We start from the raw sequence: 247835 nt of genomic DNA, 5'->3' as shown, positions 1-247835 counted from the left end.
GGAAGGAAGGAAGGAAGGAAGGAAGGAAGGAAGGAAGGAAGGAAGGAAGAGGAAGGAGGGAGAGAGAGGGAAGGAAGGAGGGAGAAGGAATGGAAGGAAAGGGGAAGAGGAGGAAGGAAGAAAGAAAGGAAGGAAAAGGAAGGAGGGAGAGGGAGGGAGGGAAGGGATGAAGAAGGAATGGAAGGAAAGGAAAGGAAAAGGAGAGGAAGGAAGGAGGAGGGAAAAAGAGAGGAAGGAAGAAGGAATGGAAGGAAGGAAAGGAAAGGGAGGAGGGGAGGGTGGGCAGGAAGGGAGAAAAGAAAGGAAGGAAGGAAACAAGAAATGAAGGAAAAGGGAGAGAGAGGGAGGAAGGAAAGGAGAGGAGGGAGGGAGGGAAGGAAGGAAGGAAGGAGGAAGGAAGGAAGGAAGGAAGGAAGGAAGGAAGGAAGGAAGGAAGAGGAAGGAGGAGAGAGGAAGGAAGGAGGGAAGAAGGAATGGAAGGAAAGGGGGAGAGAGGGAGGGAAGGAAGAAAAGAAAGGAAGGAAAAGGAAGGAGGGAGAGGGAGGGAGGGAAGGGATGAAGAAGGAATGGAAGGAAAGGAAAGGAAAAGGAGAGGGAAGGAAGGAAGGAGGGGAAAAGAGAGGGAAGGAAGAAGGAATGGAAGGAAGGAAGGAAAGGGAGGAGGGAGGAGGAAGGGGCAGGAAGGAAGAAAGGAAGAAGGAAGGAAGGAAGGGAAGGAAGGAAGGAAGGAAAGAGGGAGGGAAGGAAGGAAAGAAGGAATGGAGGAGGGAGGGAAGAAAGAAAGGAAGGAAAGGAAGGAGAAGGAGGAGGAAGGATGGAAGGAAGGAAGGAAAGGAAAGGAAAGGGAGGAAGGAAAGGAGGGGAAAGAGAGGAAGGAAGAAGGAATGGAAGGAAGGAAAGGAAGGAAGGAAAAAAGGAAGGAAGGAAAAAGGAAGGAAAAGGAAGAGGAGGAAGGAAAGGAAGGGAGGAAAGGAAGGAAGGAAGGAAGGAAGGAAGGAAGGAAAGTCCAATTGCCTTCTGGAAAAAGCATCTTTGGGACAACCATGACGTGGATGATTGAGAATCTCCACAGAAGATCATAAAAGGTCATAAAATCAGGTTGGACTTGTCTTTCTGAGGTTACTGGGGGCTCTCCAAGCTCCGCAGAGCCTTAGCTAGGGGCTCTCCTGGACCCCTGGGAGCCCCCGGCAGCCCACCCATGAGTGAAGGACTGGCCCGGGGCGCTTCTGCCAGCAAAAACGGAGCTTGGGACCCTCCCAAGCTCCGTTTTCAATGGCAGAGGGTTGCAGGAGGTGGTTGCAGCTGAACACGGAGCTCGGGAGCCCATTTTCACTCTCAGAGCATTTGGGCCAACCCAGGCACCCCCAACTGAGGTGATGTTGAGCTGGCCACCACCCTCCCCTCTTCCTGGCCATGCCCAGCCCAGCCAACCCCCAGGTCGAACACAACCCCGATGCTCCCCTCAATAAAATCGAGTTTGTCACCCCTGGGCTAAACACTCAGTAAGAGAGGAAATGCAGCCCAGGGAATCCACCAAAACCCTGTCCTTAAATTACCCCTCATGAAAACACAGCATCACTCATCAGCCTTGCTGCTGCTCGGTCATCAAAGCCACCTTAAATATTCTGGCATCTTTTTTTTCTGCCCGGTCAAAGGCGTGAAGGTTATATATTATTGCAGCCAGTAATGTTCTCTGGATGGATATGAACAAGATCCCATCGAGCACAATTTAAAAAAAATGCAAGTAATATACTGAATGCCTGAATGTGCTACACTGATGGTGTTACCTAGTTGGGTCATGAAATGTCTGCAAGAAAACAGCCAGACTCAGAGAACATGGAGGACCCTACACTCCTCCTCCTCCACTCCACAAACCCCATTCTCTTCCAGAACTGATGATGTTATCTAGTTGGGTCATGAAACGTCTGCAAGGAAAACCACCAAGCTCAGAAAGCACCAAGGACCCCACATTATTATTATTATTATTATTATTATTATTATTATTATTATTATTATTATTATTCCTCCTCCTCCTCCTCCTCCTCCCCCTCCTCCTCCTCCTCCTCCTCCTCCTCCTCCACTGATAAACCCAACTCCTTCTAACACTGATGATGTTATCTAGTTGGGTCATGAAACGTCTGCAAGGAAAACCACCAAGCTCAGGAAGCACCAAGGACCCCACATCATCATCATCATTATTATTATTATTATTATTATTATTATTATTCCTCCTCCTCCTCCTCCTCCCCTCCTCCTCCTCCTCTTCCTCCACTCATAAACCCAACTCCCTTCTAACACTGATGATGTTATCTAGTTGGGTCATGAAATATCTGCAAGAAAACCAGCTCAGAGAGCACCAAGGACTCCACATTATTCCTCCTCCTCCTCCTCCTCCTCCTCCTCCCCTCCTCCTCCCCTTCCTCCTCCTCCTCTTCCTCCACTCATAAACCCAACTCCATTTTAACACTGATGATGTTATCTAGTTTGGTAATGAAATGTCTGCAAGAAAACCAGCTCAGAGAGCACCAAGGACTCCACATTACTCCTCCTCCTCCTCCTCCTCCTCCTCCTCCTCCTCCTCCTCCTCCTCCTCCTTCCAAACCCCACACTCTTCCAGAACTGATGATGTTACTACTTTGGTAATAAAACACCTGCAAGAAAACAAGCCAGCTCAGAGAGCAACCAAGGAGCCCTCATTTCAATCCTGAGCTACAAATATTCTCCTCCAGCGTCATTTGATTTCTATTTTGTTAAAACCTGATACAACAACCGTGCCCTTAACTTAACAACTGCAGCGATTCACTTTAACTACCGTGACAAGACAGGTTGTAAAATGGGGCAAAGCTCACTTAACGACCTTGCCTAGCAACGGAAACATTTGGCTCCCTTGTGGTCGTAAGTCAAGGATCACCTGTAAATGCTTTTTTTTTGTCTTTCGATGTTTACGGGAAAGGAAAAATTTGGTTGTTCCGGCTGGTTTGGATCCCTGCATCCGAAAATGATGAAAAAGGGGTTTTGCCCGGATCCTCGGCTGAGTGGCTGCGATTGCAGAATGCAAAGCCCGCAGAAAGGACGAGGAAAGCCACAAGATCTTCTTCTTTCCGAAACCACGTTGGCAAACTTCTTCCTGTGCAAAGCACATCCTTCTCCGCTGCGGCGACACAAGACGGTCACCATGGAGACGGGAAAAAACCTCTGAAGCGCAACCAGCAAAGGATTTCCAAGGATCCCCACAGAAGGAGACGGGGGCCTTTGCAGCAGAGGGGAACTGCAGGGTTGGTGTTCTGACCCAGCTCCCCAAATACCACAAACCTTCTGGCGTGAACTCAAAAGACGCCTTTAATTAGGAATGCCGGGAGTCCCAGCAAAAGGTTTCTCTCGCAGGCTAACAAGTCTGTCCATCCAGAGGATGAACAGTTGTCTGCTACATCTATTTATCTCCCTGCCCTGCCTTTTATCCCCACAGCTAGGGTGGGGACTCACTACCAGCAGTGGCTCTTCCATCCCAAGGACCGGCCCATAGATTTCCACTGCTCTCCTCTCCTCTACCTTCTGTGTGTCAGGCACTGGAGCCAGCTGTTCCTCCTCTTCCTCATAAGCCATCTCCAGACATGGCTCTTCCATCCCAAGGACCGGCCCATAGATTTCCACTGCTCTCCTCTCCTCTGCCTTCTGCTCATCCATGCGTCAGGCACTGGACCCAGCTGTTCCTTCTCTTCCTCATCAGCCACCTGTTCCTCTTCTCAGACCTGGGGACTGTTGACTCTCCACCTGAGGGCTGACGGACGGCCCAGGCTCCGCCTGTGTCTCTCTTGTCTGCCAGTTCTATTCCCTCTTGTCATTCGGAGCTCCCAGGTTGCCCTGATGCTCCCACACCTGCTCTTCCTCCTCCTCCTCCTCTGATTTGGTTGCTGGAGGGGCCGGTGGCCGACAGGCAACAACAGTCCGGTCCAAAAAGCCAGATGGTGGCTCCCACCATGCAACCCAAATGCTGCTTCCCCCCCACCCCTTTGACAGGTAGCCCTCAACTTACTACCACAATTTCGAGCCCAAAATTTATGTTGTTAAGTGAGAAATTTGTGAAGGGAGTTTGGTCACATTTTTCCCCGCCAGATTTGTTCAGTAAACCACTGCCGTTATTAAGTTAGTCACACAATTGTGAAGGGAATCTGATTTCCCCCATTGATTTTGCTTGTGCGAAAGTGACAAAAGGCAATCCCATGACCCTGGGACACTTGCAACCATCGTAAATGTGAGTCAACTGTCAAGCAACCAAACGTAAATCATGGCACTGGAAAAAAGGGATTTGTGAGCATTTTTCACACATCCGTTGCAGCGTCTCGGTGGTCACGCAATCCAAAGTCAGAGACCTGGCAAAGTCAACGGACTCGTATTTACAACGGTTGCAGTGTCCTGGAGTCATGTGATCCCCTTTTGTGACTTTCTGACCTGTCAATGGGCAAGCTTAGGTCATCAAACAAGTGTGTGTTATTAACAACAGCAATGATTCACTTAACGAAGCTACGCCAGGGTGGGATTCAAATTTTTTAACAACCGGTTTTGTGGGCGTGGCTAGGTGGGCGCAGCTAGGTGGGCGTGGCTGGGTGGGTTTGGCTAGGTGGATGTGATGATGGGCGTGGCTAGGTGGGCGTGGGTGGGTGGGTGTGGCTAGGTGGATGTGACTGGGTGGGCGTGGCTAGGTGGATGTGACTGGGTGGGCGTGGCTAGGTGGATGTGACTGGGTGGGTGTGGCTAGGTGGATGTGACTGGGTGGGCGTGGCTAGGTGGATGTGACTGGGTGGGCGTGGCTGGGTGGACATGGCTTCTTTTTTTTGCAGTAATCTCCTTCCCCCATTTTTTTTTTTGCTTTCTGGGCCTCAGGGAAGCCGCCTGGAGGGGCATTTTTGCACACAGGAAGCTTCCCTGGGGCCCAGGAAGGCAAAAAATGGAGCATGGGGGAGGGGGTGCGTAGCACACACCCCACCCCCATGCCCCCGCATCCCTTTTTGCCTCCTGGGCCTCAGGGGAGCCTCCTGGGTGAAGCAATAAGCAATAAGCAAGGGGGATCCCAGAACAGCTGATCGTCGGAACAGCTGATCGTCAGAACAGCTGATTGTCGGAACAGCTGATCGTCGGAAGAGCTGAACATCAGAACAGCTGATCGTCGGAAGAGCTGAACGTCAGAACAGTTGATTGTCGGAACAGCTGATCGTCGGAAGAGCTGAACGTCAGAACAGCTGATTGTCGGAACAGTTGATCGTCGGAAGAGCTGAACGTCAGAACAGCTGATTGTCGGAGCAGCTGATCGTCGGAACAGCTATCGTCAGAAGGAAGAAAAAAAGAAATACCTTCAGGAGTGACTGGGTGGGGGAGAATGCAGTCAGCGATGTCAGGCATGCACGCGATAAGGACTCACTGGGTGGGGAGGGGAAGGAAGGGAGGGGAGGGGCCACCCAGGGGCACGATTTGCTGGTTCTCCAAACTACGCAGAATCATAACAACCAGTTCTATAGAACTGGACCAAACTGGTAGAATCCCACTCCTGAAACTGTGACAAGAAAGATTGTAACATGAGGCCAAACTTGCTTAACGTCTTGATTAGTGAATGGAAATTTGGGGCTCAGTTGTGGTCGGAGGATGAGGTGCACACACACACACTCACACCCTCCATGAAACTGAAAGGGAACATTGTGCTGAAGTGATTCTTAGCCCCCCCCCCAAAAAAGGGAAAACGAATCCTTGCCCTAATTTCTCCTACATGGCACATTTTTGCAACTTGAGTCAAAAAAAAAAAAAGTACAGTATATTGTTATTGGAGAGGCTGCAGTTCTCCTGAGGTTTGACGTTTGTCAAAGAGCTTTCATAATGAATTCCTGATTTTCACATTCTTTGCTCTCTGTATTCCCATTTCCAAAAAGTGGCTGTTCTTTGTCTTCCTACTTTTGTGTTTTAGCAGCTGGTTCCTATTATTTCTTCTTTTTTTCAGACGGGCAAGCCGAACGTGCCAGAAACATTTCCTAAGTGATGATTTAGTCAAAAATGTAGGACAGGCTGGGATTCGGTGGAGACTGACCACTTGCAAACTGTCCCGGGAGTGTTTTGCTGTGCAGAATCTAAAGCTTGTTTCCTTTTGCAAAAAAGCTCATGATTTTAAAATGTTGTAGGTACACAAATAGACAAAAACTGTGCCATGTTGGATTTTATTACAGATGAACAGAGTTGGAAGGGACCTTGTCGGTCATCCAGTCCAACCCCCTGCCCAAGCAGGAGACCCTACACCATTTCTGACAAATGGCAGTCCAGTCTCTTCTCGAAGGTCTCCAGTGATGAAGCTCCCACAACTTCCAAAGGCAACGTCTGTTCTGTTGATTGATTGTTCTGTCAGAAAATTCCTCCTTATTTCCAGGTTGAATCTCTCCTTGTTCAGTTTCCATCCATTATTCTTTGTCTGGCCTTAGGGTGCCTTGGAAAATAGCTTGACCCCCTTCCTCCTCTCTGGGGCAGCCCCTCAGATATTGGAAGACTGCTCTCCTGTCTCCCCTGGTCCTTCTCTTCCTTAGATTAGCCAGGCCCAGTTCCTGCAACTGTTCTTCGTATGTTTTAGCCTCCAGTCCCCTCATCATCCTGGTTGCTCTTCTCTGCATTTTTCTAGAGTCTCAACCTCTTTTTTTATAGTGTGGTGACCAAAACTGGATGCAGTACTCTAGGTGTGGCCTTACTAAGGCTTTATAAGTGGTATTAGTACCTCACTTGATCTTGATTGTGTTTTCTGGATTTTCAGGGATCCAGTTACTGCATCGAGAATGAGTAAGAAGGAGAGAAGCTACTCACTGTGGTCCTGGGTGAGAACAGTAATGCCTTCTGTTAGTAGCACTCACTAATACATAAACTGGCCTATAATGCCTGTGGAGATTCTCAACCATCCAGGTCATCGTTGTCTCAAAGGTGCATTTTTTTCAAAGGGCAACTGGACTCTAGGAAGAAGGAGGAGGAGGAGGAGGAGGAGGAGGAGGAGGAGGAGGAGGAGAGGAGAAGAAGAAGAAGAAGAAGAAGAAGAAGAAGAAGAAGAAGAAGAAGAAGAAGAAGAAGAAGAAGAAGAAGAAGAAGAAGAAGAAGAAGAAGGAGGGGAAGGGAAGGGAGGAAGAAGGGGGAAGGGGAAGAAGGGAAGGAAGAAGAAGAAGGGGAAAGAAAGGAAGAAGAAGGAGAAGGAGAAGGAGAAGAGGAGAAGGAGAAGGAGAAGGAGAAGAAGAAGAAGAAGAAGAAGAAGAAGAAGAAGAAGAAGAAGAAGAAGAAGAAGAAGAAGAAGAAGAAGAAGAAGAAGAAGAAGGGAAGGGGAGGAAGAAGGGGAAGGGGAAGGGGAGGAAGAAGGGGAAGAAGAAGAAGAAGGAGAAGGAGAAGGAGAAGGAGAAGGAGAAGGAGAAGAAGAAGAAAGAAGAAGAAGAAGAAGAAGAAGAAGAAGAAGAAGAAGAAGAAGAAGAAGAAGAAGAAGAAGAAGAAGAAGAAGAAGAAGAAGAAGAAACAAGATTTCCCTTCTCACATCCAAGAAGCTTCATCAGTTCTGATGAGAGGGATGAGATGTTGCCAGAGGTAGCCTATTCTAGCACAGATCTGTGTGCCAAAGTTTTGCATTTCTTTTGAGCAATATGCAAAGGCTGGAGAAAGACGGTCTCTTGAGGAGGACTTTCAAAATCCCAAGTATGTGGCCAGGATCATAACCATTTAGACCAGGGGTGTCCAACCTTGGCACTTTAAGACTTGTGGACTTCAACACCCAGAATTCCTCAGCCAGCTTTGCTGGCTGAGGAATTCTGGGAGTTGAAGTCCACAAGTCTTAAAGTTGCCAAGGTTGGACACCCTGATTTAGACTGTCTACTATTGACCTCACCCCTTTCCTAAGAGGTCTGTAGGGGGCGTGCATAAGCGCACCAACGTGCCTACCGTCCCTGTCCTATTGTTTCTTTTATTATTTTTCTTCTATGTACCCATTTCATGTATTCATAACTATGTATATACTTATACCTATTATCTTGTAAGCGGTTGACAAATCAAATAAATAAATAAAATAAATAAATTTCCTCCGTGCAATTGTAAAAGAAGACAAACATTTCCTTCGGCTTTTATACGCCCGGGAAATCTGCACTGCAAATGTCATCAGCAGCTTTGCCGCCTGCTTCTGAAATGCCAATCCATCAACAGGAACATTGCAAGCTCTTTCTTCCCTCCTAGATAGGGCATGTGTCAAAGACGTATTTTTGGAACCTCTCCAGATCATGGGTCAATAGACTATCTGCTTGTTTCCTCCAACAAAGAAGGCTGTGTTTTCTTTTATTTTTCCTCCTGAGACCTGATCTGAATGGAATAGGGTTTACTATTTCACCGGGGAGTCCTGATTATACTTGTTGAAGGGATAACATAAAATCACCAATTTCCCCTCTGGGAACAAAGTGCAAACTGATAACTCACCCCCAACTTGAGTTGCTTCTTCTTCAGATTAAGCAGTTGGAAGGGACCTTGTAGGTCATCTAGTCCAACCCCCTCCCCTGCCCAAGCAGGAAACCCTACACCAGAGGTGGTATTCAGCCAGTTCTGACCAGTTCTGGAGAACTGGTAGCGGAAATTTTGAGTAGTTCAGAGAACCAGCAAATCCCACCTCTGACTGGCCCCGCCCCCATCTATTCTCCGCCTCCCAAGTCCCAGCTGATTGGCTGGGTCTTCTTTGGTTGCCCTGCGCAGGAGAACGGAGCTGGAAAGCAGGTTAGCGGGGTTGTGAGGGAATGGAGATTTTACAGTATCTTTCCCCTGCCATGCTTACCAAGCCACGCCCACCAAGCCATACCCACAGAACCGGTAGTAAAAAAATGTTGAATCCCACCACTGAATTTCTGACAGATGGCAGTCCAATCTCTTCTTGAAAGTCTTAAGTGTTGAAGTTCCCACAACTTCCGAAAGCAACTTCTGTTCCATTGGCTGATTGTTCTCACTGTCAGAAAATTCCTCCTTATTTCCAGGTTGAATCTCTCCTTGATCAGTTTCCATCCATTATTCCTGGTCTGGCCTTCTTGTCCCTTGGAAAACAGCTTGACCCCCGCCCCCCTCCTCCTCTCTGTGGCAGCCCCACAACTGTTCCACAATCGCTCCACAACTGCACTGGGCAGATTACTATTTTTTTCTTCTGCACATTGAACGCTTTCGGCATTTTAACTTTACTCCCCTCCTGATTAACATTGGCAAAGGAAGATCAGATTTTCTGCCAGAGAAAGCTGGCCCTTGGTGGGGCAGAATATTCATTAGCGGCTTTTGCAGAAGTGGATTAATCCAAAGCAACGGTTGACGTGGGTGGGCCCATTGGCACCGGACACCGCGCTGCCTTTCGAGGGCTGAATTATCCTTAATGTGCCTTCTTCCACTGCTGGAGATTATTAGAATAATGACAGGCAAAACGTGTGAATGTATTAATCGTGGCAGAACGCGAGCATCCCGTAAATCCTAGGAAACAGGGAACGTTGAAGGAAGGCAGAAGAAGGAAGATGGAATTGGGATGCTAGCCACTGTGAAATCGTCTTGTAAGAAATCTTCACCACAGTAACTGCTTCTTCATTTCAAATTTAAAACAGAAAGTCTGGGAAGGAACGGGAATGTCTACAACTATCAATAAAAGGCCTTCATCTTGAATCCATAAACCGGGTACATTGTCTGCTGCGAATGTCCTTTGCAAACGAAACATGTTTCAGAGAGGAGATTTAAGGCTTGCCACTCAAGGGCTTGGTTACAAAATTCTGAAATTTTGCAGCCTGTCACATTGACTTGGCAGCCCAGAATTATTGGTGCATTCACAACAATATTTGCCTCTTATGGCTTAATTCCAGAAAGAAAAAAGCAACTTACGACTATTGATTTAATGATTAGAAGAATAGAATAGAATAGAATAGAATAGAATAGAATAGAATAGAATAGAATGGAATGGAATGGAATGGAATGGAATGGAATGGAATAAGGAATGGAATGGAATGAGGAATGGAATAGAATGGAATAGAGAAAGAAGGAAGGAGAATAGAATAGGAATATTGAAATGAGGAATGGAATAGTAGAATAGAATAGAATAGAATAGAATAGAATAGAATAGAATAGAATAGAATAGAATAGAACATGATTATAATGAAATGAATGATACTATGTATTAGGTCATGTAAAAGTTGAGATTTGCTTGAAAAGAATGATGTGAATTTATAATTAAAGTCTAATTGTGTTAATAACAATATAATACATGCATAATTTATATATATATATATATATGTATATATATATATATATATATATATATATATATATATATATATATATATATATATATATGTATATATGTTATATATAATAATATGTAATATATATATATAATTTATATATGAAGTATATATATATATATATATATATATAAATAAATAAAGTTTTCATACTTACATGTATGATATTCAGCTTTGTTCGGGTATTTTCCCACGTCATTGTAGTTGTGCTTTTAAAGTTGTAGCAACGCTTTCGGCAGAATCTCATCTGCCATCATCAGGCTTCTTGAAGCACAACTACAATGACGTGGGAAAATACCCGAACAAAGCTGAATACCATACATACATACATACATACATACATACATTCATATATATATAATGAATTATAGCTTAAATGTAGAAGGGAAAGACTGCTTATATTGTGCACAAAAGATATGTACCAACTGATACACTGTACAATGGAAAGATGATTTTATTTGTTGTTTTATGTTTGTGTTTGTTGTTAAAAAATAAAATAAAAAAAAACAGAACAGAATAGAATTCAACTGGAAGGGACCTTGGAGGTCTTCTAGTCCAGCCCCTTGCTCAAGCAGGAGAACCTGTACCATCTCAGACAAGTGACTGTCCAGTCTCTTCTTAGAAACCTCCAGTGATGAAGCAGCCACAATTTATGGAGACAAAGCTGTTCCACTGGTTAATTGTCCTCACTGTTAGGAAGTTTCTCCTCAATTCCAGGTTGCTTCTCTCTTTGAGAAGCAACTGGCAACTGCCTCATATTTGTGACGGTTGCAGTGCGCTGGGGGTTATCTAATCCCCTTTAGTGACCTTTTGACAAACAAAGCCAAAGGGGAAGGCAGATTGACTTAACAACTTGACATCTGCGGTGATTAACCCCCATGGCAAGAAAAGTTGCAAAATGGGTCAAAAATTCACTTTAACAAATATCTCACTTAGCAACAGTAAGTGTTGGCCTCAATTATGATCGTAAGTCAACTTGTACTTTGGAGAGAGAGAATTAATAACATGTTTCAGTTTCCTTTTCCAATCGGTGTCTTTTTTGTTGATAAACAGAATGAAGATCCAAATTTATATCAGCAATGCTGCTTCAACTGCCATTATTGATGATTGATTGGCTGGCTGGCTGGCTGGCTTATTTCCCTCCTTTATTGTGACGACCCAGGGTGGGATACAAAATAAACACAGTCACAAAAAACAGGTGAAACCCCTTTTATTCCTTCACTTGGCTTCCAAGCTCCAAATATCCTTGACTGAAGACAAAAAACTCCCCCACAAACAGTTACAAGAAGGAAAAAAGCAACACAAACCAGGCAAGATAAGGGCTGGAAGACATCCACAGATAACAGAACACACACTGGGAAGGATGCCAAACTCAGAGAGGAACCACTAGTGATATTTCCATGCTTTGTTCCCAGTGTTCGCCTGTATGCATGTCCGTCCTCTTATTCAGTTGTCACAGCTGCAGTCCATGAAGAGGATCAAGGCCCTCTCTTCCCCAGTAGACCACGTCTCTCCCTTATCCTCTCCTCCCTGCGTGCCCTAGGATGGAGAAGGGATGGGCTTGGATCCTCCTCTGACTGCCCAACTGGCATCTGCCCTTCCCCAGCCTCCTCCACAACCTCCAGAGCCACACTTCCACTCCCTGTCGGCTGTTCCTCCTCTCCCTCAGAGTCAGGCACAACATTTATTATATTCAACACTCCGTCCTCCTGCTCCTCCTCCTATTTTCCCCATAGCGACTGCCAGGGCACTTTCTTGCAGCTTCCTTGGCAAGATTTCAGAAGTAGCCATCTTCCTGGGGCTAAAAGGGAATGGTTGGAGTATAATTCAAGATCCTGGGTTTCAGCCTGATGCTTTAACTACTGGCTCAATACTGAATTAATCCAGAACCCAGCAGCAAAACATTTGTATCATTAAAATATTTTTTTTAAAAAAAATCTACCCATTTTTCATATTGATTTTACACCTCATTTATATCTCGATTTTTCTTCCTTAAGATCAGCTAACACAACAGCCCTTCAAAAGCGAACAGCAGCTTCCAGATGGCAACTATGCAGATATAAATATAAATAAATGTTGCTTTCTAGCACTTAGTGACTGCTATGCAATAAAGATGGATTTGATTTGATGAATAAATATGATAAATGCATTAGAATTTTAAAAGCCACAACCCCTCCTCTAATTGGGGCCTCTGACTTGCTGCTTTAAAAAAAAATACCCAAAAGGATCTTGCAATTCTAAAAGACACGATCGCCATAACTTCCATTCATCCACGTCTCTAAAATCAGGGCAAGCTTCCCGCAAAATATTCCGGAGGAGAATGGCTTTTCAGGCTCACTCACCGCCGTTTTGGTTGCAAATGCCTCTAATATAAGTGCTCCTCGACTTCCAACAGTTTGTTTAGAGACCGTTCAAAGTTACGACACCAAAAAAAGTGAATTATGACCATTTTTCAAAAGTAGGACCACTGCAGCATCCCCAGGAATATGTTGTTCTGACCGAGGCTTCCTGGGACCATAATTAAGCACACGCTTAGTCCAAACAACTCTTGTTTTATTTCAGTGCTAGGAATTATGTTCATTCCCAGCCCGTAATGAGTCCCAAACAGTCCCTCGAGATAAGCACCCACCTTTCTCTCCTTTGAGTTGCTGCCAACAACTAAAGGGCCAAATGAACTGTAAAAAAACCAACTGAAGCACAAAGTCCACACAGAGCTTCAAGGTTTAATCTGAACCGAATGAACGACTTTGCTTCCTGCAAAGGTTTCATCATCTTTGCCTGTCCTTTATCCCTTATGGGAGGGGCAATCACCTCCAGCCTTACTTACGAGTCACCCCATTTGTCTTAGCTGTTCTTGCCTTCTAGCAGCTCTGCACATGCACGCACTGGGAACAAGCTCCCCTGGTTCCTCTTCCTCGCTGCTGCCAGACTCCAGAGGCTCCGGAGTCAGCACCCCACTCCCAGATGGTCCTGGCTCCATCTCTGCATCGGACGCAGGACCCTCATCCGAGTCCTCCCCAGACTCCCGGACTGGTCCCCGTTCTTCCCCACTGTCCGATTCTGCTGCTGTCTGCACAGGCTGCCGGCGAACCACAACACACGTGGTCAAAATTTGGATGCTTGGTAACTGGCATGTATTTACGATGGTTGCAGTGTCCTGGGGTCATGTGATCTCCTTCTGGGACTTCTGAGAAGGAAAGTCAGTGGGGAAGCCAGATGACAATCATGTTACTAAGTTAACAAGGGCAGTGGTTCACTTAACAACCCCGTGGCAAGGAAGGTTATTGACGCAAACTCACTTAAGTGTCTCGCTCATCAACAGAAATTTGGGGTTTAATTGGGGTTGTAAGTTGAGTATCTTTTGTCCCCACCCATGCCTAATACTTGCTTTCCTCTTTTATAAATTATAGCCAGCATCATTGCTTTCCCAAACTTGCTTTTGGAGAAACAAAACAAAAATATTTTTGTAGAAGCAAAGATATTTAAAGCTGCTGTTTTAAGTCTTGCCCCTATCATTACTCCTGCATTCAAATATACTATTTCTTTGCTTGGTTTAAAGTTAATCAATTCCCATCAAACATAAGCTCTAAGGGATCAATGCTAAATTTCCTGACAAACAGACCAAGAGCTTTTCTTGGCATTATAGTCTGAATTTTAATAGGCGGATCGCAAGCCAAAAGTCTCATTTTGTGTAACCTTTAAGCATCCTAAGAGAACGAGAGGGAAGGAATGAGCCAATTAGCTGTTTGAAATAAGAAATATTACATTTGCTCACTGTTTACGTTAGAAATGTTTGCTTCTTTGTTCTTCTCCACCTAGGATCAATGCCATATCAAACAGACACGCACACATAGACATAACCCCTTTGCATAATGTGGTTAGAACTTCAACTTTTAAAAAATGGCTTTATTAACTACATTAACGTTTTTTTAAAAAATAAACTTTACACAAAATTATTTTTAAAAGGAAACAAAAAGCTATAAAGAAAGAAAAACAGAGAGAGAATATATTAATGGATGCACATACATCTGAGAAAATTCTACATGAATATTTCAATACGTGGTGGCTGTCTTGCATTATAAATATCCATTGCTGTTCTGTGCCAATAAGCCATTTGTGTTGCTTATAACATCAGTCTGCAAACCAGGACCGCTGCAATTAATATTTTGAAGAGAGACAATAATGTTGAGGCTCGTCACGCAGATTTTTAAGTACATTTCAGTGAGCATACTGAGTTCCTTCCTGGAACAAAATAAGCCAGATACAAAATAATAACCACGGACGGCTTCAGAGACTTCATCTGGGAGAAAACCTATGCAGAAACCCTAAAAAAAAAAATAGGTAAACATTTGCAGCCTTCAGAATAACAGAAGAGTTGGAAGGGACCTTGGAGATCTTCTAGTCCAACCCCTTGTTCAAGCAGAAATGGGACCCTATCCCATTTCAGACAAATGGCTGTTGAATCTCTTCATCCAGTGATGAAGCAACACCCACAATTTCTGAAGGCCAGCTGTTCCACTGGTTTACTGTAAGAGGTTTCTCCTTAGTTCTAGGTTGCTTCTCTCTTTGTTTAGTTTCCATCCATTGTTTCTTGTCTTGCTTTCTGGTGCTTTGGAGAATACATTGAAACCTCCCCCCCTCTTCTTTGGGGCAGCCCCTCAAATATTGGAAGGCTGCTATCATGTTCACCCCTAGTCCTTTTTCCCCCTAGATTAGACATACCCAGTTCCTGCAACTGTTCTTCATATGTTTTAGCTTTCAGCTCCCCAGTCATCTTTGAGGGTCTTCAAACATCATGAACTGAGCTCCATGAAGTCAGGTGTCCACTCCTACCATTGACCTGCTCTCTATTTTGCCACTGAGTTAATAATCAAAGTTGATTAGATCTAGTCTTCACTGATATCAACTACTCTGGCTACATCTTGAACGTCTAATGGGGCTCACATTGCAATAAGTGGACCTAAATGGATCCCAATAATAGACTTAAACCCCGAAGCACTTATTTCTTTCTTTCTTTCTTTCTCCCTGTGCTCCGAAACCTAAAACCACATCACTAGGGCAGGGGTCTCCAATCTTGGCAACTTAAAACTTGTGGACTTCAACTCCCAGAATTTCTCAGCCAGTGGAGCTGGCAACGCTGGCTGAGGAATTCTGGGAGTTGAAGTCCATAAGTTGCCTGCACTAGCAGATGTCAATATATCGGTGCTCTTCTCCTTAAATCTGTTTTTCTTTTCAAATTCCTATGGCATTCTCTTGGTTTCCAAAGGTTGGCAGGTTGTTATAGTTGGTACTGAATTAAAACAATGTGTGATACCTCTTGAATCTCACATAGACTCCTTCCAGCTGTCTTTTTTTCTTCACAATATTTATATATAGCATTTATATTTGGTATTATAGAGATCCAATTTAGAGAAAAGGAGAAATTTTCTGCCAGTGTGAATAATTAATCAGTGGAGCAGCTTGCCTGCCAGAGTTGTGGATGCTCCATTGCTGTAGGTTTTCAAGAGAAAACTAGACAATCATTTGACCAGGATAATATAAGGTCTTTTGCCTTAAGCAAGGGGTTGGACTAGAAGAGCTCTGAGGTTTCTTCCAGCCCTGTAATTCTAGGTTCTACTTAAGTAATACCTGAGGATATCTTGGGCAGGCTTTCAACAAAATCTCCAGGTCCTTGTTGAAAAAAAGGGGACACAAATGAAACCAAGACCTTTATTCAGTTCTCTGCCAGCTTTTCATTATCCTAACAATTCTCCAAGGTAGCTTAGAATGAGCAAGACCTAAATAATTAAGTCTGATTTTCCAAATTCACGGCAGTATTAACTAGACAGACAGGTAGATACTATTATCCTTCGGGTATTTTCAGGATGTTTTGGACATCAATGCAGGTAGTCCTTGGCTTGCAACAGTTTGTTTAGTGACTGAAGTTACAATGGCACTTTAAAAAATGACTAGTGACGGTTTTTCACATCCCCATGGTTACGTGATCAAAACTCGGACAACTTGGCAACTGGCATGTATTTATGTCAGGTGCAGTGTCCTGGGATCATGTGGTCACCTTTGGTAACCCGATAAGCAAAGTCAATGGGGGAGCCAGATTCACGTAATAGCCATACTAACTTTAACAAATTAACAGAGTTGGAAGGGACCTTGTAGGTCATCTAGTCCAACCCCCGCCCAAGCAGGAGACTCTACACCATTTCTGACAGGTGGCAGTCCAGTCTCTTCTTGAAAGCCTCCAGTGATGAAGCTCCCACAACTTCTGAAGGAAATTTCTGTTCCATTGGTTGATTGCTCTCACTGTCAGAAAATTGCTCCTTATTTCTAGTTGGAATCTCTCCTTGTTCAGTTTCCATCCATTATTCCTTGTCTGGCCTTCAGGTGCTTTGGAAAATAGCTTGACCCCCTCTTCTTTGTGGCAGCCCCTCAAATATTGGAAGATGCTATCATGTCTCCCCTGGTCCTTCTCTTCACTAGACTAGCCAAGCCCAGTTCCTGCAACTGCTCGTCGTATCTTTTAACCTCCAGTCCCCTCATCATCCTGGTTGCTCTTCTCTGCACATCTTTTTTATAGTGTGGTGACCAAAACTGGATGCAGTACTCTAGGTGTGGTCTTACTAAGGCTTTATAGAGTAGTATTAGTACCTCCCTTGAACTTACCAATTGCTGTGGCTCATTTAACAACTATGGTAAGAAAGATCGTAAAAAGGGGAAAATTCACTTAACAACTGTCTTGCTTTGGTTGTAAGTCGAGGACTACCTGCACTAGGCAATTCCTATGCAAGGTGGCCACTAACGGCAGCCCCAAACATCTGAAGGCCATAGGAGAGAGGAAGGGGGTGAATGTTTAATCCAACTTCCCCTTTATAAATTCTGCAGGATTTTCCTCTCTGCATTTGTTCCTTGCGGGATGAAAGCATGCCATTGTTCTTCCCGCTGAACAAAGACCCCTCCCCTCCCTTATAAACACATCTTTCTCCCTTTTTTTTCCAGAGGCCTCCATGTAATCATTAATTTTTATTGACAAAAATCTGTACTCTTTCAATCTAACAGGACCAGTTATTAAATAATATGGATGTTCTCCCTTAATTGGCAGCGCCTGAAGGAAGGATCCTTGCTTGTGGTATCTGACCCCCTTTAACGTAATTTAAGCATCCTGAATGTGAAGGCCCCCCCATCTAGTCCTCAGGGACCAAGGACTGGAAACCCCACATCTCTCTCTCACTCTGCTGTGGAGCCCCTCCATAATTCAGGGCATCAGGGTCTCCTGTTACAATACATTGGCCCTGTGAAAAGAAAAGTGCACCATCGTGCGTACCGTCCCTTGTCCTATTGTCCCCATTTGTTCGTACCTATTTCCTGTATTCTTATGTTTATACTTATACCTATTATCTTGTAAGTGATTGACAAATAAAAATAAATAAAATAAAATAAAATAAATAAATAAAAACAATAGATTGGCCCTGTGAAAAGGGCCCCTTATTATGGGGGTCCTTGAACGTCCCTTCTGCCATCAAAAGCCCCCTTCCCATTATTCAGAGGTGTCCAAGTTGTATACAAAGCCATTATTTTGGAGGGCTTAATAATATGACACACACACACACACACACACACACACACACATTCCTGGGTGTTGAAGCTGATCTCTCTCCTTGCATGTTCCCTCCTGCCTGCTGCCCTTGTATGGGGTGCTCAGTCATACGGGGTGCCCCATTATTTAGGTCTGTTTCACACTATGAGCCCCTTTGAGCATTCCCTTCTGCCTGCACCCCAGGACACCCCCCCCCATTATTCAGGGGTGCTTCATAAGGTGATCTGCTCAGGCCCCCTGCCTGACCCCAAGATCCCCCCGCTTGCCCCTTACTCAAGAGGCTGCGTGGAAAAATACTGATCTTCCGTCTCCACCTCAGTTTTCTTCTTCTTCTTCTTCTTGTTTCTGCTGCTTCATTACTTCTTCTTCTTCTTCTTCTTCTTCTTCTTCTTCTTCTTCTTCTTCTTCTTCTTCTTCTTCTTCTTCTTCTTTCTTCTTCTTCTTCTTCTTCTTCTTCTTCTTCTTCTTCTCTTCCTCCTCTCCTCCTCCTCCTCCTCTCCCCACTCACAAACCCAACTCTAGCACTGATGGTGTTACCTAGTTGGGTCATGAAACATCTGTCAAAAAACCACCAAGCTCAGACAGCACCAAGGACCTCCACCATCATCCTTGTCTTCCTCCTCCCTCCTCCACTGATGGTGCTACACTGATATCCTTGTCTTCCTCCTTCCTCCTCCTCCTCCTACACTGATGGTGTTACCTAGTTGGGTAATGAAATGTCTGCAAGAAAATAGCCAGACTCAGAGAACATGGAGAACTCCACACTCCTCCTCCTCCACTCCACAAACCCCACTCTCTTCCAGAACTGATGCTGTTGCCTAGTTGGGTCATGCAACGTCTGCAAGGAAACCACCAAGCTCAGAGAGCGCCCAGGACCCCACAGTCATCCTCTCCTCCTCCTCCTCCTCCCCAGCTCCACTAGCACTGATGCTGTTGCCTAGTTGGGTCATGCAACGTCTGCAAGAAAACCACCAAGCCCAGAGAGCGCCCAGGACCCCACAGTCCTCCTCCTCCTCCCCCCTCCCCACTAGCACTGATGCTGTTGCCTAGTTGGGTCATGCAACGTCTGCAAGAAAACCACCAAGCCCAGAGAGCGCCCAGGACCCCACAGTCCTCCTCTCCTCCTCCTCCTCCTCCCCCCCACTAGCACTGATGCTGTTGCCTCGTTGGGTCATGCAACGTCTGCAAGGAACCAACCAAAGCCCAGGAGACACCAAGGACCCCACACTTCATCCCTGAGCTACAACTAGTTAACCTGCATTCGTGGTTAGCGCCGCGCCTCCCACAGAAAGCCCCTTCCTCTGAACCCCTCCTAACAAGAGGGGCGCCCGCCACCCCTCCCCTCCTCCCCCTCCCCGGCGGGCCGGTTTCCAGGGCGCCCGAGGCCCCTCCCCTCTCCCCGCGCGCGCACCTCCCCTCGGCCAAGATGGCGGCGGGCGCGCGTCTCCCCGGCGGGGCGCGAGGTGCAGCAGCGGCGGCGGCGGCTGGTTCCGCTGGTGGCGGAGCCGCGTGTGACGGGAGGCCGGCGTTGTGACGGGCCTCCTGCGCTTCAGGTGAGCGGGGCGTGCGGCGGAGGGAGTCGGGTTGAGGGGGGGGGGGGTGTTCCCGGGAGGGGGGGGCACTGAAGACCCCCTCCCCAAGGTCTCTGACGATGCGGGGGGGGGTTCCCATTATCTGGAGGGAGAGGTTAATGGTGTTGGGGGGCACCAGAACTGGGGTTCCGATCCCCCCCCCCCCACCGGGATGCAGAGCCTTCCTGGCTTTAGGGATGCTGCTGCTGCTCCTCCTATTAATGGACCTAGCAATCATAAGCTGCTGTGATGATTAATATTGTTATTATTTTGTGCTATTATTGCATTATATACACGAAAAACGACAGCGCTGGGTCACTAGTTACCTCGTTTGCTGCGTACGCTGTCGTTTTTCGTGTATATAATGCAATAATAGCAGCAATAATAATAACAATATTAATAATATTAATAATATCAGCTTATTATTGCTAGGTCCATTAATGGTATATTATTATTAATACTTATTAATAATAATCCATTAATAGGAGCTATTATTGCTATTATAATTTTTGCTTTTGGTATTGTTGTTATTGCTGTCGCTATTATTGTTGTTGTTGTTGTTATTATTAGCTGTTGATGTCACCAGGACTGGGATCATAATTGTTAAGGATGATCCTTGGGAGAAGCAGATTTCTCAGCCGCCCCCTGCATCCCTGCCAGGCTGGAGGCTTTGCCCACGGTTGGCATTGCCGCCCCCAAACAAGGACCTGGAGGTGCCCGATCCAGAGCTGTGTGCACACACACACACCCCTCCCCCCGGAAAGCCCAGCAGGAGAAATTGGAGGATAGGAGTGGATGATGGGGCTGGTTTCATTCATTCTGATTTCCCTCCCCCTCCCCAGGAGGGGGAAGCCCTGGGAGAGAGTGGGGGGCATTGGGAAAAGGGGAGGGGCTTCCCCCTTTTTTGGAGATGCCCACAAAAGGAAAGCCATATGGACCTCCCTCCTAATGTGCTGGTGAGACGTAGAATCAAAGGGCTGGAAGAGACCTTGGAGGTCTTCTAGTCCAACCCCTTGCCCAAGGCAAGAGACCTTATCCCATCCCGGATAAAAGGATGTCCAGCCTCTTCTTGAAGAACAAGAATTGCCCTACTTGGTGGTGGGAGATGTTACGATCTTCTGACTCCCCGCACCAAACTTGATTGCAGGAAATACGACTTCAGCAACAGAGTGGTCAATGTCTGGAATACTCTACCTGACTCTGTGGTTTCTTCCCCAAACCCCAAAAACTTTAACCTTAGACTGTCTACTATTGACCTCACCCCTTTCCTAAGAGGTCTGTAGGGGCCGTGTATAAGCGCACCAACGTGCCTACCGTCCCTGTCCTATTGTTTCTCTTATTCTTCTTTATTTTTCTTATATGTACCCATTTCATGTATTCACAACTATGTATACACTTATACTTATTATCTTGTAAACAATTGGCAAATCAAATAAATAAAATAAATAAATAAAATAAACTCTCCATCAAGCAGAGTGGGTCTAGTTTGCCTCTTCCAGCTTTATTCATCTCAATATTCCCATCCTAAATTCTCATTTCGTCAGGCATTTTAAATCCGATGCAGGGCAGTTGTACCGGTCGATGCCCGTCCGTCCGTCACTGGAGTTTCCCCTGGGAAGAAACTCAACCTGCATTTTAGACCCTCCCTCCCCTCCTCTCTCCCCTCCCCTCCAGGAAAGCTAGTTTGCCTCTTTTTATTTTATTGCCATCAAATCGGAGAGGCCGCTCTCCCCTTTCAGAGAAAAAGGATTTGGGTGAAAATGCCAGCTTTGCTTTTTGCTAAATGCCGTCTGTGTTCCTATTCCATGTAAACATAACAGCTCCGGTATATATCCGGTTCCATTTATGTAGCATTATAATTATAGGCTGGCTACATCTATCACATTCCTTGTACGTAGAATGATAATTAAATGTTTACTGCGTATATCCTATTTCATTTATATTGAAGGGCGTGAGTCTTCTGTTTGTAAAGAAGCGGAAGATTCACATGCTTCAGTAAAGGAAGATAAAAACAGTTTAGAATATTGACATTTTGCCGTGTACAAGAAGAATCCTTAACTTTCTTGGGATATATAGCACAAATGCTTAAATTACTCCGACTTTCAGACCTGAGAAATTAGGTAAGCAGTTCTTGCTTTGCGTTGAAACAGAAATAAATATGCTTGATTTTCATTACGGGAGACTGAAGCAGAGGTTGAAAAAAGATTTTCTTTGATAGTATTTTTAGTACAGGATTATTACTGGTTGTAAGTAGTAGTGGTGGTATTTTCAGATTGGCGTTTAGGATGATTTTTTTTTTTAAAAAAAAGGTTATTTTTTTCTCTGAGGTGACTTACATAGGATTAGTAATCCGACACGTGGATGTTTGCTATTGGAAAATAGAGCTGGGAGCTTAACTGCTTGAGTTGTTATGATTGTGTGAACAGCACAATGACAGGCATTTGGAATGGCTGTATTTATAGCGTTAGGTACTCCTTTTGGTCTTTTATAAACACGTTCACAGGAGAAACTGAATTCTAATTCTGTAAGGTTAACCAGATAGCATGTGAACTTTCATGTCCAAAAATATTTTCTTCTTCGGAGAATATATTTAAATGTGAGAAATATGTGGAGGAGGAAACTATTTGCTACAAATTGAATTTACATTGGAAGGAAGGATAAAATTTGGTGGAAGAGGGAGAGTGAGATACACAAGGTAAAGTTCAGGGGTAGAAAATTGCTTTTATTGGGAACTGGGAAATTGGGAGGAAGCAGGTTAATACTTGGAAACCTGACAACTAGCTTTTGCGAACACCTTTCAAAATTTCAGTATCAAGTGTCTATGCTGATTTATGACAGTAATAAAGATTTGAACATCAAGTGTCAGTATTAGAAGGCGTGTTAGGAATGGCCAATATAATAAAGGATTGAGAATTTGTCCAGAGCTCTGTAACAATTTGGGGGTTCTAGGGAGACCCCAATACTCATTTTTTTCACCAGTCTTCCAGGAAATGCAATATTGATTGGTTAGTTTAACTCACTTGTTTACTGTTCTCTGTGAGTGAGGATGGTCTATATTCTGTAATTGAATGTGCATTGAGTAAGGAGGGGATTATACTATCTAAAATTAGATGCCTCAGCTTTGTTTGGAAGAGTCGTGATGTTATTTCCACCCCACTTCCCCTTCATTTTCTGGTTTCCAATGGATACGGTAACTTTCCTTTAGATTTTTTTTTTTTTAGTGTTTGACATTAGAGGAAATATAGATTAATAACTTGGAAATTCATGTTAGAAATGGCTAGGTGCTTTAGTGTTTGTTATTCATTCATGATCAGTAACTGTATTAATGTCTTTTGGCATTATAAATGGCATTATAATTTGATTTTTTTTTTGGAGTGTAGGAATAAATTTCGGTTTGGCTTCCATCATTTTTTTTCTTTTTAAGATATCTATATATCATCGGAGTCTCAAAGATCAGGAAGAACCGAGGTAGTAATTATCTACAGCTACAAATCATTTGTTGACATTGATTTTGATCTGCCCTCTTGCAGCATCATAAACGTGGTGAAAAGTTTCACTGCATAGAGCAGGAGTCCCCAAACTTGGCAACTTTAAGACTTGTGGACTTCAACTCCCAGAATTCTCCAGCCAGAATTCTGGGATTTTAAGTCCACAAGTCTTAAAGTTGCCAAGTTTGGAGACCTTTGGCATAGAGTGAAGAAAGAAACGATTTGGATTTTTAGCTCAGTAGGCCTGCAAATTCAGTTGAACCACATAAAACTGATAATTAGACTGGATAAACATCATTCACAGTGGCTCAACCCAGTTTGCTAGTGGAGATGAAAAATCAAACGCTACCCACCCTTTTAATGAATCCCTAATTTATCAGAACGTTACACTTGCATCCAATTGAGAGGACTAAAAAGATAGAAAAATGTACATGCATAAATGGGCCCATTTTCCACTTTGCTGCCTTTAATAGTGCCCAGAATGTGCCCACTGAGGCCATTATCTGTGCCAACTCTTGATGATGTTCTCCCTTGTCTACATAATATCAGTTACTTCAAAAACAGAGTGATTAGTATTTTTCCTCTAACAGAACAGCAGTGTAAACTGTAAAGGCTATGGGATTTTTATGGTTATCCCTTCTTTAATAACCAGCAGGTCAGATGCTAATAACACTTTACAGCTTGTTAATTATGGCAGTGACTTTTGGAACCCTGCTGATCTCATGTTCTGTTTTAAAAAATGCACAAATGTGTCTTGGACACAACCCCAGTCAAGATTTATGTTTCATGTGTATTCTGGAAATGTTGAGTGGGTGGGAGGTATGGCTTTCACTCTTGAATTTAATGTTTGAAGAGAGCCAATTAGTCAAATGATGCATTGGATGGTTTAAAGAACATTATGGTTCACGTCTAGTCCCACCTTTCTGCTATCCAGCATTTTCTTATATTTCATTTTCTCAATTATTAAAGGCAAAACAGCAAGGACCTAATCCTGGGAGGGATTGATTTCAGTAATGGACATGGACCTTTGCTTGTTATGGATGTCCAGTCTCTTCTTAAAATCCTCCACTGTTGAAGTACCCATATCTGGGGGCAAGTCGTTCCACTGGTTGATTGTTCTTACTGTCAGGAAATTTGGTCGCTTCTCCCTTTGTTCATTTCCCATCCATTGCTTCTTATCTTGCCTTCTGATGCTTTGGAAAATAAGTTGACCCCCCCTCTTCTTTGTAGCGGTCCCTCAAATACTGGAACAAGGCTATCATGACACCCCTATTCTTCCTTTTCCCTAAACTAGACAATATGCAATTTCTCCAGCCATTCTTCATATGTTTTAGCCTTCACCCCCTCTAATCCTTTTTGTCGCTCTTCTCTGCACTGTTTCCAAAGTCTCAAGATCTTTTTTATATTGTGGTGACCAAAATTGGATGCAGTATTCTGGGTGTGGTCTTAAAAGGGATTATAAAGTGGCAGTATCTAAGTATCGATGTTGACTCTTAAAAATAAAGGCTTAGGATCTCATGGCTCAACCATCTAGGGGAAATGTCTTAATTTTTGCTCTGGAGTAGATATCGGCAAGTGGTACTTTTGATTTCAATTCATCTTCAGGGGAGCAACTTAGCTATTGTGTTGTAATGTGGGGCTACAAAAAGAGCACAGTTATGATAACAGGGTTTGGGAGGGAATTTGTATAAGACTATAACTTAACATCTGGAATTGTTCGGGCAAAGTTAACTGAATAATGAAAGCTTTCCTTGGGCTTCTGCGCTGAAATGTAGAACCAGATTTATTTATAGGGAAAAGTGCAACTTTCCCAGCACGCAACATGAAAAGATGTCAAGGGCAGCAAAGATTTCCTTTCTTGTAATCTACTTTCCATGTTGATGAAATGTATTCTTGCACTTCATAACATTTAAATCTTCTGAAGATATAGATTTATTGGCCAATCAGTTAATATGGTGTCGGTTGACAGATGCGTCGGTGTGTGCTTTGCTGAATGAGATGGTTATTGGGTGGCGATGCAAAGGAAGGTGATGCTGTAGCCCAGGCTTGTTGCAATTGGATAAGTACAATTGTACCTTTTGTTCTTTTTAATTAGAAACAAAATTAGTTACGGCTTGCTTTGAAAAAAAAAAAGACAATGTTGATGCATGTAGTTGTTGTATTCTGCTCGGGGAAAAATTAGAATTTAAATTTGGAATGTCCCCCATCACATGGAAGTTTTAGGATAAGCTTTTTTTCATTCATGTTGACCAAATAAAAAGAAGAAAAAAAACGGGATAAACCAGATGAAAGTACTGCTCTTCTCTCTTAAATAATCCTGTTACTTTGTGTCTGATAATCAGACAGGACTGAACAGAAGGAAAAAAAACAGTGTTTAGGGCCAGTTGATACAATAACCAACAATGTATTTTGAAGTGTTTCTTGATTACATTGCTAGCATGCTAACATTATTCATTCATCTATGTAATTCCATATGTGTGAATATTAGGTGGCTGTCCACTTCCTGAAGTAGGCAGCTATGTAGGTTGCTACTGTTATGTGTAATTGAAATAGAAATAGAATCATAAAGCTGAAAGGGACCTCGGCGGTCTTCTAGTCTAACCCCTGCCAAGGCAAGAATCCTCATTCAGTCCTGGATAAATGCTTGTTCAATCTTTTCTTGAAAACTTCCAGTGATGGAGCACCCACAACTTCTGAGGCAAGCTTTTCTACTGGTTAATTGTTCTCACTATCAGGAAATTTCTTCTTAGTTCTAGGTTGCTTCTCTCCTTGATTAGTTTCCAACTGTTGCTTCTTGTCCTGCCCTCATGTGCTTTGGAGAATAGCTTGACCCCCCTCTTCTCTGTGACAGAACCTCAAATATTGGAAGACGGCTATAAGGTCTTCCCCAAACCTTCTCTGCGTTCGGCTAAACGTATCTTTCTCCCCAGGAATAAAAGTACGGGGAACACCTTCAATTTCCTGAGGTTCTTCAAAAATGTATAGGACAGAAAGCTAGCGAACAAATGAACTTGGGAAGAAATTCTGATTAGTTGAAATCCGTCGCACCTTAGGATAACCAATGGAACGTGGATTTTTGTTGGGGGTTGGAAATATGATTTTTCAGAAGAAGGAAGCCGAAAGGAATTGCACAACCAAATAAATTGTCATAAAAAGATATAACCGACGTAATCATCGTTTTACATACACCGCTTTAATTTCTCAGAAGTGAAATGTGCAGTTATTAGGCAATTGTTGTCTGACATGGCAGGAGGCTATGAGGTAACCATTACTGGGTTTTATTTTCCCCCCGAAAACTTTCACTCTTCTGCTTGAGAACGGGCTCTTTTTTTTTTTTTTGCAGGATGACTCTGATCCTCCACTGAGAGGTAGGAAAACATTTATTTCTCAGCTTCAAAGTGTAAAATTGCTAGGATGAGAGAAAATGATAATTTTGAAAAACAAGAATGATCTGCTTTCTTCTTTTTAATAAATACAGTCATCAGTCCAGGAGGTTAAAGGGAGATTATTTGGTTTGTTTTTAAGGGGGGGGGGGAAAGATTCGTTAAATAAGGTTTACCAAATCTGCAGTTCCGTGAAATCCTTGGAGGTTTTTTTTTTTTTTAGAATTAACCATTTCGATGGAGGATTCTCTGTTGAACTCGGATGAGTCATTCCTGTTTTCTTTTCTGCCAGAGAGCCTGGCTGGCTTTTAAACAAATGCTCACCCTCCATTGCAACAGGAGCCACGTTTTCGAGGGAGTATTTGCATCTGGAGAAAGAATCTGAGATCTCCTCCCTCTGTTTCAATTAAAAAACAAAACCCTATCTGTATTTTCTTTTAAATCAATTAGACCGGCGTGTTTGATAAAATAGCATCAGCTTCCAGGGATTAAGGAAGGTGGAACCAGTTCTTTCCTGTGAAGATACAGGTCATCCTTAGATGGAAACTGCTCTGTCTTTTGGGAGAAATGACCTGTATTTGTGTTGTTTGGATCACCCCATAAATATTTTATGTCTTTCTCTTACTTTATCAGCACAATAGAGCTGGCAATTTGTTTTACCAGAGTTATGAGAGGCGTGGGAGAACCACTAATAGAGGCTTTCTGTGCTTGTCCCTACTCTGAATCAGAATAACAGAATTACAGAATTGGAAGGGCCCTTGAAGGTCTTCTAGACTAGCCCAACCCGCTGCTCAAACAAGAGACATTATACCATTCTGGACCAATGGCAGTCCAGTCTCTTCTTAAAAATCTCCAGCGATAGAGCTGCCACAACTTCTGAAGGCAAGCTTTTCTACTGATTTCTCAGTGCCAGGAAATGTCTCCATAGTTCTAGGTTGGATCTCTCCTTGATTCGTTTCCATCTGTTGCTTCTTGTCCCGCTTTCTTGCCTGGAAGACAAGAAGTAATGCAATCGGAGCGATGAATCTTATTTTTTTTTTATTATCAATTTGGCTCGAATGGTAGATGTTTCCTCGCCGTATTTGTGAAGGCTTTCTCCGTCTAGTCTTAGAAGTGGAATGGTTATTGAAAGATAAGGAAGAAGGAGAATATTATAAAATACGAGATGTCTGGTACAAATGAATAAGGAAGAGGAGTTGAATGATAATTTTGTAACATCATAAAACAATAAGGTTTACGTGTAAATAAATGTAAATAAAAATGCATGTATGTATGTACCATATATAATGCTTAAAATGATGAAGAAGTAGATACAAAGATGTATAAACACGTTAATAGAAATGAAATGCAAATGTATACACTGCTTTAGCGACGTTGTCAAATGCGAACGTTTGTTTTTAACTGACAAAACGTTAAATAAATACATTTATTTAAAAAAAAAAAGTGGAATGTATGTTCTTCCAGCCGGCTTGACTGAGGGAATGATTGACGGTTAAAGAATGTAACTGAACTGCTCCGACAGAGCAAATCAGTGGCACTTCTTGGTGTTTAGTGATGCATAGGAAGTCCAAAAAGGGAAGGAAGTGTCCGTCAAGAGGACAGAGAGATTCTTCAACGTTACCCAACCGAGTGATGGAAACGTTTCCCCCCCTTGGACCCTTTTAGTCATTAGGCAACCCTTGGGTCTTCCTTAGTCCTTGTCCTTTCTTTATGTCCTTTGAGAACAAGTGGGAAGTGAAAGCGTCGAATGACGGCTACGCATGTCATCCTGACTTCCCTTGAAGGCTGGCAGGCCGTAATTTAAAAATACGCTTGATTGTATCGAGGCTCCATTCTTGGAACCTATGAAACGAAACCAGCGTAAAACCGTCCTGATTTATTGCTGCCTTGGAGGCCCCGTTGTAAGGGTTGCAGCTCCAATACATCTGAAGATTGAAGAGTGGAAGAACAATGAACTTGATTTGTGGATCTAAGTGATGGGCAGAGACAGTAGAAGCCCAAGAAACTCCAATGCTGAAGAGCCAACCAGGAGCTGGGAGTTTTCGGCTCTCCAATAAGCTTTGAGTTAAAGGAGGGGAGCTCCTGTTGGCTTTCATCTTCCGTCTTCCTTACCACTGGAGGTCTCACCCCAGAGATAGCTGAGTCTCAGGTAAGAGAAGAAGCCTCAATCCCTGGTGATAAGGGATTGGCTTTAAATTCAGTCCGAACTGCCGTCTCAACTGTGCTGGTGAGGTAGAGGCAAACTAGAGACTAAAGAAAACGAAATGCTGGTTTGAAGCTTATTTTATTTTATAGACTGTGGTCTCAGTTGTGGGGCTTCCACAGTGAAGGAGCAGTGATTGAAAAGTCATTGATCCATCTTTTTGTTGTTGTTGTTTCCTTTCTCCTTTCGTGCCTTCTCTCTAATTCTTTATCCTTAATGCAGGATTAAAGACTTCAATACTTAGTGAATCAGCATCGCTCAGTCTGGGAAGAGCCTTTAGCTATCGTTTCTCCCTTTGCTTAAGCTGTGGATAAAAAGAAGACCTCTCTCTTTTTCTAAATAAAATAGACAGAGAGGGGTTTTTCTGGGGGGAAATAGTGGATAGCAGCAGAATGGGGGGGATATGCAATAAGATTGTGGGTGTAGGGTTTAGAGGCTCTCATGGAAATCAGTCACACCCAACCTACTCTGTGTGTGTGTGTGTGTGTGTGTGTGAATGCCTGCATACATGTGCTTATATGTATCCCCTACAATTATTTGGTGGCAGCTGTGGGATGAACTGTCAACAGAAATCGGACATTCAAGGCAAAGTGGAATGAATGAATGAATACAGTATGATAAGGAGGAGGGTTTTTAAGAAGCGATTAGACAGCCATTTGTCTAGAATAGCGTAAGGCCTCCTGCTCAAGTAGAGAGTTGGACTAGAAGACCTCCGAGGTCCCTTCCAAATCTATTATTCTGTAGGTCAGTGCTGAATTGGTAAATAAGACTCTTAATTTGCTATATCGCTAGTAGACCTGATGAGAACATCAACTCCATTAAAAGAAATACAAAGTGCAGAGAAGAGCAGCTAAAATGATTAAAGGCCCGGAGACTAAAACTTGTGAAGATCCGTTGCAGAATTTGGGTATTGATATTCTAGAGGAAAGAAGGACTAGGGGTGACATGATGGCAGTGTCCCAATATTTAAGAGGCTGCCCCAAAGAAGAGGGGGGGGGGTCAACTTATTTTCCAAAGCACCTGAAACAATGGACAAGAAACAATGGATGGAAACTCATCAAGGTGAGAAGCAACCTGGAACTAAGGGGATATTTTCTGGCAGTGCGGACAATTAACCAGTGGAATGGCTTGTATCTGGAATTGGGGGTTTCCATCGGTAGAGGTTCTTAAGAGAAGGTTTGTCCAGAATGGAATAAGATCTTATATTTGAGCAAGGTTTTGGACAAGAAGACCTCCAAGGTCCCTTTCAATTAGGTTAGTCTGTTTTATTATTTTTATTGTTTATAGGAATTAGTGGAATCCAATCCACTTTATCCCGATGTGTGTGTTTGTCTGTGCGCAAGCCCCATTAAATTCAAGTCCATTTCCCCCACTCCCACCCCTCAAAACTCACTGGGCTAGTCATCCTTTTTCAGTGTAGGATTGCTATTAACAGAGAAATATTGTGAAGGGAAATCTCCAGGTAAGGTGCTTTGATCTGGAGGAAAAAAAATTAGAGTATATATTTAGCATGTCTCTTCTTTTCTTTTTAAATTATTAGTTATGATTTGTCATTCTGCACTTGATATTTCTGTGGTGCATACAGTTATTTTCTTAATTTCCCTTTTACTCACCGCTACAAAATAATGCTTGGGGGGTCAGGGAGAGTAGGAAGGGGGCCAATCTGGTTTGCATTATTTAAACTGTTACAAGCATGTGCTCACCCAGCCGATATTGTGTTTGAAAAAATATTGAAGTTCCATTATGTCAGCACAAATTGCTTTTGAGGGTTGAGGCTATAATTTCACTTAAAAGTTCCAGTACAATAAGTTGCTTAAAACGATGTTGGCATTGTGTTTTAATTTATACGGTATATAACACAACGTGGTGATTTTACATACCAGTGTTTTTCAACCGTCTCAACTTTTAAGATGCGTAAGCTTCAACTCCTCTATGCTGGCTTGGGAATTGTGGGAGTTGAAATTCACACACCCTAAAGTTGACCAGGTTGAGGAACACTGTTGTACACTATGGTTAATCTTAGCCAGAAGGCTGAAAAGTGAGTATCTTGATAAGTAATTATGCTATTATTGCAAAAAAAGAACTGTGCATGCCCAGTATTGTGAATGTTTTGAGTTCACAACTAGACAAGCCCTTTATGCTTCTGGTCTGTTGATAAATGGACATATCTGAGCTTTGTATACTGTAATGAAGCTGGAATCTGGGTGTATAACCAAACCCTGAAATCTTAAGTGTATTTCCATTCCATTATGAGGGGGTGGGAGGAGAAATCTTTTCTACATAAAACTGAATGTGGCTGGCTTTGATTAAAGAAAAGAATATAAGTACTTTTCTTTCCGCATGGACTTCGTGCTTAAAGTGGAAAAGAATGAAAACTTGATTTTGGGTTTTACAGATTAGACAGATAGACCTTTATAGAAATGGCTTGTTCATATTATTATGAAAAGGCAAAAAGTTGTGATTTTATGTTAGTGCCTTATTTTACTGCAACAGAGAGAGTCAGAAGTCAATGCTTCTTTTTCTTTTATCCTTCCTCACTTCTCCCCCCTCTTCTTTTTCTTATTTACTTTTGTATTTTGTATCTTATAATATTTTATAACTCAATAAAAATGTTAAACCGAAAACTGAACATGACCAAGTCATTTCCCTAAAATGTAATAGTTCTTGAAAGTTGCTGGTTTTAAGGGATAGCAATAGCACTTATATACTGCTTTATAGTGCTTTGACAGCCCTCTCTAAACAGTTTGCAGAGTCAGCCTCTTGCCCCCCAACAATCTGGGTCCTCATTTTACCCATCTGGGAAGGAGGGAAGGCTGAGTCAACCTTGAGCCTGGTGAGTTTTGAACTGCCAAATTGCAGTCAGTTGGCAGTCAGCAGAAGTAGCCTGCAGTACTGCGCTCTAACCACTGCGCCATCGAAGTGGGTGGATAGTTCCATATGGTCAAGTTGACTGTGTTATTTTTTTTGTTTTGTTTTTAATCCTTCACCAGATAGAACTTTCTGGAATGGAAAATGGAAGACAGAGGATCTCGGGTTGCTGACTATTTTGTGGTGGCGGGATTAACCGATATTTCCAAACCACTTGAAGAGGAAATTCACTTCAACGATGCTTGCCATCAGCTTGCAAAGCCCAAAGAACCAATCACAGATGTGGCGGTGATAATTAAATCTCTTGGGGAAGAGGTCCCTCCTGGATACCAATGCATTGACGTCACTCCGTCAGGACTCTCTGCTGATCTCAACAATGGCAGCCTCATGGGACCCCAAATATATATGTGCTACAGGAGGGGAAGGGACAAACCCCCACTTACAGATCTGGGGTAAGTTAGATTTACTCTACTAGTTTATTGTTCTGGGGAAACCTGGTGGGAATTGAAGGAGCATCCGTAGGGAATGAAATTGAAGATATTTTGAATAGGTTGGGCAAAGGGTTTGAAATCAACCTTTCATAACGTATGTCGGGTGATTGAAACACCTGCCTTTGGAGCTTTAAAGCAGCTGCATCCGTCAAGAGGATAAATGCGGCCATGTTGATGGCTTTCCCACATTTGGGTGTGCATCCATGCTCACTTCTCATGAGATCCCTATTGAAATGAAGCATCCAGAGAAAGCCTTTGAAACAGTCACTCTGGGCCTTTACATGGAATCATAGAATCATCAGGTTGGAAGGGAATTTGGAGGCCTTCTGCTCCAACCCCCCTATCGAAGGCAGGAGATCTTATATACCATCCCAAACAAACAGCTGCCCAATTTTTCTTTTAAAAAAAACATCCAGTGATGGAGCACCTACAAACCCAGGAGGCAAGCGGCTCCATTGATGAATCATTCTCGTGGTTCAGGACATTTCTCCTTAGTTGCAGGTTGGATCTCTTCATGATGAGCTTCCATCCATGGCTTCTTGTCCTGCCTTCAGGTGCTTTGGAGAAGAGATCTGTTGAGATAATTCCCCGTTAAGAGAATGAACGCATACAGGGAGTCGTATTTGAGAGGAGTGTTTGAATAATACACACACAGTACACAGATACACTGTACAGTAAATGTAGGTTTTTACTTCCAGAAAGGTTTAAGCAAAGTCCAAAATAAGCAATCCAAAAGTCATTCACAGGTAAAATCAGTCAGTTTTCATCCAGGGATAATCCAAATATCAAATTCCAGTGTCAAAAACAGTTCAGTATCAGACTTACATTAAATCCAGTAATATCAGTCAATTAGAAGAAATGGAGCAACGGCAATACTTTCCAACAGAAGGAAACAGAGATACTCACTCAGACACACTCTCTTCTGAGACTAAGACTAAAACAAACCAGGTTTCTGGCTCCATCTTATGGCCGTTTGAGAAACCACACCTGATTACAGTTTTGCATTTTCTTAAAGTTACAGTTTTAAATTTTTTATCCTGGTTTATATATTTCTAACCCAAATACCTCTTAGGTGACTTATATTCCTAACAAGATCGACCCTCTCTTTTCTGTGACCGCCCCTCAAGTTCTGGTACTTGCTACTTTTGAAGGAGGTAGCTGCATGAAACACTTGAGGAGAGATGCCCTACTTTCATAGTCCTCGTTTTTAAATGGGGAGGGGAGGATGAGCTAAAAGGAGAACATTATTTCACTTACCTGTTTACATCCTACCATTTATTATTTTTACAACAAAGACAACTGTGAGGTGGGTCGGACTGACAGAGAACCTGTTGAAGGATCAAAGTTCCCAGGGAAAAACGCACATGTGGAGAAGCACAGAAAAAAAAAATACAATATAATGATTTTTCTATTTCAGTGGTAGCTGACTTAAAGCCACTATGGAGGGATGCTTGATTTTAAAATAAGACACAGCTATTTCAGACAAATGATGGGACATCTATTGATCTGTTCATCTGTTGCATTTTTAAACTGACCAGTTATCATAATTTCATTGCCTGTGTGTAAAACCTAGGTATAAAATAAACCAACCGAAACCAACAAAAAAAAGCAGCATTATGGGACATAAAATGTCCAGCAGCTGCAATAAGAGATAATAAATTGATTACAAAACAGGCAGCAAAATCACAGTCTATCACGACGAAACCTGAGAAAATTACATTTTTACCACGATGGTGGAATGATCATAATGTAGGTGTCAGGTGGGGAGGGCCTTCCACAGATTTTGTCTGGGGTACCTGGAGTAGGGTCTCAGATGAAGATTGCACAGTTTGGATGAGCAAAGTTGACACCTGCCCACCTAGCAATTTGAAAGCATGCAAATGTGAGTAGATAAATAGGTACTTTGGTGAGGAGCAGAGGTGGTATTCACCAGGTTCTGACCAGTTCTGGAGAACCGGTAGGGGAAATTTTGAGTAGTTCGGAGAACTGGCAAATGCCACCTCTGACTGGCCCCACCCCCATCTATTCTCTGCCTCCTGAGTCCCAGCTGATCAGCTGGGTCTCCTTTGGTTGCCCTGCACAGGAGAACGGAGCTGGGAAGCAGGTTAGTGGGGTGTGGAGGTAATGGGATTTTGCATAATCTTCCCCCATGAGTGGGGAGGGAATGGAGATTTTGCAGTATCCTTCCCCTGCCACGCCCACCAAGCCACGCCCACAAAACCTGTAGTAAAAATTTTTGAATCCCACCACTGGTGAGAAGGTAACAACGCTCCATGCACCTTGGTGTATAGTCATGCTGGCCTCATGACCATGGACGTGTCTTTGGACAACCCTGGCTCCCTTGGCTAAGAAATGGAAAGGACCACTGTCTCTAGAGTTGGACACAACTGGACAGGGAAAATCTTCACCTTTTCAAAATAATGCACATTACGGGGGGGAAAAAAGTCTAACATAAAAAAGCAAAAGATCTGAGCAAGAATCGACTGGCTTGACATGATGATGAATTAACTCCGTGGAAAAACTGACTCAGGATTTGATTGCTATGAAAAAAAAAGTAAATTCTCTCCCTCAGGTTGTTGAGAAAGGCATAAAAAATGGAACTGTCAATATTAATAATGTCCTAATTGACTTGATGGTGCAGATGATTATTTAGAATATTAGGTGTAATTCAAATACCACATATCCTAAAAGATACCAGAGGCATAAAATGGCTGTCAAAAAGATTCAGTAACAAGGAGAAGAGCTTCTTCCTTTCTCAAACGTATTGGAATCTGTGGTCATCCCAGAACACCCATTAGTAGGGAAATTGGGATAAGCAAAAGTACTTTGTCACACAGATATGTAGCTCGCTGTCAGGGCTCCGGCATCCACCCCCATTTAAATCATGATTCTCTAGCCGCATCTCTCAAGAGTTTAAAGAAGATTTATTAGGAGTGAACATGCGGGTGCTATCTGGGTGTACTCACCCCCCTGGATGTATATTCTCCAATGGGACACATCCATAGCCAAGAGTCATCAATCATGCTCTCCAAGCAATAATCTTGTGTGCCAGAAGCTTCAGTCGCCTTGAAATTATCTATGAAAGCATTTAAGGAATGCACTACTTCCCCCACTCCCTTTCTGCTGGCAACTCTAAAAGACCAGAGAAATATTTTTGAGTTGACACTCAAGATATAAGGATGGCCATCAATTTGGAGATTTGACAACACCAAAGACAAAGCCATCAGCAGCTAATATATTCCTCTTGGTTTGCGGTCAGCAAGTTTCCCACTATTTACCTGTACTTGTAGCTGAGAAACATAAGAGGAAGGTTGAGTGCCCTGTTTATGGACTTTCCTTTGGCCTCTCGTGGGCCACAGTGAGGAGATTATGGTGTAAGAGTCTGCATTTAGTGTGATCCTGTTCTTTTGGTTTTTCCTTCGTCAGGTGATAATAGTAATGTGTCAGTTATAAATCCAATGGGCCTTTAGATACAAAACTGGATGGCAAAACTAGAATTGACTAGAACATTTATTTATTTGCAAAAGTCCCTATATACAGCATTTGATTTTGAGTATGTTACAGATTCTAACTGAAGTGGTGTACAGGTAGTCCTCCACTTACAACTTTTGTTTAGAGACCATTTGAAGGATGCAATGGAACTGGAAAAAAAAACCTCACGATCGCTTCTCGCACTTCTGACCATCCCCACAGTCACGCGATCAAAGTTCAGGCACTCAGTCTTTACAACGGTCGCAGCATCACGGAGTCATGGGATCACCCCACCCCTCCGAGGTCAGACACAACCTTGATGCGACCCTCAATGAAATTGAGTGTCAGGACTCTGACATGCACCCTCATTCAAATCATAAGTCTCTAGCCACATCTCTCAAGAGTGAAAAAGATTGATTTATTAGGAGTTGACATGTCGGTGTTTCCCGGTTGCAGCCGACTCTGACACATCATTCGTTTCTCCCTTGACCCTGGTCTTCTCCTCACCCCCTGGATGTATAATCTGCGATGAGACACATCCATAGCCAAGAGTCATCAATCATGCTCTCCAGTAATATATTATCTTGCGCCTCAGGGGCTTCGGTTGCCAAAGCGATTATCTGAAGCATTTAAGGAATGCACTGCTTCCCCCCCCACTCCCTTTCTGCTGGCAACTAAAAAGACCAAAGAAGTATTTTTTAGTTGACATTCAGCTTCCCTCACTTTTTGAAGGCTACCTGCACAACACAAAAAGAAAACAAATTTATTGCAGGTCTAGAACTTAGGGTTGCGAAACACACACACACACACACACACACACACACACACACCAGGTTTGGTTGGGACATCGAGTTTGACACCCCTATTGTAGGGAAGATCTGGGATCATGCTGTTATTTTGGGGCTGAATTTGCTCCGTGCCCATGGCAGCACTGAAGTATTTGCTTTTCATTTGTCTCCCGTCTAGGGTTTTATACGACGGGAAAGAGAGGTTGAAACAGGGATGCGAAATCATCCAGACCACTCCGTCTGGCCGCCCTGCAAACATCAGCAGCGGTGCCTCCTCCCAGAAAGTGTACATCACGTACCGAAGAGCTTCGGAGAACATGACCCAGAACACCTTGGCGGTCACAGACATCTGCATCATTATCCCAAGCAAGGGGGAAACCCCGCCACACACTTTCTGTAAAGTTGACAAGAACCTGAACAATAGTATGGTAAGGTGATTTCTGGATTTGGAGTTATTTTTCCCCCCCTCGTTGGATATTGATTGATTGATTCATTCATTCATTCATTTGATTTGATTTGTGTTGCCACCTATTTGCCATGGCGACTCAAGGCGGCTTACAACATATAAAACCACAATTTAAAACAATAAAACTCATAAAATCAAATAAATTAATATAGTAAAATCACCCCGCACCTGCTTCCCAGTGACAGCAGATCACACAATCCACTTAATGGGCTCCATCCCGCTCTGGGTTCCCCAGACCCGCTGGCAGAAGCAGATCTTCAGTGCCTTCCGGAAGAGTGCTAGAGTGGGGGCCATTCTAATCTCTGGGGGGGATGAGGTTCCAGAGAGAGGGGGCCACCACGGAAAAGGCCCTTCTTCTGGGTCCCACCAGGTGTTTCTCCCTCAGGGATGGGACCAGCAACATTCCCTGCCTCCTCGTTCTGATGGGTCAGGTAGATGTGACCGGCAAGAGACAGTTCCTCAGATAACCTGGTCCCAAGCCATGAAAGTCTTTAAATTTATAACACTTGTCATAAGGTATAGCATAAATGAGGGTCTGTTAATGCATCTTTTAATATTCTGAATTATTATAGGGTTTCTAGCTACGTTTTCCCATGCTGGTCTTCATGAGCGAGCAACTATTGTTCTACTCTTGGTTCCTTGGTTGTGTTACAATGCTGTCTGTTCTTAGCACTGCTTGAATGCCATAAAGCAGTATTTTTCAACCTGGGCAAATTTAAGACTTCAATTCCCAGAATTCTCCAGACAGCCATGGGGGTCCTGACTAGGGAATTATAGGAGTTGAAGTCCACCCCTCTTAAACTTACCCAGGTTAAGAAGCACTGACATATCCTGCTATATCTCAGGGAATTCGCACGGATTTCTCCCTGTTTGCATTTAGCATCTGATACCGAGAGATTTTTTTTTCATGAATATTGCCTTTAATGGCTAATATTTCAAGTGCAAATATTATTTTTTAAATCAGAGTCCAGCAATTACCCATTGCTAACTTCAAGCAATGGGACTGAAGGTTTTCATTACCTTCTTTGTATTAACGATTCACATAATGGTTCTGAAATGATTCTCTGGTTTAAAGGCATAAATTATTAAACTACTCTTTCAGATGTTACCTATTTTCCGATATTCTGGCTTATAGAAAATGAAAACCTCCTGTTTTAACAGTCAGTTGCGTCAAAAGGACTTCTTCAAATGTAAAAAAAAATTGAAGCTAATAGTTTATTTTTACAAATAAACATTTTCATAGTGTTGCTAGTCTTCCTATGTGTTAAACTGAAGGATTTCCTTATCTCCCTATTCTTTAGGGCTGCTTTTAAATGATAAAATGTGGTTTTAGGTCATTTCTTAGAAAAAAGGCAAAACCATGTGCATTTTGACAGCTGAAAGAGAAGCATGATCAGCACATTTGAGTTTTAAAATTTATTTCTAATTACTAAGAGCTTGCATAGTGTTTCAATCACAACGATTGGAACAAATTATAGTGACAGAGTAAAACAGCAGCCTTCTTCATTTTAAAATTTACAAAAAAATAAGCAGACATAGCTTCCCATGTAATAAATGTTTCTGTTGAATGGATAATTGTAGAAGAAGTAATGCAAAGTGTGATTATAGGTCCTCCTGCCCATATTTATATCTTGCAAATTGTAGTGTTATTTGAACTTTTCATATATATTTTTTATTGCTGGTCCTGAGGTCCATATTGAGATTCACTAGCAAGTTGATCTTCAAAGCCTATTTTATTTTAGTGTATTCTCCAGATTCCAGATTGCCCTTGCTACTAAACCTTACAACAATATCATAGATTTCCAGCCTTTATCTTGTACAGTATATCATATTTTGGCAGTGGTTTCTATTATTTCAAAGCATATCATGCTGTTCTGTTATAAGAATGGCTAGGAGTCTGCATTTCGAAATACAAAAAATTAACAACTGTGCAAGAAAGGTTGCAAAATGGTCCAAAACTCACTTAACAAATGTGTTTTACTTAGCAATGGAAATTTTGGGCTCAATTGTCAATTGTCAAGGACTACCTGTAGGCTGTTTTAGGTGACAGAAAAGAAGCTAGTCGTGTAGCCTATCTCTTTCAAACAGTTTGTCGAAAGCGCCATGCTGAGAAAGGCTAACTTAGAAAGCAGCTCTTAAAAAAAAAACAGTGGTATCAGTTTGTGAGATGTTAGAACTGGGAAAGCTCAGATAAGATGTGTTGAGTGTAAGTGGTTGATTATGAAGATACCTCTTTGTGATTATTTTTACATGCTTGGATGTTGTAAAAATTCATATCCACCAAAGTTATCTTCCTGTCTTTGCAGTTAATGGACATTTTGTCCTTTGCCTGTTCTCGATGCCCTTAGCTAGTTTATACTTTAGCTCCGAGTGCTAAGTCAAATGTACATTTTATCATGCACATAGTACATGAAAACATGCCTTTTGCCTCCCAAAATGTCTCTGTCCAAAATGCTTCCGTTGGCAGCCCTTTTCCCTTTACTTCTGGAATTTAGATGTGTGGCAACGTTTAGTGGGATACCGTAAATGTTTTGTTTGCATGGACATGTTGCTAGCAGCAGAAATAAGTTAGTCCTGCACAGAAATCATTGAATTGCGTAACATTTTTGCTAAAAGAAGTCCTAGAGTGAGTAATTGCAAGTTAGGAGAACTAAGCATTGCCCCAAAAGGCATGGCCCCAAGCATGAATCCAATAAAAAGAAGGGGGAGAAAAAAGTGTTGCTATCTTTTACTTATATGAAAAAATAAACTATTTCATATGATTGTTGAGCACTTTCCATTTGTAATCAGAAAAGTTGGTTTAAAGAAGCGGCATTTAATGGAACATAGCTTGAGTTATCAAGTTTGTTGAACACTTTATGATCCAATATTTTGTTTCTCCATGGCCTAGAAGGCTAACCTGCCCTTTCCCATGTTATGTTTCCATAGTGGGGATTATCAGCCTACTTGTGTTATAAGAAATCTGTGGCAAAAACAAACACCATATCGTACAAAGCAGGTAAGCATGTCAATTCATTTCAAAAACGTTTCTGGGTCTGGGATTACATGTTATGGCTTTACGGATTACATGTCAACCTAGGAGATCAACTTCTTCTCCAAAGCACCTGAAGGCAGGAAAAAGAAGCAATGGATGGAAACTAATCAAGGGGAGAAGCAACCTAGAAATAAGGAGAAATTTCTTAATGGTGAGAGCAATTAACCAGTGGCATGGCTTGCCTTCAGAAGTTGTGAGTGCTGCCATCACTGGAAGCTTTTAAGAAGAATCTGGTCAGCCACTTTCCTGGAATGATCTAAGGTCTCCTCCAACAGGGGGTTGGACTATAAGACCTCAAAGGCCCCTTCCCACTCTGTTATTCTGTTCTGTTAATTTTAACATATTTAGTTTAGTTTAATTTACTTTATCATTATTGCACCTCGTACAACGAAATTAAATACCATCTATTAGGACTATGAAAATAAACACAAACACACAATCCTCACATTCGAATTGAAAACCCCTGATATTGCATTAATATTGCACTATACAGTAGTATTTGATATAGTTACTGCCCTGGAAGCAGTAGAAGCTATTTAGAATATAGAATATATCTGGTCCAACCCCACCCGGTCAAGCAGGAGACACCCCTTATATCATTCTGGTCATTTAAAAACCTCCATGTCAGCTTCGGAAGCCATATTGAGATCCGATGCTCCCACGCTGCCACAGTTGAGCCTGAGAAAGTGGGAGGGGGGGAATTCATTTGAGTATATCTAGTTAGACAAAATAAAATCCTTTTGCTGGTTCACGGTCACAGAGTGTTGCGCATAATGAAATGGGAATCTTACTTTAGGACGGATGGTGATTGGACCCTGTGATGGGATGATGGCTAGGGGGGATGGATTTGTAGTTGGTTTTTTGGGAGCAAGGAAGCCCGAAAACTTTCAGATTTGGGATTCCACAGATGTGCCAGTTACTATCCCAATAAAGGAACCTTTGAGAGATGCCTGTCTTGGAGTTATTGGTTGGAATGGAGGGTTGCTGGAACGCTGACGCTCCAGTGATGGAGCACCCACAACTTCTGGTGAAAGCCTTCCACTGATTTATTGTTCTTGTCAGGAAATTCCTCCTTAGTTCTAAGTTGGATCTCTCTTTAATGATCTTCCACCCATTGCTTCTTGCCCTGCCCTCAGGCGCTTTAGAGAATAGACTGACCCTTCTTCTCTGTGAGAGGCCCTCAAATATTTGAAGAGTGCTGTCAAGTCAACCCTTGTCTTCATTAGATTGGATCTACCTAATTCCCCAATTGCTCATCGTATGCTTCAGCGTCCAGACCCCTCTTTGTTGCTCTTCTCGGCAGTCTTTCTAGGGTCTCAGAATCTTTTTTGTATTGTGGTGATCGGAATTGTACGGAGTATTCCAAGTGTCACGTCACTACTTTGTGGTTGGGTTTAGGGCAGTCCCAAACAGCCACTCTTCTCCCGGCATACGTATAAGGGAATTCTAGTAGTGATATTTCAGCGCTAAGTGTCTTCGTTGCTGTTCTTGAGTTTGAAAAGAAAACAGAAGAAAACTTACCGGTAATTGTGAAACTCTGGAGGCATACAAGTACAAACAGCCAAGTACAGAAATAGCCCGGGTTTTTTTTTTTTCCTACAGAGCCTGCCTGGACAAGTCTGTTGAAATACTTCAGAGATTTAAGTATAGTATGTAATTCACAGAACAAAATGTCAAACTGAATTTCCTCACTGCGCTCCTGGAAGTAGCCCAGTTGGAATAGTAGAGTTGAACTCATGGGAAAAGTTAGGAGCATCGTAAAAGTCGCCGTATTATCTGATAACAACCAGGATTTTAAAATTGCTACCTGAAAGTTGGGACATAGAATTTGTCAACTGGCTTCTCAAAATGTTTTGGATAATGATATAATGCAACTGCAGCTCCTCCAAGAACTACAAATGGAAAACTGATTTACGTGACACAATTACAGGCATTTGGAGACGGGGCAGCATCCAAAATTCCATTGATCTCATTTTTCAGGGATTTTATTTAATTGCTATTTTGATTTATTTCATTGATAGCCCACCTTTCAACTATTTGAGCAGTCAACTGCAGTAAGAAGAAAGCCGAAATATATTTTAAAAGATACGTTGTTTTTTTAAAAAAGAGAATAGCATTGAAAAAGACACAGAACGTAGAATGATAGGGTTGGAAGGGATCTTGGTCATGCAAGGCCTAACCTTAATCTAATCCAGGGATTTCCAAATTTGTCAGCTTTTAAGTCTTGTGGACTTCATGTCTTCAAGCTCTGCTGGCTAAGGAATTCTGGGAGTTGGAGTCCACAAGTCTAAAAACTGACAAGTTTGGAGACTTCTGATCTAATTATATGCCAGGTCTAATCTTCTAATGGCAAGATTTCTGGGGAGAGTCTTCCTTAGAAGTAAAGCCAGCAAAAAACTTTGAACATGCCTGTCTTGCAGAGCTGAATGTCCTGACAGATTCAGAAAGATTCCCTCCATACATAAATATACACAATTTTTTGTTAGACTATTTTAATAGTATTTTCCCCCTTTTATTTTGAATTTCTGGTAATCTGATAGCTGCATAAGCCACAGTCTTACAGCTGGGTGGCCCTGTTTGGTTGCCAAATAGATACACATTTTACCACCCACATTTGTTATTAAGAGAATAATGATAGCAGTGTGAAAAATAATCCTAGTCAAAACAATGGAGATTGAGTGGCAGCCATGAAATGAGTACACAGACACCCAAATATAAAACCCTTAAATCACCAAACCCTGAATCACCAAATTCAACAACATTTTGAGTAAAAACAAATTATTTTAGACTCTTTTTCTCTTTGAATGTATTACTAGCAACTAAAGAAGTTACTCCTGCATTTATTGGTCAATTCATCAGTGAATAATTCAAATAAACTAACCCTTTATATCTGTTTGGTTCCACGAAGGAAACCGGGCTCAATTAATATAACATAAGCAAGGATTTGAAAGCCTGCAGGAAACTGCACAGTTCCAGAATGAATTATTCAAAGATCAGCCTCTAAAGAGATAAGCGAACATGACATCTACCCCGATCCCAGTTGTGATGTCCATGATATTTTTTTAAAAAAAATTATTCCTCTTTTGAAAGAGTTGGTGGTGTTTTTTTTAAAGACCCTTGAATGCCATGAATGTAGGCTAAACAGATTCCGAAGCAAAGGGAATAAATAAATCAGAGGACATCAAAGGGACGGAAGAAACTCAGCTTGCCAGAAGGATATTTGTCTTGACATGTAAAGAACAAAACAAAAAACACAGTTTAGGAGTCCTGGATAATTACACTGAATATAAGCCAGCAGTGTGATGCAGATGCCAGCATAATCTCCAGTTAATGAGAAAGAACCATGAAGCATTATATCTCCAGTTCATGAGAAATAATAGTTCCAATTGGATGATGGCACTAGCACTTAGGCCTCTGTATTGTTCCATAGTACTTTATAGCAGAGGTCCCCAATGTTTCTGACTGCGGGGAGAGGTTCTGCACAAGCAGCCGGCAAGTGCGCATGCAGCTCCATTTGCACATCTGCCTGCCACTCTCACTTAAATGGAGCACGCATGCGCATGCTAGCACGCTACTCATGCAAGTGCCTGTGAACTTGCCAGCCATTTCTATCCAAGCAGTGTACAGTATATCAGCCTCTTGCCCCCCAACAATCTGGGCCTTCATTTTACCAACCTCGGAAGGATGGAAGGCTGAGTCAACCTTGAGCCAGTGAGAATCAAACTGCTGGCAGTTGGCAGAATTAGCCTGCAGTACTGCATTCTAACCACTGTGTCAGGAAGGAAGGAAGGAAGGAAGGAAGGAAGGAAGGAAGGAAGGAAGGAAGGAAGGAAGGAAGGAAGGAAGGATAGCAATTGCACTTAGACTTATATACCACTTTACAGTGCTTTACACTAAGCAGTTTACAGAGTTTGCTTCTGGCCCCAACAATCTGGGCCTTCATTTTACCATTTTACTTGGAAGGATGGAAGGCTGAGTCAACCTTGAGTGGGTCAGGATCGAACTCTTGGCAGTGGGCAGAATCAGCCTAAAATCCTGCATTCTAACCACTGTGTCACCACAGAAGAAAGGGAAGGAAGGAAGGATAGCAATTGCACTTAGACTTATATACCACTTTACAGTGCTTTACACTCTCTAAGTGGTTTACAGAGTTTGCTTCTGGCCCTCAACAATCTGGCCCTTCATTTTACCAACCTCGGAAGGATGGAAGGCTGAGTCAACCTTGAGCGGGTCAGGATCGAACTGCTGGCAGTGGGCAGAGCCAGCCTGTAATCCTGCATTCTGATCACTGCACTACCATGGCTCATGATTCTCTGGTTCTGGTCTTCACCTTTAGAAGAACCTCTCGGAACCGAAATGCAGCCGAGATGATGCAGCCGGTCAGAAAAACGAGTTCTTGGAAACCCACACGAAGGATAGGTGACAGATTTGAGCATATCACAGTCTAGATCAGAAAAGCCAAAGGGGAGACGTGATGGCTGCCTCCATACATCTGAAAGTGATGTCATGCAGAAGCTGGAACAGACTCATTTACTGGTGATTCAGTGGGCAGGATGAGGCATAGTAGATAGAAATGGCATTATTAAACTATAAATGTCCAGTGTACAGCTTAGGGGAGGCATCATCTTTGCTCAGATATTTAAGACTGGGTCAGAATGCCTTAGGACCACCCCCAACACAGGAAGTGTTAAGACAAATGCTAGAGTGTCGTTTTCCAAGGATGCTCCTAATGGCATGTTGTGCCAGTGAATCAGATAGCATGCATATGTGTGTAATAAGATAAATACAGCACATTTCTTTTGCGTGGTGAGTTTGGCTAAAGATCTGTTCTGTTGCTGAAGATTACATAATATAAAAGGCTGCCTTGAGAACTATAAATACAGGCAATCTTCCACTTACAACAGTTCGTTTAATGACTGTTCAAAGTTACAAAGGCACTGGGGAAAAAAAGCAACCTATGACCATTTTTTCACACTTACGACCGTTGTACCATCTCCATGGTCATGTGATCAAAATTTGGACACTTTGGCAACTGGGTCATATTTATGACAGTTGCAGTGACATGGGAACAGTTTTTGCGACCTTCTGACAAGTAGTCAATGGGGAAGCCACTTCACAAGTGTGTTACTGACTTAACAACTACAGTGGTTCACTTAACAAGTATGGTTAAGGTTGTAAAATGGGGCAACACTCACTTAGCAAATGTCCCGCTTAACAATATAAATTTTGGGCTCCATTGTGATCGTAAGTCGAGGACTACCTGTAGTGAATAAATAAGCCATTGGAAATGGGAAACTGAGCCACATCGGATGTTGAATTTTCCTCATTTGTTCTAATCTAAGTGAAGGAATTTTCAAACGTCTTCACAGTATTTGATTTAAAATATTTTAAACACAAACGGATATTCCTGGCATGATAATGTTGAGTTAGATTGCCTGTTGGAGTTGAGCTTACCTATTGAGTTTTTCATGGATTTCATTCTCAATAGTGGTCGGGAAGAAGCAGGCTTAAACTATAGCTTGTACGTGGAACGGGTACGGTATTATTTTTTGGCTGTGTTTGCACAGAGGAAGCTTGGTTAATTTTAAGGTCACTGTATTAATCCATTCTGCCACCTGATTTTGCACAACACACTGAATCACAAAGCAACAAAGTGTTTTGAGATTGCACAACAATGAACTCTTTCACAGAAGATAACAACCAGTATTAAAACTAATCAAATTTATCTAGAGTCAGTTGGATTGAGATGGGCAGCTATAGAAAAACGAATAAACAAAAGAAAATAAAATGATAGACAAATTCACCCAAATATTCAAATTGGCCTCTGATTTATTCGTTGGGTCTTAATTTTGAATCAGAATGAATTAAAACGATGACTATTTTCTTCAGAGGGGTAGAAGAAGCGCGGTGGCTCACGAGGTTAGAATGCTGGGCTGACGATCATCAGCCTTGCATTCGAGACCCGTTCTTCTTCTGGGACGGGGTGAGCTCCCATCACATGCTCCAGCTTCCGCCGACCCAGCGGTTCGAAAGCGGGCGACGGAGAGTAGATCAATGTGTACCACTTTTGGCGGGCAACTTTGCAGGGACGCAAAAGGAGCCCCCAACTGGGCATCCCCGGGCAACGACGATGTCACCGGCAGATCCTTTCACCACACTTAACGTACAGAGAAGTAGATAAATTGAAAACTGTTTATTTCTATGTGCATTAGAGTTCATATATGGAGTGGTATGGTGGCTCTTGCCTCACAGTCAGGAGGCTGTGAGTTCAATCCTAGGTAGAGGCAGATATTTCTCTCTCTCTCTGGGCACACTTAGAATGTATCTGCCGAACAAAACTCCTCATGGGTGACAGGGAGGATATCTGGCCATTAAAACGCTCTGCTCACTCCATTCAGTTGCCCAGGCTCCACCCCTCGAGGGATTATGGGGGTCGTTAAATGAAGATGATGATTAGCGTTCATATATATTTTAGTTTGTTTTTTTTCTGATGTACATAGACTTCAAGTGACACGGAAAATTGCTTCCTCTAGGTCTCATATGCAGATATCCAGAAAAAGACTACGATTCATTTCCCCTACCAGAGTCGGTCCCTCTCTTTTGTTTGCCAATGGGGGCAACCATTGAATGCTGGCCTTCCAACAGCAAATATCCCCTCCCAGTATTTTCTACGTTTGTCCTCACCGGAGCCTCCGCTGAAAAGGTACGATCCATTTATCCTCAACTGTCATTTCAGTGTTTATGGGGATTCTCAGTCCTCCAGGTCCTGGTTGTCCCAAAGGTGCAACTGGACTTTCTTTGCTTTTCTTTGAGGACGTTTTGCCTTCTCATCCAAGAAGCTTCTTCAGCTCGGACTGGAGGGTGGGGAAGGGAAGGATTGATATACTCCTTGTAGATAGCTCATCATTTGCATCCTTTTAGGGCGTCATTGAGGCCACTTGGAGAGGTTAATCTGTGTCCTCAGGGTCACCTGAGTGATGCTCCTGGTTCCTGTAGTCTGCAATTTTTCCCTCTGGAAATCCATTCCTACTCTTACACCATTCCAAGGGTGTTCATCCCAAATTGTATAGCTAAAAATCTGTAGAGATTCTCAGTCATCCAGGTGATGGTTGTCCCAAAGGTGCTTTTTCAGGAGGCAACTGGACTTCCTTGTTTCTTCTTTGAAGATGTTTTGCTTCTCCCCCAAGAAGCTTCTTCAGCTCTGACTGGAGGGTGAAGAAGGGAAGGATTTATATACTCCTTGCAGACTGCTGGTCATCTGCATTCTTTTTGAGAGTCCTTGAGGCCACTTGGAGGTTTGTCTGTGTCCTCGCGGTCACCTGAGTGGTGCAAATGGGTGTGGAGCCTTCTTGGAACGGCTGAAAGGACTGTGGTTGTGGAGTTGTGCTTTTTGCGGGATGTTTTCTGCCCTGTGTCCCTGTTGAAGGCAGGTGCAGGCTGTTGGGGATGAGTCTGTGTTGTCTCCATCTCAAACTGAAGCGCAAACGGTTCCTACAGCCTGCAGTTTTTTTTTCTGCAAAACCACTTTGGTGTTTGTTATTTTGCTTTTTCTGAGTTTGATCAGTTAGTTAAAAGAGCTGGAAGGCTGGAAGCTTTTTCTAAAGTGACCATTGGTTCACTTATGCCTTTGTTATGCAGCCATTCATTCTCCCACCCCAGCCCCTTGTCTCTTTGCTACATTCAGCATATCTATCTTCCTTTTTCTCTCCTACAAATGCAGGCAGTCCTCGACTTAAAACCATCTGTTTAGTGACCGTTCAAAGTTACAATGGCATTGAAAAAAGTGACTTACAACCATATTTTTTTACACTTAAGAGAGATGCAGCAGTCACATGAATCAGTCTTGGCAACTGACTCATATTTATGACGGATGCAGTGTCTCCCGGGGGTCCTATGATCCCCTTTTGCAACCTTCTGACAAGCAAAGTTAAGGCGGAAGCCAGATTCACTTAATGACCGTGTTACTACATTTACAATTACAACGGAAAGGGAATCTTCCCGCACCGATTTTGTTGGCCACCCGATTTTTGAATCGTGACCCAATTCAAAAATTGGGTGGATTTTTTGTTCGCCGCTCGATATGGTCGCGAACAGGAGCATTCACCACCCCAGGTTCCACTCTGTCTGTTTCTTTTCTTCCTGGAAATGAGGAGGTCCTATTTCCTCCCTTTCCCCACAATTTCTTCCAGATTAATTTTTGATGGAAGGGCACTGGAAAATCTTGGAAAAAGGAAGAAAGGAGAGACTCATTTGGATCCATCCTTTGGTTACAATTGCTCTTTGAAAAGCCTGCTTGCTATGACGCGACATGTGTGCAAGCAGAACTTGGCTAGAGCTTTAATCAAGTCCTTATTTTTCCGGGTTCCTAAAAGCACATTTGCCATGTTTACAGCAGCTGTGCCTTCTATTTGAGTGTCGTCCATGGCAGATATATTTGAATATCTTAGGCCTGAAGGAAATACTTGGCAGATGCAGAATGTCCATGTCACTTCAATTAAATGTATTGTCACTTACAGGTCTACGGCGCTGCTATTCAGTTCTATGAAACATACTCTGAGGAAAACCTGACAGAAAAACAGAAGTCTCAGCTGGGCTTCATGGCCATACCTAGCTCCAAAACTGTTCAGACTAACAAGTGCATCTGCCTGCTGTCCCACTGGCCGTTCTTCGATGCGTTCAAGAAATTTCTCACTTTTCTTTACCGCTATTCAATATCTGGTCCACACGTCCTTCCTATTGAGAAGTAAGTTGGAGGGGTGTTTTGTGTCCCACACATCATTAACGGTCACTGTAATACATAACTTGGATCGTTTCAATCAGGGGTGGGATTCTACCAGTTCACACCTATTCGCTGGTACTGGTTGTTAACTTTCTAAGCAGTTTGGAGAACCGGTTGTTGGAAGAAATCTCCTTTTGTTTTTTTCCACCCTTCTTACATTCTTGGCAGACAGCCTAGACTTATTGTCTCTGAAGGAGGTTTTTTTTTTCTTTTGTTGGTACTTTCTTAAAGGGGAAGGGTTGTTTTAAGCTTTTTACACTGCTGTTGGGAGGAAATACTCCCCTGTTGGAGTTAACATTTTGAAGAAATAATTGAATAATGAAGCAAAGCTGCCAAGAAGCTTTTAATGACAAGAAACTAACATGAGTGACATTCAGCAAGGCTTCTTGGCTAGCTAGAAAGATTGACATTCAAACGTGAGTTTACATACCCTTTTTGAGTTTTGTCTAAAACTGGTGACCATTCAAAGTTACAATGGCACTGAAAAAAGTGACTTATGACCATTTTTCACACTTACGACCATTACAGCATCCCCACTGTCATGAGAGGCCAGGTGGGGAGAAGCGCCCCTTGATGTGAGTGATGTCGAGTTGGCCACGCCCACCCAGTCACATAACCAGCAAGCCACGCCCACCAACCAAGCCACGCCCACAGAACCGGTCGTTAAAAAAATTGAATCCCACCCCTGGTTTCAATGGAAAGGACATAGGAGCCAGCCTACGCCCTTGGTATAACAGGTGCAAGCCTGCCTGGGGTCGCCCCAAATCCTGTCCCGCCCCCTCAAATTTGATAATTCTTTTTTTTTTTTAATTTCCTGGTCTGCAGCAATGCAAACTCGATAATGTGCAGCCCTCCTGAGCACCGTTTTCGCTGGCAGAGGCCTGCAGGAGGCTGTTGAGGCCGAAAACAGGGCCCAGGGGGCTACGCATGGCCCTCCCAAGCTCCATTTTTTTTGGCAGAGGGCTGCAGGAGGTTGTCGCAGGCACCGCAGGCTCCATTTTTTTGTTGGCAGAGGGCTAGCAAAACAACTAAAAACAAAATAGAAGGAGAAGCGTTTGCCCTTCTTTTTGCATTTGAGTACGCAAGAAGGTACAGGAAAGGAGAAAGGGAAAGAGGAAAGACAAAGAGAAGGAAGGGAAGGGAAGGGAAGGGAAGGGAAGGGAAGGGAAGGGAAGGGAAGGGAAGGAAGGAAGGAAGGAAGGAAGGAAGGAAGGAAGGAAGGAAGGAAGGAAGGAAGGAAGGAAGGAAGGAAGGAAGGAAGGAAGATAGATTAAAAAGAGAGTGAGGGAGAGTCTGAGGGAAGTCCTGCCTTAGCACTTGGCCACCACAGGTGCCCCCATCATGGTGATGTCGAGCTGGCCATGTCCCCCTGGGTCCCCCCAGGGCAAACATCCCCCTGATGCGGCCCTCAATGAAATAGAGTTTGACTGCTCTATCCCTGCTCCAGGAATAGCTTCCCCGGGTAGCGGTGGGGAGACAGGGCTCAACAATGATACGATGACCTCTCTGTCAGGGATAGGAAAGGAAATATTTGGCTTTTTTGCTATTGCCTTTTAGAGTTTGGGGCCAAGCACAGGTCTAATCTGTCCATTTTTTATTTAACTGCTGTTATAAAAAGCCAACATCTAGAAGCAGGATCTCGTGTGTGTTTTTCAGCTGCAAATATTGACGGAATGCATACTGGCCATAGCCGAGTCCTCCTGTTTTTCTTTTCACACGATCGATCGTACTATAATGTGTTTGTGCAAAGTGTTAGACCAAAAATTCTTCAGATTACTGTTTATGACTCATCAAAAGCACACTGGGGATGTTTGTTCCCCAGTTTGTCTCCTCTGCTCTGCCTGCAGCTGAGACCTTACTAAACTGGCCAGAGTTTAGCTTTCTGTCTGAATCTAAGCCTAAATAAATAAATCTCTGCTTAGTTTCAAATGGGTTTAATCTTTGCAAGTTATAAACCGGCACCTTTTTGCAAGCAATAAACCAAGAGTTTGAAGAATATTCTCTTAGCTAGTTGAATGTGATATCTTTTTTTTAAAAAAACAATTTTATTAGTTTTTAAAAACAAACAAACAAACAAAACATAAAAACATCCAGCTTTCTTTCATAAATATACAAACAGTGTGTCGGTTGGTTTACCAGTTTTTGTGCATTCATTTCGTAGTCTCAATTAGAGTTACATTACATATTAACTCATATTATCAATCAAAAATTATATACCCTTGTATCACTATCAAACAATCATTTGACTATGATTTTGTTCATTCATACTTTACGAGATAACTATAATTTACTTAATTTATTTTATAACAAATCATATAATCATACCAAATCTATCCTAAAGACATTTTATAAATGTGATATTAAATAAGAAAGAAAAAAAAATCTCTTTATATATTCATTATTATCTAAAATTCTAAATATTCTATTATTGTATTGAATGTGATATCTTAAAAGCCTAGCAGGTGTTCTATAGACAAATGCTGATTTATTTATTTTTCTTAAGACAAAGTGATTATTCCCTCTTTAGGCATATTTCCCATTTTATGCACAAGGTTCCTTTTCCATCTCCACAAAGACCAAGGATTTTAGTTCAGGTAAGTGAACTACATTTATTCCATTTTGTTCATACATTATTCAGATCAATAGGTTCCGCTAAAGGAATTATAAAAATGTTACAGGCTTGGAACTGCAAATTTGCTACTCAGTGCTGGAAGTCATCAAAAAATGTGTACAAGTCACACTTTTTATGTTACAAGGCTGCTTATTTGTCAGCTTATCTACTTTTTAAATATATCTAGGCCGGGGAGCAGTTGGTAAACGAAAATGATTGACTTTTTCTAAATGTTATCATTATAAAACAAAGCTAGAGTATCAGATACTAATTTTTAAAAATCTCATTTTCTAGAAATTTGGCATGTTAAATCTGTCCCCTGATAAATATTTCTGGATCACTTTATGAAAAACAAACCCCAGACACATTTGATATTGAACTCAAATTCTATTTTCAAACTTTCTTGGCCCTACCCAAAAATATATACCTTTTTTTTTGCTATTTTAAATCATTTCACAATTCAGTCTGATCGGTGGAAGTTTTCCCTTTATGAAACTCAATTCTGTAGTAAAGTTTAAAAGCTGCAATGAATGTGATGTGGGAGGTAGATTGCAAAAAGATATCTGGCAGTTTTTAAAACATTCAGCTTGCATCTTTTTTTCTGGGCATTCCCTGGGATTTTTTGGGGGAAAGGACATCTGTAATAAATTATTTAACCAGTTTTATAAAATGTGCAAGCAAATAGAAGCAAAGTGCTTAAAGCTTCTTGAGATTCTGGAGTCAAACCATAATAACTATTTCTTTATAGTATATCCTTATACTTTTTTTTTAACATTAGAGGTCTGCCTATTTTAACCATCATGTTTTTCAAGCCTACAGCAACGGTATTAATTCTGTGACAGCAATATGTTTTCTATAATCTATGCAAACAAACTGCTTTATATTTAAATCTTCAGGTAAATATAAAAACCATACTCTTATTGTTTTATAGCTATCACCCCATGATAATCTGATTCTTAGTCAGCCCATATCATCACCTCTACCGCTGAGGCAAGTAAAATATATGTGTGTGTGTATATGTGTGCTGTAATGTGAGGAATGGACAAACAAATTTATAAATTAGTGAAGAACACAACAATAAATATATATATATATAAATATTGTCAGGGCTCCAGCAGTTACCCCCATTTAAATCATGAGTCTCAAGCCGAACTTCCAAAACTTAAAGAAGATTTATTAGGAGTAAACATGCCGGCACTGCCTGGGTGTAGCCGACTCTGAGGCACATCATTCATCGTCACCCTTGACCCTGGTTTCCCCCCCAACCCCTGGGTGTATTGTAATTCATATTCTCCAATGGGACACATCCATAGCCAAGAGTCATCAATCATGCTCTCCAATTAGAATTGTGCGTGGCAGAAACTTCGGTCACCTAGAAACTATCTTTGTAAACATTTATGGAATGCACTTTCTGTTTGCAAGCGGCTGCACTGCTCCCCCCTCTCTTTCTGTTGGCAACTCTAAAAAGACCATAGAAAATGTTTTATGAGTTGACAAATATATCAAGAAAGAATTAGATTCCTCTCTAATTGCACCTGGATTTACCTTGCTTTTCCCCCCTGCTTATTCAGGCAGCCCCCATACACAGGTAGTCCTTCACTTACCAACCACAATCAGCCCCAAATTTCCATTGCCGAGTGAGACAGTTGTTAAGTGAGTTTTGTCTCATTTTACCGCCTTTCTTGCCACAGCTATTCAACGAATCACTGCAGTCGTTAAGTCAGTCATACAGTTATTAAATGAATCTGGCTTCCCCTATTGGCTATGCTTGTCACATGACCCCAGGACACTGCAACCGTCATAAATACACCCCAGTCGCCACCTGTATGAATTTTGATCATGTGACAGTGGAGATAACTGCAACAGTTGTCATTGTCGTACAGATTGCTCTTGGCTTTGCAATCATTCATTTAGTGACCATTCCAAATTACAACAATGCTGAAAAAAGTGGCATGACCGTTTTTGGCACTTGGGACCGTTGTGCAACGTGATAAAAATTCGGACGCTTGGCAACCGGCTCCTGTTTATGACAGTCGCAGTGTCCCGAGGTCACATGATCCTCTTTTGTGACCTTCTGACAAGCAATGTCACTGGGGGGGGAAACCAGATTCACTTAACAACCAGTTGTGTGATTCACTTAACAATGGGGGCAAGAAAGGTTGTAAAATTGGGCAAAAAGTTCAATTAAAGTCTCGTGAAGCAACATAAATTTTGGGCTCAATTGTAAGTCAAGGACTATATGATGCTTACTTTATCTCAGTGTTTCCCAACATTGGCCATTTCCAGGGAGGGGTGGGGACTTCAATTGTCAGAAATATTCTTCTTCTTCTTCTTCTTCTTCTTCTTCTTCTTCTTCTTCTTCTTCTTCTTCTTCTTCTTCTTCTTCTTCTTCTTCTTCTTTCTTCTTCTTCTTCTTCTTCTTCTTCTTCTTCTTCTTCTTCTTCTTCTTCTTCTTCTTCTTCTTCTTCTTCTTCTTCTTCTTCTTCTTCTTCTTCTTCTTCTTCTTCTTCTTCTTCTTCTTCTTCTTCTTCTTCTTCTTCTTCTTCTCCTCCTCCTCCTCCTCCTCCTCCTCCTCCTCTTCTCCTCCTCCTCCTCCTTCTTCTTCTTCTTCTTCTTCTTCTTCTTCTTCTTCTTCTTCTTCTTCTTCTTCTTCTTCTATTATTATTTTTTTTTATTGTGCAATTTCCATTACTATATATATAATTTCCATATCCACAATGGCAGTGTACTGTCTGGGTACAATTTCTTTTAAATACAAATAACAAACCTTATATATTATAATTGTCAGAATTCTTCTTGCCGGCCATGCTGGCGGTGGAATTCTGGGAACTGAAGTCCACAATCCCAAAATGGCCCACTAGGGGAAATGCTGCTTTATCGTTTCCGGTTTGTTTCATTTTGTGGTAGATTACTCAGAGCTGTAGGATGGGGGCAGTTGACAGATGTATTAAGGAAGCAAATAAATAAATAAACATTACGAAAAACAATTTCTGGTTTGCGGTTTTTCTCCAGGAAAGGAGGTCAAACACACTAAAAAAAATGGGAAGTGTGACTTTCCAGTCAAGCTGAGGAAACCAGTGAAAGCTAGATGACAATTTGTTCTTGGTTTGTGAATCCTAAAGTTATTTTGAAAGCAGGAAAGATTGAAACCAGGTTCAGAGCACGTGAGAAGGGTTCCATCATGTCTGGTTTGTTTGATCTCGAATGACTTGTTTGCAGTGAACCACGTCTGTGCGCACATGTTAATTCGCAAACTTCACTCTACAACTTTATTTAAAAGTTAATGGAGCGTCAAATGGAAAAACTGCTTTTAATCTATTTTGTGCTGTGTAATTTTAGCATTACTCAGACTAGTAATTGAATACTCTTGTGCTGAGTCATTCGATGCTGGGCTAACATTGGGGAGAAACGTGGTTCAATTCCTGGGGGAAAAAAGATGCCGTTTGTGGTATTTATTCCTGTTCCTTTTTCTTTGATTAATAGCGGAGGGAAGTTTTCTGCTCTTCTGCAGAATCTGGGACCTGAGAATGCTGTAAATCTTCTAGTCTTTGCGGTGACAGAACATAAAATCCTCATTCACTCTTTACGCCCTTCGGTCCTCACCAGCGTAACCGAAGCTCTGGTCTCTGTAAGTTGTGATTATTTCTCAAATAAGTGTTTTACAATTAAGATGAACAGAAAACCACACACGCACATACCCCAAATTAACTGGCTGTAAAATATCTTTTAAAGTTCAGGGTTCTAAAATCAATTTTTATAATTTATAAAAGGTAGTCCTTGACTTGCAACCCTTTGTTTAGTGACCATTACAAGGACACTGGAAAAAAAAGAAAGAGAGACTTATGACCAGTTGTCACACTTACGGCTGTTGCAGCCTCCCCATGGTCACATGATCAAAATTCAGGTGCTTGGCCACTGATTCATATTTATGATGGTTGCAGCATTCCAGGATCATGTGCAGCCGCCGCCAAAAAAGCTAATACAATCCTGGGTTGTATAAAACAGAGGCATAGAATCAAGATCACGTGAAATATTAATGCCGCTTTATAAAACCCTAGTAAGGCCACACTTGGAATAGTGCAACCCATTTTGGTCACCGTTCTATAAAAAAGATGTTGAGACCTTGGAAAAAGTTCAGAGAAGAGCAACTAAGATGATCAAAGGCCTGGAGACTAAAACTTATGAAGAACGGCTGAGGGTTTTGGGTCTGGCTAGTCTGAAGAAAAGAAGAATTAGGGGGGACGTGATAGCAGTATTTCAGTATTTGGGGGGGCTGCCACAAAGAAGAGGGGGTTAAATTATTCTCCAAAGCATCTGAAGGCAAGACAAGAAACAATGGATGGAAACTAATCAAAGAGAGAAGCAATCTGGAATTAAGGAGAAACTTCCTAAGAGTGAGGACAATTAACCAGTGGAACAGCTTTGCCTTCAGAAAACATGGACGCGCCATCACTGGAGGTTTTTAAGGCGAGGCTAGACAGTCACTTGTCTGAAATAGTATAGTTTCCTCTACTTGTGCAGGGGGCTGGACTAGAAGATCTCTAAGATCCTTTCCAGCTCTATTCTATTCTAAATTCTAAATCTCCTTTTGCGACCTTCTCACAAGCGTAGTCGATGGGGAAAGCCAGATTTGTTTTTTTAAAAAACCCCTCATAATTCACTTAACAACTATAGTAATACACTTTAAAACTGTGGCAAAAAGGTCGTAAAATGACACCCAGCCTGTTTTAACAACTGCCTTGCTTAACCATGGAAATTTTGGTGGTAGGTCAAGGACTACCTGTTCTATTTTATTTAAATTTGACATGGGCTATAGAGGATTTGGGGCCTAATAGGATTTGTGGATCTGGTAACGATAAATGATTGCATGAACGAGGTATGTCTAGTCTAAGGACTGGGGGGGATGTGATAGCAGTCTTCCAATATTTGAGGGGCTGCCCCAAAGAAGATGGAGGGGGTCAATCTTTTCTCCAAAGTGCCAGAAGGCAGGAGAAGAAATAATAGGTGGAAGTTCATTAAAGTGGGATCCAACCTAGAAGGAAGGAAACATTTCCTGATGGGGAGAACAATTAATCTGTGGAGCAGCTTGTCCTCAGAAGTGGTGGATGCTCCAACATTGGAGGTTTTTAAGAAGAAATTGGACAACCATTTATCCGGAGTTGTATAGGGCAGGGGTCCCCAAACTTGGCAACTTTAAGACTGGTGGACTTCAACTCCCAGAATTCCTCAGTCAGCTATGCTGAGCAATTCTGGGAGTTGAAGTCTACCAGTCTTTTTTTTATTTTTAACAACAAACATAGATAAACATAAACATAAAACAACAAATAAAACCTTTCAATTATACAGTGTGTCAGTTGGTACATATTTCTTGTGCACAAAGTCTTTTCCTCTTTAAAGTTTACATATTACATTATCGACTTTCCACGTCATATTATATTATTAATGTATCATCCTTCAGGAGCCGGTTGCCAGTCTTAAAAGTTGCCAAATTTTGAGACCCCTGGTATAAGGTCTCCTGCTTGGTTGGACAAAAGATCTCCAATTCTGTCATTTGGATGTCCTGATGGGCCTTTGCTCCCTGGTCTAGGATCCACAGCTGTTTGCCAAATTCTTTGGCTGGTGGATTTGAGAGTGTTTTGCTCAGCTGCAGATCAAACTGAGCACGAGGCCCAAACACCCATTTGTGGAGTGGGGTAGGGCGGCCCGTTGTTCAAAGGAATGAAGTCAAAAATTCCACTGAGCTAGCACAAAGCCCCCCCCCCCTGCCCTCCATTTCACGCTGAGTGTCATCTTTTAAACATTTTATTTGTTCTGCTTTTATCTCCCGAGGATGTTTGTACAGATGGCGCCGCCGTACTATTCATCTAGTTCAGGTCATTAGCACTGTCCTTTGTCAAAGGTTCTCCATTTCATACACATTAACAAGAGATAAATAAAACATCCTCTGTGGATGAAAAGTCAGGTATAAATGTCATATATCAATCGATAATCATGGGTTATTAGTAATACTATCATTTCAAGTGCTTTATTGATGAGAACTTCCCAATTGTATCTATCCATTGGCCTAATTAATATTTTAAAAAGAAGGAATGGCTAGTACTGAAAGTAGAACATGGTTACTGAGTGTTCCCTTTTCTTCAGAGGCAGACAGCCTTTTTTTGTCAAGAAACAACTTTTCCCAGGCATGATAGACTAGTCCCCATGAAGGATTGAGCAGAATCAGACAGATTCTACTTTATTTCGGTCGTGGATCAATAGGTACAATCAGTCAAATGAATGAGCTATCTCCTAATAACAAGAATGTATAGATCCTTTGAGCTGCTTATTGTCTGAGACCCTCTTTTTCTTCGGTAGAACATCCCAAATGTGCTTTTTCAAAAGGCAACTGGACTCTGTTTTCCCTTGAAGACCTTTCACTTCTCATCCAAGAAGCTTCTTCTGTTCTGACTGAAGGTCAGGTCAGAACAGAAGAAGCTTCTTGGATGAGAAGCGAAACATATTCAAGGAAAAGCTTAAAGGAAGTCCAATTGCCTTTTGAAAAAGCACCTATGGGACAACCATGACCTGGATGCCTGAGGACCTCTATAGACATTCATTAGAACATGTTCTCTTGGGCAGGGGTCTCCAACCTTGGCCACTTTAAGATTTGTGGACTTCAACTCCCAGAATTCTAGGAGTTGAAGTCCACAGGTCTTAAAGTGGCCCAAGGTTGGAGACCTCTGGTCTAAATCATCTCTTTTGGATGGGTTGAAATTAGTTCAAGAGTTACAGGTTGTCCACCCTGTTTTTCTTGAAGCACATCTGGCTATCTGCATTCAACATGTTTGTTCTTCTCTTTTGAAAGATGATATTTCCTTTCCACTGGCCGTGCCCGTACATTCCTCTCTGCCCTCTCGCCCTGGCGGATGTTCTGAGCGCACCGTGTCCATTCATAGTGGGAATTGATTCCAGATATTTTGATCTTTATGACCCTCCTCCAGATGTTAGCTGTGTTGACCTAGATACAAACACCATTTCACAGTAAGTATTGGGAGAGCTTTGTTTGCTGGCTTTTATTTATTTTTTTGGATAATATGTAATTCAGAGGGCAGACTTTTAAATTAATTTTCCTGGGTTTGCTAAATTATTTATCAGAGGAGGGAATTAAGGTTCATATTTGCACGCATGTCCCTTGTTTACTCAGCAGTAGAAAAACGTACAGTTGAATCTGCAAATTGAGTCCGCAAAAAAAGCATTGTTTTGAAGCTAAGCATTTAATCTTTGGATATTAGATCTCTCATAGAGGCAAATTGCATTTAGTAAATACTGTATAATTATTTCGCATGTGCTTGTAATCCATTTCATGTTGTTGCAATAGCCTTGTAAAATAAACTGGCATTAGCTTTAAACTGAGATTGAGAGACTGATAAACTGGCATTAGCTTTAAAGTGAGATTGAGAGAATAATTGGCCCTTTTCTTAATAGTTTCATGCTGAACTAGAATTAGAGGATAAATGTTCATGTAAAGACTGTTATCTGTTTGTTTTCTTTTACTGCTTTGCTCTACAGGAACAGTGCATTAGTGAATGACAAAGACATATTGGTCGCCTCAGCAATTTGTTTTTGCCAGTCCGTGTACAAATTAATCTTTTAAACGCTTAGCAGATTGTCTTCCATTATTCTTAGTACTTTGGAAAAGCTTTATTACAACAAAAAGTTTGAAATCTTTGGGGTGAAAGAATATTTCTTAAGATGAAATACAACTTGATGATCTGGATTTAAAAGGAAAAATCCAGCAAAAGGAAAAATCGCAAGGAAAATGTGTCTGTAAAAGTGAAGGAAATTGTCTTCATGAACAAATTCTAATCTATTCAAAGTTTTAACTCCTTGTGAACTTGGATATCAGTTTTGGTATTTGGGGTTACTCTTGGTACAGTATATATAGTCCTCATTTAATGACCCTAATTGGGACTGGAAACTCCACGGCTTACAACATCAAGGTTGTAAGTGGAAAAACCACCTGACCAGGCCACTTAGGCAGGTTGTTATTGTTAACGGGGACTACACAGATCGCTAAATGAGGACCCTGCAGGCTTCCCCATTGACTATACTGGTGGGATACTGGTGGGGAGAGTTGAAGATCATGATCATGTACTGGTAAAACCATAATTTCACTGGAAGGGCTTTTTCCTGTCCCTTGTAGTCTTTTAGGGTGGGATGGACAGAGGGGGCTTTAGTAGGAAGCTATATCCACTCTTAAAAATGCCCCAAACATACCTAGAAGATCTAAAAATTGAGCATTGAATGAGAGAGCTAGAGAATTTCAAACAGGGTGTCGAGTTCTCGACAGAACCAATACCCCAAGGAAGGGTATTGTTGCTCAACTAAATCTGTCATTTGCACCAAGCAATAGCCACGTGCTCCAGAAAACAGTGAACTTCCTTTTATGAATCTGCCAAGTCAAGAAGCAATTTTTTTCTGCAGAAGCTGAGGACGTAAACAGCTTCACCCAGAAAACCCAGAGTGCATGCATCCCGGAAGGAAAGGAATAAATATTCATATTTAGTTCTTCTATTTATATTAGCTGGGTCATCCTGGGTGGGGAGGCAACCTCCCTGTTGCAGTTTGTCATCCTATCTGCATTACCTTTGGAAGACTCATTGGTGAAATAATGATGCCAGGAAGGGGAAAGCAGAATCGCCTCAAACCACGAGATAGGCGGCCAATAAATTTAATAATAATAATTTAATAATAACCTCTCTGACTCTTCATTCCCTGCTTGCCTCTGAAACATCCTGGTTTTCTCCCAACCAGCCCTACTTGAGGCAGAAATTAGCTCCCCTTCTAGAGTACAGAAATGATTTCCTTGCAGAAGTAGATAATTACTTTTAATCGAAATTGTACCATACAGGTAGCCTTAGGACCCCAGTTCAGCCCGGCATTTCTGCTACTAAGCAAGACAGTTGTTAAGTGAGTTTTGCCCCATTTTGAGACCTCCCTTGCCACAGTTGTTAAGTGAATCACTGCAGTTGTTACGTTAGTAACGCAGTTAGCATTAAGCGAATCTGACTTCCCCGTGCACTTTGCTTGTGGGAAGGTCACAAATGGGGATCACGTGACCCCAGGACATTGCAGCCGTCATAAATATGGGTCGGTTGCCAAGCATCTGAATTTTGATCATGTGGCTACGGTCCCAAGTGCCTTTTTTTTCAGTGCTGTTGGAACTTCAAATGGTCACTAAACGTATAATTGTCTATCAGAGATGAAAGGTATAGATTTCAGGAATCAAATAACCCTAACATGTTTATACATTTAATAAATAAAACATACTTCCTGCCTGGGCAGGGGGTTAGGCTAGAAGACCTCCAGGGTACTTTCCAGTTCTATGATTCTGTGATTCCTTGAAACTCTTATTTGAAGATTCCTATTCCACTGAATTAAGTTCGGCTGACAGTACTGAAGCAGAAAACACTTCTGGGAGTTCTGATGCTCGGATTTGACCAAATATTTGAGAAACACAATGAATAGCAATAGCAATAGCCCTTAGACTTATATATACCGCTTCACAGTGCTTTCCAGCCCTCTCTAGGCGGTTTACAGAGTCAGCCTATTATCCCTCAACAATCTGGGTCCTCATTTTACTCACTTCAGAAGGATGGAAGGCTGAGTCAACCTTGAGAGGGTTGGGATCGAACTGCTGGCAGTCAGCAGAATTAGCCTGCAATACTGCATTCCAACCACTGTACCACCCAGATAGATAGATAGATAGATAGATAGATAGATAGATAGATAGATAGATAGATAGATAGATAGATAGTTGATGATAGACAGGGAGAGAGAGAGAGAGAGAGAGAGGGAAGGAAGGAAGGAAGGAAGGAAGGAAGGAAGGAAGGAAGGAAGGAAGGAAGGAAGGAAGGAAGGAAGGAAGGAAAGAAAGAAAGATATAGAGAGAGAGGAGAGAGAGAGGGGAGAGATGGATAGAAAGATGGATGGATGGATGGACGGATGGACAGACAGACAGACACCATAGATAGTTGATAGATAGATAATAGATAAATTAGATAGATAGATAGATAGATAGATAGATAGATAGATAGATAGATAGATAGATAGATAGATAGACAGACAGACAGACAGACAGACAGATAACAATAGCACTAGCACTTAGACTTATATACCGTTTCACAGTGATTTTACAGCCCTCTTTAAGTGGTTTATAGAGTCAGCCTATTGCCCCCAACAATCTGGCTCCTCATTTTACCCATCTTGGAAGGATGGAAGCTCTGAGTCAACTTCGAGCCGGTCAGGATCAAACTCCTGGCAATGGGCAGAGTTAGCAATAGCAATAGCCCTTAGACTTATATGCAGCTTTACAGTGCTTTCCAGCCCTCTCTAAGCGGTTTACAGAGTCAGCCTCTTGCCCGCAACAATCTGGCTCCTCATTTTACCCACCTCGGAAGGATGGAAGGCTGAGTTAACCTGGAGGCTCGTCAGGATTGAACTGCTGGCAGTGAGCAGAGTTAGCCTGCAATTCTGCCCTTCTGACCACCCCACCATTGTGGCTCTTAATCCCTAACATTTCTCTTTGGATTCCAGACCAGGGGATAAGCGAACGCTTGCATGGAAGAGCTTGCCAAAGAAGCCTTGTAAGAAGCTGATGAGCACTCTAAACCACTTGTATCAGCAGCTGGCAGCATGTAAGTGAAGGAGGGCCCAGAAGAGCCTGTGTGTGTGTTGTGGTTGTGGTTCATAATGATAGCGAAACCCTTTTTCATGCTGAGGAGAAGCGGAGGGAAATTAGATTCAGGTTATACAGAAAGGAACTTGTGCGTTGGGGAAGTAGCACCGAAGGCCCCAGCAGATCATTTGCATGATGCGTCATTCTCTTTGAAACCCTGGGTGAGGTTTAAAAGAAAAAAATCCCACTTCTTTTATTTAAATCCTCAGAGCAATGTTTCTCGACCTTGTCAACTCTTAAGAGGGTTGGACTTCAACTCCCCAAATTCTAGGAGTTGAAGTCCACTCATCTTAAAGTGGACCAGGTTGAGAAGCTCAGATTTAGAAAGTCCTCACACGGACCTTGAATGTTGTGTGTCACGATAGAATCGATTTGCTTCTTTCAAACCCTGTCGCTATTCAACTTGCCAATAAACTGGGGCAGGGAGGGGAAGAGAAGGGTGGAACGAAATGCTGAGAAGTTGTGATGGCCCGGGGCGTGGCACAAAAGCAACAAGTAAAGTCCCTTTAATTCCTCCAACTTGGCCTCCAATGTCCAATTATCATCGGCTGGAGAAAAAAACACTCTCCCAAGAACAGTTTTTAAAGGGAAGGAATTCCATCCAAACTCAAAGTACACATAAATTATAAATAAAACCCAACACAAACCACAGTGCAGCAATTAACGAGACAGGACAGGATAAGGGATTGAAGACATCAAAAGATAATGAAATGGGAGGACAGCCAGAACTCAGATAAGACTTGACAAACCAGAATAATTTCACGCTTTGCTTCCAGCAACTTTGCCATGCACAGTTTGCCCTTTTAAACAGTCTTCCCAGCTGCGGCCCATGAAGGGGATCAGGGCCCTTTTCTCCCTCGTAAACCACGCAACTCACGTTGCTTCCTTATTTCTTCCTCCCTGCGTGCCCTAGGATGAAGAAGGGGTGGGCCTGGGTCTTCCTGGGTGCAAATCAGCTGTCCTGCAGGTTTGAGAAGGCCAGTGATGGACTTCTCACTGCTGGCAAAATGTATCTAGTGAGAACAGATCATGTGAGATCAGTGTCAGCTCTGGAAGCCATATTCTTACTTGAATGAATTTTATTTCTTGAGTGCTGAATGGAATGGGGAGTTTCATTGGAACGCTGACTGATTGCCTGGCAGCAGAGAAAGAAATACTGCAGTCAATACTAATAATCTTTAATAGTTTAATATTTAATCTTCTTTCATTTTTAATGGTTTTATATTATCTTTTCTATTTCTATTGTCTGTAGAGATTCTCAGTCATCCAGGTCATGGTTGTCCCAAAGTGCCTTTTCAAGAGGCAACTGGACTTTATTTGATTTTTCTTTTGAAGACGTTTCGCTTCTCATCCAGGAAGCTTCTTCATCTCATTGCAGACTACAGGAACCATTTGCGCTACTCAGGTGAGACCCTGAGGACACAGATAAACCTCCAAGGGGCCTCAACGACTCTCTAAAAAGGATGCAAATGACCAGCTGTCTGCAAGGAGTATAAATCCTTCCATTCCCCACCATCCAGTCAGAACAGAAGAAGCTTCTTGGATCAGAAGTGAAAAGAAAAAACAAGAAAGTCCAGTTGCCTCCTGAAAAAAGCACCTTTGGGACATGGTCTGTAAGCTGTCCAGAATTGCTGTATAATAGTAAAATAGGTGGCATATAAGTTTTAATATGTAAATAAATTGTGGATGTTTCATAATTGGAGGCTTTTAAGAAGAGCGTCAGCCAGTCTCGGAGTTTATTGGTTTGGAGTTGGTTAGTTGGAATGCTGAAAAAGGGATTGGACAGCCATTTGTCCAGAATGGTATGGGGTCTCCTGCTGGAGTGGGGTCGGTGGGTGGACTAGAAGACCTCCAAAGTCCCTTCCCCCTCCATCATTCTATAAATATAACCATGTTTTGGCATTTTTACTTTGTGTTTGTTTTTTTAATCCACAGTGCAGCAAAGACCCCGAGACGATGCTTTAATGGAGCTGGCTATGAATGACTACGATTTTCAATCAGGCTCGAAGCTGCATCTCTTAGATGTAGAAATCCAAGAGGCATTTCTCACTTTTATGGCTTCCATCCTGAAAGGTTACAGGTCTTACCTAAGGCCTATTACACAAGCCCCTTCAGAAACGGCAACCGATGCAAGCTCTCTTTTTGAACTGCAAGGTAAACCAGAGCCTGTTGTATTTGTAGCATACAAGTTGGCTAGAGATTTGGAGCAGGTTAGTCCATCTTTAAGATGGGTGGACTTCAACTCCCAGAATTCTGGGAATTGAAGTCCACATCTCTTAAAGTCGCCCAGGTTGCGAAATGCTGACGTAGAGGCTGGGTTGAAACAGAAAGGGTGATTTAGGTATCAGTGTCCCAGGGGCATTTGTAGAGGTCTGTGGCATCAGCAGTTGTGGGTCAAAACTGTGCCCCTTTATAATGTGTGTTGTACATATGCAAAAAGGGGGTGGGGCTTGGATTTTCCAGTCACACCCACCGTTTTGGTGCTATGGACACCCCAATATGAACAAAACATCATGCAAAAATCACATTGCTTCTCTTCAACTCTCTGCAATTACGTCTGATCTTGGCATTCCAAATCTATGTATCATTTGCCAGTTGATGAATTTGATCAATTCTAGTATTAAGTGGCAGTTGTGCACGACAGACCTAAATATCCGTCTATTGAGGCAAAGTTTTTAATTGTTTTTCTGTTTTCTCTCGTTTTTTATGCCTCCCAGAGTCCACTGAAGTTGGCTGGCCAATACATTTAAATAAATACATAAATAACGCCACTCAGACTTTAGATTACAAAATGAAACGTTTTTCTCATTAAAATAGAGCAGAGACTATTTTCAAAATAAGTGAGACAAAAATTTTGGCCAAAGTATCATTGACATTAGAAACCTAGTTAAAACAAAATGGGTTTAAATATCATGTGAAAATGCCAATAACATCCAGTATGTTCCTTATGAAAGTATAATCTGTTTATTGCTGGTCATTGATAGTCAATTACTTTATTGATTTATTTATTTGACATATGCTCCAGTTATCAACCTACTACAAGGAACTGTTCAGTGACCTGTAAATTCCTGGATTGTTAAATCCCAGTTTACCGAAACATAACCACCATCAAAAGTGATGTTAACAGTGGCAAGCCATAGGAGAAACAAGAAAACATGATTTAAAACAATCAGGATTAACATGCTGATAATGAAGGGAATAGTCCATGATTCTGTCCTAATACTCAACTTGCAAATTACAATTTAGTATACTAGAAACATGTATCCAAAATGGATTATTGCGAATCTGGAAATATTTGAATATTTCGCTCAGTTTAGATTGTCTGTCATCTATATCTATTCTATCTATCTATCTATCTATCTATCTATCTATCTATCTATCTATCTACCCTGTTTCTCCAACAATATGGCCTCCCCCAATAGGAAGTCCCAGCATGTTTTATAGGCATGAAATGAAATTAAGCCCCTCCCCCCAAATTAAGCCCTATATTAAAACATACGAAATGGGGGGGGGGGGAATGGTGGGGGGGCTTGCCGTTAGGAAGTTCTTTTGTTGCACACCCGGATATGGTGCTGCCTTCGTTGACCCCAATACGAAGTACCCCACCAACGCCGAGGTCAACATCCAAGCCATCGCCGCCCGCCCGCCCGAAGATGCAAGGGGGGGGGAATTAAGTCACCCCCGAAAAGACGGCCTAGCCATTTTTTCAGGGCTCAAAAAAAAAATAAGACCCGGCCTTATTATATGAGAAACACGGTATCTATCTATCTATCTATCTATCTATCTATCTATCTATCTATCTATCTATCTATCTATCTATCTATCTATCTATCTATCTATCTATCTATCTATCTAATTTATATGGCCACTCATCTTGCAAAATAAGTGACTCTGGGTGGCTATGTTAACACAAAACATAGACACCCTCCTACCCATTCAGACAAAGACACATAGATCAAACTATATATGGCTTAATGAGGATATGGCTTAATTGGTTGTGTTTAATTTCATTTCTTTCTTTGTTCATGGAATAAGTTGCTCCTTGTTTTTCTGCTAGTGGGATCTACAACATCGTTTTTTGTTTTTGTTTTTAATCTTACAGGATTCTTGAAAAGCCGTGATCGTTCACATCAAAAGTTTTATACTATGATGACTAAGACCCAGATGTTCATTCGCTTCATTGAAGAATGCTCTTTTGTTAGTGATAAAGATGCAAGCCTCGCTTTTTTTGATGACTGTGTAAATAAAGTAAGTGTTTTGCGAGTCACGATATCGGACCATATCTGACTATACTTGTTGCTCCAAAGACTCACTACAATATAAAGGGACTCCCACCTCTGACTGGCTGCAGTTGCCAAAGTGTCTAGCAAGAAAAGCATATTGATTAAAGAAGAAATGACGTAATTTACACACACACCCTTTTCTTCTATTCGTTAATTGGTTTTGAAAAGTATGACTGTTTCTTACTTTCACTGAGCTAGCAGGGAGGAGATGTCCATACTAGCTTCTAGAGAGTTCTTGACCTTTTCCTTTTGTTCTCCCCCACTTCAGTGAATTACCTGGCTGGTCTCACCTTGGCAACTTGAAGCCTGAATTCTGGGAGTTGAAGTCTACTTTGTCACCAGGCTTCAAGTTGCTGAGGTTGGAGACCCCTGGTCTAGGAGAGGACATTCCTCATCTTACCCAATCTGGGCATGTCTGCTTGGGATACAGGGAGATATTACCCAAATATCTGGAGGACAACGGACAGAGAAAGGTTGCCTTGAAGCATGATGCAAGGGAATACAAGACTCTCTTGAACTCAGAGCAGCCTAGAAGATTGGGTTGGGTAACAGAAAGATTATTAGCTCCTACTTGTAAAGTCTTCAGTGAAAGAAACAGAACATTATTCTTCTTGTGCCATATCCATCATCATCGGGTGTTGGCGATTATGTTGGCGATCCTATTTTTATCAACAGCCGTATGAAAAAAGTGCTGTTGAATTTTGTCCAGAGCAGTTCCTTAGATTTTTGAAGCCATGATGTTCTTGTTTTGCCTGGACTTCATTTGCCTTCAATCTTTCCCTGGAGGAATAGAACATAAAATATCAGAATTGGAAGAGACATTGAAGGTCTTCTAGTCCAGCCCCGTGCTCAAGCTATCTCATTTCAGACAGGTGGCTGTCCAGTCTCTTCTTAAAAACCTCCACTGATAAAAGAGTACCCACAACTTCTAGATCAGGGTTCTTCAAACTCAACATCTTTAAGACTTGTGGACTTCAACTCCCAGAATTCCTCTTCCAGTCATGTTAGCTCAGGAATTCTGGGAGTTGAAGCACACAAGTCTTAAACTTTCCAAGTTTGAAGTTGAATTGACCCTTGTTCTAGAGTCAAGCTGTTTCCACTGATTGATTGTTCTCACTGTCAGGAAATTTCTCCTTAGTTCTAAGTTGGATTTCTCTTTAATTAGCTTCCATCCATTGTTCTTGTCTTGCCTTTGGATGCTTTGTAACATGGGTTGACTTCCTCTTCTTTGTCACAGCCTTGCAAATACTGCTATCATACCATACCTTTTCGCTAAACTAGCTATGCTCAATTCCTAACTCTGATTTATGCTTTTGTTGAAAGTGGTGCTTACTTCTGGATTTCGGAAAGAACACCTCACAGCAAAAATGGGTTTGCTTAATAACCATGGTGTTCACTTAACAACCATGGGTTCACTTAATGACCATGGCGATATGCTTAACCATAGCAACGCAAAATGCCAGAGCTGTTATAATCCTGCATCATTACAGGACATCATACTTTAATTTATGATGATGTCACTTAGTAACAGAGTTGCTGGTCCCTGTTACCGTTATTAACCAAGCCTTACATTCGCATAAGGAACCCATTTTATCCCTTACAGCCCTGGCTTCAATCATTTGAGGCTCTGATATCCTGCACAAACCCTGGTTGCTCTTCCAATAGCAAGAGCTAGAGCACTTAGACTTATATACCACTTCCCAACGTTTTACACCTCTCTCTAAGCAGTTCACAGGGTCAGCATTTTGCCCCCAACAATCTGGGTCCTCGTTCTATCAACCTTGGAAGGATGGAAGGCTGAGTCAACCTTGAGCCGGACAGGATCAAACTCCTGGCAGTAGGCAGAGTTAGCCCGCAATACTGCATTCTAACCACTGCGTAACCATGGCCAGAGAAGAGAAGAGAACAGAATAGACTAGCACTTAGACTTATATACTGCTTCATAGTGATTTACAGCCATCTCTAAACAGTTTGTAGTCAGCCGATGACCCCCAACAATCTGGGTCCTCATTCTACCGACCTCGGAAGGATAGAAAGCTGAGTCAACCTTGAGCCGGTGAGATTCAAACTGTCAAACTGCTGGCAGTCGGCAATCAGAATTAGCCTGCAATACTGCATTTTAACCACTGCGCCACCACGGTTCTTGATAGAGGAGATTTGCACATTGTACTTGTCAAAATATTTCTTTGTCTTGATCTATCCAAGGCATGCTTGTGTTCGTATTGCATCTGAAGTTTGTGTGCATATTTAGATCTAAAGTGTCATCTTGATAACATTTCTTGTGAAATGGCTTTTTCAGAGATTCTTTAGATCAAACTTTCTATGGCACAGATTTTCTGACAAGATGTTAAATTTAGTGAGATGTTACGCGTTAACCTTCCTCTGCAATTTGATTCTTTCCTTTCTTACTCTCATGAGCGATCCAGATAATCCTTGTGTAGCAACAATTGGGATGGGCAACTCGATTGTTAAGTGAAGCAGCCATTAAGTGAAACCATCACTGTGCTGCTTCAGCTTTCCTTTGCCTTCTGGGACTTGTGAAGGTTGTAGATGCAAGGTTTGGTCACAAAGTTGCTTTTTCATCACTGTTGAAGTAACTGCAAATGGTCACTAAATGAGGTAGTCACTAAACAAGGATTAAATAAGGATCATTTCTAGACTCTAATGCCAGTAGGCTTAGAAGGAAGGATTTTGTCTAAGGAAACTTACGCCAAAGTATTAACTTTAAAATATTACTTATTTTATTTAGCCTCCAGCTTCTTTAAAGTATAAATTGAAAAGATAAAGTATCGTCCTAAACATCAGCAAAACTTCACTATTGTTGTTTTGCTTCAACACATTATATGTCACTCTGAGAGGGAGAAATTTCATATGTGTGTGTATTATCATAATTGCTCTCCGTTTGGTAGACAGAAAAAAACTTATGTTTTTCTTCCTTTCCCTCCAGGAAAAAAGTGACAGAATAGATCTGGCTAGAGTCCCTCAAGCATAACCTAGGAACAGAAAGTGACTGGAGATTAGTTGGTGCGTGTTGCATATAAAGTGAGCTTGCCATAGAAAATAAGCTTTGGAAATCATCCTTCAAAGATTGCGTTAGCCTAGCAAATAAGCAACACAGCATAACTCTCCTGCCAGGATCACAACCTGTTAGACGTGTTGCCTTCAACTGTCTTTATGGAAGGCGAGATTCTATTTCATCTGTCACCAACCATGGAGCAATCAATCAGAATAGAGCTGGAAGGGACCTTGGAGGTCTTCTAGTCCAACCCCATGCTCAAGCAAGAGACCTTGTACCATTTCAGACAAGTGCCTTTCCAGTCTTTTCCTAAAAGCTTCCAGTGATGAAGCATCTACAACTTCTGAAGAAAAGCAGTTCCACTGGTTAATTGTTCTAACTGTTAGGAAGTTTCTCCTTAGTTTTAGGTTGGTTCTCTCCTTGATTTGTTTCCATCCATTCTTGTCTTGTCTTCTGCTTTGGAAAATAGGTTGACCCCCTGTTCTTTGTGGCCCTCAAATACTGGAAGAGTGCTATCATGTCACCCCTAGCCCTTCTCTTCATTAGACTATTCCCAGTTCCTGCAACCATTCTTCATATATGTTTGTCTCCAGACCTTTAATCATTTTAATTGCTCTTCTTTGCATTTTTTGTGTAATTGCTCTTCTTTGCATTTTGTCCAAAGTCTCAACATCTTTTTTTTTTTTTTGTAATGTGGTGAGCAAAACTGGATCATGTGGCTTGCTATGTCTCGTGATGTTACCTAAATCCCTTCACTTGACGAGAGTTATCTTTCGGATAAAGAACTTCAGCAAACAGTACGTGGAGTCAAATAGCCACTTCCTGCTCAGGATGACAAAGGATTCTCTTTATTTACCACCTCTCTGTTCCAAGAATAGATTAACTTCATGATAAATTATCAAAACATTCCTTTGGATGGCATTATCTAGACCAAAGGTCTTCAAACTTGGCAAGTTTAAGACTTGTGGACTTCAACTCCCAGAATACCTGAGCTAACAAGACCGGAAGAGAAATTCCGGGAGTTGAAGTCCACAAGTCTTAAAGCTGTCCAGTTTGAAGACCCCAATCTAGACCATTGAGGTCAATCTCTTCTTCAATGTAGAGTCCAGATCTTTTTTTTAATTCCCCATCAAGGGTATTACCTACCAGAACGTCTATTCTTTGGATGGGAAGGTTAACCAACTTTAGGACAATTCGATTTTTCTTCTATTATATTATTTTGGTTTCCCAGTTTTTCTTTTCTTTTTTTTTTGTGATCTTGACCCAAAGACCATTTTTGTTCAAGTATTAATACTTTGGGAACTTTTGGTCGATGTGGTATTTCCACTGAGCGTTGAAAAATAAGAACAAATAGAATAATGAAGTGTGAGATGCTATAGCTTCAGTATAGCTTGCATTCATAATGTGTTTATATAACGAGGTTTATTCTCAGCGCCATTTTGTTTCAGACAGATTTTGTAATCTGTCCAAGTAATTAACATATTCATTGGCTTGCTCTCAGTCTCATTGAGAGCAAGCCATGAAAATTTCTGTGTGCCTGTGGAAGTCTTTTGAAGACGGCAACGTTTATTTTTGCAAGAATCCCCTTGGGCTAATGGCTGCAAACATGAAAACTACTTATCAGGCACCTGAGAGGAATGAACATAGCAACTATGAAAATTAAGCACATTTCCTGCATGCTATAGAAAAAGGGCCAGCTCCCCCAGGTGCCATTCTATTGATGACAAGTTCTACAGCTGGCAGGAAAACATGTTGACTCAGTGACATAGGATCTGTGGAAAAAAATGCCTTTAAAAAAGTAGCACATAGAATTTCTTGTATAATGTTCTTCAACACATCTAAACAAGCTTGTTGATTTAAATTAATACCTACATCCAAAATAAATAGAGTAACTTCACATTGTGTCTGCAAAGAGGCTGAACAATTGCAAAAATATTTGCATGGAAATGGGAACGGGAACAGAACAGAATAGAATAAGAGAGAATAGAATAGAATGGGATGGGATGGAATGGAATGGAATGGAATGGAATGGAATGGAATGGAATAGAATAGAATAGAATAGAATAGAATAGAATAGAATAGAATAGAATAGAATAGAATAGAATAGAATAGAATAGAATGGAATAGAATAGAAACAGGAATAGAATAGAATAGGAACAGGAATAGAATAGAATAGGAACAGGAATAGAATAGGAATAGGAATAGAATAGGAACAGGAATAGAATAGGAATAGGAACAGGAATAGAATAGGAATAGGAACAGGAATAGAATAGGAACAGGAACAGGAACAGGAATAGAATAGGAACAGGAACAGGAATAGAATAGGAATAGAATAGAATAGAAATAAGAATAGAATAGGAATAGGATAGGAATAGGAATAGAATAGGAATAGAATAGAATAGAATAGAATAGAATAGAATCTTTATTGGCCAAGTGTGATTTGACACACAAGGAATCTGTCTTTGGTGCATAAACTCTCAGTGTATATAAAAGCTATAATCATGATCATAGTCATCATAAAAATATATTCATCATAAATCATAAGATGCAACACAGTGAGAGTCATAGGATACTAAATAAGCAATCAACATAAATCATATTAGGAAACAAAATAAAGCAATATAAATCGTAAAGATACAAGCAACAACGTTATAGTCATAAGAAGAAAAGGAGATAGGTAATAGGAAAGATGAGAAGAATAACAGTAATACAGCCTTAGTAAATATTTTGACGGTGTTGTGGGAGTTAATTGTTTAGCAGAGTGATGGCATGGAGGAAAAAACTGTTCTTGTGTCTGGTTGTTCTGGTGTGCAATGTCCAGGCGTGAATTACACAAATGCCTGGGGTTTTCTCAAACTTCACAACTTTGAAAATGTGCATTCTGCATGTTGGCTGGGGAATTCTGGGTAGTTGAAGTCCACGCATCTGAAAGCTGCCAAGGTTGAGAAACACTGCATGTCTCTTCACAGAGCAAGTATCTTTTGAAAGAAAAGTGTTGAAAACAAGCTGATGGAGTCCAGCCAGAAACGAATGCAAGAAAGGAGATTATCCTCTCTTTCCACCAGATTGGTCGAATTACAAATAATACCAACAAATCAAATAGTTTTTAATAGAGGTTTTTAACATTATCCCTTAAGCTGCATCCTGGCAACTGTTTGCAAAAGCTCATTGAATAAAGGGTTCTTAACTTCCTGGCAAGAAATATATATAATACATTTTTATCTATTTTGGACAGATGGATATAGACAAGACAGGTGACCCGCGGCTTATAGAACTTGATGAGTCCCACAAGAGCGAGCACACCGTCTTTGTAACACCCCCAGAGATTCCTCATCTGCCCAACGGAGAGGAACTCCCATATCAGTACAGGTAATCCTGGGGACCTTTCAAGCCACCCGGTGAAATCCCAAGGGTGCTTTTTTTTCAAGAGGCAATTGGACTTCTTTGTTTTTCATTGAAGACATTTCGCTTCACCTCCAAGAAGCTTCTTCAGTTCTGACTGGATGGTGGGGAAGGGAAGGATTGATACTCCTTGCAGACAGCTGGTCATTTGCCTCCTTTTATTTAGAGAGTCGTTGGAGGTTTGTCTGTGTCCTCAGGCTCACCTGAGTGGCGCAAATGGATCTTGTAGCTTGCCATTTTTCCTCTGGAAATCCATTCCTCCTCCCACACCATTTTGAAGGGTGTTCATCCCAAAATGCATAGCTAAAAGTCTAGGGGTTCTCAGTCATCCAAGTCATGGTTGCCCCAGTGATGCCTTTTCAGGAGGCAACTGGACTTTGGTGGTTTTTCCTTGAAAATTTTCCGCTTCTCATCCAAGAAGCTTATTCCGCTCTGAACAGGATGGTGTGGAATGGAAGGATTGATACTCCTTGCAGACAGCTGGTCATTTGCATCCTTTTTAGAGAGTCATTCAGGCCACTTGGAGGTTTATCTGTGTCCAAAGGTGGTGCAAATGGGAGTGGAGCCTTCTTGGCAGAAAACTTTCCTGCAGCTTTCTACAGCTGAGCAATTTTAATTAACGGCGGTTTTCGTCTTCTTGATTGCAAATCATTTTAGTGGATGTAAATGGGCACATTTTAGTTACGCATGGATTTGCTACTAGAATATTGCACCTAGAAAAGGCACCTATTTAGAATGTCAGCTTCAGAGGTTGGCAGTGAGCTGTCTCGATGAACAATGATCAGACTGCAGTCATATGCAGCAGGTTTGTACCACATCCAGCCTGAATGACTGCAGAATATTCTATACTGAGCTTCATTTTGAAAGGGGTTTAAAATTTCAGCGCATAGCCTTTCTAATGTATTTTTTACTTGGGCTCTAAGAGCCTTTTCATTGTACTTCAGCAACAGCTAACAAGTCTCTTGTACCAATTAAGATAAAACTCACGTAATGAATTTAATTATTTGATGTCCCAGACAGTATTTTTTTTTCTGTTGTTTTTCACCCACTTTGAGACCCCATTTTCGTCCATCATCTAATTTTCTCTACCAAATGAATCTATGGTTTAGTATCGATTTTCATGGACTGTTTTTTCTGCTGCTTCGCTAAAAACTAAATAAGCTTTATAAACTGCATTCTTAAATGTGGTCAATACTAATGAAGTTGTCAGTCTGAATAGCACATGAAAATTAAAAAAAAAAAAACCATCCTGGTTAAATACTGAAATTGAAGTAACAGTACAGTTTCCCGAACAGCAATTAGTTCTTGAGCAATGACATGAAGAGACCTCAAAGCCTCAAGGTGTGTCTTCCAGGTCAATTGGCCATGTTTTTTGATTCTCACAGAGACCAGTCTTCTACCTCAGGGACCACCAAACTCATCATTTTAAATCCCATGGACCAGAGACCCTGGGAAAATCCCCCAAAAAGTCTGCAGGAAAATTCCCCACCCCGTTTTCCTACCGATTGATTGTTCTTTATTTGGGATCGCAGGATACAGTCTCCAGCTCCTTTCTTGGGGGGGGGGGGAGAGACTTTTGGCTTCATGCAAGGAAAGCAGCAGAAGCAGCAGAAGTCTTTCTTTCCCTCCCCCAAACTCCGTCAGAAAGACTGTGATGTCAATATAAACTTCTGGATTTCAGAATTTGGAAGCGTTTCTCTTTAAGAGTAAATGTATGTTGTATAACATATGAACGTAACGTACATTTTAGAAATAAGTTCATCAGTAAAAAATAAGTAACAACTAAGTAGCAGCCCTTCTCAGGAACTTTGTGGTCTCCTACAATAGATGAAATAAAATACGGTCCAGTCGGGAAATAAGCATTTTAGACACGCTCCAGATATTCTACCTTAATGGCAAAGTATGAAAGAGCCTTCAAGGGGTTTGTTGAGTACAAGTAAATAAAAGTATGCTTTAATTTTTTTTTTTAGCTACAATGGATTTCCGGTACTAAAGCAGAATTTATTTGAGCAGCCAGCAGGACTTCTGACGATACAGAACAGCAAATTGTCTTCGAAAGTCAGCAGTCCAAACAGTCCTTTGCCAGTGTTCAGAAGAACAAAACAAGTAATTTTTATATTTGTGGTATAATCCAGAGTTAACACAGGTGAAAATAGAAATAACAAATTAGATGCACGTAAAATCTCATGGGATTGCTGCTGTGGGGTAACTTGCCTACATAAACATCTTGAAGAAGATGTTACATTTCTTTAGTTTAATTTCTGTAAGACATTTTATCTAAGCAAGCTGTCAGCAAGAATTCAAAATCTAATTTGGATAATATTAAGGTGGAGTTTATCTTATGTCAGCTGAATTACAAAGGTAAAACACAAGCATTTCACCTGAAACATTCTGCCCCCAAATTTATTGGTACGTACATCCTGGTGAATGTATAAATCCTGTATAAATATTTCATCTTTCTCAGGGTCTCAAATCACTTTACTTTGCAAATATATTAGCCACACTAGATTCCTTCCTTCATTTTGCAATTCTTGTTGTGCCTTTAGTCTATTTCTTGAGTCTAGATGTATCATGTCGACATATGTCATCAGATCTTTCTTGCCATCATTATCTTTGAAATCAGAAGTATTTGACAGTGATGCTAGTGGTAAAATAGTTGGATTTATCGTTGCCTTTAAGGAATTTTCTATTTCTGTCACTTCATATTATTGTCTTCTTTGTTCTTTTATATCATTGATATCTGTGAAAACCATTGTTTAAGTTTTCTCTTTCTGTAGTTTATATTCTACAAATAGGAATTTTTATTCATTCGGGCATCATGATAAATGGCATACTTTATAATATAATCTGAAATTGGGAAAAACTAGTTTTGCCTTCCCCCTTCTATGACTTGCAAAATTTTGAATCTTATTCTTCTTGTTCCCCATTCCACATCAATCTATTAATTGTTCTTTACCAATTCTGCAATTTGTTTTAATCTGGGATTTGAATTGGTGCCATTTGAAATAAGTTCATCTCAGGTAATACAATTATTTTTATTGCTGCTATAAGTCTTAGCCAGGAAACTTTTAAACTTTTCCATCTTTCAATGTTTTATTTTATTTCCTTCCATAATTTGTTATAATTGTTTTAAATTGTATCCCATCAAGTAAACATTTCACTGGATCTTTTGTTATATCAGGCTCTTTTTTCCACAAAAAAATTTCCCTGGAAATTAAGTTTTTGTATTATCTCCGTTGGTTTTATGTCTGGAAAAGCAACCAATATATTTAATTAATTTCATCAATTGCCATGTAGAGTTTTGTGATTTCTAATTATTAATACTTCACCATTTGCATAACAATGAAGACTTGAATTTTGACTTTGAATTATCTATTTCTTTATTGTTTTAGGTCTTGTTGGCCAAGATTCAAATAACAAATGCTTGTTGTATGCTACCCAGAGTTGCTTTTAGTGAATAGCTATGCAAAAATGATAGATAAGCAAAATTTCTAAGGCCGGATTCCAAAACTATGATTCTTAAAATAAATTTATTAAACTTTAGTGACAAAAGAAGTATGCTAAGGAGCAAAGTGTAACTTTTAAAAAGCTAATTTTAGAATGAAGGCTGGGATTAATGTATATACTGTATTAGAGTGATAGAACAATGGCAAAGCAAATGAGAATTAAGAATGATATAATAATAATGGCAAAAAAATGAAATTAATAAATTGAATGTTAAAATGGGGTGCATCTGAGGGATTGCAAGACCTAATCCTGCCATCATGTAGTACAGAGGTCTCCAAACTTGGCAACTTTAAGCCTTGTGGACTTCAACTCCCAGAATTCTGGGAGTTGAAGTCCACAAGGCTTAAAGTTGCCAAGTTTGGGAGACCCCTGATGTAGTAGAAGCCCTCTGCTTCTCAGTCACCCAAGCAAAGGTTGAAGGTTTGTGGTGGATTTTAAAGAGAAGCCAGGACCCTCCTTCCTCACTTGGTATTACAATCTAATTGTCAGGATTCCGGCAGTTCCCCCCATTTAAATCATGAGTCTCGAGCCAAACTTCCAAAACTTCAAAAGGATTTATTGGGAGTTAACATGTCTGGCATTGCCTGGGTGTAGCCGAATCAGAGACACATCATTCACTGTCACCCTTGACCCTGGTTTCCCCTCACCCCTTGGGTGTATCGTAATTCATATTCTCCAATGGGACACATCCATAGCCAAGAGTCATCAATCATGTTCTCCAGTTAGAATTTTGCACGGCAGAAACTTCAGTCACCTAGTTACTATCTTTGAAAAACTATTTATGGAATGCAGTTTGGGTTTTGCAAGCTGCCGCACTGCTCCCCCCTCCTCCCTTTCTGTTGGCACCTCCAAAAAGACCATAGAAATATTTTATGAGTTGATCCCAGTATTTGGTCCAGGATTCACAAATCCCTGCGGTGCTGCAGCTGGGATTAACCTCTTCCTCCCTGCCTCTCTCTGCAGGAAATCAAGTCTGCGCACAAGATCGCCAAGAGATATTCCTCCATCCCCCAGATGTGGTCCAGGTGTTTGCTACGCCATTGCTACGGCCTGTGGTTTATCTGCCTGCCTGCTTACGTCCGCGTTTGCCATTCCAAAGTGAGGGCCCTGAGGACAGCCTACGATGTCCTGCGCAAGATGCACACGAAAAAGATCGAGCCACCTGATGAGGTAAAAGGGCAGGCTTTCTGTCAGATGAGGCTGTTGACAGGTGGGTTAGCTTTCCAAGACTGGAAAAATAACCACTATATATATCTCTCTCTCCCTCTCCCTCTCCTGGTCTCTCTGTTTCTTTCCTTCCTTCCTTATTTCTTTCTTCTTTCCTTCCTTCTTTCACTCCTTTCTTGCTTGCTTGTTTTCTTTCTCCCTCCCTCCCTCCTTTCTTTCTTTCTTTCTTTCTTTCTTTCTTTCTTTCTTTCTTTCTTTCTTTCTTTCTTTCTTTCTTTCTTTCTTTTCCTTCCTTCCTTCCTTCCTTCCTTCCTTCCTTCCTTCCTTCCTTCCTTCCTTCCTTCCTTCTTTCTTTCTTTCTTTCTTTCTTTCTTTCTTTCTTTCTTTCTCCCTTCTTTCTCCCTTCTTTCTTTCTTTCTTTCTTTCTTTCTTTCTTCAGGTATGCTACCGGGTGTTGATGCAGCTCTGTGGGCAGTACGGTCAGCCTGTCTTAGCCGTGAAAGTCCTTTTCGAGATGAAGAAAGCTGGCATCGATCCTAATGCCATTACCTATGGTTACTACAACAAGGTAAAATGAATATTTGAGATCAGATCAGATGGAAATACCAGCTCTCTCCCCTGTCTTTGATTAGCCCTTGTTTTCCAAGCATCCTTTCCATACTCCAAATGAGCTTATCCAGAGTTATATATCATATTTTTAAAAAACCTCCTGTCTCCCTTATACAGCAACTCTGGGCAATGTACAAATAGACATAAGACATAATAGCTGTATATAAATATTATAATAAAAATATTTTTATTTATCTATTGATTGCCTATCTAGGCACAGGGTAACTCTGCGTGGCTTACAATATTGAAAAGATAAAAAACTGTACAAAGCCTATAGACAATATAAATAAAATGCAATTAAAAAAGTGAAATGTTTAATCCTAACTTATAGATGGGGAGGGGGGAGTAGGATGAGAAAGGGAGGGAGGTGGGATTTGTTATTAATCTATCCACCACCTCCATTGTAAAAACAAAAAAAAAACCTCATTGGAGCTGCAATTGAAAACGAGAATAAAATCATTAGAATTTAAAAAATCAGAGGAGGAGCTTCAGGGTCCTAAAAAGGCCCGTGGCTTTTTGCTCCTCTGGGCTTCCCACATGAAGCAGCAGAGTCATGTTTTAACATGTTTTAACAGAGTGAAGACCTGCCTTACCTCCAGGGGGAAAGAAATTCCACAGGGTTGGGGGCAACAGCCGAGAAGGCTCCCTTCCTGGGCCCTATCAGTCGGAATTCTTTAACTTTTAAATCTTTCTAGCCTAGTATCAGGCCTTTTGACACTGGCAAGCTCTGAAAACAAAAACTTCTTAGCTTTCTGTAAAGATCTTTATTGTGAACAGGGTAATGTAACAGAATTTTAAAATCCTGCTCAAGCCATTCTGCCTATGAGTTTCCCAAGTGCTGTTAGGCATTCCCTCATACCTACACCCTTGGTGAACTTCTGTAGAGTTGCTAATCAAGTAACCCAGCTTGGAACCAAGGAGAAATTTCCTGCCGTGAGAACAATTAATTAGTGTAGGGCCCCCCCCAAACTTGGCAACTTTAAGACTTGTGGACTTCAATTCCCAGAATTCATCAGCAAGTCATGTCTGTTATCCCCCAAAGAGGAGAGATTGCAGAGGAAGGGATTGCAAGAGAGTAAGCTATGCTGGCTGGAGTCTCCTGGGAGTTGAAGTCCACAAGTCTTAAAGTTGCCAAGTTTGGAGACCTCTGAATTAATGGAGCAGCTTGCCTCCCAGAGTTGGGGTTCTCCATTACAGGAGGTAAAGGTCTGTGGAGATTCTCAGTCATCCAGCTCATGGTTGTCCCAAAATGTGCCTTTTCAAGAGGCAACTAGAGGTTTTCAAGAAAATTGAACAAAGATTGAACAGAAATTGAACAACCATTTGTCTGGTTATGGTAGAGGATCTCCTGTTTGAATAGGGAGTTGGACTGAAAAACCTCCAAAGTTCCCTTCCAACCCTATTATTCCATATTGTATGTATGTCATTAGGACACAACAGTGAGAACAAGTAATCTGTCAGTCTGTGCTCCATTCAAAATCCAAGAAAGAAATACTCAGACTCCATAGATTAGAGCAAAGTTTTTCTTTTACTGAAATTCAAAGTGGAAGCTACAGGTAGAATTCTGAATCTAAGGAATTTGGCGCGCAGATCACATATACAAAGGGATGGAATTGTTCCCACCCCCCAAAGTTCAAAAGATTCTTCCAATTAAAAGTTCTGAATATGAACATGTGGGCATCTTCAGGTGGTGATGAGGTCTCTGTCCGTTGACCTTGACATATTTTGATAAAACTTCGCAGCTGCGCAAAGGAAAGAAAGCTAAGCAAGGAAATAGAAACTTAAGAGCAGGAATTTATACTCCCCCCCACAACTCCTCATTTATACAAGACAAGAATGTAACACCTCCAGTTCTCTTCCCACAAGATGCAACCCCTCCTCCCCCAGTTACTCATGGCAGCCGAAAGATGCAAAGCAGTAGAAAGCAATAGAAAAGTAGAAAAGATCTTGAAGGCTGACATTATCAATGGAACAGCTTGCCTCCAGGGCTTGTGGTGGGTGCTCCATCACTGCAGGTTTTCAAGAAAAGAATGGACATTCATTTGTCCAGGATGGAATAAGGACACCTGTCTTGGACAGAGGGTTGGAGTAGAAGACCTTCAAGGTCCTTCCAGCCCTATTATTCTAGATTCTGTGTATTTCTTAATCAAGTATGCAAGTACACTGAACCATGGTGATGCAGTGGTTGGAGTGCAGTACTGCAGGCTACTTTTGCTGACTGCTGGCTGCCTGCAATTTGGCAGTTCGAATCTCACCAGGCTCAAGGTTGGCTCAGCCTTCCATCCTTCCGAGGTGGGTAAAATGAGGACCCAGATTGTTGGGGGCAAGAGGCTGACTCTGTAAACCACTTAGAGAGGGCTGTAAAGCGCTGTGAAACGGTATATAAATCTGAGTGTCAGCTGGTGCTCCATTCAAAATCCAAGAAAGAAATACTTAAGACTCTATTAATCAGAGAAAATAGATCTTTTACTAGAAATCAAGTGGTAGCAACAAAAGAATTCTGAATCTGAGAAAATGGGCGCGTAAATCACATATACAAAGTAATGGCAACGTTCCCACCCCCAATAGTTCAATTGGCTCATCCAATTAAAAGTTGTGTATATCATCATGTGGGCATCTCCAGGTGGTGATGAGGCCTCTGTCCGTTGACCTTGACATAGTTTGATAAAGGGTTGCAGCTGCGCATAGCATAGGATAGAAACCTAAGCAAGAATGTCCCCCCCACTACCCAGCTTATACAGTTCTGGTTTGTAACACCTCCAGCTCACTTCCCATAACCATTCCCCCCTACCCCCCCGTTACTTATGACAGCCAAAAGATGCAAAGCAAAGGGAGAAAATCTTGAAGGCTGACACAAAGAGTGTTTTTGCTACTAAGTCCAAACAAGACTATCCAAGTAACTGAACCATCAGAGCAACCCAGATTCAGGTTCTATGTATCAGTGACCCTTCTTGGTTAAACCCCTGTCTCTAACCATTACTTGTGACACTGGGTGGTTTTAATTCAGAATAGGACCTAATCTTTGGCAAGATTCTCAGAAATGCATGATTAACATCCACTTGATGTCATTGCAGGCTGTTTTGGAAAGTAGTTGGCCATCGAGCAATCGGAGTGGCTACTTCCTGTGGACCAAGATAAGGAATGTCATTTTAGGAATAACCCAGTTTAAAAGAGTTCTAAGGAAGCAGCCTCCAAATGGCATCCACAAAACTCTTTCCGGTAAATCGTTCCACGTGTGCTTTCTGGTTTGAAATTCTAGGAATGTTTGTACTTTAGACCACTAGAATTACAAGAAATGTTTTCACATTGGTGGTGATGCTTCTGAGCCTAAGTAAATAAATAACATTAGCGCAATGATCATGCTAAAAACAGAACTGATAGCAGCACTATAGATTGCTCATGTATTAAAGTTATTAAATATTAACAGCCAGTAAAAATGACAGAACATATCAGTGTAGTCAGTGCTCTAATGGAATCATATGTCGTTCAAAGAAACATGGACCTGAATACAAATCTTAAATGCGGCACAAGTTTGGAAGTAGCCTCCATCTTAATGTTGCAAGGCCATTTCAGGCAAACTGGAAACTCTCCCAAATAATAAATATTAATGTCCACTTCCTGTTTCTCTACTTTTCCCTTTATAGTTTCTGTTGAAGCGGATGATTCCTTCTTGAATAAATGAAAGGCAAAACCATATTAGCAGTAATAAATCAAATTGTACAAACCATTACAGAAGCTGGAAAGTAAAATAGAAAGATTAAACAAATGTGCAGTCTGGATGTAAAATTAAGGTGGCAGGGTTGTGTATGTTGCATGGAATTAATTACCATGGATCATATTAAAATCATTAAATACAATCTTAGGATAGGATAGGATAGGATTCTTTATTAGCCAAGTGTGATTGGACACACAAGGAACTTGTCTTTGGTACATATGCTCTTAGTGTACATAAGAAAAAATAAAATACATTCATCAAGAATCATAAGACGCAACACTTAATGATAGTCAGAGGTTACTAATGACTATCTTTGCAATAAAGGCAGTAGTAGTAAAGAAATAGATGGTCACACATTAATAGCTTGTGATCAATTTCTGGAAAACAACACCAGAAATTCTAGGAAAGAAAAAATCGATCATACACTTCAGCTCCAGAGTTTATAAATGTATTTATTCAACTGTTAGACCTTTATCAAGATTGTTGATTGCGTGCCCAAAGGTGCTCACAGCATTCATTAAACAGAATTTTTGATCAAATCTAAAACTTCGAATTTCATTGAAGCCATAAATGAAATTAAGAAGGGGAGAAGACAAGAGGGGAACGAAAGAAAGGACCAGATGCCTTGCTGGCTCAGGAATTCTGGGATTTGAAGTCCACAAATATCATGAAGAGGCCATAGTTCCCCACCCCTGCTATATAGGCAGTCTTAATTAAAGTAGGTACACGTAGTCCCTGAGTTATGATGCTAATGCAGCCAGCTAACAACGGTCATAAGTTGTGATGGTCATAAAACATCTCCATGTGACCTGGTCTAGTTTTACAATCTTTTTTGCGTCAGTTGTTAAGTAAACACTGCATTTTTAGCATTTTTGCTAAAAAAACTGGAGGTAAATGGCTGGCACTGCCAACAGGGCTGAACTCTCATAAGAAATAATTTTATGAGCTCTGCGTAATTAATTTCATCTCAGTTTAATTTAAATTCTATGGAAATCAAACGGATATTTGGTCCTGGCTCCATTTAGAGGCTTTAGATCAGGGTGTCACCTTGGCAACTTTAAGATTTGTAGACTAACTCCCAGACTTCTCAGCCAGCAAAGCTGGCTGAGGAATTCTGGGAGCTGAAGTCCACAAGTCTTAAAGTTGCTAAGGTTGGACACCCTGCTATAGATGATATCTTCAGTCTGGGGGGAAAAGGAACACGTCCTGATTTAAAGGCCCACGCTTTTATTAAATTTCAGCTGTGACACAGTTTTTTTTTTTTCTCCCTACAAAATATTTGAAAAATGAAATGAGCCACATAACATCATCATTTATGTTGCACTATTTGAAGATACGTTTTGTCCTGTATTTTAAAATCGATTTTATTTCTTTCATTAGGGGTTCATTCTGATCTCTTGTACAAGTTGTCTAAAGAAGCAGTTAATCAAGGAAAAACAAACATCCAGGACAGCATCGACCAAAGAGATGAGAAAAAAGAGAGTGACTCAAGTTCCCGTATGTACCAAAGGCAGTAACTCAATTGCATTTTGATTTTTCGTTTTCATACTGAGGCTTGACTTGTTTTAATTCCAACCGTGGTTGATGTTGCCATCTTGTTGGAAGGTTATTTGACCGTGGAACTTCAAAATAATTTTTCCTCCTTGCTTGTCATAGATCACTTAGTTTCCAATAGTGGTGCTTCCAGGCACCCAAGCAGAAATGTACAGAAAAACCAAGCTAGATTTCATGTCAGAGGTAATCCTTGACTCATGATCACAATTGAGCTCAACATTTCTGTTGTTCTTAAGCGAGACAGTTCTTAAGTGAGTTTTGCCCCAATTTACCAACTTCCTTGCCGTTGTTAAAGCGAATCACTGCAGTTGCTAAGTTAGTAACACGGTTGTTAAGTGAACCTGGCTCCCCTCCTTGTCTGTGCTTGTGACCCCAGGACACACACACACACTGCGACTATCATAAAGATTGCTCACGTGAGTGTGGGGACGCTGCAACAGTTGTAAGTGTGAAAAACAGTCATAAATCTCTTTTTTTCCAGTGCTGTTGTAATTTTGAACAGTCGCTAAACGGATGGTTGTAAGAGTGGCGAGGTGGCCTAGAGGTGGAGTTCTTGCCTCACAATCAGGAGGCTGTCAGTTCGATCCTAGGTAGAGGTAGATATTTCTCTCTCTGGGCACACTGTGAGAACAAAAATCTGCATTGGTGACAGGAAGGGCATCCGGCCAGTAAATACGCTGCTAACCCCATTCAGTTGCCCAGACTTGACCCCGCAAGGGATTATAGGGTTGTTAAATGAAAATGATGATTAAACCAATGGTTGTAAGTTGAGAACTACTGTATTCAATTCCATCCATTGCAATAGATACAAAAATACATCTGTTTGGTGACTAAGTATGTGCTCAGAGGCAGATAGATGGCAGATAGATTTTTTATTATTTGATACTTTCAGATTGATGGCTTCTTATTGTTGTAGTTATATACTAAAACTCTTTCGAATGCAGTTAAAAATAACAGGTATATTCAGCTACAGTACAAGATAATACATTAATCACCATTCTTAAGCTTAAGATTTGTCCCCCCGAGGTCTGCCATAGTTTCCCTATTTGTGGGGCAAGGAAAAGGAAGGAGAAGTTTTAAAAGGGCTGTGTTTTTTTTCTTATTCTCCCTGTCTACTCTCGTTTATTATATTGGCTAAATATTTATGGAGAAACATACAGTTCAAAAACATGGTTCCACAACACTTATAAATGGAATGATAGAAATAAATATTTTAGTAACAGGAGATTTGATTCTTTTATGTGATTCTTAACCAATTTTTTTTTAAAAGTTGGCTTAAGTAAAAAAATGGCCAAAATTTAGATTTCTTTCTTTGTTCTGAAAACTCTGCAAAATCAGTTATGTAGCTCATTAATTACACATGTTTAGAGCAGTCCTTCTCAAGCAATTTGGTCTCAGGACCCCTTTGTGTGCTTGAAAATGATTATTGATGACACAAAGGATGTCAATTTACCGGTTATATTTCTCAATATAGATTATATTACAAATTAAATGTCAGAAATGTTACAATATATATTTATTAGGCTTCACAAACCTCCTGAAAGAGACTCCTGGGAGTGCCCAGATTACCTTTTGAGAACCATTGGTTTAATACTCAGGTGCATGTTGAAACAAAGTGGGGATGAGAGATTGTAGCCACTGTTCATAGATGCTAGTCTCAATTACAACATTTTATTGCTGGCATTTCGGGCTAAGATGGGTTCACATCATCAGGCTTCTATTCAAACATATTGGGTGACATTCCAAGCTCCATATAAATCAATAGCTGGTAATAACCTAGTTGAAAGAATAATAAATGGAGTATATTCAGCCTTTGATTAAGAGTAAGCTTAACTTTTGTTCAATTCTGGTATGTTTTTGTGTGCATATAGTGTCCGAAATTGAGAGTGGAAAGGGAAGCGGTGACTGCCTCCCCGCATTAAATTATCAAAATTCCACCTGTGTCAAGCTCGGTTCAAGGATCGTTCGTGTTAATGATACAACTGGCAAAAAATTAGATTCAACAGGAGACAGGGCTATAGGTAAGCCGACGCAGCTGAGAGGTCATTCTAAGCGTGGGTGAATTGATATTTGACTTATTTTACATTCCCCTTGCACACGGCTATTCGTGAATGGCCAGATTTTCCTCAAAACTGGGAATAGAACTGGCAGACAAAGAGAGGCTGAGGCGGAGCCTGGGCCGTCCGTCAGCCCTCAGGTGGAGAGTCAACAGTCCCCAGGTCTGGAGGTGGCTGATGAGGAAGAGAAGGAACAGCTGGGTCCAGTGCCTGACGCGCGGATGAGCAGAAGGCAGAGGAGAGGAGAGCAGTGGAAATCTATGGGCTGGTCCTTGGGACGGAAGAGCTACCGCTGCTAGCGAAGGCCCACCCTAGCTCTGGGGATAAAAGGCAGGGGGCGGAGATGAATAGATGTGGCAGACGACTATTCATCTCTCTGTTGGACAGACTTGTTAGCCTGCGGTGAGCCTCCTGTAACTTTTTGCCAGGGCTGCTGGCATTCCTAATAAAGGAGCCATTGATTTAAATACAGAGGGTTTGTCATGTGTAGGAGCCGGGTCAGAATAAAACTCATCGTGAATTGAATAGAAAAATGAGGCTTGCACCCTTTCCATTAAAAAAAAACAACAACAGCAAAACCTTGTGAGCGTATTAAGGGGATCCTGTTGTTTTAGCAATTTAATGTAATATCCTTGGATTGTGTCCATGCTTTTTCTCTCTCCAGAAACCTCTGCAGGTTTGCTCTTCTCTTGTTTTGACAACATCAATAAAACAGGAGTCAGTAAAGATGAAAAGCTGAGAAACAAGCATTTAAATGCAGCTGAAACGGAACACAAGCGGATCGTTTGGCGCAACAGGAAATTGAGCGGAGATGCCCTCATGGAGCTCATGAAGAATCAGATCAATCAGGAAGCCAGGCCAGAAGAAATTGTGGAGAGACTAGGCGTGGATGCCAAGATCCTTTCTAAAATGTTTGAGAAAAGAACCAGGCCAAAGACGCTCGACCTGCGACCAGCTGCTTTGGGATCTGCTCGGAAGAGCAATCTGGAAAAAGAATCCAGCGATGAAGACGTGGCCTACGAGAACGGCCTTGTGGATAAGACCGAGTCTCCGGTTATATTCGATTTGGAAGACCTGGATAACGAACCCATCCCGCCAGTGAAGCCTGCACAAAAGCTGACGCACAAGAAGCCAAAGAAGATTCAGCGGGCTATAAGTGTTCCGGTGAAGCCCGTCAAGAAGGTTAACGTTGAAACTGGGTTTGATCCGCTCTCCTTACTGGCAGCTGAGACGGGACCAGGGAAGGAAGAAGAGGAGGAGGAGGTGGAGGAGGACAAAAGGGTCTCCACGCCATCGGCAAGGCGCGACTTAGCCGAAGAGATCGAGATGTACATGAATAATATGAGCAGTCCTTTAGCAAGCCGGACGCCCAGCGTCGATCTCCAAAAGGCCTACGGCGACAAAAACCCCAACAAACGAAGCCCGACCTTAGTCCAGCCGTGCCGAAGATCAAGCCTCCCTCCAAACTCACCCAGGCCAATAGTGCTCCCCAAATCCAAGAGCTACCAGGTCAAAAACGAAAGAGGAAGAGAGCGGCTTTGGTCCTCTCCCGTGTTCTCTCCCAACAATTTGTCAAGGGGGCAATCTCAAGACGCGGCCGGTGCGGTGACGCTCGCCTCTCCCACCTCCTTCAACCTGGACACGCTCCTGACCCCGACTTTCGATGTTCTGAAGAGCAGCATGTTTTCTGCAGGGAAAGGGGTGGCGGAGAAGGCCAGCAGGTGGTACTCGAGGTTCGCCACCTATGCAGCAGCCTCGAAGGTAAGGCTTTCGAATGGTTGCCGTGATTCAGTTCAGCAGAGATTTCCTGTGTGGCTGCTTGCCCTTCCTCACCCCTTGGTGGCTCACGATTGAACCCTTCTTCAGCTCCACACAAGTCGCCTTGAGTGGCTCTGAAAGTCCTAGGTAGGGGTGGGCTGCTATGGCCATCAGGGCTCCGGCAGTTACCCCCCATTTAAATCATGAGTCTCGAGCCGAACTTCTAAAACTTAAAGAAGATTTATTAGGAGTAAACATGCCGGCACTGCCTGGGTATAGCCGACTCTGAGACTCATCATTCATCGTCACCCTTGACCCTGGTTTTCCCCCCCACCCCCTGGGTGTATCGTAATTCGTATTCTCCAATGGGACACATCCGTAGCCAAGAGTCATCAATCAGGCTCTCCAGTTAGAATTGTGCGTGGCAGAAACTTCGGTCACCTAGAAACTATCTTTGAAAACATTTATGGAATGCACTTTCTGTTTGCAAGCGGCTGCACTGCTCCCCCCTCTCTTTCTGTTGGCAATTCTAAAAAGACCATAGAATATATTTGTATGAGTTGATAATGGGTTTGCCCGCTGCACAGTTTGGCGAACCACCAAATCCCACCCCTGGCTGGCCCCTCCCACCCCTCCCCTCCCCTCCCCTCCCAGGAGTCTCCACGTGGCCCGTTTTGGATGAGAGGTAAGTGCAGGGCCTGCACAGAGGCTTGGGGAGGGGGGAAAATGGGCTTTCTGGAGGCTCTGGAAGGCCGGAAACGGACCTGTTTCCGGCCTCTGGAGGGCCTTCGAAGCTCAGGGGAGGCTGTTTTCGCCCTCCGGAGGCTCGAGGAAAGCCTCAGGAGCCTGGGGTGGGTGAAAAAGCCCCCCCTTTGCAGTGCTGAACCCTGGGGGCGTTGGTGCTCTCAGGCCTTGAGTTTGACACCCCCTGAACTAGATGTTTGCTCCCAGATGTGGATCTGTAGCAACTCCCAACCTTCTCCTTCCCATGCCTGTTCTTATTTCAGGATCAAAACTCGGACCGAACAAGCTTATCGTCCCTCGGGGCCCTGGATTCGGAATCTGCCTCACTAACCGATGAAGACATGTGCAACAATCTGGAAAGCAGCTCTTCCCCTCGGGACGATGTGTCGTCGGCTTTCAAGGGCATCGGCCTGAGCTCCACCAGTCTTGAAAGTGCCACTTCTCACAACGGCTCCTCAAAACGTTCCTCGCACTGCGGTAAGAGAAATGCACACATGTTGTTTCCCCCCCCACCCTCCATCTGCTTTCATCTCGTCAGCTGACACGGGTGTGGGAAACTCCTGTCACCCTATGATCTGGCAGGATGGCCACCTCTCTGTTCTGACCCAAACCCTTTTCCAATAAGACAAACAATAATCAAAGGGAACAGAAACCTTTTAATGAGTCTTACGAATCCCCGGTTAAAAGGCTGCTGCAAACTAATTAACTTTGATAAGCACAAACCTTGCCAAAACTGTGCAAGTCTGCCAAGAATAACAGATAAGAAATATTTTACAACACAAGAGTCTTCAAATACCAACTTAAGATACTGCAATGTCCACGAGGCTGAGTTTCAAAACGTCTTTTCTTCCTGCAAAGAAGGTTAGTTTCACAGCTGGCTTTTATCTTCTTGAAGGAGGGGCCATTACCTTGCAGCCTTACTCCTGAGTCGCCCATGCTGCTGCAGCTGCTCTTTCCTGCGAGCAGCCCTGTGTGCACGTGCACTTGGCACAGGCTCCTCGGGAACCTCCTCATCGCTGCTGCCAAGCCCCCACAATCTCTGAAGGCAGCAGTCCACTCCCTAATGGTCCTGGCCCCTCATCTGAGTCCTTGCTGTCCTCAGTCCAAATCTGCCAGCTAACCACAACACTCTCCTTCCAGAAGGGGATGGCATTAAAATTGGCCCCAGAGATTCAATCTTACAAAATCAAAACCGTGCAAGGTTTCAGATAAAATAAGGGTTGAAGAATGCTGACATCTCGCAGGCTTCATGGAAGAAATCCAGAATAGTCTCTAAAAGCTGAAAGATTCCTTTTCGATGGCAGTTTTAGAAGAACTTGTTTCTCTCCTGCCTTCTTTGCCCTCCTTATTGTTAATGTCTTCTTTAATGGTTGAAATGATAGAAATAAAACTTCCCAGAATTACTGGGAGTCAGGCAGCAAATATATTTTAATTATTTCTATTATTATTATTATTCTTTTCTCTTTGAAATAAAGGGAGGGGGAGGCTAGGACGAGATTTTCTTTTCCAGGACTAGTGTAAATATTTGCTTTTGCAATGTCCTTTTGTTCTTTAGGCTCCTTTTCAAAATCAGAGGTGGTTTCTTCTTGCAGTCCAAGTAGCACCAGCGTCTTCCAGAATTATGCCCTGGAGGTACAGTATATTTTGCTATCGTTACCATAAACCTGGTAAAACAGATTTCAAAAGAAGATTTATTTGCCTTCTACTTTTGCATTACATGATTTTATCCTAAAATTCTAAACATTTCAATCCAAGGAATTTTGCGATTTAATCAGCTGGAATTTCATGGGAGCATTTTTGGACAGGTATTCTAAGGAACCCATCACCGTTCAAATAAGCCCTGCAAAGCGTCATCACCACCACCTGGACTGACCCCCCCTTTTTTTTCTATAGTCCCAGAATATGGGAGCTACTATGAGAAAAATAAAAAGAACAAATCAGTCTAAAATGTATTTGTCAGCTGTATACATAGATTAATTCAGCTGTTAATTTTGTTGACATTACTGTGCCGCCACTTTTTCTTCGGTTGAAGAAACTAATTAATTTCACTGCCCGCTTTGACCTCCTGTTTCAGCATCAGGGCTTTTTAAATTAGATAATCAATTCAAAGCTTGGAAAGGCACTGGTTTGATCCTCAATCCCCCAGAGCTAATTAAAAGGTGTGGATTGGTTGGCTCTGATCTTGGCCTCATTATTTATATTTCAATTAATACGGACAACACTTGCCCCCATGAGTCCATTATTATTGTCTATTGGGGAGAAGAGGTGTCCATTAAACTGGAATGTCCATCAAATCTGAATTGATGCGTATTCTGCCTATTTTACACTTGAATAAAATTCACTCACAGAAGACTAGAGCGTATGGACATATTTTAAAGTTCTTGCTCAAAGTCTGCTAAACCATTAAATGAGGATTTGTGGTGTGAACAGCACAGCTTTATATCCAATATTACCATCCTTAAGAAGAAGAAAAAAGACTGCATTCTAATTACTCCCCAATCGGTCCTTTAAATGCAATTAGTAATGAAGGGGTCCTTGTTGCTCTCTGAGCTTGGTTGATTTCTTGCAGACATTTCATGACCCAACTAGGTAACATCATCAGTGCTGGAAGAGAGTGGGGTTTGCCAAAGGAGGATGAGGAGGATGAGGACTTGGTTGTTTTCTCGCAGACGTTTCATTACCCTAACCAGATAACATCTTCATTGCTAGACCGGGGAATGCTGACTGGGGAATTCTGGGAGTTGAAGTCCATTACATCTTCAAGCTGCTACGGTTGAGAAACACTACAATTCGAGTCCCTGCAACCCAAATCCTTTCAGATGCCCAATGGTGTGCCAAGTCTGGCACCGCAGTTAGAAGGAGGAGGATAAAATAGGAACCTGGAGCCTGTTCACAGCTATTTGTTCTTCTGCCCTTAGGGCCCAGCCCCCTTAATCCTAATCCATCCCTTTTTAACTTCCATGGATGTGGGAAGTAGAGAAGACAATCATTCCCGTTCAGCTCACCCCACAGATAATCTTCATCACATCACACTCGTGTCAGAAATACCGAAGTGCTTCCGTGTTGAAAGGATGATCTGGTGACATCACCGTTGCTGAGGGGGGGGACATCCAGTTGGGGGTCCTCCTTTCGTGACCTCCACAGGAGCTGGAGCAAAGGACGGGAGCAGGGGCTTTACAGGGGTTTGGGAGAGCCCCTAGCTAAGATGCTGTGCATTTCGGAGAACCTCCAAATCCCACTCCTGGCTGGCCCTGCCCCCCCCCCATCCTGCCTCGCCCCTCCCAGGTGTCCCCATGCAACCTGTTTTGGATGCAGGTAAGGGCAGGGCACACACAGAGGCTCAGGGAGGGCGAAAAACAGACCTCCTGGATGTTCAGGAAGGCCGGAAATGGGCCCGTTTCTGGCTTCCAGAGAGCCTCCGGAACCCGGGAGGCCATTTTCGCCTCCTGGAGGCTCGAGAAAAGCCTCCGGAGCCCGGGAGGGCAAAATGCCCCCCCGCCGCCGCCATAATGCAGGAGGCCGACTAGGCCACGCCCATCCAGCCACCAGGCAGAGAACCCGTTGCTAAAAAATTTTGAAGCCCACCCCTGGGCAGGAGCTCACCCTACCTCATGGTAGCATTGGGGTCTTGGAGGCAGGTGTCAGGTTTCCAAGTAATAGACCCCTAGCAAGCAAAACCCCCAAGGCAAAGAAGAGCTCTGTTGGATATATCCTATTGGCACAGATCTGGTGAAAACCGACTCTGAAAGCTCCTGCAGTTTTCACCTAATTAAAAGTAAAAAGTTTTCCTCTCAGCCCCAAACAACCAGTCACGTGGTCCAAGCAATGCCATTCTTATTATCGTTACTGATAACACTCAAGCCTGATGATCTGGTGACATCACTCCTCCTTCCTCTGGCCAGGTGTGAGAATGTCCTTGGTTCTCAAGAGAAAGTGTTTTGTTTTGGCTACAACCCCCCCCCCCCGCTATCTCTAATCCCACCCACCCCTCCCTATCCCTCAGCACCAGTGTGGCAACACTGAAGCTCCAAGATGGCTTCCGTCAGGTCAGCTTCAGGGTTGACACCGGGCTTGCTAACTTCCCCACCCAGCATCCTAACTACATGAGCCACCGTGTTCCTTGGGGATATCTTCCATAATGAGTGATGAGGAAGCCAAGACAATGCAATGGCAAGACTAAATCGGTGCTGACATGGAGGCAGACCATACTGGAATGTGTTTTACTTCTACCAATGAACTAACTGGAAATAAGATGTTGAAATCCTAAAAGGAAAGTTATAGGGAATATGCTCTTTTTTTTTTTAGCAAAATGTCAGAAAGCATTTACCTTGATGTGTTGTAATATCCTTCCATTAGCAGATCTAAAAGACAGGTATAAAAAGGCTCCCTAATGAGAGATTTAGCTGTGGGGAAGAGAGGACACTTAAAACCCTGCCTCCTCCCTTCCTCTCTGCTCCTCTTACGTGGATTTTCTCATTTCTTTTTCTTTTTTGTAAATTTTTTTTAAAAAAATTAAAGTGCATACAATTCATCTTCCATTTAACTGTGTGTCATCTGGGTACAAATATCCTGTGCAATAACAATTAAAGTTTACATCCATGTTCATTTCTTTGGTATTAATTCTCTAATCTTATTCTAATCTTGTTTATATACATAATATCTCTATCACTATAACGCTCCCTTTCTTAACACGTTTAATTCTATTAACATATTTTCTACATTTCACTAATCTATTACAGATAACAGATAATCAGAGTTGGAAGGGACCTTGTAGGTCATCGTCCAACCCCCTGCCCAAGCAGGAGACCCTACACCATTTCTGACAAATGGCCGTCCAATCTATTTCTATCTTTCATATTTTTTCTCTAGCCATCAATAAAATAGTTTCTATATCTTATGATATTCAGTTTGCTCCTTCTCTTTAATTGCAAGTGTTAATCTGTTCATTTCTGCACAGTCTAATATTTTTTTTCTGATCACATTTTCAACAGTAGGAATCTCTTCGTGTTTCCAGTTTTGAACAAATACAATTCTTGCTGCAGTTAATACATGAATAATCAAATATACATTCTCTTTACTATAAATTTTCTCATTTTTGCTATATCCAATCATCTGCAGAAATGCCTAAAAGCCCAGGTTAATTTTTAGATTAGTCAGGTATCCAGACCAAGTTTCTAAATTTACAGGGCAAGTGAAAAAATTGCTGCATGTTTATGATTAAAGTTTAAAAAATTGTGATTTGTATGCTTATGAAAGGTGCTGTGGTTAATTTTATTTGAATTCTATATTGCTCGGTTTATCTGCTGAGTATCTTGATCAGAGCTTGAGTATTATCAGAAACTATAATAAAAATGGCATTGTTATTTACTCATGTCTAAGGGCAGGGAAGGATTGTCCTTGGAAATATCTACTGAACATTTAACAAAACTTTGATATAAGTTATATGAAAAAGTCAGCAGTAAAAAAACATTTTTTTCAAAATAGATGAGGCAATTTAAATTTGTGAGGTCCCTGAAGTATTGGTATACACACAATAGGAATGATAGATGCGTTAATATCTGTGTACCTTGGATGAAGCATTGTCCTGTTTTCCACTGGATCTGTTTGTTAAAACTGGACTTTTCCCCCCAGACTAGCAAGCTGTAATTAGCTTAATTTGTTGATTAGTCAACTAAAGCTTTAATTACTTTAACTGACATGGGGAACAGTTTTTATCAGAGTAAAAATAATCTGTCTTTTCGGAAGCCTTTTCAGTGCTGGTACTTGGTGCTACCTTTAACTATGCTGTTGAAAATGTTGTCCAGTTATGTTAAAATAATAGTAATAATAACAGTCTCTACAACCTTCTGGCCAGCGAACATCCTTCTATTTTGATCTTCCTGTTTTTGATCTTCTATTTCAATACCTGCACAGGAATCAGAAAATACTTTGTGCGATAGCTTGTCCCATGCAGTTCTTCAAGTTATTTTTATCAATTATTTGGAGTTCATGCTCTTTGGTCTTCCCTTTGAAGCCTCCTAAAACCACTCCTGTTTGTGGGGGACAGTTTGAAGGACCAGAGGTTCTTGCCATACCCCGTTAAAATTCTCCTCCTCAGATGCAGTGACTGGCATCCTTCCACAGTCTTTGCCCCGTGCCCAAAACTGCAGTTCTGAGTTTATAGCTACTTCTTTCCTTTAAGGAAAAACCTTGCGAATAGAAAGTCATTCCAGAATGCCCAGTGAGGCTTCAACATATCCATCTTTTGTGGGGTAGAATGTGATACTAGAAAAAGGCAAACCAAAAATAAAACAGAAAGAGGGGACAAGAAGAGCAAAGAGAGAGAGAGAGAGAGAGAGCAGAATTTCCTGCTTGAATAAGAAGAGCATTTTGGTGGGGTCACCCCATCAAGAGAAAACACTCTTCCACAAGGGAGCGTGGGAAGAATGACCCTTGGCCAGCCCTGTGAGGTAATCCAGGCAAGAAGCATGCCCAGATGAACTAATTCTACTTAATTATCACGTTACCTTAACAGAATCTTGCAAGTCTTAAAATATATTTCTACCCTCACCTTTACAGGCCAAGGTACTAGGGAGGGTCTCTTCTAAAACTTTGCCACACCCACAATTCCCTTATGAAGGCTAAGTTGCCTTTTATCTGGCTGTTCCCTGGCTAAGGTTCTTCCCTCTGTCCTAAGATTATTCTCAAGTACCATTATATCATCAGAATATATAATGACTGCTTCCATTCTCTACAAGGCCAGAACATGGTGGAAGGAAGGAAGGAAGGAAGGAAGGAAGGAAGGAAGGAAGGAAGGAAGGAAGGAAGGAAGGAAGGAGGGAGGGAGGGAGGGAGGGAGGGAGGGAAGGAGGGAGGGAGGGAGGAAGGAAGGAAGGAAGGAAGGAAGGAAGGAAGGAAGGAAGGAAGGAAGGAAGGAAGGAAGGAAGGGAAATGGGTGGTATGGGAAAGAAGGAAGGAAAGATAGAGAAAGGAAGGAAGGAAGGAAGGAAGGAAGGAAGGAAGGAAGGAAGGAAGGAAGGAAGGAAGGAAGGAAGGAAGGAAGGAAGGAAGGGGAGATGGGTGGTATGGGAAAGAAGGAAGGAAAGATAGAGGAAGGAAGGAAGGAAGGGGAGATGGGTGGTATGGGAAGGAAGGAAGAAAGGAAGGAAGGAAGGAACTAAGGAAGGAAGGAGAGATGGGTGGTATGGGAAAGAAGGAAGGAAAGATGGAGAGAGAGAGAAAGGAAGGAAGGAAGGAAGGAAGGAAGGAAGGAAGGATATTTTTGCTGACCACAATTGCAAACTCAGCTTTCCTGCTCTGGAAACATGTATACATTTGTTTAAAAAAAATGACATTAAAAAATCCTCACTTTTGCAGGGCAGGGCATCAGGCTGGGAAAGTTAAAAAAGTATTCTTGCCTCAAAGAGACACCCCCTTTTCAGCGTCTTGTTAGCCTCAGTTTTGTATGCCAAACCAAAGACAAAATGGCCCCCGTGGCTTTAACTCCGTGCCTCCCCCAGGTCCTGATCTCAAGCTGTTCCCGATGCCGAACCTGCGACTGCCTGGTTCACGATGAAGAGATCATGGCAGGCTGGACAGCGGATGACTCCAACCTGAACACGACCTGCCCCTTCTGTGGAAATCTCTTCTTGCCTTTCCTGAATATTGAAATCCGAGATCTCCGGGGACCTGGGAGGTACTTGTTGACGGATCCTTTGGAAAGGGGATTTTTACTGGCCATGTTTTCCACACGCAACAATTTCATAATCACGTGAACTCTTTTGTAGGTACTTCCTGAAGTCCAGTCCTTCTTCGGAAACTATCCAGTTTCCGTCCTCTTTGATGAACCAGGCCGACAAAACTTGCATTGCTGATCCCCTTTCAGGGTTTACTACAACTTTAATTCCAGCTCAAAATGACGTGGTTTCAGACAGGTACATTTATTTCACGATTTTTAAAAACATTCATCACTACATTTATAAAACCTTCTTTTCCTCAAAATGAACCCCAACACTCCAAACTTGGCAAGCTTTAATTGGATGGAGAGACGTGGCTTGAAAAATTCATGGGAAAAACCCTACCCCAAGCGCATCAATTGACCAAATTCACACAGTAGATAATTCACACAGTACATAAGACACAACTGAAATGGGATTGGTTTGTTTTGGGCATAGCAAGTCATGTGAACACAGGAGTTTAGGATTGTGACTACGTTGGAGGGAAAAGGTTGCCTTTTCATACAGATAACATATGATAAAACTGCTGAAAAATTGGCAGGAGTAATTATTTTAATCAATGTAGTTAATTACTGGCAGCAATGTATGTTGATAATTTGAGCCATCAAGTAATTTTTAGGATGTTTTCAAAAGAATTGGGAGAAATGGTAAGGGGACTCACGTGAGACAAATGCTGAGACTCTAGAAAGAGTGCAAAGAAGAGCAACACAGATGCTGTAGACCAGGGGTCTCCAAACTTGACATCTGTAAGACTTGTGGACTTCAACTCCAGTTGACTGGAGGAGGAATTCTGGGAGTTGAAGTCCACAAGTCTTAAAGCTGTCGAGTTTGAAGTCCTTTGCTGTAGACTAAAATGTACGATGAACAGTTGAGAGAAATAGGTAGGCCTGGCCTATTGAAGAGAAGAATTAGGGGTGACATGATAACAGTCTTCCAATATTTGAGAGGCTATGACAGAGAAGAAGGCATCGGCCTATTCTCCAAAGCACCTGAGATCAGGACAAGAGTTAATGGATGGACGCTTATCAAGGAGAGAAGCAACCTAGAACTAAGGATAAATTTCCTGAGAGTGAGAATAGTTAATCAGTGGAACGGCTTGCCTTCAGAAGTTATGGGTGCTCCATCATTGGAGATTTTCAAGAAGAGATTAGACAGCCATTTGTCCAGAATGGGTCAGTGGGTCGGACTAGAAGCCCTCCAAGGTCCCTTACAACTATGTTATCCTGTAAAAGAGGAAGACAGATTGTTTGTGTTCCAGCTTAGTTATCAGATTTTAGTATCTTCTTTCCCCCCTTGGAATCTCTTCAGCAGTATATGTTGTTCTCCCGTCAATATGTAAACTCTTCCAGCAGCTGCAAGACGAAACATTTGGACACCACCTTCTGTGCCAAGAGCATCCAGATCCCTTCTCAGAGAAGGCATCCTTCAGCCGAAGAGGAACCGCTTGGCCACCCTCTGTCCAGAAGCATCAGTGCATGCAGTTCTTTAGAGATAGATAAAGTGGGAGTCCATACCCACAATCGTGTGGTGCCCACAGGGAGCTTGCCTGCAACTTTCCAGCGGAGAACGGTAAGAGTCCGAGTGTTTTTATTCCGTCTTCGTCTGGATTTTCAGACGTGAAACATAGCCTGGATAAAGAGCCCTGGTGGCTCAGTGGTTAGAGCAGGGGTGTCCAACCTTGGTAACGTTAAGCCTGGAGGACTTCAACTCCCAGAATTCCCCAGCCAGCAAAGCTGGCTGGGGAATTCTGGGAGTTGAAGTCCTCCAGGCTTAACGTTACCAAGGTTGGACACCCCTGGGTTAGAGGCTGCCTCTGCCCATAACCAGGAGTTTGATTCTGACTGGCTCAAGGTTGACTCAGCTTTCCATCCTTCTGATGTGGGTAAAATGAGGACCCAGATTGTTGGGGGAAAGAGGCTGACTTTGTAAACTGCTTAGAGAGAGGGCTGTAAAGCACTGGGAAGCAGTATGTAAGTCTTAAGTGCTATTGCTATAGACTTTTCTATGTCTGTATGTTTGTACCCTGCCTTTATCATTTTTAAAAATAATTCAAGTGGATGAATATATCCAACACACCTTCTTCCTTTTAATTTCCCCAGAATAAAATTGTGGGGGTTGATTTTATTATGTTAATTTATTATGTGACTCTTCTTTTATTAGTTTTATTGTTTTTATATGGAGGTTTTATATTCTGTAAGCCACCTTGAGTCGCCATGTGCAAATAGGTAGCAATATAAATTCAATCAATCAATCAATCAATCAATAACAACCCTGGAAGTTGGGTTGGGCTAAGAGACAGGAAGGGACCCAAAGTCACCCAGCTGGCTTTCATGGCTAAGATGGGACTAGAACTCACCATCGCCTGGGGATTGGCCTAAAATCACTCCATTGACTTCCATGCCTAAGGCAGAACTTTAACACGTCTCCCTCTTTCTAGCTGAGTATTTTAACCCCTGTAAGGTTTAATTATAAAATCACTTTGCTGAAAGTGATCAGAGGGATCTCAGTGGGAAATAAATCATTCCTGCTGTTGGGTTGATAATTTTATTGTTGATCGTTTTACAGGTAATCCTTAACTTACAACCGTTCATTTAGCCATCACTTGACGTAACAGTGACCCCGTGAAACGTGTTTTAGGGTCATCACAGCATCCCCATGGTCATGTGATCATTGTCAGGGTTCCGGCGATAGCCTTAATTAAATCATGACTCTTGAAAAAACTTCAAGCTTCAAAAAAACTCAAAAGATTTATGAGGAGCAACATGCCGGCATTAACCTAAATGAGGCCAACTCTGGCCTATGTAATTCAGTCACCTGTGACCCTGTTTCCCCCTTTCCCCTGGGTGTATCCAGGGGTGGGAGTCCAATTTTTAACAACTGGTTCTGTGGGCGTGGCTTAGGTAGTGGGCAGGGCTTGGTGGTCATGTGACTGGGTGGACATGGCTTGGTGGTCATGTTATTGGCCGGGTGTGGCCAACTCAATATCACTCACATCAAGGCACGCATCTCCTCGCCTGGCCTCTCATGACTGTGCGGATGCTGCAACAGTCGTAAGTGTGAACAATGGTCATAAGTCATTTTTTTCAGTGCCATTGTAACTTCAAATGGTCCCTCCACACAAGCAAAATACCAGCAAAGGAGGGGAAAAAAACTCCAGAGATGTTCCTGAGACAGGAAGTCTAGTCCTGCCAAGAATGTAAGAAGGGTTAACAGAGAGGCAGTTTCTGTAAGCAACACCAGAATGTTTCCTTCCTGCCTTCCTGACAGGATTAGGCCAGTAATTTCTTTAACAACCAGTTCTCCAAACTGCTTAGAATGTTAACAACCGCTTCTAGCGAATAGGGGCGAACCTGTAGAATCCCACCCCTGGGTGTATCATAAATCAGATTCTCCAATGAAGCATGTTCACGGGCTGGGTGTCATAAATCACGTTCTCCAATAAAGGATTTTCACAGATTCTCTTCCCCCCTTGTTTATGGCAACTTGAAAACAGGCATAGGAATGTTTTACGAATTGACAATCATGTGATTTGGACACTTGGCAACTAGCATGTGTTTGTGACGGTTGCAGCATCATCCCAAGGAGATGTGCTTGCCATTTTTTGCCACCTTCCCAACCCACTCCTCGGAAAGCAAAATCAATGGGAGAAGCTGGATTTGCTTAAACAATCACATGATTTGCTTAACAGCTGCAGTGGTTTACTTAACAACCGTAGCAAAAAAAAAAAAAAAAAATCAGAAAATCGGGCATGTCCCACATAACATCCACCTGGCTCAGCTGTAGAAATTCTGGCCATCCCTAGAGTCATCAATTGTGGTAGCAATACTTGTCTTTTACATTATTTTTTGAGCGGGGCTGTGGGCTCCTTTAGGAGAAGGAACAATAGAAACCGTTAAAGTGCCATTTAACTATGAATACAGCATGCCACGAGACAAACTTCTCTGTAGTTAAAAATAGTCAAAAGCAGAAAGTTCTACAGCCCAAGAAAATCAGAATGTACAATCATAACACCTGGGAGATTCAAGAGGAGGGTCCCCCAACCAAGGCCCCCTTTCTCGTGGATTATTCAACACGGATTTCTCACTCAGCTTTGTTCTTCATGTTCTCTCGGGCACCGCAGGAGTCTGTGCAGCTGGAGTGGCACCTGCCTAGCCCGGAGCCCATCACCGTTCCTTATCTAAGTCCTCTCGTCGTCTGGAAAGAGCTTGAGAGCTTACTGGAAAACGAAGGAGATCACGTGATCACCGTGGCAGAGTTTGTGGACCATCATCCCATTGTCTTCTGGAACCTGGTCTGGTATTTCCGGCGGCTGGACTTACCCAGTAGCTTGCCTGGATTGATCCTGTCCTCCGAACACTGCAATAAAAACTCCAAGGTATGGAAAGCAAAACGTTACGCTAATCGTAAGCACTGATTTTGTCTGGGGAAATCTAACAGATAATTTGTGGTTGTCATTATGGTAATTTAAAGAACGGTGAGAAAAGGGGTGGCAGAACCTGGGGGGCAGGGTGAAAAGGGGTATCAGCCTGGAATCGCTGCGTAGTCACAAAACAACCAACTCCAACCCCCTTTTGAGTATGGTTGACCCTTATCTAACTCAAACAGGTGCTGTTCCTAAATTGAGAAGATTCCTGTGCATCGACTTTTAGCCATAAATCAGTTTAATTGAATCTTTGTGTGTGGACTTGGTCTTTCAAGAATATTTTATGTGTGTGGACTTGGTCTTACAAGAATATTTTAACTAAACTAGATGCTTTATCTCGTGGGTGTTTTTTGTTTTTTTTTAATCTTCCTATATAGAATGTACAGCCTGCTTTACAGTCATGTTAAAGTACAGGTAGTCCTCAACTTACAACCGCAATTGAGCCCCAAAATTTATGTTGCTAAATGAGACAGTCAAGTGAATTTTGCCTCATTTTACGGCCTTTCTTGCCACCATTGTTAAGTGAATGATTGCAGTTGTTATTACTATAGATCCAGCATCCTTGCTGACTGCTGGACAGAAGGTCCCAAAAGGTGAACATATGATCCTTGGGCACTTCAACTGTTATTAATACAGTTGCCAAGCCGTTGACTTTTGATCATGGGGAATTCTTCAACGGTCGTAAGTGTGAAAAATGGTCATAAGTCATTTTAGTGCCCTTGTAACTTTGAACAGTCACTAAATGAAGTATTGTAAGCCGAGGATTACCTGTACTGAAAGCATTCATTTTTGCCATTTCCTGGAATTTCCAGTGCCCCTTCTCATCCTGAGCTAAGTTCCATTTTTCTTCGCATTTCCTGTTCCTTGTGATTTTGCTTTTGTAACTGTACTCAAAATATTTTGTGTTCTCCCTCTACAGATACCCAGGAACTGCATCTTGGAGAATAGCAAACACGTTCTGATTCAGATGTTGTGGGACAATATGAAACTGCACAAAGATCCAGGACAGCCTCTCTATATTCTGTGGAATGCCCAGAGTAAGTTACCGGTATTCTTAAGCATTTTATGGAAAAAAGATTTTTCCCCACTATGTCAGAATCTGGAACTCATAAGCATTAGGAGTTTGAACATGCCATTTTTGTCTTGCAGGTCAAAATCGTACCCTTGTGTTTGAGAGTGAGTGTTGTGTTACGTCTCGCTGTTGCTGAGAAATTATTTGTTTCTTGACTTACTTTGAACCACACACCCCTCTCCTTTCCTAGTGTGTGTGTGTGTATATTTTTTAATGTGGTTGTTTTTGGGCTGACAGCAAAGCATCCTGCCTAGGTATACATTCCCACCCACCCACCCCAGCTACTTTGCGTCCTAGTTTCATTTTCTTTGAGATAAACCCTAGGAATTCTTGCAATAATTTGGAAATGACTTCCAAAAAGTCTTCCTACCTGTTTTGACCTGGCCTTGAAATCAGTATATATGCCGTGGATCAGACTGTCTTCCTTATGGCTGGCTGTTCCCTGTCGCGCTTCATTTGTGGACCCCAGCTTCACCAAATTGCCTTTATGCGATATACTTTTATTTTTAAAACCAGCTGGTAGTCTTGTTTTGGTTTTTTTTGTTGTTGTTGTTCACTGTACTTTCTCAATGTCTTTCTCCAGCTCAGAAATACCCAGTGGTTCGTTTACTACAAAAGGACGACACTTTCTTTAACCAGGAGCTTTTGAGAAGCATGGTGAAGAGTATTAAGACGAACGATGTCTACGGGCCAATGAGCCAAATCCTAGAGAGGTTGAACAAAGGACCTCAAATCAAAAGGCAGAGGTGAGACCAAAGTCTGAAAAGCTGCTTTCTTCCAGGAAAGGAAAAACTCAGAAGATTTAGTCACTCACTTGTTGAGAAGGTCAGCAGAGAACCAAATATTCAGAATAACAGAGTTGGAAGGGACCTTGGAGGTCTTCTAGTCCAACCCCCTGCTAAAGCAAGAAACTTATTCCATTTCTTCTTAAAAACTGCCAGTGATGGAGCACCCACAACAGGCAAGGCATTCCAGTGGTTAATTGTTCTCCTTGTCAGGCAATTTCTCCTAGGTTGCTTCTCTCCTTGATTAGTTTCCATCCGTTGCTTCTTGTCCTGCCTTCAGGTGCTTTGGAGAATAGCTTGACTCCCTCTTCTTTGGGGCAGCCCCTTAGATATATTGAAAGACTGCCATGGTGTCGTCCCTTCTTTTCATTCCTTCCGTGTTCCTTCTCTTCCAAAACAATTGGGGCATCTGGATTTTGAGTTATGTTGCAATATTTTTTGTCCCACTGGGTTCCTTAGTTTAGGCCCACACATTGTATTGAGATGGGTTGAAGCATCTTGCCTTGGGCTGGGTGTTTGGCAGGACTGCAGCCATTCAGTAAAACAGGCCTGGCTTAGTCATTAAAAAGCCCTAATTGCATTTTTTATTATTATTATTATTTTTAAAAAAATTGTATGCTTGCCCATCTTGAACAAGGAATAGGGTGACATGATCAATGTCTTCCAGTACTTGAGGGCCTATCACAGAGAGGAGGGGGGTCAACCTATTTTCCAAAGCACCTGAGTGTAGGACAAGAAGCAACGGATGGACACTAATCAAGGAGAGAAGCAACCTAGAACTAAGGAGACATTTCCTGACAGAACAATTGATCAGTGGAACAACTTGCCTCCAGAAATTATGGCTGTTCCATCTGTGGAGATTTTCAAGAAGAAACTACTAGACAGCCATTTATCTGGAATGGTATAAAGTCTCCTGCTCAAGCAAGGGTTAGACTAGATGACCTCCAAGGTCCCTTCCAGCCTTATTTATTCTAATACAAGCTCACAGCAGTTCTGAATGGTTGACCTTTTCCTCGAGAAGATGCTTCCAGATGGCATTTTATCCCGTAAGAATGGAGCGTGGTTGGAAATCGTTGTAAAACGCGAGCTATTTTTACACCAGCACTTCCCTGTAAAAATAGCCTGCATTTTTTTAAACATTTCCAAATATGTTCTGTGCTTAATGGGATTTGTCATGTCACAAAAGACTTCGCTTCTTATTGCCCCTGCTTCCTTTTTGTGGCCCGTTGCAGGGTGATCCCTTGATTTTGAGCAACTCCACCCATTCGCAGGCGTTTGATGCTCCTCATTTCAATGAAGAATGAACTTAAGAAATATCCAAAACTACTAATCAGACCAAATCTTAACAAAATTCAGTCATCCACGCTCAATTCCTCAGATTCAGCATAATGTCAGCTGGTGCTCCATTCAAAATCCAAGAAAGAAATATTTAGACTCCGTTAATGAGAGAAAATATATCTTTTACTGGAAATCAAGTGGTAGCATCAAAGGAATTCTGATTCTGAGGAATTGAGCGCGAAAATCACATATACAAAGTGAAGGCAATGTTCCCACCCACAAAAGTTCAAACTGTCCATCCAATTAAAATTGTATATAATCTCATGTGGGCCTCTTCAGGTGGTGATACAGGCATCTGTCCGTTGACCTTGGCCTATTTTGATAAAGAGTTGCGCCTGCGCATAGAACAGCAAAGAAGCATAAACAAGAAACTTTCCCGCCCCCAAGTTATAATTTATTCTCGAAGCTTTCCGCTCACTTCCCACAATTCTTTACCTCTCCTCCTCCCCCATTACTATGGCAGCCGAAAGATGCAAAGCAAAGGAAAGAAATATTGAAGGCTGACATTGGGGATTATATCTCAAAATCTCCACAATTTCTAATCCTTAAAAGTTTTAAATTCACAATATATTTTAACGCACTGTTAATATTAATAACACAATTAAATTACGTCCACCTTCTACCCTTGGCTTACTTTTGAGTAGAGTAAATTATATTATCTATTCGTATATATGCTACTATTTTAAGCAACGCTTTATTCTGCTTCTCCTGGAAGGCAATTCTAGAGAGCCCAGAAACCTTAAACAGGCAGTCCTCAACTTACAACCACAAGAGAGCCCCAAACTTTTGTTGCTAAACGAGAAATTTGTTTTGCTTTGCCCCATTTTATGACGAGCCTTGCCACGGTTGTTAAATGAACCCCTGCAATACGTTCATTGTTAAATTAGGAACACGGTTGTTAAGTGAATCTGGCTTCCCTCTGTTGACTCCGCTTAGAAGGTCGCAAAAGATGATCACGTGATTCCAGGACACTGCGACCGTCATAACTTTGAACCAGTTGCCAAAGTTGTCTGAATTTGGATAATGTGACCATGGGGATTGTAAAGTGTGCAAAATGGTCATAAGTCACTTTTTTCAGTGCCCTCGTAATCTCGAACAGTCACTAAACTGAATTGTTGCTAAGTTGAGGAATTCCTGTTCCTTGTGTTCTGTGCCTAACAGGTCCGACATCGTGGGCAAGAAAAAGATAATGAAAATGAAATGATTTTGTTAAAAAAAAATCAACAGTATCTTACTGGGGTTGGAAAAAAAACCCTCGTCGAATTTAAATCAGATTAAAAAAATAAAACTTCCCCATTTTATTTTTGTCTATTTTGTTTCAGGAGTCTTTATAGAGAGATACTATTTCTCTCTCTCGTTGCTCTTGGAAGAGATAATATCGATATAGGTAAGTGGTCCGTGATGTTCTCCTAAGCATCCTTTAAATGTTTACTGCAAACATTCGCTTCTGGGCTTAGAAAGCATATTTGTATTTGAAAAGTGTAGAGTCCTCTATCATCTATCTGTCATCTATCATCTATCTATATCATATCTATGTATCTATGTATTTCTAATCTATTTATATTTGTTTATTAGCTACCTATCATCATTTATTATCTGTCTATCTGTTCCATTTCTCTCTTTGTCTGTCTATCTTCTATCCTACCTACCTACCTACCTATTAGCAATCTCTATCTATGTCTCTGTCTTTTTATCTTTTTATCTAATCTATCTATCTCTATCTATCATCAATCTCTTATCTGTGTCTCTGTCTTTCTATCTTTTTCTCTAATCTATCATCAATCTCTGTCTTTCTATCTTTTTCTCTATATCTATCTATCTATCTATCTATATCTATCTATCTATCTATCTATCTATCTCTATATATATACCTATCATCAATCTCTGTCTCTTTCTTTTTCTCTAATCTCTCTATATCTATCTATCTATCTATCTATCTATCTATCTATCTATCTCTCTCTATCATCAATCTCTTATCTGTGTCTCTGTCTTTCTATCTTTTTCTCTAATCTATCATCAATCTCTGTCTTTCTATCTTTTTCTCTATCTATCTATCTATCTATATCTATCTATCTATCTATCTATCTATCTATCTATCTATCTATCTATCTATCTCTATATATATATCTATCATCAATCTCTGTGTCTGTCTTTCTTTTTCTCTAATCTCTCTATATCTATCTATCTATCTATCTATCTATCTATCTATCTATCTATATCATCAATCTCTTATCTGTGTCTCTGTCTTTCTATCTTTTCTCTAATCTATCATCAATCTCTGTCTTTCTATCTTTTTATCTATCTATCTATCTATCTATCTATCTATCTATCTATCTATCTATCTATCTATCTATCTATCTATCTCTATCATCAATCTCTTATCTGTGTCTCTGTCTTTCTATCTTTTTCTCTATCTATCTATCTATCTATCTATCTATCTATCTATCTATCTATCTATCTATATCTATCATCAATCTCTGTGTCTCTGTCTTTCTTTTTCTCTAATCTCTCTCTCTCTCTCTCTCTCTATCTATCTATCTATCTATCTCTATCATCAATCTCTTATCTGTGTCTCTGTCTTTCTATCTTTTTCTCTATCTATCATCAATCTCTATCTCTATTTGTCTTTCTTTTTCTCTAACATATATCTACATATCTATCCATCCACTGACCCACCTACTGACTCACCAACCTACCTACCTATCTACCGATCTAATCTGCCCTACCTGCCTGTATAAGCCCCGTGCTATAGGTATTTTCTTCCTCCCCCTCCAGATGCTTTCGACAGAGAATACAAAATGGCTTACGACCGTCTCACCGCAAACCAGGTCAAGAACACCCACAACTGTGATCGGCCCCCCAGTACCGGCGTGATGGAGTGTCGAAAGACATTTGGGGAGCCGTATCTTTAGACAGAACCAGGGCGCGTCACAAGGTGCTTCGTAGGTGAACAGCCGCCGCCGCCTCTTCCGCCGCCTTCAGAAAGACCCTGCTTCCTCCCCCACCGAGGAAAAGGCCCTGGGCCTTTGTCGAAAGGAGAATTCCTGCAGGGAACACAATCCCGGGATTATGAAAGACACACACACACACACACACACACACACACACACACAGAGGCTCCAGTGGGGGGTGTCTCCCTTCATCTTGAGGCAGGTGATGAGCCATGTGGCGTAGAATCTGGAGCATTTTGCGGCAGAAAAGGGCAGGTGAGGATGGAGCAGAAACATGCAGGGAAGGGAGCGATGCCTCAAATAAGCTTTCGAAAGAAACTGTTTGCCGAGAAGGTGCGAAACGTTGGCAGAAAGCAGACCAGAGTTATATTATAACAGATTTTAAATTATTTATAGCAAGTTCATATTTTTTTAATTTTTTTAAATTCCAAGAGCGAACTGAGGGGGACTTCGGCGCCTAAAACAATACTTTTTCAGAAATATTGCTGTCTCTGGATTCCCCCCCCCCTTTTTTTTTCTAAAGAAACACTTCTTTCGTTTTGCTTTTTTTTTTTTTAATGTAGCGCAGAACTTTCAGTACTCCATTTCCTCTTCTGCATAATCTGTATTTACCTAGCTCAATTTAGCTGACGAGTATTGCTGACCAAGTAATAGGAAGCTTTGATCCGTTCATCAAATCTGACACTGTTTGAAACGTTGAAGCCGACGTCACTTCTGTTCCTCGGAGCTGAGTTTCTCCAATATTTTTTCTGTAAAAGACCTGATTGAACATTAGAAGCAACTGCAAATCTTCGCAAAGAACGATCTAAACAGGGCTGTGGGGCAGAGTGCACCCTTCTCCGTATAGGTAGTCCTTGACTTACAACCAGGGGTGGGATTCAGTTTTTTTAACAACCGGTACTGTGGGCGTGGCCAGATGGGCATGTCCATGTGACTGGGTGGGTGTGGCTTGCGTGCACAATAATGACTGACTAGGAGGGGAGGGGCGGGCGGAGAGGGGCGGGGCCAGCCAGGGGCACGATTGCCAGTTTTCCGAACTGCGCAGAATCATAACAACCGATTCTCTAGAACCGGTCCAAACCGGTAGAATCCCACCCTTGCTTATGACCACAATTAGGACCAGAATTCCCATCGCTAGGCGAAGCAATTGTTTAAACGGGTCGCACGTGATGTTACAACCTTTTTTGCCCCGGTTGTTAAACAAATCACTGCCATCGTTAAGTCAGTTGCTCAATTAATCCAGCTTTCCCCACTGACTTTGCTTGTCGTAAGCCGGCTGGGATGGTCACAAGTGGCGATCACATGATCTCAGGACATTGCAACCATCGTAAATGCATGCCAAGCATCCACATTTTAACCACATAATTGGTGCTGTGATGGTTGTGAGTGTAGAGATTCGTGGTAAGTGACCTTTTTTTTCAGTTGCTGTTGCAACTTTGGACGGTTTTAAGTCAAGGACTATCTGCATATTGAAGGGAGGAGCTGAGCGTTTGGAAGGCTACAAATATTCAGTATTGCATCTTTTCACTTTCCGTTGTTCCTGTCCATGCTTCTCGGTTTCCCAGGAACCGGAGGATGCGGCCTCCCATATTTCAAACGGGCACTTTGATGGAGAATTAGGTGTCTGTAAAAGCAACTCCCTGCAAAGAGGTTCAGAGTGCTTCAAATTCAAATCCTGCGCACTGCCAAAGATGCTTTGGAGGGCTTAGGAACATGGGAATAGCATCTGGAAGCAGCCGTGTCTTCCCTGTGTTGGGCATGACTGATCCTTGCAAAAGACACAGTTGATTTCCAAAATATTATTCTTATGGTTTCATCTTTCTTATTATTTAATTCAGGAGTCTCCAAACTCGGCAACTTTAAGACTTGGGGAGTTCAACATAAGCTGGCTGGGGAACTCTGGGAGTTGAACTCCACAAGTCTTAAAGTTGGCTGAGTTTGGAGACCCCAAATCTAATTTAAAAGCAGATTTTTATCAGATTCAAGTCTGTACTAATAACGAAGGGATGACGATGTATGCTTGACGCCAGGAAAAAATACTTTCAGTATAAAAATCTAAAGTCAAAGTGTGATTCCGTGGTCACATCCACTCGTTTTCTTTTCAACAGGATGGAAACGGTTTGTCCTCCTTCTTCCCTTTTTCCAGGGTGGTTTTAAACTTTGCATACTTTTCCAAGAGGCCCAGGATTTCTTACTGGTCCCCACATACAATAAATGCTAATTTGTGGTTTTTTTTAAGGTCATCCCAAACTAGCTGCTCCGTTGCATCTTAATAATTGCATTATTGAAACGTCGATTCCATCAGTCCCCCTCGCTTTTGAAGGTTTCAAACAGCATTTGCCCTTCCATTTAAAGAAACTGAAATCTGAAACCATTATATACTATGGAAAGCTATAAGAATCTAAGGGACAATCCAACAAGATTTTTCTTCTTGCCATTCTACTGCCAGTTTCCCTGGTGAACCATACCTTTCTACAGTTCAGTATCCAACTTTTATTTATTGTTGAATTTTTAGACTGCCCTCTCTAGGAACCATGTGATAAAGCTGGATGTTTTAAATTTCTAAAGTCACTTACCGCCAACGATTTAGCAATTTTGGGATATGTGTCTGTTAAGTTCCTAAGTTATTGAATCTCGAGAGGAAACAAATATAAGCACCTACGCAGTACTTCATTTGTGCACTACAGGTCATCTTCGTTTTGCGACCACAGTTGGGACTGGCTGTTCGGTCGTTAAATGAAGCAGAAAAAGAAAACCCATGATGCGCTTATGATCTGACTTCGGCTTTCCTTTGCTTTACCAATCTATGAAGGTCGTAAATGTGTGAGAATTGCTCTCCTATAGCCAATGTTGTAACTGTGGACAGTCGCTAAATAAGGCAGTTGCTAAAGGAGGACTCACTTAGAAGGTGCCAGCTTCCAGACTGTAGGAAAGCCACTATTTTACAGCCACGGCGGAAGGAAGGGTCAGCTTCTTCCTGAGCTGTAAATGAGGGACTAAGAGAACCACTAGTCAGACCCAATGTTTAAGCTGGAAACCATCATTCATTTACTTTTGGCAGATTTGCTTCCTGATTAGGGACGTTTGCTTGGAGCAGGGGGTCCCCAAACTTGGCAACTCTAAGACTTGTGGACTTCAACTCCCAGAATTCTCTAGCCAGCAAAGCTTAAAGTTGGCAGGTTTGGAGAACTCTGGCTTGGAGTTTGCTTCACCCAAGAGAACTATAATGACGGGGGGAAAAAATAGATAGTCCTTAATTTACAATCACAATTCAGCCCAGAATTTCTGTTGCTAAGTGAGAAACGCGTTCAGTGGATTTTGCTCCATTTGACGACTTTTCTTGTTGAGTGAATCACTGCCGTTGTTAAGTCAGCAACTCTGGTTGTTAAGTGAATCTGAAGCTCACCAATGACTCCGGAACACTGCGACCGTCATAAATATGAGCCAGTTGGCAAGCATCCAAGTTTTAAATCGTGACCAATAGGAATCATACCACGGTAATAAGTGTGGGAAATGGTCATAAGTCGCTTTTTTTTTCAGTGCCGTTGTAACTTCAAATGGACACCAAATGAACTGTCGTAAGTCGAGGACTACCCTGTAGTCTCATTGTAATGAAAGCACTTCCTGTGAGCTCCCCTTTAGGTGTGGTTGAGTCAAAGATCGCGGCAAAAAGTACCCGGCTGCTACCAAAAAGAGATTAACCATCGTTCAGTTGAAGTCAAGAGTTACAGTCTTTCACAGCAGGCCGGTATGGACAGTCTTCATGGACTGTTCTGACCCAAACCTGGTTCCGAGAGAGAGAACACAAGAGAAAGGTACCAGCGCATCCTTTTACTGTTTCATTTACGAACCCTGTTTCTTCACGGACAAAAGGCTGCTTCCAACTAATTAGCTTCGATAAGGAAGAGCCTGGCCAAGTTTTTGCAAGGCTGCCAAGAACAACAGATAAAAGTTCCTAAACAATAAATCAGAATCTCCAAATACCAACTCAGATATTCTAACATCCGCCAGGCTCGAGTATCAAACTTCTTTGCCTTCTGCAAAGAACTGCAGTTTCTCAGCTGGCTTTTTTATCTCTTAAGGGAGGGGCCATTACTATGCAGCCCTGCTCCAGAGTCGCCCGTGCTGCTGCAGCTGCTCTTTCCTTCGAGCAGTCCTGTGCGCAGATGCACCGGGCACAGGCTCCTCGGGGTCCTCTTCATCATTGCTGCCAGCCTCCACAATCTCCAAAGGCAGCCTTCCGTTCCCTGATGGTCCTGGCCCCATCCCTGCATCACACGCAGGCCCCTCATCTGAGTCCTCGCTCTCCGAGACCTCAGCCATCCCCACCTGCTGCTGGCAAACCACAACATGGACACCCAGAGTAACTAAGAGGTGTTCAATGGTATAAAACCAGAAACATCACTAGATGCTAAAATCAAAAGACAGCATCTGAATTGCTTTGGCCATGTCATGCGTGCGAATTCATTGCAGAAGGCAACGATGCTAGAAATGGTTGGTGGAACAAGAAGATGGGGCAACCAAGAACCGGCTGGCTTGATCACATCAAACCTGATGCCAAGTTGAACATCCAACAGCCGAAAGAAGTTGTGCCTGAGAGGGTAGCATGGAGAGCACTTGCCTATAAAGTCAACCAAGAGTTGGACACGACTTAAATGGTTAAAAAACAGAGTCTTTAACATCTGCCCCATAGAGGAGGGGGTCAAGCTATTTTCCAAGGCACCTGAAGGCCAGACAAGGAACAATAGATGGAAACTGGTCCAGGAGAGATTCAACCTGGAAATAAGGAGACATTTTCTGACAATGAGAACCATCAACCAATGGAACAGAAGTTTTGGGAGCTTCATCACTGGAGGCTTTCAAGAAGAGACTGGACTGCCATCTGTCAGAAATAGTGTAGGGTCTCCTGCTTGGGCAAGGGGTTGGAACTACAAGGTCCCTTCCAACTCGGTTAATCTGTTAATCTCATTAACCATTTAATGATCTGCTACATATCCATGGCATCAAATTCAGGAAGTGAAACCTTACCTTGACCTTATCTGTATGGTCAAACAATACAGGTAATCCTAGGCTTACAACCACAAATTGAGCCCAAAATTGATCTTTCTCACTACCTAATTCAATTTATAGCCATTTTGGAGAACAAAGAGGCCTCTGCTGACCAAAGTGCTGCTTCATTTTATATTCCTTTAAAAAGCAACCCGAGACTTTTTATTATTGTTATTAATTTTTAAAAACAGTGAATGAAAATGAAATGTGGCATTCCCTTCTCTGAGCATCCTGTTTTGCCCTAATATTTTGGAACACTTTTTGTACTTCCACTCGTCATGAAACCAGTCTCCCCTCTGTTTGCTTCAGGGTATCAGACGGAACAAAATGTTTGTAAAACGCTGTAATGTATAAATAGGGCTTTATCAAGAATCTGATAAGGGGTTTTATCTTAGTAACTTAGCATTTCAGTAGGAAATATTTTACTCCCAAAGACAGAAATGGAGACTTGTTACATGTAAATGTGTATATAAAACAAAAGAAAGAAAAATAAAATCAGTGGGTTTCCAGAAAGTAGTTTTATCTCTCAAAAATATGATCTCACTGGAATTTCAAAACAGACATTTTATTAATTTGCAAAAGAGCACTTTCACAAAGGAATGGTTGTAGATTTGTATATACGAACTGTTTACATTTTGTTTACCAAAAAAAGGACATTGGTTCAAGTGTTTATTTTTGGTTTCAATTTGTAGGTCAATTTTGAGGTGTATATTTCAATCTTCACAATGGGAAAAAGTATTTTTTTCCCCTGAAATGTCATAGAAAAAAAAGAAGACTATTTAAAGTTTTACAAAGACTCAATAAAGAAAAGTTAAAAAAAAAGTTGCTTGTCAGTATTTTTTGTTATCAAGCAGGAATACCTGTAATTTATTTACACTTATTTTCAGGCTTCAGTATCGAGAGTGGATTGCAACAGAAACAAGACCTGCAGGCTGCAATATTCTTGTTTTTTTTTTCTATTTTCTGCTTTATATCTCCAGCACAATGCTGTCAGCTCTGCAAGATAGACCAAGGCTGACTGCATTTATTAACACTCTTAACTACACTATCTAGTAACAGCATCTTGTGTCTTCCCTCCCCTCCCTCTATATCCCATAATATCTCAAGGGCCAACTTGAGTCTCTTCTACATAATACGCCCTTCCCAGGGCTTAAGCTTCTGCCCATGTTTTTGTAATGCCTTCTGAACACAGGCAGTTCTCAAAACCATTTGTTTAGGTGAACGTTTTACCTGTCTAGTTGTGTCCAACTCCAGGGGTCATGTCTTATTTCCTAGCTGAGGGAGCCAGCATTGTCCAAAGACTTTTCGGTGGTTGTATAGCCAGCATGACTATACGCTGAGGTGCACGGAACATCATTACCTTCCCACCAAAGTGGTACCTATTCATCTACTCATGTTTACATGCCTTCAAACTAGGTGGGCAGAAGCTGGGGCACGAATGGGAGCCCACCCATCGCGCGGCGCTCGGGTCTCGAACCTGAGCTGTCATTTTTACAGTTGACAAGCTCAGCATCTTTGACCTCTGATCGCGGCCCCTTAACCGCTTAGCGTCATTCGAAGTTACAACAGGACTGAGAAAAGTGATTTGCAACCAGTCCTTGCACTTGAGACTTGTGCAGTACTTCTACAGTCATGTGATCAAAATGCAGGCCCTTGGCAACTGGCATGTGTTTAGGATGGTTTTCTTAGCAACGTTGCTGATGTGGTTTGCTTGCGTATCCCATGGAATGGAATAGAATATTGGAATGAGGAATGGAATGGAGTAGAATAGAAATAGAATAGAAAAGAATATTGGAATGAGGAATGTAGTAGAATAGAATAGAATAGAATAGAATAGAATAGAATAGAATATTGGGATGAAGAATAGAATAGAATAGAATAGAATAGAATAGAATAGAATAGAATAGAATAGAATAGAATATTGGAAGGAATAAAATGGAATGGAATGGAATGGAATAGAATAGAATAGAATAGAATATCGGGATGAAGAATAGAATAGAACAGAATAGAATAGAATAGAATAGAATAGAATAGAATAGAATAGAATTCTTTATTGGCCAAGTGTGATTGGACACACAAGGAATTTGTCTTTGGTGTATAAGTTCTCAGTATACATAAAAGAAAAAGAAAAGAAAAAGAAAATACATTCATCAAGAATCATAAAATACAACACTTAGTGATAGTCATAGGTTACTAATAACCAATCAAACCATACTGGGAAACAAATAGAACTATAAATTGTAGAGATACAAGCAACATGGTTATAGTCATAAGTGGGAAGAGATAAGTACTAGGAAGGATGAGAAGAAAATAGTGATACAGTCTTAGTAAATAGTTGGACAGTGTTGAGGGAATTATTTCTTTAGCAGAGTGATGGCGTTTGGGGAAAAACTGTCCTTGTGTCTAGTTGTTCTGATGTGCAGTGCTCTATAACGTCGTTTTGAGGAAGAAGTTGAAACAGTTTATGTCCGGGATGTGAGGGGTCTCTTTCTGGACTGGAGGCCTTCGCTATTTTGTTTTTATCCTGCTTAAAAACTGGAGCATCACCCTGTGGCTTTGGGCAGGAGATCAGCCAGTTGACTGAACCCATCAGTTTTTATTTTATTTTTCATTTTATTTTATAAAATAAACCAACTCAATGGCTAACAGTTCGGAGGCAAATTGAAATTTAAAAAAAAATGAACAATTCCTGCCCCAGTCAGCTTGGACTTAACAGCTTTCGAACCACGTTTATTCACCGCCTAATGAAAAAAGCGCACTATTTCTTTCCATAGTGTGACCCAAGATAGGCTAAAAAAAAAATCTAACAATCATAGTCAATCATCATCCTGCAAACAGCTGGGTTCGCTAGCCGGCAAAGTCCTCGAGGCCGCCCTCTAGAGGTCGCGCTGCGCCTGTCGCGCCGCCCCGAATAGGTACTTTCTGAACCAGGTTCCTACTGAGCCTGCGCGCGCGGCTCGCGCATGCTCGGAAGGGGCGGCCCCTGACGACCCGGGAACCAAAATTTCGCGGCTTTTGTAGCGGAGGGGAATGTTTTGGAACTCACACGGGGCGACGGTGGGGAGGAGGCAGGGGAGCCCCGACCGTGGGGAAGACTGACGCGGCGCACCTGTGGGGCCGGGGTGGGGGGGAGAGCTGCCTGCCGGAGACCCTGCCATAAACGAGCCGGACGGCTTGACGAGGGGTCCGAAACAGCGACAGTGAGCAGAGAAGTTTGAGCGGGGATGGGAGACCACCAGGAAAGCCCTGGGCGGAAGGGAGGTGGGACTTCATCCTGGGTAGGACAGTTGCGCCCCAGGGTGTGAGAAAGGGGAAGGAACGGGAAAGAAGAAGGAAGGAAGGAAGGAAGGAAGGTGATAGGCATGAGAAGGAAGGAGGGGAGGGAGGAGAGAAGGGAGGATGGGAAGGAAGGAAGGAAAGAAAGAAGGAAGGAAGGTGATAGGCATGAGAAGGAAGGAAGGGAGGAAGGAAGGTGATACGCATGAGAAGGAAGGAGGGGAGGGAGGAGAGAAGGGAGGATGGGGAGGAAGGAAGGAAAGAAGAAGGAAGGAAGGAAGGAAGGGAAGGTGAGGCAGGAGAAGGAAGGGAGGGAGGGAGGAAGGAGGAAGAAGGGAGGATGGGGAGGAAGGAAGGAAGAAGAAGGAAGGAAGGAAGGAAGGTGATAGGCATGAGAAGGAAGGAGGGGAGGGAGGAGAGAAGGGAGGATGGGAAGGAAGGAAGGAAGGAAAAAAGGAAAGAGGAAGGAGGGAGAGAAGGGAAGGGAAAGAAAGGGAAGAAAAGATGAGAGGGGAGGGAGGAGAGGAAGGGGGAAGAGGAAGGAAGGAAGGGAGAAAAATGATGAAAGAGGGAGGAAGGGGGAAAAGGAAAGAAGAAAAAGATGAAGGAGGGAGAGAAGAAAGGGAAAAGAGGAAGGAAGGAAAGAAAAAAGATGAAGGGAGAGAAGGGAGGAAGGAAAAAAAGATGAAGGAAGGAGGAGGAAAGAAGGGGAAAGAGGAAGGAAGGAAGAAAGAATGAAAGGAAGGAGCGTAGGAAAAGAAAGTGGAGATAAATCCAGCCTGTATATATCAAACAAACTCAACAGTGGCTTTCTTAAGATTGATCGAGTTGATTTACCAGGGGTCAGTGAACACCCTCATGTAATTTGAAAGGGAGAGAATGCTGAAAATCTTATTTTATTTCCTCTGCAGAGATTTTTTCCCTTTTGCATTTGACGGCTCAACGAACGGGCCACCATGCCAACCGTTGTGGTCATGGATGTGTCCCTCTCCATGACCCGGCCAGTCTCCATTGAAGGCTCTGAAGAATATCAGCGGAAGCATTTAGCGGCCCATGGTCTGACGATGCTTTTTGAGCACATGGCGACCAACTACAAATTGGAGTTTACCGCCTTGATTGTGTTTTCATCTCTCTGGGAGCTGATGGTTCCCTTCACAAGAGACTACAATACTCTCCAGGTGCAGCAATCTCACCTTGTGTTTAAGGATCACCTGCTGTATATTGATAGATTGTAAATTTAGACCAAGGGTCTTCAAATTTGGCAAGTTTAAGACTTGTGGACTTCAACTCCCAGAATTCCTGAGCTAACATGACTGGAGGAGGAATTCTGGGAGTTGAAATCCACAAGTCTTAAAGCTGTCAAGTTTGAAGACCCTCTGATTTAGACAATGTATTTTGTCTCTCTGCTGGATGGGTAACTATGTCAATTTGCTTTCTAAATATTATAAAGTATAGGAACTGCCTCCATCATGTTGCATCAGTCCATCCCACCTGGTCAGGCAGGGGAGGTATGTTGCAAAGCCCATTAGCAAAAAAAATTTTTGACGGGTGGGTTCCAGGAAGGGAGCATTCTCTGTAGTTGCCCCCACCTTGTGTAACAATCTTTTCCTCAAAGGTGAGGTGGGCCCCAGTCTCCTGACCTTCCATAAAAGTGTAAAAATATATTTCTGGGACTTGCTGATGGGAATGCAGCCGTAGGATTGATTGGTGCCCTGAAAGATTAGGGCACTAACATCAGCCTTTTAATCAATTCTTAACATACCATGCCTCTTTTAAACCTTACATATTGTTTTTTATGCTTTTAATATTTTATTGTGTCCCGCATAGGGCACCTCACTACAGGTAGTCCTTGACTTACAACCAATTCATTTAGTGACTGTTTGAAGCTAAAACGGCACTGGAAAAAAATGACTTAAACAATGTTTCTCTATTAACATTTTAATTGAGTTATAAAGTATTGTAAAATACAAAGTAAATAGAAAAGCAGTTGGGGGGAGGAAGAGGAAAGAAAAATGAGAAAAGATAAGAAAGGAGAAAAAGAAGCATTGACTTCCGACTCTCTCTAAAATAAGGGATTAACATCAAATCACAGCTTTTTGCTTTTTCATAATAATATCAACAAGTCATTCCTATAAAGGTTTATCCATCTAATTGGTAAAACCCAAAGGCAGAGTTTCTAACTTTGGGTTTTGGACTGATAGATCTTTGTAGAAATGGCTTGTTTATATTATTATGAAAAGTGACTTACAATCTGTGATCGTGTGATCACCTTTTACGACCTGACAAGAAAGACAGTGGGGAAGGCCGATTTTCACTCAACACCCATGTTGCTTAGAACTGTAGCGATTCCCTTAACAACGGTGGCCAGAAAGGCAAAACTCACGTAAACCACAGTTTCAACCACCAATAGTAATTTTGAGCTCAGTTGTGGCCGTAAGTTGAAGGCTACCTGTAAAGATGATAAATAAATAAATAAATAAATTGTCGTGCGTTCTGACCTAGAGCTGATGAGTGTTTTTCTAAAAATAAATAAATAAATCAGCCTAAATTAACCCTGTGAGTTTGGGGAGCTTTGTTCTAGCCCAGTCCAATAAGGATCATGCCCTTGTTAGAGTCGGACTCTGAGGGAGAGGAGGAACAGCCCACGGGGAGTGGAGGTTTGGCTCCAGAGGTTGTGGAGGAGGCTGGGGAAGGCCAGAGGCCAGCTGGGCAGTCAGAGGCCCATTCCCTCTGCATCCTAGGACACGCAGTGAGGAACAGAGAAGGAAACAGCTTGGCTTACGAGAGAGGAGGTGGCCATGATCCCCCTCATTGGTTGCAGCTGGGGAGATTAGTATATAAGAGACGGTTACAACACAGAGTTGCCAGAAGCAAAGTGTGTTTTATTTTGGGCTGAAGTTATGTTGGTTGGCGTCCTTCCAACAGACTGTGCCTTGTTATCTCCTTGAAGTTGGTAATTTACTTATCCTGGTCCGTTGTGGAAATTTCTTCATTGTAGTTTGTTTGGTTTTTTATTTCACCTCTATCTGCTCATTAAGTTCGGACTGTATTGCTTTCTTCTGAAGACTATTTTTGAGTACGTTTTATCTCCAACTGAGAATTATTGAGCAGTGGGGCCACGTTGGAGGCATTAAAGGATATTTATTTACGTTTTTGGAGTTTGTTACATTTGTGTCACGCGCCGGGTCCTCACCATAAGTGTCCGCTTTGTTTCCCAGGAAGCCCTGAGTAATATAGACGATTACGACAAAACGTGTTTGGAGTCAGCGCTGCTGGGGGTTTGCAGCATCGTGCAGCAGGAGTGGGGCGCAGCCATTCCTTGCCAGGTTGTCCTGGTCACCGATGGCAGCTTGGGCATTGGGAAGGGCTCCCTCCGCCACTCTCTGTCCACGCTCAGCCAGCGGAGCGAAAGCAACCGGTTTCCACTGCCTTTTCCCTTTCCATCCAAGCTTTACGTCATGTGCATGGCGAACCTCGAAGAGGTGAGTCCCCTTTTGAGGGCCAGGAGGGGGGGATACAATTAGGTGAGTCCTCGATTTGCATTGGCCTGAATGGGGATTTGGAGGGGAACCAGCTTTATTGAGAGGCAGAGTATCTGGTTCGGTTCCAAGCCGGGAGAAAGACACTGGAGACAAAATGCAGGCTAGAGGTTGATTAGAAAGAGGGTCTATTTATTGATGAACAGGACCAGATAGATGTTTGTGGTTCTGGTGGAGCTGAGCACATGGAGTTGAGAGTGGAGGGTTTTTATATCTTCTCTTGGGCGTTGCACTTGAGCTTCCTGTTCCTGTGCAAGAACATGTATTCTATTGGCTGTTGTCAGACTCCCATGGGAGTTACCTAGGGGTCATAGCTGGCTCCGTAGGTTGTCTGAGCTCCCAGGTTTGGTTGAAGTTTCTGAGGGTGATAGAGTGAAATTGGGCAATTCCTAGTGTGGCTGAGGGCTAATCCTATCTTTGTTGGATCTTGGGTGAGGGTATTTGCTTATGAATAGAGCTATCTCTTTATCTCCTAAGTGCTGACATCTGCTGAGGGCTATCAAGAAAGCTGGGGGCTGCTTTCTGTCTCCCAGAGTATATTTCTCCCTTTAGGGAAATATAATATTCTTCTTTTTTAATATTTCCTAGAATATTTCATTCTTCTAGGGTGGGGTTAGGGTGCTAACTTTCAACACAAACAATTTATCAATTAAGAATTGTAATAAGCCTGAATTTGATGTCTGTGAGTTCAGCAATCCCTTGCTCGATTGTAACACTTTTTAAAACACAAATTTAACACTCTTTTAAGTTTCTTTTTTCCAAAGTGGCTAGTTTATGATCTGTAACAGGGATCCCCAACCTTTTCGACGCCGCGCCCGGTTCCGGCGTCAGCTGGGCGCCGCGGCCCGGTTCCGGCGTCAGCTGGGCGCCGCCATCTTTTTGACGAAAAATCACTTCCGGTGACGTCACGAAATGATTTTTCGTCAAAAAGCGGCGCGCGCTTGGTGAGCTTTTGGGTAGAAATGGCTTTCTACCCGGAAAAGCTCACCAAGCGCTGGCACCGCCATCTTTTTGACGAAAAATTGCTTTTTTACCAAAAAGATGGCGGCGCCAGCAACCAGCGGCCCGGTAAGGCTTGTTCCGCGGCCCGGTACCGGTCCGCGGACCGGCGGTTGGGGACCCCTGATCTGTAATGTCCCAGGAGGTTGAAAGATTATTTCTCTGCTATTTTTTTTGCCCTTGTTCTCTCCTCAAGCCTGTGTCCATTAATTATTTTGGGCAACTTTTGGTCTGTTTGTCCTTCCAGTGAAATCAGCAGAAGCTAATGCAACCTCTACTTAGATACAAACAAAGCAGAGCGGACAAATAAATAGCTATGTTTTTGTTGTTGATGATTGGAAGTTCCCTCCTGAGATTTCTTTTTTTAAAAAAAGGTGTTTTGATATGCTTTTTCCATTGTCAGTAAAACTTTGTGTTTCCTTTCCATTTGAAGCTCCAAAGCTCCGATTCTCTAGACTGCCTTGAACGGCTCATTGACTTAAATAATGGAGAAGGACAGATTTTTACCATCGATGGGCCCCTTTGCTTGAAAAACGTACAGTCAATGTTTGGGTAAGCAATCTTGGTTAAGAATCATGGGGTGAAACTGCCTCTGGTTATAGTCTGGGCGTCAACTCATAAAGCATCCCTATGCCTGCTTTAGAGTTGCCATAAACAAAGGTGGGGGGGAGGGAAGGAAATCTGGAAGAGCAGTGCAGCAGTTTTGAAACTGGAAGTACATTCCAACACTTACCTTAAAAAGATTGCAACTAAGCTTATCGGAGCTTTTGCCCAGGAAAATATTCAATTGGAGAACGTAATTGATGACAACTAGCCTATAAAAGTGCTTCATTGGAGAATCTTGATTTATGAGACACCCAGGGTGGAGGGGGGGAAACAGGGTCAACCCTGTGCCAGAGTTGGCTTCATATAGGTCATTGCCAGTATATGTCGCTCCTGATAAATTCTTTGAAGTTTTTTGAAGTTTGTCTCGAGGCTCATGATTTAATTAGGGTGATCGCTGGAATCCTGACAGTGGGGTTTCGTCACGTTCCTTCAATCTGGTGCCTTCTAGATCAGGGCTTTCTCAACCTGGACCACTTTAAGACGTGTGGGCTTCAACTCCCAGAATTCCAGCACAGCTGACTGGGGGATTCTGGGAGTTGAAGTCCACACGTCTTAAAGTCACCAAAGGGGACAGCTATGGTGATGCATGCAGCTTCAACTTCTTTAACCCTAGACACACCTGGAAGATGTCAGATTGGCAAAAGCAGATCTATGTGACTCAGCCGAATATCGTGAAGGACCAGTTTAGCCACCTGCTTATAAATAGGATTTGGATGCTGCATCTAATTCTCTCAAGAGGTTTAGCAATGCATGAAAATAAAGGAAATTAGGCTGTTTTGCTTATACAAGCCATTGAGCCAAGAAAGCATTGAATTACTAGCTGATAGCAACTCAATGCTATGGCCTATTCTGTATATAATACTAAGCTTGGTTTTTCACATAAAATTATGTGCTAATGTTGCAAAAAAAACAACAACAACTCCGTGTTGTTCGTGCAACCAGATTATATACATTTCTCTACAAGGCTTCTTCTCAAACCAAGAGTTGAAGAATTTGTAAAGCTCAAATTTTGGGAATGAATGTGTTTCTGAGTAAGGCAAGGGAGGCAACAGGCTCAGAGGAATTTAGGGCCCATTTCACATTCAAGATCTAGGTTGCACACTGGTTTAATGCGTGATGTGGACATTCTAGCGCTTGCTCAGCGTGGCTTGAGCCCTTGCACAGAAAGACCCAGTAGATCTGCATTCCCCCCAATCCACCCCCCCACCCTGAAAAATAACTCCTCACATAGTGATTTGTTTCTGTGGATTTTGACTGATGATCATTTCTTGCCCTAGAAAGCTAATAGATGTGGCGTACACACCCTTCCACGCTGTGTTGAAATGCGGCCACTTGTCTTCAGATGTGCAAGCTTTTCCCAGGCCGGAGCCATTCGTTATAGATGAAGAAATCGATCCCATCCCTAAAACAATTAACACAGGTAAACTTTGGCCTCTTTGCTCTCTTCTGATTTACTTTCTTCTGGTGCTTTAAAGCCCACAACATCTAATAACCATCACACCCAATAAAATAAGTGGGTAAAATGGGACCTGTTAGGTAAAGGTTCCTCTCGCACATATGTGCTAGTGATTTTCTGTTTCTAGGGGGTGGTGCTCATCTCCGTTACAAAGAGCCAGTGCTGTCCGAAGACGTCTCCATGGTCATGTGGCCGGCATGACTAAACGCCAAAGGCGCACAGAACACTGTCACCTTCCCACCAAAGGGGTCCCTATTTTTCTACTTGCATTTTTTATGTGCTTTCGAACTGCTAGGTTGGCAGAAGCAAGTAACGGGAGCTCACTCTATTACGCGGCGCTGGGGATTCAAACTGCCGAACTGCCGACCTTTCTGATCGACAAGCTCAGCGTCTTAACCACTGAGCCACCGCGTCCTTATGGGACCTGTTACATAAAGCAAAAATCCATAAAATTCCTGTTTCTGAGGCTGTTTCTGATGCTCCACTCCTGGAAGAAGGCGAAGCTTCCTTGAGTTGAGCTAACTCTAGTGCCCAGGACTCAGGGATATATATCCCTGCTGTTTCCTTGACCAAATACCAAAGGCTTGGACCTTGCTTTCTCTCAGGGTGTCCATTGGATCACCCAGTGTTGCCTCAGAACCAGTAGCTCTCTCATCCAACTTCTAGGTCAACAAGTTGCTCTCTCATCTTGGTCAATGGGGAAACCACTTAACAACCGTGTTACTAGTTTAATAACTGCAGTGATTCACTTAACAACTGAGTAAAGAAAGGTGGTAAAAGGAGGCAAAATTCACTTAACAAATGTCTCACTTAACAACAGAAATCTGGACTCAGTTGTGGTCGTACTCCGAGGAGCACGTGTAGTCCAATTGCCTTTTGGAAAAACACCCTTGAGGAAACCATCACCTGGATGATTGAGAAGCTTGGTAGACGAAAATGAAGTCTTAACAAAACAACAGAGTTGGAAGGGACCTTTTAGGGCATCTAGTCCAATCCCCGCCCCCGGCCCAAGCAGGAGACCCTACACCATTTCTAACCAATGGCAGTCCAGTCTCTTCTTGAAAGCCTCCACAACTTCTGAAGGCAACTTCTGTTCCATTAGTTGATTGCTCTCCCTGTCAGAAAATGTCTCCTTGTTTCCCTCCTTCAGTTTCCATCCACTGTTTTCATTGTGTGGTCTCCGGGGGCTTTGGAGAATAGCTTGACCCCCTCCTCTTCTCTGTGGCAGCACCTCAAATATTGGAACTTCTGGTTTTCAGCAAATTTGTGTCACAGAGAGAAATGAGTAAGCTTCATAAACTGAGGAAGCTTCTTGGATAAGAGTAGAAACTTTCAAATAAAAAACCAAGGAAGTCCAGTTGGCTTTTGGAAAAAGCACGTTTGGGACAACCATGAACTGGATGATACAGGATCTCCTTAGATATTTCACCTGTGTGAAATGAAAACGAAGTTTTAACAAAATAACAGAGTTGGAAGGGACCTTGTAAGTCATCTAGTCCTTGAGTTGAGCTAACTCTCCCCCCACCCAAGCAGGAAATCCTATATCATTTTTGACAGATGGCAGTCCAAGTCTCTTCTTGAAAGCTTCCAGTGATGAAGCTCCCACAACTTCCGAAGGCAACTTCTGTTCCATTGGTTGATTGTTCTCCCTGTCAGAAAATTCCTCCTTATTTCCAGGCTGAATCCCTCCTTGTTCAGTTTTCATCCGTTATTCCTTGTCTGGCCTTTGGGTGCTTTGGAAAACAGCTTGACCCCCTTCCTCCTCTCTGTGGCAGCCCCTCCAATATTGGAAGACTGATGTCGTGTCTCCCCTGGTCTTTCTCTTCACTAGATTAGCCAGGCCCAGTTCTCAGACCCTGAAAGCACCTTTTCTTTTGTAGATCTGGAGATCGTTGGCTTTATTGACATAGCAGATATCGCCAGCCCGCCGGTCCTGTCCAGACACCTGGTGTTGCCTATCGCGCTTAACAAAGGTGAGTGACCCTACCTTCCCCAGGCTGGCAGTTCTCCAGTTGGCAGGCCCCGCAGGACGGAGCAGGTTCTGATGGCTTTCTCTTCTCTTCCTGCCCAGAAGGAGATGAAATGGGCCCGGGCATCGTCGAGGATGTTGAAGATGAGAATTCAGCCAATCAAATTGCAGGAAAGATCCCCAACTTCTGCGTGCTCCTTCATGGGAGCCTGAAAGTGGAAGGAATGGTGGCTGTTGTTCAGTTGGGGTACGGAGGTTGGCCTCTGGGTGGGTGGCGGCAACATGGATGCAGCCACCAGAAAGGCAGTTGTGGCTCAGAAGAAAATACATATGTGCGTATGAACTGTGTTTCTCCCAAAAATAAGACTGGGTCTTATATTAATTTTTGCTCTAAAAGACGCGTTAAACCTTATTTTCCAGTTAGGTCTTATTTTGGGAGAAATATGGTCCTAAATGCATCCGTCTGTCTAAACGATCTTAACGGATTTATTTTGGGGGGGTAGGGTTTCTATTACGAGCATCCTGAAAAACAACAACAGGGTCTTATTTTCCGGTTAGGTCTTTTTAGGTTTAGTTGAGGTTACTTTATTGTCATTACACCTAAATGCCATCCTCAATGTACATTGTAAGTATAAAAATGAAACACAAACACACATCCTTCGTATTCTACACATTGAATTGAAAACCCCTGATACTGCGTTCAAATTGCACTATACAGTAGAATTCAAAAGAGTTAGTGCCTTGGGATAGAAGCTGTTTTTCAGCCTATTTGTCCTTGTTTTTATTGTCCTGTACCGTCTGCCAGGTGGTAATAGTTCAAAAAAAGGGGAGGCCCAGGATGACATGGGGATGTTTTGAAGATGTTTTGAACTTTCTTAAGGCAGCAGGAGCTATAAAGCTCTTCCAAAGAGGGGAGAGGGCAACCCATGATCCTCTGGGCAACGATGTTCACCCTCTGGAGTGCTTTCCTATCTGCCTCTGTGCAACTGGCAAACCCTACACAGGTGCAGTAACTTATGATACTCTCTCTGGTGCAGCGGTAGAAGGTCACCAGCAGTTTCTCATTCAGTTGTTGTTTTCTGAGAAGCCTCTGGTAGTAGAATCTCTGCTGGGCCCTTTTGACCAGGGCTGCAGTGGGAGCACCCCAGGTCAGGTCCTCTTTGATGATAACAGCCAGAAACTTAAAAACTGGCCACTTGCTCCCCTCGGCCTCCTTGATAAGCAAGGGCTGGAGGTCTGATCTGTTCCTTCTCTATAGTCCACGATAGGCTCCTTATTGGTTTGAGGACCAAGTTATTGTCTCCACACCACGAAAGCAATCGTTGGCCCACGTCATCTCGGAAGGCAGACTCATCCCCCCCCCGGAAATAAGTCCCACCACTGTTGTATCATCTTATTTGTGGAGAAACATGTAAAATGGGGCCAAGCTCCCTTAAGAACTTAGCAGCAGGAAATTTTGCACTCAGTTGTGGTCATAAGTCCTGTATGTCCCCCCCTTTTTTTTTTCCTAAGTAGCGACAGCTATTTTCATTGTGAATCTCTGGTTCTCCCTTCCAGACCTGAATGGTATGGAATGCTCTATTCTCAAGCCGACAGCAAGAAGAAGTCCAACTTAATGATGTCTCTCTTTGAGCCAGGACCAGAGCCACTTCCTTGGCTGGGCAAGATGGCCCAGCTTGGTCCCATCTCAGGTACTGGCCACGCTGGTTTTAAATGGTGCCGCTCATTCCCTCCCTGCTTCTAACTTCCATTTTGATACAGATGCCTTGATGTGCCTTAGAAGGTTCTGCTCTTGGGTGTTTTATCCTCATGACTTATTATGTGAGCAGTGAAATGCCTCTCGTAGGCTCCGTGGTTTGTGTTGGTGTCACCATCCTTCTGAATCCGTTTCAGGGTCCCCTTTTCAGGAATTGTTGCTGTGCTTCTTGAAGTTTTTGGGAAATGAAGGTTAGTAGCAAAAGCACCCAGACTTATATACCACTTCGCAGTGCTTTACAGCCTTCCCTAAGCAGATTATAGAGTCTGCTATATATTGCCTGTAACAATCTGGGTCCTCCTTTTACCCACCTCAGAAGGAGGGAAGGCTGAGTTAACCTTCAGCTGGTCAGGATCGAACTGCTGGCAGTGGGCAAAGTTAGCCTGCAAGGGCTGCATTCTAACCACTGTGTCACCATAGCAAGAGAAGAGGAAGGAATAGAATAGGGGTGTTAAACTGGCAGCCCGTGGGCCAGATGTGTCACATGCAGGCCACGCCCACCCCAGCTCCGTGAAGGGGGAAAAAAACATCACAATATATCATGGGATGGCAACGTGATACAGCAAGTTTAACACCCGTAGGATAGAATAACACAGCACTTTTGACTTATATACCACGTCACAGACAGCCTTACAGGCCTCTCTAAGCAGTTTACAGAGTCAGCCTCTTGTCCCCAAGGTCCTCATTTTACGGACCTCAGAAGGATGGAAGGCTGAGCCAACCTTGAGCCGCTCAGAATTGAACTGCTGGCAGCCGGCAGTCATCAGGTGTAGCCTGCAGTACTGCATTCGAACCCCTGCGCCACCCTGGCTCAATGCTCAAAAGATTTCAGAATTCCTGAGACAAGTAACAGCAAAACCTCATCCTGGTCTGTAGTCTAACCCAGGGTCTCCCATCAGTGGTAACTTGTAAGACTTGTGGACTTCAACTCCCAGAATTCCCCAGCCTTCAAAACTCTGTAAAGCTGTAGTCAAATCATAAGCACAATCGTGATGTCCATTTCACAGCTGCTTTGCTTAACAGCTGAATCGCCGGTCCCACCTGTGGTCGCTCAGTGAGGACTATCCACACCCTTTTTGTTTTTCAGATGCGAAGGAGAACCCGTACGGGGAAGATGACAACAAAAGCCCCTTCCCTTTGCAGCCCAAGAACAAACGAAGCTACGCTCAGAACGTCACCGTGTGGATTAAACCGAACGGCCTGCAGGTAAGTCAGGCGGGATCCAACTCTGCCCCCCACGGGCAGAGGAAGCTCCTTTACTAAAAAGATGAATCGGAACGGCAATTTCTCCCGGGAGGGGGGGCCTCACCTGCCCTTGCCTTCTGGGTGTGAGAAGCATTGCGCAATTCGAGGGGACGGTTGTGGCCTGTCGGCTGCCAGCCTCTCCAGCGGACGAATCAGAGGAGGAGGAGGAGACCGCGTGGGAGTCAGGGCAACCTGAGAGCTCAGAGAGGGGAGAGGGAATAGAGGAGAGGGGCGGAGGGAGAGGGAAAAGGAAGGAGGAGAAAGAGGAAAGAGAAGGAGGAGAAAGAGAGGGGTTGGAGCTGGCAGAGAGAGAGAGAGGTGGGTGGAGCCTGGGCTGTCTATCAGCCCTCAGGTGGAAAGTCAACAGCCCCCAGGTCTGGAGGTGGCTGATGAGGAAGAGGAGGCGCAGCTGTGCCCAGTGCCTGATGTGTGGAGGCGCAGAGGAGAGGAGAGCAGTGGAAATCTATGGGCCGGTCCTTGGGACGGAAGAGCCACTACTGCTAGCGAAGCATTCATCTCCCTGCTGGACAGACTTGTTAGCCTGTGATGCGAGAGAGACTGGCGCTCCTAATAAAGGAATTGTTGATCGATTACAGAGGGTTTGTCGTATCTGGGGAGCTGGATCAAACCGGGCGCTCTCTTCCAGCATCCAGCAAGGCCAGCCCTATCAATGGGTCAGCCAACCCCCTGGGCCATAAGCCACTACCGGGCCGCCCAAAGTGGTTGATGAATGTGTGCGTGCGCAAATTCCCCCCCCCCCTTGTGCAAGTCATGTGCGGGTGCATGCATGCGCCGGCTGGGTGTGCGTGCCTGTCGCACAAATGAAGCTGCACGCACCTGGGGCTCCATTGTGGTTGTAAATTGAGGGGACTGCCTGTCGTTTGCTTCAAATAACTTGCCTTTTATTAAAGTAGAACCCATTTGGTCTATGTGTGTGGCTTCCTTTTTAGTCCTCGGTTGCACGAATTTATCCGTCGCTAATTTCCAAATAACTCGCGTTCACTAGTAGTCCATGATAATCCTCAGCCTGTGGGGCTGCAGGGTTTTTCATTCCCATTTGTCCAGGATCATCGGTCTGTTTGCTTCCTGTGGGCGTGCAGGATGGAGGCTTTGGACAAAGGCAAGTCCTGTTGCTTCTTCTGAACCGTTGGGCTTAGATGTTGAAAGCAGAGAGGCCCTTAAACCAGAATGCATCTTTTGCGTCTCCCAACGTAGCAAAACGAGGAAAGAATAATGCCTTTCGCTTCGGTTGGCAGCTCCGCTTTGGCCACTGTTTTTTGTGTCTTCTTCCCTCTCCCACAGACTGACGTACAGAAGATACTCAGGAACGCAAGAAAACTCCCCGAGAAAACACTGACCTTCTATAAGGTGAGCATTGGGGACAGAAGGCCAATCGATGTTCAGCTATTAGTCAGCCGTCTCACATTTTCAAGTTCCAGTGGATGGAAACTGGGAAACACAGGTTGCCATGCTGGGTGTGTGTGTGTGTGTGTGTGCGTGCACGAAGGGAGGCTCAGCCAATCTCATTGTACACATGTTGTACTCTGGCAATAAAGGTAATAATAATTATTTGCCACCCATCTCGTTTCAAAGCAACTCTGCGTGGCTTACAACATTGAGAACCATCACATATAAACATACCCAATGAAACCACAATCCAAAGAGAATAAAATATGTCTTATTCAGATTTCCCGCTTCCTTTTTTTCCCAGAGTCCAATCATTTATGGGAGGGTGTGAGGGGCTGTAGCCCAGAATCTTTCCTTCTGAGCCAGAGCGATGATGCCGGAGAGCCGATGGATGATTTTCCTGCAACTTTTTTTGGCTTTTCCAGGAACTCAACAGGCTGCGGAAGGCCGCCTTGGCCTTCGGGTTTTTGGATCTGCTGAAAGGAGTGGCGGCTATCCTGGAGAGAGAGTGCACCCTGCTGCCTGACACGGCGCACCCTGACGCGGCCTTCCAGCTCACCCACGCAGCCCAGCAGCTCAAAATGGCGAGCTCCGGGTCTTCCGAGTATGCTACTTACGACCACAACATCACACCGTTGCAAACAGACTTCTCTAGCAGTGGGACGGAGCGAATGTGAGCAGCTCCGAGGCAGAGACTCTGTGGAGGATTCACCTTCTCTAACAAGGGTGTCAGACTCAATTGCATTACATCAGGGCTGTGGTCGACCTTGGGTGTGTGTGTGTGTGTGTGTGTGTGGCAACTGGGTGGGTGTGGCCAACTGGGAGGGCGTGGCCAGCTTGACTCCACTCACTGGGCATGGCCAACTGGGTGGCCAACTAGGATGGTCACTGGGATGGCCAACTGGGAGGGCGTGGCCAGTTAGACTCCACTCACTGAGCATGGCCAACTGGGTAGCCAACTAGGATGACCACTGGGTTGGCTAACTAGGATGGCCAACGGAGAAGGCATGGCCAGTTTGACTCCACTCACTGGGCATGGCCAACTAGGATGGTCACTGGGATGGCAACTGGGTGGGCGTGGCCAGCTTGACACCACTCTCCAAACTGTTGGCATGTTTCCTCTTTGCATTGGGTAGACTGGACCAAAGCGACGTGAGCCGGCCTCTTACATTTTCCAAGACAGCCCCATGAGCCGGATCTGACCACATTGCTGGCCGGATGTGGCCCGTGGGCCTTGTGTTTGACACCCCTGTTCTATGAAATGTCGAGACTGCTTTCCTCACCCAGATTGGACTTTTATTAAACTTAACTCCATTTGTATTCCACTTTTCTTTCCATCATAAACCCCGGGAGGGTGTTCCCATCTCTACAACCAGCCCACGACAGATTAAAATCAGGATGCACTTACCTGCATCCAAAACGGACCACATGGGGACTCGTGGGAGGGGCCAGCCAGGAGTGGGATTTGGAGTGGGTGGGGTCTTAAGGCTTTTTTTGGGGGGGGAGGTAGGGCTTATATTGGGCACATGTAAACATCAAGTTAGGACTTACTTTCGGGGTAAGTTGTATTTTGGGGGGAACAAGGTAGTTCATCCTGTAACAATTACTGGGCTAGACACACTGTTTCCTCAACAGCCTTTATTGTCCTCCCTCAATGGCTTTTGGTGCACACAGCCAAGATGGTTGATCCAAGTCAGAAATCCTGGTTTAATAGACGGGGCATCATCTGTCCTGGGGTTTGCTGGTTAGGTAAGCTGAAAAGCTGCTGAATGACTGCCTCCAGCAACCTAGAATGGCCCTCTTGTCTTAGATCCGCCACATCTCCAAATGCAGCAATTGCACAGATGTTCAAGCACATCTGGAGCCAAGCAAAGGAATGAAACCTTTCCCACATGGGCAACATCATAATTGAATATTCATCTGCACTGCTACCTACTGCAAAGCCAGGGACGCAGACAACAGGGGGTGTTTTTAGAAGGATTTATTATTAGAAATATGCCTTTGATTTGCCTTGTCCAAAAATTGCCAACACAGATTCGTAACGAAGTGCCTGCACTATCAACCCGTTAAACTAACCTCCCCAACTCCAAGTACATTAATAGCCCTCTTTTCCCGGGTACCAGGAGAGGAGGGGTGAGGTGGGGTGAAAAATGTTAAAATGCCACCACCAAATGCTCTCGCTGCCGAGAAGGAAAATCAGCATCAAGACAGCCGCTCAGGATTTGGGGGGATCCAAAACGCATTTTCCCCAATTGGAGAAAGGAAAAAAAAACTCCACCCAGCCTTGAGCATGCTAAAGCTTGCCTTCAGATTGCCATGAGGGACCCGCACCCGAGTGCAGCTTCTTCGTCTCTTCTTCCCTTAACGTCTGAATGGCCCCTTTCCTGGAATCTAGTACTGTCGCCAGCTTGTTGGGAAGTTGACACGGTCCGTATTCTTAAGCCAGAAACCGTCAAAAAGCACTTCCAAGCCTACGAGGATTTGAACCAGCTTCTGTTCTTTATCACAAGAAGGGCTCTGCTCCCTGGTTTTTTTTTTTCCTGCAGAGGCCTGCTCTTATTTTAAATTTGATTTTGAGGTTTTTAATACTCGTGTGTCGGGAATTTTACAGACGATAAAGAATCCAATACAAGCGGGCCCCTAGGAAGAAGGAGGCAATGAATTTGCCCCTCCAGATTTGGTCATTTTTGCTGTTGGGGGTAAGGAAAAAAGGAAAATGGATCCTAACGAACCACTCGCTCCCTTAAAGCCACAGGAAAGTTTCTCACCTTAACAAGCCTTAACTACGTTTGTAGGTTCTTTAGATCCTCCTAAAGTTGGTGTTTGGAAAAACTCTTTTCTGCATCTCTTGGATGGCGGAGTTTTTTAATGCTTTTTCCCTCCCCAGGAAAGCAGCTTTCTTTTCACTCAAGGCTCCGGGTCTATTTCATAGGAAAGAGGTTTTTAGTATGAATCCCCTGCTTAGCTTACCCGAGAAGGGAGTGAGGTGCAGAGGAGAAAACATTAGCTTGGACGGATCTATTTTCTGCTGTCAGGCAAGGAAGACGTGTCATCGCGGCTACAAAATTGGTTTTCGGGTTAATAGGGCGAGGAAAAAGGGTTTTGGAAGAGCCCGAACCCATCTTTGAGGAAGATTAGAAAACAAAGAGACTCCCAATTAGTGCATTTTCCTCTTTTTAGGTCCGAGGCGTCGCTGACGTTGCTTGTAGAGGTGACGGAAAAGGATAAATGGTGCTGAAAGAAAGAAAGAAAAAAAGGAAGGATGAGTTTTTCCGTTCTTGAGATCAGATACACTAATAGGAATCCAGGAACCATCCTGGCAGGGTTTCTCAACCTTGGGGACTTTAAGATGGGTGGACTTCAACTCCCAGAATTCCTCAGTTGAATGGAGAACCATCCTGGCAGGGTTTCTCAACCTTGGGGACTTTAAGATGGGTGGACTTCAACTCCCAGAATTCTGCAGCCAGCTATGCTGGCAGAATTCTGGGAGTTGAAGTTCACCCACCTTAAAGTCCCCAAGGTTGAGAAATACTGGTCAATGAGGATAATAGACTTTCCCAAAACTTGCTACAGAAGAGGGACTTCTCTTGTTCACATCTTCAACAACTACTGGAACAAGCCAACCTCCTTCCATGCTGCATCATGGCCTGTCAACTGATTTTCTATCTCCCATAGAAAATCTCTCATAGAATCTGTATAAATTCTATGTATGGCCGGTGGTTGCTCGGCACCTTGGTTGTCTTCCTGACCGACAAGAGGTCAGGAAAAGATTCCTAGAGGGTAGGAATTGTGTAGATCTCACCTCCAAAAGAAAACAAGGAAGGAAAACTCGGGTTAGGAGACCCCTGACCAGCCTGGCTTCTGTCCCAGCACATTAAGAGGGGCAACAGTGGCCAGAACTTCTGCCCAAGGATTCATCTCCTGTCAACCCACCAGATTTCAATGAGGGCCACAGTGATAGGGTGGAGTTCAAGATTTGCATCCAAAGATTTTATGATGCAGATGATTCTTATCAAAGATCTTTAGATCCTTTGTTGGTCAGTCGAGACTCTACTCATGATAACATGAGCAAGTTCTTTAGACTTGCTCTAAAGAACGCCTTCTATATCTTCCTGGGACCAAAAATACCCTGCAATTTTGGAGAAGTCCAACTCTTCCATGGAAGCACAAAGTTGTGGCTTGGGTTGTTTTTAATTCCTACTGACAAAGGATTGGTGGTTGAGAGCAAGAAGCTCAAACACTGAAGATGGTGTCTGATACCAGCATAACTGAAAAGTCAACCCTTTCTCTCTGTGTTTGTATATGGACATGGTGGCCCTCGACTTGCGACCACAGCGGAGGCCAGAATTCCTGTTGCTAAGTGAATTTTGCCCCATTTCATGCCACGGGGGGGGGGCGTAATGAATCTATCACTGCAGTCGTTAAAAGTTAATAACACAGTCATTAAAAGTGAACCTGGCTTCCCCGTGGATTTTGCTTGTCAGAAGGTGATATAGTGCCATGGTAATAAAACACATGCCGGTTTCCAAATGTCTCAATTCTGATCACGCAACCATTACTACAACGGACGTTAAGTGTGAAAAACGGTCAGATGTCCTTTGTTCAGTGCCGGTCAAACAGTCATTAAATGAAATGTTGTAAGTTCAAGATAAACTGCCAATATTATCTTATGTGTGTGTGTGGTATCTGTTCTGACTCAGGCTTAGCCGAACCAAGAAACGCCCCTTGTCCCGAAAACGCCCCCTTTATTTAGTTACTGTGAATTCATGGCCTTCACACACAGAAAAAGTCTCGACAATAATCCTCCCCAGGGTTAATTGCAAGAACAGACCTCATCAGTCCTTGGACAAGAGCTTCCAGTCGCAAAGCGGTAAAAGGAGTCTCTGTGAGGCACGAACCACGATAAGCAAATCTTCCCAAAGAAATATGAACTAATAGTCTCCTGCAACCACCATTCCCCTTTTGCTTCCATTTATTCCCTAGGGAAGGGCCATTCAATGTCTACGTGTGCCTTTCCTTCCGAGTCGGCTCCTATTCATTAATTGTTCCCCTCTCCTGACAGCTCTGTGCATACGCGCATCTGGAGCAGGCTCCAGCCATTCCTCCTCCCCACTTATCTCCGACTCCGTAGGCAGCTGGGAAATGTCGGACGGCCCTGGCTCTATCTCTGCTTCCGACCACAGAGCATCCATCAGAGCCCTCCGCAGACTCCAGGACTGGCCCAAGTTTCTCCCCAACCTCTCCACTGTCCGAGTCTGGTGGGCCACAACAGTATCTAAGCTTTTCCTGAGTGTCTTTATGACACCCTGCCAACTGAAAACTCACCTAGGAATAAGAAGATGAGATGGAGCTGCAGAACGACGGAAAATGGGATGGTGATGTTCAGTGGATAATTGAGGGTGAAGCTGAATTTTCCGGTGCTGGTGAAGATAGGAATGGCCTGGATCACGGCTACAGCTAAAAGCAGAAAGGAAAGGTTAAAAGGCCTTTTGGAGAAGAGCAAAGAACAAGGGTAGAAACTGAACTAAGCCTTCGGAGGCTGGACAAGGCAGAGTAGATGCTGTCCAGTCAACGTACCCTCCAGAGAAAGCTGCCCAAGACAAGACCAACTCAAATGCAACCTTCCAGTTTTTGGCTAACTGCCCACCCTGGGATTTTTGAGTGGTCTCCCCTCTGAGTGAAATCACTGCAGATATTAAGTTAGTCACACACTTGTGAAGTGAATCTGGGCTTCCTCATTGAACTCCGCTTGTCACAAAAGGGGATCAGGTGACCCCAGGGGACTACAACCGTCATAAATATGAGCCAGTTGCCAGGTGTCGGAATATTGATCACGTGGCCCTGGGAATGCTGCAATGGTCTTAAGTGTGAAAAGCCGTCACAAGTCACTTTTCCCGGTGCTGTTGTAAGTTGTTTATTTCAAGTGTGGTCTCACCAGGGCAGTATATCCATCCATATTTCTCCCATGTACCAGTGGTGGGATTCAAATTTTTTTACTACCGGGTCTGGGGCGTGGCTTAGTGGGTGTGGCATGGCTTGGTGGGCGTGGCAGGGAAGGATACTGCAAAATCTCTATTCCCTCCCCACCCCACCAACCTGCTTTCCAGCTCCGTTCTCCTGCGCAGGGCAACCAAAGGAGACCCAGCAAGCTGGGACTCAATGGGAGGCGGAGAAGAGATGGGGTTGGCGGGGCCAGTCAGAGGTGGGATTGGCTGGTTCTCCAAACTACTCAAAATTTCCACTACTGGTTCTCCAGAAGCCGGTCAGAACCGGCTGAATGCCACCTCTGCTACGTACCTTCTGCCAACATTCCCAACGGATAGAGAGGCATCCATATGCTGTATCGAAGCCAAGTAAGAATTTTCCATTCCATATTGATGCTGGAAAGCAAATAGTAGGGATACCTAGAAGGAAACCCACAAACATCGGTCATCTCTTATTATCCCTTACCTGGTTGGTGCAAGGCTACAGGAGAAGGCAATGGAGTGGATTAGCAACCCCCACACCCTACATCTCATTGCGCACACTGCAAGCGTAGATGTTCCTTAGTAAACTTCATGTATATTTTATACGGGCCTTAAAAATCAAGATTTACAAAGTTCACCTGACCAAATCAAGAGATGGCTAAATTGACTGACTTGATTAAAGAAAAAAAACACACAATTATTTTTGTTCCTACTTGGAAACTGCTTCTGGATTTTGTATTTATAATGGAAAAAATGAAACTTTGATTTTGGGCTTTACAGATTACAGAAGTTACAGAGTAACAGAGTTGGAAGGGATCTTGTAGGTCATCTAGTCCAACCCCCTACACCATTTTTGACCGATGGCAGTCCAGTCTCTTCTTGAAAGCCTCCAGTGATAAAGCTCCCACAACTTCTGCAGGCAGCTTCTGTTCCATTGGTTGATGGTTCTCACTTAGATAGATGGGTTTGTTCTTGTAAAAATGACTAGTTTATACTATTATGTAAAAGTAAAAAGATGAGGTTTGATGTTATCTTATTTTACTACATTGAAGGGAGACGGATGTCCACACCTTCTCTTTCTCTTTCTTTTACACTCTTCCCCTCTTCTTCCCCTGTTTTCCAACTATTTTCTTTTGCATTTTATATTATAAACTAATAAAAAGGGGGAGGGGAAAGATAACACTAGTGAAGAAATAGAAACAATACCACCTGTTCAACGGAAAGAAAAAAACGGCATAATTCTAAAAGCATAGTAAGAGTTTTATTCTCCTGATCACAGAGGTTTAAAAGCAGAAGTTTTCCTACAGATATTGGGGACTAAACTACCAACCTCTAGAAGGGATTATTTGTAGCTCAGGGTTGGGGGAACCTTGGTGCTTTCCAGAGCTGGATTGTTTTCTTGAAGACTTTTCATTACCCAACTATCCAGCAAATGCCACCCCCTTTTAGCACTGATGATGTTACCTAGTTGGGTAATGAAATGTCTGCAAGAAAACAATCAAGCTCAGAGGGCACCAAGGATTCCGCAATCCTCTTCCTTCTCCTTCCCTCCCTCCTTCCCAGCACTGATGATGTTACCTAGTTGGGTAATGAAATGTCTGCAAGAAAACCACCCAGCACCAAGAATGCCACACTACCCACCTCTGTTTGCAACCGGTAAGAGGTGAAGCAATTGCAAATGAGAGAGTTGCAAATGAAAATAAAATGGTTCAGTTAAAGCTGCACAGAAAAGGTGTGTGTGTGTGTGTGTGTGTGTGTGTGTGTAGGGACAATAATGAAGAGATGGCAAAGGCAAGAATTCTGCAAAGGACTTCAGGTGGAACGGCCCCCTTTCCACCCCAAGTACCTGATTATCTCAACCGTGCTCCAAATGTAGAAGATGAAGAAGACGACGGCTTTGCTCTGCATTTCCTCCACGTTTCCAAGAACTACAAACAATATAAAATTCCTGCCAAAGATCTGGAAAAAAGGGGCCAAAAGAGAAAAAGGTTGATCCCTTCCAAGATCAGACGCTTCAAATAGACACCACCAACAAGGAAACAAACCTCAGTGGGATTCACCCAAGCTTATTGCAAGCTGCTGTTTTCAGCAGTTCAATTCCAATCTCTAGGAATTCCCACCTATTTTAAGGATTGGGAAAGCAGGTAGATTCCTTTTCCCATCATGCAGATGGGAAAGTTGTTGTGGGAATGGTGGGAGAAAAGACATTGCTAATTCGTTCAGCTTCTGTCCCAGAAAACTAGACAGTAGGATATAAACATAGACAAAACTAGCAGGATGACAAAAGTGGCTTCAGGATATATAGAATAGAATAACAGGGTTAGAAGGGCCTTGTGGGTACAGATACAGATTAACAGAGTTGAAAGGGATCTTATAGGTCATCTAGTCCAACCCCCTGCTCAAGCAGGAGATCCTACACCATTTCTGATAGATGGCAATCCAAATCTCTTCTTGAAAGCCTCCAGTGATGAAGCTCCCACAACTTCTGAAGGCAACTTCTGTTCCATTGCTTGATTGTTCTCACTGTCAGAAAACATCTCCTTTTTTCCAGTTTGAATCTCTCCTTGTTCAGTTTCCGTTATTCCTTGTCTGGCCTTTGGGTGCCTTAGAAAATAGCTTGACCCCCTCCTCCTCTCTGTGGCAGCCCCTCAAATATTGGAAGACTGCTATCCTGTCTCCCCTGGTCCTTCTCTTCCCTAGACTAGCCATGCCCAGTTCCTGCAACCATTCATTGTATGTTTTAGCCTCCAGTCCCCTAATCATCTTGGTTGCTCTTCTCTGCACTTTTTCTAAAGCTTCAACGTCTTTTTTATAGGGTGGTTTTCTATAGGTTTTCTAGTCCAACCCCCTTCACAAGCAGTGGTTGTCCAGTCTCATCTTAGAAATCTTCAGTGATGGATCACCCACAACTTCTAGAGTCAAGCCATTTCACTGATTAATGTTCTGCACTGTCAGGAAATCTCCCTTTTAATTCTAAGTTGGATCTCTCTTTAACAAACTTCCATCTGCATCTTTTTAAGGGCGTTGCTAAAATATTTGGGCAAACTTTAGCAAAGGACTGTAAGTAATCTGCCTTCCTTCCCAAGGGGTAGGAGAAAACTCCCTGTGAAAAACAAGAACAATCAAGAATTCTGTGGGCAACGGGACAAGGGAAGCTTCTTCAGAGGTGTATCTACCTTGAGGTACCCAGGTGAAAAATTATCATCTACAGTACACCAATATTTCTCAACCTTGCCAATTTTAAGATACGTGGACTTCAACTCCCAGAATTTGTGGGAGCACGGCTAGTTGAGAATTCTGAAAGTTGGAAGTCCACAAGTCTTAAACTTGCCTAGGTTGGAGACGCCTGCCATTTCAGAAGACACAGGTTCTTTCTGGGACCCCCAAATATGCAGAAATACATGCTTCCCCCAAAAAAAAAAATCAAATGCAAAATGTTACCCTCCTACAAACCCATCAAGAACTGTGCTGATTTCTCAGCCAGTTTGGGTGAACCAGCTGGGTAAATCTGAGAGTTTGAATTCCATAGATGCTGGCCGAGGAGACGTAGGGAATGACCAAGGCTGAGCCTGAGGGAGGAGCCAAATGTGTCATCAGTCTCGAGTCCCTTTGTGCCCAGAATAAGATCTCAGTCCAGCCCTCTTTAAATTTCACTGGCTTTTATCTACCACCAATAGTAGTACAGATTCTTGTTAGTCGTTCAGATTCTTGTAGAGAGCACACATTTGCAATAAACCTTTATATTCATTCGAACTGCCTGGGCTCCCTGATTTTCCCATGCTTGACAGGAATTCTGGAATTCCTCTCGCCACCCTAAGGTGCAACTAGAACTCACCACCTCCTGGCGGTCAGCCCAAAGTCACCCAAGAGCTTTCCTGCCTAAGGCAGGACCAGAACTCTTCTGTCTCTTGGTGATTCACTCAAAGTCACCCAGCTGGCTTTCATGCCTAAGGCAGGACTAAAACTCACAGCTTTCAGGTTTCCAGTCTGATATTTTAAACTCTATTTCCTCTAATGAAGCATCAAAGGCAAGAAGCTTTTGAAGAGCTCTCCGTCTACATGACAAAACTTTGCACATCATTAGATGCTCAAAACGCACTCAAGAGAATTACTAACAAGCAGAATGATGTAGTATACAATCCTTGGTCATGTCTACTCTAAGACAGAAAGTACTAAAGCGACATCTTGGTTGATATCTTGCACTGACAAAGTAAACCTTTAGCCAGCCCCATAAAAATGAGTTTTTACGCTTTCCAAAATGGTTTGCAAAGGTATTACCTGGATACAGACAGGAGCTAAAGGAGCTTTGACGAGGCCTATCAAGGCATTGACAATCTCCATCAAGGCAAACATCTGGCAGAAGTACATCATGTCCCCACTCATGTGGAAAGTATCTGAGAAAGAGTCTGCAAGAACATAAGATAAAACTACCTGTAATTGGCTGGGCGTGGCCAACTCAATATCACTCACATCGAGGCACGCATCTCCTCGCCTGGCCTCTCAATGACTGTGGGGATGCTGCAACAGTCGTAAGTGGGAAAAATGGTCATAAGTCACTTTTTTCAGTGCCATTGTAACTTCGAACGGTCCCTCCACACAAGCAAAGTGCCAGCAAAGGAGGGGAAAAAAACTCCAGAGATGTTCCTGAGAAAGGAAGTCTAGTCCTGCCAAGAATGTAATAAGGGTTAATGGAGAGGCAGTTTCTGTAAGCAACACCAGAATGTTTCCTTCCTGCCTTCCTTACAGGATTAGGCCAGTCATTTCTTCTAACAACCGGTTCTCCGAACTGCTTAGAATGTTAACAACCGGTTCTAGTGAGTAGGTGTGAACCTGTAGAATCCCACCCCTGCCCACCACCCAAGGTATTATATTAAGAAGTGGAACTGCTAGGAATTAGCCCCAGAGTTGAGATTCTCAGTCATCCAGGTCATGACTGAGAACCTCTACAGACTTTTAGCTACACGATTTGGGACACTTTGAATGGTGTGGGATTGGAAATGGATTTCCAGAGAAAACAATTGCAGACTACAGGAACCATTTGCACCACTGAGGTGAACCTGAGGACACAGACAAACCTCCAAGTGCTTCAACGACCCTCTAAAACTGTGACAACCTTTTCATCATTGCATGCCGAAAGTGCACGCACGCATGTGTGCCTGCACCCATAATGCAAGGCGCACGCAATTCCCCATTTCCGGCACACATGCCATAGGTTCGCCATCATGGCTCCAAAAGGATACCAATGACCAGCTGTCTGCAAGGAATATAAATCCTTCCATTCCCCACCATCCAGTCAGAGCGGAAGAAGCTTCTTGGATGAAAAGCAAAACGTCTTCAAAAGACAAAACAAGAAAGTCCAGTTGCCTCCTGAAAAAAGCACCTTTGAGTAAACCTAGAATTCTTTGCTTAAAACCCACTCCTCTTTCAATAGAGTAGAGTAGAGTAGAGTAGAGTAGAGTAGAGTAGAGTAGAGTAGAGTAGAATAGAATAGAATAGAATAGAATAGAATAGAATAGAATAGAATAGAATAGAATAGAATAGAATAGAATAGAATAGAATAGAATAGAATTCTTTATTGGCCAAGTGTGATTGGACACAAAAGGAATTTGTCTTGGTGCAAATGCTCTCAGTGTACATAAAAGAAAAGATACATTCATCAAGAGTCAAGAATCATCAGGTACAACACTTAATGATAGTCATGGGGTAGAAGAAGCAATCAAATCATACTAGGAAACAGTCAATATAAATCGTAAGGATACAAGCAACAAAGTCACAGTCATACAAGTGGGAGGGGATGGATGATAAGCCGTGATGAGAAGATTAATAGTAATAGTAGTGCAGACATTTTAAATAGTTGGACAGTGTTGAGGGAATTATTTGTTTAGCAGACTGATGGCGTTCAGGAAAAAACAATGAGTTACGACTTTCCCAGAAGGACTCAACTACGGAGGCTGGACATGTGGCCTGGAGCAGATCTAACCACGGGCCATGCAAAGCACCTCTCCCTTCAATCCACTCTAGTCTCTTGGGCACGGAGAACAGGGAGAGAACCAAAATATGTGCCACTTGCCTTTCCCGAGCATGAACAGCCGGACAGTCATGTTCACGAAGATCCATGAAAAGCCCAGGAACTGCACGAGGTTGTACATGAACAGATAACCTCTCTTCAAGTGTCGGAAGGCTGCAAGGGGTTACAGAACCAAGTTAGCAAAGGATGAAGGGCAGGCGTTCTTTGGATGGCCAACTGCGAAGGGGAGCCACTTACGGTCTTTGGGGATTCGGTTCTTTATACTGATTTTGTTTATCCGCTCTTCTTCCTAGACGTTAGAAAGAGAGAGAGAAAGAGAGCGTGAAAACTGGCACGTTCCCCTCCAGAAGGGATCCGGTCCTGCAGTTGATACATTATTTGTAAACAACTGGCTGCTCTTTGGGACGCCAAATGGATTGGGGCACACAACTCAGAAAGCCTTACGGCAGGAAAAAATGCAACGTAACGCATGATTTCATCTGCCTGCCTTACCAAATCCAGCACAAGGCACGCTCCATTTTCTAGGTGGCCCCTAAAGGTGCTTTTTAGCTTAGTTTACTTTATTGTCATTTTGCACCTCGTACAATGAAATTAAATGCCATCTTCAGTGTACATTATGACCATGAAAATAAACACAAACACACATTCCTTCACTCTCCACACAGTGAACCGAAAATCCCCGACACCGCACCAACACTGCGCTATACAGTAGGGTTCAAAAGAGCGACTGCCCTGGGATAGAAGCTGTTTTTCAGCCTATTTGTCCTTGTTTTTATTGTCCTGTACCGTCTGCCAGGTGGTAATAGTTCAAAAAAAGGGGGTGCCCAGGATGAGATGGATCTTTGAGGACGTTTTGAACTTTCTTAAGGCAGCAGGAGGTCTAAATCTCTTCCAAAGAGGGGAGAAAGCAACCCATGATCCTCTGGGCATTGACGTTCACCCTCTGGAGTGTTTTCCTATCTGTCACTGTGCAATTGGCAAACCCTACACAGGTGCAGTCAGTTAAGATACTCTCTCTGGTGCAGCGGTAGAAGGTCGCCAGCAGTTTCTCATTCAGTTGTTGTTTTCTGAGAAGCCTCAGGTAGTAGAATCTCTGCTGGGTCCTTTTGACCAGGGCTGCAATGGGGGCACCCCAGGTCAGGTCCTCTTTTATTGTGTGGTACATAAAGCTGTAGAACTTGGAGACAGTTGATTTAAAAGCACATGGAAGAATCCTTCTTGAAGACATACAGGAAGCCCTCAACTTACAATTGTTTGCTTAGTGACCACTGAAGGTCATGGCAGCATTAAAAAGGGAACTTATAACTGTTTTCACATTTATGACCGTTGCAGCCTCTCCTTGGTCATGTGATCAAAATTCAGACACCTATTTATGATAGCGACAGTGTTCTCGGGGTCATCTGATCCCCTCTTGTGACCTTCTGAAAAAGTCCATGGGGAAGCCAGATTCACTTAGCAACCGTGTTACTAATTTAACAACTGCAGTGAGTGACTTAACAACTGCGGCAGGCAAGGTCATAAAATGAGGCGAAACTCAGTTAAACGTGTCAACTAAAAAAATACTCCTTTGGTCTTTTTAGTTGCCAGCAGAAGGGCAGTGGGGGAAAGCAGTGCATTCCTTAAATGCTTCAGATGATCGCCTTGGCAGCTGAAGATGTTGGCGCGCAAGATTATTACTGGAGAGCATGATTGATGACTGTTGGCTATGGATGTGTCTCATTGGAGAATATACATCCAGGGGGTGGGAGGAAGACCAGAGTCAAGGATGAAATGAATGATATATTTTAGTGTCGGCTGCACCCAGCTAATGCCAACGTGGCCATTCCTAAATAAATCATATTTTTTTTAACTCTGAGAGGTGCGGCTAGAGACTTATGATTTGAATGGGGGTGGATTTGTTGGAGCCCTGACAAAACACTTCACTTAGCAACAGCAATTGTTGGCTCAATTGTGGTCATAGGTCGAGGACTATCTGTACTTCGGTACCTTGGAGAGAGAGAGAAGAAAAAAAAAAACTTTTGCTCAATTTAAACAGAAAGCTGGCATGTGGCCCTGAACTGCTGAGAGGCCGGTTTTCTTTCCAAATGCCAAGGATTGAAGTACAAGGTGAGAACAAGAGTTCAATGATTTTTGTTTTCCGAGCCCACGAGCTCTCCTGGATGTCAGCCAAAAAAAATTTTTTTTAAAAAAAGAAGAAGGCACGATTCTTGCAAGATTTGGGTGATCTGGCATGATCTCAACGGAGGACTAACATGTCAAGCAATTTCAGAATTATGACATTTTACCACAGCTTTACACAAGAACCTGGTTATTGTACAAGATTGGTTAATTTTGAAAGAGTCAGGTTTCTTTTTGTCATGCTACTTTTTAAGGGTTGGGTTCTTCGGATGCCAGGGAAGAGCTACCTGGGGCAAATTCATGATGTTATATATGACAATGGCACCAAGTGCTGGGACGCTCCTGCACGTGTATAAGGGACTTGCGTACAGCGCTGAAAATGGAGCATTTAGCCACTCAGCCGCTTACCTTCCAAATCAGCGACGGTAAGTAGGACAGCAGGGGCAGGGGGAATCAGCCGTGCCACGCAATTGAGATGAGCTAATAGGTAACGGTAAAGGTTCCCCTTGGACATACGTGCGAGTCGTTTTCCGGCTCTAGCGGGAGGTGCTCATCTCCGTTACAAAGCCGAAGAGCCAGCGCTGTCCAAATACATCTCCATGGTCATGTGGCCGGCATGACTAAACGCCGAAGGCGCACGGAACGCTGTTACCTTCCCACCAAAGGGGTCCCTATTTTTCTACTTGCATTTTTTACTTGCTTTCAAACTGCTAAGTTGGCAGAAGCTGGGACAAGGAACGGGAGCTCACTCCGTTAGGCAGCGCTAGGGATTCGAACCGCCGAACTGCCGACCTTTCTGATTGACAAGCTCAGCGTCTTAGCCACTGAAGATGAGCTACAAAGCAAGAAATAAAGGGCAGGGCCAACTGATCGCTGGAACTACCGGTTCGCGTGAACCGCTCCAAACCGGCAGCATCCCACCACTGGTTGCGCCGGTTTTCAATTTCAAGGTTTAAGAGACATAGTCCAAAGCATTTTTTACACCTGGGAAAATACCACACTTAAGGAAGACTTTTATGAATGGTGCCAACTTTTAAGATTGGTGGACTTCAACTCCCAGAACTCCCCATTTATTAGCGTCATGACTTACGAATGCAACGGATAGGCTTCATTACCGTGGTAAGTAGAGGACTACCTGCAGAATGCTGATTACAGCACGTGAATTACGGCCTCTTGATGGGATAGGCTGGGGCAGATCTGACAGGTGGGTTCTGGGCTGAACAATTCTTTGCTTAATGTCCACCGGAGAAGTCCTCTCTTCCCGACGTGCTTACCAAAAGCCATGTTAGCCACCTGTCCTCACCTTGGCCTTCAGTTCCATCTCGGCATCCGATTCGTCCAGCCATCGGTCAAAATCCGGACCGAGAAACAGCGGCCGCTTCTCCTGCTTGGTCAGTCTCTCCCACCAGTGGCTCTCCTCCTTCTTCACCGTGATGTTCAGCTGCCTCTGCGTCACTTTATACACCGGCTAAAAGAGCAGGAGTGGGGGAGAAAGCAGACACCCATTTAAGGAAAAGGGGCTTCGGGTGACAATGCATGTTAGAAAAAAAAAAAAAGAGGCATTTACAACTACCCTCAACTTTTTTACTTTTTCATAATAATAGTTTTTTCTCTGGTAATATTACACTACTAACTAGAGCATATAAAACATTTGCTAGACCAATACGTCAATACAGCTCATCAGTCTGGAACCCACATTACATATCTGATATTAACACAGTTGAGAAAGTCCAGAAATATTTCACAAAAAGAGTTCTCCACTCTTCTACTCATTGCAGAATACTTATGCCACCAGACTCGAAATTCTAGACCTAGAAAACCTAGAACTATACTGCCTTCGGTCCGATCTAAGTATAGTATATAAAATCATATATTGCAATGTCCTACCTGTCAATGAATACTTCAGCTTCAACCATAACAACACAAGAGCACACAATAGATACAAACTCAAAGTTAACCGCACCAAACTTGACTGCAGGAAATACGACTTCAGCAACAGAGTGGTCAATGTCTGGAATCCTCTACCTGACTCTGTAGTTTCTTCCCCAAACCCCAAAAACTTTAACCTTAGACTGTCTACTATTGACCTCACCCCTTTCCTAAGAGGTCTGTAGGGGGCGTGCATAAGTGCACCAACGTGTCTACCGTCCCTGTCCTATTGTTTCTTTTATTATTTTTCTTATATGTACCCATTTTATGTATTCATAACTATGTTTTACTTATACCTATTATCTTGTAAGCAATTGACATAAACAAACAAACAAATAAATAAATAAATAAAAAACTGGCCATTTCTATAACCACAAATCTATCTAATCCAGGGGTGTCAAACTCAAGACCCCCAGGATGCAAACAGCAAAGGACCGCCCCGCGGTGTCTCTGCTAGAGGAAACGGAGCTCGGGAGGGCCGTGCACTGCACTCCCAGGCCCCGTTTTTGGCTGTGACGACGTCCTGAAGCTCTGTGCCAGCAAAATCGGAGCTCCGTTTTCACCGGCAGGAAGCTGTTGCGGCCAAAAATGGGGCCTGGGGGGAGGGGCATACTCGGCCCACCCGAGCTTCATTTTTGCTGGCAGAGGGGTGCAGGAGGCTGTCGCAGCTGAAAACAGTGCTCAGGAGCCTGCTTTTCGCTGGCAGACCGCTTCTGGCTGCCACAGGCGCCCCCGACATGAGTGACCTTGGAAGGTACCTTGTAGATCATCTAGTCCAAATCCCCCCACCTAAGCAGGAGACCCTACACCATTTGTGACATATGGCAGTCCAATCTCTTCTTGAAGGCCCCCCGTGATGAAGCTCCCACAACTTCTGAAGGCAACTTCCATTGGTTGATTGTTCTCCCTGTCAGAAAGTTTCTCCTTATTTCCAGGTTGAATCTCTCCTTGTTCCATTTCCATCCATTATTCCTTGTCTGGCCTTCAGGTGCTTTGGAAAATAGAATGACCCCTTCCTCTCTGTGGCAGCCCCTCAAATATTGCAATATTTGTTATTGTTAGAAATAAGAAAAGTCTAAAATAAAATGTAGGTGAATAGAATAATATAGCAGAGCATTAAGAAGATAGTTGCTCTATAGACAATTGCTATCTTGATGTAATCCTTCTGTAAATACATTTTCTAATCCATTTACTCATTGTTAAACATGTACCTGCAATCAATTATATCCTCCTGCATCAAGTAATGCCACCCCTATTTCCTCCAGGATTAGGAGGACAATAGGAGAAGAGATAAACCATTTGCCCTAACTTTCTTTAGTCAATTGAAGTTCGATTTTGTTTTTCAAAACATCAGCTTAAGTTTACCACACTTTTACTTTGCATAGATGGTTGTTCTACAAAGAAGTGCTGGGTGTAACATGAATGTGTAACAAGTGTGGTGTTAGGAATAGATATTTCTTTGTTCTCAGGCTGTTGGAAAAGAGGCCGTGCTGAAGGGACACTCCTTAATGCCAAGTAAGATAAGATGTGATGGGAGGTCATTGGGAGGTATCGAAGGAGATGATGTGGTCTCCATAAGATGTTTCGGATTAGATGTGCTCAGTCATTGGGTCAACGTAGGAAGAGCATGGGTGGGGCGGGGGAGAGTTGGGATAGAAGAATTATAAAATGTAATGGATTGAAATCTTAAGGTGTGGTTTTCTTGGCTCAAACTTCACGCTGAGGTCTGCTGAGATCCTACCACGCTTTGCAAACAGCTTAACAAAATAAAATCTCTTGTGTTTTCACCGAACCAAGTTTTTGTAACTTGGATTCATTTCCAACATTATCGTGGTCCTTCTCTTCGCTAGACTAGCCATGCCCAGTTCCTGCAACCGTTCATTGTATGTATTTAGCCTCCAGCATGAAACTGATATATTATTGACTGCAAGGAACTCTCTAGAACAAGGTGTTTAACCTTGGCGATTTTAAAACCTGCGGATTTAACCAGGCTAGCTGAAGAATTCTGGGAATTGAAGTCCACAGGTCTTAAGGTGGCCAAGTTTGGACACCCCTGTCCTAGAAACAACCTTCCTTAACTACCCCTGCCTGAGACGCTATTGTCGGTTACCATAGTCATTTTAGCTGGGGAACATGGGCCCTGGGAAGACACTAGCTCAGGAAGACTGCTGCACGATCCAGAATTAACTTTCAAATCAAGATATATAAAGCCTTCTGGTTTTACCCAGGATCAAGCTAGTTCCTCATGAGGTCAGGAAAACAAACAGCTTTTCCAGAAGCCAGGTTATTCTGTGTCAGGTGGGTTGTATACACACCCACACACCCACACACACAGAGCAACAAGCGGCTGTTTGGTGACTGGACAGTTAAAGGTGGCACAATTAGTGAAAGTGCACAACATCAAGCTTTTTCCTAATGTTCCCCTGGATTTTGTACGTTTTATTTATTACAATTGGGTTTGCTTTGTGTTCACTTCCAATTGAGCCAATCATTGGCGTGTATTTCCCAGGATGCTTAAATTTCACTCCAGGAAGTTAGAAGAATAGAAATAGAAATGTACAGTGGAGTGGAGAATATAATAGAATAGAAAAGAAAAGAATAGAATCCGTATATAGATATATAAGTGAAATACCACTTACGCATCATCACAAAATCTCCATAACCGTAAAGCCTACAAGCTTGAAATTTGCCATGTATGTTCCTCTTGGCTTCTATGTGTTCACTAAGAAAGGATTTTTCGAAATGACCACCAGAGCATTAGTATTTCCTATATTATTATTATTATTATTATGAACACGCTCTGATGCTAAGGAGTTCTGCTCCCCCTCCCCACTTGAAAAGAAATCTGTTCCAAGTGCAAAACACAAACAGAGGAGTTTCAGTTTCACAGCAGCACCAAGCAGCTTTAGTACAGAACAGTTGAGCTAAGCCACGCCCAGGCTCCCTGCTGTCTCCTTCTTGCTCACACAGCAAATACTGTTTCAGTTTCCAAACAGCCCTCAACTCTCTCACACACTGACAGGATGCTAGCCAAATGAATACCGATGGATGCTGGTAAGCAGAGGCAGAATTTTCCCCCCTTATTTTCGTCCCCAAAAACTAAGCCTGACCACATAGTTTTGTAGCGAAGCACGGGTATCGAGCTAGTAGAAAACAGAGTAGAAAATAGAGATAGAACAGAATGCAGAATAGAATAGCTCACTTAACAGCAGAAATTTTGGGCTCAATTGGAGTCGTAAGTTGAGGGCTACCTGTACAAAGTAATATAAATAAAGAAAAAAGAGAAAGAAATCACAGAAAAAGCAAGAAATTCAAGAAAAAAAGTTGAAGAAAAACAGGAAAGAAAAAAGATAGAGAGAAGTGGCTTCCGATAGTCTTCACAGCCGTAATAAGTATAAATGTATTTTAATCTCTGTCTCTCTCTAAAGGGATATTATCTTACCCTTCTTTCTGTATCCTATCTGATCATCAAAACCATAAATCACTCATTTATTTATTTTTTGTTGTTTTCATGCAAACGGCCCGTAAGAGGCTTCCAGTCCCCAATAAATGTAGATGCTGCCTTTTGTTCTAATTAAAAAAGTCCATTTATTAATTGCAGCAAAACCTGCCAGCTTCGCCCTGCGTAGTGGGTGGGTCGAATCTTTCCACCTCTGTACACACGGTAATCTCACCACGTACACTGTGAGCCTCCTGCCCTTATTGCTGACCGCACAATCTTGCCTACAATTTGCAGATTTACACAGTGGGCAAACTTCCCTAAGCCGCATTCACAAGAGGCTCGAATGACCAGAATTTCTAGTCTGGGTGCAAATAATGATTGAGTAATTGAGGGGAGCCAATTCAATCTGCAGGGTGGTTGTTGCAACATTTCATCATGCCTTCCAATGCAATTGTGGTTGTTATGTGTTGAACAGGCTTGTACCCAAAAAAACCAAAGCTTCTGAAATAAAACCTAGATCCAGTTCTGCAGGCACAAGATCCTTGGAAAAACTAGTTGGGCTTTGCAGAGGAGATCTGATGTCTGATAAGGACTCTTGCTGCAACGTTTTATTACACAGGGGTTTTCAACCTTGGGCACTTTAAGATGTGTGGACTTCAGCCGCCCAGAATTTCTCAACTATCCAACCTTGCAAACTTTAAGATGTGTAGACTTCAATTCCCAGAATTCTTCAGCCACCCAACCTTGCAAACTTTAAGACAAGGGTCTTCAAACTTTAAGTTTAAGACTTGTGGGTTTCAACTCCCACAATTCCTGAGCTTACATGACTGGAGGAGGAATTCTGGGAGTTGACATCCACAAGACTTAAAGCTGTCAAGTTGGAAGACCCCTGCTTTAAGATGTGTAGATTTCAACTCCTTTCTGGGATCCCCAAATAATGCAGAAATACATTTTTTTTCTAAAAAGGGAGATGGAAAATGTTACCCTCCTACAAGCCCATCAGGAACGGTGCTATGAATGAATAAATGTAGTTGTTGCTACTCTTTAAATGTTTTGCTTGTATTATCTCATTGTTTCTCAACCTTGGCAATGTTTAAGATGGGTGGACTTCAACTCCCAGAATGCATGCTGGCAAAGGCATTCTGGGAGTTGAAGTCCACCCATCTTCAGGTAGGTCAGGTTGAGAAATGCTGAGCTGGCCGGTATCTTGCACGCTGCATCCAATCAAGGTCAAAGTTCATTCTGGGTTCACTCTGTGCCGATATGTCATTGTTGTCCTGCTAATGCTTAACTTGCTGAGTTAAAACCAAACGGATTTCATTCACTCAACAGGCCAAGCCTGTTTAGGATTAACACAAGGTGTATTTGTGTAGGTCAGGGGGCAAAAGGCTGGCTTAGTGTTTTCTCCTTTGATGCTTTTGGGCAAGGGTCTCCAAACTTGGCAAACTTTAGGACTTGTGGACTTCAACTTCCAGAATTCCTCAGCCAGCCATGCTGTCTGGGGAATTCTGGGAGTTGAAGTCCACAACTCTTGAAGTTGCCAAGTTTGGAGACCCCTGGTTTTGGGGATCTCCAAGAAACCACTCTTAATGTGTGAACTATCTTACCTGGGAAATCAACACAACCCAGGTGGCCAGAAAGGCCCAACAGAGACTCCATTTCCTCAGGGTCTTGCGAAAGAATAAAGTGGAACAACGACTGATGACCTCCTTTTACTGGTCCACAATAGAAAGCGTCCTCAGATATTTATGCTGGCTTGACAGCCGCAGATAGAAGGACATTACAGAAGGTGGTGAGCACAGCACTAAACATTGTGGGCTGTTCCCTGACACCACTAGATGATCTCGCTAGGGCTCGCTGCCTTGGAAGAGTGAGGACAATCCTCAGGGACGACTCACACCCCGGTCAGGCCTTCTTCACTCTCCTGCCATTGGGTAGGAGATAGAGAAGCAGAGCCAGCCGCACCAACAGGCTGAAGAACAGTTTCTACCTGTGGGCTGTCAGGCTCCTGAATGGAAAATAACTTCATGTCAACATGGTATGACAGACTTGCAGGGATGGCGCGTTGTGCAACAAGGTCACCTAGTGTAATAAGATTGGGACTGGGTTGGGGACTTCTGTCCTCACTGTGAGTTGTATTGGGGTGGGGTGTGCACGAAAGGAGGCTCAGCCAATCTCATTGCACACATGTTGTACTCTGACAATAAAGGTAATAATAATAATAACTTGGCCTCGTTGAGTTCACCCGGGGAGATGCATTTATAGGTCCATAGAAATCAAGTCATATACAGGTAGTCTTTGATTTACAACAGTTCATTTAGCCACCACTGGAAGTTACAAAGGCACTGAAAAAAGCGACTTACGGCCATTTTTCACACTTGCAGCATCCCCAGGGTCATGTGATTTACATTCAGATGCTTGACCACTGACTCACATTCATGACGGTCGCACATTGTCCCGGGATCTCGTGATCCCCTTTTGCGACCTTGAACTCCTTAGCATCAGAGCGTGTTAATAATAATATAGGAAATACTAATGCTCTGGTACTTAATGCTCTGGTACTAATGCTCCTTAGCATCAGAGCGTGTTAATAATAATAATAATATAGGAAATACTAGTGCTCTGATGGTCATTTCGAAAAACCCTTTCTTAGTGAGCACCTAAGAAGCCAAGAGGCCAAATTTCAAGTTTGTAGGCTTTATGGTTCTGGAGATTTTTTTGATGATGCATGAGTGGACTTTCGTTTTTATAGAGAGAGATTTAACAACTGCAGTGGTTCATTTAACAAATGTGGCAAGGAAAGTTGTAAAATGGAGCAAAACTCAACAAATTTCTCACTTAACAACAGAAGTTTTGGGCTCATTTGTGGTCGTAAGTCGAGGACTACCTGTACAGTTGACAAGTGATTGGATTTATTTAATTGTACATTTTACATTTAATTTTGCATTTACATGCAGCTCTGGTGGCCTAGAGGTGGAGCTCTTGCCTCACAATCAGGAGGCTATGAGTTCGATCCTAGGTAGAGGCTAATATATGGCATAGACTCTCCTGTAGAGGGTTGGACTAGATGACCTCTAAGGCAGGGGTCCCCAACCACGGTCCACGGACCGGTACCGGTCCGTGGAACAAGTCCCCGGGCCTTAGAGCAGTGATCCCCAACCTTTCATATGCGCGCCCGTACCGGCATTGCTGGCCATCTTTTGATGAAAAAGTGCTTCCGGTGAGCTTTTCCGTGTAGAAAGCTCACCGGAAGCACTTTTTCATCAAAAAGATGGCGGGCGACATGCTCGTGAGCTTTTCCGGTAGAAAGCCATTTCTACCGGAAAAGCTCACGAAGGCATGCGCCGCCATCTTTTTGATGAAAAAGTGCTTCCGTGAGGTCACCGGAAGCACTTTTCATCAAAAAGATGGCGGCGCCCAGCTAATGCCGATACCGGGCCGCGCATACGAAAGGTTGGGGATCACTGCTCTAAGGTCCCTTCCAACTCTGTTATTCTACGATTAAATACATAGAGTAATACATTACTCTATGTATTTAACTGTGCTCTTAACTAAATAAAAGCCTGGGAACCTTTTAACACACCAATATATATATTTTTATTAGACAGCAAGTAATCAACTCTTACCTTAGGGTTGACTGGTTCCAGGAACTCAATCTGGAATGTGTAAATATTATCCCCTTTAGCTCCATGGCCGTGAGCTAGAAAACCAAAAATACACATCCTATTTTTACCAATTCTAGAAAAAAAAACCAATTGTATAACTCTAGCAAACCGGATCCTTCTCTGATGAAGCACTAGCTGTTTCTAAGGAAATTCAACGTCAAAATGTCACATTTCTCTTGAAAAGGGGGTGGAGGAACAGCAGCACCGAGAAAAGGAGAAACTCAGAGAAATAAGCATAAATGTTGAGATTGTTTAGGGAAATAATCATTAACCATTCAGGCTTGAGCCCTTGCATGAATATAGACACAAGAGAGAAACAATCAATCAGAATAGAAATGGAAAGGATCTTACAGGTCTTCTATTCTAGGGGTTTCCAGCCTTGGCAACTTTAAGCCTTGGCGGACTTCAACTCCCAGAATTCCCCAGCCGGAATTCTAGGAGTTGAAATCCGCCAAGGCTTAAAGTTGCTGGCTGGGGAATTCTGGGAGTTGAAGTCCACCAAGGCTTAAAGTTGCTGGCTGGGGAATTCTGGGAGTTGAAGTCCGCCAAGGTTTAAAGTTGCTGGCTGGGAATTCTGGGAGTTGAAGTCCGCAAGGCTTAAAGTTGCTGGCTGGGGAATTCTGGGAGTTGAAGTCCGCCAAGGTTTAAAGTTGCTGGCTGGGGAATTCTGGGAGTTGAAGTCCGCCAAGGCTTAAAGTTGCTGGCTGGGGAATTCTGGGAGTTGAAGTCCGCCAAGGCTTAAAGTTGCTGGCTGGGGAATTCTGGGAGTTGAAGTCCGCCAAGGCTTAAAGTTGCTGGCTGGGGAATTCTGGGAGTTGAAGTCCGCCAAGGCTTAAAGTTGCTGGCTGGGGAATTCTGGGAGTTGAAGTCCGCCAAGGTTTAAAGTTGCTGGCTGGGGAATTCTGGAAGTTGAATGGGAGTTGAAATCCGCCAAGGCTTAAAGTTGTTGGCTGGGGAATTCTGGGAGTTGGAAGTCCGCCAAGGCTTAAAGTTGCTGGCTGGGGAATTCTGGGAGTTGAAGTCCGCCAAGGCTTAAAGTTGCTGGCTGGGGAATTCTGGGAGTCGAAGTCCGCCAAGGCTTAAAGTTGTCAAGGTTGGAGACCCCTATTCTAGTCCAACCATCTGGTCAAGCAGGAGACCCCTAACACAGGGATCTCCAAACTTGGCAACTTTTGAGACTTGTGGACTTCAACTCCCAGAATTCCCCAGCTGGCTGAGGAATTCTGGGAGTTGAAGTCCACAAGTCTCAAAGTTGCCAAGTTTGGAGACCTCTGCCACGGCATTTCAGGTTTCAAATTACTTCAAAAGCCTTCCTCCGACGGCACGAGGCTTTGCGAAATGCGGGAGCGTAGGTTTTGCAAATGAACTCAAAGGCACTTTTTTCCCCCACAGCTAATAAAACATTTACATAACAGTCCTAGATGAACGTGAGCTCCTGTTCTAAAATCCAACATCCAAACGAGTTACTGCGTGCAGCAAGCAAATATGAGTTTACCTTGTGAGTTTACTTTGGTTATTTGCGTTCCTGGCATCCTTCCAACTGTGTTGAATTACTATTGTTCTTTCTCTTGCCTCGCTGTTCTAATTACCTCATTTTGCCTTGATTGGACTTAAAGTTACAGTTTTTGTTGACCATGTTTTGGACTTTATTCTCTGCAGCCCAAGGCTGTTCCTGGGAGAGCTTTTCTCCAGCCAGAAGGTAACCAGGGCATTGGGGGCAAAGTTGGAGCTAATAAAGGGGCTCTTATTGATTATCTGACTGTGTCGCCTTTGTGCCACGCCCTGTCTCAGCACCTGATGAATAGGGGAAATTGGTTTACCTTTAAAATGGAGCACATTGTCCGTAATGGTAATATCAGGATCCTGGAGGGAAAAAAGAAAGAAAGATGGTTACTTGTATTTCAGTTACAGGTAATCCTCGATTTACGACCAGAGCTCCCTGTGGATGACCCATTTTACGGCAGTCACAACTTCCTTCTGTAATGGGACGGCTCCATTACCGTTATAAGTTAAAGACTACCTCTCCTTCTCATTTTTTTCAATCGATAGAGATCTGTGCATACTGCAATTGCGGACTTACGGACTTACGGACCAGAACTGAGCCCAAATTTTCAGTTGCAAAGTGAGACATTTAAGCCAGCTTTGCCCCATTTTACGACTTTTCTTGTCACTGCTGTTCCGTGAATCACTGGCCGTTGTTCAGTTAGTAACCTGGTTGTTAAGTGAACCTGGCTTCCCTCTTGATTTCTGCAGGTCAGAAGGTCGTAAAAGGGGATCATGTGACTCAGGGATGCTGCAACCGTCATAAGTACATGCCAGTTGCCAAGCCTCTGAATTTTGATCACGTGACCCTGAGGAATGCTGCAAACGGTCGTTAAGTGTGAAAAGTGGTCATGTCTGGTTTTTTCAGGGCCGTTGTCACTTCGAACGGTCACTAAGTGAGAACTGTTGTAAGTCGAGGGCTACCTGTAAGGAGAAACATAAAAGGGAAGGCACCCTGCCTTCCCAGGTAGGCCCACAGAGGGTCAAAAAAGTCCACCTGAACTTTTTGGAGTCCCCTCTTGCAGACCCCCTGGGGGCAGCCGTGAAAGGAAGGCCGCTTGGGGAAAGGACTCGCCCCTGGGCCCCAAAGGTTTTGCAAAGCAGCAACACGCAAAGTGGATTTCCTAAGCAGGGCTGGCCCTTTCGGAAAAGCCTCGGGCCTTGCAGAAGGCAGAAATCTGCCAAAGAAACCTTCCGCTCTGCAGGACATGAATCACGAGACCGAATAATTTTACAAATAAAAGAGAATTATTCGTAGCTCAGGGTCCTCGGGGCTCTCCGAGTTTGCTTTTTTTTTCTTGCAGACGTTTCATGACCCAAACTAGGTTAATACCATCAGTGCTAGAAGAGAGTGAGATTGGTGGAAAGGAGGAGGAGGAGGAGAGGAAGGAGGAGGAAGGAGGAGGAGGAGGAGGAGGAGGAGGAGGAGGAGGAAGGAGGAGGAAGGAGGGAGGAGGAGGAGGAGGAGGAGGAGGAAGAAAAGGTTTGTGGGATGCTTGATATTCCTGGAAGTTGGTTGTTTTCTGGCAGACATTTCATTAACGAACTAGGTGACACCTTCAGTTCCAGAAGGGAGTGGGGATTGCAGGAGGGAGGGAGGAGGAGGAGGAAGAGGAAGAGATGGGGGATGACTGTGGGGTCCTTGGTGCTTCTGAGCCTACTTGTTTTCTTGCAGACATTTCATGACCCAAACTAGGTCACATCATCAGTGCTAGCAACGAGGGATGTTAATTTCAAGGTTAACATCAGACCAACCATCTGATCAACAATATCCCAATCAAGAAACTGCAAAAAAAAAAAGCCAACAGTAAACAGCCCAACCCAAGAACCTCTAAGAAAATGGTACAGGGTCTCCTGCTTGAGCTGGACTAGAAGATCTCCAGGGTCCCTTCCAGCTCTATTCTATTCTAAGTTCTAGTGTGGGTCGTGAAACGTCTGCAAGAAAACCAGGGAGCTCAGGGAGCAACCAAGGACCCCTCATCATTTTATTCTTTTTGGGGTTGGCCTTTTCCTTTTCCTCTTTTGCAACCCGTCCTTTCATACAAGGCTACAAGGCCGGATCTTACAGGGAACCCTGGGAGCCATTTCAGATTCCCACGTACTTTTTGTTCTTTTTCTTTCTTTTTTTTTAAGGGTGCAAGAAATGGCTTCTCCGCGGCTGACCTTGCTGGCTTCCCTCGGGGGCTCGCTCTCCTTTGCCAAACGTGGGAATGGACTGGCTGGGTTTCAATCAAGGTTAGGGAGAGCTTTGAACCCTCCCAGATCCCTCCGGGGGGCCTCTTGCCAGCAGGTTTTGCAAGGCTTGTGTGAATGCCTCTGATCCAAGGAGGAGGGGGCTTTTTACATCCTGCATGCCTATGGTTTCCCTTCCCCTTCCTCATTTTTGGCATTTCTCTTCTTCCCCCCCCCCAAGGAGACCCCCCCACCAAAGCCTAGGAGCCTTCCTGCAGAACCCCTCCTCCCACAAAGCAGGACCCTGGGGGCAGAAGGCACAACCCGCTTCTCTTTCAGCCCCCTCCCCCCGCCACTCCACCTTCCCACCCAGGGAAGCCTAGCCTGGTCCAGGGCGCCCCGAGCATCATCCTACCTGCCCGGCGGGAGATGCCATGCCATGCATGCAAAGCCCACGGCCGCGCTTGGCCCCCGGACACCCCACCCAGGAAGCCGCAGGGCCGGCATCGCCCCACTTGGCATGCATGGGGAGGTTGGGGGGTGGGTGGGTGAACTTTTGCATGCAGGGTCCCAAATGTGGGTCTCCCTCCCTCCTTCGGATCACGTGCATTCACCCTAAGCCAGGCCGGGCACGGAACGGCCAGGATGCCAGCGCAGCCCCCGGCCTGCCTACCTACCTGCCGCCCCCGCTCCCCACGCGGGAGGCGAGGCGTGGAGGGGCTGGGCGGGGCGGCCTCGAAGCGTGGCTACCAGGCAAGCCCCCCCACCCCTCAATCTCCCACCGGGGGCAGCCCTCCTTCTCCCCCCGTCCCGCCCTTCCCCGTCCCCCCGGGTTACCTGCACGTCGCTGAGCTCCACGCGCAGGTAGAGCTCGGGATGCCGCTGCGCCCAGTGCACCTGCGGGGTCAGGCTCGCCATCGCGGCCGGTCCGAGCGGTGCCAGGCGGGGTAGGAAGCCAGAGCCCGGGGGAGGCGGCGCCAAAGGCCGGGAGGCTGCGCGGAGGAGGAGGAGGAGGAGGCGGGGGAAGGGAAGCAGGGAGGCCCGGCGAGTCTCCGCCCGACACGGCCGCCCCGACCGAGAGCGCCTCTCCTGCCGCGGCGGCCGCGCTTCTCGCCCAGTAAGTGCCGCCGCTGCAGCCCCGGAGGCGCCGGGCCGGGCCGGGGTGAGGGTCGGGGTGGGGGCGTCTTCGGGTCATCCCTCCGGGGGACTGGCGGGCCACGGCGGGGGGGCACCCGAAGGGAAGGCGAGGGGCGGAGGAGGGCGCGGACTAAGCCCGGCAGCGGGGCCAGGCTTGGGCGCCCGGCAGGAGGAAGGGGGATCCAGGGGGGCAGCGGGGACGGGGCGGGGGCGCTGGTCAAGCCCTGGGCAACCCCGCCGGGACTGGCAAGCCGCGGGGCGCTGCCCGGCTTGGGCCCTGGGCAGGAGGGCGAGGCGAGGGGGAGAGCGGGGCACACGGACTGAGCCCGGGGAGGGCACCCCGTGGGCAGCGGTGCCAGGCTTGGGCGCCCCTGGAACGGGGGCAGTGGGGGCGCTGGCTGCGTCCGGGTAGGGCACCCCTGGGCAAGGCTGGCAGGGTTGGGCGCCCGGCAGGAGGAAGGACCCAGGCCGAGGGACTCCGCGAGGGGCGCTGACCGAGCCCGGGCGGGGGTCCTTCTGGACACTCCGTCTCCGGAGACGGGCGGGCCCCGGAGGCTCCCTCCGGGCAGCGGTGCCAGGCTTGGGCCCCCGGCGGGGTCTTTAAAGGGCAGCCCCGCCTGGGACTGGCAAGCAACGCGGGGGGGACGATGGCAGGCTCGGGCGGTCCGGCAAGAGGGAGGAAGGCAGGGCGAAGGGCTCGCGGGGTGGGTGGGTGGGGTGGGCAATGGGGGTGGGCACTGCCCAAGCGCCGATAGGGCTGGGCAGCAAGACCAGGCTCAGGCCCTCTGGCAGGAGGGAAGGCAGGGCGAGGGGCTTCTGGGGGCAGCAGCGGGGGGGGGTGCCTTGGCCGAGCCGGGCGGGGGTCCTTATGGGCAGCCCCTCTGCAGACTGCAACGGAGCTCTGCCAGGCTGGGGGGCCCAGCAGGAAGGGGGCGGGTCAGAGGGAGACCCACACCCCAGGCTGGATTGCACCCCACTCATTCCTACCAGGGCTCCAGGCGGGGATTCCTCCCCTCCCCCGGGCTGGGGTTTTCCCTGAAGCTGCGGGCACCGCTTCCAGCCTGGCCTTCCTCCGTGCCCGGTGGGGCGGTGGGGGCACGAGGGGGGCGGCGGGGGGCGGCTCCAGGCCGGGGCCGGTGGGGAGACGAGGGGCGGTGGGCGCATGCCAGGCTGGGTGGGGAAGACTGGATAACCTCACACCCCCCGTTTCTGAGATCGAGGACCGACTTTGCAAGCTCCCCCTCCGGAATTTATTGGGGGTGGGGGTTTAGTCCCCTGGTTTGGTCCCCATCAGTGAGTTCACGGCCGCCTCCAGCCATGCCAGGGGTTGGACAAGCTTGGCATGGAGCTGCCAGTCCAGGCGTGATATCGTAGCCCCCCCCCCCCATTCCACCCGTGCAAGTCACCTGTACCCCAGCACTAAATGGGGGGGGGGGGGCTCTACAATTCCCTCTCCTCATGGGATCCTATCCTAACTCTATGCCTTCTCCATGGGACGGGGGCAGCGTAGCCCAGGGGTCTCCAACCTTGGCAACTTTAAGACTTGTGGACTTCAACTCCCAGAATTCCTCAGCCAGCCTTGCCATAGCCCCCACCCCCCGCCAGTTTCCTGCCCACCCCCCCAGCCCTAAAGGGGCTCCCTCCAGGATCTGTACAATTCCCTATCCACATGGGACCTATGCCTAATCCATAGGGTGGAGGGGGGGGGGATATGGTATATAATGCATGATCAAAATCCAGATGCTTGGCAACTGGTTCATACTTGTTATATCCCAAGGTCATGCAATCAATCCCCTTCTGCCACCTTCTGACAAGCGAAATCAACGGGGAAGCCAGGTTCACTTAACAACTGGGTTGTTATTTATTTATTTGTTTAAGCAATTCATTGTTTCATTATTTATTTAATTTATATTGCCGTCTATTGGCCCAGGGCGATTCGAGGCGGCTTACACCACGTAAAACCATATTTAAAACAAAAAATAAAAATAATTTTAAAAAAACAATAAAAACTTAACAAAAAGAATCAAATAAATTAGTAAAGTACAATAGAACAAAATCTGAGGGGAAAAAAAAACCTTATGAACTTATTATCAGCTGCGGGGATTCACTTAACAACCGTGGCAAAATGCAACAAAACCTGCTTAGCAAATGTCTCGCGTAACCACATAAATTTTTGGGCTCAGTTGTGGTCATAAGTCGAGCCCTGCCTGTAATAGTAATAATGATAGGTGGATAAAAATGGCAAATCCAGTCTAAACATCTGGCTGATTCTGACCAACCATAAGAATAATAATACAGTTCGATCCTAGGTAGAGGCAGCTATTTCTCACTTTCAGCAGGAAGAGAATATATCTGTTGAACAAAACTCCGCATTGGTGACAGGAAGGGCATCCAGCCATTAAAACACTGTGCTAGCTCCATTCAGTTGCCCCAAGTCCACCCTGCAAGGGATTATGGGGTTGTTAAAAGGAGATAATGATAATAATAATAATAATAATAATAATAATAATAATAATAATAATAATAATAATAATAATAATAATAATAGTACAAAGTGAACTTAATACCCCAGAGGATTAGCCTGGAGCATTCAGAAATGAGAGAAAGAATGTTCAGTGGGGGGGTCACAATTCCCAGAAGATCCCTTGTCCACCACTGGACATCCTTTCTGGAACATACCAAAGGAACCTACAATGCAGGTAGGCCTTGCCTACCATAAAACAGCTTTCCAATCATCTGAAGATGTTCTCCATATTTTTGAGGGATGCTCCAGGTTTCCTCAACCTGTTGTGGTTAACCGGCAGCAGGTGCAGACAGCTGAGGAGAGCGAGGACTCAGATGAGGGGCCAGAGCCATTAGGGAGTGGACTGCTGCCTTCAGAGATTGTGGGGGCTGGCAGCAGCGATGAGGAGGTTCCTGCGGAGCCCGTGCCAAGTGCACGTGCACACAGGGCTGCTTGCAGGAAAGAGCAGCTGCAGCAGCATGGGCGACTCAGGAGTAAGGCTGCAAGGTAATGGCCCCTCCTTCAAGAAGATTAAAGCCAGCTGTGAAGCGAATGTTCTTTGCAGGAAGCAAAGAACACGAGGCTGAGTTTTGAAACTCAGCCTCGTGGACATTACAGTATCTTAAGTTGGTATTTGAAGACTCTTGTGTTGCGAAATATTTCTTATCTGTGATTCTCGGCAATCTTGTACAGTTTTGGCGAGATTTGTGCTTTTCAGAGTTAATTAGTTTGCAGCAGCCTTTTAACCGGGGATTCGTAAGACTCATTAAAAGGTTTCTGTTCCCTTTGGTTATTGTTTGTCTTATTGGAAAAGGGTTTGGGTCAGAACACAACCTGACTCAGAATGGAAGGAGGTGGTTGAAAGTCCTTGAAGGAAGACACAGGGTTGAGTAGGGTGGTTTAGTAGATTAGGGTTTTGATGAATTTCCTTTTCAGAGTCCAAGATGTGCGATGAGATCGGCCATGAAGACTGAGCAACCCACCCTGGAAATCTTTGAGACGGCCGAGGGCAAGGAAAATGTGGCGGCCATCAAGGAGATGGCCAAGCTGGAGCCGTATTACGTGGAGAGATATTCGTGGGATCACCTGAAGAAGCTCTTGGCAGATACTAGGAAATACCACAGCTGCCTGATGGCCAAGACGCCCCACAACTTCACATTTGTGAAGAGAAATGATCCGGAATGTTCTAATTCAGACCGGATATACTATCTGGGTGAGTTGACTGCCTCGAAAGGAGCAGAATCAGGGGTGGGATTCAGCCACTTCGGACTGCTTCGGGTGAACCGGATGTTAATTTTACATCTGGTTCGCGGAACTGGTAGTTGAACCAACCGGCTGGCCCCGCCCACCCCGCCCCGCCCCTCCCAGGTGTCTCCACATGGCCCGTTTTAGATGCCAGGTAAGTGCAGGGCCTGCAAAGAGGCTCTGGGAGGGCAAAAAACGAGCCTCCTGAAAGTTTCCGGCCTCCGGAGCCTGGGGAAGGCAAAAACGCCTCCCCCCCACGCCACTGCCATGGTGCAGGAGGCCAACTAAGCCCCACCCACCATGGCCACGCCCATCCAGCAACCGGGCAGAGAACCAGTGGCTGAAATTTTTGAACATTAGGCACAAAAGAAAAGAGACGCTCAGGCTATTCTCCAAAGCATCTCAGGGCAGGACAATAAATAACAAATGGAAACTTACCAAACAAAAGAGATCCAACTTAGAAATAAGGAGAAATTTCCTGACAATTAGTCAGTGGAACGGCTTGCCTCCCGAAGTTGTGGATGCTCCAGCACTGGAGATGTTCAAGAAAAGCTTGGATAACCGTTTGTCTGGAATGGTATACGGTCTCCTGCTTGAGCAGAGGGTTGGACTACAAGACCTCTGGAGAGCCCCTTCCAACCCCTAGGTCCTATGAGCTGCAAACCAAATGGCGATAAATAGCCAGGACCAAAAAGGAGGAAAGAACATTTTCTTTTCTACATTTTGTTCAAACATTATTTGTGTGCAGTAAAGGCCTAAGGATTGCCTCCTATTATTTATTTATGCACTCATTTGCCATGGAATGGATGAGCCAGCCCAACCTGTTGTGTAGCACAACAATAAAGAAAAAGACAACAGTAAACAAGGTGAGATCCAAAAATGACATGGTCAACCAGAACATCTGGAAAGAAAACCCAACATTCATTTTGAAAAAACAGTCAATGCTCAACCACAGAACATAGAATAATAATAGGTTTGGAAGGGACTTTGGAGGTCTTCTAGTCCGTCTCCTCAAGCAGGAAACCCTATATCATTCTGGACAAACTGTCCAGGTACCATTCTTTTGAAATAGAATAGAGCGAGATGTTAAGGGTTTGGGTTTAAGAGAGCCGCATAAATCTTGTATGCGTGAGGTGTTCAGAGGGCTGGTGCTGTGAGAAAGAACATCCTGGATTCCACCAGGAAACATGGTTGAATTAAAGAGAATTGGAACATGTGGGTGGATCAGGTTCCCCGATAATCTCATCATTACGATTTTAATAGTTATTCTGTTGCTTTGTATCATCCACAGTCGATTTGTTTTTAAAGATAATAAATTCAAACCATAATTGCAAAGGAAGTCAGGAGAGAATTTAGAGGGAAGAGAGGTTTCATGTATGAAGGCTCCGGAACCAGGCCTTTTCAGACCCGGCCCATTTTATGGAATTGGGGGGTCAATCCCCCCCACCCCCACAAATTTATTTATTTGGTTATCAAATATGCTGTCCAGTTCACCAAAGGCATCTCTAGGCAGTTCCAAAGGCAACTCTGTGCTCCTCACATCCACCCTTTTGCTGGGTCGCTTCAAAGATGCTTGGAAATTCAGATGCACAATGTTGAGGGCCGCCTGGTTTGGTTCTTCTTTTTTTTTATCTTAAGAGTTGTTCTGTTTCTCTTATGATGGCTCTTGTGAGATGAGGAATTTTTATTTGGCTGTTCTGGATAAGTCTCTGGATCTACATGGGATGTAGCTACTAGCAAATAAATGCATTTACAAATCAACTGGTTAAGGCAGGGGTCTCCAACCTTGGCAACTTTAGTTAAAGTTACCAAAGTTGGAGAGCCCTGGGTTAAGGGACCTGCTGGTTTTTAAGTCCATGTGACAATTTCAGCTTGGGACCCCGGTAGTAAGCAGAAAAATTCAGTTCTTTTCTTTCTTTCTTTCTTTCTTTCTTTCTTTCTTTCTTTCTTTCTTTCTTTCTTTCTTTCTTTCTTTCTTTCTTTCTTTCTTTCTTTCTTTCTTTCTTTCTTTCTAGCCATGTCTGGTGAAAACAGGGAAAACACCCTTTTTTATTCCGAAATCCCCAAAACTGTAAACAAGGCTGCCATTCTCTTGCTGTCTTGGAAGCCTCTTATAGACCTCTTTCAGGTATGTTGTTTGGTTATTCTTCCCTCTTTCATCCCTCATCTTTTCCCCCATCCTATGGGTGTGCTGCAATTCCTATCTGAATCCTTGGTACAGAGGTGAGGGGTCAAAAAAGTCAAGATGGAACCCAGGGCTTCAATCGCAGGGTTGCAGCCACAATCTTGACTTTTTCAACCCCTCCTCCCGTCTCGATGCCTCTGAAGCTACACCAATCAGTTGAAAGTGTCTAAAACTTTCTCTAGATATCTTGGTGAATGGGACAACTCACCATGGCCAGTTCACCACAGCCAACTCACCACGGCCAACTCACCAGTGCCAATTCACCATGGCCACTCTGCAGCCAACTCACTATGGCCAACTTATCATGGGCAACTCATTATGGCCAACTCACCATGGCCAACTCATCATGGACAACTCGCCAGGGCCAACTCATTATGGACAACTCAACATGGCCAATTCATTATGGCCAATTCAATATGGCCAACTCATCAGGGCCAACTCATTATGGACAACTCAACATGGCCAACTCATCACAGCCAACTCGTCACAGTCAATTCGTGTTCAACTCGCTGCCGGAGAACTCGCTGGGGACAATGTAACAGTTCTATTTAATTATTTAAAATATGTTCATTTTTGCCATTCACATTTTATTCTGTTCCTCCTTTTGCATCCTTTAATGATTCTATTCCACCATTTCTTTGATAGTAGCGTAACTCTTGTCCCGCAGCAAGTTGTCCTGTGGCGAGATGGCCGTGGCGAGTTGTTCTGCAACAAGTTGGCTATGGCAAATTAGTCATGGTGAATTGTTATAGACTCATATCTTGATAGTGCTAACAGTTCTTCTTGCTGTCTACTTTCTTCACTTATTAAACATGCCAAGCGCTTTCTTATAGGCTGTTGTTTAATTTAAATCAATAGCCTTTTGTCCGAGTTGTTTGCTTTGGATCGCCAGTTTTGATATCAGGGAGAAGCCGAGCAGAATAACCGAATTGAAAGGCACCTTGGAGGTCTTCTAGTCCAACCCCTTAACTATTAATTGCTTAAATAAGAGCAGGGTTTTTTAAGTAGTTCAAATGAAGTTTAGTACAGGTAGTCCTTGACCTATGATCACAACTGAGCCCAAAATTTATCTTATTAAGGGAGTCATTTGTTAAGTGAGTTTTGCCCCATTTTATGACCTTTCTTGCCATGTTTGTTAAGTGAATCCCTGCAGTTGTTAAGTTAGTAACATGGTTGTTAAGTGAATCTGGCTTTCCCCATTGACTCGCTTGTCAGAAAGCCGTAAAAAAGGGATCCTGTAACCCTGGGATTCTGCAACCGTCATAAATATGAGTTAGTCTCCAAATGTCTGAATTTTGATCATGTGACCATGGGGATGCTACATCGGTCATAAGTGTGAAAAGTGGTCATAAGTCACTTTGTCAGTGCTGTCGTAACTTGGAACAGTCACTAAATGGATGGTTATAAGTCAAGGACTACAGTATCTGTAATAAACAGTTTTAGTTTTCCCGCATGTTCCTTCTGTCCCTGTCCTCTCTCATCAGGCCAGCCTGGATTATGGGATGTACTCACGAGAGGAGGAGCTGCTGCGGGAGAGGAAACGCATCGGCACCTTTGGGATCGCCTCCTACGATTATCACCGGGAAAGTGGCACCTTTTTATTCCAAGCCGGCAGCGGGATCTACCATGTCAAAGATGGCGGCCCAAATGGGTTTACGGTGAGTGGTTGTGTGGCAGATTGTTGTTGTGTACCAGTTAGCACTGAATCAGCGGTGGTATTCTGCTGGTTCGGGCCGGTTCACGCGAACCGGTAGTAAAAATGCTACCGTTTGACCAAACCGGTAGTAAAAAAACAACTACCGGTTCAGCCAAACCAGTACTTTTTTTTTCCTCCCAACGATCAGCTGTTCTGATGATCAGCTGTGCCGGGATCCCCCTCGCTGTCTTACTGCTTCACCCAGGAGGCTTTCCTGAGGCCCAGGAGGCCCAAAAACGAAGCAGGAGGGGGAAGGGTCCTGCAAAAAAGAAGAAGAAGCCATGCCCACCCAGTCACATGGCCACACCCAGCTAGCCACTCCCACCTAGGCAACCCACAGAACTAGTAGTAAAAATATTTGCATCCCACCCCTGCACTGAACAATGTAATTGGTCCTTTCATGTCTAAGGTGAGACTAGAACTCACCGTCTCCTGGTGATTGACCCAATGTCGCCCAGTTGACTTTCATGTCTAAGGTGAAACTAGAACTCACCGTCTCCTGGTGATTGACCCAATGTCGCCCAGTTGACTTTCATGTCTAAGGTGAAACTAGAACTTACCGTCTCCTGCTGATTGATCCAATGTCGCCCAGTTGACTTTCATGTCTAAGGTGAAACTAGAACTCACCGTCTCCTGGTGATTGACCCAATGTCGCCCAGTTGACTTTCATGTCTAAGGTGAAACTAGAACTCACCATCTCCTGGTGATTGACCCAATGTCGCCCAGTTGACTTTCATGTCTAAGGTGAAACTAGAACTCACCGTCTCCTGGTGATTGACCCAATGTCGCCCAGTTGACTTTCATGTCTAAGGTGAAACTAGAACTCACCATCTCCTGGTGATTGACCCAATGTCGCCCAGTTGACTTTCATGTCTAAGGTGAAACTAGAACTCACCGTCTCCTGGTGATTGTCCCAATGTCACCCACTGAGCCTTTATGCCTAGTCAGAATTACAATTCATGGTCTCCCAGTTTCTCACCTGGTGCCTTCACCATTAGATCAAACTGGCTACAATCTCTGAATTCCTTCTCTCCAGTTGTTGGTTGAGCTTACTGCAGGCCTGTTGTTATGAAAGGACCCATGTTTTTGTGAGCATTGATATATGCCTTCTCAAAAATGATTCTGGGTAGATCAAAATTGACAGTGAAATGTTTTTATTTTGTTCCCGTTTTTATTTGTTTTAATGGAGCATTTTCACAAGTTGTCTTGACGTCTACATGAAGGGCCTTTATTGTCACAGAATGGTTTATGTTTTCCAGTCTCCTGCAGGTGTCAGATGCTGGACCATCCTGTTTAATGTTCATCCTGAGCTGCTCTTATTTCCCACAGTGATCCTGGGGAAGCAAGTACATGGTTCAAGAGAGCCATTTCCATGTCCTTTTACCATTACAGCAACAGCCTTTGCAGCCCAATCTGGTTGAGACCAGTTGCCCGAATATTCGGATGGATCCAAAGATCTGCCCTGCAGACCCCAACTGGATTGCTTTTATTCATAGCAACGACATCTGGATCTCCAATCTGGCAACCAAAGAAGAGCAGAGGTTAACCTTTGTACATAAAGGTGATGCTGGATGATCCATGGTTTGTTGAATGATGGTTTATTGAATAAAGTAGAGTTGACTGGCTTTGCAAAAACAAATGATATTTGGGATTAGCGTAGTGGGTAAACCAGTCTCCCCTAGCAAAGCCAGATATCTACAGAATTATTAATGGGAATTGATTAGACCAAACCATGGTTTATTTTCTTGTCCCTGATTAGTTTCATTCTTTTGCCTTGTATGTTGCCTGCAACAGAACATGCCAACGTTGAAGAGGACCCCAAATCGGCTGGCATCGCTACCTTTGTGCTACAGGAGGAGTTTGACAGATACACGGGCTACTGGTGGTGCCCAGCAGCCGAGCCAAGTAAGTAATCAAGGTGGGGCAGCTCAAGAAGCTTCCTTTAACTTCCCTGATGTCAGCCATCCCCCGCTTAGAACAGAAAGGCTCTTGAACTCATGGTTAGAAAAAATACCCTTCACTAAAGCCAGGTTGGGTTGTCTCTTGGAAGGCGAACCATCAGACAGCATCTGAGATCAGGCAGCTGTTGGGGAGAAGTCAAATATGTTGGCCTTTCCCTGGTTTCTCTCTTGATAGCTGTTGGCGGAGGGAAAATCCTTCGAATTCTGTATGAAGAAAACGACGAGTCGGAGGTGGAAGTTATTCATGTCACATCCCCCATGTTGGAAACCAGGAGGACGGATTCTTTTCGGTATCCCAAGGCAGGTGAGAACCTGGTGGGAATGTCCAGAAAGGGACCAGTGATGCCCTAAAACCAAGAGTGGGATTCTACCGGTTCAGATGAATTTACCAGGTGGTAAATTTACACCTAGTTCGCTGAACCGGTAGTTGAACCGACCGGCTGGCCCTGCCCACCCCGCTCCTCCCATGAGTCTCCACATGGCCCGTTTTGGATGCAGCTAAGTGCAGGGTTCGCGTGGAAGCTCTGGGAGGAGGAAAAACGGGCCAAACCGGAAGTCGAGAAATGGGCCTGCTTCCGGCTTCCGGAGCCCGAGGGAGGCCATTTTCATTGTCCCAGAGGCCTGAAGGAAGCTTCCGGACCCTGGGGAAGGCAAAAAACAGCCAAACTGGAAGTTCCAGAAGTTTGGAAACAGGCCTATTTCCAGCTTCCGGAGCCCAGGGGAGGCCATTTCCTCCCTCCCAGAGGCCCGAGGGAAGCCTCCAGGTCCTGGGGAAGACGAAAAATGGCCAAACCGGAAGTTCCGGTGGTCCAGAAACGGGCCTATTTCCGGCTTCTGGAGCCTGGGGGAAGCCGTTTTCGCCCTTCCAGAGGCCCGAGGGAAGCCTCTGGACACTGGGGAAGATGAAAAATGGCCAAACCGGAAGTTCCGGTGGTCCAGAACGGCCTATTTCCGGCTTCCGGAGCCTGGGGAAGCCGTTTCCCCTTCCAGAGGCCCGAGGAAAGCCTCCGGACACTGGGGAAGATGAAAAATGCCCCTCCTGGAAGTTCCGGTAGGCCACGCCCACCATGGCCACACCCACCCTGCAACCAGGCAGCGAACCAGTTGCACCCCTGTCTAAAACAGTATTTTTCAACCACTTCAAAATGTGTGACTGGAGAATTCTGGGAGTTGAAATCCACACATCTTGAAGTGGCTTGAGGTTGAAAACACCACCCTAAGCATCAAGATCTGGGTACCAACCAACCTTGGAGAACAAACATAATAAGAACCCTTTAATTCCTCCAGAGCCCTTAATGTGTTTTTTTTTCCTCTTTATAGGCACTGCAAATCCCAAAGTCACTTTCAAGTTATCTGAAATAACCCTTGGTTCTGATGGCAGAGTAAGCCTGCTCTGTTGTTGTTGTTTTTTATGTCTCGAATAAATGTCTATAAATGTGATTACTTCTATTGTTTGAACTGTGTCGCTCTGAATCAATTGTAGTGTCCTGAATCACTATAAACCATAGTTCGATTCACATTGCAAAAAGCCACAACGGGGTTCATTTGGGCCTTCGCACACCGCACAAGTTCAAGAGTTGGGGCTGATGACTTAACACGAACAAGCCATGCTGGTTTATAGGGTAATTAGTGGTGATTTCAAACTAGGGCTTAGTAATGTGATGTTATGGGATGCGTCGAGTTGTGGGTTAATTTGGAAAAACAGGCTTAGCTACTTGGTCGGGTCAATGGATGAGAAAGAAAAGGCTTGTTCGCAAAAAGGATCAGGAAATTTTTGGAAATTTAAAAATTGGTTAGAGTGGGTGAGGCAGTCATGTGAAAAAGTTATAAAAGTGTTTTTCAGCTCAATTCCCCAGCCAGTCCATATATTGTGCTGGCTGTGGAATTCTGGGAGTTGAAGTCCAAAAATCTTCCAAATTGCCAAGTTTGAAACACGTGTGTTCTATAGAAGGTCATTGCATCTGCAGATTAGACAAGAACTTCCCTTCTCTTCTTCCTCCTTCCTTTCCCTTCTCTTCTTTCTCCTTCCCTTCTTTCTCCTTCCCTTCCCTTCTTTCTCCTCCCTTTCCTTTCCCTTTTTTCTCCCTCCCTTCTAAGTGGTTCTTAATATTATACCAAATTTAGGGTTAAAATACTCAAGATTTTCTGCATTTCCTGTTTGAAAATAGCAGATTGTGCCGCTATGGGTGGAAACTAGGAAAGTAGGATTATGGGCTTTGTTACAGACCATTCCTGCCCTAAAGATTCCAAATAACATAATAGGAGCCAGTTTTGAGCCTTACAAGCTATGAAACATGTGAAGGTTCCTGGGAAAGAGATTATGACCAAGTCTATTCTTTGTCCAGAATTTGTTTTTCATTTGTTTTTCATCCGTGCCTCTTAATATATTTTGGAGAAAGGTATTCGTAGTTTTTCTAATTGGTGTTCTCCCCCTCTTTCCTGAAGATTTTGGGTGCTGTTGACAAAGAACTGGTCCAACCCTTTGAAATCTTATTCGATGGCGTAGAATATATCGCCAGAGCAGGATGGACACGAGAGGGAAAATAGTACGTATTTTATAATTCCTCCATTTGCTCAGCTTTGGACTGGGCTGTTCTGAGCCCTGGTGGTTCATAGCATCCTCGGGTTGGAAAGAAGGCCGACAGATTTTCTAGTTCAGGGGTGTCGAACTCAATGTCTGGGGGCCAGATCCAGCTCATGGGGTGCTTAGATCGGGCCCGCAAGGCCATCCTGGGAACAGCAAAGGACTAGCCCGTGGTGCCTCTGCCAGCAAAAATGGAGCTTGCGAGGGCTGTGTGCAGCTCTCCCAGGCCCCGTTTTCAGCCACAATGGCCTCCTGCAGCCCTCTGCCAGCGAAAACAGAGCTCCGTTTTTGCTGGCAGAGGACTGCAGGAGGCCGTTGCGACTGAAAACGGAGATTGGGAGGCTGTTTTCGTTGGCCGGGCACTCGGACCACCACCGGCACCCCGAACACGAGTGACATCGAGATGGCTACGTCCACGCCGGCCATGCCCACCCCGGCCCTCCAAGATCAAACACTGGAAGCTTTCAAAAAGAGACTGGACTGCCATTTGTCAGACATGGTGTAGGGTCTCCTGCTTGGGCGGGTGGGGTTGGACTAGATGACCTATAAGGTCCCTTCCAAATCGAGTTGGACACACCTGTCTAGTCCACCCCTACACCCAGTGTGAGAATATCAGACCACTCTTGGCTGTCCAATCTTTTCTTGAATATTTCCACTCATTGAAGCCCCATAATTTCAGGAATTTCCTTATCCATCAGTTCAGCTCCAGGAGATAAAACGTCAAGGAATATTGTATCTGGTTTCTGATTCCTTTCTCCTTAGCGCCTGGGCCATCCTGCTCGATCGCTCTCAAACCCGACTGCAGATTGCTTTCCTTCCCCCAGCCTTATTTATCCCCGTGGAAGACGACGCCATGGAGAGACAGAAACTAATCGATGCTGTGCCTGACTCCATTACCCCCTTGGTCGTTTACGAAGAAACCACAGACATCTGGATAAACGTAAGGATGTATTCCCTCAGGGAAGACCTGCTGAAGGTCTCTAGCTTTGAATGGAATTGCTGGGATGTCATGGAATATGGGTCCAGAGAGAGATGGGGGGAGGGGGGGAAACACCAGCTAATGGAGTTTGATAAGAAAGCTTTTTCGGTCAACAGGAAGAGTTGGTTAGCTTAGGCAGAGCCCAGGAGTTGTATAGCAATAGCCCTTAGACTTATACACCGCTTCACAGGGCTTTGACAGTCCTCTCTAAGTGGTTTACAGAGTCAGTGTATTGCCCCAACAATCTGTCTCCTCATTTTACCCACCTTGGAAGGATTGAAGGCTGAGTCAACCTTGAAATGGTTGGGATCGAACTCCTGGCAGTCAGCAGTCAGCCTGCAATACTGCATTCTAACCACTGAACCACCAGGGGGGGAGAGAGAGAGGGAGACAGAGAAAGAGGGATAGATAGATAGATAGATAGATAGATAGATAGATAGATAGATAGATAGATAGATAGATAGATAAATAGCAATAGCCCTTAGACTTATATACTGCTTCACAATGCCTGTTGCCCCAAACAATCTGGGTCCTAATTTTACTCACCTCAGAAGGATGGAAGACTGAGTCAAACTTGAGCCGGTCAGGATCGAACTGCTGGCAGTGGGCAGAGTTATGGAAGGAGGGAGGGAGGGAAGGAAGGAAGGAAGGAAGGAAGCAATAGTCCTTAGACTTATATACTGCTTCACAATGTTTTACAGCCCTCTCTAAGTGGTTTACAGAGTCAGCCTCTTTCCCCCCACAATCTGGGTCCTTATTTTATCAACCTCGGAAGGATGGAAGGCTGAGTCAAGCTTGAGCCTGGTGGGATTCGAACTGCCAAACTGCAGGCAGCCGGCAATCAGCAGACGTAGCCTGTAGTATTGCACTCTAACCACTCCACCACCAAGGCTCATGAATGTGGCATTGACAGAAATAGAAGGGACTTTTGACAGTCTACATTGTTAGTCAAGTCATGTAGAGAGTGCTACTTTGGTTTAGTGATGAACTTACCAGGCTAAAAACTAGGAGATTGTGAGTTCTAATCCCACTTTGGGGTTGAAAGCCAGCAGGATAACTTTGGGTCAATCATCAGGAGACAGTGAGTTCTTGTTGTGCCTCAGGCATGAAAGCCAGTTGGGTTGAATGTTGTTTGGATGTGCACTTTGTTTTATTTGTAGTTAGCTGTTGAACAAATATAATGCTTGACTTACGATCCTGGAATTATGGTTATAAGTTGTGCTAATATTAAGCAAATCCACGCATAATAACACCCAACTCTATAATTTTTTTTGCAGGAGTGGGTGTCATTAAGTAAATGTTGAAGTTATTAAGTGAATACGTTGTCCAACCTGGGTGTTTTTTGCCAGAAATCTCAAGTAAACACTGCTGTCCATCAAAAAAAAACCCAATATAAATCGTGCACCCAACTGTATAACTTTTTGCTCTGTGTGTATGTGTGAGATTAAGTAAATGTGAAGTCATTAAGTGAATACATTGCCCACCCTAGGTGGTTTTTTTTTGCCAGAAACTGGAAGTAAAAACTGCTTTCCATTAAAAAAAAAACCTATCATAAATCTTGGTCATATCTCTTTGGAAATGGTCATAAATGTAAATTGATTGCTGAGCACCTAACATGGGATCCCATGACCACATTTGGGGGGTCATCAGAACTTCAAACTTAGGTCAGAAGTAGCCTTGGGGAGAGTCTGTCATCGGTTTGAACAGCCATTAATGCATCAGTAGTAAGTGGAGCAAATAAGTAAATAAGTAGTAAATAAGTAAATAACTAGTAAATAAGGAGATTTCCTTTACCCGTTTGAACTGACCCCTCCTAATTTTCTCAGTCTTTGTTTTGACTTGCCGCTCTTCCTTATTTCCGCAGATCCACGACATCTTCCACGTTTTCCCCCAAACTCAGGAGGATGTGGTAGAATTCATCTTCGCCTCCGAGTGCAAAACGGGATTCCGACACCTGTACAGAATCTCCACCGTTTTGAAAGAGAGCAATTACAGGCGATCTTCGGGCGGACTCCCAGCCCCAAGTAATTCCGTTTTGCTTCTGTGTCTTAATCAGTGGAAGACGCTAGGCGTGCATGCGGAAGGTCTCAAATTCAGTATAGGTAGTCCTCAACGTACAACCACTTGTGACTGGTCGTTCGAAGGGTTAGGGTTCGAAGTTACAGCGGCACTGAAACAAGCTGAGTCAGGTCACATGGTGAGCCGCTTAAGGGCTGCACTAACTTACAACCAAAATTCCGAGCTCAATCGCGGTTGCTAATTGAGGACTACCTGTAAGGCAGCAAGGCTATATAAGTGTAAGGTGGAAGGCCTGTCTCTTATCTGAAAACCTCTGCCAAATCTTTTATCGGCATAAGAAGTAGCTTGCATGGGTTTTCCCGCTTTTTTCAAGAGGCAACTGGACTTTCTGCTTTTTTCCTTGAAGATGTTTCGCTTCTCATCCAAGAAGCTTCTTCTGCTCTGACTGGATGGTGGGGAATGGAAGGATTTAGACCCAGTGGTGGGATTCAAATATTTTTACCACTGGTTTGGTGGGTTTGGCTTGGTGGGCGCGCTTTGCATGCACGCACACGCTTTGCATGCACATGTGCGCCAAATGCGCACTTTGCGCAGGCACAGAGGCATTCTAACTCACCTGAAAGCCTCCAGGATCCCGATCGCTTCAGCAGCTGCTGCGCAGCACTCTTCTATGCCATGCAAAGCAGCTGCGCCTCAAATTCAGCGGATAAAAGTGATCTGGGAGCACAGGCAGGCAGGTGGGCCCAACAGCAAAGTGGCGGAGATAACTGGTTTGGTCTCCGCTGCTCCTTGCTGCAACCGGTTCGGTAGAATCAGGCCGAACCGGTAGAATACCACCACTGATTTATACTCCTTGCAGACCACTGGTCATTTGCATTGTTTTTAGGCAGTCGTCGAGTCCACTTGGAGGTTTTTCGGTATCCTCAGGGTCACCTAAGTAGTGCAAATGGATGTGGAGCTTCTTGGAACTGCTGAAAGGACTGTGGTTGTAGACTGGAGATAGAGCAGGGGTGGGCAAACTACGGCCCGCGAGGCCACATCCGGCCCGTTGGTCTGTCCAATGCGGCCCGCCCTGAAAAAAATCGCTGCCATTGGTCTGTCCAATCCGGCCCGCCCCTGAAAAAAATCGCTGGGCGTGGCGTATTGCCCTGTGCCACGTGGCCCCCAAAGCTGCAAAACAGTGCGGAGCGATCTAGGGGTAGGAAAGAAAAGAAATTTGCAAAGGCCTCGGCTGGGAGTTCGAAATCACCTTCGAGTGCGACCTCTCCGAAGGTGAGTCCCCGCCGATCCCCTTTTTTTCCGGGCTTCCAGGCTTAAACTTTGCAAAGGCAAAGCTTGCAGGCTGGAGCGTCTTCCCGCCGAGGAGCGTCTTCCACCCGGCGGGCAGGGCGGGCTGCTTGGAGCCACCTAAAGCTAGGCCGCTGCTGGTGGAGCCTTGCCCTGCCTTGGTGCCCGTTTCCCGGCTCGGCGGTCCTGCTTGGGCGGCACTTTAAAAGCCTGCTCCCAGCACCCGAGCAACTTCCCAGCAACTTTCCGCTTCGTTTTAACTCGCGGGCGCCGCACCTGGCCCCGAGCGCGCGCGGCGGAGGGGAAGCCCGGCGGGCGGGTGGGTAGGCGGGCTGCTTGGAGGAGGCGACACGGCGGCGCTCGGGCTTCCCCTCCGCCGTGCGGCTCGGGCGGCGCGGCGCCCGCGAGTTAAAGCGAAGCCGAAAGTTGCTAGGAAGTTGCTCGGTTTTCCGGGGCTTCCAGGGCTTTGCAAAGGCAAAGTTTGCAGGCTGGAGCGTCTTCCCGCCGAGGAGCGGGAAGGTTCAGCCCGGCGGGCGGGCGGGCTGCTTGATCGGGCTGCTGTGCGGCTCGGGCGAGCGTGAGCGCCCGCGAGTTAAAACGAAGCTGAAAGTTGCTGGGAAGTTGCTCGGTTTCCGGGCTTCCAGGCTTAAACTTTGCTCGGGCGGCACTTTAAAAGCCTGCTCCCAGCACCCGAGCAACTTCCCAGCAACTTTCGGCTTCCTTTAACTCGCGGGCGCCGCGCCTGGCCCCGAGCCGTGCAGCAGAGGGAAGCCCGCGGGCGGGCGGGCTGCTTGGAGGAGGCGACCCGGCGGTGCTCCGGCAGCAGCAACAGGCAGTTTTGCCCGGCTCCGCTCAGGTGTCCGGCTGGGGCTGTCAGGAGTTGCTACCACCGGCGCAGCTCCGAGCGGCTCCAGTCCCGCGTTGCCTTGGGAAGGAAAAGGCAAAACCAGGAGCCGCTGAGCCTGAGCCTCCGGTGCCGCTGCTCCCGTTGCAAAGCACCGCCGCGGCTCTTCCTTTTGCCTTTCCCTTCCCGAGGCAACGTGGGACTGGAGCCGCGGAGCCGCGCGCCCGGTAGCAACTCCTGACTCAGGGGCCTCCGAGGGAGGGAAAGGGGAGAAGAGGGGGGAAGGGTGGGGGGCGATTCCCAAAAATCTTGTGCTGACCCGGCCCGTCTGTCAAATTTTAAAAGTCAATGCGGCCTCCGAGCCAAAAAGTTTGCCCACCCCTGAGATAGAGGATGTCGTATCCCTCTCCCACTGTGGAGAGCAGGGGTGGGATTCTATAGGTTCGCCCTATTCGCTAGAGCTGGTTGTTAACCTTCTAAGCAGTTCGGAGAACCGGTTGTTAGAAGAAATTACTGGGCTAATCCTGTAAGGAAGGCAGGAAGGAAACATTCTGGTGTTGCTTACAGAAACTGCCTCTCCGTTAACCCTTATTACATTCTTGGCAGGACTAGACTTCCTGTCTCAGGAACTTCTCTGGAGTTGTTTTCCCCTCCTTTGCTGGTACTTTGCTTGTGTGGAGGGACCATTTAAAGTTACAGTGGCACTGAAAAAAGTGGCTTATGACCATTTTTCACACTTACGACTCTTGCAGCATCCCCACAGTCATGAGAGGCCAGGCGAGGAGATGCGTGCCTTGATGTGAGTGATGTTGAGTTGGCCACACCCAGCCAGTCACATGACCACCAAGCCATGACCACCAACTAAGCCACACCCACAGAACTGGTTGTTATTTGAATTTGAATCCCACCCCTGGTTGAGAGGGGCTGTTCAGCCTTAATGTAGGTGGCCTCTTGGTCTCCTCTTTCAAAGTTTCGAAAGAGTGCTAACAACCAGGTGACTGCAAGGAGTATAAATCCTTCCGTTCCCCACCATCCAGTCAGAGCTGGAGAAGCTTCTTGGATGAGAAGTGAAACGTCTTCAAAGAGAAACAAAGAAAGTCCAGCTGCCTCTTGAAAAAGCATTTTCGGGACAACCACGACCTGGATGACTGAGAATCCCCAAAGCCAGTCCCAATTTCTTGCATGCCTCTTCTATGTTCGGAAATGATGTTGCGTAGTTGAGCTGGGGAAGAGCATTGATGGGCTCCCGTAACTTTGATCTCCTTGTAGGTGACTTCTTATGTCATGTCAAAGAAGAGCTGCCTATCACCAGTGGAGAATGGGAAGTGCTTGGCCGACACGGCTCAGAGGTAAGCTGCTTGGTCTCTCTTGTCTTTGATTGATAATGTTCAACTGGACCATTCATCGTTTTCATTAGATTATTGGGGTATCTCCCATGAACACGTGCTGTGATGACCCTGGGCGTGACACAAAAATAACAAAGTCACCAAAGTAGAATAAATTCCCTTTAATGCCTCCAACTTGACCCCAATGTCCAATTATCCTCGGCCGGATAACAAACTCTTCCAAAAACAGTCTACGGAGGGCAGAAATGCAGACCGAACCCAAAGTAAAGATAATTAGAAATAAAAAAAACCAACACAAACCACACTGAAGTAATTAACACGGCAGGCCAGGATGATAAATTACAGACTTTCAAAGGATAACGCAGCACCCACTGTTGGGAGGATGCCAAAACCCGATCAAGATAATGCACGCTTTGCTTCCAGCATGGAGCCATGTGCAAACACCCCACTTATATCCTGTTCTCCCAGCTGCAACTAATGAAAGGGATCAGGGCCCTTTTCTCTCCCGAAAGCCACATTGCTTCCTTCTCCATTCCTCCCTGCGTGACTTAGGATGAAGAGGGGATGGCCCTGGGTCTTCCTCTAATGCCCAGCTAGACTGTGTCCTTCCCCCGTTTCCTCCACAGCCACCGGAGCCACACTCCCACTCCCTGTCAGCTGCTCAACCTCCCCCTCAGAATCAGACTCCAACAAGGGCATGACACGTGGCTGGTTTTGCCAGGTGCAAAAAACCCAAATTCTGGGCTCAATAGTCATGTAGGTCATCTAGTGAAGACCTCCTGTATAGCAGCCATACCCTTCTTTGCTTCCTGTGTGGATCCTGTCTCTTTTCTAAAGGTGGAGCAATAAAACTGATTTATTGCTAAAATTTATTACACAGGAATCTTCTCAATTAACAGTCAGCATCTGGTTATAGCTAGGTAAGGTTCAATGGCAATTAAGGGAGGGCTGGACTTAATTCTTGACTAGAATACTGCATCCAGTTTTGGTCACCACTGTGATGACCCGGGGCATGTCACAAAAATAACCAAGCCACAAAAATAGAATAAATTCCTTTTCATGCCTCCAACTTGGCCCCAATGTCCAATTATCCTCTGTTGGATATCAAACTCTTAAAACAGTTTACGGAGGGAGTAAATGCAGTCCGAACCCAAAGTAAAGTTAATTAGAAATGTTAAAAACCCAACACACACCATGCTGAAATAATTAAGACGGCAGGCAAGGATGGTAAATTGCAGATTTCTATCAGATAATGCGGCAACCACAGTTAGGAGGAAGCCAAAACCCAGGTAAGCTCTGACAAGAATAATGCACGCTTTGCTTCCAGCAACTTTGCCATGCGTAGTTTATCCTTTTAAACAATCCTCCCAGCTGCATTCCATGAAGGGGATCAGGGCCCCTTCCTCCCCCGTAGACCACACCACTCATGTTTCTCCCTTATCCACTCCTCCCTGCGTGTCCTAGGATGAAGAGGGGATGGGCCTGAGTCTTCCTCTGAATGCCCATCTGGCCTGTGCCCTTCCCTAGTTTCCTCCACAACCACCGGAGCCACAATCCCACTCCCTGTCAGCTGTTCCATCTCTCCCTCGGAGTCAGACTCCAACAGGGGCATGACAACCACACTATAAAAAAGATGTTGAGACTCTAGAAAGAGTGGAGAGAAGAGCAACCAGGATGATGAGGGGACTGGAGGCTCAAACATACAAGGAACAGTTTTCCAGTGCACAACATTAATTAGATTTCTAAGATGAGACTGGACAGCCACTTGTCTGGAAAGGTACAGGGCCGTGATGGCGAACCTATGGCACACATGCCAGAAGTGGCACGCAGAGCCATCTCTGCGAGCACGCGAGCTGTTGCCCCAGCTCAGTTCCACTGCACATGCACCTGCTGCCAGCCAGCTGATTTTCAGGTATCTGCCGTGCATGTGGGCGGGGGGCGCATGCGGGAGACACTTGCGCATGTGGAGGGGTCATGCATACTTTGCATTATGGGTGCAGGCAGGGGTGGGATTCAAAAATTTTAACAACCGGTTTTGTGGACGTGGCTTAGTTGGTGGGCATGGCTTGGTGGTCATGTTATTGGCTGGGTGTGGCCAACTCAATATCACTCAAATCGAGGCACACATCTCCTTGCCTGGCATCTCATGACAACAGTCGTAAGTGTGAAAAATGGTCATAAGTCACTTTTTTCAGTGCCATTGTAACTTTGAATGGTCACTCCACACAAGCAAAGTACCAGCAAAGGAGGGGGAAAACAACTCCAGAGAAGTTCCAGAGACAGGAAGTCTAGTCCTGCCAAGAATGTAATAAGGGTTAACGGAGAGGCAGTTTCTGTAAGCAACACCAGAATGTTTCCTTCCTGCCTTCCTTACAAGATTAGCCCTGTAATTTCTTCTAACAACCGGTTCTCCGAACTGCTGAGAATGTTAACAACCGGTTCTAGTGAATAGGTGCGAACTGGTAGAATCCCACCCCTGGGTGCAGGCACTTGTGCGCGTACACGCGCACGCGACAACAAAAATGTTAGCTGCCACTGATCTAGTCCAACCCTCTTCTCAGGCAGGAGGCCCTGTGCCATTTCAGACAAAAATGGCTTTGCAGAGTCATGTGGAGGATATTCTAGTACTTGGTAATTCTCCATCCACTTCCTTGTCAGGCAGTCGAGCTACAAATGACCTGGCTGCTTCGGGTATCCTTGATGGTAGAAATGTGGGTCATTTCTGTTTTGTGCTTTTGTTTTTTAATCAGATCCGGGTGGATGAAGTTAACAAACTGGTATATTTTGAAGGTACAAAGGATTCTCCCTTGGAACACCACTTGTACGTTGTTAGCTACGAAAACCCTGGAGAAATTCAGCGGCTCACCGAAAGTGGCTTCTCCCATGCTTGCTATGTTAGTCAGGTACCTATTCTAATCTAGGCAGTGGTGGGATTCAAATTTTTTTACTACCGGTTCTGTGGGCGTGGCTTGGTGGGCGTGGCAGGGGAAGGCTATACTGCAAAATCCGCATTCCCTCCCCAGCCCACTAACCTGCTTTCCAGCTCCATTCTCCTGTGCAGGGCAACCAAAGAAGAACCAGCCAATCAGCTGGGACTCAATGGGAGGCTGAGGAATTCTGGGAGTTGAAGTCCACCCATCTTCAAGTTGCCATGGTTGAGAAACAACGATCTTCACGATGGAGCAAATCTCCAATGCTTGTTGGAAGGTTTTCTCTTATCGTGAAGAAACGGCAGTTCAGCTGTAGTCGAGTTGACCCTTGTTCTTGAGGAAAAGTGAAGAAGGAACCGGAATGCAAGCCAACATTGGTTTGTGGGGGTCTATATGATTTATCTTTCTTTTTGCAGGACTGCGACATGGTTATATGTAAATTCAGTAACCAGAAATGCCCCCACCAAGTCTCCCTCTACAAGCTGACTGGTCTGGAAGAAGGATTTGCTCAAAGGGCCAAGGAATTCTGGGCCACCATTTTGCATTCGTCAGGTAGGCGATTTTCTCTCAGGGGCCGGGCATGGTTCCAGTCTAGGGTGCTGTGAGGCTTGCGATGCTCAGGGGCATTTTGGTCTTATGTAGGGAACCCAGAAGCGGGGAGGGAGGGAGGGAGGGAGGGAGGGAGGGAGGGAGGGAGGGAGGGAGGAAGGAAGGAAGGAAGGAAGGAAGGAAGGAAGGAAGGAAGGAAGGAAGGAAGGAAGGAAGGAAGGAAGGAAGGAAGGATTGTTTTGTACCAGAAGTCAGAAACTTCTGGCTTCTTTTATGGAAAATTGGGTGTTTCAAAAAAAGGGAAAGGAAAGGAATGGAATGGAATGGAGAGGAGAGGAGAGGAGAGGAGAGGAAAGGAAAGGAAAGGAAAGGAAAGGAAAGGAAAGGAAGAAGGGGAAAGGGAAAAGGGGAAAAGAAAAGGGAAGAAGGGAAAGGAAAGAGGGAAAGGAAGGAAGAAGAGAAAAGGGGGAAAAGAGGGAATGGAAAGGAATGGAAGAAAGGAAAAGGGGAAAGGAAAGGGAAAGGAAAGGAAGAAGGGGAAAAAGGAAGAGAGAAGAGAAGAAGGGAAAGGGAAGGAAAGAGAGGGAAGGAAAGGAAGGAAGAAGGGAAAAGGGAAAGGAAAAGGAAAGGAAAAAGGGGAAGAAATAAGGGAAGGGAAGGAAGGAATTTGTGTGTCCCGTTTGTCCTATGCCCCATATTTCAGCCTTTTGCAACCAGTTACTCCTAATTTAAACCTGACTTCCGGCAGATAGGTTTGGGATATTAGACCAACAAGAAAGCTGCTCAAAATCCAACATAAGGCCAGCTTCCCTCCTTCCTTCCTTCCTTCCTTCCTTCCTTCCTTCCTTCCTTCCTTCCTTCCTTCCTTCCTTCCTTCCTTCCTTCCTTTCTTTCTTTCTTTCTTTCTTTCTTTCTTTCTTTCTTTCTTTCTTTCTTTCTTCGGCTTCTCTCCTTGACAATGCCTTCTCTGTTTCCTGCAGGATCTCTCCCCGATTACGTCCCACCGGAGATCTTCTCTTTTGAGAGCTCCTCGGGGTTTGTGCTCTATGGGATGGTGTACAAGCCCCATGATTTACAACCTGGGAAGAAATACCCCACGGTGCTTTTCATCTACGGGGGGCCACAGGTGAGTCTCCGTCTTTGTATTTCAGCCACGTTATTTGGGGAGGGGGAGAATCAACGAAAGTTCTGCATTGAGTAGATCCGATTGCCTGGTGCCCAGAAGGGGCTCAGTTTGGGACTTGCAGGAATGGCCTGTATTTGCAAAATTAGTTTATGCCCCATAAAGGATTTGGTGTTTTAGAACTGAGAACTGTACTTAAAAGGGTAAATGGAAACCACTAGAGTACGGGCAGTCCTTCACTTACGACCATAATGGAGGCCAACATTTCCGTGGCTAAGCAGAGCAATTGTTCACTGAGTTTTGCTCCGTTTTATGACCTTCCTTGCCACCGTTGTTAAGTGAGCCACTGCAGTTGTTCAGTTAATGACACGGTTGTTAAGGACAAGCTTCCCTGTTGACTTTGCTTGTCAAGGTCGCTGAAACTGTCGTAAGTACATGCCAGTTGCAAGCCTCCAAATTTTAATCATGTGACTATGGGGATGCTGCCACGGTTGTTAAGTGTGAAAAATGGCCATATTTTTGAATGCCACGGTAACTTTGAATGGTCACTAAGTGAAAAGTTGTACCTCTTACAGGACTACCTGTAATAACAATCAAAATCATGATGATGGAGGCCATCATCTTATTTACTTAAGTTCTCTGGAACTAAATTTACAGATGCGACTTTGGACCCCGATGAAAATTAACAAAATCTATTCTTGATGTTAAGTCAAGCAGGTAGAGCTGTGTTTGGTTTATTTTTCACATAAATGAAAGAATAGGAATAGGAATAAGAATAGGAATAGAATACAGTGGAATGGAACGGAACAGAATAGAATAGAATAGAACACGGAATGGAATAGAAAAAGAAGGAAGGAGAATAGAAATAGGAATAGAATAGAATAGAATAGAATAGAATAGAATAGAATAGGAATAGAACAGAATAGAATAGAATAATATAGAATAAGGAATAGAATAGTACAGACAATAGAATAGAATAGAATATAGAATAGAATATAGAATAAGGAATAGAATAGTATAGAGAATAGCATAGAATAGAATCTATACTCATCTAGCTAGGAATCTAGCTCAAAACCAGAATAGAATAGAATAGAATAGAATAGAATAGAATAGAATAGAATAGAATAGAATAGAATAGAATAGAATAGAATAGAATAGAATAGAATAGAATAGAATAGAATAGAATAGAGAATAGAATAGAATAGAATAGAATAGAATAGAATAGAATAGAATAGAATAGAAAGAATAGAATAGAATAGAATAGAATAGAATAGAATAGAATAGAATATTGGGATGAAGAATAGAATAGAATAGAATAGAATAGAATAGAATAGAATAGAATAGAATAGAATAGAATAGAATAGAATAGAATAAACAGAGTCGGAAGGGACCTTGGAGGTGTTCTAGTCCTACCCCCTGATTAGGCAGGAAAACCTACACCACTTCAGAGAAATGGTTATCCAATCTCTTCTCAAAAACTTCCAGTGTTGGAGCATTCACCACTTCTGGAGGCAAGCTGTTCCACAGGTTAATTGTTCTAACAGTCAGGAAATTTCTCTTTAGTTCTAATTTCCTTCTCTCCTTGATCAGTTTCCACCCATTGCTTCTTGTACCTCAGGTGCTTTGGAGAATAACTTGACTCATTCTTCTATCCATTTCAGGAAAGAAAAAACATTCTGTTTGGACATTAACTGTGGGTTTACTCAGCATGTAATAATAATAATAATAATAATAATAATAATAATAATAATAATAATAATAATAATAATAATAATAATAATAATAATCAGTAATTTCCAGGAATATTTGAATATTTCCTAAGTTCTTGGCTGGAATCTGAATTCCCAAAGAATACCAGTCCAAGATGAAGTGATTATTTGTGTCTTTTATTGTTCCTTGATGAATAAGAACAACATCAACAACAAGGATGATGATGCTTTGATGCCTCCGTCCAGGTGCAGCTTGTCAACAACCGCTTTAAAGGGGTCAAATATTTCCGACTGAACACGCTGGCTTCGCTGGGCTACGTGGTCGTGGTGTTGGACAACCGAGGTTCCTGCCATCGGGGCCTGGCCTTTGAAGGCGCCTTCAAATATAAGATGGTAAATGTATTTATTTTATTTCTTTGCCAAGCATGTATGAGAAAACATATATGTATTGCATTGTCATGCCCCTGTCAGAATCTGATTCGGAGGGGAAGGCCAAGCAGCTGACAGGGATTGGGAGTGTGGCTCTGTTGGCTTTGGAAGAAACTGGGGAAGGGCAAAGTCCGGCTGGGCAGAGGTAGAGCAAGGTAGACCAAGGTAAAGGGAATTCGGAGGAAGACCCAGGCCCACCCCCTCTTCATCCTAGGGCACGCAGGGAGGAACGGAGAAGGGAGCAACGTGAGTTGCGTGGTTTACGGGGGAGGAAAGGGCCCTGATTCCCTTCATTAGGCAAAGCTGGGAACACAGTGTTTAAAAAGGGAGTTTGCACACAGCAACTCGTGGGAAGCAAATCGTGAATTATCTGGCATCATCAAGGCTTACCTGGATTCCTGGTGTCTTCCCAACTGTGTGTGTTTTGCTGGCCGTTGAAGTCTGCAATTCCTTCTCCTGCCCTGTCAAGTTAATTACTGCAGCGTGGTTTGTGTGGATTTTTATTTACAGTTTGTATGTACTTTGTTCTCGGAGTGAATTTCCTCCACTTAAAGACTGTTCTAGAGAGATTTTTCTCCAGCCGAAGGTAACTGGACATTGGGGGTAAAGTTGGAGGTATTAAAGGGACTCTTCTTGCTTATCTGACTGTGTTGCCTTTGTGCCACACCCCGGGTCATCACATGTATGAAGATAACATATAAACATATGTATAAACAGGTATAAGTATATACATAATAAATGAGTACAAATAAATGGGAACAGTAGGACAGGGATGGTGGGCATGTCCTTACAGACCTCTTAGGAATGGAGTGAGGTCTATAGTGGATATTTTGAGGGTAAAGGAGTGGTGGGGGGTGTTAGAGGATGTAACAACAGAGTCAGGTAGAGTATTCCAGGCATTGACCACTCTATTGCTGAAGTCGTATTTTCTGCAATCGAGTTTGGAGTGGTATACATTGAGTTTGTATCGGTTGTTTTCCCGTGTGTTATTGCAGTTGAAGCTGAAGTAGTTGTTGACAGGTAGAACAGGTTGTAGCAGACAATTTTGTGTACTAAGCTTAGGTCGGACCATAGGTGGTGTAATTCTAGGTGGTGTAATTTGTCCAGGTCCAAAATTTCGAGGATGGTAGCCTAAGGTATTCTATTAGAATAGAATAGAATTCTTTATTGGCCAAATGTGATTGGACACACAAGGAATTTGTCTTGGTGCAAATGCTCTTGCGAGCAGAGGAGTGGAGTACTTTTCTCCAGAAATACCTCTGGACTTGCTCAATGGTATTAATGTCCATTATACAGTGTGGATTCCAGGCAGAGGAGATGTATTCGAGAATTGGTCTGGCGAAGGTTTTGTATGCCGAATTGGTAATTGTCTCATGAATGGAGGTAACAAATGCTGAAAGAGACCAATGGCCCTTGTATATATATTTTTTTTGTAATTTTGAGTGCCCTCTGAACAACATTGAGATGCTGGCTGGGGAATTCTGGGAGGTGAAGTCCTAACCTGTTTCTCTATTTCTCTGTTCTCATTTTTAGCTGGGGGAAAGCAGAGGCTCAAAAGTGATGGTAAACATTAACATAGAATAAACATACAAGCTAGAGTGAAGTTTTTCCAAGTTTTTTTTTACTGGGAATATGAATAGAATAGAATAGAATAGAATAGAATAGAATAGAATAGAATAGAAAATACGGAATGGGATGGGATGGGATGGAGTAGAATAGAATAGAATAGAATAGAATAGAATAGAATAGAATAGAATAGAATAGAATAGAATAGAATAGAATAGAATAGAATAGAATAGAATAGAATAGAATTCTTTTATTGGCCAAGTGTGGTTGGACACACAAGGAATTTGTCTTACTGCAAATACTCTCAGTGTATATAAAAGAAAAGATACATTCATCAAGAGTCAAGAATCATCAGATACCACACTTAATAATAGTCATAGGGTACAATAAGCAAGCAAATCATACTAGGAAACAGTCAATATAAATAGTAAGGATACAAGCGACAAGGTTACAGTCCTACAGTCACAAGTGGGAGGGGATGGGTGAAAGGAAGGATGGTAGTATTAATAGTAATAGTAATACAGTCTTAGTAAATAGTTGGACAGTGTAGAGGGAATTATTTGTTTAGCAGAGTGAAGGCGTTTGGGGAAAAAACTGTCCTTGCGTCCAGTTGTTCTGGTGTGCAGTGCTCTATAGTGTCGTTTTGAGGGTAGGAGTTGAAACAGTTTATGTCCAGGATGTGAGGGGTCTGTTAAAAAAAAGCTGTGAAGAGAGCAGCTGGAGTTCAATGTCCTTTCGGTACTTGAGTAAGGACACTGGCGTAATCCTAAAAGCAGGACAAAAAGTTATGGATTGAAATTTATGAAGGAGAGATCTAACATAGAACTAAGGAGAAATTTCTTGATAGTGGGAATAATTCAACAGGGGAACAGCTTTGCCTTCAGAAATAGCAGTGTTCCAATACTTGAGGGGCTGCCACAGAGAGGAGGAAGGGGCCAAGCTATTTTCCAAGGCACCCGAAGGCCAGGCAAGGAATAATGGATAGAAACTGATCAAGGAGAGATTCAACTTAGAAATAAGGAGACATTTTCTGGCAGTGAGAACAATCAACCCATGGAACAGAAGTTGCCCTCGGTAGTTGTGGGAGCTTCATCACTGGAGGCTTTCAAGGGGAGATTGGACTTCCATTTGTTGGGGATGGTGTAGGGTCTCCTGCTTGGGCAGTATGGGGTTGGACTAGATGACCTACAAGGTCCCTTCCAACTCCATTATTCTATTCTATATTTAAATGTTGTGGATGCTCAGCACTGGAGTCTTTTAAGAAGAGATAAGACAGGTATTTGTCCAGAATAGGTGACCTGCTTGAGCAAGGGTTTGGATTAGAAGAACTCCAAGGTCCCTTCTAACGCTATTATTCTGTAATTTATACACTTGGCGATATTTTCCTCCATGCCTGTTTTTTTTTTTCTCTCCCTCCCAACAGGGACAAATTGAAATCAGTGACCAAGTGGAGGGCTTACAGTATTTGGCTTCCCAATATGAGTTCATTGATTTAGACCGCGTTGGCATTCATGGTTGGTCCTATGGTGGATTTCTTTCACTGATGGCCTTGCTTCAGAAGCCGGAGACCTTCAAGGTTGGTTCCACTGCCACGGCCCATTCACTTCCTTTGGGCACGTGTGATGTGGATGTACAGAAGAATCAGGGGTGACACAAGAGCAATATTCCAGTATTTGAGGGGCTGCCACAAAGAAGAGGGGGGATCCCCCTGTTTTCCAAAACACCAGAAGGCCAGGACAAGAAGCAATAGATACGGTTAGGCTTTGATCAGGGGTGGGATGCAAATATTTTTACTACCAGTTCTGTGGGCATGGCTAGGTGGGTGTGGCTAGGTGGGCGTGGCTAGGTGGGCATATCTAGGTGGGTGTGGCCATGTGACTGGGTGGGAGGAGAGGGGCGGGGCCAGCCAGGGGCACGGTTTGCCAGTTCTTCTAACTGGGCAGAATCGTAACAACCTGTTAGGTATAACATTGATACCAAATATGGTTTGGGTGAATAAATATATAAAACTTAGATATCATGGTTTAAGTGCTTATCACTTTAAGCAAAATGCAGCAGGCAATTAGCCGATTAAGGGTGCGGTTAGAAGTTACAATATAAGGAAGCATTAGAAGCTGGAATACTTACTGGCTGTAAATCTGTGCTGGCTGTAACTGTGTGCTGCTGCGACTTACTGTGATTACTGACTGTGAGTGCCTGTGACTGAACTGTTATCGTTTGCTACTGTTTGCTGATTTACTGCGTAATTCTACTGAATATCCAGCGTTTGTTTCTCTTGAGAGTGAAACCGGAGGAGGAGAAGATATCTTTATCGGCTGATAAAGATATTGCAAGGACTCTTAACTTGGACTATACTAGTGAGTCTTACTGGATGGAAATACTGTGAATGACTTAATGGACTGAATGACAATGCTTAAACTCTAACTGGATTAAAAACTATTTAAACTACAAACAGTGTTTGTGTTCAGTGTGTGTATACTCTGGGGCCCTTCCACTCGTTTGGCTTCCTGGCTTGACTACTGCTGCAATACTCTGCTAGGGGTTAATTCCCAAAACCCTAACATTGGTTATGGGCCCAGCAGCATAGTCTAACTAACCAGGATATAGCAGAGAGAGTTGGTGTGAGTTGCACATTACTGTAAAAACAAACTGTTTTAATTAGTTTAAAATAGTCAAAATATCTGAAGAGTAATGGCACAAGTAAATTTGTCACAACTGTCCATGATATCCAGGCTGGATGGAACAAACTATGTTTCATGGTCAATGAAATGTAGTTTACTTCTACGAGAGAAGGTTTGTGGGACATTATAGCAAACCCACCAGATGTGAGTAGCTGGGATCCTGCTAATGATGATGATAAAGAAAAGTTACAAGACTTTAAACTGAAGAATGAGCAGGCTTTATGCATCATAGGACTGACTCTCTGTGATCAGCAGCTTGTCCATATTCGTGGAGAAGAAAATGCTGCAAACTGCTGGGAGAACCTCAGGAAGATTTATGTTCGGGACAGTGTAGGAGCACATATAAATCTTACACGGAAGCTTTTTCGAACGCATCTTCAGAGGGAATGGAGATATGTTAGTTCATTTAAACTGTATGAAGAGCATTTTTCAAGAATTGCAAGAAAAAGAGCTTATATTTAATGAACTGCAACAAGTCTACATAATATTATCTTCATTAGATCAAAGCTATGATGACTATGTAACTTCGTTGGAAGTATTGCCAAAAGAAAGCCTCTCATTAACCGAGATTACAGGCAGGCTACTAGAAGAAGCCAGAAGAAGGCGTGGCGTGACGAGCTGAGAGAAGATAAGAAAGAAGAGAAATTATCTTCAAAGCTTGAAAGAAACCAGCAAAGCAAAGTAAAGCACCCGGAAGAAGAGAATTTATCTTCAACGGCATACACAATTAAAAAGTGTTTTAATTGTGGAGGCAGAGGACATTTGGCAAGATTCTGCAAAAAGAGAAAAAGCCAGAATGTAAAAAAGCCAAAGAAAGCATTTGAACTAGCCACGTTTAGCAACTCTGATGTGAAGAATAATCTATGGGTGGTTGACAGTGGCGCATCCCTGCATCACAAGAGATAAGACAAAATTTATAAAAATGTCTACAAGTTCTCAACATATATCTCTTGCTAATGGCTGGAACCTGAAAGCGAAAAGGTCAAGGTTTTGCACGTTGTCCGTACATAAACCAGGATATAAAAATGTTGTATGTACCGCAACTAAAGTTTAATTTGCTTTCAGTAAGGGTATTAGATAAATTAGGTTATGTAATTACTTTTAAAGATAATAATTGCATAATTGAAAAAGATAACAAAAGGGTAACTGCAGCTTTAAATGGAACATTATATGTCTTAGATAATAGTAAGAAAGGGGAGGCTCATACTGTATTTAATAATATAAAGCCTCATGATGAATGTATCCATTTATTGCATAGGCGTTTGGGGCATGTAAATTTTAAAATGCTAAAACGTACAGTTGAGTTATCTGAAGGAATAAGGTTAAAACCTTGTGATAAATATTTGCGTTGTAATGTTTGCTGTGAAGATAAGAGCAAAAGTATTGCCTGCAAATAGGTTAAATGGTTTCAAAACAAAAGAACCTTTAGAAGTGGTATTTGCAGACATAATAGGTCCAAAGAAACCCAGTATGGGGGGTGCTAGATATATACTGAGCATTATGGACCATTATTCTAGATATGGGTTTTGCTATTTAATGAAAAGCAAAACTGAAACATATCAACATTTTTTCAATTGGCTTAGGTTTGCTGGAAAGAAAGTCTAAACGACAACTGATAACCCTGGTGACAGATAATGGCACACGGAATTTGTTAATAACAAATTCCAGAACAGACTTAAGGTAGCTGGAATAGAGCATAAGAAGTCTGCTCCATACAGGCCAGAACATAACGCTTTTATTGAAAGAAGAGGCCAAACACTACAGGCAATGGTTAGAACAATGTTAAATGATTCTGGGTTACCTGATTCTTTGTGGGGGAGGCTACAATGTGTGCTAATAACATATTGAACAACGTTGTTAATACAACAACAGGTGAAATTCCATTTACCAGGTGGCATGGCAGGAAACCTGACCTAAGTTACCTGCACACATTTGGTGCACCAGCATGGGTGCATATTCCTGCACAACTCAGAAAAAAAGGGCAACATAGAGCTAAAAGATTTTTCTTCGTTGGTTATCAGGCAAACCATAGGGCATATAGATTTTGGGAGAAAGGCACATCTAAAGTGTTATGTAGTGCTAGTGCCCAATTTCTAGAACATGAAGGATGGGAGAAATTAGAACAGGATGCCAATAAAGATGTAATTATTGAATCCTATAGAAATCCCATTAGTTATCCCTGTAATTTTAAAAATAAGGTAAAGAGACAAATACAGGATGAAATAGTGCCCATAAAGGAAGAAACAGATTCAATAGCTGAACAGGATGAGGAAGATGAACAAGTAGTAGTTCAACAAAGTCCTCCTGTAAGCCCTGTAATTCCCAGAAGAACTACACGTATATCTAGACCGCCTGATAGGTACCAGGCTAACACAGTGTGCCAGATTAATCAAGTTCCTAATTCTGTTGAAGAAATTAAAAAGTATCCTAATAAGGAAAAAGAAAAATGGTATGCAGCAATGAATAAGGAACTGAATTCATTAAGTGATATGAAGGTGTATGAAAATGCCAAATTACCTGTAGGAAAGAAATCCATTAGCTGCAAATGGATATTTAAGGTAAAAATAGATAAAGATGGTAATTTAATCCATAAGGCAAGATTAGTAGCCCAAGGTTTTAGGCAGAATGCTAATGACTATGATGAGGTGTTTGCACCTAGTCTTAAGGCAGCAACCTTGAGGGCAGCTTTAGTGTGGGCAGCTAGTAAAAACTATATAGTTAACCATTTAGATGTGGAAACACAGCTTACTTGCACGCCCCATTAAAACATATTATTTATATGAAAAACCTGTTGGTATTAAAAGTGAAAATAAGGATAATAATGATTGTTGGTTGTTAAAGAAAAGTCTCTATGGTCTTAAACAATCAGGCTATGAATGGAACCAGTATATTGTAAAGGAACTTGGCAATATAGGATTTAAAGCTGGTTTAGCCGATCCATGTCTGTTTAAGAGGGAGACAAATGGGAAAGTATCATTATTATTACTATTCACAGATGATATTGCTTTGATAACTGAAACTAATGATGAAGCAAATAAAATAATAGCATCATTAGGAAAGAGAATAAAGATCAAGCAATTAGGGAGATAAAGAAGTATCTCGGTTTGAATATAAAGAAAACACGGAAAGGTTTTAAGATATCTCAGGAAGATAAGATAAGCAAATTGCTAAAAGATTACAAGATGGAGCTTTGTAAGCCAGCTAAGACTCCAATGAGTCAGGAGTTTTGCAACACTGATGTACAAAGCCCGGAGTTTGATAAGGTGATTTATCAATCTTTAATTGGTAGTTTGAGTTATATTAGTAATTGGTCTAGACCAGATATATCGTACTGCGTGAATCAGTTGGCTAGATTCAATTCTGCACCATGTGAAAGACACTGGAATGCAGCTAAGAGGATATTAAGATATCTTAAAAAGACAATGAATTATTCATTGTATTTAGAACCAAAGGGTGATTTAATTTTGAGTGCTTATGCAGATGCTAGCTTTGCATCAGAAAGAGACACTAGAAAGTCGACTTCAGGAACAGCCATAATGCTGGGTAAGACATTAATAGGCTGGAAGTCAATAAGACAACAGCATATAAGTTTGTCTACTATGGAGGCAGAATTCTCCTGTTTATCATTGTTATGTACAGAATTAATAATGTATAAACAAATGTTAATTGATATAGGTATAACTGTAGATTATCCTATAATTATTCATGAAGATAATCAGGCAGCAATTCAAATGGCCACAAATATTGGAGTAAAAACAAGGTGCAAGCATACAGATCTAAGATACCTAAACGTGAGACAATCTGTAAGAAGTAAGATGATTCAGCTAGAGTACTGTATGTCGGAGGACAATTTAGCTGATAATTTTACTAAAGCCCAAGGTGCCAGTAAGCACCAGGAGAGTTGTGAAAAATATGGGATAAGATTGTAAGGTATTATATATTTATTTCACCCAAAAGGGGAGTATGTTAGGTATAACATTGATACCAAATATGGTTTGGGTGAATAAATATATAAAACTTAGATATCATGGTTTAAGTGCTTATCACTTTAAGCAAAATGCAGCAGGCAATTAGCCGATTAAGGGTGCGGTTAGAAGTTACAATATAAGGAAGCATTAGAAGCTGGAATACTTACTGGCTGTAAATCTGTGCTGGCTGTAACTGTGTGCTGCTGCGACTTACTGTGATTACTGACTGTGAGTGCCTGTGACTGAACTGTTATCGTTTGCTACTGTTTGCTGATTTACTGCGTAATTCTACTGAATATCCAGCGTTTGTTTCTCTTGAGAGTGAAACCGGAGGAGGAGAAGATATCTTTATCGGCTGATAAAGATATTGCAAGGACTCTTAACTTGGACTATACTAGTGAGTCTTACTGGATGGAAATACTGTGAATGACTTAATGGACTGAATGACAATGCTTAAACTCTAACTGGATTAAAAACTATTTAAACTACAAACAGTGTTTGTGTTCAGTGTGTGTATACTCTGGGGCCCTTCCACTCTCGTTTGGCTTCCTGGCTTGACTACTGCTGCAATACTCTGCTAGGGGTTAATTCCCAAAACCCTAACACAACCGGTTCTACAGAACCAGTCTGAACCGGAAGAATAACCACCCCTGGCTTTGATCTAGTCGAGATAATTCTGCCCAAGGCTTACAGCCAATTTGCCTTTTTGTGTGTGTGTGTAGGTTGCAGTTGCAGGTGCTCCAGTCACATTGTGGCTTTTCTACGACACGGGTTACACCGAGCGTTACATGGGACACCCAGACAACAACGAACGGGCCTATTATTTGGGCTCCGTAGCTATGCAGGCAGAGAAATTCCCTTCACAGTAAGTAGACGTGACACTTAAATAAAGAATATAAAAATGTTTTTCTTATTACAAAAAAAAAAAAGGAAACATACAGTATATATCTCTAATAAAGGTAGTCTTCAACTTACAACGGTTCACAGTGACCATTCAAAGTTACAACAGCACTGAAAAAAGTGACTTATGACCATTTTTCACACTTATGACCATTGCAGCATCCCCATCAGAGGTGGTGAATTCAGCCGGTTCTTACCAGCTCTGGAGAAATTTTGAGTCATTTGGAGAACCAGCAAATCCCACCTCTGACTGGCCCCGCCAACCCCATCTCTTCTCTGCCTCCTGAGTCCCAGCTTATTGGCTGGGTCTCCTTTGGTTGCCCTGCCCAGGAGAACAGAGCTGGAAAGCAGGTTAGCGGGGTGGGGAGGGGAGGGGGATTTTGCAGTAACCTTCCCCTGCCACACCCACCAAGCCATGCCCACCAAGCCTTGCCCACAGAACTGGGAGTAAAAAAAATTTGAATCCCACCCCTGATTCCTATGGTCACATGGTCAAAATTCAGATGCTTGGCCACTGGTTCATCTTTATGACGGTAACAGTTGCAGTGTCCCAGGGTCATCTGATCCACTTTTGCGACCTTCTGAAAGCAAAGTCAATGGGAAACTTAACAATTGTGTTCCTAACTTAACAACTATAATGATTAATCACTTAACACCTGTGGCAAGAAAGGTTGTAAAATGAGACAAAGCTGACTTAACAAATGTTTCACTTAGCAACATACAGTTTGGGCTCAGTTGTGGCTGTAAGTTGAGGACTACCTGAAATGAGATATATATATATATATATATTTTCAGTGATGGCTTTGACAAATGGTTAATCTGAGTATGCCTTAGAAGCTGAGGCCCAAATATATGTGCTTGAGCAATGAAATTATTGGAAAAGAACCAGTTCTACTGTTGTTGCTGGATTTAACTTTTTTTATTTTCATCCCAGTTGCTCACTTTGACTAGCTTTTGTTTGTTTTTTGGGTCATTCGATGGTTTTATAAAATACTGCATTCCTGGAGCGGATGAAAAATTCTGCAGGAAAATCTAATAGTTAATTTCTCTGAAGGATTGTCTTTCTAATTACATTTTTCCTCTTTTTTTTGTCTGTTTCTTCAGGCCCAACCGATTATTGCTACTACATGGATTCCTGGATGAAAATGTTCATTTTGCACATACTAGTATTTTGCTGAGCTTCCTGGTCAGGGCTGGAAAACCCTACGACCTCCAGGTAGCAGAGAAATTTGTGCAGCTCTAAAATGCAAGGGCTAAAATGCAGTTGGGTCAGGTCTGGGCTGGGTGTCACAGAGGGAGCAAGGCTGAGGCAGGATCAGGACCATGGAGAGCTCCTGGCTAACTCTCAAGAGAGATGTTGTTCTTCTACCCCTGATAAAATATGAATCCAGCCGGGTCAGCCTTTTTCCTCCCGCAGCTCTTTCAGACTCTCAGAATCTTGTAGAACTGAGAAATTACAAAAGGAATTTGGGATGAATGAAGTTGTTGTACAGGTAGTCCTTACCACTGTTTCTTAGCAACTTTTTGAAGTTGCGATGTACCTGGAACAAGGGCGTTACCACCCAGCTCTGAGGGTTATTTCCTCATGGTCACGTGACCACTCTTTTTACATCCCTGTTCTGACCTATGCTTCCCCCAATGGCACAAAGCTGAGTCTTCGTCCCAATAAACCCCTTTTATTTAATTTACAATGAATTCCTCTCCAGCAATGTTTGTTGGTCAATAGTCTTTCAAGATAGTTCCCAATTACAGACTTTTTTTATATAAAAATTTTTGTTTTTCAAGACAAACTTAAACAGACAAAACATAAAAACATAAAACCATCTTCCAGTTATATACATACAGTGTGTCAGTTGGTTACAGATCTTTTGTGCTATCCTTTCATAGTCCTTACAGACGTTTATCAGGCTTGGAAAGTGGCCAGGCCGATAATCTTTCATAAGCGCAATACTTGGCAAGAATGCAGGAATGAACTACCGTATTTGCCGGCGTATAAGACGACTGGGCATATAAGACGACCCCCCAACATTTCCACTCAAAATATAGAGTTTGTTATATACTCGCCGTATAAGACTACCCTCTTCCGCACACCTTCCACTTTTGCACTTTTTTTTTTTTTTTTTTGAGGCACTTTTGTGCACCGTGGAAACGAATCCCGTGAAGCCGAAAGGAGCAGCCAGCCTTCAGGCCGATGTAGGCGGGCCTCCTTCTCCCAGCTCCCAAGGAAATGAGGCGCTCAGCGGCCTCCACTCGCACCGCCTGAGCTCCGCTCGCACCGCCCGGCTCTGCTCAGGTATCCGGCTGGGGCTGTCAGGAGTTGTTACCGCTGGCGCGGCTCCGCGCGCTCCAGTCCTGCGTTGCCTCGGGAAGGAAAGGCAAAAGGAAGAGCCGCGGCGGCGCTGTAACGGCAGCAGCGGCTCCTGGTTTTGCCTTTCCCTTCCCGAGGCAACGCGGGACTGGAGCCGCGCGAGCCGCGCCAGCGGTAACAACTCCTGACAGCCCCAGCCGGATACCTGAGCGGAGCCCGGGCGGTGCGAGCAGAGGCCGGGCGGTGCAGGCGGAGGCCAGGCGGTGCGAGCGGAGGCCGGGCGGTGCGGGCGGAGGCCGCTGAGCGCCTCATTTCCTTGGGAGCTGGGAGAAGGAGGCCCGCCACATCGGCCTGAAGGCTGGCTGCTCCTTTCGGCTTCACGGGATCGCTTCCACGGTGCTGCAAAGTGCCTCGCCGCGGGCAGCCGCAGTGCTTCCCAATTACTATTTGCCGGCGTATAAGACGACCCGGCGTATAAGACGACCCCCACTTGGAGGCATGTTTTTCAGGGCAAAAAAGTCGTCTTATATGCCGGCAAATACGGTAATTGTCTCCTGCAAACACCCCTACCCTTTCGCGACTTTTTTATTCCCTATGGGAGGCGCCATTCACCGTCGACTCCCAAGTCGACCCTTGTTCCTTAGCTGTTCCCTTCGTCTGGCAGCTCTGTGCATGCGCAAACTGGGAATAGGCTCCAGCTGTTCTTCTGCCTCACTGATCTCCGACTCTGAGGGCAGCTGATAACTGTCAAACGGCCCTGGCCCCATCTCTGCCTCAGATGCAGAGCCCTCATCAGCGCCTTCCCCAGACTCCAGGACTGGCCCATGCTCCTCCCCAACCTCCTCACTGTCCGAATCTGCTGCCAGCTCAGCTAGCTGCTGGTGGGCCACAACAGTCTCTCGGGGGTCACATGACCACACTTCAAGTGCTAGGCAACACAGCCATGTTTAGTGGCATTTGCAGAGTCCCTCGGTGTTCTGACCCAAACCCTCTTCCAATAAAACAAACACGAACCAAAGGGAACAGAAACCTTTTAATGATTCTTACGAATCCCCAGTTAAAAGACTGCTGCAAATTAATTAACTTTGATAAGCACGAGCCTCGCCAAAACTGTGCGTGGCTGCCAAGAATAACAGATAAGGTTACCTAGAAATATTTTACAACACAAGAGTCTTCAAATACCAACTAAGATACTACAATGTCCACGAGGCTCGAGTTGTAAAACATCTTTGCTTCCTGCAAAGAACGTCCAATTCACAGCTGTCTTTTATCTTCTTCGCCATTACCTTGCAGCCTTACTCCCGAGTCGCCCGTGCTGCTGCAGCTGCTCTTTCCTGCAAGCAGCCCTGTGTGCTCGTGCACTTGGCACGGGCTCCTCGGGAACCTCCTCATTGCTGCTGCCAGCCCCCACAATCTCTGAAGGCAGCAGTCCACTCCCTAATGGTCCTGGCCCCTCATCCGAGTTCTCGCTTTCCTCAGCCGTCCACACCTGCTGCCGGCTAACCACAACACTCGGTCATGTAACCAGATTTTACAACAGTTTTGGGGGAAAGCGGGCCTTGTTTTCCCTTCTATTCAAAAATTGGCCTCCAACACCTCGGCTTTCCTTAGCTCCAGGTGGAAAGAAACAGTCTAAATGTCCTTGACGTGGGTGAACACCTGACACCCTCTTCCCCAGAGATCCTGAGGGTTGGATCCCAGCCTTCTGCATCCCAGTCACAGCTGGATTTCTTTCGCTTTTCTTCCTCCCCCAGATTTATCCACAGGAGAGGCACAGTATCCGGGTCCCTGAATCCGGAGAACACTACGAACTCCACCTCTTGTACTACCTCCAGGAGAATCTGGGGTCGCACATGGCCACGCTGAAGGCAATGCCCTGATGGTGGGCCCTGATGACGTCTCAGCACGATGCGCCCACAGCTGCTTACCCAAATGCGAGTGCTTGAATGGTGCCTTCCTTCCTGGGGCCTGCTTCTAACCGAGAGAGGAATCAATTCGCTGCCCAGCTGGATTTGGTGATCATCCGTCTTTTTCAGCAACCCACCCATCCACCCCGGTGCCATACAGGAGATTGCTGTACAGCAAATGAATAATTTTAAATGTAAATAATAAAATGGATTGTTGTACGGCCTCTTGGATTCTGGGTTTCCTCCCTAACCAGTGTAATGTTGCTTACAGGACCATAGCAGTAGCCCTTAGTGCTTTACAGCAGTGATCCCCAACCTTTTTTATGGCGCGGCCCGGTACCGGCATTAGCTGGGCGCCGCCATCTTTTTTTGATGAAAAAGTGCTTCCGGTGAGCTTTCTACCCGGAAAAGCTCACCGGAAGCACTTTTTCATCAAAACAAGATGGCGGCGCCCAGCAAACCAGCGGCCCGGTAGGACTTGTTCCACGGACCGGTACCGGTCCGTGGACCGGTGGTTGGGGACCCCTGCTTTACAGCCTTCGCTAAGCAGATTACAGAGTCAGCCTGTTGCCCCCCAACAATCTGGGTCTTCATTTAACCGATTTCAGAGTGATTAAAGGTTGAGCCAACCTTGAGCCAGTCAGGATCGAACTGCTGGCAGTGAGCAGAGTGAGCCTGAAGTACTGCATTCTGATAGATGGTAGAGATAGATGGTGGACAGACAAGACAGACACAGTGGGAGTCAGAGGGATAAAACAGAGAGAGCACCAGCACTTAGACTTATATATACCACTTCACGGTGCTTTTACAGACCTCTTCTAAGCGGTTTACAGAGTCAGAGCTCGGAAGGATGGGAGGCTGAGTCCACCTTGAGCTGGTCGGGATCGAGCTCCTGGCAGTCAGCAGAATTAGCCTGCAAATACTGCATTCTTACCACTGCGCCACCACAGCAACAAAGGTTAACTGAGGTTAAATTGAACGATGAACGATTGGGAGAATTTGGCATGTCTCGCCTATCGAAGAGAAGGCCAGTTCAGTCATCGCGCGATTCAGGGGACCCTACACCATTTCTGACAAATGGCAGTCCAATCTCTTCTTGAAAGCCTCCAGGGAGGAAGGTCCATGTATCGTAATTGAATGCCACTTTCAAATGAGATTGTACAACAACAAGAACATGACCAGTACTTGTTTCTTTCATTGTCTCGTTGTCAGTACAGCTAGTATTACAGCTAGTCATATCCAAGGGCTTTTGCACGCAGTGAAAATGAGATAATCTTAAGTACACACATTGATGCTTACACTGTGACTGAAATCAAGCCAAGGTCAACATACACATCCGATCCGAGTTCTCGTATCAGTTAAGTCACTTCTCGCCCTAATTCAGAAGCTGGTTGGCTGAAATAGGGATGGAGCAGTTGATTTCCAGCAGAGTACCAACTCATAAAATATTTCTTTGGTCTTTTTAGAGTTGCCAACAGAAAGGGAAGGGGGAGCAGTGAGCAGCTTGCAATCCATAAATGCTTTCAAAGATAAGTTTCTTGGTGGCTGAGGTTTCTGCTGGCGAAATTCTAACTGGAAAGCACGATTGATGACTGGACTATGGATGTGTCCCATTGGAGAATATGAATTATGAAACACCCAGAGGGTGGGGGGTAAAACCAGTGTCAGGGCTCCAACAAATCCACCCTCATTCAAATCAAAAGTTTATAACCACATCTCAGAAAAAGTAAATTGGTTTATTAGAAATTGCGATGTTGGCATTAGCTGGGTGCAGCCGATACTAAATCACATCATACATTTCCGCCTTGACCCTGGTCTTCCCCCCACCCCCTGGATGTGACTTCTCCAATGGGACACATCCGTCTCCAAGAGTCCTCCATCATGCTCTCCAATAACCTTCCTATGCTCTGACAACTATGGGCTGCCAAGTTGATTATCTAGGCATTTCAAGAATGCCTTGTTTTCCCCCACTCCCTTTTTCTGGCAGCCTAAAAGACCAAAGGAGTATCTTTTTAGTTGACAACCAGGGTCAAGGGTGACAATGTATGATGTGTCTCAGAGTAGGCTACACCCAGGCAGTGCCAGCATGTTTACTCCTAATAAATCTTTTAAGTTTTGTAAGTTCGGCAAGAGACTCATGATTTAAAAAGGGGTAACTGCCAGAACACTGACACGGAGCTTTTGGAGTTTTCCAAAAATTATGGGAAAAGTACAGGTACTCCTCGACCTAAGACCACAACTGAGCCCAAAATTTATGCTGCTAAGGGAGACATTTTGCTCCATTTTACAGCCTTTCTTGCCACTGTTGTTAAGTGAATCACTGCAAGAATCACTGAGATTACGTCTGTATGGAGATGTGATAACCTGGAATCATGCTGCTCTCAAAAAAGATATTTTATTTGTATTATGTTTTGTGAAAACCCAAATAAAACTTTTACAAAAAAAAAATTGCAAGGGGGCCATTTCATTTAAACAACAAGAAACTGGTGTTACTTTATGAAGAGTCCTAACTGTATTTCCTAACTGAGCACATGAAGACGAAGTGTAATTAAAGGCTTTGGGAATGTTCCACTCCATCGTACAATCTGGTTTTAAAAGACTTATTACTTCCAAAATAGCTCTGGAATGGGGCACAACTTCTCTTTGGTGCCTGGAACGATTTACGAGGTGCTCTGGATCTTGACGTATAAAGTAGTCCTTGACATATGACCATAATTGGAACTGGAATCTAGATTGCAAGTGGTGTGGTCATCCGGAAGCTATAGTTAGATTGGAGAAGGAATCCGTATGATTCCCCAGAAAAGGAAACACGAAGACAGCATTGGAATAAGAATGTATTGTGGCCTGTCGGCCACCAGCTCCTCCAGCAACCAAATCAGAGGAGGAGGAGGAGGAGGTGTGGGAGTCAGAGCTAAGAGCAAGGCAACCTGGGAGCTCCGAGGAGGAAGAGGGAATGGAGCCGTCAGAGAGAGAGAGAGAGAGAGAGAGAGAGAGGAGGGAGGGAGGGAGGGAGGGAGGGAGGGAGAGAGAGACTGGACCGTCCATCAGCCCTCAGATGGAGAGTCAACAGCCCCCAGGTCTGGAGGTGGCTGATGAGGAAGAACAGGAAAAGCTGGGTCCAGTGCCTGACACATGGATGAACAGAAGGCAGAGGAGAGGAGAGCACTAGAAATCTATGGGCCGGTCCTTGGGACAGAAGAGCTACCGCTGCTAGCAAAGCCCCACCCTAGCTGGATGGACTTGTTAGCCTGCGGTGAGAGAGGGACTTTTTGCCCAGGGCTGTTGGCGCTCCTAATAAAGGCATCTTTTGAGTTCACTTCAAAGGGTTGGTCGTGTTTGAGGACCTGGGTCAGAAGAGAATGCATGTTTTGACTCTTGACACTGAAGGAGGGAAGATTTAAATTTGCTGAAAAGGGAATCTCATCACACGGGTTGGGCAGTCTATTGTGGCACTCTTCGAAGGGCTTCTGCTTCTATTACTCCTAGTTCTCTTCTCTTGGTACCTTCCTATGTATTTGTCACATCCAGATTATTTTGTTTGTCAATGCAAGATGGCTGAAGTGTACATAAAAGCATCAAACTATCAAAGCGGATGTTTCCACTGATTCTTGCATGTCTTTCTTACAGGTTCAGAAAGCGCTTGACACTGTCCAGGAGAGGGGGCTCTTGTATATCTAATAGCCAGCATCCGGCATTTGGAGCGCACTTGCAGTGGTGTTGTCGGTCTCCACAACTTAAAGCTGAGTGGACTTCAACTCCCAGAATTCCATAGCGTGCTTTCTGGGGAATCTTGGGAGTTGAAGCCCAAATAGCTTTAAAGCTGCCAAGATGGAGAAACTCTGAACTGTAGGGTTGACAGTCAGACGAAAACCTTGAAGAACCATTAGATATAATGATATATGGGATAGGGATTAGATATGAGGACTACGGGAGACATGATAGCAGGGTTCCAATATTTGAGGTGCTATCACAAAGAAAAGGGGGTCAACCTATTTTCAAAGACGGGAGTTGAAGTCCACAAGTCTTAAAGTTGTCACATTTGAAGGCCCCTGGATTAACACATAGCAAATGCGACTCTGATAATATTTCTGAAGAAAGAAAAAAAAATGCTAAGTGTTTCTGTAGTTTGCCATTTGACACAGTTGATATTTTTCTCAGGTTGCCTACTCAAACTTCCTAAAAATATTCTGTCCGCGCCATTCTCATGTTCAAAAGGGAGCTCCCACCTCAGAATCAGGAGGCTGAGTTTGATCCTAGATAGAGGCAAAATATTTCTTTCTCTCTGGGCACACTGAGAATATTCTCTGCCAAACAAAACTCTACACTGGTGACCAGAAGGGCATCCGGCCATTAAAACACGCTCCATTCAGTTGCCCAGATTCCACCTTGCAAGGGATACAGCAGGTTTTCTTTGGTTGCCCTGCACAGGAGAACGGAGCTGGAAAGCAGGTTAGTGGGGTGGGGAGGGAATGCAGATTTTGCAGTAACCTTCCTCTGCCACACCCACCCAGCCACACCCACCAAGCCACGCCCACAGAACCGGTGGTAAAAAAATTTGAATCCCACCACTGTAAGGATGGTGTCATTAAAAGGAGATGATTCTCATGCTCAAAATTTTAAAAACTTATTCATATGATTTGGTCATTCTTTTCCTACTGATCATTTCCTACTTTCAAGTCTACTTTGTACAATCTATTATTGCCTCTAGTTATAATAAACCACAGTTTATTTGATTTCCACTAAGGAATGCAAACTGTTATTAGCAAACTACACTGGTTAGATTCAGAGATCACACTAAGAGCCACGATCAACATTTTGTTTGAACAACATGTATACATGCAATGCGTGGAATTTATTGATTAAAAGGGCTTGCATTAAGAATGCATCCCAGGGTCCCTTCAATAATTCCTTATTAACTTGTTGGCTGCAAAAGGAAAATAATTTTCAAGCTCTGTGAACTTGAAAAAACAGTTACTATCGGTTCTCTGCTAACATTTTCCCCCAGCAGAGAAGCATGTGAGACATTCAGTTTTGTTTACAGATGGTGCATAAATTATATTCAGACAGAATCTCTTTGAACGGCAGCAGTGTAAACCTTTAAAGGGCAACATGTAAAATGGGATAGAAATTGGCAGCCTTGTTAGGAATTGTTTTGCTCTCTGCAGTCCACGGCTTTCATGGCTGACTGCTATTAAAAATATCTGAATATGAACTCCACAGTGAAAACTAGAAGGATCTTTATCTAACAGCGCGATCCTACCACCCTTTGCAGGAGGAATAATAGAGTTGACAATAAATTATTATTCTAAATACTTTATATTTATTTTCTAGGACTCATTTTGCCACTGCCAAAGAGTAGTTCTTGATTGGTCCAGAGGTAAGACCAATTTCCGGATTTATTTTTTTCTCTTTTTTTCTTTTTTTCTTTCTTTCTTTCTTTCTTTCTTTCTTTCTTTCTTTCTTTCTTTCTTTCTTTCTTTCTTTCTTTCTCTTTCTTCCATCCTTCCTTTTTCTTTATTTCTTTATTTCTCTTTTTTCTTCTCTTTCTTCCTTTTTCTTTCTTTTTTCTTTTTCTTTCTTTCTTTCTTCTTTCCCTCTCCTTCCTTTCTTCCTTCCTTTCTTTCTATTTCTTTCTTGACTTTATTATTTTTATAAATAACTCAAGGCAATGAATATAGGAGCTGCGGCAGCGCAGTGGTTAGAATGCAGTACTACAGGCTGCTTCTGCTGCCTGCCGGCTGCCTGCAATTTGGCAGTTCAAATCTCAGAGGCTCAAGGTTGACTCAGCCTTCCATCCTTCAAAGGTCAGTAAAATGAGGAGCCAGATTGTTGGGGGCAAGAAGCTGACTCTGTAAACCATTCAGAGAGAGTTATAAAGCACTGGGAAGCAGTATATAAGTCTAAGTGCTATTGCTAGTCCTATATTCAACACAACTTCCTCCTCCCTTTTCCCCATAACAACAGCCCTGTGAGGTGGGTTGGGCTGAGAGGGTGTGACTGGCCTCAAATCACCCAGGAGATTTTCCTGCCTAAGGCGGGACTAGAACTCACCGACTCTGTCTGATTGGCCCAAAATCACCCTATTGTCTTTCATAGTAAAGTCAGGACTTGAACTCATGTTCTCTTGTTTTCTAGCCTGGTCCAGTAGTGGGTTTCCAATTTTTTCCCTAATGGTTCTATGCGCGTGTGCGCTTAGTCTGGTCAAAATTTCCGCTGCCGGTATGCCAGAACCCGTCCATAGTGGCTGAATACCACCTCTGGCCTGGTCTTTCCTGAACCAAAACTATGAAATCAAGACCAAAGGATTTGTGCACAAATAAAATAAGCACAAATGTAAGCTTAGTTGAGTTCATATTTGCAGGCCCAAGGGTCAACTGATTCCCTCCGAGAAATGCCTGCAAAACCACCCTCCATTTCTGGTAATAAGTTCCAAGAATGTTATCTCTGATAGAAGAATATTTCTATAATATTTCTATAAAAGAATATTTTATAATGAGCAATTAATTCTGTTCTGCAGGATGGATGATGTACATTTTTCCCATGTCCTTTCAAAAAAAAAAAAAAGCACAGTGAGATAAACATTACAGTTGTGTTAGCAGCTTGTGATACAGCATAAACTTTGCAACTGAAAATTTTACACGTACCACAAAATATAACATTATCTCAAAGGCCAGATGGCGTCTTTGATGTACAGAGACCCCAACTGTAAAACGTGAAGAGGCTGCTGTATCAGCTCCATTACACTTCTATTTTGAGGGCAATGTTAGCAATTTCTTATTAAATGGGATACCCTGGATGTATTAAATGAAATGTGCTAATTGTCCTTGCTTGGATCTTTCAGTTACTAAATTAACCCATGACCTTTTAGTGAAAATATGGAGCAACAGATGGAAGCTCTTAAATGAAACTGTCCTAAAGACCAGAGTCCGACACAGTGTTCATTTTGTGCCGATTTACAAGCTAAAGATGACAGCAAAGTTATGCTTTGCACAAAGTGAGTGGAATTAAATTAAATAACAGGATAACAGAGTTGGAAGGGACCTCGGAGGTCTTCTAGTCCAACCTCTTGCTCATGCAGGAGATCCTATACTATTCCAGACAAATCAAACATCACACATCCACATCAGCCTATCCCAAGTCCTTGGGAAAGACTTGATAGGTGAATAAAAATGACAAATCCAGTTTAAACATTTTGCTGACTGTGTGACCAAGCAAAATAATATTTATCTATCACCTATTTGTCATCTATCAATCATCTATCATCTATCTTAGATACATATTATCTACCTTCCTATAATCTCTGTCTGGTTATCTCTCTATCTATCTCTATCTATCTATCTATCTATCTATCTATCTATCTATCTATCTATCTATCTTCTAGCTAGCTAACTATCATCTACTATATCTATCTATCTATCTACCATCTATATCTATTTAGCTATCATCTACTATATCTATCTACCATTTATCATCTCTCTCTCTCTCTCTCTCTCTCTCTCTCTCTCTATCTATCTATCTATCTATCATCTAGCTAAGTAACTATCTACTATATCTAGCTATCTATCTACCATCTATATCTATTTAGCTATCATCTACTATATCTATCTACCATTTATCCTATCTATCTATCTATCTATCTATCTATCTATCTATCTATCTATATCTATCTATCTATCATCATCTATCTATCATCTATCTATCATCTATCTATCTATCTATCTATCTAGCCAGCTATCATCAACTATATCTATCTACTGTCATCTATATCTATCTATCATCTATCTATCTATCTATCTATCTACCATCTATCTATTATCTATTTAGCTATCTACTATATTTATCTACCATCTATCATGTCTGTCTGTCTGTCTGTCTGTCTGTCTGTCTGTCTATCTATCTATCTATCTATCTATCTATCTATCTATCTATCTATCTATCTATCTATCTATCATCTATCCATCTATCTGTTTATCTATCTATCTATCTATCATCTATCTATCATCTATTTAGCTATCTACTATATTTATCTACCATCTATCATGTCTGTCTGTCTGTCTGTCTGTCTGTCTGTCTGTCTGTCTGTCTGTCTATCTATCTATCTATCTATCTATCTATCTATCTATCTATCTATCTATCTATCTATCTATCTATCTATCTATCTATCTATCTATCTATCTATCATCTATCTATCTACCTATCATCATCATCCAGCTAGCTATCATCTAGCTAGCTAGCTATCATCTAGCTAGCTAGCTGTCATCAACTATATTTATCTTCTATATCTATCTATCTATCTATCTATCTATCTATCTATCTATCTATCTATCTATCTATCTATCTATCATCTATCATCTATCATCTATCTATCTATCTATCTATCTATCTATCTATCTATCTATCTATCTATCTATCTATCTATCTATCTATCATCTCTATCTATCTCTATCTCTATCTCTATCTCTATCTCTATCTGTCTGTCTGTCTGTCTGTCTGTCTATCATATCTAGTTAGCTACCGGTAGCTATCATCTACTATATCTAAGACTTTAAGTCCACAAGTCTTAAAGCTGTCAAGTTTGAAGACCCCTGGACTAGAGATTTACAGGCTGCAGAAAGGGGAAAAGGTTGCTGTTAGATGCAAATGTTGGTACCCAAGATATTTCAGTAGTTAAAACTCCACCTATGCCTGGCGGAACTGGGTGGAAAACGTCTTTATGGAGATAAATTACATTCGGATAGAGTTGCTTGGTGAGCAGAAGCACTTCTATAAAATGAGGCAAGTGAGGGAATACCCCAAATTCCCAGAAGTGATGTGCCTGAAAACATTTAATTGTGTCACTTCAAAATTCCTCTTCCCAATGTTAGAAAAGTGTTTAGCATTTAATGCTTCAGCTGTTCTTAAAACATGTCCGAAAACCAGTTAAATCCCTCATTATCCATTGAGTCCCATGAGATTTGTTTTTTAAAAAAGTAATTATATGTATGCCTGTTTAAAAAAACAAAAGATTGAGGAAAATTCAATTATAGGCACTTCTTGACTTGTAACTATTCCTTTAGTGAATGTTCGAAGGTACAACATCCCTGATAAAAGTGACTTATGGCCATTATTCACACTTATGACCGTTGCAGCATCCCCACAGTCACATCTTCAAAATCCAAATGGCTCATATTTATGACGGTCGCAGTGATTCCTTTTTTGCAACTTTCTGACAAGCAAAAATCAACGAGGAAGCCAGATTCACTTAACCATCGTGTTACGAACATAACAACTGTGGCAAGAAAGGTCATAAAATGAGGCAAAACGAACTGAACAATTGTTTCACTTAGGAACAGAAATGTTGGGCTCAATCGTAAGTCGAGGGCTTCTTGTACTTGGGAGTCAGCTGTAAAACTAAATTTGTGCAAGACAGCTACTGTTCCAGTGGTATTTTTGAAGCCTGCCCTTATCTAGTAGTTCAAAAATGTCGCCTCGCGTTGCTTCTCATAAGAAAAGAGAGGGCGGAATTCGCAGGGCAGTTTGCCTAAAGCAGAGTAAACTTGGTTGCTTGGAAAGCCTTTTAAAGTATTAAGCTGTCCGTGCAGCTCCCTTGTCAAAGTTTACTCTTCTGGAGCTGCATGCCTATTTTTATATTTTCCTCCTCATTTCCCATCCTAAAAACTTCTGCAAAATGAAGCTAGGCCTCTTTCTGCTGTTTAAGGGTAAGAATTTGGGGTGGTACAATTTATTTATTTTATTTCTTTATTTATGTGTCAAGCAAGTATTAGATAACAAGTATAAGTATAAACGTGGTTATGAATGCATGAAATGGATACGAATAAAAAAAGACACAATAGGACAGGAAAAAGGAAACAATAGGCACATCCCCTACAGACCTCTTAGGGAAGGGGTGAGGTCAATAGTAGACAGTCTAAGGTTAACGTTTTTGGGGTTTGGGGAATAGGAAATTCCCCAAATAATAAATAGGAATAGAAATAATAGGAACAATAATATAAATAATAGCAATAAATAAGAAAAGAGACATGATTTCTAAAGTGCATTGCATATTAAAATTGCCCCTCCTTTTTTTTATAATAATGTACTATGTTTTTTTGAAAGCATTGGTTTTTTAAAAAAAAAGCTTTTCAAAAGTGCATTGCATATTAAAATTGCCCTTTTCTAAAATAATAATATACTATGTTTTTTTAAAAAGCAGATGGAACTGGAAGGGAAGTGAACTGCTTTATCCTCATTTTGACTTAGGGTTTTCTCCTTAAGCTGGTCTATCATCATCATAAAAGTTTTGATAGGATTGATCACTGCACTCTAGGTATACCGACCCCTGCAATTTCTCCAAATGCGACGATCTCAAATTGCTTTCTGTGGCAAGCCCTTGGTTCTAATTTTAATCGCCCAAGGTCTCAATTCACACCCAAAACAGATCTGTTCTCGTAAGCCTCTTTGCCACGAAACTGGCTTTGGCGTCAAGAAAATGAATCTTTTCCAATAGGAGTCGCTTTGGACATTAAAACCCTTCCCAACATACATATTAGTCCTATAACCACGAGCGAGCTCCAAATTTGTTGTTAAGCAAGATGCTTGTTCGTTGGGCTTTGCCTCATTTTACCACCTTTCTTGCCACACTTGTTAATGGATCACTGCAGTTGTTAAGTGAGTCATTTGGTCATTAAGTGGATCTGGCTTCCCCCATTGACTTGGCTTGTCAGAAACTAGCTGGGAAGGTAACCAATGGGGATCACGTGACCTTGGGACAGTACAACTTTCATAAGAACATGCCAGTTGCCAAGCATCCGAATTTGGATCCCATGACAACAGGGGATGCGGCAAGGGTCGTAATGGTTGTAAGCCAAGGACTATATGTATGGATCATGTTGCTCCTAGGTAATTGATCAAATCCACAAAAGAAACTTCATTTAATGTTGCAATGTGTAGGACATAATTGGAGGAACAGTTGCAGGAACTGGGGCTGGCTTGTCTAGTGAAGAGAAGGACCAGGGGAGACAGGATAGCAGTCTTCCAATACTTGAGGGGCTGCCACAGAGAGGAGGAAGGGGTCAAGCTATTTTCCAAGGCACCCAAAGGCCAGACAGGGAACAATAGATGGAAACTGAACCAGGAGAGATTCAACTTGGAAATGAGGAGAAATTTTTCTGGCAGTGAGAACAATCAACCCATGGAGCAGAAGTTGCCTTCGGAAGTTGTGGGAGCTTCATCACTCGAAGCTGTGATGACCCGGAGCGTGGCACAAAGACAACAAGTCAGATACGCAATAATAGTCCCTTTATTATCTCCATGTTTGCCCCAATGTCCAGGTTACCTTCTGGCTGGAGAAAAACTCTCCCAGGAACAGCCTTTTGACTACAAAGAATCAAGTCCAAAACATGGTCAACACAAACTGTAATTATAAGTCCAAACAAGCCAAACTGAAGTAATTAGTTTGGCAGGGCAGAAGCAAGAATTTCAGACTTGCAGGCATGGCAAAACTCACACAGTTGGGAAGATGCCAGGAGCACAGATAAGCCACGACAACACAGGATAAAGTCATGTTTGCTTCCAGCAGCCTGCCGCACGCAGTCTGCCTTTCTTATCAACTGTCTTCCTAGCTGTGGCTAATGAAGGGAATCAGGGCCCTTTCCTCCCCCATAAGCCACGCAACCCACGTTGCTCTCTTCTCTGTTCCTGTTTGCCCTAGGATGAAGAGGGGGTGGGCCTGGGTCTTCCTCTGAACTCCCTCTCCCTTGTTCTACCTCTTCCCTGCTCTGCCCAGCTGGACTTTGCCCTTCCTCAGTTTCTTCCACAGCCAACGGAGCCATACATCTCTGCTGCCCCAAACATCTCTGTCAGATGTTTGGCTTCCTCCTCAGATTCAGATTCAGGGGCATGACGGAACCTTTCAAAAAGAAGCTGGACTGCCATCTGGTGTAGGGTCTCCTGCTTGGGTGGGGGGGGTAGTCTAGATGACCTACAAGATCACTTCCAACTCTGTTAATTTTGTGGTTTGTGGAAGCGTAAATGCAACAGAGGCCAAGAAGGGTGTTGTTGTTTTTTTTGACATCTTGCTGTACAGTTGTCCTTGTCAATTTAAGATGTTCCTAAACAAGAGTGACAGGCAACTTATGTCACAAAACCACTGTACGAAATATACATGAGTCATGGTCCTGAAATCAGTCCAAGGTTACCAACTTGTACTGTAATAGATAACTTTTGAATTTTCCCTTTCTCCAACGGCGGCACTGGTCTTCTAATTCTGGCCTTGGTGACATTTGAAGAGTCCCTGGGCAGTTTGACACTTGATAGTATCATCACTCTTACCAAAAGCTGAGATGTAAATAATAAGAGGCAAAATGAGCCAATTGTCCAGTTTGCTAAAAACACATCAGAATATTCAGAGTGCCAGGATTCCAGCAATCACCCTAATTAAAGCATGATCCTCGAGCCAAACTTCAAAGGACTCACTAGAGGTGACCTACTAACACTGCCCTATATGAAGCCAACTCTGGCACACGTCATTGACACTCACCTGTCACCCTGTTTCTCCCCCTCCCCTCAGCACTCCTTCAGGGCAGGTATAAGAAAACACCAATAGCAGAACGGGTATGTAGATGTGGTAAAGGCGAAATGGAAGATATCTCACATGTTTTATTGTACTGGGAGTTGTGCAGAGTTTATAGGTCATTGTATGTTCTCCCCTTGCTAGAGAGATTGCCAGGGAGGGCAGACCATTTTTATGGAGGCTTTCTCCTCCAGGACTTAGACCTAGTTGTTACGTGTGCGGTGGCAAAATTCTGTGTTGCTGCAATGTCTGTAAGAATTATAGCTGTCAATGTGTGCCAATTTTTTGGAGATAGAACAAACTTTGGAAAATGATATTTACACACACACTTCTTGGCTCTCCACTCATATAAACCAGGGAGTGACCCTAACGGTCTGAGAACATGTTATTTCCTTAGCAGGGATGTTATTATCCACTATTAATATACTATAATGTGTCAGTGCTGTTTTTTAATGTATTGCAAATAGTGGTGTCTATTGATGGTCTAAGATCGTAATAAAGTTATATTCTATTCTATTCTTCCCCCCTCCCCCCCGGGTGTCTTATAAACCAGATTCTCCAATTGAGCACGTTTACAGGCTGGGTGTCATCAATCACATTCTCCAATTACGGGCTGGGTGTCATCATTCACGTTCTCCAATTAAATATATTCCCGGGCAAAATCTCTGGTAGTTTAGTTACAATCTTTTAAAGATAAAGAGTTGGAATGCGCTTTCGCTTTCAAACTGCTGCGCTGCTCTTCCAGATGTCCTTCCTCTCCCACCCCCACTTTTTTATGGCAACGACTAAAACAGGCATAGGAATGTTTTATGAGTTGACACAGAGGATTATACAGGTAGCCCTTGACTTATGACAGTTCATTTAGTGACTGCTTGAAGTTACAATGGCACCGAACAAAGGGACGTAGAACCAATTTTCACATTTTTCCCAGCATCCCTCTGGTCACGTGATCAAAATTCACATGCTTGGCAACAGACTCATATTTATGACGGTTGGCAATGTCCTGGAGTCACGTGATCCCTTTTTTGCCTCCTTCAGACGAGCAAAGTCAATGGGGGGGAAGCCTGATTCACTTAACAACATGTTACTAACCTTCCAACTGCATTGATTTAGTTAACAAGGGTGGCAAGAAAAAGTTGTAAGATGGTGCAAAATTCAATAGTTTGGATTTCAGCTAGTCCTCAACATACAACAGTTCATTTAATGACAGTTTGAAGTGACAATGGCCTTATCAAAACTGACTTACGACCTATACTCACGGGTAAGACTGTTGCATCACCCTCATAATCGTGTGACCGCAATTTGGGCACATGGTAACTGGCTCAAATTTGTGAGCATCTGGAGCATCCTGCTGTGCATGATTGCAATTGGTTACCTCTTTTGGGGAGGGCAATTTCCAGCCAGAAGAGCCCATGGGATAAACTGGATTCCTTTAACAGCGGATTTGCTCCACAACTACTGTAAAAATTGTAGTAAAATCAGGTCTAACTCGACTTACGTCTTCCATGACCTAAAATGGAATTCAAGTGCCAACTGTGGTTATCAGTTGAGAACTACCTGAGTATGGTTCTGCAGCTGAATCCAATCGCCATAGATGAAACCCACTCCATTGCTTCCAGTGGATCCAAATTAAGAAGAAAGTTAAGGTTTGAAAAATATTTCTGGGATGTTTTCTTGTTCCACAACAGACCTTTGGCAATAGAATAGAATAGAATGGAGAATAGAATAGAATAAGAATGGGATAGAATAGAATAGAGAATGAAGAAGGAGAATAGAATAGAATAGAATGAATGGAATGGAATGGAATAGAATAGAATAGAAAGAATAGAATAGGAATAGAATAGAATAGAATAAGAATAGAATAGAATAGAATAGGAATGAATAGAATGGAATAGAGAAAGAAGGAAGAAATAGAATGGAATGAATGGAATGAATGGAATGGAATGGAATGGAATAGAATAGAATAGAATAGAATAGAATAGAATAGAATAGAATAAGAATAGAATAGAATAAGAATAGAATAGAATAGAATAGAATAGAATAGAATAGAATAGAATAGAATAGAATAGAATAAAGAAGGAAGAATAGAATAGAATAAGAATAGAATAGAATGGAATAGAAAAGAAGGAAGGAGAATAGAATGAATGGAATGGAATGGAATGGAATAGAATAGAATAGAATAGAATAGAATAGAATAGAATAGAACAGAATAGAATAGAATGGAATAAAGAAGGAAGGAGAATAGAATAGAATAATAGAATAGAATAGAATGGAATGGAATGGAATGGAATGGAATGGGATGGGATGGGATGGGATGGGATGGGATGGGATGGGATGGGATGGGGTAGGTGGGATTGGGAATGGGAATCGGAATGGAAATGGGAATGGAAATAGGAACAGAATACCATTTTAGATAGGTGACTGTCCAGTCTCTTCTTAAAAACTTCAAGTAATGGAGCACCCACGATTTCTGGTGGCAAGCTGTTCCACTGGTTTATTGTCCTCACTGTTACAAAGCTTCTCCTTATTTCCAGGTTGCTTGTCTCCTTGGTTAGTTTCCATCTGTTGCTTCTTCTCCTGCCTTCTGGTGCTTTGGAGAATAATTTGACCCCCTCTTCTTTGTGGCAGCCCCTCAAATACTGAAGTACTTCTATCCTGTCACCCCTAATTCTTCTTTTCTTCAGACTAGCCAAACTAGCCAAATTAAAAAGGAGAAAGAGACACGTTCTTTTTCAATGTTTAATGCTCAACAGAAAAAAATAGTGCGAAGTTGTAACACTGTTAAACCATCACCAACATTACAATTGTGATTATTTCCAGGGCAAAATGGACCATCAAATCCCATCTGACATTACACACTAGTTAAAACATCTACTACAGCCTTTGGGATCACTTACTACAGACTTTGTCAGCCTACAATTGTACGGAGCCCTCACTGTAGCTCAAATGTGTTTTCCTCTTAATTTCACTGATGTAACTACAACAAACTTACTAGAGTTAAAACAGATGAAACAATTTAGTTACAAGTGCCCCTATTCTTGTTTTCAATTAACTTAAATCCTGGCACATTTATTAGTTTCAGATCCTGCATTTTATTGAGAAGTAAATGCATTCTTATGTGAAAACTTGTGTTAAAAAGAAATTTGCTTCCAAATTATGTTTGCAGTTATTATAAAAGTGGAAGACTCTTCCACCCTTTGGAAAAAAAATAATCAAGCAAGCCTATATTTGTATTAAATAAAATATTTCCCTCCAAAACATCATATTGCATACTTTCTTCTGAATAAGACCTACTACTGTTGGGGTAATAGTAATATTTTCTTTAGTGATCAAAGTACACTTTTCAATGGAATAGATTTATCCTAAGTGCATATTTATATAAAGATAATTAATAAACTTTCATCTGTTTTGCTCTTTGTGGACAAAAACTCAAACGTCAACCCAAATCTAATTCAGCTGTTGATGTACAAAAAAAAGTGAAATCAGATTAAATTATAAGTGCAAATCCATTTGTGTCTCAATGTAAGCATTCATTGAAAAAAATCTGATGGGAAAAAATCTGTCAAATCAGCGTTGAAAAAAAAACGGGGTTAAAATCCTGGCAATGCCACCAACAGATACCCAATACGTCGTTCTAAGATAGCACAAAAAATGACCTAAAACTTGTACATATTAAGCTTGTACATAAATATTCAAAAATAATTACTGTGACTTGGAGAAATCGTGTGTATCATATCATGATGGCAAGACTGTGGTTGGTGAGCTATGCGCCTAGCCTTGAATCAATTGGCAACTTTAACATGGATGGATTTCAACTCCCAGAATTCCCCACGCAGTCATGTATAAAGACCAATAGGGGCTCTGCATGGCTGGCTGGAGAATTCTGGGAGTTGAAGTCCACCCATCTTAAACTTGCCACGGTTGAGAAACACTGCTCTAGATGCCTGCAGTAGATGGACAGCATTGGGTGTCTTTACTCTTCCTTCTTAAGGTTCTTTTCCTTTAAACCCAACTTGAATTATGTCTAAAGTTAAGACCACAAGACTCTTTATTAATGCAGGTAGTCCTCGACTTACAACGGTTCATTTAGTGACCGTACAACGGCACTGAAGCAGGAGACTTATGACCGTTTTTCACACTTATGACCGTTGCAGGATCCTCTTGGTCACAAGATCAACATTCGGATGCTTGGCAACTGGTTCATATTTATGACGGTTGAGTGTCCCGGGGTCATGTGGTTCCCTTTTGTGACCTTCTGCCAAGGGGGAAGCCAGATTCACTTAACAACTGCAGTGATTCACTTAACAACAGTGGCAAGACAGAGCAAAACTCACTTAGCAATGTTTCCGTCAGCAACAGAAATGTTGGGCTCATTTGTGATTGTAAGTTGAGGACTACCTGTATATTGTGATTTTATTCTTCTGTTTGGTGGATTTCATTATCTGCTCCCATCTAGGGAGGTGTCTGTGCCATAGTATTATCTGCAGCAAGGAGATTATTTTGATCCTGAGCTTGTGGGTTTCCCAAAGGCACTGGGTTGGTCGCTATTAAAATAAGCATTGTGGGTTGATGGACACTTCTTAATTTAGATTCAAAGCTGTAGGAGTGCTGGCTTTTCTCCACACTGCACAAGTTGTAAGTCATGTAACTGAATCCATTCTAAGTCATCCATAGCTTATGCTAGGAACGTATCTCAATATCGTCTGCATTGCTAGGAGAAAACCGTCTCCTTTTAATGCAGTTTCTCTCTTCATATTTATCTGCCAGCACCCTAGGCTGATACTTTAATTTAAAGTGTTAAACAATATTCCAAACTCTAGCACCTTTATTTTTATTTATTTTTTAAAAAAAGAGCTTAGGGTCACTGGCTCCCAAAACTTTGCAGTCCAGATTCAAGGTGATTTCCTTCTTCTTTGGGACCCAGCCAGTTTCCAAAGAAATGCAGTGGGGCAAGAATGGTGCTCCAGGTAGATCCTGTGAAACACAATAGGGATCTGCTCTGGCGGATTTAATTAAAGCGCAACATGTTAATTTAGCAACTGAAGCTTCCCCCATGCTTGTTACCTCATTAAATATGGCAATGCATCAAAGGTGAGAACCTTACAAAACTGGCATCGTTACTAACGTATCCTCACTGCATTTTCCACTTGCAACAAGAGTGTAGAGTGTGACTGTGTATGTTTGTGTATGTTTCTGTGTGTGTAAGACAAGAGAGAGAGAGGAAGAGAGGGAGGGAGGGGGAAAGAGGAAGAGGAGAGGAAAGGAGGGAGAGGAGAGAGAGGAGGGAGGGGGAGAAAGAGAGGGGAGGAGAGGGAGGAAGGGAGAGAGGGAGGGAGGGGAGAGAGAGAGGGAGGAGATGGAGGGTGGGGAGGGAGAGAGAGGGGAGAGAGAGAGAGAGAGGAAGAGAGGGAGGAGGGGGAGAGGAAGAGGAGGGAAGGAGGGAGAGGAGAGAGAGGAGGGAGGGGGAGGGAGAGGGAGGAAGGGAGAGAGGGAGGGAGGGGAGAGAGAGAGGGAGGAGATGGAGGGTGGGGAGGGAGAGAGAGGGGAGAGAGAGAGAGAGGAGGAGGGGGGGAAAGGGAAGAGGAGAGGGAAGGAGGGAGAGAGAGAGAGAGAGAGAGGGAGGGAGGAGAAAGGAGGGAGGGAGGAAGGGAGAGAGGGAGGAGAGAGAGGGGAGGAGATGGAGGGTGGGAGGGAGAGAGAGAGGGGGGAAGAGAGGAGGGAGGCAGAAAGAGGAAGAGGAGAGGGAAGGAGGGAGAGGAGAGAGAGGAGGGAGGGGGAGAAAGAGAGGGAGGAGAGGGAGGAAGGGAGAGAGGGAGGGAGGAGATGGAGGGGGGAGAGAGAGAGAGAGAGAGAGAAGGAGAGAGAGGGAGAGAGAGGAAGGAGGAGAGGGAGAGAGAAAGAGAGATAACAAACAGCAATGAACTGAAAAGGCCAGTGATCTGATATAATATTAGCAGGTCTCTTTTGTTCCTATTTGGTCACTTATTTTTGAAAAATGTCGCTGGATAAGAGTTTAGAATGAGATTATCTGGCAAATTAGCCACAGATTTTTTGCTAATAGTGTACACAGTTTAGACGTGTTTTCCATAAACTGCGATCATAACAAGCTTTATTCCTTAGATTGTTAATACAGGTAGTCCTTGCCATTTGTTGAACGATAGTTCAGAATTACAGCAGGACTGAAAAAAAGTGACTTGTACTTAGGAGAGTAGTACCACACCCGTGAACTGGTGATCGCAATTTGTGTCCTTCCCAACTTCCAACAAGCAGACCCAACAGGGGGAAAGCTAGATTCACTTAATCACCACAGTAAAAATGGTCATAAAATCAAATGTTATCAAGTAATGCCTCACTTAAAACAAACCGCCCCACTGAACGAGGAATTTTTCAGTCCTAGTTGTGATTGTAAGTCAGGGGCTATCTGTATGTTTCTTCTGGGCCATCCATGTGAATCAGTATGATTTTGACTTAAATGTCATTTTTAAAAAAATAAATAAATAGGGCTACTCTTTTTAAATGGAGTGAAAATGGTATCTTTCCTATATATCCCATTAAATCCTTTCTCAAACAGAAACAAGGAAGCTACAAAAAAAATAATCGCTTTGAGAGTCCACAGCATCAGTACAATGAAACCTTACATAATATAAGGGAAGAATGGTGCTAAAATATGACTGCATCAGAAAATGTACTCAGTTCCTTGTTTAGGGCAAAACGATGAGATATCATCCCAAGGTTTAAAACTCAATGATGCAGCCATTAAGTATCAGGGTATATAAAGTGTATTTTAGTGTCGGCTGGCTGTCAGGGCTCCAACAAATCCGCCCCCATTCAAATCAAAAGTCTCTAGCCGCACCACTCAGAGTAAAAAAAAATGATTTATTAGGAGTGGTCATGTTGGCATTAGCGGGGTGCTGCTGACACTAAAATACATCATTCATTTCCCCCTTGACCCTGATCTTCTCCTCACCCCGCGGATGTATATTCTCCAATGGGACACATCCATAGCCAAGAGTCATCAATCATTGTAATATTCTTGCACGCTGACAGCTTTGGGCTGCCAAGGCGATTATCTAAGGCACTTGAGGAATGCGCTGCTTTTCCCCCACTCCCTTTCTGCTGGCAACTAAAAAGACCAAAGGAGCATTTTCTTTTTAGTTGACATTAAGCTTCTGGGCCAGGGATCCCCAAACTTGGCAACTTTAAGACTTGTGGACTTCAACTCCCAGAATTCCTCAGGAATTCTGGGAGTTGAAGTCCACAAGTCTTAAAGTTGCCAAGTTTGGGGACCCCTGTTCCAAGCTTTTAAAAACCAAACTTGGAAATGTTACTTTTTAAAACCAGGGTCCCTCATCTTCCTCTTCCCCCTCGTTTTCGTTCAGGTAGAGAAGGGCGATTTTCTTTTCGTCCGAAATCACCGATCGTTGGTCAACCATCCTTTGCAGTTGCACGGTTCGGTCAAAGGTGGACTCCTCTGACGTCTGTTCACTTTCTGGGTTTTTCCAAAGCTCTTCCATGCTGCCTTCAGGTTGACCGTTGCCTGCTTCTTGCCTACTTGATACCACTAGGGTAGCTTGTGGTTCTCTCCCACCCGTTTTGCTAATGTCCATCTGGAAGGTAAAGGATGTTTCTTTCTGTCCGATTCGGATTTGCCCAACAGATTTGCTGTTTTCTGAGGGCCCATCTGTGTGGGAAAATTCCATACCACTGAAGAGTTGAGCATCAGGACTACGGAGCCCTTGCCCAATCTGAATGTGATGTGTTGATCGGCTGGTCTCTGCAGGACTTGTTTTTTCCAAGGTGTCTTCTTGTGAAGAACTGATTCCTGGAGATTCCAAAACAATATCTTGGGACATGAAGTCATGGCTCTGGACTTCTTTCTGGCCTAATTTAATACGATGGACTGACCCTTCAGAAGAAAACATCTGCCCCAATTCACTGACCTTTTGGTGCTGTTCAGAAACGGGCTCTGTAAAAACAATTTGCTCACTTACAACCTCCTTCGGGCTTAATTTGATATGTCTGATTGTGGTGTTAACATCCTCACCAAGCTTGACTGAACCATCATCTGATGTCTTGGTGAAGGAACCTTCATAAATGTTTTGGTCGGATGTTGGTGTGTCCTTCTGTCCGAAGGTCATCTTTTTTACTGCTTCTTCAAACAGACCGTGGTCTCCAGGGGAAAAGGGCACTTCATATATTTCTCTTTCAACATGTATCTTTTTGGGATCTATTTGGATGTGTCTTATTGATGTGCTGATTGCTGTGGGATCTTTCATCTGTGAAAAGATATCCCTTCTATTATCTGATGACAATTCTGAAGCTCCCTCAAACGTGATTTCTTCAACAGTTTGTTTTGAATCCAATGTGATATGTTTGGAAGATCTAATATCACTCGAAACCTGGATCTGAGTAGAATTTTCAGGATTACTCACTTCTTCAAATGTGTAGATAGGACTTCTATAAATTATTTTTTCTGTGGTTTCTGTCGTTTGGGGACTTGACTTCATTTCCTTCAGGAATTGACCTGCATCTGCTGATACTCCTGTTGTAAAGTCCACTGTTCCAAACTCCAGAGTAGGACCTTCATAAAAGACATGTTCCGTCTTACGAATTTCAGTTGGACCAACTACAACATGACGGATGTGTCTGTTAATATCAAATGACTCCTTAGCAGGATAGGCATCTTCACTCTTACTGGTTTCTTCCATGGTCCAATGTGTGGAGGAAACATCTGTGTGATGTTTTTCATCCTGCCAAGTTTCTGGTTGTTGTTTTATGTATTGATCAAAGCCACTTTCATTTGGTGACTGTTTGGATAATTTTATCTGATCGGTCACAGCTTTCCCAAGCCATTCTGTACCCAACTGGTCAGAGTCTATTGTCTGGGATAAATTAACTTCTGCAACAATAGTAAATACACCCTCTTTTTCAGGTTGCTCTACTTTTTTAATGTCCACCTCCAAAGTACTAGAGTCAGTTTTGTCCTCTTTGGTGAGTTCACCGAGTTCCTGTTTCACAAGTTCTGGAAGAGTTGCTTCAAGCTTTCCTAGTGCCTCTTTCAACTGGTGTTTAGGGTCCTTTGACTGGTGAGAAAAAACCTCCTTTATTGACTCCTGAAATTCGTGTGGGATTCTAATTTCCTTCTCAATAACTACAGATTCAGCATGGGCCAACTGTTCTTTGGGGGGTTCAGCCTTTGAAATAAAGGACCCAGCATCTGCACCCATTACTTGATAAATCAATTCTGGTGAAGCCAGACCCTCCTTTATGTTGGTTTGAGACCCTTCCAGAAATTCATCTTGCCAAGAATATTTCACTGTTGATTCTTCCTCAAAATGGATTTGACCGTAGGTGGAACCTTCTCCTTCCTCATATCCAAACGGGTATTCATCTGGAGTGGAAACAAAGTACTTTTCTTCATCCACAACGTCATCTCCCTCAGATACTTCTTCCACACGAGACACATCAAGTTGTTTTTCCTTAAGGTCTCCGGCAACACCTGTGGTGGCTTTCTCTTTATCACTGTAATCCGGATGTTCTCTCATATTGAGAAACATATCTTCTGCTTCCTCTACTTCGAATGGGGTTGAAAACTCCACCCTTTCGTCAACTATAGTTGCAGGTTCTTCAATGATCTCAACTTTAATAGTCTTATTCGCCTTGTCTTCCATCCCTTTTATCCCAGCATTAATTATACTGTCTAGGACATTTTCATCTAAACTTCCTTTCGTATCCTCCAATACCTTTTTAATATCTTTCTCTAAGAAACTTCCCAATTCAGATTTATTAGACACATCAAGGTCATCTTTTTGAACTGTGGACTGTATGCTGATCTCAGTTTTCACTTTTCCATCCTCAGAAATTTCCTTCTTTTCAAAGGAAATTATTTTAGCTTCGGGAGGAAGACCTTCCCCTGAAGACTTTTGAACGAAACCTTTAAGGATATCAGAAATGATGTTCTCTGCTATGCTCTCCGTGAGCGAAGCATCTCTTTCAGAATTCTCTTCTTTGCTTTTATTACCTTGAGTCATTTCATTGCTGAGTTTAAATTCAGCTTCACCTTTTGATTTTTCTGCAGAAGTTTTGAAGTCTTGCAATGTTATCTCTATGTTGTGATTCTTCTGTAGGATTTCGCCCTCAGTATGTCCTGAATGAATGGGGATTTCAATAGTTTCTTGGCTTTTTGAAGACGTGCTCACAATTTTCTCCCTTTCAAATGTTGCTGTACCTTTTGGAATTGTCTTTCCTTCTGCCTCCACTTTAATCTGTTCCTCCCATCCTCTAGAAGGCATCTTATCTTTCATTAATTTCTCTTCCTTTCTCTTATATTTAAAGATACTGTCTTCCACCGTATCCTCTTTGTTCTCCATGCCTTCCTTCGTTTCAGTCTTCTTTTGAACCGTTTTTTCTACCCCGTACAATTTCTCAAAGTTCTTCATGGAAGAATCTGTTGCTTCGTTGGCCAATTTTTCCTTCTGCTCAACTCCTTCAACCAAAACGTGTTTTTCTTCTTTTCTTGGTTTGCCTTCTTTGATTAGTTTGTTGGTGTCACCCAAAATTCCTTCCCTCATCTCATATTGGCTTCTTTTAGAAGAAGACGTTGAGCTGTAAGATAGTGGTGGAGAGGTAATCATCGTGGCTCTGATGCCTTCAGAACTCATTGGCCTTTTCGTTTGCTTCTGAAGGCTGGCGGACTCTTTCAAAGCAGATGCCATACTTCCCATTTCGGTTGTCCCCCTTTCAGGCCTTGGCTGACCGTCGCCTTCTCTGCTCATCCGATAAGGTGACGTAAAGCTTTGTCTTTCTCTCTGTCCTATCAGGCTTCTTTCATGAGTCACGTACCTTTCGGTAGCAGTTGAAGGACGCTGCCCCAACCTGAAGGGTTCTTTGGGTAGTGGTTTTTTCTCAGGGAGAACGGTTTGCCTTCCAGCACTTTCTCTCCTAGACGAAGAAACCGCAGAGCGGCTAATGTCTGTTTGTGGGAATTTATATCTTAGGTCAAAATTTGGGACTGCGGGAAGCGCTCTCTTTCCTTTCTCCTGTTGATAAGTGGAGTGTCGGTTGCTATACTCGTAACGCAGATTTCGGCCACCTGCCAGGAGATGAACAAAAATGGCTATTAATGCCATGTACTTACTTATTTACTTATTCATTTATTTCATAACACACCTTTATTATTTTTAGAAATAACTCAAGGCAGCAAACATATCCAACACACCTTCCTCCCGCTATTTTCCCCACAACAACAATCCTGTGAAGTGAGTCGGGGAGAAAGAAAGAAAGAAAGAAAGAAAGAAAGAAAGAAAGAAAGAAAGAAGAGAGAGAGAGAGAGAGAGAGAGAGAGAGAGAGAGAGAGAGAGAGAGAGGGAGGGAGAGAGAGAGACTGACTGACTGACTGACTGACTGACTGACTCTGGTTAAAATTCCCCAACTGGTTCTGATGGCTAAGGCGGAACTAGAACTCTCAGTCTCCTGTGAATGGCCCAAAGTCACCCAGTTGTCTTTCATAGTTAAGGCAGAACTAGTGTTGTGTCTTATGATTCTTGATGAATGTATTTTATTTTCCTTTTATGTACACTGAGAGCTTATGCGCTGAAGACAAATTCCTTGTGTGTCCAATCATACTTGGCCAATAAAGAATTCTATTCTATAAAGAATTCTATTCCATTCATCTTTCGTACCTTGGGGGAATCTTCTTCCACGTTCTTCATTCCACATGAGAATCCATTGGTTGCTCTCTGCTTCTAGCAAAGCTCTGCCATACAGAAAAAAACAAAATTGAATTAATAACAAATTTAATTGAGTAGGTCCAGTCCAAATTAAAATGTATATATGTCCAGTGCAGTGTTTCTCAATCAGAAATATGAACATGAACCAAGCTACCATCCTAGCAGTGTTTCTCAACTGTTTGCCACTTTAAGATGATGGACTTCAACTCCCAGAATTCCCCAGCCAGCCGTGCTGCCATGTTAAAGTGGCTGAGGTAAGGGCAACATCCACTTTCCTTAATTTTTACATTAATACTTGAAAGCAAGACTGCTACGAGCTCATATTTCCGCTTCATATTTCTTACACTTCCTTCCTCACCTAAAATTTTTCATCTCTTTTCCCTTTTGGAAATTATTATTTTTTGCCTCGCCTATGAATAGAATCAGTCTTGATTAACTTTAACCAAGGTCTCTAAATAACTTTGGTTAATTGCATTTTTTTAACTGATTTAAATCAAGAACATTCAAGTTAAAGCTTTCACACTATAACATTTGCAAAACCAGGAGGGAACGCATATCACATGCAGGGGTGGGATTTAAATTTTTTAACAACTGGTTCTGTGGGCGTGGCTTAGTTGGTGGGCGTGACTTGGTGGTCATGTTATTGGCTGGGTGTTGGCCAACTCAATATCACTCACATCAAGGCACGCATCTCCTTGCCTGGCCTCTCATAACTGTGGGGATGCTGCAACAGTTGTAAGTGTGAAAAAGGGTCATAAGTCACTTTTTTCAGTGCCATTGTAACTTTGAATGGTCACTCCACACAAGCGAAGAACCAGCAAAGGAGGGGAAAAAACTCCAGAGAAGTTCCAGAGACAGGAAGTCCAGTCCTGCCAAGAATGTAATAAGGGTTAACGGAGAGACCGTTTCTGTAAGCAACAGCAGAATGTTTCCTTCCTGCCTTCCTTACAGGATTAGCCCTGTAATTTCTTCTAACAACCGGTTCTCAGAACTGCTTAGAATGTTAACAACTGGTTCTAGCGAATAGGTGTGAACCGGTAGAATCCCACCCCTGATTACATGTCTCTCTACTGACTGAATTAATATGGCATGCAATTGAAATACAGTCTTCTATGTTCAATTTTTTAAAAATAGAATTGGAAAGATAGGAGAATTTTGCATATCGGGATAATAACATTGAAAAAAAGATTGACTACTCTATGGCAGTGATGGCTAACCTTTTTGTTGTGGCGTGCACCCATAATGCAATGCATGCATGACCCCCCTGTGCTCCTCCCACCCCCTGCACATGTGTGCACTCCCATCCCCCTTCCTGCGCATGCACGCATGACCCCCCATGCTCCCCTGCGCATGCATCTCCCGCATGTGCCCTGCTCCCCACGCATGTGCGGCAGATACCCAACAGCTAGCTAGCTGGTGGGAGGTATACGCACATGCGCAGTGGAAGTGAGCTGGGGCAACCGCTCGCGTGCTGGCAGAGATGGTTCTGCATGCCACTTTTGGCATGCGTGCCATAGGTTCGCCATCTTGGCTCTATGGCATGCAAATTAAGCTTCATGTCATTATTGCAAACTTGGTTAATCCTTGACTTAAGACCATTACTGAGTTCAGAATTTCCGATGATGAGAAGATGGTTAAGTAAGTTGTACCTGTTTTTAATGACCATTTTTTGCTACCATTGTAAAGGAAATCAATGCAATTTTAAAGAGAATCATACGGCTGTTAAGAGGACACTGCAATTGTCATAAATACACCCAAAGCTTGATCACGTGACTGTAGAGAATGCTGTGACGGTCGTATTTTGGGCACTGGTCATAAGTCCCTTTTTTCAGTGCCACTGTGACTTCAAACGGATGCTAAACAAATGATTGTGAGGACTATCAGTATAGGAATTGCCACATGGACTCTTCCTGTTCAATCTACTGCATCTTCAAAGTAGGTGTAGGAGATGACCAGGCTGAGCTGGAGGGAGGGGTCAAATGCATCATCAGTCATGAGTCTCTGCGCCCAAGCAAGAGATCTAAATCCAACCCAGCTTGAATGTCTCTCTTATCTCCCGCTCATTTCCCTTAATCTTTAATAGGCCAGATTCTTGTAGAGAGCTTTGGCTTGCAATAAATCTTTATATCCATATGAGCTGCCTGGATCTCCTGTTTTTCCCTGGCGCTTGACAGTAGAATTGGAAAAAGTCACCAGATTCTTCAAGCAATTCAGGTGATTGATAATGTTAAATAAGAAAATTCAATCGCTCTAATTGACCTAACTCTATTGTTAGGATATCCTTTTCAGTATAATTGTTAACTGACAATTGGCTCCTACTCTGAAACAGAATTTTTTAAAAAATATATCCTTTGAGACTTTTTAAAAATATATTAAATAGCTAATATAGATATAAATAATATCTATATAATAATTAATAAAGATATAAAAGGGTGTTTAACATAGTTAAGGTACAATAAATCAGTTTTAATTGCTGGTAAAAACCTCTTGGTAAGAAATGCTAAAGTTAAAACTATACCAGTAACAATATGGACATTATCCTATAGCTACTATTAAATGCTGGGTTTAAACTGTGTAATCTCTCAAAACAACATTTTCAGTTTTACTCTGCCAACTGCTTTCAGCTGATAATGCACGACGACTATCTACCCTCTATAAGGAGTTTATTTGGAAACATTTGATAGCAAAGATTCCTGGAAAGCAATGTGAAATTTAAGTCATTTGCCTTAAAAGACCTACAATATTTAAACAGCGAGGAAATCTTACTTATTCTGTTCATTCTGAGTTATAAAACAGTAATGCAGACAAGGAATTCCAGAGATTTGTAATCAGTTAAAGTATTGCTACACGAATTGAAATGTCCCATAAGTAAAATAATACAGTGAATGTAAATAAATGAATGGATATAATTCTGTGTTGAATACAGTGATTAATTTTATTTGTCCTCTGTGAATATAAATATATATTATAGTGCACTTATTTTTAAAGCATTGTAACTGAACTTTTTTAAAAAAAATATATATATTTATTTAGAAGCATTGTGATCATGGAAAATAACTCTTTATTCTGTTCCAATCAGACTGCATCCGATATATTATGAGAACTGCTAATAGCCAAGGACTTAGACAAACTATACTGCAAGACTTATAAAAATATTTGAAGGAAAATGTAAAATGTGGAACAGATGTGATCTCTGTTGCTCTAGAATCAGTGGATGAAAATGGCAGGGAAGTAGCGTTTGATTAAATGTTAGGAGCAAATTCTCAGTATTTAAAAAATGGCCAATAATGAAACAACGTCTTGGACAATAAACCTTTACTCTCTGGACATGATTCAGAATGTAAGAGCTTGCTTCCAACATAAGCTTGCAAACAGGACAAAAACCAACTAAGTTGATTTATTCCAGACAAGGCAGAAGCTGTATAAACACTGATCTACCAAAATTATAACACAGAAATGAATTCCTGTGTGTGTGTGTTTGTTCCAGGGTTTAAATTTTAGGCCTTTTCCTCCTGGCTTTTCTAATTAAAGAATAATTTCTTTTCACTTCACAGGCTTGAGAAAATTACCCGTGTAATGTAGGCATAATCATTTTATCTGCCCTGGGAATCACTAGGACCAGCCTTGGACCAGCTTGTATTTGAGATGTGATGGATTTCCCTCTCATTGGAGAGAAATTTTGCAGAATAACAGAATTGGAAAAAACCTTGGAGGTCTTCCATCTAGTCCAACCCTCCATTCCAGACAAGTAGCTGTCCAGTTTTTCCTTGGAAACCTCCAGTAATGGAGCACCCACAACTTCTGAAGGCAAATCATTCCACGGATTAATTATTCTCACTGTCAAGAAATTTCTCCTTAGTTCTAGGTTGGTTCGCTCCTTGATTAGTTTCCATCCGTTGCTTCTTGTTTCATTGTTTCGTTGAACAAAATCTGTGCCAAGACACTTTCTTTATGTCAATTTAGCAGCAGGATGAACTAGTAAAATGACAGTTCCAAAGCAGCCTTTTCATGCAAGTTTGCACAACTGATTCTGACATGACTTTTCCTCTTATCTTTGCACTTTTCTTCTCAAATTACAAGAGAGCTCTGGTAATATTTGCAAATAACCTACAAGCTTTGGAATAAGCTCGTTTAAGAGCCCGTGTTTCTGTTTTTTTCTTTCACATCTGATTTTTGTTTCCATTCTAGAAGGATAGAGAGAAAACTTATAGGTGAGGGCTGGTTAGCACAGGCAAACCACAGCCAACGACTTACTAGCCATTAACCCACCCCAATCAACATCTAAAAAGCCTCTTCACAACAGGCTATACCACACACAGAACAGCACACAGGCTGCTAGAGAGAAGTTCCCTGAAGATGGTTCTACCATGAGTTTGAAAGCTGGTAAGACAAAACCTGTGTTCCTCGTGACCGACCCACATTGGATCCTGCCACATTATCCTGGGACACGTATATTCGCCTTCATTTGTAAAAAAAACTTATATGTGTAGGAGGCTGTGGTGGCTCTGGGATTAGAATGCAGAATTGCAAGCAAACTCTGCCCTCTGCCAGGAGTTCAATCCTGACCAACTCAAGGTTGACTCAGCTTTCCATCCTTCCGAGGTCAGTAAAATGAAGACCTGGATTGTTTGGGACAATATGCAAATAATGCTTCTACATACTAAACCACCCAGAGAGTGTTGTAAGAGCGCTATAGGTTGGTAAGGTAAAAGTAAAGGTTCCCCTCGCACATCTGTGCTAGTCGTTTCTGGCTCTAGGGGGCGGTGCTCATCTCCGTTACAAAGCCGAAGAGCCAGCGCTGTCCGAAGATATCTCTGTGGTCATGTGGCCAGCAGGACTGAACACTGAAGGCGCATGGAACATTATTCCCTTCCCACCAAAGTGGTCCCTATTTGTCTACTTGCATTTTTTACATGCTTTTGAACTGCTAGGTTGGCAGAAGCTGGGGCCAGTAACGGGAGCTTACTCCGTTACGCGGCACTAGGGATTCGAACTGCCGACCTTTCTGATCGACAAGTTCAGTGTCTTAGCCTAGCAATAATACACTGCTGTTATTAATATTGTGATTATTGTTGTTATTGTTACATAAGCCTAAATACTAGTGCTAGTGCTAATTCCCAGTCTCCCAAAACTGCAGTCTATTCCCATTTCTCCATGTAAGAAGTATTACAATCCAGAAAAACAAATCTCAAGGTCTTCTCTAACTCCTTTAACTATGATGACAGAAAGCAGGAATGCAGGAAGTTTGACTAATGATTGTTGGCTACTGATAAAGCAACAGTTTGCAGCAGTTTCCAGAGCAACACTGAAGTCACTAAAAATAAAACCCAAGCTGAAGCGCTCACTGTATATGGCAAAAGGCACTTCTTTAAATGTGAGATCTCAGCATGAACTGCTAGAAACAAGCCATTAAATATTGCAAATAAAAACCACTTGACCAACACAGAAAAGATAAAAGCAGTGGCTGAATTGCTTCTGATCTGTCTTTGGTCCAATTTATGAAACGGACAGTTTTAACAGTTATAATCTTGGAGAAAAGCAACAAAAGAAATCAGCAGTGGTTTGGGGGTGGCTTGAAGCAACATTTTGAATCATCGTCTAGTTTTTGGGGCGTGTAAGAAAGAGTGCAAAGAAGAGCAAAAAGATGATAAGGAGTCCAGAGGTGAAACCATACAGTTGTGGGAGCTAAGCGTATCTAGCTTAATGAAGAGAAGGACTAGGGTTGACATGACAGCAGTCTTCCAATATTTGGGGCTGTCATATTGAAGAGGGGACAATTTATTCTCCAAAGGAATTCAGGGCAAGACAAGAAGTTAACGGGCAGAAAACTTATCAAACAGAGAGATTCAACCTAGAACTAAGGAGAATTTTTTTCTTTATTTTTTTATTCCATTTTTTATTTTTAATATAATAATTCCATCATCGAGGTCTAATTATATTCTTGAATTGGACTTCTAGCCTATTGTTCTTTTTTTCCCTTCACCAGTAAGGTTTGGCTGCTTACTGCAACCGTCTCTTATGTGCTTTGAACATGAGTTTTATCACTACTGGCAGGCAAAAAGGGAAGAAGAACTAAATTCTGGGCTTTCCTTGTTTTGTTCCCCATGATGTAATCAGGATTGCTGAAATTTATTCTTTTGAAAAAGTGAAAGTCTTCCAGAGCTGCATTCAGTTCATTCAAAAGGATTAATTGTATTATGAAGTCACACCCAGTCGAGGAATTCATTCAATTCAGTTATTATTCAAACAAGGAGAAAGCATTAGGACTCTTACGCAAAAGGAAACATGGAAAAAAATGTATTGGCTGTTTCAAAGGGAGCTGAGATACTTTTAAAATCCCCTTTTTATAGTTGAATGTTTGCAGAGATCATGTTAAAATGTAGCACTGAGCAGAAGTAAATCTGGCAATCTTAACAGGATGATCAACTAGGTTTTGGAAAAAAAATTCTTTTGTTAGCGAAGCAAAAAAAAAATCCCTTCCATTGGGTCAAATTTGATTGGCAAATCAACTTTAACTAGAAATATCACCATTTAACATATTGAGGTTTATAAGAATTCCAAGTTAACAGGATCAGTTGATTGCCAATCAAGAAACAGATGGATATACCTGGACAACTTTTAAAGAAAACACTTTATTCAAATTTCCTAATCCTAATCCCATACTAAACCTAATCCTATACTAATCTCTTCAATATAGGTAATAGTTGACATACAACCACATATGACTGCAAAAGTCCTTGTCATACCACCCAAATTTCTGTTGTTAGGTGAGACCATTGTTAAGTGAGTTTAATTTTCTTAAATAAACCCCTAATAAATGTAACAGAAAGAGTGAAATTTTGTTTTCTGTGCTTTGAGCACCAATTACTATGTGGCACAACTAAATAACAATCTAGATTAACAATCAAGGCCTTTGGGGGCCCTAATTAGGGTCTACGTTCTCCAGAAAAGACCTAACCAACCTTCTCAGCATCTCCGCCATTAATATATCTAAAGACAAGTGCCCGAATACTTCCAAACGTCACACGTGACTGAATTCCCCCAGCCAAATTACCAGAGTCCCAATATTACTTGGATTACATTTCAGCCAGTTTCCATATTGTCACCTGCACCTTCAGCAGCCCTTGTCTAAATTGTTTTCATGTTTATTCTTAACAATAAGACGTTATGTTACTCAGCAAGGCTTTTTATCTTTCCTTCCACTTCTGCAGAAATTTCATTCCAGCAGGAACTTCAAAAACTTGTTCTGGAATTTGACCAAGTGTAAAATGAGGTTAAGTGTTCATGCCCCTGTCGGAATCTGATTTGGAGAGGGAGGCCGAACAACTGACAGGGAGTGGGAGTGTGGCTCCGTTGGCTGTGGAGGAAACTCTGCTGGGTAGAGCAGAGGAGAGGTAGAGCAAGGGAGAGGGAGTTCAGAGGAAGGGCATGCAGGGTGGAATGGAGAAGGGAGCAATGTGAGTTGCGTGGCTTACGGGGAAGGAAAGGGCCCTGATTCCCTTCATTAGCTGCAGCTGAGAACACAGAGTTTAAAAAGGGAAACTGCGTGCAGCAAGCGGTTGGGAGCAAATCGTGAATTTATCTGGTATCTTTGAGGCTTATCTGTGTTCCTGGCGTGTGTTTTGCTCTGCTTTCAAGTCTGCAATTCCTTCTCGTGCCCTGTCAAGTTAATTACTGCAGTGTGGTTTGTGTGGATTTTTAAGTTACAGTTTGTATGTACTTTGTTTTCGGACTGAATTTTCTACAGTTAAAGGCTGATCCTGGGAGAGTTTTTCTCCAGCTGAAGGTAACCTGGACACTGGGGACAAAGTTGGAGATAATCAAGGGACTCTTCTTGCTTACTTGACTGTGTTGCCTTTGTGCCACGCCCCTTTGGGTCATCACACTAAGGTTTCCCTTGTGTCTTCCTGCAGGGTGAAAATATTCTTACCTGTAAGTTTCAATTTCAAGGCTAAGGCTGGCTTTCACTTGCAGGAGTTCATGGTAATCCTTCAGGTACCCTGCAATGGCCATGGTTAAGTAGTTCTTCTCTTCTTGAAGAGCTTCAATTATCATCTGGACCAAAACACAGAAATAATCATGAGTGTTGGGTGGTACAGGTCGTCCTCAACTTGCAACCACAACGGAACCCAAAATTTCCTGATACTAAGCAAGACAGTTGTTAAGACAAGCTTTTCCCCGTTTTGCAACCTTTCTTGCCACAGTTTGTTTAAGTGAATGACTACAGTTGTTAAGTTGGTCACATGGTTGTTAAGTGAACCTGGATTCCCCATTGACTTTGCATAGCAGAAGGTCGCAAAAAGGGATCTCAACTGTCATGAATTGACCACACCACCATGGGGAAGCGGCACCAATCGTAAGTGTGTGAAAAAGCCACTTGTTTCGTTGCCCTTGTAACTTCGTCACTAAACGTAAGATTGTAAATCGAGGACACCTGTAGATATGTGACCAAAAGCCCAGCTTTTATCAATTCTTAGTTTGCAGCGAGGGGGCCTTTCCACACTAAAGCTTTCAATTGCTTAACACTTGTGCATAGGTTACCTGGAAGTGACTCTTTAGAGATTTGCAGATTTCAAATCTCTTTGCAGATTTCAATCTTTTCTTCCATTGTGATAGCCAGGTAGTTGGTTGTTTGATCACAGCCCCTGATCAGTTGATCCCACCAGGTTCTTTACATCTCCCACCCATTCCAAAAAAGTGAGCATCAATTTCCTTCCTTCCTTCCTTCCTTCCTTCCTTCCTTCCTTCCTTCCTTCCTTCCTTCCTTCCTTCCTCCTTCCATCCTTCCTTCCTTCCTTCCTTCCCTATTCTTTCCTTCCTTCCTTCCTCTCTCCCTCTCAAACATTTCTCAATTTCCTTCCTTCCTCCCTCCCTCCCTCCCTTATTCTTTCCTTCCTTCCCTATTCTTTCCTTCCTTCCTTCCCTATTCTTTCCTTCCTTCCTTCCTCTATTCTTTCCTTTCTTCCTCTCTTGCTTCCTTCCTTCCTTCCTTCTTTCTTTCCTCCCTCCCTCCCTAACTGCTGCAGATAATACGGGATGTTGAATAGAATGTTGTCAATTTCCCAATCCTTGTCCATTTAAATCATTTCATTTCGCCCCCTCCCCGTGTTTATTCAGCTAATCCAGGGGTTGGGCAACTATGGGCCCTTTGGGACCATGCTGACTCAGGAATTCTGGGGACTGAAGTCCACAGCTCAGAACGGGGGCATACATTGATACCCAGCCCTGAGCCAGTCAGGTTTCGTTTATCCTGCCTCTCTCCTCCCGGACAAATGATTTACCTCCTGCTGTTGATGTGTTTTTTCTGGTTCCCCGTTATTTCAACTTGGAAGAATGCCCAAACAGGGGGTTAGGGTGGGAGCAGATTATGAGTAAAACCCTGGAGCCAGGCTGGCTCCCTCCACTGCAGGATTCTACCTGGCGGGTGGCTGGCGAGCTCAAACAGCAAAGCCAGGGAAGGGAAGTCATCAGGTTGCCCAGAACAACTGGCACGCTCGTAAATCAATACCGTTGAGTAGCAACCGGGGAAGTCTTTGCAACAGAGGGCAGGGTAGGAACCGACAGGAAGGCTGGCTAACATCTTGCCAATCTTTTGCTGACAAGAAAGAGGTGCCCAGTACTTTGACTCAAGAGCACAGAAAAGTGTTTTGGCTCCCTTACTACTGTTGAAAAGGCTCGGAGAATTTAGCCAGGGAAATATTAAGGAGGTCTTCAAATATCTGAATATCTCCTGCAGACAGCGAGGGAAAGACAAGACAGGATTGCAACCATCTGCCATATCACATATGTAAAAGTATCCTGACAACCCAAACAGATATAATTCTGCCTCTTGTCATTGCAGTGGATTCTCAGAATTGGCCATTACTATTGCTCATCATGCACTAGTCCTTATTCAGCAACTGCCTCATTTAAGGACCATTCCAAGTTCTGATGGCGATGAAAAGATCACTTTACAACTAATTTTTGTATTTACAACCTTTACTATGCAGTTGTGGCTTCATTTAGTGACCACTTCTCTTAATGACTAAATTGCCAGTACCAACTGTGCTTGCTAAGTAAGGATGATCAGTATTAGTACTTAACGTGAGTATTATTCGCTTAATACTTTTTCAGTTTTTTAAGTTTGAGAACTTATTCAAGTTAAAAGATTCTGAGAATGTTCTGACCCAAACCTTGTTCCAAGGAAACAAACATGAAACAGAGGTATCAGCAAAATCTTTTAATGATTCTTTACGAATTCCGTTCCTTCACAGTTAAAAGGCTGTTTCAAACTAATTGTCTTTGATAAGAACGACCCTTGCCAAGGTTGTGCAAGGCTGCCAAGAACACTTGATAAAGTTGCCAAGAAATAGTTCAAACACGAAGAGTCTCCAAACACCAACCAAGATATTCCGAACATCCACAAGGCTTGAGTGCAAAAACTTATTTGCTTCCTGCAAAGAACTGCAGTTTCTCAGCTGGCTTTTTTATCTCTTAAGGGAGGGGCCATTACCTTGCAGCCTTACTCCCGAGTCGCCTGTGCTGCTGAAGCTGCTCTTTCCTTCGAGCAGCCCTGTGTGCACGCTCACTGGGCACAGGCTCCTCAGGGGCCTCTTCCTCACTGCTGCCAGCCTCCACAATCTCCGAAGGCCACATTCCACTCCCTGATGGTCCTGGCCCCATCCCTGCATCGCACACAGGCCCCTCATCTGAGTCCTCGCTCTCTGAGACCTCAGCCGTCTGTATCTGCTGCCGGTGAACCACAACAGAGAACATAAAACAATAGGGTTGGAAGGGATCTTGGAGGTCTTCTAGTTCAACCCCCTCTCAACCCCCATACCAGTTCAGACAAAAAAACTCCAGTGATGGAGCACTCACAGCTTCTGGAAGGAAGCCGTTCCACTGATTAGTCAGGAAATCTCTCCATAATTCTACGTTGGAACTCTCCTTAATGATCTTCCACCCATTATTTTTTATCCCGCCTTCGGGTGCTTTGGAAAATACGCCGACACCCTTTTCTCTGTGACAGACCTTCAAATATTGGAAAACAGCTATCATGCCCCGCCTTCTCTTCCCTAGACTAGCCATGCCCAGTTCCTGCAACCGTTCATCGCATGTTTTAGCTTCCAGTCCCCTAATCATCTTGGTTGCTCTTCTCTGCACTCTTTCTAGAGCAAGGGTCTTCCAACTTGGCAAGTTTAAAACTTGTGGACTTCAACTCCCAGAATTCCTGAGCTAACATGACTGGAGGAGGACTTCTGGGAGTTGAAGTCCACCAGTCTTAAAGCTGTCGAGTTTGAAGACCCCTGTTCTAGAGTCTCAATATCTTTTTTATAGTGCGGTGACCAAAACTGCCTGCAATATTCCAAATGTGGTCGTACGAAGGTGTTATAAAGCGGGACTAACACTTCCTCGTGATCTTGAAGCTATCCCTATGTTGAGGAAGTCGAGGACTGCATTGGCTTTTTAGGCAGCTGCAGAAACACTCCTGGCTTCATTCTTCATTGTGCCGTGGTGGCTAAGTGGTTAGAAGGCAGTACTGCAGGCTATTTCTGCTGCCTGCCGGTTGCCTGCAATTTGGCAGTCTGAATCTCAGACTTAAAGTTGACTCAGCCTACCGTCCTTCCAAGGTGGGTAAAATGAGGACCCCAGATTGTTGGGGACAATAGGCTGACTCTGTAAACCGCTTAGAGAGGGATGTAAAAGCACTGTGAAGCGATCTATAAGTCTGAGTGCTATTACTATCTTCCTTCCTTCCTTCCTTCCTTCCTTCCTTCCTTCCTTCCTTCCTTCCTTCCTTCCTTCCTTCCTTCCTTCCTTCCTTCCTTCCTTCCTTCTTGGCTTCCTTCTTGGCTTCCCTTTCTTCTGTACTGACACAGTGGTTAGAATGCAGGATTTCAGGCTGACTCTGCCCAATGCCAGATGTTCGATCCTGACTGGCTCAAGGTTGACTCAGCCTTCCATCCTTCTGAGGTTCATGAAATGATGACCCAGATGGTTGGGGGTGATAGGCTGACTCTGTAACCCGCTTAGAAAGGGCTGTAAAGCCCTGTGAAGCGGTATATAAGTCAGTGCTATTACCATTAGCGGGAACAAAATATTTGCCGCTGGAATTTGAGATAGAGAGCTGAATTAATTAACTTTCACCTAAGCCTTATTAAAAACAGCGGCCACAGGAGGGGAAAGGCCTTACTCACTATAGTAAGGATATCCTAAAGGTTGTTTTTCAGCAGTTTGCATCCTTCCTAAAAGATGAGGAAAAAGTTCAGAGAAACTTTCCTTTCCCTTCTAATACGAAGTCGTAGAGGCCATCTAAGGTAACTGGTGGCCTGGAATGCAAGACAAAGCCAAGATGTTCCTTTTGTCATTAATTTCCAAACTGTGCTGCCAAAAAAGCATAACAATGGCCATTAGCTTAATGGCAGTAAAACAAGAGGAGCAAATTTCAGCAGAGAAATTCATGGCTTTTCAGCCCAGAGAATCCAGAGGCAATATAAGTCTAAATGCCAAGGATTTGGGAACAGTACGGTGGATAACTCTTTCCCTCCTCTCCTCTTTGGGGGGTTTCTCGGAGACACTTAGTGGGACAGCAAAATGTCAAATAAATGGAAGTTTGATGCACCTCTTGAGACTTTCCATGGGCACAATTATGTTGTCTCAAGGGCAACAAGAGGCCAAAGTGTATTCAACTGATGGCAGCTGAGGTTCACGCATATCTGGATGAATGACCCTTCCAGCTACCACCTATAGACCCCGTTTGATATAATGGTGAAGGTGCTGAACTAGAGAAATCAGAAGTTCTAGTCCTCTCCTAGACATGAAAGCCAGCTGAGTGACTTTGGGCCAATCACCAAGAGATGGTGAGCTCTACTCAGAGGTGGGATTCAAATTTTTTAACAACCAGTTCTGTGGGCGTGGCTTAGTTGATGGGCGTGGCTTGGTGGTCAAGTGACTGGGTGGACGTGGCTTGGTGGTCATGTTATTGGCTGGGTGTTGGCCAACTCAATATCACTCACATCGAAGCACGCATCTCCTGGCCTGGCCTCTCATGACTGTGGGAATGCTGCAACAGTCGTAAGTGGGAAAAATGGTCATAAGTCACTTTTTTTCAGTGCCATTGTAACTTTGAAGGGTCATTCCACACAAGCAAAGTACCAGCGAAGGAGGGGGGAAAAACTCCAGAGTCGTTCCAGAGACAGGAAGTCCAGTCCTGCCAAGAATAGAATAAGGGTTAACGGAGAGGCAGTTTCTGTAAGCAACACCAGAATGTTTCCTTCCTGCCTTCCTTACAGGATTAGGCCAGTAATTACTTCTAACAACCGCTTCTCCGAACTGCTTAGAATGGTAACAACCGGTTCTAGCGAATAGGTGCCAACTGGTAGAATCCCACCCCTGGTTCTAGTCCTACCTTTGGCATGCAAGCCAGTTGGGTGACTTTGGGCCAATCTCTCTCTCTCTTAGAGTAACACACTTCACAGGGTTCTTCTTATGGGGAAAATAGGACTTGTCCCCTTCAGCTGGACAAAATAAAGCTGAGATACAAATATGTCAGAAACTAGCTAGCAAAGTGTAATAAATACTGCAGGATCCAATCTGGGTCACAGCGGGAACAGAGGTTTTGTCTTCTGTTCACATCAGGGGTGGGATGCAAATATTTTTACTACCAGTTCTGTGGGCGTGGCTAAGTGGGCATGGCCATGTGACTGGGTGGGCATGGCTTCTTCTTTTTTTTCCAGTACCTCCCCACGCTCCATTTTTGGGCCTCCTGGGCCTCAGGAAAGCCTCCTGGGCAAAGCAGTAAGACAGAGAGGGGGATCCCGCCCACAGCTGATTGTCGGAACAGCTGATCGTTGGGAGGAAAAGAAAAAAGAAAAAGAAATACCGAACAGTAGCCGAATGGTAGAGAAGTTCCCTGAGAATGGGCTCCAGCACGAGTCCGAAATCTCGAAAGATAAAACCTGTGGACCCCGTGTCTGACCCAGGTCAGATCCTGTAACATTATCACGTATATTTGCTTTCATTCGTGTAAGAAATATATATTGCTTATCTAGACCGCCCCAGGGATATATTTATTACACTTTCCTAGCTTCTTTTTTAAGAGCCACGGTGGCGCAGTGGTCAGAGTGCAGTACTGCAGGCTACTTCTGCTGACTGCCGGCCGCCTGCAATTTGGCCGTTCAAATCTCACCAGGCTCCAGGTTGACTCAGCCTTCCGTCCTTCCGAGGTGGGTAAAATGAGGACCCAGATTGTTGTGGGCAAGAGGCTGACTCTGTAAACCACTTAGAGAGGGCTATAAAAGCACTCTGAAGCGGTATATAAGTCTAAGGGATATTGCTATTCTTTTTCATTCAATGGTACAGGTGTCATAACACCGGTTTTCCCACATTGAGTCCAATGGGTTGTCTGGGGAAAAAAAATAGCTGATTGCTGTTCCATCTGAGCACTTTATAGTCTTTTCCTGGAGCCAAAAAATCACTGCAGAATAGTTGTGGCAGGCTGCCCCGGGTGAAATTTAAACCTGCCCATGCTATTCTCAACCGGGGAGGTTGGAAAGGGTGACATGTCTTCATTTCTCTCTTCCAGAGAGAACATTTTGTCCTGGGCTTGGACAGCGGAAGCCAAACGGTGAGCCATCCATTTGCTTTTTTTTGTTTTGCTTCGTGGGGATAAGGTGGAAGTAGTTTCCAAGCTGAATGTGTTTCTGCACCCTTGGTGGAATAATTACATCTAATCTGGTGTCAAGGAGAATCTACAAGCATCCACAGCAGCAGCTCCCAACCTTGGCAGCTTTCAGACGGGTGGACTCCACCTCCCAGAATTCCCCTGGGAAAGCCGGGGATTCTGGGAGATGGAGTCCACCCATCTGAAAATCTGCCAAACTTGACAAACGCTGATCTGCAGTTAGGCGAGGAGTCTGAAGATTAGAAATGTAGTTAATCCTCACTGCAGTTTAAATTTTAAAGGCTGGGAGAGAACATATTTTAAAGTCACTGCAGAAAGGTTCACCTTTAAGTGGCCCAGCTCCTCACTGTCACCACCATCTCCAACCTAATAAGAATTAATCTAGAAGCCCTGGAAGCTGTAGTATAGGGCAGGGGTCTCCAACCGTGGCAACTTTAAGACTTGTGGACTTCAACTCCCAGAATTCCCCTGGGAAAGCTGGGGATTCTGGGAGTTGAAGTCCACAAGTCTTAAAGTTCCCAAGATTGGAGACACCTGGTATAGGGAGAAGATTTAACCACGCTATTAAGATGCACATGGTTTTAATAAATGCTTCTCAACCTTGGCAGCTTTAAGATGGTGGATCTCAACTTCCAGAAACCCCCAGTATGGGGACTTCCGGGAATTGAAGTCCACATATTTAAAGCTGCCAAGACTGAAAAATACCAGTTTGAAACTTTTAGTTTCTTGACCCCATCACTTCCCTGAAAAATTCAAAAATCCCAGAATTAGCCTAGAGCAGTTTACAAAACATTACTAAAAGTGAAGTGAAACAGTTCTGCTTGGAATTTTACAGTCCTTGAGTGTATTGTAGTGTCATGACCCTGTAGGAGTCTGAATCCAAGGAGGAAGACGAACAGCTGACAGGGGGTGGGAGTGTGGCTGTGGAGAAAACTGGGGAAAGGGCAAAGTCTGGCTGGGCAGAGCAGGGGACAGATAGAACAAAGGAGAGAGAGTTCAGAGGAAGACCCAGGCCCACCCCCTCTTCATTAGCTGTGTTCCCAGCTGCAGCCAATGAAGGGAATCAGGGCCCTTTCCTCCCCTGTAAGCCACACAACTCACATTGCTCCCTTTTCCGTTCCTCCCTGCGTGCCCTAGGATGAAGAGGGGGTGGGCCTGGGTCTTCCTCTGAACCCCCTCTCCCTTGTTCTACCTCTCTCCTGCTCTGCCCAGCCGGACTGTGCCCTTCCCCAATGTCTTCCACAGCCAACGGAGCCACACTCCCACTCCCTGTCAGCTGCTTGGCCTCCCCCTCTGAATCAGATTCAGACAGGGGCATGACACAAAGGCTGATCCTGGGAGAGTTTTTTCTCCAGCCCAGAAGGTAACCAGGACACTGGGAGCAAAGTTGGAGCTAATAAAGGGACTCCTACTGATTATATGACTGTGTTGCTTTTGTGCTACGCCCCTTGGGGTCAGCACAGTCAGAACATGTTCATTGAAATCAGATTTATAAAGAGGTAAGTGAACATCCCAGGAAGGGATTGGGAGTTGAGCCCAACTATCAGCAAACCCTGTCCCCCTACCCACTTTTCTCCAGGGGTATGGGCAGAATGGGCCTGGGTCTCCTGGGAGCTGCGACTCGTTCAATTGTGTCGGCATTCAGTCCCACTTCAGCAAACGTATATTGGGTACAGATAGTCCTCTAGTTACAACCATTCCACTTAGTGACCGTTCCAAGTTACAATGGCACTGAAGAAAGTGACACGACTGTGTTTCACACAGCCCTTGCAAGCATCCCTACAGTCACGTGATCCAAATGCAAGTGCTGGCTGGACTGAATATGAAAGATGTAGATTAGGATCCAAGGGAGGCAAGTCAAAAAGAGAAGAAGTGAAAGAACGTCCAAGAGAATGAGCGATGATGGATAGGAAGGATTCTTATTAAAAAAAAACCAAGACTGGCTGTACTAAAAATTAGAATAGGTTAAAAAATTAGAAACGGGGGGGAATATTGTTATCCATATTTTTACATAATATATTTAAAGTGAATGTTAGAGTATAAGATCAGATTTTGAAAAAGGGTGTTATATATTACAAAAAGTAATGCTATCGCTATAAGAAGGATGTTGCAAATATTGAATAATTGAAAAATGGATTATGTGCTGATACTGATAGCTATCTACATTACATTAGATCACGTAAGTTTGATTAACGTGGCAATTTTCATTTGTACCAATATGTACTTTTTGTATTTGTATCAAAATGAATGACACTCAGACCCCACCCTGTCCATGAAATGATATTGATGCATGTGTCATGCCCCTGTCGGACTCTGAATCCAAGGAGGAAGATGAACAGCTGACAGGGAGTGGGAGTATGGCTCCATTGGTTGTGGAGGAAACTGGGGAAGGGCAAAGTCCAACTGGGCAGAGCAGGAAAGAGGTAGAACAAGGGAGAGGGAGTTCAGAGGAAGAGACAGGCCCACACCCTCTTCATCCTAGGGCATGCAGGGAGGAACAGAGAAGGGAGCAACGTGGGTTGCGTGGCTTACGGGGGAGGAAAGGGCCCCAGTTCCCTTAGGGCCCTGGGAAGAAAGTTTAACAGACATGCATGCTGAGTGCGGCAACTGCTGGGAGCAAACATGAGTTTATCTTGTGTTGACTTTGTGTTCCTGGCATCCACCCAAACGTGTTGAGTTATTGCCGTGTCTTCACATCTGGAATTCCTTCTCCTGCCCTGCCAGACTAATTACCTCATCTTGCCTTGATTGGACTTATAGTTATAGTTTTTGTTGACCATGTTTTGGACTTGATTCTCTGCAGCCAAAGGCTGTTCCTGGGAGAGTTTTTCCCCAGCCCAGAAGGTAACCAGGACATTGGGGGCAAAGTTGGAGAGAATAAAGGGACTCCTACTGATTATCTGACTGTGTTGCCTTTGTGCCACGCCCCTTTGGGTCATGTTTAAAAATAAAATAAAATAAAAATAAAATAAAATAAAAATTTACTCCAAAAATGCAAATACTTGGCAGCTGATTCATATTTACAACGGTCGCAGTGTCCCTGGGTCATGTGGTCCCTTTTTCCAACCTCCTGACCATCAAAGTCAATGGGGGAGCCCTATTCACTTAACAACCGTGTGGCTAACTTGACAACTGCAGTGGTTCCTTTGACCAGGTCATAAAATGGGACAAAACTCACTTAACAACTGCCTCCCTTAGCAAACAGAAATTTTGGGCTCAATTGTGGCCATAAGTCAAGAACTACCTGTACTGACAAATATCACAACTATAAGTAAAGATGTCCGAGTATAAACCTGATTTCTTGCTTTACTGAAAGTCTTGGTTAAAATATCAACAGGTAGATGGATTTGGGGGCAAATTACTCTCTCTTGAGTTGAAATGGGGAATAACGTTAACCTGTTTTATCAGGAAGTTGCAAATGTTCCCTGAGATTATATATCACTATGTGTTGTACCTTATGGTTTATGATGAATGTATTTTTATGATGACTATGATCATCACTTATGGCTTTTATATACAATGAAAGCTTATGCACCAAATACAAATTCCTTGTGTGTCCAATCACACTTGGTCAATAAAGAATTGTATTCCATTCCATTCCAATCTGTATTCTGTTCTGTTCCTTTCCTTTCTATATTTTCTATTCTATTCTATGGTCTGTTCTGTTCTATTCCTTTCCTTTCCATCTGTCCTGTCCTGTCCTGTCCTGTCCTGTCCTACTCTACTCTACTCTACTCTACTCTACTCTACTCTACTCTACTCTACTCTACTCTACTCTACTCTACTCTACTCTACTCCGTTCCTATTCCTATTCCTATTCTATGCGATGCTTGGAGGAATGAAAACATTAGAGGAAAATTAAATTTACTATTAATCAATGGAACTGTGCCTCCAGACATTGTGGGTGCTCCATCATTGGAGGTTTTTAAAAAGAGACTGGAGCACCGTTTGTCTGGAAGGGTGTAGGCCAGGGTCTCCTGCCTTGAACAGAGGGGTTCGACTAGAAGACCTCCAAGGTCCCTTCCGACTCAGTTATTCTGTATAGTACCGCTAGTTCAGATCGATTCACGGGGTCTAGCAAAGGAAAGCAAAACGGGCAAGTCCGAAGAGGAAGGCGAGTCACTTTTTCCTACCGGCTGGTTAAAAAAAGAAAAAACCGGAACACGCCAAGTAACTTTTCCGACGTCCAACCAGCTTTCTTTAAAAAGGGCAGCCGGAGCTTCAACCCTCAACATCTTGGCGAGCCGCACCGGTCTCCGCCCGGCCTCCCTTGCTCGCCCTGCCCGACGGCCTCACCTGGTACTCGGCCAGCTCGGCGCCGTGGCGCTCCTGCTGCGCCAGCTGCTCCTCTTCCAGCCGCTCGCCCAGCGCGCAAAGCTCCCGGCAGCGGCGCCACAGCTCCTCGAGGCGGCGGCGGCTCTCCTGGTTCTGGTCGCGCAGCTTGCGCAGGTCTTGATGGCCGAGGCGGCCCTCCAGCTCCTGCAGCGCCCGCAGCTCGGCCTCGTAGCGCTCCAGGCTCTGCGCGCAGCTCCAGCTCAGCACCAGCGCGTAGTCGGATTCCAGCTGCCGCTTCTCCACGCGCCCAGCCCGGAGGACGCGCGGAGCAGGCAGCAGCGCAGCCGGGCGCTGCTTGCGTGCTTCCTGCAGCCCTTCATGCTCGGCCAGGAGTTGCTCCAGCAGCGCCTCCAGAGCGGCGCAGTCGGCCCACAGGCCGGCCAGCTGCTGCTCCTGCCGGGCCAGCTCGGGTTCCAGGCGGCGGAGGCGCATCTCTCCAACTTGTGCGCTCAACCTCTCCAAGCTCTCCAACTCTTGGCGCAGCGCATCCCGTTCTAGCTCGGCTTCGCCTTTAGCCCGGCTCAGGTCGGCCACCACCCGTCGCAGCTCGGCCACCTCTTGCTCCGTCTCCTGCCAGCGGCAGGCGCGCCCTTCCCGGCTGCGCAAGGCGGCCAGCTCGTGCGCCAAGCGCCCATTCTCCTGCTCCAAATCCCGCACCTGCCGCACGTAGAGCGCCAGGCGGGCGTTGAGCTCCCGCAGCTCGCTCTGCTCGTCCCATTCGTCCCGCTGCATGGCCGGCCGACGGCTCCCTTCTCCGGCTCCCAGCCCAGCCCGAGCGGCTCCTCCGAGGCGTGCTGCCCGCTCTTTGCCCGCCGGCAGCTGCTCCGGCGTTTTGGAGACGGGACGGGACGGAGGGTGGGGAGAGCGCCGGGCTCAGGCGGCCGAGCAGCGGCCTCTGCTGGCGGCTTTCGCTCCCGGGGAGGCTTCTTCAGGGGGACCCACCCAAAGTCCGCTTTCCCGAGAGATTTCTGGCGTGGGCGTGGGAGAAAAACACAAAAAGGGATGACCCAAAATATCTTGAAGTGAGAGGCAGGAAGCCCAACTTTGGACAAGATGTTGGATGGAGTTTCCCCTCCTTAATGGTTTTCTTTTTTTAATGTATTTATATATTAAGTGTTCCTATTACTTTATCTGTGTAATATACAGATAGTCCTCAGTTTATAACCATTCATTTACTGACCGTTTGAAGTTACGGCATTGAAAAAAGTGACAAGCAAAGTCAATAGGGAAGGCCACAATCACTTAACAATTGTGTTACTAACAACCGCCGTGACTTAACAACTGTGGCCAGGTAGTAAAATGGGGCACTGTCTCAGTAACGGAAATTTGGGGCTGCATGATATTTTCCTTCATTTCCCCCTCCAATAATTTTATTAAAGATTCTATTACACAGCTAAAAGTAATAGAAGTGCGTAAGACAGAAGTACATTAAAGAGGAAAAGGGTAAAATTATAAAGAGCAGAAAAAAGAATTGGGAAAGAAAAAGGAGTCGCTGTCTTCATCCCTGGCAAGTATAATCAACATTAACAACTTAACCACAACTAACAATATATCACTGTCTTAATATCTCTTGCTTGAGCCTGGGGTTGGATAGAAGATCTCCAAGCCCCTTCCAACTCTTAAATTCCTCATCCCATGCTCTATAAGCCTGTCTCCAAAACCTCATTTCTCCATATTAATCAGCAAAAGTAAGGAAGATCAGAAATAAGAACGTACTATTAACCTTATCTATTACAATCAGATTGAATTCTTATTTTCATATTTCTGTCTCCATTTCTATTTAAATAGATTCCTCCCAATTTCCTCTCTTCAAAATAGTCAAAAGTCCCAATCAGAAAATCTATTAAAGACCAACTCATTATTTTAACCTTGGTCTGATAAACCACTGTTTGTAATCTTTCTTCTTCCTTCCGATGATCTTTAAATCCCTCAAAGGAAATTCTAACATGTGTTTTTTTCCCCATGTTCTTTTTGTTTCTTTTCCCAAAATTGTTAAATTTGTCAGGCTTTTTTTGTCCTTCCAGTGTGGCAACTCCCAACAGATCCCTTTTGTAAATCCAATAAAAAAAATTTATCCATGTTGTGTTTCTGGTTTATTATTTGGATATCTTTTTAAAATTTCAAATCTTCACCAAATTCCATTTGTAAACTCATTTTTCCATACTTTTCTTTTCTTTTCTTTTTTTTAAAAATCCATCTATAAGTCAGTTTCAATGTTATTCAATGTGGTTTGTTCCTATTCAATTCCAATACAGAATTAAATAATGACAAAACTTCCTGGGCGTTCCCAATAACACATTTCTTTTCAAACTGCCCTCTGATGCCCTCTTGTGTCCAATTTCCACATTTTTATCAGTATCCAAGCATTAACAAGGGGGATTTTCCCAGGAGAAAGGATTAACTTCAAAGTCTTCCATCAGGCTCATCTGAGCCAATATTCCATTTAAATCTTTACAGTAATAACTGCAATCATCCTTTTGCTGTATATTTCAGGGTAGGGGAGCGGGGAGAGACTTATAAAACTTGTAATTTTCTGTCTTAACAGACTAAAGAAGAACCCACTCATTAACACACAACCAGACTTGTGGTTCTGAAGGCAATCTTTAACAAAGCAGCTAAAGAAACAACCAAACAACCGAAGAGATTTAAAAGATCAGCTTTAGTTGAACCCTGAGTCTGTAAAAGTCTACTTTAATAGCTTTGAGCTTGGTGGGGTCCTACAATTCCCAGATGTTTGCAAGAAACCACAAAAGCATTTATTTTTGCTGTGTACTCACAAAAAAATGCAACAAGAAAAAACAGCTGTCTAGAGTACATATGGGTAATCTCAAATTCTCTCCTAGATCCAGGGGGGAAATCAGCAATCTGGATCCAGCCTAGAGCTAATCCACAGTTTATGAGCATTTGTTTAGTCACTGTTCAAAATTACAATGGCACTTGAAAAAAGTGATTTACAACCAGGCCTTGAACTTATGACTGTTGCAGCATCTCCAGGGTCATATGATTAAAATTCAGATGCTTGGCAGTTGGCAACCAGTGCAGTGGCCTAGAGGTGGAGCTCCTGCCTCACAATCAGGAGGTTGTGAGTGTGTTGTGCTTCGCCGGCATCAGGCTGGGACGGCTGAGGTCTCGGAGAGCGAGGACTCAGATGAGGGACCTGTGTGCGAGGCAGGGATGGAGTCAGGATTCTCAGGGAGTGGGGTGCTGCCTTCGGAGATTGTGGAGTCTGGCAGCAGTGAGGAAGAGGACCCCGAGGACCCCAGTGCATGTGCACGCAGGGCTGCTCGAAGGAAAGAGCAGCTGCAGCAGCACGGGCGACTCGGGAGTAAGGCTGCAAAGTGATGGCCCCTCCCATAAGGGATAAAAGCCAGCTGAGAGACTGCAGTTCTTTGTAGAAGGCAAAGAAGCTTTACACTCGAGCCTGGTGGACGTTAGGAATATCTGAGTTGGTGTTTGGAGACTCTTTGTGTTTGAATTATTGCTTAGTAACTTTATCTGGTGTTCTTGGCAGCCTTGCACAACCTTGGCAAGGCTCTTTCTTATCGGAGCTAATTGGTTTGAAGCAGCCTTTTACCCATGAAGGAATGGGATTCATAAAGAAACATTAAAAGGTTGTGCTGTTACCTTTGTCTCGTATTTGCTTCCTTGGAACCAGGTTTGGGTAAGAATAGAGTTTGATCCTAGGTAGAGGCTAATCTTTGGAACAGACTCTCCTGCTCATGCAGAGGGGTTAGACCAGATGACCTCCAAGGTCCCTTCCAAACTCTCTTCTATGTGCTTATAACAGTTGCAGTTGATTGCCATTTTGTGACCTTCCCGGCTGGTTTTCAACAAGCAAACTCAAAGGAGGAAGCCAGATTTACTTAATGGCTGGGTGTGGTTCACTTAACAACTGCCGTGATTCCCTTAACACAAAGTAACCACAACGACAAAGCCAGAGAGCTAAATTGCCTTCTCCCCTTGTGATTAAAGCAAGCATTCGAGACCAAATGGTAGGTACTGAGCATCAGCATAATATTTAGAGCAGTTCTTTTAATGGAAAAAGCCAAACGTTTACCATCTGAACACTTTGAAAAAGAGATCTGAAAAGTCCTAAAGAGGGCATAAACTTGCTATGGGTTTGCATTCCCCAGTGGAACAAATGGATGGGCTCAGAGGATATTTGGAGCAGCTCAACTCCAACTGGACACCTGTCCCATAATCCAAGGGTGGGGGAACCATGGCCTGGTTATGACTTGTGGACTTCAACTCCCAGAATTCCTGAGCCAGCGTGGCCCCTTTACAACCTGTGAACTGTTGTGGCCCACAGGCAGCTGGCAGTGCTGGCAGCAGAGTCGGACAGCAGTGAGGAGGTTGGGGAGGAACCTGGGCCATTCCTGGAGGCTGAGGAAGACTCGGTCGAAGGTTCTGCGTCAGAGGCAGAGATGGGGCCGGGGCAGTTCGGCAGTCATCAGCTGCCTTGGGGCTCGGACAGCAGTGAGTCAGGGGAAGTTCTGGAACTGGTTCCCAGCCTGCGCATGTCCAAAGCTGCCAAAAGGAAGGCACAATTAAGAACTCAGGGTCAACACAGGAGTAAGGCCACAGGTGGGTGATGAATGGCCCCTCCCATAGGGATTAAAAGAGGAGCAAAAGGGAAGGGGGCTTTTGCAGGAAGCAACTCGCTCATTCGGTCGTTTGTTTGTTCCAGCCTCGTGGAGATTTGTCTGTGCAACCAGGGGTGGGGTTCAAATTTTTAACAATCGGTTCTGTGGGCGTGGCTTAGGTGGTGGGCGTGGCTTGGTGGTCATGTGACTGGGTGGACATGGCTTGGTGGTCATGTTATGGGCTGGGTATGGCCAACTCAATATCACTCACATCGAGATATGCATCCCCTCACCTGGCCTCTCACGGCAACAGTCGTAAGTGTGAAAAATGGTCATAAGTCACTTTTTTCAGTGCCATTGTAACTTTAAATGGTCACTCCACACAAGCAAAGTACCAGCAAAGGAGGGGAAAAAACCTCCAGAGAAATTCCTGAGAAAGGAAGTCTAGTCCTGCCAAGAATGTGATAAGGGTTAACGGAGAGGCAGTTTCTGTAAGCAACACCAGAATGTTTCCTTCCTGCCTTCCTTACAGGATTAGACCAGTAATTTCTTCTAACAACTGGTTCTCCAAACTGCTTAGAATGTTAACAATTTAGCGAATAGGTGCGAACCGGTAGAATGCCACCCCTGTGTACAACCCAGCCCTTCCCTGCCAGCACTGAGCGTGGAACTATTTACCGGGCAGTGTTCCAGGATTGATAAAGGTCTGAGCTCATTAGTCTACCTTCGCAAGACTGCTTGCCCAGCTGTTGGCTGACTGTGAATGAAATAAATTCACATTAATGTAATGAAAGAGGTTTTTGCTGGGACTCAGAATTGACTTAGTGCTTTTTTGGGAGGCCTAGGACAGAACATGGACTTCAACTCCCACAATTCTTGAGCCAGCATGGTTGGCTCAGGAATTCTGGGAGTTGAAGTCCAAAAGCCATAAATGGGCCATGTTACCACACCCGTGCCATAATCCTTTCAGAAAACAGCTAAGGCTGTGCTCTTCTGCAGATCAGTCCGCAAGGAGAGACCTGTTTAAGGCAGGCTACATTTAGCAGACAGTTGTTGGCTTGGCCATCAGGAGTTGTTGTGGTGATTGTTGCTAACTTGTTTTCGTTGCTCTAAAATAGATAAATCGCCTCAGACCTGTTGAATAGGGGAGAGACAAACACCTACAAATAAACTGAAATAAAAATAGTTGGCTTTCTTTTTTTCCAACACCATCTTTCTTTCAAGCAAGAGAGTCGTGCAGTAGTCTAGAAGTGGAGCTCTTGCCTCACAATCAGGAGGCTGTGAGTTCGATCCTAGGTAGAGGCAGGTGTTTCTTTCTCTGGGCACAGTGAGGATATATCCACTGAACAAAACTCTGCATTGGTGACAGGGAGGGCATCCGGCCATTAAACACTCTGCTAACTCCATTCAGTTGCCCAGACTCCACCCCGCAAGGGATTATGGGGTTGTTAAATGATGATGACCTTTCTTCCAAACTAGGTTTCCCATTTTATTCATTAGATCAGGAGTCTCCAAACCTGGCAACTTTAAGATGTGTGGACTTCCACTCCCAGAATCCACCAGCCATACGTCTTAAAGTTGCCAAATTTGGAGACCCTTGCATTAGATTATCCTTTCTTCGATAGTCTCTCTGCGTGTCTGTGCCTGTCTGTTTGTCTGAATCTGACTCTGTCCGTTTGTCTGGGTGTTTATATATGTCTCTCCGTTTGTGTATCTGTCAGTTAAGATGTTTGCAATTCCTGCATTTGCCTCTAGATGGTGAGTTTTATTCATTTTATTCAACAATAACAACAGACGGAGTGTTATTATTACATAACAATCTGGAAGAATAAGTAACACCTGTGGGAGAAAAATACTAATTAAGAATGAGCAAAATTGATTTCTGAATATCTTACAGTTTGTAGCAATGGAAAAATTCACAGAGTTGCATTTTGAAAAGAGGCTGTACTGTATGTACAGTGCATATGGGAAGTGAGTATGTTCTCTTTTTTATCAATCTCGAATGAATCTGTTTTAGAATGTTAAAAATAAGTTTAAAAAAAAAACAGAGGATTTACAAACCTGCATTAAAGGATGTTACGGTAGCAATGCAATCCTGTATAGAAAGCGGGCAGAAGCTTTCCAGGAACAATAGCTAAATTCAAAAATATTTTAATTAACAGAAAATGTTGGCAAGTTTTTTTCTAAAATATGTCCTTCCAAAGACATATTTTAAAAGATGTAGTATCTCAAAAATGTTTAAGTGTGACCCACTTAAAAAGCTGGTAGAACTTTGATTGCACTATCACAGCTTCAATGAAACTTGATTTTCCCCCTATCTTCAGGGGTGGGATTCTACCAGTTCACACCTATTCACTGCTAGAACCGGTTGTTAACATTCTAGGTTGTTAACATTCTAAGCAGTTCGGAGAACCGGTTGTTAGAAGAAATTATTGACCTAATCCTGTAAGGAAGGCAGGAAAGTGTCAGCCTTCAAGATTTTCTCCCTTTGCTTTGCATCTTTCGGCTGTCATAAGTAACGGGGGGAGGAGGGGGGATATGGTTATGGGAAGTGAGCCGGAGGTGTTACAAACCAGAACTGTATAAGCTGGGGGGGGGGTAGATTCTTGCTTAGGTTTCTATCCTATGCTATGCGCAGCTGCAAATCTTTATCAAACTATGTCAAGGTCAACAGACAGAGGCCTCATCACCACCTGGAGATGCCCACATGATGATATACACAACTTTTAATTGGATGAGCTAATTGAACTATTGCGGGTGGGAACGATGCCATTACTTTGTATATGTGATTTACGTGCCCGTTTTCTCAGATTCAGAATTCTTTTGTTGCTACCACTTGATTTCCAGTAAAAGATCTATTTTCTCTGATTAATGGATTCTAAGTATTTCTTTCTTGGATTTTGAATGGAGCACCAGCTGACAGAAAGAAACATTCTGGTGTTGCTTACAGGAACTGCCTCTCCGTTAACCCTTATTACATTCTTGGCAGGACTAGACTTCCTGTCTCTGGAACCTCTCTGGAGTTTTTCTCCCCTCCTTTGCTGGTACTTTGCTTGTGTGGAGTGACCATTCAAAGTTACAATGGCACTGAAAAAAGTGACTTATGACCATTTTTCACTGTTATGACTGTTGCAGCATCCCCACAGTCATGAGAGGCCAGGCGAGGAGATGCGTGCCTCGATGTGAGTGATGTTGAGTTGGCCACGCCCAGCCAATAACATGACCACCAAGCCATCTCCACCCAGTCACATGACCACCAAGCCACATCCACCCAGTCACATGACCACCAAGCCATGCCCACCACCTAAGCCATGCCCACAGAACCGGTTGTTAAAAAATTTGAATCCCACCCCTGCCTATCTTGCAGACATCCTTAAGTCTTTATTCACTCCTTGTTAGACAGAATAAAAAAGAACATAGAATTATAAAACTGGAAGAGACTCCAGAGGTCTTCGAATCCAACCCCCTGCTCAAGACTTTATACCATCCTGGTTAAATGATTGTCCAATCTCTTCTTATTCCACCAATTAATTGGTCTCCCCATCATGACATTTCTCCTTGCTGCTAGGTTGGATCTCCCTTTAACGATCTTCTACCCATTATTTCTTGCCATATCGTAAAATTCATTGCAACAATCAGAGGAGCGAATATCTAACCTACGAAGCTAATTAGCAAGTTATATGCAAAGCTGTTATTTTCAGCAAATTGCGCTCAATGTTTAAAGATTCAACTGGCTGAATCCTGCAGCTGAGTGTTCCTTGAGATTAATTTTGAGTTCAGGATTTGCAAAAAAAAAAAAAAAAAAGGACGGTTTTTAAGAGAAATTTATTGCAGCATTTAAAGAGGGAAGCCTTTTAGTCTCAGGTGCAGAGAATCCTACCAGCCATAAACAGCCTGCTAGGTAAACTTTAAAATATTCTTTCTTTGAAGAAAGCAGGTTTAAACCATTTGGCAGTTGCCATGTGGAATCTTTCACTCAAGTGTGTAAAAATTTCACATTCCTGTATGGGGTTCGCTACAGAAAGGCATCCGGGGGCCATTAGTCTTTTATGTGAGCTTCTTAAGGCATTGTGAAAACTTTTATGGACTTTTCAAAGTTTTCTTCTCCCTTCTCAGCTCAGACTTCAAAATCTGGAAAGCTGTAAAGATCAAGGTTATTTTTTTAAAAAAAATAACCTGATAAAGGAATGTTTCTAGCTGCAGAACCACATGTGGAGGGATTCAAATTTCAAGAAGAATTCGAAGCAAAGGACTGTACAGATACAGATTTACAGGTTAACAGAGTTGGAAGGGACCTTGTAGATCATCTAGTCCAACCCCCCACTGCCCAAGCAGGAGACCCTACATCATTTCTGACAGATGGCCATCCAGTCTCTTCTTGAAAGCCTCCAGGGATGAAACTCCCACCACTTCCGAAGGCAACTTCGGTTCCATGGGTTGATTGTTCTCCCTGTCAGAAAATTCCTCCTTATTTCCAGGTTGAACCTCTCCTTGTTCAGTTTCCATCCGTTATTCCTTGTCTGGCCTTTAGGTGCTTTGGATAATAGCTTGACCCCCTCCTCTCTCTTACAAACAGTTCATTTAGTGACCATTCAAATAGTGACTTATGACCAGTTTTCACACTTAAGAACCTTGCAGCATCTCCATGGTCACAGGATCAAAATTCAGAGGCTTGACAATTAGTTCATATTTATGACAGTCACAGTGTCCCGGCCCGGGGATAACCACTTGTCTGTCTGAGATGCTGTCTATCAAAAGAGCAAAGCCTGATTGGCAAGAAAAGAATCGGAATCTTAGTGTATCTCATCTTTAGCCTCTTTAAGATGGATGGACTTCAACTCTCAGAATTCTGGGAGTTGAAGTTCACCAGTCTTAGGGTTGCTAAGGTCGAGGAACAATACTGTGAGCCGCAGTGGTACAGTGGTAAAGTGCACCACTGCAGGCTACTTCTACCGGCTGCCTGCAATTTGGCAGTTTGAATCTCACCAGGCTCCAAGTTGACTCAGCCTTCCATCCTTCTGAAGTGGGTAAAATAAGGACCCAGATGTTGGGGGCCATTTGCTGACTCTGTAAACTGCTAAGAGAGGGCTGTAAAAGCACTGTGAAGTGGTATATGTCTAAATGCTATAGGGAAGGGAAGGGAAGGGAAGGGAAGGGAAGGGAAGGAAGGGAAGGAAGGAAGGAAGGAAGGAAGGAGCTGGGGTTACAATGAAGTATTGCAGGGCTAATTCACTGCTCATTGCCAGGAGTTTGATCCTGACTGGCTCCAGGCCACCTTCCGAGGTGGGTAAAATGAGGACCCAGATTGTTGGGGGCAACAGGCTGACTCTGTAAACTGCTTAGAGAGGGCTGTCAAAGCACTGTGAAGCATTATATAAGTCTAAGTGCTATTGCTATTGCTCTGCTGTCTTAGATCCTCCAGGATCTTTTTTTTTTTTTTTTAATTTTTATTTGCAGACAGCCTCTGGCAAACCTGTGAGGAATTCTAGATACATGTATGTCTCAATCACATATTTTTAATCCAACCTGTTCCCACTTTTAAAAAGAGAGAGAGAGAGAAGCCTTAATATACATATTTTAATCATTGGTGCCATGTAGACCAGACTCTTTGGAACAACTCCAGAGCCAAAGCTTAAGGGTGCCCCAATTCCAGCGTCGTGCTTTTTAAAAAATGCTAAAGTCATCAACCCCTTCTCCTTCTCCCCTCCTCTTCTTCTTCCTCCGCCTCCTCTTCTCCCCTGACAATCCTTTGGAGAAGGTAAGAAGTGAAATTATAACAACCTTGTTATGTAGCCTACCCAAAGTTAAAGAAACAACAGCAACCAAGTGTTGAGTGATAATGGAAGAAAGAGGAGAGACAAGAAGAACCAGCGGGAGACCTTGGCATGAGAATGTTTGAGTGTGTCTGTATGTGGAACACTTATTTATTTATTTACTTATTTATTTATATTTTGTCAAGCAATTATAAGATAACAGGTATAAGTATAAACATAGTTATGAATACATGGATACATATAAGAAAAATAAAAGAAATAAAAATAAAAATAAACAATAGGACAGGGACGGTAGGCACGTTGGTGCACTTATGCATGCCCTCTGCA

At 43.4% G+C, this 247835-nt stretch overlaps 5 protein-coding genes across 9 annotated transcripts; 3 read left to right on the top strand and 2 right to left on the bottom strand.

The window, feature by feature from the left end:
* The first annotated feature begins 19292 nt into the window (after positions 1-19292).
* DENND4A (DENN domain containing 4A) lies at positions 19293-106244 on the top strand. Of its 2 annotated transcripts, XM_087972927.1 has the most exons (34): positions 19306-19442; positions 21409-21580; positions 26292-26316; positions 31525-31854; positions 36331-36580; positions 39547-39616; positions 46186-46355; positions 48169-48395; positions 50959-51025; positions 51974-52032; positions 54526-54670; positions 57887-58062; positions 61618-61718; positions 63695-63913; positions 65862-66007; positions 72294-72427; positions 74431-74566; positions 76931-77137; positions 77574-77702; positions 80818-80962; positions 82839-82955; positions 84884-85033; positions 85734-86830; positions 87835-88048; positions 89127-89203; positions 95071-95246; positions 95338-95484; positions 96636-96855; positions 99407-99661; positions 100629-100746; positions 100859-100885; positions 101365-101527; positions 104227-104291; positions 105680-106244. In XM_087972927.1, exons 4-34 carry the CDS (start codon positions 31547-31549, stop codon positions 105814-105816), a joined length of 5652 nt encoding a protein of 1883 aa, XP_087829053.1. In that variant the 5' UTR covers positions 19306-19442; positions 21409-21580; positions 26292-26316; positions 31525-31546; the 3' UTR covers positions 105817-106244. The 2 variants fall into 2 exon arrangements, with proteins under 2 accessions (XP_026528895.2, XP_087829053.1); XM_026673110.2 differs by lacking the exons at positions 21409-21580; positions 26292-26316; positions 100859-100885 and having other exon boundaries at positions 19293-19442.
* A 7606-nt stretch (positions 106245-113850) lies between these two features.
* On the top strand, positions 113851-128477 carry INTS14 (integrator complex subunit 14). Of its 2 annotated transcripts, none has more exons than XM_026673112.2 (11): positions 113851-114104; positions 115092-115358; positions 117399-117662; positions 119152-119270; positions 120602-120744; positions 122661-122753; positions 122852-122996; positions 124307-124440; positions 125593-125711; positions 127053-127118; positions 127583-128477. In XM_026673112.2, exons 2-11 carry the CDS (start codon positions 115137-115139, stop codon positions 127832-127834), a joined length of 1557 nt encoding a protein of 518 aa, XP_026528897.1. In that variant the 5' UTR covers positions 113851-114104; positions 115092-115136; the 3' UTR covers positions 127835-128477. The 2 variants fall into 2 exon arrangements, with proteins under 2 accessions (XP_026528897.1, XP_026528898.1); XM_026673113.2 differs by having other exon boundaries at positions 113950-114104; positions 122855-122996.
* A 646-nt stretch (positions 128478-129123) lies between these two features.
* Positions 129124-154989, bottom strand: HACD3 (3-hydroxyacyl-CoA dehydratase 3). The gene is made up of 11 exons (XM_087972955.1): positions 154857-154989; positions 152126-152168; positions 150267-150340; positions 142573-142737; positions 139389-139440; positions 139194-139304; positions 137402-137529; positions 134970-135082; positions 133455-133561; positions 132483-132614; positions 129124-130391 (listed from the first exon to the last, which is right to left on the bottom strand). The coding sequence occupies exons 1-11, from the start codon at positions 154935-154937 to the stop codon at positions 130315-130317; spliced, it is 1083 nt and encodes a 360-aa protein (XP_087829081.1). The 5' UTR covers positions 154938-154989; the 3' UTR covers positions 129124-130314.
* A 47-nt stretch (positions 154990-155036) lies between these two features.
* Positions 155037-194097, top strand: DPP8 (dipeptidyl peptidase 8). 3 transcript variants are annotated; one of them, XM_087972944.1, is made up of 20 exons: positions 155043-155136; positions 158596-158872; positions 160920-161032; positions 162574-162747; positions 164178-164346; positions 164580-164690; positions 164922-165050; positions 166067-166128; positions 167192-167292; positions 168093-168270; positions 170174-170333; positions 173729-173808; positions 176556-176708; positions 177152-177287; positions 178265-178410; positions 180363-180509; positions 183535-183687; positions 189483-189625; positions 190765-190876; positions 193723-194097. In XM_087972944.1, exons 2-20 carry the CDS (start codon positions 158611-158613, stop codon positions 193846-193848), a joined length of 2655 nt encoding a protein of 884 aa, XP_087829070.1. In that variant the 5' UTR covers positions 155043-155136; positions 158596-158610; the 3' UTR covers positions 193849-194097. The 3 variants fall into 3 exon arrangements, with proteins under 3 accessions (XP_087829072.1, XP_087829070.1, XP_087829071.1); XM_087972946.1 differs by lacking the exon at positions 160920-161032 and having other exon boundaries at positions 155037-155136; XM_087972945.1 differs by lacking the exons at positions 155043-155136; positions 158596-158872; positions 160920-161032 and adding an exon at positions 161268-161624.
* Positions 194098-212505: 18408 nt separating this feature from the next.
* On the bottom strand, positions 212506-238232 carry SYNM (synemin). Its single transcript, XM_026673105.2, has 4 exons — positions 237113-238232; positions 226085-226209; positions 218107-218180; positions 212506-217517 (listed from the first exon to the last, which is right to left on the bottom strand). Exons 1-4 carry the CDS (start codon positions 237881-237883, stop codon positions 213757-213759), a joined length of 4731 nt encoding a protein of 1576 aa, XP_026528890.2. The 5' UTR covers positions 237884-238232; the 3' UTR covers positions 212506-213756.
* Positions 238233-247835: the final 9603 nt, after the last annotated feature.

This window comes from Notechis scutatus, chromosome 11 (genome assembly GCF_049901735.1).
Source record: "Notechis scutatus isolate UNSWTSFEM ecotype Mainland chromosome 11, rNotScu1.2, whole genome shotgun sequence".
Lineage (NCBI taxonomy): Eukaryota > Metazoa > Chordata > Lepidosauria > Squamata > Elapidae > Notechis > Notechis scutatus.
This window is presented reverse-complemented; position numbering and strand designations above follow the sequence as displayed.

Bases quoted from the DNA above. Each gene is read 5' to 3' on its own strand.
- DENND4A (XM_087972927.1), top strand. From the start codon at position 31,547: ATGGAAGACAGAGGATCTCGGGTTGCTGACTATTTTGTGGTGGCGGGA. The intron at 89,204-95,070 runs GTACAGTATATT...TGCCTCCCCCAG, and splicing joins TCCAGAATTATGCCCTGGAG to GTCCTGATCTCAAGCTGTTC. The intron at 104,292-105,679 runs GTAAGTGGTCCG...CTCCCCCTCCAG, and splicing joins AAGAGATAATATCGATATAG to ATGCTTTCGACAGAGAATAC.
- INTS14 (XM_026673112.2), top strand. From the start codon at position 115,137: ATGCCAACCGTTGTGGTCATGGATGTGTCCCTCTCCATGACCCGGCCA. The intron at 115,359-117,398 runs GTGCAGCAATCT...TTTGTTTCCCAG, and splicing joins GAGACTACAATACTCTCCAG to GAAGCCCTGAGTAATATAGA. The intron at 119,271-120,601 runs GTAAGCAATCTT...TTCTTGCCCTAG, and splicing joins AACGTACAGTCAATGTTTGG to AAAGCTAATAGATGTGGCGT.
- HACD3 (XM_087972955.1), bottom strand. From the start codon at position 154,937: ATGGCGAGCCTGACCCCGCAGGTGCACTGGGCGCAGCGGCATCCCGAG. The intron at 139,441-142,572 runs GTGAGGACAGGT...TCTAACGTCTAG, and splicing joins AGATGGAACTGAAGGCCAAG to GAAGAAGAGCGGATAAACAA. The intron at 132,615-133,454 runs GTACGTAGCAGA...TTCTGCTTTTAG, and splicing joins GTTGGGAATGTTGGCAGAAG to CTGTAGCCGTGATCCAGGCC.
- DPP8 (XM_087972944.1), top strand. From the start codon at position 158,611: ATGAGATCGGCCATGAAGACTGAGCAACCCACCCTGGAAATCTTTGAG. The intron at 164,347-164,579 runs GTGATGCTGGAT...TGCCTGCAACAG, and splicing joins GTTAACCTTTGTACATAAAG to AACATGCCAACGTTGAAGAG. The intron at 190,877-193,722 runs GTAGCAGAGAAA...TTCCTCCCCCAG, and splicing joins GAAAACCCTACGACCTCCAG to ATTTATCCACAGGAGAGGCA.
- SYNM (XM_026673105.2), bottom strand. From the start codon at position 237,883: ATGCAGCGGGACGAATGGGACGAGCAGAGCGAGCTGCGGGAGCTCAAC. The intron at 226,210-237,112 runs GTGAGGCCGTCG...GTTTTGGTCCAG, and splicing joins CCGAGCTGGCCGAGTACCAG to ATGATAATTGAAGCTCTTCA. The intron at 218,181-226,084 runs GTAAGAATATTT...TCTGTATGGCAG, and splicing joins CTTGAAATTGAAACTTACAG to AGCTTTGCTAGAAGCAGAGA.